The sequence below is a fragment of the Periplaneta americana genome, chromosome 12 (assembly GCF_040183065.1).
Source record: "Periplaneta americana isolate PAMFEO1 chromosome 12, P.americana_PAMFEO1_priV1, whole genome shotgun sequence".
Lineage (NCBI taxonomy): Eukaryota > Metazoa > Arthropoda > Insecta > Blattodea > Blattidae > Periplaneta > Periplaneta americana.
The window spans coordinates 152,116,463-152,404,820 of record NC_091128.1 but is presented as its reverse complement, the minus strand read 5'-3'; the positions used below and the strand labels follow the sequence as shown (position 1 = coordinate 152,404,820).

Here is a 288,358-nt window from a genome sequence, read left to right as displayed (position 1 = left end):
CCTCTTAGCCCCAAATATTTTCCTAAGCACCTTATTCTCAAATACCCTTAACCTATGTTCCTCTCTCAAAGTGAAAGTCCAAGTTTTACAACCATAAAGAACAACCGGTAATATAACTGTTTTATAAATTCTAACTTTCAGATTTTTTGACAGCAGACTGGATGATAAAAGCTTCTCAACCGAATAATAACAGGGATTTCTCATATTTATTCTGTGTTTAACTTCCTCCCGAGTATCATTTATATTTGTTACTGTTGCTCCAAGATATTTGAACTTCTCCACCTCTTCAAAAGATAAATTTCCAGTTTTTATATTTCCATTTCGTACAATATTCTCGTCACGAGACATAATCATATACTTTGCTTTTCGGGATTTACTTCCAAGCCTATCTCTTTACTTGCTTCCAGTAAAATTCCCGTGTTTTCCCTAATTTTTTATTGAGTTATTTTACGAAGCTGTATCAACATCTAGGTTATTTAGCGTCTGAATGATATGAAGGTGATAATGCCGGTGAAATGAGTCCGGGGTACAGCACCTAAAGTTACCCAGCATTTGCTCGTATTGGGTTGAGGGAAAACCCCGGAAAAACCTCAACCAGGTAACTTGCCCCAACCAGGAATCGAACCCGGGCCACCTGGTTTCGCAGCCAGACGCGCTGACCGTTACTCCACAGGTGTGGACTGTTTTCCCTAATCGTCTGTGGATTTTCTCCTAACATATTCACGTCATCCGCATAGATAAGCAGCTGATGTAACCCGTTCAATTCCAAATCCTCTCTGTTATCCTGGACTTTATTAATGGCATACTCTAGAGCAAAGTTAAAAAGTAAAGGTGATATTGAATCTCCTTGCTTTAGCCCACATTGAATTGGAAACGCATCTGACAGAAACTGATCTATACGAACTCTGCTGTACGTTTCACTGAGACACATTTTAATTAATCGAACTAGTCTTTTGGGAATATCAAATTCAGTAAGAATATCATATAAAACTGTAAAAAGGTAGCCTATGAACTTAAAATAAATGAATAGGAGTCTCGTTCAGGAATTTTCTTGCTTATCCGACTTCTTAAACATCCTGTGTCCCAGTCGACGTCGGAACCAGCAGCGGCTCGGTAGTTGCAGCTCAGACTGTACTACATTATACGGTGTCAAGCCAAGTATAACTTCAATTCAACTATGATAACTGATAACGGAGCCATCCCACCCCCACCGGAACACTAACCCCCCTTCCTGTGCAGCCTTGTGTTCTAATATGTCGCACTGCGGTGTTCGGAGCTCCCTCGGTCCTGAGCCCACTTCCCTGTTCCAAGAATAACCAATTGTCATTAATGACGGTTCGTCTCGAATGTTATGTTCCAAATAAATGAGGTGTTTAACATTATCTGAACTGCTAATAAGGAAATCGTCGCTTTCATGTCTCGGCGGCCGTGATCACGACTGCCAGTGGCATGCCTTCTCGAACACCAACAAGTTACGGTCAATCGGCGCACATGTGACCACACAATGGATGACTACGTCTGTGGCTCAAGGCTAGCGCGCTGGACTGCAATCCAAGTGACCCGGGTTTGATCAACGGCTAGGTAGTGACAGAAATTATGGTGGACAAGGCTGATGTTGCAGAGGTTATTACTAGGGACCGGATTTTTATGTAATTACTAGGCTTCGAGACTTCGGACCCGATCACAGTATAAAGAAGATACAGTAAGGTCAACTAGCCCATTTCGTGGGAACAAATTCTGAGTGCGCATGTCACGAAATCGGGTGTATTGTCTGGAACCTCCACCAGATGGTTCTCCATCTACGATAGGCTGGCATAATTTAATATTAACTGAAAACATTCATTACTCATCTTTTAACAATATGAAAGACATGAGGCAAAGGAATGGCAACATACGAGGCCTGTAATCATAATAATAATAATAATTACTTCCGTATGTGAACATCATGAAAATATTCACTAATTGACGCTAATTTTGAAGTCACTGGTAGATGCTTATGTTGGTAACGTAATATTGAATCATTAGCTACATAGATCATGACATTCGTTTCGATGAAGTTACGTCAACAATGGATATAATAAAATTTTGTTGACTAGCTAATAACATTATATGGAAAGAAATGCAATGGATATGAAGAAACAGAATAAAACGGTAAGCACTTCCCTAATAGTAAGTTTTTCTTCAATCATAAACACTGCAATTTTATATGTATTTTGAAAATAAAAAGTTAATTTTCATTAGACCTACATAATAAGACACAAATATCACTACAGTACAAAGGAATAATTGAGGACCGTTTTTGCAGAACTTGCTAACTGAAAAAAAAAAAACTAAATTTTACAGGAGACAAAAAAAAACTGAATGGAGACAAGTAGGTTATAGCTGCAACCATCACATTTTGGCACACTACAATGAAGAAAAATAATTCAATTTTACTAAGATAACTTTAACATCGTGTAGAAGCCTGCATTATGTTAACAAATCCACGAAAGTCTCAATTTTGCAAATTTTGCTGTTAGCAAGTTTTGCAAAAACGGTCCTCAATTACAACGCTTAATACAAAGTTTCATCTGAAAGCTTAGCACGTCTGAACAGCTGATCACTAAAATCAGCTGTTAGCGCTGCCGATACTAGCGACATGGTTGGATTCATTGAGAACTAGACCTCCCTAAGCTTGATTTTAGTATCAACAACATCAAAGGTGCCGACAAGAGTTGTCTCTACTGTATCTTCTTTATACTGTGACCCGATAGAGCAGTTCAGTGGGAAATCCGCATAATGGCGTACTGAGTATCGTGACAAAGCGTACAGTGGATGGGGGTACTGTAGAATGAATGACAACAAATACGCAAAGGAAAACGCTCTGGATTTGATGGTTCTGATGAATAATTTGGTTTTCATACAAGCCTATTTTCAAACTGTGTCTGAAACTATTACACGGTTAGAAAAGTCAGAGCAAGAGATGCCGGAAGCCCTCAAATTAATAGAGGAAATGACACAGAGAATTAATGAGACACCAAGTACACCGGTTACTGAACGTGTAAAATCAATTTTATGTAAAAATAACGGATATGGAGCATTGTGTAATATAAACAGCAAATTAGTGGACATAGTCACCCGAGAATGAAGGACAGTCTCTTAGAGACTGCAATGATGTTAGGTTTTTTCGTTTTGCTCCTATAAAGTCATGCGACGTAGAGCGCATCTTTTCACAGTACAAATTGTGTTTGGTAGATAACTGAAAAAGATTTACGTTTGAGACACTGAAAATGTATCTTGTAGTACATTGCAATTCGGTACTGTAACTGCACTTCCTAAAGACGACCAATAGGAAAAATGAATAAATTAAAATTTCTAAATGTTTATTTCCACCATTAACACTGTGTATAATTATTAAACACAAATGCTTATAAAAGACAGGAGAATAAATGCTTTTCACATTCTTGTGACATTGTCACTGTGTATCGTATATTTACTTTCAGAATGTCGATATGTGTGCGTTTCCCCATACTACCGTACTCTATTCTAAATAGCAACGTTGTTACCTCAACACATCTCTACCTTCTACTACCTGCAGCGAGTCAACAACCTATAGTACAAGCACAGTAAACTTATTGTATCGGGTCCAAAGTCTCGAAGCTGGTAATTACATGTTATATTCCTTTCAACCTAACCGTATATAAAAACAAATCTTTGCGAATCCTGTAATTACCATTAATATATTAAAATTTAATACTACATATTTTTACATATTTACTCCACATTACATATTATGGCTTGGTATTACATAAATCTACATATTTAGGGGGTTTACTCATTTTTACTTCTCTAAAAGAAAAAAAAACATCTGCTGGGGAAGTTTACAATTTTAAATACACAGATTTAAAAGACCTTTTTGTGCGAGATCGTGCGTATTTGCTTGGTTTCCGCACAAAACCAATCCGCGAAAAGTCTAAAATTCCACATTCAGTATTCCCAACCTAACACACATAGCAATTTTCCCTCTTCTTACCGCTTAAGTGACATATTGATTTTACTGCTTTAGGCTTTTAACATATTATTTTTAGAGACGTTAAATATAGTAATAATTATAAATTGGAAACTTACCACTGCAATTTCACCTAAATTGCACTGTTAATTATTGTTTTTAAATATTTGCAAAAATTAAGTAAACACTACAACTCCACTAAAGTTACTGCATTCGTGATGCAAGTAACATTAAGGAAGCCGTGAAAAAATCAACAAGATTCCAGACATCATAGACTTGGGAAAAAAAGACAGACGTATATCACGGCCTGCTGGAGTATAGTAAACACAGAAAACATTTTAAAGCAACAATGTTGAAGATAGATATTTTTGTTTTGCAAATTTGCCGTCTTTGAACAGAAACCAAGATGGAAATTTCATTGCAACTAATTAGAAATTCCTCTTTCAGGTATGTAATAAACGATCTTCGCACAAAATAATGTACGATACACTACGTTTCGCTTTTCCAAACTTTTCCTCGAACATGAAAACTTCAACATACCGCTCTTGTAACGAATATTACTATTACCTACCCAAGAAAAGATGTAAGTTATTTCGGGACGAAACATAACGCCTTTAGTTCCAGGAAGTAATAGAGGCACTCACCCCATACTGCCCACTGTAAATATGAGTGAACAAAAGGCAACCTTTCTCATACAACTACCTTGTATTGTAAAAATCACTCAGAAAGTAGCGTTGCCTTCATACGGTGGAGTGGGACGAGGATGACATGATTTATCTCGAACTATAATTGTTCTGCACACGTCTTAACAAGCCGTTCCCATGCAATTTGCAACCTTACTCACCCTCTTCCTAATCCTTCCATGGAAAACCCGTGTCAAGTCTGACATGAGCCCAATAAAACTTTTGAAAACTTTTGAAAACTAGCTGGAGTAAAGGAACAAACTGGAAATATGTTGAAAGATTAAAATAAATAATCCAATAAAGCGAAACAGTGCTTGCAGTACTATTGTGTCATTCATTTCACTCAGTTATCTAGTTTTAATACTTACAGTATAAAGTGCAAGTGAGTTTATCTACTGCTTTTAACTAACTAAAATGGCCCCTGCATCTTCAACCCTAACGACAAAAATAAAATCATGGATTGCGATGGATGAAGCTTTCACTACAGATGGAAAAATATTAATGTGTCAAGTGTGCGGTAAAAATGTTAGATGCTCTATGAAATCACAAGTGGAGAGTCTTACCTATCCTATACCTGCCAGATATTGATATTAAATATGTTCATTATTTTACATATTTTGGTACATATTCAGCTTATTTTCCTTACATACATATGTACGTATTTCACACCTTGATATTACATAAAAATCCGGTCCCTAGTTATTACAGAGATGACAACACTAATGAGAATTAGTTCATGGCTGATACCCAAGAGAGAGTCGAAAGAAAACCCAATTTTCTTCTGCTTTCACTTTAAAGTGCTTTCCATTAAACATTGAAGAGATTCACTACTGAAACAGAAAACTCAGTAAATAGAGTTAGAAGTAGTTTGTAGAGATTTCTTTGAGGACGAAGGGTTACGAACGATACAAAATATATGGCAAAACATTCAGTAACACTTTTTACAATATCTACCACAAGATTTATGTTAGTCGTGCTCAAATTTTACAACTGAATCTTTAAAGAACTCTGAATCAGAATCAAGCCCTGCAAGAAATAGTCCACTGTGTTCATTTTATAAAGAGAACCGAATAGCTCTCCACAAAGAAATGAAGAAGAAATTTATGTCTGTAAGTCTATAGACAAAGTCCATGTCGACCACTACTTCTACCACAGTACTGGATAAATCTCGGCTAAACATACAATCACTTCTACTTCAGTACTAGATACATCTCGAACTTTAAATTCCTGCTAAATACACAATCGTTTCTACTACTAGATAACTCACGAAACTTTAAATTCCTGCTAATGTTTCAATCACTTCTACCTTATTACTAGATAGATCTCGAATTATAAATTTCTGCTAAATATACAATCATTTCTGCCTTAGTACTAGATAAATCTCGAACTTTAAATTTCTCCTAAATATACAATCATTTCTGCCTTAGTAAAGGGTGCGGCAAAACATCCTCCCTAATTTAAAGTTTAAATAAAAAGCAGATGGATCAAAATAAGGAAACTTTATTAATATGAATGGTATCTTAACAGTGGAAATTTTTCATTTTTTGAGTAACGTCTCTCTCAAGTGGTGTCCTTCACTACCAATGTATTGTTTAATGCGACTTCGGAAATTCTGCATCACTCTAACTAGCATTTCTTGAGGAATAAGACCAATTTCTTTCTGTATTGCATGTCTTAGGTCTGGCAAAGTCCTCGTCCGATGTTTGAACACTTCAGCCTTAAGATGTCCCCATAGTAAAAAATCGCAGGGTGCAGAGTCTGGTGATCGTGCTGGCCAGGGGACGCCACCACGTGAAGGAATTAAGCGTCCGTGAAAATGTGTAATGCAGATGCTGAAGATGTGCTTCTTTTTAGTGACGAAGCACATTTTCACTTAGCGGGATGCGTGAATTATAAAAATTTCCGATATTGGAGTGGACAGAACCTTCGTGAACTTCATGAAAAACCTCTACATAACGACCGTGTTACTTTATGGTGCGCGGTTGCAAAAGTCGGGATACTTGGTCCTTACTTTTTTTGAAGAGGATGGTGATACTGTGATAGTAAACTCTCAGCGGTACACTTTTATGAGCAACAATTTTTTGGCACCAAGACTCAATGCGTTGCAGATTGACCAGGTATGGTTTCAGTAGGACAGAGCCACCTCTCACACAATTCAGATTTCTCTCCAAGTCCTGAGATAGGTGTTTCCCGGACGTTTAATTTCTTCACGTAGCGACGTCCCCTGGCCAGCATGATCACCAGACCTTGCACCCGGCGATTTTTTCTATGGGGACATCTTAAGGCTGACGTATTCAAACATCAGCCTAGGACTTTCCCAGACCTAAGACATGCAATACAGAAAGAAATTGATCTTATTCCTCAAGAAATGCTAGTCAGAGTGATGCAGAATTTCCGAAGTCGCATTAAACAATGCATTGGTAGTGAAGGACACCGCTTGAGAGACACGTTATTCAAAAAATGAAAAAATCCCACTGTTACGATACCATTCATATTAATAAAGTTTCCTTATATTGATCCATCTGTTTTTTATTTAAACTTTAAATTAGGGAGGATGTTTTGCCGCACCATTTACTAGTTAAATCTCGAAATTTAAATTTCTCCTAAATATACAATCACTTCTACCTTAGTACTAGATAAACCTCGAACTCTAAATTTCTGCTAAATATACAGTCACTTCTACCTTAGTACTAGATAAAGCTCGAACTTTAAACTTCGACTAAATATACAATCCCTTCTACCTTAGTACTAGATAAATCTCGAACTTTACATTTCTGCTAAATATACAATCACTTCTACACCAGTATACTAGATAAATGTCGAAACTTTAAATTTCTGCTAAATATACAATCACTTCTACCTTAGTACTAGATAAATCTCGAACTTTACATTTCTGCTAAATATACAGTTACTTCTACCTTAGTACTAGATAAAGCTCGAACTTTACATTTCTGCTAAATATACAATCACTTCTACCTTAGTACTAGATAAATCTCGAACTTTACATTTCTGCTAAATATACAGTTACTTCTACCTTAGTACTAGATAAAGCTCGAACTTTACATTTCTGCTAAATATACAATCACTTCTACCTTAGTACTAGATAAAGCTCGAACTTTACATTTCTGCTAAATATACAATCACTTCTACCTTAGTACTAGATAAATCTCGAACTTTACATTTCTGCTAAATATACAGTTACTTCTACCTTAGTACTAGATAAAGCTCGAACTTTACATTTCTGCTAAATATACAATCACTTCTACCTTAGTACTAGATAAAGCTCGAACTTTACATTTCTGCTAAATATACAATCACTTCTACCTTAGTACTAGATAAATCTCGAACTTTACATTTCTGCTAAATATACAATCACTTCTACCTTAGTACTAGATAAATCTCGAACTTTACATTTCTGCTAAATATACAATCACTTCTACCTTAGTACTAGATAAACCTCGAACTTTACATTTCTGCTAAATATACAGTTACTTCTACCTTAGTACTAGATAAAGCTCGAACTTTACATTTCTGCTAAATATACAATCACTTCTACCTTAGTACTAGATAAAGCTCGAACTTTACATTTCTGCTAAATATACAAGCACTTCTACCTTAGTACTAGATAAAGCTCGAACTTTACATTTCTGCTAAATATACAGTTACTTCTACCTTAGTACTAGATAAAGCTCGAACTTTACATTTCTGCTAAATATACAATCACTTCTGCTTTAGTACTAGATAAATCTCGAACTTTACATTTCTGCTAAATATACAGTTACTTCTACCTTAGTACTAGATAAAGCTCGAACTTTACATTTCTGCTAAATATACAATCACTTCTACCTTAGTACTAGATAAAGCTCGAACTTTACATTTCTGCTAAATATACAATCACTTCTACCTTAGTACTAGATAAAGCTCGAACTTTACATTTCTGCTAAATATACAGTTACTTCTACCTTAGTACTAGATAAAGCTCGAACTTTACATTTCTGCTAAATATACAATCACTTCTACCTTAGTACTAGATAAATCTCGAACTTTACACTTCTGCTAAATATACAGTTACTTCTACCTTAGTACTAGATAAAGCTCGAACTTTACATTTCTGCTAAATATACAATCACTTCTACCTTAGTACTAGATAAAGCTCGAACTTTACATTTCTGCTAAATATACAATCACTTCTACCTTAGTACTAGATAAATCTCGAACTTTACATTTCTGCTAAATATACAATCACTTCTACCTTAGTACTAGATAAATCTCGAACTTTACATTTCTGCTAAATATACAATCACTTCTACCTTAGTACTAGATAAAGCTCGAACTTTACATTTCTGCTAAATATACAATCACTTCTAGCTTAGTACTAGATAAAGCTCGAACTTTACATTTCTGCTAAATATACAATCACTTCTACACCAGTATACTAGATAAATGTCGAAACTTTAAATTTCTGCTAAATATACAATCACTTCTACCTTAGTGCTAGATCAATTTCGAACTTTAAATTTTTGCTAAATATACAATCGCTTCTACCTTAGTACTAGATAAATCTCGAACTTTACATTTATAGCCTACTAAATATAGGCCTACAATCACTTCTTCCTTAGTACTAGATAAATCACGAACTTTACATTTCTGCTAAATATATAATCACTTCTACACCAATGTACTAGATAAATGTCGAAACTTTAAATTCCTGCTAATTTTTCAATCACTTCTACTTTAGTACTAGATAGATCTCTAACTATAAATTTCTGCTAAATATACAATCACTTCTACACCAGTATACTAGATAAATCTCGAGCTTTAAATTCTTGCTACATATATAATCTGTAATCTCTATGAGTTTTGTATCTCCTCAGAACCTTCGGCATATTCTTCATGTAATTTGAACACCATAGTGATATCCATACCGTCCCATCAGTCCCCAAGGCGCTATCACACGCCATGCAAGCGAGTCAAGAAAAAGGAAAAACACGAGAGCATGAGAGTTACGGGGGGGTTAGGGGGTTGTGATGAATGGCCGACGTTGCCCGGAGCGCCGTCCGTCAACCTGCTCAACGGACCAGAAAGAAACTAGCCGACCGAAGAGCAACCACATAACAGCGACTCTCCATATGCGGGTTGGACATAGTATAAAGAATAGGACGTTAAGGTTTTCAAGAACGGAAACGAGGAGGTCCTCCATGTAATATACAACAGAAAAGATGTAATTTCTACTCTAGGGGAAAAAGTATAGCCTTTTACCATCTCGCCAGAAACTTACTTCCACCGATACACAAGGCGTGATGTATGGTCACGGTACTGAAGGAAAAGCGGGAAGGCTGTTTCCTAAAATGGAAGTAGCGTGTTACCTTTCCTTCAGGAGAGCAGGGGCGGACTGTTGTCGTGGGAAAATTAATACAGAACATAAGGTACACTGTAGCGTCAGATGGCACGAAGAAGGAAAGTTCTTTCCAGTTCAGAAGTTCGAGTTCAAACCGTATTTTACAATCGTATTCTACTTACGAGTAAGTAATCGTTCATATCCTTATTCGAGAGCTAGCTAGCAGCAGTTGTATCTAATAACCACAACTCCAATAGCAACCACGTTGTTTCGAAAGAATCATTATTCCTCAACGTTTCTAACTCAACATTTTTCCACTATACAGAATTAAATTGAAAACAACAAGCAGAAATAGAGGAGACAATGAAAATACGAGAAGGAAATGCAAAATGAAAAGAAAAGAGGACATTATATGTACAGGGTGTATCAAAAGGTCAAGTCAGTTCTTAAGGAGTTGATTCAGGACCTTATTTGCAGCAAAATATCCTAATACACTTTTCAATATTCATCTCTGTTTCCGAGTTACACGAATATCATGTACCGTATCTATCCCCATTTTATTCCACACCTAATGGACCTGTCTGCTTGAGAGAAGGTAGGCTAATTGGATACTTTAAAGTAGAAAGGTGCAAAGTTCCAAAATCATAGAAAACGAAATTTTTACGCAGAAAAGTGCATTGTGCCTAGGAGAATGATGTATGAAAGAGGCTACATCCACTTGTGTTTCATAAGCGAGATATTTAAATGTTACGTTGCCAGCACCATGCAGTTTCAGATGGTAAGCGCCCTCTTGAGCTGCATCATAGAAAGGCAGAGTGTGCACAAAATATTATGAAGACTGACACCAGTCTTTCACAGTTGCCTGATAGTAATGCTTGTTCCCTTGCAATGGATCTTCAACAGGTCATGTTTGTACCCACCCTTACACACAGCGAAATGTTTTACAGATGTCAGCTTTCGCGTTATAGCTTTGGAGTTTGGTGAATGTGATACAATGGAGGCTTACGTATGTATGTGGGATGAAAGCATTGCGAGTAGAGGTGCCAATGAGATTGCCTCGTGTCTACTAAAACTGATCAATATGGACATAACAAACAAGAAGAATCTGATAACCTGGAGCGATAACTGTGCAGGTCAAAACAAAAACCGTGTAATGGTTTTCTTGTGTCTCTTTTTAGTTGCCATTGGTTTATTTGAGCACATAGAACAACGTTTCCTTCTCAGCGGCCACAGTTTCTTGCAATGCGATTCTGATTTCGGTTTGATTGAAAAACCAGAGAAAGTGACAAAAGCCTTCATTCCTAGTGACCTGCTTAAAATCCTACAAGACTCTAAAGTTGTAAAACCATTTCATTCAGTTCCAATGCTAGAGTCAGATTTCCTTAATACCCAAGATGTTGCTGATCAACTAATTTCCATCAAGAACTTGAATATTTCTAAGGCATGTCACATTCAGTGTGTTAGTAAAGCAGGTAGTGTTTCTGTGAAACAGTCCCATGATAATGAAGCAGTGCATACCATTAAAGTGCTTAAAAAGGAAAAAAAAATGAAAGATGTGCAGTCAGCATTGTTTCAAGTCGAAGTACAAAATAGAGAAATTACTGAAGAAAAGAAGGGGGATCTACTAGAAATGACTCCCTATCTTCCAAATGAGGAGCATAGGCAGTTCTACAGGCAGATCTGTGAGTAAAAATTGCTCCAGAACAAAAAAAATATGTATTGGACTTTGCACCATTCTACTGCAACTATACCCATTACTTAACCCTTTTCACAATTATTTGTGTTATGTAATTAAATATGGAGAAATAATGTCTTTACATACCTCTATTTTTAGTGAGTAATCACTGTACTATTGCTGTTTTCTATCAATAAAAAAACATGACACAAATATGTGTAGAATTATTTTTATAGCTACATCTTATCTTATCTCCAATGTTTCATTTTGGCACTTTGCACCCTTCTACTTTAAAGTATCCAATTATTGTCAGTTGTCTAGAGTAGATGCTCAAAATGTCCCCCTCTTGCACGAACACACGCTTCCACACGCCGTCTGACCTCTCGCTGCACATTATCCAATCCGTTCTGGTGTATCTACATTGCAGCCGTGTTAATCTCTGCAACGAGTTCTTCCCTGCTTGCTATCTCCTTTTGGTACACTTTCTCCTTCATGCAGCCCCAGAGAAAGAAGTCCTGCAAATAAGGTCCTGAATCACCTCCTTAAGGATTGACCTGAACTTTCGATACACGCTGTATATAATTAAAATGAAAGAAAAACTAAAGAAGTGAACCAACAAAAATTACAGATCATAAACTTCAATGAAATCTCATGCCCCAACATGAAGTAAAAAATTTCATTGAATTCTCACGGAGGTTATTCTTGAAATAACTATTATGAATTTCACAAATTGAACTAGCAATTCACAATTACATATCTACAGATATTTTGAATTGAAGAGAGTTGGCATTGTGTTTCGAATGTTAAATGAAGAGTTTGAACCCAAAACGCGATGTCTGTTTTTATGAAAGGACTGGGCTAGTTTTTTTATCCAGCGGTCTACGGACTGAGCGAGTTTTCAACCGATATGCACAATAACACAAACTTTTAAACACAGACTGACGTTGTTTCGGAATAAAAGACGCTTAAAATATGACAGAGGTCTCAAACATAATCTTAAATGAATGTACAAATCATAAAAAAAATAAAAACGAATTTTGGAGTCACACTCTTTAATTGAGGAGTCGAAGTCAGGGAAAGAATTTAAGTCACCTATACAAGACAGTAACAAGGTATATAATTTAAATCAAAGTTCAAGTTGAAACCCAGACAAGTCAAAATATATAACTGCAAATCAACAACAAAAGTGGAAATAATGAGACTTAGAAATAATCAGACCAGACAAGTTAATACACAAAATAATACCCCGTAAAGCTCTACTCCAGAAGATTTCGATTACAGAAGAACAGAAATCGAAGTGCCATGATATATATGATGGCGATACTTATGTAGCCTTGAGAGAGGGTAAAGTCCTTTAAAGGGGTCACACTTCGACTTTCCCTTTTCGTTCTAAAAAGGAATTTTAAGGCTCGGATCAAATGTCTACGCATTTGAAGGACAAAACTAAAATTCTTTCAATCATTTATTATCATAAAACACTGTTCTCTTAAATTAGCTTATCATATTGGTAATTCAATCAATGGCTTTCCCAAAATATGCTATGAAATGTTTTATACAATACAATGTTTATCTCTAAAAGGAATCAAAAACGGACAGAACAGCATGCAGCTTTTTTGTTTGAAATATCTCAAAGAATAATACTTACGGTTCACTTTATATAATTATGAAGGCACCCCTCTTACTAATACACTATGAAATTATCGTCCAACTGGGGCATGTATTAAAATATGATATATGCTGTTTTCTATATTACAAGTGCACTCGCAATTAATGTATTTTATAATTCAATCAGAATAACGATTTTGGAAACCTCTGAAAGACAAATGTGGAGCGTTCCGACTTAAAAAATTGTTTGTCATAGACGTCTATAAGAACAGAAGAAGAAAAAAATAAATGTGACAAAACGAAGGAGACGTCCAAATACAAAAAAACTACTATAAGCCGCTAAAAAAAATTGTGAAGAGCTAATGACATAGTTGTCAAGTGGTCGGTCGGTAGTGACAAACGATCAACCAATCTAATATTCCCTATGTTTTAGAAAACTTGTCAATACTGTAACAGAAGTAATGTCAAAGGTGAAGAATATGTAGCACTGCAGACTACAGCAAATACAACTTCACACTCTTCTTGGCTGTTCCAACGTTTGTAACTACTAATAATAATAATAATAATAATAATAATAATAATAATAATAATAATAATAATAATAATAATATTTAACTGCCCCCCATTGAGGGTAGCCCTTACGGACTCAGTATATCCTCAAAAAATTAATATACATATGTAAACATAGATATTAAATTTTAAAGAAGGGAAACAAAGAAAAGGGCGTGAAAAATTACAATTGCTATTAATCTGGCACCATGTGATTAATTAGGATTTGGCAGGATTTTTTAACACAATTATCACAATGTCATCCCTCAGAGATGTTGGCAGAACAAACTGCCGTCGAAATTCTTCGAAAAAAGCTGGTATAGTCCCTCGAGCACCTATGAGCAAGCAGAATACCTCAACGTGAATTAAGGCATATTTCAGCTGAAATAGTTGACTGTAGGCTCATAGATCGACTTCTCAAGGTGGACCTCGGCTGGCTGATAACATCCTACTTCAAAATGTATCGTGGGGTCCATAATGATGCCCTGTTTAGTGTCAGCATTGTACGCTAAAATGTCTACTCGTCTCGTTGACCCATTTTCAGCTAGACAGGAGATTTCTTCTTCTACTATCCAGCCCTTATTTCTTAATGCGGCAGCAATTTTGGATCTTATAAGATGATGTCTAGAGTTCCTCAAGAGCAATCCCTGTTCACTAAATCCCAAGACGTGTGCTAAAGTTTCAATCTCCGGGCAGCCATGTCTGTACCGGGTACCGTCGAGAGAGCTGCCGGGAACGGAACGAACAGCTGCTAAATTTGTTGTCATTTTCAGGCTAGATATCCATTCACTAGTCGAAAGTCCTTTCTTGTTTGCAATCCAACTGTTAGCTGCTGTTACTTCGCTATACATCTCAACACCTTTTCCCCGTCCTGAAAGAGTCTTCCATGATTCATATTCACGACCTCGCAATTCTTCTCGAAAATTTCGAATTGTAGCTTTAGTAAAGTCTTCGGGAAAAGAAAGGCAGAGAGAATCACACGACGATTTGAGTTTATTAAAAGTATGCTGTCAACATTTAACACAATTGCAAGAAATTAAGAAATTATCAATGACGATATTTCAAAAGTGAATTTAGAAGTGAATAACAATGTAACGAGTTCAGGACTATCACCTATGATACATTCTATGATAGAAGAACGGTTGGAATAAGAGCAGTTTGACTTCAGGAAGGGAAAAGGTATGAGAGATGCAAATGGACTGCTACGAACAATCGGCGAAAGATACCTAAAGGAGAATACAGAAGTGTATATAGTATTTGTGTACTTAGAAAAGGCGTTTGACAGAGTGGATTGGAATAAACTGATGGGAATCCTAAATAAAATAGGTGTGAACTGGAAAGAGAGGAGGTTGTTCAATGATCTTTATATGTAACAACGAGTCAAAGTCAGGATAGGAGAAGAAATGTCAGAAGGAAGTGAAACAGGGAAAGGACTACTTCAAGGGCGCCCTTATCAACTACCCTGTTCAACATCTACTTGAAGGATTTAGTGAAGAACTGTTTTCAGAACATGGGAGACGTGATATTATAAGAAAGAAGAATAAAGTGCGTAAGATTTGCTGGTGATATGACGTTATTAGCAGAAGAAAGCTGATACTAAGGAAAATGCTACTGGAGCTAAATAACAGCTGTGAGCGGTATGGAATGAAGATAAATACAAATAGACGAAGACCATGGTCGTAGGAACAAAAGTAAAGAATGTGAAATTGCGAATTGTAAATGAGGAAGTAGAGCAAATGGACAGCTTCAGATACTTGGAGTGTACTACAGGGACATCACTTTATTTTTACCAACATTTTTAACATTAACCTGGCTATACTCGGAAACACTGTTGCCCCCTTCCATTACAGGAGTTTGATGTTGCTAGTGCAATATGTAAACAAATCATTTTACTAGGTATAGGAGGAGAGAAAAGTAGTGTATCCATTTATGTTGTAGGGAAATACGATATTACGATTTTCAGTTTGATCATCACTTTTACGGAATTTATCAAAATACAGTAGAGTAGTAACATTTTTTTTTCAAAAACTCAACTTTTCAGGCGGCTATGTTCGTTATGTAATGTCTACTTTATTTAGCATATTAATTATTGATGTTATCATAAAATATGGAGAGTGCATTTAAATTGAGGGGGTCATAAGTAAAGGGCTGTAAATGCACTTGAGAAAATGGGGTTTAAATATTTAAGCTTTCGTATAATCGGTGAATTTTTTTATTTAAATTTTAATGTGTGATGCGATTAAAATATCCCTTTGCCACTAAAATTTTAGATACTTTTGCTTACACTGGATGCACTTAACTCATGTTATTACAAATGTCACTAGCATTTCTTTGCTTCTAGCCACCTCAATTCAAAATAAGCTAATCTGAATGTTTAAACAAGTTGCTGAAAATGGTTGCCGTTCATTACAATGCAGGCTTCAATTCAGTACGCACATTATTAAAAACATTTTGAAACATATTCTCTGAAATTGAATTTATCGTTTCTTGAATATAATTTTTTAGTACGATATTATTAATATAGGTTCTTTCTTCTATAGAAAACGTAATCATATTTATGAAACACACTATACACTGCAGTGTTTACTTCACTGCTTGAAGACTTCGAATGCAACAGCGGCCGTAAGTTTGTGTGTCTGACGGGAGCAAGGACATTAGTGAAGGGGTGAGAGTGAAGTACATTCAGAAATGCAGGTACAATAAAAATGTAAGTAAAAATAAAATGATGTCCCTGTATAAGTAGTAACATGAGATGCTGCTAGGAAGTAAAAAGTAGGATAATAATGACAAAGGAAATTACTAGTGAAGTGCTTTGTGTGGAGTGTACAATTGTATGAAGCAGAAATATGGACATTACGACGAAGTGAAGACAAGCGATTAGAAGTACTTTAAATGTGGATATGGAGAACAATGGAGCGTATGAAATGGACAGACAGTATAAGAAACGAAGCTGTGTCGGAAAGAGTGGGTGAAGAAAGAATGATACTGAAATTAACCAGAGACAAAAGGAATTGGCTGGGTCACTGCCTGAGAAGAAACTACCTACTGATGGATGCAATGGAAGGAATGGCGAACGGGAGAAGATTTCTGGGCAGGAGAAGATATCAGATGATGGACTACATTGAGATACATGGATCATATGCGGAGACTAAGAAGAAAGCAGAAAATAGAAAAGACTGGAGAATGCTAGGATTGCAGTGAAAGACCTGCCCTTGTGCAGAACACTATGAATAAAGGAATAATTATTTTGGCTCGCTGATTCTCTGCTGTTGCCAGAGTTCGAGTAGCAGAAAGTAACTACAAGGAAAGCGTGTCTCACTCGTAATGGAACGCCTGAAGAGTGACTGTTTAGGCTACACACAAAACGCGAATGACAGAGAAGTTGCCGCTATAGTCAGAAAATAAGATTTCGATCCCTTTCAACATGTCCATTGAAAACAAGCCGTAAAATAACAACCTGTTTTATGCAATACATAGGCCTAACGAGAGCTATATTTTGTGTACGTAATTATAGTTTAATAATAATTGTTCTTCTGTTTCCACTTCTCTCTGAAAACGATTATTTTGCCCACCAAAATGGGAAGTTTAAGGTTTCACTTTTCTATAGGCTACTCTACATACTCTAAACCGTAAGCAATAAAATATTCACAGATATCCAGACTCTCGAAATTTACATAATTATGCTAATATAAAATAAACACCAGTAAATCTGTTTCGCACTGATCTACAGTAACAATAAAACTTTTGTCCCACGTATTTAGGGATCGAATCATATTATTGTCCCTATACAAGCACAGGGGAACAACTATCTAAAAATTATCTACGAAACAAAAGTTGAATATGATTTTATTTTGTTCGTATGGTAGCTTCACTAGGCCTGCAGCATCGTATCGTAAACATTCCTGCTCACAAATTAAGATGAAATTTTGAACACTTGGATCGTAAATAAATAATATTCTTAAATTACTATTCAAATTATCTATATATATATATAATTTGAACTGGTAATGGAAATTACGGGAAAATTACTCGACGGATTTTAATAAATGACCCTTCATTTTCAAGACTGAAACCCAAAGTTTTTCAGGAGCATAGTAGTTTTCAGTGAAATGTCAATTTTCCTACATAATTTTCCTATTTTCCAAAATCCATCTTTCGTCAGTTTTGAGAACTAATTGCATTTCGAAATAAAACAAAACACACACTACAATAAACAATAGGCTATTACACGAAGGCCATGGCCTGATAGATTGCTGGCATAGTCAGAGTTCAGATGGCTCAGATTCTTTCACATCATAATGCCAATATGTCTATCTTCATTTGTGTAATTTTTTTATAACATATAAAAAATAATTTACAGGTCTGATTCTCTGGTCTGTAGTTTTCCGAATACAGCTGTGTATTGGATATTAAGAACTACAAGCCACTAGTATGGTATATAATTTAATACGCAATCATGTAAGATAAAGTTAATTTTTTTCTGGTTTCTACATGAAAGTCATTCTTTACTCCATTTATGCACTGAGCGGTTCCCACAGATATACGTAATTAAGTTACCACAAATTGTAAGTGAAGCATTTCTACTTCGACTCGAGATTTCATCCTACACATGTCTCAACAGAAGCATCATATCCACTGTTCAAAACAGACTATTATACGTAACAAGCTCTCTGATTTTCAACGTGAAGTTCAATTCCTCACTAATACTCTCATAGCCAACGGATTTTCCAAGAAATGTATTGACATTGTTATCAGTAAAGCACCAATTACGGAGACCTTTACATGTCAACGTAATCCTCAATGTTAAGGAAACTTCAAGAAAATAAGAAAAACATACAACTCTTTCAAACTCAGACACTAGGTATACTTCATCACAATCTCTCTTACACTGTACCAGAACAGACATTGTATTTACTCGTTTCTACGGAAATCTCTGGACATTATTTTTGTTGTGCCTCTATACTTCATATTCAGATCCCGCATAAGAAAGTAAAAATTCGTAAATGGATCAAGTCCCAATGAATGTTTGTCATCATTTCCAAAGCTATCTCACGTCTCACTCTATTTATACGCTTTTTCCATACATTTGAAGTGTCAAATTGTTCCTTTGGTTTCATCTCTGTATTCGTATTAATTTTAAGTTATTTTAAAATAACCATATTTCTTTTTTAATTGGCAATTTATAACGTGCGCTTTAACACATAAATCTAATTTCGCTGGCCGTTATACTCCTTTCATGTTACTTTCTGATGATCCAGGGGTCGCTACCATGCATCAGAGTTCTTTCGGTCAATACAACGTTTACTTTTGATCTTTTAGATCTCTGTAATAATTTCAATTTCACTGTAACACGTGTGACTTTCCTATTAAATTTTTTACACGTTAATATGAAATATGGTACATTAAAAAAATCCCAGTTACAGAATCGTTTCATCTACAGGTAACGATTTTTAAATGTTTCATGCCACACTATCTTGAGCTTATATTCATTATTAACTCGTAAAAGTTCATTATATGCAAAATTAATAAAGTATATATCAGTGTATTTATGGAAATGTTTCTTTTCTTTGAAATTCCTCTGCAATTGCGCGAATCAAAGTTCAACAATAGTATTACTCCCGGACGAGTATAATTCCATTTCCTCTTCAGATTGCTATAATTTCAAATGTATTTGAAATGAAATGTACTGTAACTCTTGCAGCTGTTGGAATCAATAAAGTTATAACAGATTTAATCTTTTTTAAACATAGAATTTAAATTCCAAGTAAATCTTCCATTTTCCTCCTATAACAAGGACAGTCAATTCATAATAAACATTATTCTATTTACAGGTAAACGTGTGGTATTAGAGCTATTTTGTGTTTCATTTATTTCTGGGTAAGTGTTTAATTATTTAGATACCTTAAGGGGCTAGGTACAGGTTGCAGCAGTAAAATTTTGAAAATACTCAACATTTTTTTCCTCCATTACTGTATTCTGTACAATAATGAAAATTAGTATGCGTAAAACACTGTCCTTCTGCTATACAAAAAAAAATATTTTTACGATTTAAAAAAATTATTTACATTTTTTTTTTTTCAAAATTAGTTCACTGTGCATTGATAAAGCGTTTCCCCACATAACTCAAAACTATCCAACATTCTGTGACGAAATTTCTTGTGTGTATTAATCCATGTCATATCTATCAACAATATGATGCAAGATTACTTCTCTATCTTTGATAGATTGTCTGATAAAAAATAAATTCATTTTACAAAATGGTCAAATATCAGTATTTTCTTCTAACACAAAATAAAAAAGTGTTATTTATTAAGGAATGTAGTTGAAAGAGCATGATATTGTAAACTTAAGTTTCAGCAATAAAATAAAAGAGTGATAACAAGAAAAAGTTAACAAGTTTATGAGTTATGAGGGAAACGCTTCATCACTGCACAGTGAACTGCACATTTTGAATTTTGAAAAAAAATGTATATAAATAAATTTTTTAAATCGTAAAAATATTTTTTCATATAGCAGAAGGACAGTGTTTTATACATACCAATTTTCATTATTGTACAAGATATAAAAAAAAAAGAAATAAAGATTTAAATGAAGATATCAGCCCTAATTTTGACTTACAATTAATTGTAAAAAATACTTAAGAAATTCAGAAAAAATAATGAATTTTAAAACTGTACATTCAGTGCATCTCATATGCTTTACATATTTTTTTGTAGTGAATTTTACCCCAGCGGTCAAATTTACCCCAGTTTACAGTAATGAAATTTCGTAACAAGTGTCATGGTTTCTTGCACTGGTCTATGTCATTATTCCTCAATAATCATTTTCAATAAAATGCATTTAGACGACGAGAAAATTATAAAATCTGAAAATGCACGTGCAAAATGTCCTTGATTCCAATAAAGCAGTACATTTAGACAAACAAGTTTAGACAATGTAATAATTCGATGAAAGAGTAATGGAACGGAGAAAAATTCTCTCCGGCGCCGGAATTTGAACCCGGGTTTTCAGCTCTACGTGCTGATGCTTTATCCACTAAGCCACACCGGATACCCACCCCGGCGTCGGACAGAATCGTCTCAGATTAAGTTCCAACTCTTGGGTTCCCTCTAGTGGCCGCCCTCTGCACTACGTCATAGATGTCTATGAACGTAGGACTGAAGTCCACACATGTGCTGAGGTGCATCAGCACGTAGAGCTGAAAACCCAGGTTCAAATCCTGGCGCCGGAGAGAATTTTTCTCCGTTCCATTACTCTTTCATCGTATGATGACGCAGAATATCTGTAAGGAAATACCATATGTACTTCGGTACATTAAAATAATATATATGATATGCGTAAATCACTTCGTGATTTAAGACGGCGCTTATTCCGTCGGCTCCCGGCCAACTAGTCACTCATAACGAGTGCACCTCAGCACATGTGTGGACTTCAGTCCTACGTTCATAGACATCTATGACGTAGTGCAGAGGGCGGCCACTAGAGGGAACCCAAGAGTTGGAACTTAATCTGAGACGATTCTGTCCGACACCGGGATGGGTATCCGGTGTGGCTTAATGGATAAAGCATCAGCACGTAGAGCTGAAAACCCGGGTTCAAATCCCGGCGCCAGAGAGAATTTTTCTCCGTTCCATTACACTTTCATCGTATGATGACGCAGAATATCTGCATGGAAATACCATATGTACTTCGGTACATTAAAATAATATAAATGTAATAATTTTCAATCTGTGACGGAATATTATTCCTATGAGTGAGATTGTGAATAATCTTAATACTTTCAACTTTGTAACGATGAAGTATAACTAAGGAAATGTATTTAATTTTAAAACGTAGTCTTCATTTTAAATTGGATTGATCTACATACTTGCAAGATTCTTTTGTGTTTCTGTAGTCCACATTTCTTTCCAGGTTCTCTCTTGTTTCTGTTTCTACAAATCCCCATACAGACACAAGACATACAATACAAGGCTCACGAAGCTTTAAACAGCTACATTACAACATGGCGTCTCATTAGGCGATTCTTTCTTTCAGCGTTGAGAGTTTTCTTTTCTTGTTTTTTATTCCTTAGTCTCTTGAGCGCTGCTTGTTTATGTGCATTATGGGCACACCCACGCCTCAGACGGAACTCAACTTGGCTACAATAACAGAAGCTCAAACTGATGCGCTACGTCCATCTTTTAAATAAAGTCTAAAACATGACGATACTTCCTCATTATTAGTTTGCTATCCCCTATTACACTAACAAGATAATGTCTTCCTGTCCGTGGAATTTTAACGGACATTGTGTGGTAAATAGTCCATGTTCCTAACAATGATTCTGAATTAAAAAGTCCTAATTGTAGTACTAATAGTAGGTTTATTTTGCCTGGCAGAGTTAAGGCCATGAGGCCTTCTCTTCCACTCAACCAGCTTTCAATAATATACACTTACTTACTTACAAATGGCTTTTAAGGAACCCGAAGGTTCATTGCCGCCCTCACATAAGCCCGCCAGCGGTCCCTATTCTGTGCAAGATTAATCCAGTCTCTATCATCATACCCCACCTCCCTCAAATCCATTTTAATATTATCCTCCCATCTACGTCTCGGCCTCCCTAAAGGTCTTTTTCCCTCCGGTCTCCCAACTAACACTCTATATGCATTTCTGGATTCGCCCATACGTGCTACATGCCCTGCCCATCTCAAACGTCTGGATTTAATGTTCCTAATTATGTCAGGTGAAGAATACAATGCGTGCAGTTCTGTGTTGTGTAACTTTCTCCATTCTCCTGTAACTTCATCCCGCTTAGCCCCAAATATTTTCCTTAGCACCTTATTCTCAAACACCCTGAACCTATGTTCCTCTCTCAGAGTGAGAGTCCAAGTTTCACAACCATACAGAACAACCGGTAATATAACTGTTTTATAAATTCTCACTTTCAAATTTTTGGACAGCAGACTGGATGATAAGAGCTTCTCAACCGAACAATAACACGCATTTCCCATATTTATTCTGCGTTTAATTTCCTCCCGAGTGTCATTTATATTTGTTACTGTTGCTCCAAGATATTTGAATTTTTCCACCTCTTCGAAGGATAAATCTCCAATTTTTATATTTCCATTTCGTACAATATTCTGGTCACGAGACATAATCATATACTTTGTCTTTTCGGGATTTACTTCCAAACCGATCGCTCTACTTGCTTCAAGTAAAATTTCCGTGTTTTCCCTAATCGTTTGTGTATTTTCTCCTAACATATTCACGTCATCCGCATAGACAAGAAGCTGATGTAACCCGTTCAATTCCAAACCCTGCCTGTTATCCTGAACTTTCCTAATGGCATATTCTAGAGCGAAGTTAAAAAGTAAAGGTGATAGTGCATCTCCCTGCTTTAGCCCACAGTGAATTGGAAAAGCATCAGATAGAAACTGACCTATACGGACTCTGCTGTATGTTTCACTGAGACACATTTTAATTAATCGAACTAGTTTCTTGGGAATACCAAATTCAATAAGAATATCATATAATACTTCCCTCTTAACCGAGTCATAAGCCTTTTTGAAATCTATGAACGAAATACAAAATTTGATTACAAAACAACACAAAAGAAAATACCTTAGAAATTACATAAAATATAGTAGAAAATTACAAGTCAAGATCAGTTACATAATATAAAATTACAAATAGTCAAGATCGGTTATGTAATATATATAAAATAAAGTATAAAATTACACGTAATCAAACTCAGTTACATAACATAAGGGGATTATACACACTCACACACACAAACAAACAAACAAACACACAATTTATAAGACTAAAATGCCCGAGATAAGTACGACGATTAATTCACTTGAGATATATTATACAGTTAATATACTAATAGGAGAATACATGTGGGTTACAAGACATAAAATGTTGATTAGCAAAGTCGTACTAAATGACATACAAACACAAATGATTAAGAAATATATCAAGATAATAAAAAAAGAAGAAGAGAGAGGAGAAAAAAATAACAACTTGGTCATTTAAGCCTATTTAGAAACTTCCGCAAGAGTCTAGTTCTGTTCATTAAAAACATTTCCAAGTAGTGTGTACTTAAAAGATTTTAGACTCCGACTGCTACTGATTTCCTGTGACAAGGAATTCCAGGAACGAGCTGTGTGTATTGTGAAGGAAGCAGAGTAGAGAGATGTTTGATGGAATGGAATTGATAGAACATGGTTATGCTGTGAACGTGTATCACGGTTGTGGTGGGATGCTAAAAGTGTGAAGCGAGGAACTAGGTAAATAGGTGTGGAATTATTTAAAATCTGATACAGCAAACAGAGTGAATGAATTGAACGTCTCTCCCGTAAACGAAGCCAAGATAATTGATAGAAATACTCGGAGACATGATCATAGCGACGGCTGTTAAAAATGAAACGAACACAAGCATTATGAACACGCTGAAGCTTCAATGACAATTCAACACTAAGATCACTATACAAAACGTCGCAATAGTCAAAGTAAGGCATCACCAGGGTCTGTATCAAGATCTGTTTCAGTTTAGAAGGAAAGAAATTTTTCAGTCTTTTCAGTGAATGCAAGATTGGGAAAGTTTTGTTACAGACATATTTTACCTGTGCATTCCAGCTGAGATTCGAGTCGAAATGGAAACCTAAGTTTTTAACCGCAGTACTGAATGGTATTATAGTATTATTTAAAGTCACGTTTATGTACATATTTCTACGCCAATTTTCTTAGGCCCTTTACTCACTTATGATGAAGTTCCTATTTAGCCAGAAAACTCACTGAATTTAAATCTAATTACAATGTTATCAGATACCTTACTATAATAATACCGGACAACTGTATACTAGTAGCATTGGCGTGAGTGCGAAATATCGCGGACCTGACATCTAGCGGAGGGGAATGGAATTACGTCCACATATACAAATATTAACATAGCGAGATTCGGACTATTGTTTAAAACGTGAGTTACTAATGTGGAATTATATATGAAACACTTAAGAAATGTTGAATAGTATTTAATGTAAAATTATTACCTTATATCAGAGCTGCGTATTATGAGAATATTGCATACTTCATATTACTTTCTGTAATTATTAATTATTGTTACATATTTTTTCTTTGCTTTACTGAGACAAAATCAGTTCTGACATTAGGAATGAATTTACAATAATGCTTTATGTACCCATTGCTGACAACTAAAAAATAAAAATGGTAGTATTCTGATGCTTGTAATAATTATTAGTAAAGGCATGTAGACAACAATAAAAATTAATTTGCTTAAACCTTAAAATTTCCAATATATTTTAACTTCTATTCATTTATTAGACCTAAATAAAAAAGCTATTTTATTGTTTTATCAACACAGAGACAAAGGCATTAGGCCTAATAACGAATGTTGTTGACTCACGTTTTATGAACTATCGGAAATCGAAAGTACGATTTGGAGCAATTTGTAATGCTGCAATTGTCACAATTATAAACAGCACACATACACTCTGACATTTTAACACAGCACTAATTAATAAAACTATTAACTAGCCAAGCAGCAATATACATTGCAGTTGATTGCAGCTTGTTTCGCGAGTATCTCCACACCGGCAGGTAGGTAGCAGCACCAGCGTCGTTCGCACGCAAAATTGCTAGCTGTCCTGTATTATTATAGTAAGGTATTTGATGTTATGGGATTTCAGTGTGAAGCAAGTAGCCAATAAAAAACAGAATCTATTTAATTCGACTATTTCGTTAAATGACGTCAATCCATTTTCGACCAATGAAGTGTAATAAAATTTTGAATTCCAACCAATCACAGTCACACTTTGCGATAAGTTTTGCAGCTAGATTTATTGCTATCAATTTATCGCATAGTCGTTCTTTTGTTTAGTCGTTGTCGCCAACTGTTTCCCCGTAAATTGATGATCATGAATACATTAAGATGCAACTACACGGTTAAACTTTTCTTTCAACTTTAAAGCAATTAATGCAAGATTGATATTTAATATTAGATAATATATTTACGCAATGAAGACGACGTTCAAAACGGCGCACCATGTAGACACAAAATCTTCATGCAACTTAATTGAACGTACCTTTTAAACTTGATTCTTTCAATATTCTTCCCAGATTGCACGCATACGCGATTGGAATACTGAACTGTATAGATGCAGCTTTAGTTCCGTTACACACTACAGCGAGAATGCGTTTGTCGAGCTATAAAAAATGCTTTCATGTAGCTCTGATTGTAACGGTCGAAATAAGGTACAGCTGACATTGGTCCTGCTCCCATAGGTAACTTAACCTATAATTGCAGCCTATAAAAGTTGTATTTTGTGAATGAAATGAAACAATTAATAGAAAGTCAGATATTCAAATTTATGTAACATCATCGCATATCAAACTCAAAGACCTTGCATAGTAATAATGTCTTTCATCAAACTGCCTTCCGTATGGCGTAATGAAATTCGTGTTTTAATTAGGCCTATCTATACAGAGATGGCTTCACTGTGTAGCAAAATCTCTCGCTGTGAATACATAAGCATTGGTATATAGCTGTCCCCACTGTTACTGTTAAATTAAATTATGATTTCAGCAGATATATTTATGTTATAATAATAAGAGAAAAGTGCAGTACATGTAATTAACATTGTTAAACCTGTATTTCGCTTTCCGCAATTGGCATTACTGAATAATAACATCGAATTTCTTTATTACAGCAATCGATATTCATTCTACGAGTATTTCAACTTTACAATGTCTGAATAGGTTAAGTATTCGTTAATATATAATTATTAACATTTTGTGATCGAATTTTAGGGATATATTATTTATATTTTTATTTTATTCACGAAATAGTCCTAATAAATGTGACTCGAGGTCTGAGATTTCCCAGATGAATTCACGAGCTTAGCTCGTGGATTTATCGGCAAATCTCAGACCTCTCGTGACATTACTACAGATAAAATATTATCACTTACAAAATAAACAAAAAATCTTATAAAAACAAGAACTCCATGGGGCAGTAATGTGCAGCTCAATATTGTTCAGTTTTATTCCATGGTAATCCTCTTTCTGGGACCAAATATTTTTATGTAACAAATCAATAATTTTGGAAGTAAATTAATACCGTTTAATAATAGAAAGCCGACGTCATAGCACAGGCGGTAGAGCGTTTCCCTGCTAATTCACAATTATTCAAACACAATAATTTCATTTCATTATTTAGTGCCACGAGTCTGACAGAATTAATTTTTATCTTCTGATTTCAATGTCGGGCAGTTGAGCCCACTATTCCGATTCATGCGACTACTGCATCTATTTTCTTGAAACACTACATGCTCCAATTCACGTCGAAAGCACTAAATCCACCTGAAGGCTTGTAGTTTTACGATGGAGCAGATGGAAATCCTCTCTGAGAAGTAATCCTTGAGTGCTCTTGTTCCACTAGTAAGCCAATTTCATGCCCAATCCGCCCCTGTTATCTTATGAGAAACCCGCTGCTGTATTTGATGCCGGGAAACCCTTTTATTTTACACACAAAGAGTTATGGTCTCGTATACACTGCGAAATAATCTCGCTTAAAAGAATGGAGGCTGCAGTTCTCAAGTACATTTCAAAAACCATTCGCCTTAGTTCTAAAATACGTTCTCAGAACGCAATATCCTACAGTAACAGTAATATACTCTATACAGTTACATCTAACTCTCCCTCGTAAATTTTTAATACTGCCAGACTAAAATAAATCCGTCGTCCATTAACTCGTCCAATGCTACAATGCAATATTCTATAATTATATATAATTATAATTACATATCTATATATATAATTTGAAATCGTAATGGAAATTACGGGGGACAACGGCTGAACGGATTTTAATAAATGACCCATCATTTTAAAGCTTGGAACCCAAAGTTTTTCAGAAAAATAGTAATTTTCAGTGAAATGTCAGTTTTCCTATATAATTTTCCTATTTTCCAAAATCCATCTTTCGTCACTTTTGAGAACTAATTTATTGTATTTCAAAATAAAACAAAACACACACTACAATAAACAATAGCTTATTACACGAAGGCCATGGCCTGCAGGATTGCTGACATATTTAGAGTTCAAATTCAATTGGTCATTAAAAACTTCAAGACTTACTAAATAATTCATAGGTCTGAATCTGCGGTGTGTAATTTTCTGAGTACAGCTGTGTATTGGATATTAAAAACTACAGAACTTGAGGTGATTTGATGACATTACTACCATTAGAAATTAATTGTTATTGTTATAGTTAATGCCGTGATGTCAATAGCCTATATGAACTACAAAACTTGTGTAACATAATAATGTTATTATTAAAATCAAATATTTTATAGTTATTAATCAAATGCGTTGGGTTTTTTTCATATTGTGACAGAGCTGGGATACGATCTCACGACCGGCAGAAGGAGAGCAAGGTCGGCCGTGGTTCGGCACGGCAAATGAAGTGCGCGCATCTGCTTCCTGGGGTATGTGCTGTGGCGTAGAGAGGAGGGGAAGTAAGCAGCTGGTGACTGAGGGGAGAAATCCAGAGAAGTCTGGATAGGCGTCATCCTCTCGGTATCTGAAGATTGTTCGCGAAATCGTAGTCTCTCGAAGCTATGGTTTGGTTATAAAATACGAAACGCGAGTGAACTTAGTCAGTTGTTGTTGTAATCGGTGGACAGCAAGCCAGCCAGTCTTGTGTAGCAGTCAAGCCAGCTTCGGGACCTGAGTTCGACTCGAGTGTGTCCGCAGCTGTGTGAGCATCCGAAGCCCTGAGTTCGAGTGCAGTGGACCGCAGTTGGGGGACCTGAGTTCGAAGTTCAGTGTACTGTCTCTGAAGGTCTGGGGTTCGAGATACTGTGAACTCGAGTGACTGAGCTAGAAGAATTAGCCAAGGCAAACGAACTGTGAACTGAGAACTGACAGTTCTGATTTGTAAATAATGCTCTGTGAACATTAGTTAAGATTAACAGTTCATTGTTGTTCTCAATAACCCAGGTAAATTGTCATTGTAGTCTGTGGAGTGCAACGAATACTGTGTTACTGTGTGGAGTGCAAATCCCATTGTTGACGGGAGTAGAATTAAATTGTAGAAAATGATTATTATTGGTGTGAGAATAAAATTACATTATTGTTTTGTAATAAAAGTTACAATATATTTAATGGTGGTGTGATGTAGATTCAGTATTGTCTCGAGAGAGCGCAAAAATTACAGTTCCTAAGGAAAGACGGTATTACGTACTGATAAAGTAAGAGGCCTAGAAAATTTTGTAGTATCCCGATCATTTCAGCAAGATCTCTTAGAAGGATAAAATGATTTTACCCTCTACATTTTAAGCTTTACGTGCAGCAGCTACACCAAGATAGTACGTCTATTGTTCCAAAGCATAGTAAACCTGATTTTCTTTAACTTTCACCTACAACCCACAATGACCTGAAATAGCTATTGTTTTACTCCCACGTGAAAAACCCACTGATCGTCCTGACATATTTACTTGCGTTTTCGCGTTGAAACTGAAAAACTGAAAGTGGATAGATTCAAGAAAAAGTATTTGGCATAAAAATAACATTGAAAGGTAGTATGTTTCATTATTATGGGAGCAAATAACTTTCAAAATATCTAGTATTTTTCATTGAAAATAAATCTGAAAAATTTTAATTTGAACGTCTAACGAACTTGGTTTGCAGCATTTGCTGCACAAGCCACTAGTTATTAATTATATTTTTATCGTGTTATTTCATATTCATCGTTAACATTACACTATGTAACAAATTTTAACGTTTTGTTTGTTTCTGGGTTTTAAGTATTATTTTCTAATAGATTGTGTCTGAAAAGTAAAGACAATGTTAATTATTTCCCACAAACTTTGGTTTTATGATCGAGACATTGACTTTTAGATTTTTATTTTTTACATGTCCTGTTTTTATTACTTTACAGGTAGATCCTGTGCTGAGTATATTAGAAAGTACAGGCTTGTTCATTAATATAAACTACCCAGATTATATATTTATTTATATTTAAAAGATGGTGTCTAAAGGTATAAGCATCCGGCAGATCCATTTTTCTATAATAATGTCAAGTGGAAACCACTGGTGGACCCCTAGGAGGTGCTAATTCCACCATTACATATCAAATGGGACTTATAAAACAATTCGTTAAAGCTTTTAATAAGGAATCGGCAGCTTTCAAGTATCGTGCCAGTTTGTTTCTCCAGCAAAAATCAGAGCCGGTATCTTCGTCGGACCACAAAACATGCTCCCAAGGAAGGAGAAAAGAGCTTAGAAGTTTTGTTGCAGTGGTTCGGGGTTTCCTGGGCAACATAAGGACGAAAACTATGTGCAATTGGTCGAGACTATGGTAAAGAAGTACTGCAAAATGGGCTGCAATGTGTCCCTCAAAGTCCATATCCTAGATGCTCACCTTGGTCAATTCAAGGAGAATAAGGGAGCATATTCGGAGGAACAAAGTGAGTGGTTCCACCAGGATATAATGGACTTTGGCATCGGGACTCGAACCCGGGTCTCCTGCATAAACCAGCTCTCGGCTCTCTCTCCCTTCCTGGAAAAAAACGTTTCGTCTGCACAGTGTATTCATATGACAAGCTTTAACCTGCTTATCAAAGTCTAGTTGGTTATATAAAGAATATAAATGATCTGTTAGGTTAGGAGCTCTATTCGCCTTTTAAGGGCAGAGAATGGTATTTTTTGGTATAAAATGAGTAAATTTTCAAAAACAAATTCTTTAAAACACTATGTGATATGTGTGGAATGCATATCATAATATTTTGGGAGTATTTCTGCCCTTATCGGATGTTGAGTCGCCATTTTTAAACTTCCTGCGTTATGGATTTTTAATTACTCGCCCACTTTTATTGTTGTTTCTAGTAAATTAAGTTTTCAAAAAACAATATTTTTTCTTTAAAATACTCTTTGATATGTGTGAAATGCATTGCATAACATTTTGTGAGTATTTGTGCCCTTATCGCATGTTGAGAAGTCATTTTTAAACTTCCTGCGCTATGGATTTTTAAATCACACGCCCTCTTTTATCGGTTTCCAGTAACTTCATTTTTTTGCTACATTGCCAGACAAAAATGGATATAATTTCTGAACTACTCAAGATACATGCATGAAATTTAGAACACACATTCTTTAGACAATTAGGAATCTTTTCTCTGTAACAGAATTTTGTTAATTGGTTTCATTTTAAAAATACGTCCGTTTGTTTCCAAGAAAGGAAACCAGAAAAATGTTATTAAATTTTAATTATTTATTTTACAAACGTAGGGACTAATATCAAAATTCTGTTATAGACAGTTTGTAGAATATGCTTTTGTAAATACATTGCAAAAAAACTGTTTGAATCTATCTTTAAAGACGGTTTAGGTATATCAGTTTTACTACAATTCTGCGTTGAATAATTTTTTTTCAAATTTGGGCCTCCAAATAATTTCTTTTTTCCAAAATATTTATATTTGGTTGAATTGCTACAGCTATGAGCTCTCTACATACAAAAAAATAATATTTTACACCAAATAGGAAAAAAGTTTTAAAAAATACCATCCCCTCCCCTTAACAACAGAAAAGAACCAGAATTTTGTTTTGCATGAAAACTAGTGAAATCAGGAGGCATACGAAAAATTAAGACGAGATGAAAAATTCAGCCTTCACCTGATTTTGAACCCAGGGTTTTGAGTCAGTAGTCCGCCTCTTTACTGACATAGCCAACAGTGAACAGACTGAAAATGAACAGATCGAGTCAATACTGCCAAAGAGAGAAACAAAAGAATCGCCTCTTCGGAAGACCACAGTGTACTTACAAACGATATTTTACCACGAAGTAGCAGCGGAGGCACTGAATGTTTTGCAATTGTCGTAAAAGGTTAGTCGGGCTTTGTGCGACATCTCAAGCAGCTCCTAGTGAAAGCCTAAGTAAGTGTCGGGAAATAACACACATTTTAATGTTATGGCTCAGTCTTGTGGGCTTCAAGTTTATGTCTTTCAAAGAAGCTTACAAGAAAGATGTACACATCCTTCTCGAATTGTAATGCCTCAATTATGCAAATATTATTTATTCAGACACAAGAAGAAAGGGCGACAGATGAACTTAAATGTTAAAATATTATATCATCTACGTAAATACAGAATGATTCATTATTACGTGTAAGTAATTTGTGCGTGTATTGTAGATGTGAAACTAAGACTAAAACATTCTATACAACTTTTTCTCAAAACCTTTAATTCCAGAGTTCCAGTAGATGGCACCTACGTCGTAGTAACTGCATAGGCATTACTGTTCTCCCACAAATTTGGTGTGGTATTGTGGGGAATCAGTTACTCGGACCTCGAGTTCACCTCTGCGGTTGACTGAGGAAATCTACCGCTCATTCTTGGAGTGCGAATTGCATGGTCTGCTACATGATATCCCTTTTCCAATGCGAGTGAACTTATGGTTTATGCACAATGATGCTCCTGCGCATTACTGCCGCAACGTAAGGGCGTATCTCAATGCTGCGTATCCAGGTCAATGGATAGGTCGCGCAGGGCCAACTCCTTGGCCAGCCAGACCACCGAACATGAACCCTCTGGACTTCAAGTTGAGGGACAGCACTTTGAACATGCATTACACTAAGAATTGTGCAAATGTGTAAAGTCTAGAAGAAATTGCTTTTAGTTCACAAAACGTGCATAAGTGGACTGCCGAGGTTATGGGTTTAGTGACTTTGATTATTTTTGTATTGAAGTCCAAATGCACTGTACGAAAGTGATAATTAGTTTACATTTGGTGTGTTATCCTTTCTTTGTTTAGGAGCGCAAGTTCCACGAAAAATGGTGTTAATTCTGGAATTAAAGGTTTTAAGAAAAAGTTGTATAGAATGTTTTAGTCTTAGTTTCACGTCTACATTACACACACACACACACACACACAAAGTATTTACACGTAATAATGAATCACTCTGTATATATATTATTTATGCATTATACTAATGTAACTGGTTGGTATAAGGCGTCATATCTTGGAACACAAATACAGAATGAGCGCTGGTTCGAATTCTCACGGCGAAAAAACTTTCCATGAAATCTCGGCCAATGTGCGGAACCGGTGCCCACGCAGCACCATGGTAAATTTGGAGAGTTACAACGCGTAGCCAAATCCGGTTTCGTATCAGCTAAGGGAATGATCATGCTGGTCACACATTATCCCCGTATTGGTTGGATGACCGTTCACCTTTGCTAAGGCATGTGGACATGGGGTTAACAGCCAGTTGGTAAGTTTTGACCATTATTGTATTTCTGTATCACAATAAAATGTTCCCTCAGCACTACAGAAATATTTCTTACTATATTCGGTATACAGTATATTAAAAGTATTTATGCTCGACCATGCCGAAATGTAGTAATTATACACCTGGTAGCAGCCCTTTATTGGACCTCATTAAAGTACACCTATTCATTAAAGTTCAGGTGTTCCACCAATCAGAAAATACTACCATTGTAGCAATATGAAAGTGCAAGTATCGATTATTCTCGGATATGCAATCGAAAGACAACTAGTTCTGTTACTATAATAATTAGCGTTAATTGTAAACAATATTCAAATAAATCTAATTTGCCATCTCGTTTTTCAATGTCTAATTCAATTTCAAGGTTATATCAAGATTAATGTTTATTTTACTCTCTAGATTATATCAAGGTCAATGTCGACATTTGTTTCTCGGAAAAAATCAATACTTTCACGTCTGCGCACATCTCACAATTTACGAGTTCCGCTCCTCAGTTAGATAAGAATAACATGAATACTTATAAATAATTTCAAGTTAGAAATATGGTCGAGCATATAAAGTCGTATGAAACTTGACTATAATGGTAATTAAGACGCTCGTATGAAAATTATGAAACTCGCTTGCGCTCATTTCATAAACATACTCGCTTCTTAATTACTACCATTATAGGCTCATGGCATAATGTAGGCCTACTATTAGTAGTAGTAGTAGTAGTAGTAGTAGTAGTAGTAGTAGTAGTAGTAGTAGTAGTAGTAGTAGTAGTAGGGTTTAAAAAGGGCGCATTAGCTACTATGGCTATTTGCGCCCTTATGTACTATTATTATTGCTATTTTCATACATTTTATGACAGTGTTAGGGGACACTGCAACATGATTGAATAAGTTTCATATCTCTATGATTATTCTAAATGTATGAAAAAACATTATTTTTTATGTTTTGTGTGACGGTTATGACAGTAACAACTATTAACTTTGCTAAAGCAAATGTGAATAATATATTTACCCTTAAAACTGAAAAACCTACGAAGAACATGTAATTCTCTTCTATTAAATAAGAAGCAAAACAAATTAATGACGAGTTGTACAACACACTTCAGCTAACCACAGACATTATAAATTTAATAAAATTAATTTTGTCCATTTTTGTTGTTGTTTAGTCAACTGTCCGACGATAGGTCTGAACGTCACAAGTGATACCAACAAGGCATCACTCATGAGGCAACTAAGCCAGGAGATAATGGGGTAGGATGGCCAATTTCTTTCCCTCTCAACTGTATACACCGCCGACTAGTAACATATTATATAATCAGACTTCAGATGTATACAAAAAATTGTTCTTCCTCTGACACATATCAGCCAGAACTTCAACCAGAGGTATGTCCATTATTTAAAATTAAACATCTAGAATATTACAAGACACCTAAGGTCAGTAATTGGTTGTCATAGGCCAATAACCATATAATAAATTTGCATGTCAAAATCCACAAAAAAAAAATTAACTTTAAAATTTTAGTGATGATGTCGAAATTTATATGGAATGATCCCAATACAATAAAGCAGTACCTTCAGTGTCGATAGTGCCGTTGTTTGTACTTACTTACTTACTTACTTACTGGCTTTTAAGGAACCCGGAGATTCATTGCCGCCCTCACATAAGCCCGCCATTGGTCCCTATCCTGAGCAAGATTAATCCAGTCTCTATCATCATATCCCACCTCCCTCAAATCTATTTTAATATTATCTTCCCATCTACGTCTCGGCCTCTCCAAAGGTCTTTTCCCCTCTGGCCTCCCAACTAACACTCTATATGCATTTCTGAATTCGCCCATATGTGCTACATGCCCTGCCCATCTCAAACGTCTGGATTTAATGTGTATTATTATACTCCATGTTTTAATGTCTATTTCTATTGCACTTTATTTTAAAAATACTTGAATTATTACTTGCATACATATGTCTTAATATCTTGTGTCTCACTGTACCCACTACTCCCCTATCTTCAGTGTCGATAGTGCCGTTGTTTGTATTTATAATAATTTAATTCACATTTAATTGAAAAATAATTCAAATATCTTATATAATTGGAACGAACCAGAACGGACCATAGCCATTTCTACGAGATGGAACAGTAAGGTTCCTGCAATTCACGAACAGGGACGCCTCTTGATCTATTTCTGGCCCTGATTACAAGCTAAATAAAATAATTTCACATGTTGCTCTATCTGTGTAGCTACAATCGCTTTGCCGATTTCAGAGTGTCTCTTGAGGGGGTTCGAACTACTCCCCGTTTGTATCCGATAGTCAGTAATGGTAAGCGATGATTCGAAATTGTTGAACGTCTCAGCAGTATCTCCCGACACCTAAATCCAGAACTAAATCCACTTGCTGTGTAAGGTTAGCGATCCCCGGCGCCGGCAGTGGAAGCAAAAGAGAGATCAGGCACTTGGGATTTTCGAATGTTACATCTCAGACGCATGGCTCTGCTGGGGAAAATAGACTTCCTTTAGGAACAACAGGCTGAGAGAGCAGGACAGACAAAAAAAAAAAAGAGAAAATGTGCAAGAGATAGAAATAGAGGCTCCGCAGAATGGACTGTAGCCACTGAAGTTGAAGTTTTTGGCAAAGTGTATGTTCGGAGGTGAAGTAAAGATTGTGGGGTTACAGTTCACATTCCATAAATGATTTTCTTAGTGCTTTCTGATTTACTATGGCCATTTGTCATCCCTTCTGGTACATTGCCGAAGTGTAACTATTTTCAAGAAGCCAACTGATTTATTTTATGTGGAATGTGGAATCTTGTTCCTATAAAAATAAAATGTGTTTACTTCTCTCTATGACAATATTATTATTACAGGATAATTCAGTCAATCCTTTTTCAATATCTCAAAAAAGTTACTTTCCAGCGTCTATATTAATTTTTTACAAGTTTGAATATAATATCCACCTCACCCTATTATCTCTCTATTATCGATTCAATAGAAAAGGCCCAACGCAAGGCAGCAAAATATGTCAAAATGGGGAAGGGACATGGTGAGGAGATAGTAGAAGACTTAGGGTGGGAACTTCTCAAATCAAGGCGACGAAAAACCTGACTCACCGCATTGTTCAAGGCACAAATGGGACACAAAGCATGGACCGATATCAATGCTAGATTGGCAACACCTTCATACTTAGGCAGGGCTGATCATATTAGGAAGTTTAAATGTAGAAAACGAAGAACGGACGTGGCAAAATTTTCCTTTGTTAACCGCACAATAGTAGACTGGAACAGCTTACCTGCGGCAATCTTTCAAGGCGGTCCTCTTAAAATCAATACATTTAAGGAAAGTTTGAAAAGATCAGACTGACAATGTAATTTGTGCGTGCAGTGTAATTAACTAAGTTGTGTCACGTAATTAATTAAGTTGATATGTAATTAATTAAGATGATATGAAATTAAGTTGATATGGAAATAAATTAAGGTTATATGTAATTAATTAAAGTGATATGTAATTACTTAAATTGGTAATAGTTGGGTGAAATAGGTTAGGTTTACTTTTGCTTACTGTAGGCGTTATTATAGCATAGTTTTTATTTATAGTCCTAGGTTTATTGCATCTATTTATTTGTAGTTAGAAGTAAATTTACGTTTATTTTATTTTCTTATTGCTGTAATTATTGTATTATTGTAATGCTTTTATTGTATATTACATACCACTGCCATCGGGTGTATATCCAATTGAAGTGTTTTTAGTAGGTTATTTTACGACGCTTTATCAACATCTTAGGTTATTTAGCGTCTGAATGAGATGAAGGTGATAATGCCGGTGAAATGAGTCCGGGGTCCAACACCAACATTTGCTCATATTGAGTTGAGGGAAAACCCCGGAAAAACCTCAACCGGATATCTTGCCCCGACCGGGAATCGAACCCGGGCCACCTGGTTTCGCGGCCAGACGCGTGGACATTGAAGTGTTAATAAATACATACATACATACTCCGATGTTTCCCTACAGATGCTGTCAGTAAGTACATCGACTTACTCATCAATCTGTCGCTTTCGATATCACTGTAATCAATGTCTGCTTTAATGACAAGACCTGAAATACAGTCTTTATTTTTAACCAATGGAAATGGTGTGGCGTGGAAACAAATCGTGAGAAAATAAAACTAAGATCTACAATAAAGTAGCAATGTGAAATAGTTAGCAGTGAAAAGTGCAAATAGTTAGAGATGTGAAGTGAGGGGAAATGTACCATACAGGAGGGGGAGTCAAGAATTAGAAGTATAATATTTTTAATCTAATAATGGGTGAGGAGTAAGGTTAGTGGAAGAATTGATGACGGACAAGAAAAGACTAGTGGAAGAATTGCAATAATAAATTAAAAATAAATAACAACCTAAATGACTTTTAAGACAGGCGTTGTAGAACGGTGACACGGCACTGTATACTAATAATGTGAAGTGTCACCTCACCATAAGGTATGTTGCTTAAAGACAAATATTCATTCATTCATTCATTCATGCATTTCAATCATTTTTAACCAACGTTAAATTTGAAGAATGCTAGGTTTGCAGTGAAAAACCTGTCCCTGGGCACAAAATTATTGTATTGTATTGTACTGTACTGTATTATATTGTATTTTATTGTCTTGTATTTATTTACATTCCAGGGTATTCTTGCATCGCTTCACAACCAGAACATGGAACATGATAAAAAAAACTCTTAACAGTACTACACAGTCTATTTGAAATATATACAAAAGAATTATACAATATATTCTACTAGTACAACACAAGGGATTAGTATCAATACTTAATACAAGAAGAAATATTCACGCAGCGTTGTTAAATGTCATAAATTCACCTACAGAATAGAAGCCGTGAAAGATTAGGCACTTCTTTAATCTTATGTTTTGAATTTGATTTCTTGCATCCATAAGGAGGCTATTAAAAATGTTTATTGCCATATAACGCACTCCTTTTGACAGCATTATAGACTTGCCGATGGAGTATGAAAGTCATTTCTTGTCCAGTGTTTATGCTATGAACTGTTGAATTAGTTACAAAGTTTTCACGATTACATACGAGGAAGTTTATTTATTTAAAAAAATCTACTAACGAGCCATGGGCAGTATTTGTAGTTTTTTTTTAAATGGGCCTATACGATTCCCTAGATTTGGCACCTACTATTGTTCTAATTATTCTATTTTGTAGTAGAACATACTGTTAATATCTGTAGAATTTCCCCAGAATATTATTCCAAAACTCATTACCGAGTGGTAGTATGCAAAGTATATTGTTTTCAACGTATTTGTATTTACTACCTCTTGCATAGATGTAAAAGCAAAATCTATACTAATAATAAATCTGTAGCCGAAATTTTTCTGGCAATTTTCGATTTTCCAAAAATAATTGGTCCTAACATATATAATTAACCACCCTGAAACCGAAAATCGCTTTTTTGAAATTTTTGTTTGTATGTCTGTCTGTCTGTCTGTATGTCTGTCTGTATGTTTGTTACCTTTTCACGCGATAATGGCTGAACGGATTTCGATCAAAATTGGAATATAAATTAAGTTCGTTGTAACTTAGATTTTAGGCTATATGGCATTCAAAATACATTATTTAAAAGGGGGGTTATAAGGGGGCCTGAATTAAATAAATCGAAATATCTCGCTTATTATTGATTTTTGTGAAAAATGTTACATAACAAAAGTTTCTTTAAAAAATAATTTGCGATAAGTTTTATTCCTTGAAAATTTTTGATAGGACTGATATTTAATGAGAAAAATGAGTTTTAAAATTAAAATAACTGCCATCTAAGGCAGTGTAATGAATTAAAAAACAAATGACTTCGTCTATAAGGGGCCTTGGACAGCAACAATCGAAAGCTATGAAAGATAGCCTACAGAGAATGTTTCTGTGTTTGTATGAAGTAATATCGAAGGCTAAATTAACCGATTTGTATAATTAATTATTATTTCACCATTGGAAAGTGTAGTTTCTCTAGATGGACATAATGCTATAATATTATTACAGTAACTTCTGATATAATATAATATAATATAATATAATATAATATAATATAATATGTAATATTATGTAATATAATTTAAGTTATTTGAAGGGTTCAGAACCATAGTTGGCCAAGCGCCATTTACTGAATTCGTAGAAAACAAGGGTTAAAATTAAGTTATTACCATAATTCAAAGGAAACCTATAACAAGTAAAATAAAATATACACATTAAATTTAAATTATGTCAATCTTCATTAAACTATGGTTGCATGTAATAAAAATTAAGAAACATGTTAAAGCAATTGTCATTGCACCAAATGAGTGTCTCTGGACCAACATGATCGCATTTTAATTATTTGGATGCAATTTAAATTAAGTAACATATTAAACGATTTATCCTTCTATCAAACACGAATGTTCCCTGGATCAAATGTCCTATTTTAATTATGTAATTACTTTATATTTATTTCTAACGGGTGCAGCGGAGCGCAAGGGTACGGCTAGCATGCTGAATATAGTTGAGGGTAATTTCTTTAACATGATTTTTCCATGATGAATGAATCAGTGGATATGTGAATGGATGAATAATATAACTAGCAAGAACCCTAGTCATGTGTCCACATTGTATTCATTCACAGTTTTCTGTCCAAGTGCAGGTCTATCAATGCAAATCCAGCCTCAACTCTTTCCTATTTTCCGCCTTCCTCTTAGTTTCCGCATATGATCATGTATCTTAAAGTGGTTTGTCATCTAATATCTTCTTCTGCTCCGAACTTGTCTCCCGTTCACCATTCCTTCCATTGCATCTTTCAGTAGGAAATTTCTTCTCAGCCAGTGACCCAGCCAATTCCTTTTCTCTTCCTGATCAGTTTCAGCATTATCTTTCTTCACCCACTCTTTCTAGCACACTTCATTTCTTATTCTGCCTGTTCACCCACGTGGTATAAGGTCGCGGATTAAGAAAATACAGAAAAAAATAATCAAGAACGACACATTCGGTCCCTATGAAAGAGAAATAAATCTGAAATTGACTGCCAGGAAATAAACTCAAATCCGTTTTAACATGAAACACTATAATTATAGCTAGTAATTTTCCTAACAGATACCAATAAATTTTACAGTAATAAATATTCACACAAGTTATCCTCTTTTTTTTTTTTTCGTTGTTGGTAACTCTACAGCATCTATTAGATGCTTTATGGTTGTGCTAACAGCGTATAGGTAATTAAGTATGGACACTTCGCGTCGGTACCTTTGATGTAGCCGGACTGATTTCAATGACCTTCAAGCCAGCTAGAGCGTGAGATTGTGCTTTCTCCCTAGAGTTGGCGCTGACATCACACCAGCTAGCAGTCGACACAGCGGAAATATAACACATATAATTAATACATCTAAGTACATTATATACTCAAATAAAATAAATTGGACCGATGAAATAATAAATCCGTCATTAACTGTAATGTGTAGACTCTAGAGTTCCTTTATAATGAGAGTTGAGACGTTGACCCCAAAAACAATTAAAATACTATGTAATGATTTGATAGCGCTAAAAATGGAAAAACAAAACTCCTATGAGAAGTAAAACCATATACCTATATTATATTATATACAAATATTAAACGAATTTGATACTTAATTTTATAATGTATTATATTATTTTATGCTCGACCATGCCGAAATGTAGTAATTATACACCTGGCAGCAGCCCTTTAATGGACCTCATTAAAGTACACTTATTCATTAAAGTTCAGATGTTCCACCAATCAGAAAATACCATTGTAGCAATATGAAAGCGCAAGTATCGATTATTCTCTGATATGCAATCGAAAGACAACCAGCGCGAGATTAGACAGTATTAAACTCAGTCGAAAAAACAACACACAAATTAACATCAATTCACCGTCATCTTCCAGCCTTTCACAAAGCACATTCCCGCAAATTCATTTCACCAATTGCCGGAAAAAATCAATATGGTCGTATGAAAATTATGAAACTCGCTTGCGCTCGTTTCACAAACATGCTCGCGTCTTAATTACTACCATTATAGGCTCGTTGCATAATCTACTATTATAATATAATTTATTATATCTGAAATATATATAAAAATATTATTACAACTAGTTCGTCACTGAGAAATAAGGAAAAGCTGTTAACTTGAATTTATTTGAAGCAAAGCGTTACTGCATTATGCAATAAGGGAGGCGATGTTTGGATCCAGTGTCTCAACTCTATACTCAATTATTATCTTAGCGTATGCTCGATTACACTAACCTCTAGCGCGTGAAAGTGGAACTCAACGCCGACGCACAGATAAGCAAAACACAGGAAAATTCGCTCAGTGTCCATTCTTTATAATCCCTATTCGTTGGTGCTAACAGATGGAATTACTTGTCAACAATGTTACGCTGAAACGTGTGTTCAGGTTACTGCCCAGCGACAGTCCTGATGTATGTTTATATTTGTGATGATTGGTTAATTGATAACTTATTAACCCGGCACACTCACAATCACATTCACATTCATACAAATTTCCAGACTCTTGACACCCAGGGAATTTCTCAAGTTATCCTCTGTAATTATTTTAGGGATTATGCCTTAAAAGAGGGACCGGAAGTAATTTATTACAACATAAAAATTGATTACCCCTTTCTTCATTCACACATTCATTTAGGCCTATGTAGTTTGTAATTCATATATCCATACCAATACCTTTATTTATTTTGTCGTAGTGTCCATGCAGAAAAAAAATGTGAAGCTTTAACGTTGCGTAGGAGTACGGTCGAGGGTTAAAATCCGGTCTAGGACATGAATATTTATCCTGTCTATTGCTGACAATTATTACCTGCTTCCATATTGAACTGAGGTATCGATGTTTCGTCATGTAGTCCACCATTGTAGCTCGTCCCAAACAAATTCCTTCCAAAGATCCTAGCAAATACCTTACTATAATAATACCGGACAGCTGTATACTAGCAGCCTTGGCGTGAGTGCGAAAAATCGCGGACCTGACATCTAGCGCAGAGGGATGGAATTACGTCCACATATACAAATATCAACAAGATAGACGACTTGTATAACATAGCGAGATTCGGACTACTGTTTAAAACGTTGGAATTATATATGAAACACTTAAGAAATGTTGAATAATATTTAATGTAAAATTAGTATCTTATATCAAATCTGCATATTATGAGAAATATTGCATACTTCATATTACTTTCCGTAATTAATTGTTACATATTTTTTCTTTCGTTTACCGAGACAAAATGAATCTGATATTAGGAATGAATTTATAGTAATGTTTTATATACGCATTGCTGACAACTGCAAAGATAAAATTGATAGTAATCTGATGCTTGTAATAATTAGTAAAGGCATGTGAACAACAATAAAACTTAATTGATAAAACCTTAAAATCCAATACATTTTAAGTTCTATTTATTTATTAGGTCTAAATAAAAGAAACTAATTTGTATTTTTCTATCAACACAAAGACGAAGGAATTAGGCCTACTAAAAAATGTTGTTGACTTACGTGTTATGAACTGTCGGAAATCGAAAGTACGAATTGGAGCAATTTGTAATGCTGCAATTGTCACAATTATAAACAGCACATATACACCCTGACATTTAAACACTAGTACTAATTCATAAAACTACTAACAAATTAATTAGCCCAGCAACAATATACATTGCAGTTGATTACAGCTTGTTTCGAGAGTATCTTCTTCCCGGCAGGTAGGTAGCAGCACTATCGTCGTTCACACGTAAAACTGCTAGCTGTCCGGTATTATTATAGTAAGGTATTTGATCCTAGTGCCATGAAAAACAAAAACTCTACAAATTTTTCATAAATCTGTTACAGATTCCTAGACATTCTACCTGTACTATGAATACAATGCCAGTTTTGATATGTTGCCGGTAACATACACAACACTCGTCTGTCTTCTTGTTGTTTACAAACTAATTTAGGAATCCAGTGAACATTACCATTCTTCCTTCAATTGTTGTTAAATACTCTTGAGAAAGGGATACGTGAAACAGATTGTCAAACACATTGAGCAAGAAAAATTACATGGAAGATGATGATGGATATGACAGTCTTTGGTGCTTCTTTCTCAATCTATTTTCAACCCTTCAATTTTCTAAGCATTATATAAAGCATGGTCTCGGTCTTCGAAAGAGAATAGAAACACTTTAAAAAGAAGAAAAGACGGAAGGAAGGGGGAATGAGATCCCTAAGGAGATCAGAGATCAGAGTAGGTTGAATGGCAATAGCATCTTTTAGATCATGGAAAGAAAGCCAATTGTGGATCGTACCCTCCCCTTTCTTCCATCATCGCCTCTCTCCTTGCAATGGAAGCCAGAGAAAAAAAGAGGAGAGGAAAATACGTTGAAATGACACAGACACCAATGAAGCTAAAATACAGGGGACATAAGAGGATATAAAAACAGTAAAAAAAATTCTGGAGCAAGATATCTCTCTAGCCCACAGTAACAGTGCTTATATTTTTGTGACGTACATATGTGTGTGCTTTTACAGATATTATGGCAAAGACATTACAATATGTAACGATTGAAATGGAGTGTAGTCGAAAAGTCGACGAAATGTATGACAATTTTTTTACGTGTTCAGTGACTCATAATCAATGTACAGAGCCTATAATATAAACAAAACATTATTGTTCGAGACACAATAAGCTCGCCTACTTTTCTCATAAGAGGAGCTCGCTAATGAGGAACGTGATACCTTAACGTAGCCCACTCAAGTTAATACAGAGTTTTCGCACCCTGTTGGTCCCCAAACCGGTCAACACTATGTTGACGTCATTGACGAAAGAGTCAATCAGAGCCATTCACCTCACGTAGTTTCAATAGCCGCTATTTCAAGACGGATGACGTGGACGTGAACGAAGTTCACTATAGGCCTAACTCGGTTTTAAAATTAATTAATTTGAATTAATTAATTTATTAATTTATTTGAATTAATTAATTTATTAATTAATTTGAATTAATTAATTTATTAATTAATTTGAATTAATTAATTTGTTAATTTATTTGAATTAATTAATTTATTAGAATTAATTAAATTATTAGAATTAATTTGAATTTATTCATTCACTCACTCATTTAATTTATTTACTCACTCACTCAATTATTTATTTACTCACTCACTCACTCAATTATTTATTTACTCACTCACTCACTCATTTATTTATTTACTCACTCACTCACTCATTTATTTATTTACTCACTCACTCACTCATTTATTTATTTACTCACTCACTCACTCATTTATTTATTTACTCACTCACTCACTCATTTATTTATTTACTCACTCACTCACTCATTTATTTATTTACTCACTCACTCACTCACTCATTTATTTATTTACTCACTCACTCACTCATTTATTTATTTACTCACTCACTCACTCACTCATTTATTTATTTACTCACTCACTCACTCACTCATTTATTTATTTACTCACTCACTCACTCACTCATTTATTTATTTACTCACTCACTCACTCACTCATTTATTTATTTACTCACTCACTCACTCACTCATTTATTTATTTACTCACTCACTCACTCACTCATTTATTTATTTACTCACTCACTCACTCACTCATTTATTTATTTACTCACTCACTCACTCACTCATTTATTTATTTACTCACTCACTCACTCACTCATTTATTTATTTACTCACTCACTCACTCATTTATTTATTTACTCACTCACTCACTCATTTATTTATTTACTCACTCACTCACTCATTTATTTATTTACTCACTCACTCACTCATTTATTTATTTACTCACTCACTCACTCATTTATTTATTTATTTATTTACTCACTCACTCACTCATTTATTTATTTATTTATTTACTCACTCACTCACTTATTTATTTATTTACTCACTCACTCACTCACTCACTTATTTATTTATTTACTCACTCACTCACTCACTCACTCACTCACTCACTCACTCACTCACTCACTCACTCACTCACTCACTCACTCACTCACTCACTCACTCACTCACTCACTCACTCACTCACTCACTCACTCACTCACTCACTCACTCACTCACTCACTCACTCACTCACTCACTCACTCACTCACTCACTCACTCACTCACTCACTCACTTATTTATTTATTTATTTATTTATTTATTTATTTATTTATTTATTCAGATTCCAATAGACAAAAAGTTGAGTCGTGAGTCCTTCGTCAAGCGAAAACTCTCCTTTGTTTAGCTCGTCGTAACTCGGAAACTAGTAAAGATTCTGAGTATCCAACCAGTTATAAAAGTAATTTTCATTCCTTCTCAACATTTCCTTCGCTTTGAACCCCATCTAACGTGAAAAATAAATTAGTTTTTCGCTTATCATCTATTGAAAGTGTAAATGTCTATTCTGAGCACATCACATCGAAATTAGTACCTATTTTTCTCACTAAAAAAAAAGATTTTTCATTTCTAATTTTTTTCTATGCCTTCCTTAGACATTGAAGTATCAATTTAAAAACTTACAGCGAAATTGATCGACTATCAAAGGAGCTACGACATGATAAACGTTTAACGGAGCTGGAAATGTGTAATAGAGAGTTACTAATACTTTCCACTCCCTCCTCTTTTCATCTATCATCAGTAATAGTAAAAATAGCCTGAGATGTGTAAGGGGGCTAATACGGTTTTCCGATGCTGATCTTGCTTCTAAGGGCTTCGGATAATGAGATGGTATTTGCCTGATTCGATAAACTTCATAGATAACACCTATATACATATACTGTTTTTAGTTAAGTATTATTTTCTAGTTTGTGCCTAGAGCCACTGATATATTCCTTCATATTCTTACAGATCCTCTTTAGAGAGTCCAGTGTGTACAACAGTTTTGATCGTATTTTAATTGCTTTATTTTACGACGCTTTATCAAATGCTATGGTTATCTAGCGTCTGAGTGATATGAAGGTGATATTTTTTTTTATTCTAGTAGGTTATTTTATGACGCTTTATCAACATCTTACGTTATTTAGCGTCTGAATAAGATGAAGATGATAATGCCGGTGAAATTAGTACGGGGTCCAGCACCGAAAGTTACCCAGCATTTGCTCATACTGGGTTGAGGGAAAATCCCGGAAAAAACCTCGACCGGGAATCGAACCCGGGCCACATGGTTTCGCGGCCAGACGCTCAAACCGTTACTCCACAGGTGTGGACTGAAGGTGATTATTTGTTCTCTCGTTTTCATACTCTCTCTCGCTATCATAATATTAATACTCGAGCACAACGCGATAACACGCTAGAAATTCCACTTCACACATCATCTCTGTATTCCTCATCTTTCACTGTTGCTATCTCTTGTCACTGGAACTCTCTGCCCCCTGATGTCAAGGGCTGCAGAACATTCAAATCTTTCAAATCCAAGTTAGAAAATTATCTTATGACGATTGCCAAACTAACTTACTATTATGACAAGTGTTGTATTGCATGTTTCCACGTATTCACATTTTTTTATGTTCTAGTGATATTTAACTTATTTTATGTTTTTGTTTTCATATTTTCCGATAATGGTATATCTATAATGTGATAAGTTGAGCTATATATATTCATAATTTTCCTTACTGTGTGTACTTAAAAATATTGTATTCATTCTACTACTACTACTGCTGCTGCTGCTGCTACTGCTACTACTACTACTACTACTACTACTACTACTACTACTACTACTACTACTTAGACTACTACTACTTAGACTACTACTACTACTTAGACTACTACTACTACTTAGACTACTACTACTACTTAGACTACTACTACTACTTAGACTACTACTACTACTACTACTACTACTACTACTACTACTACTACTACTACTACTACTACTACTATCATTATTATTATTATTACTATTTTTATTTTTATTATTATTATCATCAATAATTGTCTTATTTTTTATACTTTGTCTCTTTTATTTTGACCTGCTGTTCACATTTTATTATGCGTTTTTCTTTCTTTCTGTATGTTATATATTATGTCTGATTTCTATTTACCTGTTGTTTACATTTTATTATTATTATCTTGTTCAGTTTTCTGTGTAAAATTGTAGTGTACTTTGTAAATTTGTAGTGTTTTTTAACGCAGTTTTACTCATGGTTGAGTGTTGGAGAAGGCCGTATGGACTTAACTCTGCCGGGTTAAATAAATTATTATTATTATTATTATTATTATTATTATTATTATTATTATTATCATTATGCCAGCGAGATGAGTCTAGGGTCGAATGCCGAAAGTTACTCAGCATTTGCTCTTAATGGGTAACTTGTCCTAATCAGGATTTGAACCCAGGCCCGCTCTTTTCACGACCAGACATACTAACGATTACTCCACAGAGACTGACTGTTTGGTCATATCATTATCATCAATATTATCATTATTATTAATTATTTAAGTCATTTGCTATCACGAACTTATGTAGAAGTAAAGCAATACACCTAAAGTCAATTTATAAACACATGGGTAACTTCACCTTTGAGGCCTTTATTTTCTTCACTCGTGGTGCGTCCACGGGCAGAATATGAGCTATTTCATCTCAAATCGACCGAAATATAGAGAAAATTGACCTTACAATTTCTAAATACAATGAAATTTTTTTTGTACGTAGAGAACTGTGATACAATTCTTTGTGCAAAGTTTGAGGCATCAAAACTTCATAGTGTTTAAATTAAAAATATTAAAATTATCGTATTTTCATAAAATTAGCAACTTTAAACTGTTGTAGCTCCGAAACCCTTTCACCCAATGATCAAAATCATGGTTTATTTTGATGCTGAGAAATTAAAGTTTATATTGACATATAAACAGATTTTCTTACTTTTTATGGAAATGGAGAAATTTAGATTTTTCCTCATTAAGACGCCTTTGGCCACAAAAAAATATTTTAAAAATATATAGTTAGATTCAGCATTGAAAGTACAAATAAACAAATATTTTTTACTGATGGTATGTTCGTAAGAAAGTATTGAAAATATCAAATAAAGAAAATAAATGACTGTGAGACGGGAGCTAGCCGAGATAAGCAAGGCCAGGAGACAAACACATGATGTTTCGTCTAGTAGCGCATAGCTGGGCTAGCTTTATCACAAGGTTTCATAAACACAGGAGTAAAACTACGCCCAACGCTTGCTTATCTTCAGCTCTCGGCCAGTGCGTGAGGTACTGCGCCGTTGAAGTCCAGGCGTGTGAAAATAATCTATTTAATACCCTCGAAACTTATTGTCATACCACTAAGCAAACAATGCCGAATCCCTCTTAATAATGAAAGGTTTTTTCTCAATATATTTTTACATTTTTACAAATTGAGAAAAAGCCTAAAAGTAAGTAATATCAGATTATCTGTCTTTCTGTGTACAATAAAAATAAGGATTACTTCTTATCATAGCCTATCAAATGTCAGCTTCAAAATGAGCGCCCGTTCAATGTTCTGCAGTAAATGGTTCCAGAGTTATGAGCGCTGAAAAAGGCTTGTTTTTATAAAATACGCTAAATTTGTCGCTCAGGAATACGAAAACCGTTTGACTTTCGATAGTATATTTTTGAAAATGCACTCTCCTCAGCACCTTGTATAAATAGGGGAAAAATTAGAGTATTAAAAAAATGCGAGGTTTTTTACTGATCGATTTCATATGGAATAGCCCATATACAGAAAGAATGACGGATATAATTACATTATATTTAATTTTTCCTTATTCAAACAGAACAATTCATGATAGTAAATGAATTACCGTTATATAACATCCAAGAATTAGGAGGAACCTCACACTGGGTCTTCTTGCTGGAATTCTGAGACATTTCTCCTTCATTGCGCTCCGCGGAAGGTGATTGCCAGGCTCCATTGCTTTAGGAATCTCGCTGCACGGCATTTTGTTCTTACGGTTATGTGGGCAGATAGCCGCATCTCGTCTTATTTGTTCCTTTACTAAGAGTTCCGCAGGACTGAGGTGGAAATACGATACCAGAACAATCTTGTCGAGAATATGATCCTCCACACAATGGGGAGTTTAATTGCTTGTGGAGAAACAAGCTTCTGAAAATTGTCAGCACACGTTGCATCAGTAGTATGACCGCCTTGACTAAGGCCCGCGCCCATTTAAGTACTCCCGCTGTTTGACGCTGAAGCGGAAGTACAAAGAGCAAAATGAAATTAATTTTCATTCGATAAATTTTATTAGGTTCAGTAATTATAAATGGTAACATATCCTATTACAAACATAACGGATCCGGGTTCGACTCCTGGCAGAGAGCTGGAGATTTTATTTCCTTTTCACAGTTATGGTATTCGTTTCCATTGTCTTTTCTCCTCGCATTGCGTTCAGCGGCGTGAATATGTTAGAAGAAAATCCATAAACGATTAAGGAAAACACGGGAATTTTACTTGAAGCGGGTAAAGAAATAGATTTAGAAATAAACAGCGAAAAACAAAGTACACGATTATGTCTCGTGACCAGAACATAGTACGAAATGGAAATATAAACATTGGAAATTTATTTTTGAAAAGGTGGAAATATTCAAGTACCTTGGAGTAACAGTAACAAATATAAATGACAGTCAGAGAAAAATTAAACGCAGAATAAAAAATGGGAAATGCCTGTTTTTATTCGGTTGAAGTGCTTTCATCATCCAGTCTGCACTCGAAGAAACTGAAAGTTAGGATTTATAAAACAGTTATACTACCGGTTGTTCTGTATGGTTGTGAAACTTGAAGTCTCACTTTGAGAGAGGAACAGAGGTTAAGGATGTTTGAGAATAAGTTGCTTAGGAAAATATTTGGGGCTAAGAGGGTTGAAGTTAAGGGAATTGGAGAAAGTTACACAACGCAGAACTGCACGCATAATATTCTTCACTTAACAAAATTAGGAACATTAAATCCAGACGTTTGAGATAGGCAGGGTATATAGCACGTATGGTTGGATATAGAAATGCATACAGAATGTTAGTTGGATCTAGAGTATGCCATTAGGAAAGTCCAGGATAACAGAGAGGGTTTGGAATTGAACGGGTTACGTCAGCTGCCTGTCTATGCGGATGACGTGAATATGTTAGGAGAAAATCCACAAACGATTAGGGAAAACACCGGAATTTTACTGGAAGCAAGTAAAGAGATAGATTTGGAAGTCAATCCAGAAAAGACTATGTATGTATGTATGTATGTATGTATTAACACTATAATTGGGTATACACCCAGTGGCAGTGATATATAATATACAATAATTACAATTACAGAAATAAAATAAAATAAACGTAAATGAAATAAAATAAAACAAACGTAAATCTATAAATAGTAGATGCAATAAACCTAGGACTATAAATAAGAACTATTCTATAATAACGCCTACGATAAGCAAAAGTAAATCTAACTTATAAGTACTTCTATTTCACCCAACTATTACCAATTTAAATAATTACATATCACCTTAATTAATTACATACCAACTTAATTATATATCATCTTAATTAATTACATACCTACTTAATTACATATCATCTTAATTAATTACATATCACCTTAATTTATTTACACATCAACTAAATTATATATCTTAATTAACTACTACATCTTAATTAACTTAAGTATATGATTATGTCTCGTGAAGGGGATATTGTACGAAATGGAAATATAAAAATTGGAAATTTATCTTTTGAGGAGATGGAGAAGTTCATATATCTTGGAGCAACAGTAACAAATATAAATGATACTCGGGAGGAAATAAACCACAGAATAAATATGGGAAATGCGTGTTATTATTCGGTTGAGAAGCTTTTATCATCCAGTCTGTTGTCAAAAATCTGAAAATTAGAATTTATAAAACAGTTATATTACCGGTTGTTCTTTATGGTTGTGAAACTTGGACTCTCACTTTGAGAGAGGAACATAGTTTAAGGGTGTTTGAGAATAAGGTGCTTAGGAAAATATTTGGGGCTAAGAGGGATGAAGTTACAAGAGAATGGAGAAAGTTACACAACACAGAACTGCACGCATTGTATTCTTCACCTGACATAATTAGGAACATTAAACACAGACGTTTGAGATGGGCTGGGCATATAGCACGTATGGGCGAATCCAGAAATGCATATAGAGTGTTAGTTGGGAGGCCGGAGGGAAAAAGACCTTCAGGGAGGCCGAGACGTAGATGGGAAGATAATATTAAAATGGATTTGAGGGAGGTGGGATATGATGATAGAGAATGGATTAATCTTGCTCAGGATAGGGACCAATGGCGGGCTTATGTGAGGGCGGCAATGAACCTCCGGGTTCCTTAGAAGCCAGTAAGTAAGTAATTAAGTAAGTTAGTTGGATCTGAGGAGAAAAGACTTTTGTGAAGGCCAAGACGTAGATGGGAGGATAATATTAAAATGGATTTGAGGGAGGTGGGATATGATGGTAAGGACTGGATTAATTTTGCTCAGGATAGGGACGAATGGCGGGCTTACGTGAGGGCGGCAGTGAACCTCCGGGTTCCTTAAAAGCCATTTACAAGTAAGTAAGATTTCTGTAAAAGCATCCTTTCTAAAAAAATAAAACCGATCCTGCTTACTATTGTCAAGCACTGTAACATAAATTTATTTAGTCTGCTCAGATCGCAGCAGGAAACGAATACACTTGAAACCCACATTAGTCCTATCGTTGTTAATAATAAGACCCACTTCAAGCCATGAAAGCCAAGAAAAGTTTCTAAATTTTAACTATATGCCTTCCATATCCATTTCCTCGTGAAGTCTCCTCGTTCCCACCCCACACTCAATTGCAATCCGTAATGAGGAGAGAGCTGCGTATAAGATACAAGAAGAGAGTTAATGACCATATTGAATTTCTGTTCCCATTAAGGATTCCCTCCGTCGAATAAAGAAAACTTCAGAACGTTTATTCGTTCTCATCTAATTCTTATCCTAATGTCTCTTTTTCAGTACGTTTTGAGAACAGCTACGACTCGTCCTTACCCCATTAGATACGCTTTAAAAATATACTGCAATCTTCTTTGAAAAGATCACTCAAATGAAAACTTACATGAATATTAGACAGAGTTCGTATCAAGGAAATGTATTGGCCTAGTACAAGCCCTACTACGTATCATTTCACTTGGAAGTGATTGTCATTCGCTTCATGCCATGAAGTGATAGCATAAGCATGAAGAGATGGAGGGCTGTCGAGTGAACCTAGAATTATTGTGTAAAAGATAAAAAATACAATATTTCAGAAAGATAAACTCGTATTTAATTTTTGAAGTAGTTTCTGAAACTCCACAGAAGTGTTGATATTTCTGAAAAACTGCTTGCTATTTATGATCGCTTACTTTTCTATTAGCGAAAAGTTGTTTAAAAATAAATATCAGTTGGGACACATGAACACTACTGGGTGTTCAGTTCAAAATGTGTCATGGCTTGCTGTATGTCGTCATGTGGCTAGCCGATGAGCCTAGAGAATTCAATCTTCCTACACTTCCGCAGAGGCGTATTACCTAAATGCGAGAGAAGTTGCCTAGCAAGTACGGCGTTCATTCTATAGAGTACACTACTTATCGATACGTACGGTAACGTCAGTAGTGGCAAGAATGTGAACTGTTTGGAAACACGTACTGAAGTGAGTTTTTTTTCTTACTGTCGGGATATGGGGAGAGGGTTAAGACGATTACTTACGTATTTGTTGACATTAACTTGGACGGTCAACATGGACACGAAGCATTTGATTTGTGTTGTGGAATGTTGCCGTATGCAATCGATGATAACAAATACCCTGCGTACGACTTGCCCGTGCAAGACACAGTTCGAAAGAGGTTATGGTAGCACACAGACTTTACAGACCGCCATCTGTTGCTACAACATTCAAGTTACACCGTACACGTTCTCAAGTTCAGATTGAACGCCTTGAATAATAGGCAACTTCTCTGACATAAAAGCTGAAACTCGCTTCAAATCGCTGACTCACAACAATGACGTCATGACACACTTTGAAATGAACACCCAGTATTCCCTTACTTAATAATTAATTTACTTACTTACTTACTCACTTACTGGCTTTTAAGGAATCCGGAGGTTCATTGCCGCCCTCACATAAGCCCGCCATTGGTCCCTATCCTGAGCAAGATTATTCCATTATCTATCATCATATCCCACCTCCCTCAAATCCATTTTAATATTATCTTCCCATCTACGTATCGGCCTCCCTAAAGGTCTTTTTCCCTCCGGCCTCCCAACTAACACTCTATATGCATTTCTGGATTCGCCCGTACGTGTTACATGCCCAGCCCACCTCAAACGTCTGGATTTAAAGTTCCTAATTATGTCAGGTGAAGAATACAATGCGTGCAGTTCTGTATTGTGTAACTTTATCCATTCTCCTGTAACTTCATCCCTCTTAGCCCCAAATATTTTCCTAAACACCTTATTCTCAAACACCCTTAACCTATGTTCCTCTCTCAAAGTGAGAGTCCAAGTTTCACAACCTTAAAGAACAACCGGTAATATAACTGTTTTATAAATTCTAACTTTCAGATTTTTTGACAGCAGACTGGATGATAAAAGCTTCTCAACCGAATAATAACAGGCATTTCCCATATTTCTTCTGTGTTTAATTTCCTCCCGAGTATCATTGATATTTGTTACTGTTGCTCCAAGATATTTGAACTTCTCCACCTCTTCAAAAGATAAATTTCCAATATTTACATTTCCATTTCGTACAATATTCTCGTCATGAGACATAATCATATACTTTGTCTTTTCGGGATTTACTTCCCAACCTGTCTCTTTACTTGCTTCCAGTAAAATTCCCGTGTTTTCCCTAATCGCTTGTGGATTTTCTCCTAACATATTCACGTGAATGCCATTTCCTTCTAGACCTAATTTAATGAGGAAAGTTATTATAAATGCAAGTGTTTCCGTACGAGACGATTATTTTGCTGGGCCAAAAATATAGTACAAGGAATGGAAATATTATGTCATTTAATTCCTTTATTTTAGTGTTATTTACAGAATCGATTACAGTTTATCGAATATCAATTACTAAACGCGCTAATCAACCGTTACTTCAGCTGACTTCTCTTTTTTTTATTTTGCAATAGTACAGTGGTGACAAAAAAACCGGACCGACCTTGCAGCTGATCTCAGAGCCTTGTTCACTCCAGAGCACGATAGACTGGTAACTAAGACTTTCGCGGTTCCAATCCTGCCTGGAAAGGAATCTTTGTTTGTTCCTTATTCAAATTTATTCCCAATATTTTTCAATTGCAGAGATATTTTACTGCTTAATTAACTTATTCCCAGAATATGAATTTTACCAGCAATTTAGTATTATTATTATTATTATTATTATTATTATTATTATTATTATTATTATTATTATTATTTTTATTATCATCATCATCATCATCATCCCTGATTCGGTCAAATTGGTAAATATTCAAAGAAAATTTATAACCTTAAGTGCATACAGATTTCTACCCCTATCTCCGGGTATATATGTGAGCTAAAAGTAAATATTTTAAATGTCAAAACTTATATGCTAGACTACATGAACTGGATTACCTATTCTTTTGTAAGGTCATCAAATGGACACTATCTGTGAATATTTCATAAGTAATGTCAGCTTTCGCATTCCTACGAAAGAACTGAGAGTTCGCAAACTTTTCTATACTATAAATTCCAAATCTCTTTCTCCAGCCTTCAGATGCATACAAAATGTTATGCAGGGATGAAATTTCGATCCATTTAATGCATAGTAGTGGATATTGATGAGCAACAGTAACAAATGTAAATAATACTCGGGAGAAAATTAAACTCAGAATAAGTATGGAAAACGCCTGTTATTAGTCGGTTGAGAAGCTTTTGTCATCCAATCTGTTGTCAAAAAATCTTAAAGTTAGAATTTATAACACAGTTGTTGTTCTGTATGGATGTGGAACATTAACTCGTACTTTGAGAGCGGAACAGAGATTAATTGTGTTTGAGAATAAGTTTAATTTATTAATATTTTGTGTAATAGCCGTCTACATGCTAATCATGTACAATATATTAGGGGCTGCCAGACAATAACCACTTTCAAGAAAAGGCTAAACGATTTCTTACGGGCGCAGTCAAATTGAAGTTATAATTGTGATCGAGTTTAATAATTTAATTTAATTTAGGTATGACTATCATTACTATTACTATTATATTATTATTATTATTATTATTATTATTATTATTATTATTATTATTATTATTATTATTATTATTACATAATTATTTTATTGGTGTTGTGAAGATGAAAACAATTGTCAGTGTATTATATTAATTATGTACCGGTATTATATTGTATTGCTTTGAATTGTATTGTATTGTATTGTATTAATTATGTTATATTCATAGCAGTGTAGTAATTTTCTATCATACTGGTTGAGTGGAAGAGAAGGCCGAATGGCCTTAACTCTGCCAGTTAAAATAAACCATTATTATTATTATTATTATTATTATTATTATTATTATTATTATTATTATATAATTATTTTATTGGTTGTGAAGATGAAAAGAATTGTCATTGTATTATATTAATTATGTACCGGTATTATATTGTATTGCTTTGAATTGTATTGTATTGTATTAATTATGTTATATTCATAGCAGTGTAGTAATTTTCTATCATACTGGTTGGAGTGGAAGAGAAGGCCGAATGGCCTTAACTCTGCCAGTTAAAATAAACCATTATTATTATTATTATTATTATTATTATTATTATTATTATTATTATTATTGTTATTAAATACTATAGTAGCCTTCATTTAAAATATTAACGTTTTCGGAAATATTTGCCATCTTCAGATCTATAACACTAGTACAAAATGTGAAAAACGTAATTTAATAGTTTATTAGGAATCAATAAACAATATATAAATTATACAAGAATAAAATATAGTTCAAATTTAAATGTTCATTAGATTAAAATTTATTGACATACGACGTGACTATCAGCTTGAAAACATGGTGAAAGTAGTTGTACAATTTTCTTCCTGTGGAAGATTTTTTTGTTAGTTGCGGGAGTCAGCTGTGACCTAATGTAACTGTAAGATGAGTTAAGTATTGTGAGAAGCTGCATTTTTTGTAATTTTTAATCTAGCTACACGTATTTATATTACAATTTCTATCATCACGTTTATTAAAGAAGTCAATGTAATAAAGAAAAGTACGTAACGATACAACAATTGAAGGTATTCTTAACAATGTTTCCTAGCAACACATACATTTGTGATTCTTTGTGTCTGTTGACAAAAATGGTGTTTTATTTCAGTAAGAAAAGAATTATTCATAATGAAGCATCTCTTTTTAACCAACGTGTACATTTTTGAAGCAGTAACACTGAGCGTGGTAGGTGTTATTACCGAGGATGCTGGACGGACTAGCAATGTAATTCACGGCAGATATACAAGGAATATTGAGGATTACGAATTGGTAATTCCCATTAAAGAAGACCATGAAGGCGCATTTGTCTCGCACAAACTACCTCATTTCTATGAACGAGATAAAACTAGACGCAAGAAAAGAATGTCTCCAGACGACAAAGACAAAGTTCATATCGGTCTCTCTTTCAACGGAAAGCACCACCATATGGAAATGTGGCCAAATCACGACTTCTTGTCTCCAGGAGCGATGGTAGAAGAGAGAGATTCAGGGTCTGCCAAAGACGTCAAGAAAATAAAGATTCGCCCTGTGAAGGACACCCAGTGCCACTACACAGGCCGCGTTCAGGACCACGATAACTCTCGCCTTGCTATCTCCGTTTGCGATGGTTTGGCCGGGTACATCAAGACAGACGACGGGCATTACTTCATCGAGCCGGTGGAGGACCAGCAGCCAGAAACAAACGGCAAGCATTTACACGTGGTTTACAAGCGGTCTGCCGTCATGCGAGGAGAGCGGAACTGTGCCAGTCAGAGCTGGAAGGACGGATGGAGGGACCGCTTAGAAATGGAGTATCGCCGACGAAGAGTTGCAGAAATATACGCGAAAGAGAACGGACTAGCAGAACAAGATATCCGAAGAACATTCAGCAAGCACCGCTATCAGGAAATACTGGTTGTAGCCGACAAGCGGTTCCTTCAGTTTCACAACAACACAGATTACGAAATGTACATACTGACAATAATGAACATGGCGTCAGATTACTACCACGACGCCAGTGCTGGGAATCTGATCGATTTTGTTGTGGTCAGAATCATGTACCTGCACAAGGAAGAGGAGGAAGTCGATCTGATCATCAGTCAAGACGCCGAGCCCACGCTGAGCAGTTTCTGTAAATGGCAGACAACAATAAACCCTCCGGACTTATCGCACCCGAACCACCACGATATCGCCGTGCTGCTGACGAGGTACGACATCTGCATCGACAACATGACGGAGTGCGGCCTCCTCGGCCTGGCCTACGTGGCACAGGCGTGCAACCCCAACAAGACGTGCGCCATCTGCGAAGACACGGGCCTGCTGCTGGGCGTGACGGTGACGCACGAGGTAGGTCACGTGATGGGGTGCGGGCACGACGACGAGGTCGACTCGGACTGCAAGCCCTTCGCGGACGACGTCAACGCTCACGTCATGTCGCCGTACGTGCAAATGGCGACAGCAAACTGGTCTATCTGCAGCAAGAGATTCATGCAAGAATTTCTGGACAACGACTTGGGAGACTGTCTTCTGGACGAGCCGCAAGACCACAACTTTAACATACCGGAAATGCCTCCCGGAGCCATGTACGACGCCAACTTCCAGTGCGCGCAGGAGTTCAGGAATCCTGAAGCGAAGTATTGTGACATGGGTCCAGAGACTAATTGTAAATTTTTGAACTGCGAGTTCAAGCCGAACACTTGCGGCACCTACAACCAGCCGCCAGCTGACGGCACCAAGTGCGGCACCAACATGTGGTGCTACGACAGGAAGTGCGTTCCCATGGGACAGAGACCGGAAGCCGTGAATGGTGGCTGGAGCGCGTGGTCAAAGTGGTCGGATTGTTCTCGAACTTGTGGGGGAGGTATCAAGTTCATGGACCGCGACTGTACAGCGCCAACACCTCAGAACCACGGCAGGTACTGTCTGGGGGAGCGCAGAGAGTATCGCGTTTGCAACACGAGGCCCTGCGACCCAGAATCGCCTACCTTCAGGGAGCAGCAGTGCGCGGAGTACAACACCAAGCCTCGCGAAGGTGCGCTGCATAAGTGGTCGTCGTACGTCATCTCCAACCCTGCCAAATCCTGCACTCTAATCTGCGTTAACGAGGAGAACGCTGTCGCCACGCTGGCCCAGCGGGCGAAAGACGGAACGCGGTGCAAACCGGGAACCAAAGACATGTGTGTGGCTGGGCTGTGTCGGCACGTGGGTTGCGACTGGAAGCTGGGCTCTGATGCCGTGGAGGATCGATGCGGGATCTGTCGAGGTGATGGAACTCAATGCACAGCTATAGAGAAAGTGTTCAAAGGCAAGGGCAAGGGCTATGTTAAAATCCACACATTTCCTAAGGGAAGCAGAAGGATTACAGTAAAAGAGCTGAGGCCTACATCCAACACGTTAGCCTTAGGTCCAGAGAAGAAAAAAGTGTATTACCTCAACGGGGATTACACCGAGGAAAACGATCGAGAGCTGCACATAGTTGGAACAATCGGGTACTACTACCATCCAGAGGACGAGCGAGAAGAAATTGTCATTGCGGGTCCCACTAAAGACAATTTGGTGTTGTATGCTTGTTTCTATGGCGACCGCAATCCAGGGATCGAGTATAAATATTCATTACGTCTTGGAAACGAGAGTGAGGCCTATCAACCTTCGTACCACTGGGAATTCGTCGATTGGGGAGAATGCAGCAAGCGATGCGGAGGAGGAGTGCAGCAATCTGAACCGAAGTGTCTGGAAGCCAGGGACGGCACTGTGAGCAACTCCTTCTGCTCTTCGTCCGACAAACCGACACCGAAGAGTCGACCTTGCAACGAGAATCCTTGCCACGCGAGATGGAGAGTGGGCGAGTGGAGCGAATGCAACGGCTGCTTGTTCAGATCGGGATACAGGAGTCGCACAATCGACTGCATCATGGAGTCCCCTACTGAAGACCAAGAGATCATAACGGAAGATTCAGACTGCAAAGAAACTAAGCCGAATCGTAGAGAACTGTGTACTTCAACACAACCGTGCAAACCTGAGGAAAAAACTGACAATAAGCAAAGCAATGAGATTAGGCGACGAATTATAGATGCGAATGGTTCCCCACCTCATAACAAGCAAAAGAATGCGATACTCCACGAGAATAATAACTTACATAAAGACGACGAATGTGATACTGATACCACTGAGAAGGGAGTAGAAGTTGGTTCAGTTGTCAAGGATGTGGTCCCCCCTTATATGTTCCACTTGGTGGAAATTCCCATGCAAGAAACAAAAACTGAAATTCCCATGTCGGACGAAGCAATTGAAGCTCTGGGAGATGTAATACCGAAATCAATCAACGTAAAAAAAGCTAAAGTGTATTTTGGAGACGCAGCTCAGAGAGAAAAGGAAGAGGGGAAGAAGCAGTTACAAAAAAAGAAAGACAAAGACGTTGAAAATTAATGTACGACATTTTATACACGAGTTAAATATTTTCATTATTATTTAATAAAAATTGGAGAAAACAACGAAAAAATTCTTCAGTGTACTATCTACTTTGTTACAAATAAACATATTTGTATTTAATCTATTTTTGTTTCCTTAATGTATATGAAGTTGTTACTATTATTATATATATTATTTATATATTATATATATATTATTTTAATGTGCCGAAGTACATATGATATTTCCATGCAGATATTCATTTGTATGAAGCTTTTTTTGTTTGAAATATCTCAAAGAATAACCACCTCAAATTAACGACATTACTTACGGTTTACCCTGTATATCTCAATCAACATCGGTCCAGCTTCTAATTCTTCGATTCATTCATTACTTTATTCGTTTATTTACTTCTGCGTCAGAATTTTATTTCAGTACATCAATCCTTTCCCGTAATGCTTACACGGTTTTCTTGCCTTCACTCCTTGCGAACATTTCAGATAGTCTATTCAATGCAGTGCGTCAATAAGAGCACAAGAGCACGTGAACACCTTGTTTCCATTAATGCACGACTAGTTTTATTATTTAATACCGTATTGGCGTAGTGAGGATGTATAATATCAGGATCGAGTATTTTAAACTTCCCGCATCTTGCATAAACTTCTTATGTAAACTTGGCAACATCCGTTCACATATAAGCCGTGCTCTTTTCAAGAAGGTTACAGAAATTTCACGCATGCGCGGGAAAAAATTGTCTTTCGCTTGCCGCTTATGACTTGTCAAGAGTACAAAGCATTAAGTGAACAGTGAATCTATCCTACAGATGTCAGGTGCATCGATTCTTATAGTTTACGTACTATATCTCGAGGAGAAAATTTAATTAGTCTGTATTTTAGCCTGCAGGTGTCAGCATCTCACTGTCGGAACGTTTACTTTATGTGGATGTGTGTACAGTGCTGCTACGAGAGTGTAGTTTGTGAATGACTATACTTCAGTGTCGGCATATAACATAGTTTGGCTTTCAAAGACGTGCTGGCTGAATGTGATGGTGGTATGAATTTAAATATGAAGAGTTCGATGGAAAAATTATGAATGTCACATGTCTGTTAAGGATTAGATAATGATCTAATTGAGTCTATAACTGCAAGATGTAGTGCTGTTTCTATAGAAAATAAAGTAAAGGATTACTGTATTCGTGGTGATAATTCTCCTTTTTACCATTTTTCATAAGAACAACTTTAAATTTCGTAGTGATCCATTGAATTAGATAATGACATCAACCTTAACAAAACTATGACATTCATCGTTTTTCCCGCGAACTCTTCATATCTGTATGGTGGTGTATAATATTTAAGAATAATATTTATTGGCATGTACTTATAGTAATCAATCTATGCGAATGGTATTACAGTGGGCTACTGGTATAGGCTATAGTGCATCAGTGTGTTATGAATCAAAATACAGTATATTACTGAACACAAGCTTTTGTAAATTGTTTTATGTATTAATTTTTAACAAACGTAAACAATGAACTCTGTTCAAGTAATTTTGAAAAGTAAAGAACTGGGTAAACTGGCTTTCCAGGAAAAATTGGAAATAGAAAGACTAGGTTTCATTATTATTATTATTATTATTATTATTATTATTATTATTATTATTATATGTTGTTTTGAATTTATATATGGTTTTTTCGACAGTGAAACATTGGAATCATGACATTTCATATTAGGCTAAAAACGTACGATTTCAAATTCTCTTCGATTTTAGAACACAAAATTGTGAACACATAATATTTTATCAAGAGCCGCCACTGATTCAATGCGACATATTTCGCACGCTGAGTTACGTCTGACTAATCTCGAGAAACGTCAAATACTCGTAAGATTAAAGTTCAATTTAGGGGTAACGCCATATTTCTACGTAAGTGCGTATTTGTCGACGGAGCGAGCGAATATTCGCACAACTATGTACTAAGAGGAAGCAAGTCTAGCGAAGAAACTGTGGCGCGCCCTTCTACACACAGGCTAAGATATGTGAAACGAACCGTGAAGCAGCGTCCCACAGCTCTAATGAGTCTTAGTTAAGATCCCTCACCCACCCTCTTATTAATTATCAACTAGAGTGTTTGGGTGCTCCCCCGAGAGCGCCGCACAGTCCACCGTGCTTACCCGGACTTACACAGCAATTCCTATTCCACTTATTATATCACAACGCTTTTAGTAAATGAATAGGGGTACGCTATCCTTTCTTAGAAGTAATGAACCGATGTTCAACCCACTTTGAAATCTAATAAACCGTGGGATAACATCTTGTTACTTGCACCATAATTTGAGTGGATCGTGGGGTAAGTAGACAATGCGTTGCCTTCAACACTGCACCCTGACAATGGAGTCTCTTGCGCCGTGCATAACGTGGTGAAGACTGAAGTTCAGGCATGACAGTGGCTTTACAACAACTTCTCTTCATTCGGAACAGCGTATTGGACTGACAAGCAAACATTCTGGTGGGAGCAGAAAAAAAGTTAATTTTTATTTCTTTCACCATGTTAATAATGTCAAAATAAGTGCTTATCAGCGTATTCCGAATCTCACCGGACCGGTGGACACAACAATGACGTCACGCAGGAACAAAACTGCTGAAAGGATTGATGGCTGTCATGGCGACTGTATAAGTTGTTCTCTGTGCTACGCTAGCAAAATTTCGCGAAATTTCCGTACTGCCATCTCGTTCAAAGAAAAGATAGCATAAACAATTTATTTCTTGAACCGGTAGTAATAACTGGTCCGTTGACATGTTCGCTCATAAGCCATTAACATATTGTTTTTACGTTGTGCTCATTACAAACAATACAGCAGAACACACCGCCATGACACAACAGTGCACGATGTCATTCGTCTGCTAATTCCCGCCCTATACAAGAACCAATCAGATTCACTGATGGCGGCTGATGGAGACTGTCACCACCTCTGCAAGCTGATGGCACCGGTGCGACACCGGTGGAGCATCGTGAAGCCATAGATGAAATTCGGAACACCGTGATGCCATCAGATTGCTCAGCGCTGAGATTCGGAATACGCTCAACAAATTTTGGCCACTCGACCGCAATTACGAGGCCGACCGGAAAGTGATTTTGCCTGGAGCCGTTTACAGAAAAAAACACAATTGCACGGAAAGATTTAAACCGTTCAGAGCAGAAGTGGTGTAAGTCAAAAATAGGTAATGAGGGTTAAAGTAAACATTCCGTAAAATACAACGCAAAGTATCAATTAACATTTAATTTTTTTAAACTATTAGTAGTCGGTGGATAACACGAAGGACATATTAATTGCTACTTTGCGCTGTGTTTTACAGAATTTTTACTTTAAACCTCATTACCCAATTTTGACTTACGCCACTTCTGCTCTGAACGGCTCATTTATTGAAATATATACAGCAATTGTTGCGCTATTTGTCAACATACCTCCCACTGTAATTGAGTCATTTGTCATACAATTGGATCAATTTTTGTGTCCTTGTGTCGCAGAAGTCAGCCGCCTGGGATCGGAACCAGTGTTTGACAGCACACTCTATTGATCCCATGATATGACAAATGTTTCAATGCCAGTGAGGAATATGTTGAAAAATAACTCAACAATTGCTGTATCTGTTCCAATAAATTTTTCCAATGAAGTTGTGTTTTCTTTCTGTTAACGGTCCCAGGCGAACTTATTTTTACGGCCCTCGTAATTGCGGTAGAGAGGCCAAAATTCGTATAAGAAAAAAATAACTTTTTTTATCTGTCACCATCAGAATGTTTGCTTGTGAGTCATTTCTATTGATCTCAACTACATTCAAAATCGTGCCATGAGAACTAGTATTATCTTCCTGTTGTTTAGTCAATCGTCCGAAGATAGATTTGAACCTCGTGACACCATCATCCGATTCGAGACACAACAGCCCATGAAGGACCATGACCGATCAGCCGGTTGCTGGCCTCACGTTCACATGCCAAAGCAGAGGTGGACGATCATCCAACCAGAACGGAGGTATCGTGTGGTTAGCATGATGATCCCCCCAGCCGTTATAGCTGGCTTTTGAAACCGGATTTCGCTACCTATCGTAGCTCCCCAAGTGCATCATGATGCTGGGTGGGCACCGGTCCCATACAGTGGCAGAAATTTCATGAGAAAAATTTTTCCCCATGAGGACTAGAACCAGCGCTCATTCCGGTAACGCGAGTCCTAAGCAGGACGCCTTAGACCACGACGCCACGTCAGTCTGTATACCAGCTCATATTCAGAATCTAGTGCTTCTAACCTAAATGTATCTTCGAAAAGCTTCTAATAGTAGCCTACTGTGCGCTTTCTTAATTGACGCCTGAATGTCTGCACCGACACTAGAGACCTCTACTGTCTACGAAACTGCTACACAGTCGTATTATAGGCTGTGCATAAACAGTAAGACAATTTCATCCTCGCCATCTATGTCATGTAATAGCGAGGTACAGCTCGACCAAGTTAAGTCTACGAGCCGAGAGGGGAAGTTGGAGGCAGTTCTGTAGTGAAAAGAGGTGGTAGCGAGAGGAGACCAGTACAGTCTCAAATGACAGCAAAGTTTTCCTACTGCGCTTCAGTTCATAGAGCGGTAACAATTTAAGACGCTTTGAAATAGACTGTACTTCTACTTCTGCTTGACAGTGAGGTTTGGCGTTCTGATTGGCAAGCGTCGAGAAAGTTGCATGAGGGGGGGGAGGCTGGGAGACAGCGTAACTGTTGCCATTACCTGAAGACAAGGACAAAAAATGCGTGCGCTCCGTAGTGTATTTTAAACGATGTGCACACGTTGAAATCTGAGCGTCAAGTGACCTATGTGGCAACTGTGTTTTGCCTCTACATTTCTCTACATTCCATCCTGTCATCCCCACTCGCAGACTTGACTTAGTCGAGCTGTAAGTGCATTTGCTATGTATTTCTAATGGTGGCGACTGTACCGAGGTATGTGTATAGGCTAAATACCTTCTTATTGCAGAGCGCCCCTCAATTTTCTCGTATTTATGTAATCTATTTTAGACACGCAGTCTTTCAAAAGACAATCATTACACTTATTCAACTGACATGTTGCGGATCCCTACGTTGTGTAGCCACCGGCGTAGATCAGTCGGCTGAGACGCTTGCCTGCCGTGCCAGAGTTGCGCTCGGGTGTGGGTTCGATTCCCGCTTGGACTGATTACCTGACTAGGTTTTTTCAGAGGTTTCTCGCAATCGTAAGGCGAATGCCAGGTAATCTATGACGAAACCTCGGCCTCATCTTGCATAATATGAGTACCATCACCAATCCCATACACGCTAAATAACCTCGTAGTTCATACAGCATCGTTAAATAACCAACCATCTTCGAAGCAGACTAGAGTTAAAAGCAGAAGAGAGAGTCTTCAAAATAGAGAGATCTTTCTCGTGCGCTTCTCTGCGCTCATATCCCCATCATTTTCATCGTGTCGGCTCTGCAATGGAAAATTAAGCCCGGATTATATGGAAGACTACTTGCTACGTCGTCAGCACGTGGATCATAGCCGCTTTGCAAGGTTCGCCTCTTGTGTTTGGAGCTTTTACTCAAGGTAACGAAATCAAGAAATCTTTATTCCTATGAAGCTAAATTTACCAACTAATTGTTGATAGAGATTAAAATCAAAGTAAGACAATTTTGTCTCCTCGTCGCGATGTCCCGCCAAATATCTGTAATTGCGTTAACTTTCGTTTCATATAATTTTCACTTCACTTCACTTCGGGGTTACTTTATGACGCTGCTGCCAACCTTTGCGGTTATGCTCCTGCGTCCAGTGGTGTTGGTACTAACTGTTAATTTTCTCTAGCCGTTGTTGACATGGTGTGATTTTGTTATATCTTCATCTTTGTTTTCGTGGTAAATTTGAATAGAGTCCGACATATGTAAGGAGAGAAACATGGTAGGATATTATCTATATGGAGTGGTCCAGGAGATATGTGTTTGTATATGAGGTCGATAAGTTTATCTGATTCGTTTTTTGTAAGTGAACATCCAAACAAACAATGATTCAATGTTCCTATCTAACTCGTTGGTTCCTGCTATAATTTTGCGGTATCGTTCGCTACCCAGCAGTCTATTGCTTATTGTGCGCAGTGTTGCCAATTTAGCGATTTTGTAGCTAAATCTGGCGACTTTTAGCAGTTTTTCGGCTACAATTTCTTTTAACTTTTCTATCGCTCAAATATCATGACCTTAAAGAAAATATTCAATATTAAAGAAATAAACCAATGCTTTAAAAACTCTTAAAACCATATAAACAATTTCTTACACATAAATATTTTAAAATTTCATTCGAAATTCTTAAAATTGGGTATTTTTTAATTGTAGTGGAAAGCTTATAACTGATGGAACATATAGACCAGGGGTACTCACGGGAGCGGATCAAATTTCTGCATATTTAAAGGACAAAACTAAATTATTTCAATAATTTAATATTATAATACACTTACTTACTTACTGGCTTTTAAGGAACCCGGAGGTTCATTGCCGCCCTCACATAAGCCCGCCATTCTCTATTATCATATCCCACCTCCCTCAAATCCATTTTAATATTATCTTCCCATCTACGTCTCGGCCTCCCTAAAGGTCTTTTTCCCTCCGGCCTCCCAACTAACACTCTATATGCATTTCTGGATTCGCCCATACGTGCTATATGCCCTGCCCAACTCAAACGTCTGGATTTAATGTTCCTAATTATGTCAGGTGAAGAATACAATGCGTGCAGTTCTGTGTTGTGTAACTTTCTCCATTGTCCTGTAACTTCATCCCTCTTAGCCCCATTTCTTAAGCACCTTATTCTCAAACACCCTTAACCTATGTTCCTCTCTCAAAGTAAGAGTCCAAGTTTCACAACCATAAAGAACAACCGGTAATATAACTGTTTTATAAATTCTAACTTCCAGATTTTTGACAGCAGACTAGATGATAAAAGATTATAATACACTGCCCTCTTAAATTAACTGAGCATATTGGGAATTAAATCAATGGCTTTCTCAAAACACGCAATGAAATGTTTCGTAAAAAACAATTTTTATCTCGAAAAGGAAGCAAAAACGAGCAAATATTTATTAAGCTTTCTTGTTTGGAATATCTAAAAGAAACCCCCCTGAAATTAATTATATTACTCACGATTCACTCTGTATAAAGTAGGCTAGTTTATTGCATGACGTTAAAAAAATGTTATGTTTTATTTAACGACGCTCGCAACTGCCGAAGTTATATCATCGTCGCCGATGTGCCGGAATTTTGTTCCGTAGGAGTTCTTTTACATGCCAGTAAATCTACTGACGTAAGCCTGTCGCATTTAAGCACATTTAAATGCCATCGACCTGGCCCGGGTGATCGAACCCGCAACCTCAGGCATAGAAGGTCAGGGCTATACCAACTCCGCCAACTAGGCCGACGTTTATTGCTAGAAACTTTGCCTATTAAAGAGTTGCCGCAAGGACAAAGTGTTACAAACAATTAAATTTTTAGTGAATGTAAAATTTTTGTTTACGAACTAAAATATGTGGTTAACAATTTTTTAATTATACATATCACAATCTTCAATGAATTCTTAAATTTAAAAGACATTAATTAATTGAGCTAGTGTAATGAGAGTGGAATGCTACACACGCTGAAAATCCTGGATCAAGTTCTTTCCACGGAAGGAATTTTGTGGTGGGCAATCACAGTATCACTGGAGTTTTTAACAAAATGTAACGTAATTCACTTTTATAAGTATCTTGAAATACGAACATAGAGTTTCTTACTAATGCACGTACGCAGAGATCCGCAATTCCAAGTCTCTGCTACGTTGCAGCACCTCCCCTCGCCCCTTCTTCCTCAGTCTCATCTTCATCATCGCCAACAGTGTTTCCAAGAATTGCACCGTTGGGTGTTTTCCATCCTCAGTATTATGAAGATTATATTATGATTATTACCTTCCTTATTACCAAACCTCCCAAATTTACATTAATTTCGACACTATACTTTAGACGAAATTATTAATTCAAGTGTAAATATGAATATGTGAATAATAATATTAATAATAATAATAATAATAATAATAATAATATTAATAATAATAATAATAATAATAATAATAATAATAATTTGATTTATTCTTATTTACCCTTATTAGACTGAACTTTCACTTCTGTTCAGTCGAACTTAAGGGAGTCCACTGTATTTATAGTTAGAATTAAATTTACATTTTATTTTTTATTGCTGTAATTATTGTAATATTATTGTATATTATATATCACTGCCACCGGATATATACTCAATTGTAGTGTTAATAAATACATACATTATCATTATCATCATTATCAAGCTATTATTATTATTATTATTATTATTATTATTACTATTATGCTTGGTCTAATTAGATCTATAACTTGTTCCTTTTCTACTCCGATGTGTCTATTAATTTTATACTATACATTGGTTAGATCCAAGCTTGAATATGCATCTGTTGTATGGAACTCCATTACTTCCACTGACTCGGCTAAATTGGAGAATATTCAAAGAAAATTTATTTCCTTGTGTTCTTATAGATTTTTACCAAATTCCGATAATTATAAATATGAGATTAACTGTAAATATTTTAACTGCTGCAGTTTATTTGCCAGACGTCAAGATCTTGATTATTTATTTTTTTGTAAAGTCATTAAGGGTGATATTGATTGTGAATCATTCATAAGCAATATCAGTCTTCGTATTCCTGCTAAGGGTTTAAGATTTCATAACATTTTTATAATAGAAATTCAAAATCTCTCTCTCCGGTCTGCATATGTATAAAATATGCTAATTTGCATGGATTGAACTTGGATTCATTTAATGTGTACTATATAATTTTTGAGTTTTATCATGATATATCCTTACTTATTATTTGTCAGATATTACTATTTATTTTGTTGCATTTCGTCAATGATTAATGTTGACTATTATATTGATTGTATTCCATCTCACTGCCATTTTCTATCAATCATTCTCATCATCATTTGTTCTGTTTTTTTTTTTTTTTTTTTGTATCTTCTGCTAAACTGTAATCAGCCTTGTGCTGTTGTTTTGCACGTTAATATTCTAAATAAATTAATTAAATAAATAAATTATTATTTCTATCATTAACATTGTATGAAAATCACGGTCATGGATACCTAACTCGGTCAGGGTATGGAGTTTTACCCGTTGCCAATCTGATAGAGAAACAATCGTAATCGATCTATATCTTGGTACTTGTGTAAATTTGGCAACTTTAATCCTTTCGCTTTCTTGGTAACGTTAGCACATCGATAGCATGAAAATATTTCACTGAATTAGAGATGGGGACGATATACCGGTTTTTACGAAATACCGATATTTTCGTTTCGGTACAGCGATATATCGATATCGAAATTTTGATTCAATATATCGTATAATATATCGGTTTTCTCATAACTTTATCGATTTTTTTTTGGGGAGAATTATTATCATTATCAACAACAACAACAAAATCCACACTAGACAACTCCGATAATTCCGAGAGATGGCGCTACTAAAGATGGACAGTTACATAATATGTGCAACCTCACTCAAGACCATGTTCTAATTGGCTGGATTGGAATTCGAATTCAAATTTAAACAGTTTGCAGCACCAAATTCAAAATGCACTGTGTGCGAACGTAAGACAGACGGGAGGTTTATCTACTACTGTTTTAATATTGTTATTAATGTTCTCCAAGGTAGGAGCAACTCCCACCCTGAAAGGAAACCGTCTGCCCTCAAAACGGGTATGAAACTTTTATTTTATACATTCTGAAATGGAAAGAGAAACAAGGATTTAATACCGATGTGACATTTGTTTACGTCTATAACTTCTATGCACAACCTAGTGCTGACATTGTTTTATTATTATACCTTTTAGTGCATAAAAATTCTATCTCTATAATCATCACCATTGTTGGTTGGAAAGTTGGAGTGTAACAATAACTTACAATGGTAACTTACTATAGAAGGATTGTATCAAATCAACTGTGAAATTTGTTAAAACTTGTAACATTCTAAGTACGGTTTACTTACATTTAAAAATAATTACGTTCTTAGGTAGAAAAAAAGCATTATATCTGTGTCCTGGATTGAATCCTATATAACATTAGAGTAATTGAATCGTGTTCGAATATCAAATACTCAACCATGTAGAGTTCACTTAACTCTTTCCCACTACATCATTTAAGCTCCCTTGCCTCCACCATAATTTATATTTAGGTTAGTACCTACATCATATGGCATTGAAAATATATTGCTTATTGTTACAATTTTACTTTTATGCTTTTGACTGTTATGATGTTAATTTCAGTGGTAAAAAGGAATATTAAAATTTAAATAACTTTATTGTACGAGTAATACAGTAAATATACGCCTAAAAATGTAATTTGCTTACGGAATAGCGATATATCGATAATCGTTCGATACATCGATATATTTTCTGCGATATATATCGTTTATTAAAATTAGGTTTGCAATATATTGCAATATCAATATATCGGTATTTAATTTATTTCCTCCATCAGTACACTGAATGAAACATGATAGCTACAACGGATAAATTTTATGTAGGAAAACTACATATTGACCTTTATGCTCGACCATGCCGAAATGTAGTAATTATACACCTGGTAGCAGACCTTTAATGCATGTCATTAAAGTACACCTACTCATTAAAGGTCAGGTCTTTCAGCCAATGACGACTCAGGTTACAACTGTTCAGCCAATGACAGCTAAGCTTTCTACCGTTATAAAACCGCAAGTATCGATTATTCTCGGATATGCAATCGAAAGAGAATTAGCGAAAAGTCACGGAGGCTGGAAATCCAATACTGTCGCAGAAGGTTATGTTCTGTTACTATAATAATTAACGTTAATTGTAAATAATATTCAAATAAATTCAATTTGTCATCCCGTTTTTCAATGTCCAATATAATTTCAATGTTATCTCTGTAGGTTCTTATGGCTTAGCAAGGTCAATGTGGACATCTGTTCCTCGGAAAAAATCAATACTTTCGCGTCTGCACACATCTCACAACATACGGGACATTGCTCAAAAATTAATAATATCAAGTTAGAAATATGGTCGAGCATAAAAAGTCGATGAAACTCGCCTATAATGGTAATTAAGAAGCTCGTTTCATAAATATCCATACTCGCTTCTTAATTACCTTCATTATAGGCTCGTTGCATAATGTACTATTACTGCATATCGCAACAATAGAAATTGATGTAAATTCATTTTCATGATGTCTATCCCATTGTAGGCCTAATTATATTACTCATGAGTAGATATATACAGTACACGTTGTAATCCATTCATAAAAGATGTATCTTCCGAAGGGTTACCGTTTTATCTTCGAAGACATTGGTTAAATATGGGCAAAACGTGATTCGTGATTGTATAATCACAGACTCAAATAACCCTAAATGAAATCAAGCCCTCTTTCCCTCCCCTCAGCCTAGTGACAAAGCTAAGTTCGTTACCCGCACCTTCGGTTGATGTGCGGAATGTCTAATTACATTAAACTGGCGCAGCTCACTGTTTTTGTCCGCACTGCTTACAAAATCCGGCTTTCGCTGAATAAGGACATTGCTGTCCACATTCTGAGGACATTGTTTGAACCAACTTACTACCACACAGCAGAATTTTCTTACTTTGTGGTTGTAATAGGATTGCCAATTTTTCAAAATAAAAAGGAAGACATTTTTATTGCCTCATGCTTCCTTAATTTCTATTTTAAAAATTGCATATTAAAGGATTACAAATACAACCATTGTATACACACTAGAGTCGTGCACAACCCATTACGAAAAATAGAAAAAAAAAAAAAAAAGTCGCGACGCTGTTATTACCGGCGTGACTCCTCCTCTTTGCTTACGTCTTAGGAAGTGAAGGCTATACAGAGTGTTTCAAAAATACGGGGCATAATTTCAGGTATGTATTTCCCACATGTACACAATCAAAATAGTTCATTACAACATGTGTCCGGAAATACTTCATTTCCGAATTATGGCCTTCACAACATTGAAATTCACCGGAACGCTTTTCTTTCCGCAGGTCGTTGTCATTACAGAAGATGTTCAAAATGTCCACCTCCTGCTTGAATACAGACCTCACATCGATGTCTCATTGACCTGCGAACACGATCCCAAACTCCAGGAGTATTGCGTATGTCCTCAGAACATGCCACAATTCGATTCCGAAGGGATTCCAAATCAGGCACCGGAGACGAATAACCCAATGATTTTAAATGGCCCCACAAGTAGAAATCGAGAGGGTTCAGATCAGGTGAGCGTGCAGGCCAAGCAATTGGGCCACCTCTACCTATCCATCGATCAGGAAACCTTCGATCCAAGTACCGGCTAGCCGTAAGACTGAAGTGTGCAGGAGTGCCATCATGCAAGAAGTGAATGTGTTGACGATTGATCAGTGGAGTGTCTTCTAAAACATGAGGTATGGTGTTTTCCAGGAAGTTTGTTGTGAAGGCCATAACTCGGAAATGAAGCATTTCCGGACACATGTTGTAATGAACTATTTTGATTGTCTACATGTGGGAAATACATACGTGAAATTATGCCCCGTATTTTTGAAACACCCTGTATAAAGTCAAGGTAGGTAGTATCGTTCGCCATTTTTGTTCTTTCGTTGCCGAGCTATGATAATAAATCAAACGCACTGGAATTCAGCAAAAAGTTGAGCGACAAATAACGTGTTCGTATGCTTTCTGCGAACGCCAACGAAAGAGCCAAAATGGCGGGTGATTATATTAAGTATTTATCGAGCCTTAAGAAATGACGTCTTCATCAGCGAATCACAAGACGCACACGTTTAAATGTAGCCGACCTGCAACGCGATTGGCTGCCGGAAATTAGAGCAATGGGACTATATTGCTATTTAACGCCTGGCGCTATAGTCAATATTAATAGCTCTCCCACCTCGTGGAGTGTCTCAGGGTCGGTTTATCGAATACTCGAGTTGTTTCTCATTCTTTCTTGGTGGACGGCAAAGGAAGGCCTCATTGAGTCATACAGGAGTTATAAGAGCCCTTGCAAGAACGCGTTTGTCGTTGTGTAGGCCTACCATTTAATTGATAATTCTTCCTTTCTCAGTACATCAATCATCCATCGGTTCATCCATCATCCATTCATCCATCTATTCACCGACTCATTGATTCATTCATGCATCTATTCATTGATTCATTCATGTATGGATTGATTCATTCACTGATTTACTAACTGATTAATTCATTGATTCATTAGTTGATTCATTCATAGATCCATTGATTGATTCATTCATCCAGTCTGGGTATTACAGTTGAGTACATTCAAGGGCAACAACATGCTTCGTGAAAGTACAAGCATTTGCGCTTCAGAGGACTTTTCTTTTTGTTAATAATACTATATCTTCTTAAAAAATTAATTATTAATGAAATAATATTTCAACTCTTTAGAGTAATTAAAAGGCATTATATATTAACAACTACTGTTTTAGAAGTATGCATTTTGAGTTTAAAATATAAGTATTACACTAGAATGTGGGCCTATGTACTTATTTCCTCTTCTCTTTAGCAAATAATTGTAATTTATTTTATTCTTGCATTTCTTTACACACCAGATTTCATATTCTGCATTACACTTATTTCCTTTGTTGTTACCGGTGTCTATTTGTTCATTTATGTATTAGTTATGAAGATAAGTGTATTAAAGTGCCAATCATTAATTGTAAACCTATATCAAGTAAACACATTTTTTAATAAAACAAAGTAAATTTCCTTCAATTGTTACTCCGTCTGTGTACTCAGAAAATGTCGGTTTCATGTACGATGAAGTGCGCCTGGTGTTCTGTCTACCTGCAAAATGTAAGGAGTGACCGGTTGAAAATCGAATATTCGTTCGGTTGCCGACCTTAAGTGTGCTTAAATGCGACAGTGCTCATGTCACTAGATTTACTGGCATGTAAAATAACTCTTGTGGGACAAAATTCTGGCACACCGGCGACGCTGATATAACCTCTGCAGTTGCGAGCGTCGTTAAATCATAATTTAGAATTTTTAGATGTGGCTTCAAGAAGACTCATACATATTACGATGAAAGAGTAGTGGAACGAAAAAAAATTCTCTCCGGCGCCGGGATTTGAACCCGGGTTTTCAGCTCTACGTGCTGATGCTTTATCCACTAAGCCACACCGGATACAACTCCGACGCCGGTTAGAATCGTCTCAGATTAAGCTCCAACTCTTGGGTTCCTTCTAGTGGCCGCCCTCTGCACTACGTCATAGATGTCTATGAACGCAGGACCGAAGTCCACACATGTGCTGAGGTGCACTCGGTATGAGTGACTAGTTGGCCGGGATCCGACGGAATAAGCGCCGTCCACTAAGCATAGTGGATAAAGCATCAGCACGTAGAGCTGAAAACCCGGGTTCAAATCCCGGCGCCGGAGAGAATTTTTCTCCGTTCCATTACTCTTTCATCGTATGATGACGCAGAATATCTGCATGGAAATATCATATGTACTTCGGTACATTAAAATAAAATAATATATATCATACATATTATGTAAAAAAACGCATTGAAGCCCACTGTTCTTGCTTGCCTGACGAAGAAAAGAGAACTGTGAGACACTGTAGATCACCACCAGAGACATAGCATACGAATATGAAGAATGTTATGCATGGCTTAGTCAGGCAGCACAGTCCATTCATTCCATCAAGATTGCACAAAAATCCTATTTGTACTGTAGTGCATAGGAATTGTCCATGTTCCTTCCAACAAACAGGTAAACCGATGGATTAAAAAAAACCTCTGTGTCAGAAATTGTGAAAGTATAGGCTACATTTCCGTGAAACAAGCAAGATAAATTTCTTACAGCATCTACAATTAATTCAAAAAGGAAGTAAGAACTCCTGACAGACATCCAGATTTCATTGCTGTTCAGAATGTGTACTTAATATACAGTAAAATAAGAATGAAATAAAACAAATCATTCCCTGAATGTGATTTCTATCTTCGCTCCACATAAAACAACTTGACATGGCTCCTTCGCAATCGATTCCATTAAGAGACGTGAAAGTATTACAAGTTTTCAGAGAATCGTCCAATTTCAGAGCATAAGTTTCATTTAGAGGAAAACGGCTATTGCAATGCCACTATGTTCCTACCAGACTGAAAATCGGTGATTCAGATCTTATCTGTTCCAAGGGACACGTCATTTAGTCCATTATATTGAACGCAATAGAGAGAAATGAGCCCTTTAAAGTCGAGACTTTTATATTTATATGCTTCTAATGTCCTGTAGAAGCATTTTGTGTAATAGAACAACAGTTTCCAACGTCCAATGCGAGATTCCCAAAATAATTCTTCGTGTATCAATAAAAAAGAAACATGTTTTAAGAGACTGCAACAAGTAAATGCTACATTTCACTTCTACGAAATGGACCGAAATGAATTCACGATGAATATGATGACGACGATGATTCTCACTATCATCATCATCATCATCATCATCATCATCATCATCATCATCATCATCATCATCACTATTATTAGGGACCGTATTCTAACCAAAGTCCTACGGCTATAAAGTTAGTTGTTCATAGACTATATTGTCGTGACTATCGAGATACACTTGTATCTTGTTTGAGTTGCAGTTGACGTTCTATTCATGACTCAAAACAAGACCTCGAAAACTGTTTAAAATACATTCTAGTGACAAAGATTGATACTACAGTGACCTTTCCTACAATTTAAATTATTTGTTTCATTATTTCATCTTAGTAAGGTATAGGCCTATGCATATAGCAAGCTATTCTTAGTTGGCCTGTCCATAAATTTTGTACTACGTAGCTTGGTTGCATTTACAACTTACTTACTTACAAATGGCTTTTAAGGAACCCGAAGGTTCATTGCCGCCCTCACATAAGCCCGCCAGCGGTCCCTATCCTGTGCAAGATTAATCCAGTCTCTATCATCATACCCCACCTCCCTCAAATCCATTTTAATATTATCCTCCCATCTACGTCTCGGCCTCCCTAAAGGTCTTTTTCCCTCCGGTCTCCCAACTAACACTCTATATGCATTTCTGGATTCGCCCATACGTGCTACATGCCCTGCCCATCTCAAACGTCTGGATTTAATGTTCTAATTATATCAGGTGAAGAATACAATGCGTGCAGTTCTGTGTTGTGTAACTTTCTCCATTCTCCTGTAACTTCATCCCGCTTAGCCCCAAATATTTTCCTAAGCACCTTATTCTCAAACACCCTTAACCTATGTTCCTCTCTCAGAGTGAGAGTCCAAGTTTCACAACCATACAGAACAACCGGTAATATAACTGTTTTATAAATTCTAACTTTCAGATTTTTGGACAGCAGACTGGATGATAAGAGCTTCTCAACCGAATAATAACACGCATTTCCCATATTTATTCTGCGTTTAATTTCCTCCCGAGTGTCATTTATATTTGTTACTGTTGTTCCAAGATATTTGAATTTTTCCACCTCTTCGAAGGATAAATCTCCAATTTTTATATTTCCATTTCGTACAATATTCTGGTCACGAGACATAATCATATACTTTGTCTTTTCGGGATTTACTTCCAAACCGATCGCTCTACTTGCTTCAAGTAAAATTTCCGTGTTTTCCCTAATCTTTTGTGTATTTTCTCCTAACATATTCACGTCATCCGCATAGACAAGAAGCTGATATAACTCGTTCAATTCCAAACCCTGCCTGTTATCCTGAACTTTCCTAATGGCATATTCAAGCGCGAAGTTAAAAAGTAAAGGTGATAGTGCATCTCCCTGCTTAAGCCCGCAGTGAATTGGAAAAGCATCAGATAGAAACTGACCTATACGGACTCTGCGCTTGGTTGCATTACCAATTCAAATTACAATAGGTTCATCTCTGCGCTTCGTTGCAAGCGAAATAGAGTTTTAATTATACGACGAGATTTGATACGCATTTTACTTTCATAGTGACGGGATTTGTGTCTCTTGTGCTCTCTCAAGCGGCGGTATTTAATGCATATCGATGGCTGAGTGGTGATACCAGCGTGTAGATAATTATACAGTATGGACACTTCGTGTCGGTACCTTTGATGTAGCAGGACTGATTTCAATGACCTTCAAACCAGTTTGAGCGTGAGATTCTGCTTTCTCCCAGGAGTTGGCACTGATATCACACTAGCTAGCATTCGACACAGCGGAAATATAACACATACAATTCATACATCTAGGTACATTATGTACTCAAATAAAATAAATTGGATCGATGAAATAATAAATCCGTCATTAACTGTAATGTGTAGACTATAGAGTTCCTTTATAATGAGAGTTGAGACGTTGACCCCAACAACAATTAAAATATGTAATGATTTGATAGAGCTGAAAATGGAAAAACAAAACTCCTATGAGTAGTAAAACCATATACCTATATTATATTGTATACAAATATTAAACGAATTTGATACATAATTTTATAATGCATTACATTATTTTATAATATAATTTATTATATATAAAATATAAAAAAAATATTATTACAACTAGTTTGTCGCCAAAAAATAAGGAAAAGCTGTTAACTTGAATTTATTTGAAGCAAGCGTTACTGGATTATGCAATAAGGTAGGCGATGTTTGGATCCTGTGTCTCAACTCTATACTCAATTATTATCTTAGCGTATGCTCGATTACACTAACCTCTAGCGCTTGAAAGTGGAACTAAACGCCGGCGCACAAAGAAACAAAACACAGAAAAATTCGCTCAGTGTCCATTCTTTATAATCCCTATTCGCTGGTGATACCTCGCATCTGTAAATTAGCAGGTGAACAAGAAAATGATTTAAAAATTAATTTCTCTCAAAATAGACAAATTTCTTATGAATGTTTCTGTTTCGCAGTGTCTTCTACTCCAGGACAAAATACACTCAGGGACAAAAAAACCGGACACTTTAATATTTGCTGGTATTTTGCAAAACATTATCTTCTCATACAATATTATGGTAGCCATCTGTTGTTATGGAGACGTGTATACATTGTTGATTGTTTTTTGTTTTATAAACAAGCCATTACAACCAAATATTACAATTTTGCTTTCGGACTCTCAGCTATAACAATTTTGTCTCAACCATTTTGTGCTTCATTATCGTTATCATTCGTTATTTCTTTAGTTTTACATTTTCTGAGTTTAAGTGGGGTTGTAACATTTGTCTTAAAACAAGATGCGACCTGAAGATGTGGCTCGAGCTGTAGCCCTTTACGATGATGGACGCAGTGTACGTTACATTGCAAATGTTATGAATATGTCTAGAAGCACAACCCATGATGCCATAAAACGGTATAGAGAGACCCTAGAATATACCAGAAGACCAGGTTCGGGTCGTCCAAGAGCTACAAATCCAAATGAAGACAGCTATATGGTGTTGAGAGTTCTTAGGGAGCGCAACCTGCCAGCTACTAGTGTAGCCCAGCAATTTGTTAACATGCATGGACGCCCAATTTCGGCCAAAACAGTTAGAAGGAGGTTGAAAGCAAGTGGACTGATATCAAGTAGACCTGCAACTGGTCCCAGACTTCTCAGGATGCATCGAGTTGAATGACTGAGTTTTGCAAATGATTACAGGGATTGGAGAAATGGACAGTGGAGCTGTGTTCTGTTCACCGATGAGTCCCGTTTCAATCTGTGCTCACCTGATGAACGTGAAAGAGTTTGGAGAAGGAGGAGAGAACGATTTTCACAGTGTTGCATTTCCGAAAATGTGCCGTATGGAGGTGGTGGAGTGATGGTTTGGGCAGGATTGTGTACGGATGCTCGTACAGAGTTGGTTTTTGTTGAAAATGGAAGACTAACAGCTGATAGGTATATAAATGAATGTTTGGCTGATCATGTTGTGCCATTTGGACAATTTGTAGGCGATAATTTTGTTTTAATGCATGATAACTCACGGCCGCATATTGCCCATGCGGTCGGAGATTATCTCCAAGAAGTGGGAATCCATGTTCTTCCATGGCCAGCAAGGAGTCCAGACATGAACCCAATTGAACACGTGTGGGTCATGCTGGGACGGCGTGTTAAGAATAGACGACCGAGACTAGAATCGTTACAAGAGTTGAGGCGAACACTTGGCGAAGAATGGGAACTTATTCCTCAAGAAGACATTGCTAACCAAATTGAGAGCATGCCAAGACGTATGGATGCAGTTATTCAAGCCAGAGGGGGTAATACCCGTTACTAAAAAGAGTTTTTAATGTTTAAGGCACCATAAAATGAAAAAAACAGTTAGACCAAATGATACCATAGTTATACGCCCTTTGTAATTTTTTTTAATTCTCTCATCAGAGATTTTTTTTCAAATGTTGTCGTATAAGGTGCTAAATGAAACATTATTTTGTTTAAATGGGTTTTGTTTCATTTTGAAATAACTGGCAACAAAATAAAAGCAAATATAGAAGTGTCCGTTTTTTTTTGTCCCTGAGTGTATTAGTTAATTGTCTAGTTTTGTGAACATAATAATAATAATTTCTGTGGTTTATTGTTTTATTTTATTTATATAGCTTCTTCACAGTGCTATAATAATGTATACTCTCATTATTTCCCACTAAAGCTATGAACCAATGTAAACAAAATAGGATAAGCACATATATAATTCAAGGGCGTAAGTAACACCTATATGCCGCATACTTTCATTGTATTTTGTTCAAAATATGCCTACAAGGATTATTATTAGTTTTCTTAAGACGACTTTAGTTTTCATGCAACTCCCAAATCGCAACGAGTACTCATTATAATCTGGCAACCCTGATTTGAATCCTGGTCCTCCATGATAGTACCACACTCTAGTAAATACAGTCACGAAGCTTGAGTTGTGAGGGTGCTAGGAACAATAGACTGTGCCGGTATAGTTGCCTCGTTTAATTATTAGGCAGCGGCATTCCTTTTAAGATTTGTAGGTCTTTATTGCATGCACCGATAATAAAATGAAAATGCGACGTTGTCACGTCTTGTTTATTGCTGCTATATATTATTGTAACATGGATATGGGCTAGGCTTAATTGCTCAAAGCATGAGTTAATTTGAAGATTATTTAGATTATTTAGCTTATTTATTTTAAATTAATTATTTAAAGAACTGTAATATAATTAATTTTCACTGTGAACAAGAACAAGACACACTGCTAAAATTTGCAACTCTGGTTTGTACACTCTGCGTGAAGTTTTGGAGCGGCCTTCAAAAGACTTGACGACGACAATGGACAGCGACATAATTAAAATTATTGAAACTACAAAGCTTCCGTCCTCTTTGACACCGCTAGCCTACTAATTGAACGTGGCTACTTTACTATTTCGCATTGTCTGTAATGAGGCGATATTAGCGATTCTAGTGGTTAGCAGCTACTGTATCTATGGATGCATATTTACTATGTATTGAGCTTCGTGACTGTATATACTAGACTGCGGTAGTACAGCTAAAGACGAACTGGTATTTCAAAAACATATTTATATTGCACTCTAGTTCCAATCACTCATTTCTCCCACTTCTACACATTCTCTGTATTTTCTTCATGTTCGCTGGTTCTGGCAGTTAAGTGTTGATCTCTCATAACAGTTTCCAAATCTCGAGTCCATCTGGCCAACTTAAGTCTAACGTATTACCATTGAAGTCTAATTTTGGTCAATCATGCCAATGCAATCGATACGAACACGTAATCAATTGTGCTAATGTGTTAGAACATCCGAAAACTGTTTTAGAAGGCTTCTGCGCATGCAATCATGTGTTATCTATGTCAATACGTTTCAGTTAGGGCTGGGGACGGAGCGGTTGAACCGAGTTCAGTACCAAGTACAAATTTGTGGCGGCAGATTTAAAATTTAGATAGATTGAGTCGATTTTAGAACGTAGTTTGAAAGCGAAACCAAGCGTGTTTTAAAAGCGTTGTAGTAAAGCGCTTTCGCTTTGCTAATTGACGAGAAAAAATTGCTTCTCTTCATTGCAAAATGGCGGTTGCAAATTTCATTTGCGTGATTACAACTATTTGCGGAGTTATTTTGTATGAAAGGCCTATTTAACTTTCAGTGTTGTTATATATCACAGACGAAATAAAATTTATAAAATAATTTGTAATACTAACAGCTAATAAATTAACATGTGAGGTAAACGTTAAACGCTGCAGCTAATTAAAAAATAAGATAGAAAGAAACGTGCTCCATGAAGCGCTGCCTAAAACACTTAAAAATAACACACACAGTTATTTACTATTACGGAAAGTGGATAAAATAATCAATAAAACGTGAAATCTTAAACTGAAGAACATAATGTTAATTTATTTTATAACATTACTAGCCTTCAATACAACCATGTTCTCTTTGGTGAAGAGTAATATTATTGATAAATTAAAGTAATTATGTAACATAATTCGTAGAAATAAACAGAAATAAAATTACGACTGATGAGGTAATACAAATCCAATAAACACAATAGAAGAAAAATATAATGCACTTCTTTTTTAACATATTTTAAAATTTATCAAACACTCTAATATAATGATGATGATGATGATGATGATGATGATGATAATAATAATAATAATAATAATAATAATAATAATAATAATAATAATAATAATACTTACTTACAAATGGCTTTTAAGGAACCCGAAGGTTCATTTCCGCCCTCACATAAGCCCGCCAGCGGTCCCTATCCTGTGCAAGATTAATCCAGTCTCTATCATCATATCCCACCTCCCTCAAATCCATTTTAATATTATCCTCCCATCTACGTCTCGGCCTCCCTAAAGGTCTTTTCCCCTCCGGTCTCCCAACTAACACTCTATATGCATTTCTGGATTCGCCCATACGTGCTACATGCCCTGCCCATCTCAAACGTCTGGATTTAATGTTCCTAATTATGTCAGGTGAAGAATACAATGCGTGCAGTTCTGTGTTGTGTAACTTTGTCCATTCTCCTGTAACTTCATCCCGCTTAGCCCCAAATATTTTCCTAAGAACCTTATTCTCAAACACCCTTAACCTATGTTCCTCTCTTAGAGTGAGAGTCCAAGTTTCACAACCATACAGAAGAACCGGTAATATAACTGTTTTATAAATTCTAACTTTCAGATTTTTTGACAGCAGACTGGATGATAACAGCTTCTCAACCGAATAATAACAAGCATTTCCCATATTTATTCTGCGTTTAATTTCCTCCCGAGCGTCATTTATATTTGTTACTGTTGCTCCAAGATATTTGAATTTTTCCACCTCTTCGAAGGATAAATCTCCAATTTTTATATTTCCATTTCGTACAATATTCTGGTCACGAGACATAATCATATACTTTGTCTTTTCGGGATTTACTTCCAAACCGATCGCTTTACTTGCTTCAAGTAAGATTTCCGTGTTTTCCCTAATCGTTTGTGTATTTTCTCCTAACATATTCACGTCATTCGCATAGACAAGAAGCTGATGTAATCCGTTCAATTCCATAATAATAATAATAATAATAATAATAATAATAATAATAATAATAATAATAATAATAATAATATTGTTCTATTATTATTATTATGTCTAGTAATATGTTCAGACTGTCAATGTTCATTAGGTCCACTTGACTGGTCATATAATAGGATGAAATCCTCTTCAATACTAGAGGCCTTTCAGCCCGCCTTAGGGATAAGGAAATAATTTGTGCTCCAGCAGAAAATATTTAAATACTACAGTACCTACGTTGTTGTCTGCTAGAATTAAGTAAAACACGCGAACCCTGTTTGAATGTTTGAACTGACTGGTAACGGCTACGGTTAACCGAGTAACTTCGGTGCTCCGCTGCCAAGCACATAAACCGATAGAACCGAGTAACTGAACAGTTCTACTCGCTCCGTCCCCAGCTCTAGTTTCAGTCTCTTCCTATAACTAATATATTTTATGTCTCACCGGCGAAAGAGTAATTATTATTATTTTGTTGTAAATGTTGCCTAGTGACTATTTTTTTATCTTAACACTATTCCTACCCTATAGATAATCATTAATTGCAATGGTAAGCGAATGAAACAGGAGTCAAGTTCTACTAAGACTGGTCAGAGTATTTTTCTGTTTATAACATTTTTATGCACACGATGGGCCTACCATACTCGACGTTATCAGAAAACAGTAACGTACTGGTGAAATGTGTATAGTAGCATGAATGTTAACCAATATTACTCCTGTCTATCGAAAAATGCATATTCAGAATCCCATAGATCCGTTTTCGATAACCGCAACAATTTTCCGTTGCAGAGTTTCATTATTTTTATGTTTAATAATATAGAGTGAATTACTAGTTCCAAATGTATCGACCTGTTTTTTAAGCTTGTCTGTACCCTTTATTATTGCATTAACAAGAATATAAAAACGTCCTAGAAAATTCACAAAGAATAATATATATATTTTATAAAATAATGAATCGCTCTTTATTCTTTAAGCAAGATACTTACGAAGTTTAAAATTTCGAAACTTCGAAACAAAATTACAATATTCATATATTCTTATCTCTGATCGAGGTTCTGGCTGGTAGGTAAGCCTACATCTATTATCAGGCAGTACATCTCACTTGATATGTCTCAGAAGAAGAACAATTATTTTTAATTGGTTATTTAACGACGCTGTATCAACTACTAAGTTATTTAACGTCGATGGTTTTGGTGATAGCGAGATGATATCTTGGGAGATGAGGCAGAGGATTCGCCATAGATTACCTGATATTCGCCTTGTGGTTGGAAGAAAAAGAACAATTATTGTTTGTATACATCTGAAGTCTGATTAGTGTAATACGTTACTACTCAGCGATATATGCAATGGAGAGGGAAAGGAACTGGCCACCCTACCCGATTATCTCCCGGCTTAGCTGCCTCATGAATGATGCTTTATTGGTGTGGCTTTTGAGGTTCAAATGACTAAACAACAACATTTATATTCTATCTGCAGGAGCAAGTATTTATGGAGACTAATTTTATCATTTGTGTTTTTAAATAATGGTGTCGGCGGAGATTGATTTGTATTCTTGGAGGAGATTAAAGGAAATTTTGGAAAATATAATTATTTTGGAATTGGAATATTAACTCAGTATGAATATACTTTCCAAATAATAAACATTAAACGTTCGTTGGGTTCTGGTAAAGGTGCGGTATGGCCAATAGACAATATTTCTTGGATTGAGACTGTATTTAACATAAAAAAAAAACTTGCAGCCCTCAAATTAACACTTTCAAATTATTAGTGAAAAGTTGAATTCTCCGTCTTTTGAGTTCACTAATGTAATCAGAACACCTGGAATACCATGTAATGTAGTCTACTTGGATATATAACAAATTCAAGTGAAAAAAAAAATCCGAAAAAACTCAGAATATGAAATTCTCTATAAAACGACGCAATACTAATAATTCGCGAATGTGTTCATATTTCGCTATTATAACTCTATTTCGCGATTTGTCGCGATTGTTTTATCCGCATATTATTAATCAGAATCACTTAATTCGTAAAGATTAGTAAAAATCTATTTTACCGTATATCTATTATGTCGTGATTTTCGCGATCTTCATAAATACCCATCCCTGTCTATCTGTAATAAGTTGATTTAAGTGCATTTCATCACTACCTGCAATGAAGATTTCATTTAAACGCATATATTGTATTAGCCTTTTCTCTTATTATTGCTATAGGTCTATGTTTCAAGGGAGAGATAATATCTTAAATGTTAATTTCGTACATCTCAACATAACGATGCGTAACTATCAATTTAAACGTTTAGTATTGTACTCAAATACATGAATAAGGACACTAGGTCACAAAGCTTCAGCAGTAGTAAGAGACGACTGATGTAACGACACTTAGCTGCAGAGATTCTTACACATCTACCAACTATAAAATAAATAGCACAGTTCCACAATAGAACTTTTACGTGTATAGTCTAATAAACTTTGTTTTGTGGCCGATGCCAATAAACATTGCACTGTATATGTTATAAACCCATCGATTTCTCTAGCGCAGCCGTGGCGAAAATGTGACTCGCAATGATAGATATGCATTTCTCTTGCTTCCTACCTCCTCCAATCCCCACCCTCTCACTCACTGGAGTCAAACTCCATTCCATTTATATTTGTCTCAGACCTGCGAGTGCCGTATCGTCTCTCTCGAAACCATGTACCTCTACAAAAACGAAAGTTTCAAGTATGATGGGAGGACCATTTTTTTGCTGCCAATATGATGAGAATATTAAATGTATGGTTTGTTCACAATTATTACGAGGAAAACGGTTGCATAACATAAAACGACATACTACATGTTACTCATGAAACATTAAAAGGTTAAGTGTTGTTATTATTATTATCATCATCATCATCATCATCATCATCATCATCATCATCATCATCTCTGTATGTCGATCCTTATTCAGCAGATGTACGAATAATGCGGTTAGATCTTCAATTTAAACTCGCAGATTTACAATGTGATGTTAAATGAAAGCTAGATGTAAGGACTTGACAAATGTTGAACGTTTCAAATCTTTGCCAAAAATAAATATCCGAAGCTTCGTTCTTTCGCTTGCTCTGTTGAACCCATGTTCGCTACAACTTACGTTTGCGAAAATTTATTTTCAACAATGAAAACAGTAAAAACCAAATTTAGATCACGACTGGCAGACAAATACCTTCGTGATCAACTACGACTGGCAGTAAGTGACATAATTCCTGATTTTGAAACTCTGTCGCAGAGACATTCTGGAGACAGTTAATTTTAGGCTGTGATAATGTGTCCTAAGTTTTCTTATTAATTTCTTCGTTACACGCACTAAACATTAGTTTGTAACCTTATACTGTATAAAACTATATTTGAGTGCTTGACGTAAGAAAAATGAAAATCCGTTAATAAGTCACACAATTGCTTCACTTCCCCTTCGGGTATACGCCTCCCTCCATAGATGCTATGCACGTTGCAGGTTCCACAGTGGCTCGGCGCACAATCTCATTTTCGCCACGGCTGCTCTAGCGTAATTTAATTTCATAAGTTGGCACCGCGTTAACATTCCATGGCATTTTTCAGCCGTAAAAAATGACGTATTTGCATTCCGTAAGGAACGTAACATTGTATTGTAAAAAATAAACAGGTGAGCGGTATGTGAGGCGGATTTGAGAGGGCATAGTCATATACAAGGATATGAATCTATTACTTACCGTATTTACTCAAATCTAATGTGCACCTCAATTTTTAAAAGCTTGAAATAAAAAAAAAATGTTAACTAATGGATGTAATGCGCAGCTGCCAAGCAGCTGCGAAATTTAATTTTATTCTACCTATCTACACTTGCCCTTAATATATCACGGGCTGTAGCCACCTCATTAGCTTTACCGTAACTTCTAATTGTATCACTATTCACAAGGAGCACATTTTTCTTCTTTCCTGTGTGAATTTCTAAACCTTTTCCCCTATCTCAGGAAGTCTTCCTTTTCGTGGGCATGTGAACTTCCTCGTCGCTTTAGAAGCAGATATCGCCATTCTGTGTTGACTCCATAAGCGAATGTTGCTCTGTACTAAACCGAATTCTCTTGCAGCCTGTCTGTTTCTGTAGTTTACACAGGCGTGGCGAAAATGTCATCGTGCGCCGAGCCACTGTGTAACCTGCAACATGCATAGTACCTATGGAGGGAGGGGGAAATCCGAAGGGGAAGTGAAACAACTGTCTGACTTATTAACGGATTTTCATTTTCCTTACTTCAAGCACTTAAATACAATTTTATACAGTACAAGTCTACAAACTAATGTTTGGTACGTGTAACGAAGAAAGAAATGAACAATGAAACATAGGACACATTATCACAACCTAAAATTAACTGTCTTCAGAATGTCTCTGCGACAAAGTTTCAAAATCAGGAATTATGTCACTTACTGCCAGTCGTAGTTGATCATGAAGGTATATGTCTGTCAGTCGTGATCTAAATTTGGTTTTTACTATTTTCGTTGTTGAAAATAATTTTTCACAATCGTAAGTTGTAGCGAACATGGCTTCAAAAGAGAAAGCGAAAGAACGAAGCTTTGGATATTTATTTTTTGGCAAAGATTTGAAAAGTTAAACATTTGTCAAGTCCTTACATCTAGCTTTCATTTAACATCACATTGTAAATCTGTGAGTTTAAATTGAAGCTCTAACCGCATTATTCGTACATCTGCTGAAAAAGGATTGACTTACAGAGATAATAATAATAATAATAATAATAATAATAATAATAATAATAATAATAACACTTAACGTTTTAATGTTTCATCAGTAACATGTAGTATAATGCTGTTTTATGTTATACAACCGTTTTCTTCGTAATACTTGTGAACAAATCATACATTTAATATTCTCATCATATTGGCAGCAAAAAAATGCGTCCTCCCATCCTACTTGATACTTTCGTTTTTGTAGAGGTACTGTACATGTATTCGAGAGAGACATTGCGATGATACGCCATTCGCAGTTCAGAGACAAATACAAATGGAACGGAGTTTGACTCCAGTGAGTGAGAGGGTGGGGGTTGAGGGAGGTAGAAAGCAAGAGAACCATTGCGAGCCACAATGTGCTCGTGAGTCAGATATTCGCCACGGCTGGTTTACAGCCTAAAGCAAAGCCTTCTTCAGTTACAAGCCGGAGCATGGGTAGGTTTGGCAACGCTGAGTGGAGGCGGGCGGAAGCGAAATAAAGGCATGACGTTTGACGTTTTAGTGCTTTGATTTCGTTGTCACATATACATTTTCGACATTAATTGATACAAAACTAAGTGCATATGATCAAGATTCAGTGTATTGATGTACGTAATTTATTACGGAATCCGAAATGGTATTTTATTTGAGTTTCAGAATAACGCGTAAGTACTTACATACAGCCACTTATAACTTTAAAAAAAATTAAAAACATAACTGTTTTTTATTGATGGTACAAGGCAAAATAAATACTTAAAGAAATGTTACTTGTACCAAAAATAAATAGAATAACGGTGTACTTTCGCAATACCCTATTCCAATCAATTAACCGTTATGTGGCTAGTAAACTGACAATGTTTTGCCGCTTTATGTTGTTTTACCTCTGACGTGAAAGGTCTAGGATATCATATACATTTTAATTTCATGTGATTACTGTCGTGCTTTTCTATATATATTTCAGATGCCCAGGAAGCCAGTTTTAGCTTGAACCTGGCCACTCAACGTAACAATACTGTTATCCTAAATTATTTCTTATAAACTTTTTAAGATACGGTATAATTTTAAATAAATATAACTACAGAAAACAAGCTAAGAGTGTAAATTATGTAAATAATATAAAAATGTAAACAGAGGAAACTATTGACATGTTACAATAAAGTATGAGGATGTAAATACAGTTAGGCCAAGTATAAAGATCTATGAAAAAATGAAGAAACATATCTTCAACATAATACGTAACAAAACACATCATTATCTATTAAGTATGTTTCAATTAGTGTACACTCAATGAACTTTAAATCGTGTAAATACGAAGTGAAAAGAAACATATTTATAACTAATTCATTGCAAAAGAAATAATATTAATAAACAAACCTTGAAAACCAACAAATTGAGTGTATGCACCTACAAATTATAAATAGTTCTGACGTATAGCAGGCATTCCGAATCTTCAAAAAAACTAACATTTATGGAATCACAAAACAGCTGTTTACGATGAACTTGAAAATGAACGGCGTAACTTTATTGATATAGCAGACGAGACCCAACAATTTAGCCAGAATTCTGATCCAACACAAACCACAAGTAAGACTATAAAAATGTGGTTTATACAATATTCAATATTTAGAAGAATTGTCAATCACTTTGTCATTAATAATAACCGTAAAAATTGCTAACGACTGCAGCCATATTTTCATGTATTGTCTTGTTTTCATTGCCAACACGCAGTAGTATATAATACATCAACAATTAAAGTTTGGTACGACCGCGAAAATAATTCCCTCGATACACACTTATATTGTAACATTAATTTACATTGAAAATCGGCATTAGGACTAGAGTTGAGCTTAAACGATATTTTCAAGTATCTGTAACAACTGTGACTGTGACAATTAAATATCTGTGACTTTTATCGGTGATTTTGTCACACCGATATTTTATATCGATAAGTAAGCACAATATGCATGAATTACACCGTTATTTTGTCACACCGATAAAAATTAACAGGAAATATTGAAGAGCAGTGCAATGTGAATGCGATTTCTCTATACACGTCACACATCAGTGGTTTATATGGGAAAATCCAACAAATAAATTATGAACATGTATCATTAACAAATAAAAATTAATCTAACTCAACAGTAACATGTAAAAAGTTAACCTCATATACCAAGATAGTTGATTGTAGATATGGAATCAGTTTATAATTTCTTAATGTAGTTGGGTATGGAGAAATTGAGGTTATGTGATTATCCTAATCGTTTTAAAAATTGATCCTTTTTATTATGTATAATATAATGGATAAATTATTTTAAGTTGTGCATTAACATTATAATACTGAGTCAGAATAAAAATTAACGAAACATAAGTATTCGGAAAAACAATGGAAAATAATTACAAACCAAAACAGTTGTTCAGACAGGATTTTACACAAGATAAAGTATTGGTAACCAATGGTATTATTATTTAAATCGTGTAATCATTATATCATTTATAATAAGATGGCTAAACTAGCGCTGAAGTAGTTTCGGCGATTTCGGACGTGAAAATCGTTGCATTTATAACGATTTTTTTTTTTGTGGAGAGACAGTTGCTCGGGTTAAACTAGCGCTGAGGTAGTTTCGGTAATTTCGGAAGTGAAAATCGTTGAATTTGATTTTTTGTGGAGATGCAGTTGATCGAATATCCAATGCATAACAATGCCTAAACTAACCAAACCTAACCTGTCACAGATTCGTATATGCAAGGTGTATATGCAGAGTACGAAGGGAACTACCTCAACGCTAGTTTAGTCGTTGATCGTACGTCTAGGCATAATAAAAGCTTAAACCAACCAAACCTGACCTGTCGCAGATTCATATATGCAAGGTGTACAAGGGGAATACGAAGGGAACTACCTCAAGGTTAGTTTAGCCAAATAAGTTGCCCATCATATTAGTCAGTTTTGTCTCGTTCGGTTTTAATTGAGTGGAAGATACTTATACATTAATATAAATTCACAGTAATATGAAAATGTGAAGATCTCGGAGGAATACATAAAATATTTATAAAACATATATACAGACTAAAATTTGAAAACAAAATGTCAGATTCATGATTATATTAGGTATTATATCATAATGCCGCTTTGCAACACAGCATCACTTTGAATAAAATAATATTGAACAAAATATCATGAAAAAATAATGAAATACCACCGCCCGATTGCTGTTATTGTATCATGCGCATGCGCAAACCAACGACGTAGAGGAGGAAATATCAGTCACAGACGTTGCAACGGTGACAGAGTACTGAATACGGAGCAGATTTCGATAGCGATATTTTGTCACAGATATTTCGTTTCATCAGTCACAGGTTTATCTGTGACAAAAAAATACCTGTGACAAAATATCGGTTTGTGAAATATCGGCCATCTCTAATTAGGACCAACACGTGTTCTGGATAGTAGGCCACCGGGTAACAGTTAATTACAGTGTTGCCGACGTATGGCTGCGGCTTGTAACTGAAGAAGGCTGCGGCATGAAGTATCTTCCGTTTGAATCTTACTTCATACGATACACTTCACTCTTTGTCTTCCATCTCCTGATCAAGAACAATTCACTTCGAAGTTTCTTTTATAAGTATTAACAACATTGCCTACAAAAATACGGAAGGGCGCGAAGTGAGGAACGAAGAGCGACGAGGTAACGCGAACAGAGACGAAGCACAATAAGAACCTAAGCAGAATTTTCTAGTTTACATACGAATGTAGTGCGCCATCGATTCTAATGTGCACCCCGAATTTGGAAAAAGTGCTCATTGTATTCGAGTAAATACGGTATATTTATTTATTTATTTTAGTAGGTTATTTTACGCTTTATCAACAGCTTAGGTTATTTAGCGTCTGAATGAGATGAAGGTGATAATGCCGGTGAAATGAGTCCGGGGTCCAACACCGTAAGTTACCCAGCATTTTGCTCATATTGGGTTGAGGGAAAACCCCGGAAAAAAACTCAACCAGGTAACTTGCTCCGACCGGGAATCGAACCCGGGCCACCTGGTTTCGAGGCTAGACGTGCTAACCGTTACTCCACAGGTGAAATACGGTATATTATACGTTACGGATTACATACTTCTATCCTTCCGATTTTTTCTGCCATGGCGAAATGACAAATCTCCAGGTCGCCCGCAAACTTCTAATGCTGTTGTTGAATAAGTCAGGGAGAGCTTTACCCGTAGCCCCAGAAAATCAACGAGACATGCTTCTTGTGAGGTTAGTATACCACACGTGACGGTTTGGCGGGTACTACGAAAACTTAGTAATAAATAGACCGTGGAATTGCCACGAGTATCGCAAGGTTTACTACGCATGCAGTATAGACTGTATGAGAAGGGGACGTGCAACGGAGGAAGTATGCCTCTGATATAAACACTGATCAGTATACTGCGGTTACAATAAAACCTGTATCCTGCATTCAAGAAATATAATAATGAATGATCATTGAAGTAGGAAATGTCTAAACATGTAAATACACAATAATTTTGTAGTGAGATATATTAACTCTTATAATTTAATGTAATATACTCACATCATCCTTGAATATGTGAATTGCAGTGAAGAGTTACGTAAATTTTGAGCGATTGCAAAGTGAACCTCCTCCGATGGTCACTCAAACAGTTTTTATATTGGCAAAATGTACGTTCAACATCACACGATGTAATAGGTGCATATTTGAAGAACGGAAAGTCACTACTTTTTTGTACACAAACTTCAGACGTCTTGCCGTGACCTGATAATACATCATTTATAATACGAAGTTGTGAATAGGCAGAATTTTCAGCAATAATGTTTCTCAACTTACATATCACTTTTTCTGAAATTAGTGAATTGTTATTTTGGATAACGGTTTGTGATACTTTATACACTATATTAAGGGGTTCTGAGAGTTGTACTGGCTGCGGGGATAAGGGTATTCCAGGGGCAATTGTTTGGAACAGCAACACTCTCATTGTAGTATGTTTGATTGAATTCTTGTCTGCGTCTGCACTGAATAAATGTTAAGCTTTGACTATTCCAACCACAATAATGCAAATACAAGTGCTTACATAGGTATACATTAGCTGTAGCTGCTCTATCTATTTGGACCGGTCACAACTCTTAACATGAACTGCTTATACTACGAGACCGGGCGGTCGCTCACCTCCTCTATACTACCGTACATCGGCAACCTGATTGCATGCTGCGTGTGGCAATTCAACGAAGTCTAGTAATAAATGATAGAGGTGTATCAAAACATGCTCGAAATGTTCCTCATTCCGCAGATTGACGAAGATGATCAAGATGGGCGCATTCACTTCCAGCAAGATGAAGTACCACCTCACTACCACCAAGAGGTTCATGGGCAACTTGATCGCTGTTTCCCAGGTCGTTGGGTTGCGTATTCAGTGCCAACTGCATGGCCACCTCCCTCACCAGATCTGATCTCTTCCATTTTTTCTTTTAGGGGTTAGTCAAAGATCTTGTGCATGTTCTTTCTTTACCTGCCGATCTTGCTGAGAACTGGAATTAATGCCGCAGTTGCAGAAGTGACTCCTGATCTGCTGGCTCGTGTGTGGCAAGAAATTGACTTTAGTTTGGATGTCTGCCTTATCACTAATGGTAGTCACTTACTTACAAATGGCTTTTAAGGAATCCAGAGGTTCATTTCCGTCCCCACATAAGCCCGCCATCGGTCCCTATTCTGTGCAAGATTAATCCAGTCTGTCACCATATCCCACCTCCCTCAAATCCATTTTAATATTATCCTCCCATCTACGTCTCGGCCTCTCCTAAGGTCTTTTTTCCCCTCCGTCCTCCCAACTAACACTCTATATGCATTTCGGGATTCGCCTATACGTTCTACATGCCCTGCCCATCTCAAACGTATAATTAATATTCGTAATTACTTCAGGTGAAGAATACAATGCGTGCAGTTCTGTGTTGTGTAACTTTCTCCATTCTCCTGTAACTTCATCTCTCTTAGCCCCACATATTTTCCTAAGAACCTTATTCTCAAACACCCTTAATCTCTGTTCCTCTCTCTCAAAGTAAGAGTTCAAGTTTCACAAGTAAACAGAACAACCGGTAATATAACTGTTTTATGAATCCTAACTTTAAGATTTTTTGACAGCAGACTAGATGATAAAAGCTTCTCAACCGAATAATAATAATAATAATAATAATAATAATAATAATAATAATAATAATAATAATAATAATAATAATAATAATAATAGGCATTTCCCATATTTCTTCTGAGTTTAATTTTCTCCATAGTGTCATTTATATTTGTTACTGTTGCTCCAAGATATTTGAATTTTTCCACCTCTTCGAAGGATAAATCTCCAATTTTTAAATTTCCATTTCATACAATATTCTGGTCACGAGACATAATCATATACTTTTTCTTTCCGCGATTTACTTCTAAATCTATCTCTTTACTTGCTTCAAGTAAAATTTCCGTGTTTTCCTTAATCGTTTGTGGATTTTCTCCTGACATAGTCACCTTATCCGCATAGACAAGAAGCTGATGGAACCCGTTCAATTCCAAACCCTCTCTGTTATCCTGGAGTTTCCTAATGGCATATTCTAGAGCGAAATTATAAAGTAAAGGTGATAGTGCATCTCCTTGCTTTAGCCCATAGTGAATTGGAAAAACATCAGACAGAAGCTGGCCTACACGGACTTCGCTGTAAGTTTCACTGAGATACATTTTAATATCGGACCAAAATAACTGCTTGGTAGAAACTTGGTATGTTTTGCTTTAAAACGACACCTTAACCTTTTCTGTAAGATATGTGGATAAATGTCTATAAGCTTATAAAGACGTAAAGTCCTTTTTGATACACGGTGTATAATGTCTGTGCGGCAGTAAAGGCGTGACGCTGTTTAGAATAATATGCTAGTCGGAGCGAATTCAGAAAAGTGAACAACATTCATTAATTAGACTCGTGTAGTGTAACAGTTGTCTCTCGTTATCGTCCATATAAATAATACCAACACAAATCACTACCAATACCATTATTCTCCGGATACGAATGTGAAAATCAATACTGAAAAATACATACAAACACGTACAAAAACATAATATGCACCGTAATTAGAATGAAATCACAAGGCCTTCAACTCTCTCAAATGCTATTTAAAATTCATTAAAACAGTAATTGAAAAATGGAAGAATGAACACTAAAAAATTTAAAATTTCTCTGAAATGAAAGGTTTCAACTAGAGTCGTGCACAACCGGTTACGAAAAATAGAAATTATATACTGCTATTGAACGCCTGGAGCTATAGTCAGTATGCAAAGCTCTCCTATTTCGCGGAGTGTCTCAGGTTCGGTTTATCAAATATTCGAGTTGTTTCTCATTCTTTGTGGGTGGACGACAAAGGCAGACCACACTGAATCATGCAGGAGTTACAAGAGCCCTTGCAAGGACGCGATTATCATCGTGTAGGCCTACTATTTAATTGATAATTCTTTCTCTCTCAGTACATTCAATCAATAATCCATCGATTCATCCATCATGCATTCACCCATCTATCCGTCGACTCACTGATTCATTCATATATCGATTCATTGATTCATTCATGTATGGATTGATCGATTCATTCATTGATGCACTTATTTTGATTGATTGATTCATTGATTCATTCATTCATCCACTCCAGGTACAGACATACCGGTACAAAACACATGCTCTGTTTCAATGCAGGGGTGGACCAGGCCAACTGTTGTTTACATAAAACGCGCAGCAAATACAAACTTTCAATATCATTAATAGAACATTGTATTAAATTTACATTTTATTTAACATATTGCTCCATTTTTTATTGTACGTATAAAAAATAAACAATAGTGGTTTACTACAAGAAATCGCACGAATTTTTTTCTAATGCAAAATTTTAATCTCTCCTGCTTCCGTAAAGCAGTATCATTTTTTAAGAAATTTCTCGTTGTGTGATTTTCGAAACGGGGTAAGAGATCCAAGTTTCTAATAATCGTTAAACTGCAACAAAAGTTCGCCGATTAGGTAACTTTCTTTACGGAAAACGTTGGCGGTACATCCTTCGCTTGTACTTGAAAAAAGTGATTTCTGAAGGATTCACTGGAAGAAATGGTGAACGGGAGAAGAGGTCGGGGCAGAAGAAGATATCAGATGATAGACGACATTAATATATATGGGGCATATGAAGAGACAAAGAGGAAGGCAGAAAATAGTAAAGACTGGAGAATGCTGGGTTTGCAGTGAAAGACCTGCCCTTTAGTAGAAAACTATAATGAATGAATGGTTGTATTATTATTATTATTATTATTATTATTATTATTATTATTATTATTATTTGTAACAAGGCAGATATATATTATTACGTATTTTGATTGTTATTCTTACATGTATGGGTAAATTATTTTATATTGAGAATTACGTATAATATAATTGCCAATTATTGTTTTTTACACAACGTTAATAATTGTTCATTTTCTTTTTTTATTCTAAGGCCATGGATCATTGGCACAAAGGTAAGTTTTTGTTACCACCTGACTGTACATGTTTGTTTTACTGATTTGTTGATGTTGAGAGCTGCGTCATTACAGTTCATTCGGTAAATATTTAGTCCAAGTTCACATAACTTAACAGTTTTGATACGAATTTCTTACCTGTGTTAATAATTTACAATTTCCTGATTTATTTATAGTGGTTTGTTTCGTTTGTTATGATATTCTAAGTACATATGTTATTTTCCAGCCAAATAGCCCAAAAAGCATTCAGGCCGTGTCTCAAAGCTCAAGTCCATACTACACACTAATGACTAGCAACTAGGTGACTTGTAAACTACACACTAGGGAGCTTTGGAAATGCATGCTTGAAACATGGCCTTCTTCATAGACTATTTCTCTAAAAGCCATGACATCACGGTGCAGCACTGAATTAAGAAGGCAGTGTCCTAATGCAGTTTCATTACGAATTATGTGGAAAAGATGAGGGTTTAATATATTACAATAATGTTTAAAACATTGTACAGAAGGTACTAACAATGTCAGTGTTCAAAATTAACGTGTTATTATACATTATATTTACATTATTTCACTTCGAAAGCATTTTCAGATTTCATAACCCCAATTGCTGATCAGGTATCCATGTCTGTTTAGTGAACAAGTCAACAATCGAGCAAGCATTTTCGTTTACTAGCTACTACGGACTTGATTGCTATGCACTATGTAGCTTTGGATCATAACTTCTGACGTCACGTCCGGCTATTTAGTCAACAATCTAGTTCACTTCAGCTGAAATTGTAGCTTTGAGACACGGCCTCAGCTTCAACTACCTAAAATTGGAACAGTATCAATGCTTATGTCTGTTTCAGAAACTCCTAATCCTACTTTAAATAACATTTATGAGAAAATACTAGGGGCTGAACAAACGAGATTAATGTGACCATTAATTGGAATCGAGTAAGGAGACCATACTTCAAAACTGAAGGATGCGACAAGAAATGCGAATTATTAACGTTTGTGATAAAGTAAAGTAACATTGGTTAAAATGTTAAAAAAAAACATAGATATAATGCATAATACATTTTCAAAAATGACATTTAACCATGCATATAGAGACTGGAGGAATGTTAGAATAAATTCGCCTTGCTTCCATCTTCGTCTGTTTAGGGTGCTATGCATAGACATTTCGCTAGCCCGCGCTACGAGCGTGCTACACTAGCCCCGGCTATTGAGTGATTACTTGTACAGGATTCATATCATATCATATCATATCATATGGCTAACACTGGTTTATGAATACGAAAAACGTTAGTTCGCTGATCATCCACCGGAAGCCCGCGCTAAGAATGTCTATGAATATGGCCCTAGGAGTCTAAGCATGGTTAACTGGAAGAAGAAGAAGAAAATATAATTTTCAATTAGGTATAATAAGTATATTACACTAAGATTTATGCCTAAATCATGATAAAATTAACTACGGACTCTGCTATTGCATATTACAATATGAAATGGAAGTAATTCTGGAAATGTTCTATATTAAATTCAGTATTATTTTAAATGCAAAGAATTAGTTTTTAGGTATAATTTTTATTTTTTATTATTATTATTATTATTATTATTATTATTATTATTATTATTATTATTATTATTATTTTATACAAGTCATTACTTTATTTTTTCATTAACACTTATATCTAGGTAATTGTCATTGTCTCAATGTAACACGTGCTGTGAGTCGACTTGGTTGGCAAGTTGGTATAGCGCTGGCCTTCTATGCCCAAGGTTGCGGGTTCGATCCCGGGCCAGGTCGATGGCATTTAAGTGTGCTTAAATGTGACAGGCTCATGTCAGTAGATTTACTGGCATGTAAAAGAACTCCTGCGGGACAAAATTCCGGCACATCCGGCGACGCTGATATAACCTCTGCAGTTGCGAGCGTCGTTAAATAAACCATAACATTTAACATTTAACACGTGCTGTGCTGACCATACTAATTCTACTATTCCTTTAGTTGTGAGATTATTCTTATGTGTTAATTCTTTTTTTTTTTTTTTTTTTTAGGTAATACTGTATACTAGAATGTATTTTCCTGTTTCTGATTATGTATTCAGCCTCTGTCTTTATTATATATTTTTTATTATTGTTATTTTAAAGTTAATACTGATTGTGTATATGTATTCAATCTTTCTTTTTTACTTAATTATGTTTATTATTATTTTTAAGTTAATATTTGTATACCGGTACGTATTTTTCTGTATGTGATTTGATCCTGGTTGAGTGGAAAAGAAGGCCTGATGGCCTTAACTCTGCCAGGGAAAATAAAATTATTATTATTATTATTATTATTATTATTATTATTATTATTATTATTATTATTATTATTAACTGTAGTTGAATATTTCACTTGTGTAAACACATATAGCCAGAACGTAAAATTTAAAAACGAAGCCTTACTTTTTGGGAGTTGTAAGAAAACAAAGATAAAATTGTCCTATCTATGTCAAAGAAGCGATTGAAGGGGCTACATCATACAAACGACTAGTCTGTACAACTTTATGAGAAGGTGAAAGCTTAATGCGCTTCTAAATTACATAGATCATTATTAAAGAAATTTTAATAATGGTAGTAGGAAGCAAAATAAATATATAAAGTAAGCATATACACATTGTCAAGTGACGCTCAAATTCACAACCTAGTTGTAATAAGGACTTGTATCTAGATGAAATAGAAGATTAGAAAAGGTTTGTTTTGCGTGAAAGATTAAACTTAAGAAAAATGTGTTTCAAGATGAAACTTCTACATATACTGCGTCCCCTCCTCTGAAAAACGAAAAATTAACATGGATATAGTCCACCGCTGTGGAGTAACGGTTAGCCCCCTAACCATGAAACGAGCGGGTCTGGGTTCAAATCCTGGTTGGCACAAGTTACCAGGTTGAGGTTTCTTGCGGGGTTTTCTCTTAACCCATTAAGAGCAAATGGGTAACTTTCAGCATTGAACCCCGGACTCATTTCGCTGGCATTAACACAGTCATATCAATTCAGACGCTAGATAATCACAACAGTTGATAAAGAATCGTAAAATAACCAATTAAAAACATGGACATAATTTTAGTATAATCATGTGTGATAGGTAAAGGCTACCAGTTTAAGAAGAAAAAATAAAATGGAGAAATAACGAAATACATAATTTTCCGCCCAAAATATGTCAATTTAAACAAATGACTGTTCAAAACTTATGTATCTGTGAGGAACAGCAAACTGTGGATCACCTTCTGTTTCATTGTCCAGTGTTCGAAAACAAAAGATTTATTTTGGTCGGACATTTACATTTTTGTAATGTAATATATGACAAACCACTATTCAATGTGTTCACAAAAACGTGCTGTTATAAAGAGTTTTGTAATTTTATATGTAATATATTTAAGAACCTGTAAATAATTCAAATTATTGTAGTAGATATAAGTGTTAATTTTAAGTAGCAAGACTGGGTTACCCACGTCAATGTAATTTTATATATAATATATTTAAGAACCTGTAAATAATTCAAATTATTGTAGTAGATATAAGTGTTAATTTTAAGTAGCAAGACTGGGTTACCCACGTCAATGTAATTTTATATATAATATATTTAAGAACTTGTAAATAATTCAAATTATTGTAGTAGATATAAGTGTTAATTTTAAGTAGCAAGACTGGGTTACCCACGTCAATGTAATTTTATATATAATATATTTAAGAACTTATAAATAATTCAAATTATTGTAGTAGATATAAGTGTTAATTTTAAGTAGCAAGACTGGGTTACCCACGTCAATGTAATTTTATATATAATATATTTAAGAACTTGTAAATAATTCAAATTATTGTAGTAGATATAAGTGTTAATTTTAAGTAGCAAGACTGGGTTACCCACGTCAATGTAATTTTATATATAATATATTTAAGAACTTGTAAATAATTCAAATTATTGTAGTAGATATAAGTGTTAATTTTAAGTAGCAAGACTGGGTTACCCACGTCAATGTAATTTTATATTTAATATATTTAAGAACTTGTAAATAATTCAAATTATTGTAGTAGATATAAGTGTTAATTTTAAGTACCAAGACTGGGTTACCCACGTCAATGTAATTTTATATGTAATATATTTAACAACTTGTAAATAATTCAAATTATTATAGTAGATATAAGAGTTAATTTTAAGTACCAAGACTGGGTTACCCACGTCAAATGAATTCTCGTTATAATAATATAAACTCAGGCTATAACTATAACCCTAATGTACTTTCGGATAAAATAGGATTCAATAAATTGTATATTCAGATAAATAAATAAATAAATAAATTAGAACTTCTAAATTCTTTCTCAGAAAATCAAACAATTAAAATGGATACGATTTTAGTATAAGCATAGCTGACTTACCATTTTAAAGAGGTAGCCTAAAACCAAATAATAAATTGTAAAAGTAAATAATTTTCAATGAAAATGTAATTCCATTCCCTCTTCAGTTTATTTTAAACCATTCTAGAAGCATCTAAAGGTACGTCTACAGCATTGATGTTCTTTATTCTCAAAATTACATCATGTGTTGTCGTATTGGCAGAATCAACTGGGCTGGCTGCATGTCACTGTAGTTTCATTTTGAGTCCGTTAGTGTTATATAATAAAACAAGATATGACGTTCGAATAATTAATTCCCGCAAGGAATTTGATAACCCACGTAGAAAAATTCAGCATAAAATGGTTCAATTTGGTTTCGGCATGATGAAAATTACCCCACTAATTTTTCATCATGTTGTCAATCATTTTTGTTCTGAAGTTGTTATATCAAAAACATTTCAACTAATTACCTAATAAGCTTGCCATTGTACTAGTACACAGTCGTTGGTCATGTCAATACAGTTGCCACACGCACAGCTCGCTGGGTTCATTTCGATATGTGTACATTCGAGTCTCTGTGGCCTCAAAGGAATTTTTCCTATTTGTTTTCCGACCAGACTTCTATATTTTTCCCCAAGCATCAACAGACTAATACTAGCACATATCACATTTGCTCTAATCCCACGAAATACACGGTACTGTAGTTAGTGAACATAAAAATGTGAACCGATGTACCTAAGCCATGTATTATATAATGCGAAAGAAGTGTTATATTTTTAATTTATATTATTTACTTACCTAGCGTACATTTTTAAACGTAATACTGATAGCAAAACGAACACTCCAAAAGAAAATTATAACATAAAATGTTTCATTTAATTAATTTAATTTAAACAAATTTCCCCTAAAATAGGGATTGCCCTGTAAAACAAAGTATACCAAATATATAAGTATTAGTAAATGTGTACCATTTTCGTGAGAAATGTAATTTATTATCATTATTGTGCTATTAAATTACTTTATATACCTGATTTCTTAGGAGATATATTTAATATTTTAGAGCTGTCAAAGAAACAGTCTTGGCCAAAGAATATTCAAGATTGAATATTTTCAGAAATTAATCATTTTTTTTGTAATCGTGCCTCTAGCACCCACTAATAATCCAATAATTTCACTAGATTGTAACTTATACGTATTTAAATAATAAGGAACAGTTGGACAATAAATTTGATTCTTCTCATTGTTGACATTTTTCGGTTGAGAGTAACAAATATAAATTATACTCGGGAGGAAATTAAACGCAGAATAAATATGGGAAATGCCTCTTATTATTCGGTTGAGACGCTTTTGTCATCTAGTCTTCTGTCAAAAAATCTGAAAGTTAGAATTTATAAAACAGTTATATTATCGGTTGTTCTGTATGGTTGTGAAACTTGGACTCTCACTTTGAGAGAGGAACAGAGATTAAGGGTGTTTGAGAATAAGGTTCTTAGGAAAATATTTGGGGCTAAGAGGGATGAAGTTACAGGAGAACGGAGAAAGTTACACAACGCAGAGCTGCACGCATTGTATACTTCACCTGACATAATTAGGAACATAAAATCCAGACGTTTGAGATGGGCAGGATATGTAGCACGTATGGGCGAATCCAGAAATGCATATAGAGTGTTAGTTGGGAGGCCGGAGGGAAAGAGACCTTTGGGGAGGCCGAGATGTTGATGGGAAGATAATATTAAAATGGATTTGAGGGAGGTGGGATATGATGGTAGACACTGGATTAATCTTGCTCAGGATAGGGACCAATGGCGGGCTTATGTGAGGGCGGTAAGGAACCTCCGAGTTCCTTAAAAGCCAGTAAGTAAGTATAATTTTGTATGACTCCGCTGATGAATTGTTCAGACTTGTAAATTGAATTAATCTGCTGTATACTGTGTTTTGATATATTTCCACTACTTGCTATGTTGTATATTCTTTTTTATAGTTCAACTACTTGTTATGTATTGTATATTCTTGTAGAGCCATCACCGTAGCTCAGTCGGCACACTCGTTTGCATGTTGATCTGGAGCTGCGCTCGGGCTTGAGTTACATCCCGCTTCTTTGATTACATTGCTGTGTTTTACCGAGGTTTTCCCCAACTGTAAGGCGAATGCCAGGTAATCTAAAGCGAATTCTCGTCCTCACCTCTACTCGCCAAGTAACTGTATAAATCTCGATTTTTTTCCACATCTTAAGGCTTAAATGCTGGTGTAAGATCTATGGAATACAATAAATGAAATGAAAAGAACAGACTATTGTGTTTAACTGGTTCGCAAACTATGATGCAAACTTACTATTGACTGAGGAAGAATCCGGACTTTTCCCTGAGAATCTTTACGAAAAGCGAGACAGAATTAAAACGTTTATCCTGAGAGTACGAAAACAATGGAATAAACTCAAATGTGTTTCATTTATGTGATAATGAAAGTGGAATGAATTCTGAGGAATTAACGAAAATTGTTGCATTATCATATAAATGTTATTGCGTATCGCATTAAGGTTGAAAATATCGCATGGTTGGCAACGCTGCGTTAAACCTAAGCCGATTGATTACTGCAGGTACATAAAAACTACTGTAGGTTTATGTGTGTCTAACTGCCACGAGTGTTTCTGGTTGGTGCTCTATTCTTAGCCTTGTATCCAAGCGGACTACTGTTGGTGTGTAGGCCAATCCTGGACGCTTATCGACTTATGCGTGAGAAATAACCAACAAGTCAAATAAAGTGAGGGTAGATGTGCGTTTAACTCTTCCCACTTTCCTAAATAACTGCAAAAACCTGAAGAAAATCTTGAGATCGAATCTTTTGGACCAATGGCAAAAAAAGTCAAGATGGCAGTGTTTCAAGACGAAGATAAAACTATACACGTAAGGTTTGTAAAATATTGTTTATGTGCACATAATATGTTTGTATTAAAATACCGAAACCTTTAGAATGTATATATGTTACTCATCAGAATTGCTACGTAATAGTACATTATGCAACGAACCTATAATGACAGTAATTAACACACAAGTATGTTTGTTTATGAGACGAGCGCAAGCGAGTTTCATAAGTTTCATACGAGCGTCTTAATTACCATTATAGGCAAGTTTCATACGACTTTTTATGCTCGACCATATTTCTAACTTGAAATTATTAAGAAGTATTCACTTTATTTTTATCTGACAGAAGATCGGAAGTGACCTTGTTCATACCTCGTGAATTGTGAGATGTGCGCAGACGCAAAAGTATTGATTTTTTCCGAGGAACAATAATGTCATTGACCTTGATGTAATGCAGAGAATGTATAACCTGGAAATTGATTTAGAATTGAAAAACGAGATGACAAATTGAATTTATTTGAATATTATTTACAATTAACGCTAATTATTATAGTAACAGAACATAACCTTCTGCGACAGTATTGGATTTCCAGCCTCCGTGACGTTTCCCTCGTCTTTCGATTGCATATCCGAGAATAATCGAAAACCTGAACTTTAATGAATAGGTGTACTTTAATGACATGCATTAAAGGACTGCTACCAGGTGTATAATTACTACATTTCGGCATGGTCGAGCATAAAGTATAATAATAATAATAATAATAATAATAATAATAATAATAATAATGATCCGTGACGCTACAGTCCTTTAAGAGCCCATACCGACCAGCCGGCTGCTGGCCTCACGGCCACGTGCCGAAGAAGAGGTGGACGATCATCCAAACAGAATGGAGGTATCTAATGGTTTGCACGATGATGCCCCCGCCGTTATAGTTGGCTTTCGTAACCGGATTTCGTTACCTATCGTAGCTCCCCAAGTGCATCACGATGTTGGGTAGACACCGGTCCCATACACTGGCCGAAATTTCACGAGAAAATTTTCACCCCATGAAGACTCGAACAGTGAGCATTCCGTAATGCGAGTCGTAGACAAGATGTCTTAGACCCCGACTATATGGCGCGGGACTATGTACAGTATAGTCACATGGAAATATGATTCAAATTGTACTTCTAACTTCGGTATGAGTTAATTTTTTTTAATTATGTTTTATTTAACGACGCTCGCAACTGCCGAGGTTACATCAGTGTCGCCGGTGTGCAGGAATTTTGTCCCGCAGGAGTTCTTTTACATGCCAATAAATCTACTGACTTGAGCATGTCACATTTAAGCACACTTAAATGCCATCGACCTGATCCAGGATCGAACCCGCAACCTCGAGCACAGAAGGCCAGAGTTATACCGACTGCGCCCCTCAGGACTAAGAGCTAAATATTAACATTCTATGTAACACTGTGAAGGAAAGCTTCTTCACTTCAGTTACTAGATTCTTTAAAGACAATGTTTGTCAATAGTAATGTCAGTTTAACGGAATTTTGTTATAACGAACTAATTTTGAGTGTCTCTTCAAATTCGTTATAACGATATTCTATTGTAGGCTACTTGGTTTCTGTACAACGTGATTCTCCTAGAGATTATCTGACGTAACAGTAAAAACTACCTTTACTATGTTGTGGAGTGATCTGCAACATTAAAAAAAAATTACTTTATGTGAATGTATACTATTTATATTTGCTGTGTTGTGGAGGGATTCGATTTTTTGTATTCGACAGATATTGGAGAAAAAATGGGAGTATAAAGGTACAGTACATCAGTTATTCATAGATTTCAAAAAGGCATAAGACTCGATTAAGAGAGACGTTTTGTATAATATTCTTATTGAATTTGGTATTCCCAAGAAACTAGTTCGATTAATTAAAATGTGTCTCAATGAAACTTACAGCAGAGTCCGTATAGGCCAGTTTCTATCTGATGCTTTTCCAATTCACTGCGGGCTAAAGCAAGGAGATGCACTATCACCTTTACTTTTTAACTTTACTCTAAAATATGTCATTAGGAAAGTTCAGGATAAAAGACAGGGTTTGGAATTGAACGGGTTACATCAGCTTCTTGTCTATGAGGATGATGTGAATATGTTAGGAGAAAATCCACAAACGATTAGGGAAAACACGGAAATTTTACTTGAAGCAAGTAAAGTGTTAGGTTTGGAAGTAAATCCCGAAAAGACAAAGTAAATGATTGTCTCGTAACAGAATATTGTACGAAATGGAAACATAAAAATTGGAGATTCATCCTTCGAAGGGGTGGAAAAATTCAAATATCTTGGAGCAACAGTAACAAATATAAATGACGCTCGTGAGGAAATTAAGTGCAGAATAAATATGGGATATGCGTGTTATTATTCGGTTGAGAAGCTTTTGTCATCTAGTCTGTCAGAAAATCTGAAAGTTAGAATTTATAAAATAGTTATATTACCGGTTGTTCTGTATGGTTGTGAAACTTGGACTCTCACTTTGAGAGCGGAACAGAGATTAAGGATGTTTGCGAATAAGGTTCTTGGAAAAATATTTGGGGCTAAGAGGGATGAAGTTACAGGAGAATGGAGAAAGTTACACAACGCAGAATTACACGCATTGTATTCTTCTCCTGACATGATTAGAAACATTAAATCCAGACGTTTGAGATGGGCAGGGCATGTAGCACGTATGAACGAATCCAGAAATGCACATAGAGTGTTAGTTGGGGGACCGGAGGGAAAAAGACCTTTGGGGAGGCCGAGACGTAGATGGGAGGATAATATTAAAATGGATTTGAGGGAGTTTGAATATGATGATAGAGACTAGATTAATCTTGCAGGGATAGGGACCGATGGCGGGCTTATGTGAGGGCGGCAATAAACCTGCGGGTTCCTTAAAATCCATTTTTAAGTAAGTGAAGGGATTTGTCACACTGTAAAAATGTTTACTTCTTCTTATGAAGGTATATGTAGCTATATTTACTATTTTGTGTAGGGATCAGTAACAGTATAAAAAAATCACTTCTTGTGAAAGTAATCTATATAATATTTAATGTGTTTTTGAAAAAATCCAACCAGGTAATCAGCTCAAGCGGGAAACGAACCCACGCCCGAGCGCAATTCCAGATCAGCAGGCAAACGCGCTACTGTCTGAGTTACGCCGGTGGCTCACTAATTAATAATACATTATGACTTTATAGAAAATATTTTTTCAGGAGGAAGAAAAAATTAATTAAAAATCAATAGGCCTACCCTGATGCTCGATGATGTCAATATTTGATGTTCATCACATTCACCGACATTTTCTACCGAATTACTTCATATTCTTATGTAGGCCCATTGACTTTTAATTAATTTTTTCTTCCTCCTGAAAAATTATTTTCTGTAAAGTCACATAGGAAGTTTCATAAAATCAACGACGATATATTGTATAAGGCGAGTAAAAAGTATACAACACTGACTGTAGCTTTTGTATTTTTAATTTTACGAAGAGAATCGTAAATTTATCACCCGAATCGTAGTACTGCTTATTATTACTTTTTAACTTAATATATTATTTCCTTGAATATCCCTCGAGTACGACATGTACTTTAATTTAATTAACAGTAATCTTACTAGAGGTTTTGATTTATCTAGAGAAAATCAAAACTCGAGTGGGATTTAATTGACTATTACACGATTAGAAGAAAGTATATAAAGATTAGAAGAAATAAAGTACTCTAATACAATAATACATTGACCTACTGACATTCTATTTCACAAATGTTAGCTTCACCAAAACGTTTGAACGGAGCCGCCATTTTCATTTGACTGTCTATGCTGTAAACAAATAATTATCGAAAAGTATGTTTTATAGTACTATAAAGAATTTGCAGTTTGAAATGTTGGCAAACAAACAAATGGTGCGGAGGTGATAAAAACAGAAGAGAGTATATAAAGATGAGAAGAAATAAAGTATACTCTAATACAAAAAAATGGATATTAATTGACTTATTAAAATTTTATTTTAGTAATGTTACCTTCACCAAAATGTTTGAACGGAGCCGCCATTTTCAGTCTATGCAGGAAATAAATTACGATCGCAAAGCATGTTTTATAGTACCGTAAAGAATTTGCAATTTGAAATGTTGGCAAACAAAGAAACAAATGCTAGGTAAGCGATAAAATTGTGCGATAAGCAACCACGATTGGTTGAAAGACGTCCATTCGTACCGTTTTATTTGTCAAAAGTAGTATGACGTAGTAAAAGTGTAATAATCACAGTAAATCATGTTTTAACACGTGCGCTTCTTTACGCCAATGACTTAGCCGACTAAGGAAATATTACACGTATGGCATATTTTACATTAATTGTAGTTCTCCGTCGTCATAGAACATGTAAAAATAATCCTGAAAATGTAGCTCAATATTCCGTCTACATTATTCATAACATATTAAAAACTTCGTTAATAATTCTTTAATAAATTTTATGCTCGACCATGCCGAAATGTAGTAATTATACACCTGGTAACAGCCCTTTAATGGACCTCATTAAAGTACACCTGTTCATTAAAGTTCAGGTGTTCCACCAATCAGAAAATACCATTGTAGCAATATGAAAGCGCAAGTACCGATTATTCTCGGATATGCAATCGAAAGACTAGACTCTCTAGATTATATCAAGGACATTTGTTTCTCGGAAAAAAAATCAATACTTTCGCATCTGCGCACATCTCACAATTTACGAGGTATTGCACAAGGTCAGTTCCGCTCCTCAATCAGATAAGAATAACATGAATACTTATGAATAATTTCAAGTTAGAAATATGGTCGAGCATAAAAAGTCGTATGAAACTTGACTATAATGGTAATTAAGACGCTCGTATGAAAATTACGAAACTCGCTTGAGCTCGTTTCATAAACATACTCGCGTCTTAATTACTACCATTATAGGCTCGTTGCGTAATGTACTATTACATTTTGTTTTAGAAAGAAGAAAACACGGATGGGATGAAGGGTCTTTGAATCGTAATTTAGTTGACATAGTTATCATAAGTTTATTTGTATACTTTTTACACAGGCTAATAGAAACTTTCATGAAATTTGAATGCAACGATATGAAATAAAACGTCTCCAAATTATTATGCGACTTAGGCTTAAAATGATATTTGACTTATTTGGCTGATGATGCACCCCCAGAGAGTTGAGTAGTGTCAGCAGCTTTACGAGCACGAAGTGTACGTAAATAAGTCTACTCTGTTATTATATTGGCTGTTAGGTCGCTTTGTAGTCAAACTAGATTTTTTAGTAGGTTATTTTACAACGCTTTATCAACAGCTTAGTTTATTTAGCGTCTGAATGACATGAAGGTGATAATGCCGGTGAAATGAGTCCGGGGTCCAGCACCGAAAGTTACCCAGCATTTGCTCATCTTGGGTTGAGGGAAAACCCCGGAAAAAACCTCAACCAGGTAACTTGCCCCGACCGGGAATCGAACCCGGGCCACCTAGTTTCGCGGCCAGACGCGCTGACCGTTACTCCACAGGTAAACTAGATTTTATACAAATTTTAGAATTGTGATGACGAAACAGCTCATAACATTACTTTTCTCTTCCCCTCTTTGCTTTTTATTATTTTCATCTTATCGGAAGCGGAGCACGTATTTCTACTTCTTCACTCAGTGTTTATTGTTTCTGTCACTGAGAAAATCTAGAGTGGTGATTTGTGCTTACTTGAGAAATACTGTATCTGTAACTGGAATTTGTTGCAGAATTAAAGATAATTATTATCATTGCTATACACAACTCTTAACAAATAACAACAACAAAATTAATGAACAAAATCTATCACGTTTCACGCTCTCTGGTACTAGTTACATTTAGGCCCGATTGTATAAACCATTTAAATTTAGATCAGAGGTTAAATTGATCCTTGTTTCAGCTGAACTTGGAATTTTGTGTTGTATAAAGTCTAATCTGAGATTAATTTGTCTCAAACCAAAGTCAACTTTGACTGAAGAAATTTCTCCGATTAAGTTAGATGATCCAAGCTGAGTTATTTCTTTTCTGTTTGAAATATACGAGTGACAGATTGTGCAAATAAAATATCCATTATTATTAATATCAATAGATATGATATTTCTTTCAATTTCTTGCCTTAATAGACAAACAATCTTATATTTTATAAGGCTCTATCGTGTTCAGCAGTATCAAATAACATAACCTATAATTATATTATGTTTATAACAACCATTAATTATTAATGGATATGATAGGTACATTCATAAATTTTAAATTTACTGCATTACTAAACGAAAATTGTCGTATTATAAAGCTTTATTATGTTTAGCAGTATCAAACACCATAACATGTTAACAACTCGGAGAACAGTCAACCTTCTTCTTATTGTCCGCCATTATTTACATTGCACAAAAAAACCAGTGTCTCCAGCAGAGTATACGGAAAGTCGCCAAAAAGTAGTTGCAAAGTCGCTAGATTTCTTATTATCAACAAAGAAAGATTAAATTTTGTCACAATTGGGGTGCTAAAAAGATCACTAAATCCCTATTTAAGCAATATAAAAGTTAAAAGAAATTGTTGTTGAAAAAGAGTTAATGTCGCTAGATTGGCAACACTAAACAAACCTGTATAACATGGTCCGCGCATCACCTATTTCACCTGTTTATGCGATGTTGCCAGATCCTTTTCACGTGAACTTAGATTGCATTTGAACCAAGGTAATTTGATCGCAGAAAAGTTTTATGCAATAGAAGAAGTGTCTGAACTCGGTTCACTTTTCGATCTTCGATCAAAGTTGATCTTTAGTCAGGGAGTTTTATACACTTGGGCCTTAAAGTAATTTAATTCTCAATCTTTTAACCCTTAAGCTGACGAAGTATCTTATAAAATTCTTATTTACACAGTAATAATAATTAAATAACGGAAAATAAATTGGTAAGAAAATATAAATTTAAGCAAGAGGGAACTATTAGCAAACAATAACAGACCCGCTTCGTGAGGAATAACATTACCCATTGCCTTAGAAAATATTTACATCTATGAAAAAATGCTGTGTATCTCAGCAGAAGAGTCCAACAAACGCTATTGACATCATTTAAATCGACAAGAATAAGAATATTTGCTTTGTTATTGACTCAGGAGCAGCCCACGTTTTGAAAAAAAAAAAAAAAAAAATGTGATGCGCAGAGCAGAGAAGTATCATGGAAAAAGAAGCATTTAGAACCTTGCTTCAAATACCTGGAAGAAAAATAGGCCTACAATATACTTATGACATCGGCGGAAGGTGCTTGGATTGTTCTTCAGAGCTCATGGAACTATTTCAAAATTTTGTGTAATTTTTTCCCATACATTTCATGTTAATACAGTACATCAAATCTGCAGGAAATATCTAAACAGATTTCAAATTGCTCCTTGTTAGTTTTAAATCATCGCTTATACAGTTTTATAAATGTAGAAGTAAATTATTCAGTTTTAGAGATAGCTACAAAAAATTTTAATTTATATTATTCTTCTTCTAAGAGGAATAGTAATATGTGTTACAAGAGCGGTATGTTGAAGTTTTCATGTTCGAGGAAAAGTTTGAAAAAGCGAAACGTAGTTGAGCTTTTTTAATTTCCGAGAATTGAAAGAAAACATACCACTCGTGTATTGTACATTATTTTGTGCGAAGATCGTTTATTACATACCTGAAAGAGGAATTTCTAATTAGTTGCAATGAAATCTCCATCTTGGTTTCTGTTCAATGACGGCAACTTTGGAAAACAAATATATCTATCTTCAACATTGTTCGTATAAAATGTTTTCTGTGTTTACTATACTCCAGCAGGCCGATATATACGTCTGTCTTTTTTTTTCCCCCAATCTATGTTGAATCTGGAATCTTGTTGATTTTTTCACGGCTTCCTTAATGTTACTTGCATTACAAGTGCAGTAACATTTGTGGTGTTGTAGAGTTTACTTAATTTTTGAAAATACACTCAGGGACAAAAAAAACCGGACACTTTAATATTTGCTGGTATTTTGCAAAATATTATCTTCTCATACAATATTATGGTAGCCATCTGTTGTTATGGAGACGTGTATACATTGTTGATTGTTTTTTGTCTTATAAACAAACCAAATATTCCAATTTTGCTTTCGTAGTCTCAGCTATAACAATTTTGTCTTAACCATTTTGTGCTTCATTATCGTTATCATTCGTTATTTCTTTATTTTTACATTTTGTGAGTTTAAGTGGGGTTGTAACATTTGTCTTAAAACAAGATGCGACCTGAAGATGTGACTCGAGCTGTAGTCCTTTACGATAACGGACGCAGTGTACGTTACATTGCAAATGTTATGAATACGGCTAGAAGCACAACCCATGATAACCCATGATGCCATAAAACGGTATAGAGAGACCCTATAATATCCCAGAAGACCAGGTTCGGGTCGTCCAAGAGCTACAAATCCAAATGAAAACAGGTATATGGTGTTGAGAGTTCTTAGGGAGCGCAACCTGCCAGCTACTAGTGTAGCCCAGCAATTTGTTAACATGCATGGACGCCCAATTTCGGCCAAAACAGTTAGAAGGATTTTGAAAGAAAGTGGACTGATATCAAGCAGACCTGCAACTGGTCCCAGATTTCTCAGGATGCATCGAGTTGAATGACTGCGTTTTGCAATGATCACAGGGATTGGAGAAATGGACAGTGGAGCTGTGTTCTGTTCACCGATGAGTCCCGTTTCAATCTGTGCTCACCTGATGGACGTGAAAGAGTTTGGAGAAGGAGGGGAGAACAATTTTCACAGTGTTGCATTTCCGAAAATGTGCCGTATGGAGGTGGTGGAGTGATGGTTTGGGCAGGAGTGTGTACGGATGCTCGTACAGAGTTGGTTTTTGTTGAAAATGGAAGACTAACAGCTGATAGGTATATAAATGAATGGTTGGCTGATCATGTTGTGCCATTTGGCCAATTTGTAGGCGATAATTTTGTTTTAATGCATGATAATGCACGGCCGCATATTGTCCATGCGGTCGGAGATTATCTCCAAGAAGTGGGAATCCATGTTCCTCCATGGCCAGCAAGGAGTCCAGACATGAACCCAATTGAACACGTGTGGGACATGCTGGGACGGCGTGTTAAGAATAGACACAGAGACCAGAATCGTTACAAGAGTTGAGGCGAGCACTTGGCGAAGAATGGGAACTTATTCCTCAAGAAGACATTGCTAACCAAATTGAGAGCATGCCAAGACATATGGATGCAGTTATTCAAGCCAGAGAGGGTAATACCCGTTACTAAAAAGAGTTTTTAATGTTTAAGGCACCATAAAATGAAAAAAACAGTTAGACCAAACGATGCCATAGTTATACGCCCTTTGCAATTTTTTGTAAATTTTCTCATCAGAGATTTTTATTTTTTTCAAATGTTGTCGTATAAGGTGCTAAATGGAACATTATTTTGTTTAAATGGGTTTTGTTTCATTTTGAAATAATTGGCAACAAAATACAAGCAAATATAGAAGTGTCCGGTTTTTTTTGTCCCTGAGTGTATTTAAAAATAATAATTAACAGTGCATTTTGGTGAAATTGCAGTGGTAAGTTTCCAATTTATAATTATTGCTATATTGAACGTATTTAAAAATAACATGTTAAAAGCCTAAAGCAGTAAAATGAATGTCGCGCTTAATTGGTAAGAAGAGGGAAATTGTTATGTGTTTTACGTTGGGAATACTCAATGTGGTATTTCACACTTACCGCGTATTGGTTGTGTGCGGAAAGCAAGCAAATACGCACGATCTCGCACAATAGTAATATACGTTACAAGAGCGGTATGTTGACGTTTTCATGGTCGAGGAAAAGATTGAAAAAGCGAAACGTAGTTGAGCTTTTTTAATTTCCGAGAACATGAAAACAAACATACCGGTCGTGTATCGTACATTATTTTGTGCGAAGATCGTTTATTACATACCTGAAAGACGAATTTCTAATTAGTTGCAATGAAATCTCCATGTTGGTTTCTATTTAATGACGGCAACTTCGAAAAACCAAAATATCTTTCTTCAACATTGTTGCTATAAAATGTTTTCTGTGTTTACTATACTGCAGCAGGCCGTGATATACGTCTGTCTTTTTTTCCCCCCAGTCTATAAATGGGAACTTAAAACAAACGGTAAGGTTATGTAATGATTTATTTTTTATTTTAATATTTCAACAATATTATTTATATAACATATTGCAGTAATAACATCGGCATCTGGAATCTTGTTTATTTTTTCACGGCTTCCTTAATGTTACTTGTATCAGGAATGCAATAAGTTTCGTGGAGTAGTAGATTTTACTTAATTTTTGCAAATATTTAAAAACAATAATTAACGTTGCAATTTAGGTGAAATTCAGTGGTAAGTTTCCCATTTATAATTATTACTATGTTAAACGTCTCTAAAAAAATATGTTAAAAGCCTAAAGCAGTAAAATGAATGTTGCGCTTAAGCGGTAAGAAGAGGGAAATTGTTATGTGTGTTACGTTGGGAATACTGAATGTGGTATTTCACACTTACCGCGTATTGGTTCTGTGCGGAAAACAAGCAAATACGCACGATCTCGCACAAAAGTTGTTTTTGTGTACACACACAAAGAAACTGACCAAACGGTATTCCCTGTTATAAGGCAGATTTCCCTTCCGGATTCTCTCTCTCTATAACGTTTAGTTAGTCGTTTTCTTTACAGTCCGTCCCGCTTTAAGAAATACTAGTGTGAGAAACAGAGTTCTCCCAATTTAGGAGTTGAAATTTAAAAAAAAGTATATAAGGCCGGAAAACTCGGTTAATTTCGTGACATAGCTAATTTCATGATATTTCTTTTTAAATGTACCACGAAATTATACCAGTGACAAACGTAACTTTGATGGTATAGCCACAGTCTAGACCTAGACTCTAGTATATACAGTCACGAAGCTTGAATTGTTGAGGGTGCTAGGAACAATAGACTGCGCCGGTACTATTTCGCATTGTCTGTGATAGTAGCGATCCTAGTGGTTAGCAACTATCTATAGATGCATATTCCCTACGTATTGAGCTTCGTGACTGTATATACTAGACTGTGGTGGAACTGACGATATTTTAGGAACTATAGAACTGAAAATACCCGAATCAGAAGATGACGGAAATACTCAAAGTACTCAACTTCCTAGTACGAGTGACATTACCGAGAAATTCAGACTCCTAATACTGACAAAGCGATGACTTTCGATCGTGTTCGGTAATTATCTGAATTGAATCGACCACGGAGGAAGCTATTGCTTACATGGAAACATTGACTGAATCCGACCTTCAACATGTCGAGGTTCGACCATGCAGTGTGTCTGAGGGTCAGCTTACAAGCTAGAACGACTGTAAATTTATGAGATGCGTATAAAACTAAATATATCGCTACTATTCACAATGAAAAAAAGTTTAACCGAACTCCATTAATACCAGGTCTCTACGCTTCAAAATTCTTCTTCATGGAGTATCCGCCATATTAAATTTAACTACGAAGATTCCTTCTGTAGAAAGTACGATGTCTCAGACAAGCTAACACGTTGTTCAGTATCAGTAAACAGGATTGAGTTGTGCAAATATTTATACAGCGTTTGTAAATTTATATCAATGTAATATAATGTAATAAAATATTTAAGTTATTTGGGTGATGGGGAGAATTAATTATTCATGCACTGAAAGGAATGGTGAACGAGAGAAGAGTACGGGGCAGAAGAAGATATCAAATGAGAGACGAATGAAGTTATGTGGACCATATGCGAGAACTAAGAGGAAGGCAGAAAATAAGAAAGATTGGAGAATGCTGGGTTTGCAGTGAAAGACCTGCCCTTGGGCAGAACACGTTTGTATGTGTGTATGTATGTACTGAGATGTTATTTTGATCCATTTTTGTTGATTGTAATACTAAATTGTCTGAGTTATGTCACGAGAGATCTAAGATTTATCTGGGAAATCTCAGCCCTCGAGTGACATTTATTAGGACTATTTCGTGAATAAAATAAAAATGTAAATAATATATCCCTAAAATTCGATTACAAAATGTTAATGATTGTATATTTACGAATACTTAACCTATTCAGACATTGTGAAGTTGAAATAGATGAATATCGATTACTGCAATAAAGAAATTCGATGTTGTTATTCAGTAATGCCAATTTCGAAAAGCGAAATTCGGGTTTAACAATGTTAATTACATGTACTGCACTTTTCTCTTATTATTATAACATATAAATACATTTTCATTATCTGCTGAAATCATAATTTAATTTAAAATTTTATAATATAATTACAGTAATCTTATTAATACATTAACTAAATGAAGAACTGTTGAAAACGCAGTTATCAAATCTGAATGGAGTGTAATTTTCTTCAGATAGCCTACAATGGGCATGGAATTAGAACATGAAGATGTAGATGTGGAAGTAGAATTTCATACTTTATCTAGTACTTCACCATTACATTGCACACTACACCGAGAACTAAGAACTATGTAATATGTGTGGAGACAGCTATATCTCACTGTAGTGTGTAACAGGACTAAAGCTGCATCTACACAGTTCAATTTTCCATGCGCGTATACATGCAATCTGGGAAGAATATTGAAATGATCAAGTTTAAAAGGTACGTTCAATCCTAGGTCATATTTACATATATGACCATGCGATAAATTGATAGCGATAAATCTAGCTGCAGAAATTTTCGCGATATTTGACTGTGATTGGTTGGAATTCAGAATTTCATTACACTTCATTGGTCGAAAATGGAATGACGTCATATAAACGAAATAGTCAACGTGAAAATATTTCACAGCACTTATGTAATTCAGGGTTTGGATTTAAAGATAGCAACAACACGCAGTAATTTTTTTTCGCTAAACTTGGAGTATTAGGTACAGCAGCTTTGGATCGTGCCGTTATGTTGAGAGCCAATTGGAACTAAGTACATGATGTCGCCAACATGTGGGCATGACGTTTACTTGTGGTGTCGTTGCAAGGAGAAATTTTTTTCTTCTCTCTCCTTCCGTCGTTCTTAACATTACTGAGAAGTACCATCACTGTTTGCGACAAGGTTGGATATGGTTTGATGAGAAGATACTCGTACTTATATTAGTGTCAATTTAGACGCACTTTTAATGATAAGGTTAGGTAGGGTTTGATGAAGAGATAGGATTAGTGATAAGCAGGCTTCGAGACTTCGTACCCAATAGAGCAGTTCAGTGGGAAATCCGCATAACGGCGTACTGAGTATAGTGGTAAAGCGTACAGTGGGTGGGGGTACTGTAGAATTAATGCCAACAAATACGCAAAGGAAAACGCTCTGGATTTGAAGATTCTGACGAATAATTTGGTTTTCATACAAACTGTGTCTGAAACTATTACACGGTTAGAAAAGTCAGAGCAAGAGATGCCGGAAGCCCTCAAATTAATTTAGAAAATGATGCAGAGAATTAATCAGACATCAAGTACACCGGTTACTGAACGTGTAAAACAGAAGTAGAAATCAATTTTATGTAAAAATAACGGATATGGAACATTGTGTAACATAAACAGCAAATTAGTGGACATAGAGTCACCCAAGAATAAAGGACTGTCTCTTAGAGACTGCAATGATGTTAGGTTTTTTCGTTTTGCTCCTATCACATCATGCGACGTAGAGCGCAGCTTTCTACAGTACAAACTTTGGCAGATAACCGAAAAAGATTTACGTTTGAGACACTGAGAATGTATCTTGTAGTAGGTACATTGCAATTCGGTACAGTAACTGCACTTCCTAAAGACGACCAATAGGATAAATGAAAAAATTAAAATTGCTACATGCTTATTTCCACCATTAACACTGTGTATAATTAAACACAAATGCTTATAGAAGACATGAGAATAAATGCTTTTTACATTCTTTTGACATTATCATTGTGTAATGTACATTTACTTTCAGAATGTACATGTGTGTTTCCCCATACTACCGTACTCTAAATAGCAACGTTATTACCTCAACACATCTCTATCTACCTGCAGCGAGTCAACAACCTATAGTGCATGCACAGTAAACTTATAGTATCGGATCCAAAGTCTCGAAGCCTGGTGATAAGTAGGCCCACTGTCGGTGACAAGGTTAGGTAGAGTTTGGTGAGAGGATGTATTAGTGACAAATACTTTTCGCAAAAATGGCACAAGTGAATGTTACGTGTCCACTGTTCCTCTGATATAATGTTTTCTTTTCTAAAATTATTTGATTACAAAGATATTCCCTGCACTGCATCATATTTCTCCTTCATTTCGCTGTGATAACGTGTTATGATATCTTCGAAAACGTGCACTTTGTTTTAGTGCATTAAAAATCACCCGTTATACTCCATAAATCGTGCACATGACTAGTGTATAGTGAATTCTTAAAGAATGTAGGTAGTCATGCATTTTACTAGTAACATTTTGATTCTCTTTTGTTTGACATGGCTGGGTACGGCTTGAATACTCTATACAGCGATGTCAAAAGCAAGTGCATTTTATGACCTTGAAATCACTCGCGGACGTCAGGCGCTAGGACACGACCAGGAGTTCGACACGGTGAATCGTGTAGAAACCTACTGATTACAGAGGGAAATCAGTGGTGTACAAACAATAGGCGAGCGTCATGCGTGTAGACGAAATGTGATATGAGCAACAGCATTTCTAAATACGTAGATAGATATTCATGGTTCTTTTCTACATTGCTTTTGTGAAACTACAGGGACATCATTTTCTTTTTACTAACATTTTTAATATTAACCTGGCTATAGCCTACCTTTGGAATAAAGATTCGGAACCGTAAACACAGTTTGCTACTCCCTTCCACGATTGAGGTTCGATGATGCTGGCGTAAAATACAAACAAATCACTTTACTAGGTATAGGAGGGAAGAAAAGTAGTTCATCCATTACGTAAACTATAAAATATCGCGATTTTGAGTTTGATCATTCTCATTAGGTTTTTTAATCAAAATACAGTACAGTATTAACAATGAGTGTTTTTATTCACGAATTGAGCTATACATTCAACTTATTCATTATGCAGTGTATATTATACTGTCTACAGCACATTAGCGTACAATATAGAAAATGAAGTTAAATTGAAAAATAATCATAATATGAATATTTAAACACATTTTTCAAAATGGTGGCCGTTCACTTCGATACAGGCTTCAGTTCTTTTGTACATATTATCTCACTATAGCCTAATGTACCTAATTCCAATTACCAGTTTCGGCCTTCGTACTAGTAACTCATGTTGAAATAATTCTTTACCTACTCTATAAAGGAGTACCTTACGTACTGTAAACTCAATCTTCACTTCTGCCCGATCCGAAAAGATACTGTCGTCCAAGTGGTTATATAGCAGGGTCGTAGAAAGGGGGGAAATCACGTGTCAGTTAATTACTTAACGAGGCCCTTTTATTTAAGTTATTTTAAACAGTTGTATAATATTATGTAAACGTGCAATTCCTAATAGAAATTAATGTTTTCAGAAGAGAGCTAAGACAGCCCAGCTTTTACAGAGGGGCCAACAGAAGCAGGTGGGGGAAATCTGGATGCGACGTAGGCAAACGGACGACAGTACCTATGTGAAAATATGATTCAATATTGAAAGCTCTTTCGTCACTGCAAAACACGAACATATTTCTGGAACGTACTATACTCACTCAGTACTGTTTACTATATGCGGCCTTGATTCTGTGTGGAGGACAGAAGGGGTGGGAGTGAAGTACATTCAAAAACTCAGGTACAATAAAACTTGAAATAAAAATAAAATGATGTCCCTGTATAAGTAATAGTTGAATATGACACGGTTGCAATTAGTAACCTAAAGAACTTTCTCTCAAAAAGTATAATGCCACATTATAACATAACATACACTTTAAAGTAGCATTGTGTCCAACATTCAGTTATATATTTATACTACCTAAAATCTGAAGAAAATTATGTTTTCTCACAGATTTCGAAATACAGTAATACTTCTTCCGTAAGCATGAGGTTTTAATTTATACCACGAACAAACGCTACGAGGTGTCAGACACGTTCGTGCGTTTTTCATTAAGAAATAATGAAAAACAAAATAATGGATTCTTTATAATAAGTATTTACTTTTTTTCTTCATTATCCCCTGACAATTCTTGTATCCTCTTGGCTATAATGTTTCTGGATAAAAAATATATTTCTTCGTGCTTTCTTATATCAATGGGAGATATTTTACCTACAACGTCTAGAATACAACTCTTAATAAAAGGTCCATCAGAGAAAGAATGACACGTCTTTACAATTTTGAGGGACATACCATAGCTAACTGATAATGCCATACAGATTTCATCAGATATTGCAGTCTGCAAAATAAGGAAAGTGCATAATAAACTGTTATGAGGCGATTGATATTTAAAAATCACAAATTAAAATATAATTCTAATTATAATTGCATATTATACTTACATCAGAAGAAAATTCTTTGTTAAGTTACAGTTTGTGCTCACCTTCAACATTTTTATAATTTTCTTCGTTATATTTCTCGCAATGTCTTTCCACGTTACATATTTTGGTGATGATTTTTTTTTTTTTTTTGCATATTATGCACCGTGTGTCATCACTTTTTTTACTCAAAATAATTCTTCATTTTAGGTTAGATTTACTTATATTCTCTTGCATACAACCTACGTACGCGTTACACACCCCTGGCCTACGGCTATTAGTAGTTCGTTCGTTTAGTACAGCCGTGGCGAGAACGTGACTCGCGAGACATTGTGGCTCGCAGTGATAGCTGTGCTTGCTTCTAACCTCCGCCAAACCCCACCCTCTCACTCACTGGAGTCAAACTCCGTTCCATTTGTATTTGTCTCTGACCTGCGAGTGGCATATGTCTCTCTCGAAACCATGTACAAAAGTTCCAAGTAGAATGGGAGGACGCATTTTTTTGCTGTCAATATGATGAGAATATTAAATGTATGATTTGTTCACAAGTATTACGAGGAAAACGGTTGTATAACATAAAACGGCATTATACTATATGTTACTGATGAAACATTAAAAGGTTAAGTGTTATTGTTGTTGTTGTCATAATAATAATAATAATAATAATAATATCTATTTATTTATTCTGGTGAAGTTTAGGCCATCAGGCCTTCTCTTCCACTTAGCCAGAAACAAGAGAAGCTGATACAATTTTAAGACTTTGTACGTCGACCTTTTTCAGCAGATATACGAACAATGCGGTTAGCTCTTCAATTTGAACTCACTGATTTACTATGTGATGTCAAATGAAAGCTAGATGTAAGGACTTGAGTGTACCTCGTTTTACCGTGACAACGCTTTTTAGTTTCTTTAGCACTCTGATTGTTACATTATTTATGTCTTTGTTTTATGAAGAATTTTAGATAAGGGCGCAAATAGCCATAGTAGCTGACGCGCCCTTTTTAAACCCTACTACTACTACTGTAAGGACTTGACAAATGTAGAACTTTCAAATCTTTGCCAAAAAATAAATATCCGAAGCTTCGTTCTTTCGCTTGCTCTGTTGAAGCCATGTTCGCTACAACTTACGTTTGTGAAAAATTATTTTCAACAATTAAAATAATAAAAACCAAATTTAGATCACGACTGACAGACATATACCTTCGTGATCAACTACGACTGGCAGTAAGTGACATAATTCCTGATTTTGAAACTTTGTCGCAGAGACATTCTGAAGACAGTTAATCTTAGTTTGTGATATTGTTCATTTATTGTTCATTTCTTTCTTCGTTACACGTACTAAACATAGTTTGTAGCCTTGTACTGTATAAATTTATATTTAAGTGCTTGACGTAAGGAAAATGAAAACCCGTTAATAAGTCAGACAGTTGCTTCACTTCCCCTTCGGGTGTCCGCCTCCCTCCATAGGTGCTATGCACGTTGCAGGTTACACAGTGGCTCGGCGCACGATTACATTTTCGCCACGGCTGGTAGTATGTTCTTGTCTAATCTCCCGAAGAGAGCTGCTGGCATAATGCGCTCTAAAGTGCGCGCTTGCGCCTATGGACATCAATTTGACATGGCTGCTCTATAGTATTTGCTACTATATCTATTTGCCGCATTTTTTGCCTTATTACCATAATAATTTATATTCGACATTCAAAATAACTTTCTTATGAAATCATTCATACCTATTTTTAAAAAAATATACTTTTTTTATATTTCAGCGCACTCAATAATCATGCAGTTTCATTTGTATGAGATGCATGTTCATAATACCGTAAGCCAGAGCTCAATATGCAAAAGGAAATCAAAACATGATCATGAGTTTATTAATCGTTAAAGCATCAGAGAATCATACTGTGGGATATGTATATTTCATTTTTTCAGTATCATGCAAGCGATATTACTTTCTCGTTATAAGTTTTATCACTGCTAAAATAACATCCGACTTATAAATTATGCAGACATGTCAATGAAAAATCGTCGCTCATAAATATTAAATTTATTACGGGTCTTTCATGTTCAAAATAACACTTCACCTAAACTAGATAGGCTAACAACAAGTGGCCTGTTGTTTAATCTGCGCGTTCGATTTACTAATATGTTTGCAATATAATATCAATATATCGTCCACACCTGTGGAGTAACGGTTAGCGAGTCTGGCCGTGAAACCAGGTGGCCCGGATTCGATTCCCGGTCGGGGCAAGTTACCTGGTTGAGGTTTTTTCCGGGGTTTTCCCTCAACCGTATACGAGCAACTTTCGGTGCTGGACCCCGGACTCATTTCACCGGCATTATCACCTTCATCTCATTCAGACGCTAAATAACCTAGATGTTGATAAAGCGTCGTAAAATAACCTACTAAAAAAATATCAATATATCAACAATAATTGATGGCACACAACTCAAAAAGTGACAAATGGCGCTTCACTGAAAAGGAATATTGATAGAAAACTTTAAGGCAAATATAGGCCTTCAACGTCAAATTAACGTAAGGTTAAGTGCTGCTATCCAAAATAGCTGAAATGACATTCATACGACCCATTGCTATATCTTGTAATTTAATAATTTCAGATTAATTTTGAAAATAATGAAGGCTATTTTTAAACTTCAGTTCAGAGTTTAAAACGTTGTTAAATGAAGCAAGAAGGAGATTCTTAGGCCCACATGTTTATTAATATTCATTTCATAATGGAGAAATGTGGTAAAATTTAAAATTACCGCAGGACAACATCAATATGTATGAATAATTGCCAAAAATTTGACTTGTGGCGATCTAAAAAAAAAAGCTAACACAAGTTTTAAATTTTTCAAAGCCAAATTTTTCCTACAACTGATAAGACGATAGCAGAAACATGAAACGTCTGATGTTTATACAAGTAATAATTATTGGTAAATTCTCTGCTAGCCTAACCAATGTTATTCAATGTCATCTAGCCGCACATAATCGAAACAGTCTGAACTAAGATAAATATGAATTGGAATGCAATTTTCGGAGGAGGAACTATGACCCAGTACTGCGACCTTTTAAAATCTATTGGTTTTTTCTATAGCACTCGACACTGAAACTTCCAACTAGCGTTTTTCTGAGTTCCACGATGCGGGAATCTGTGACAGATTAGGTTAGTTTAAGCTATCTGTATGACTTGTATATATGAATGTGTGATAGGTTAGGTTAGGTTAGTTTAGGCTCTTGGTATTCCTTCCATATACAAATATGTGACAGATTAGTTTAAGTTAGTTCAGGCTTTTGGTATGCCTTGCACGTATTAAGTGCACTTCGCGTTCATTTTGAAGTGTTCTACGTCTCTATTTCGCGTCTTAAATAATCACTTTTGGGTTAATTACACAGATGTTTTTTTTTTTCAATTCTACCTATTTTCTCATACGTTTTCCAGTCAACTGACGTCCTACATGTATTTTTTACATTCCAAACTACCTTCCCTCTTAAAATTACACCATTTCCCATTAACATATAAAATAATGTAACTAACCGGTAATTAGTAAGGGACTGCCGGTGTTTTATAAGATATATGACAAGGTTAGTTAGTGGTTTAGTTGAGGTGATACTTAAGTGACGTGAGGCCGAGGAATATGTGAAAAGGTTTCAATGATTTAAGATCCTAGGTCTCACGTCACTTAGATAGCCCCTCAACTAACCCACCAAACTTGTTACATACCTTGCAAAAAATCGGAGGTCCCTTGCTAATTACCGACTAACCTAAACAAACCCAATCTAACCTAACGCAACTCAACCTAACCTCACTTAACCCAACCTAACCTAACCTAACCTTACCCAACGTAATCTAACTTCCGGAGAGTAAATAGTAGTCTAAAGCATAGCTGGATGGAAGTCACACGGGAAGAAGTAGAGAAATAGTGGATATGAACAGTAGCGTTAAAGTAAATAATTAGGAAAATTAACAATGTATCTTGCCTATAGTTATTGAATGGCTCAAGTATAGCAGTCGTCTGTAATTTTCTTTCGTTTCCCTTTGGACTCGTGCATATAACGTTATTATTGCTTTAATAATATTATTTTTTTTTTAGATTAGCTTAGATTATGTTATAGCTATTTAGTAATCAGCGATCTTTTCATTGTATACTTATTATGCATGTACGTGAATCTTCTCATGCGTTGACATTAGTGTCCATGTTACTTATTCGGAGCATCGTAAGGTACTCATCGATGGTTTTATGAAAGAATCGCAGCAGGATGAACTGCATAATAGATGGAAAAAAAAAAAGGCAATTTCCCAGAATGTGTCGCTGCACATAGACCAGTTTTACACTAAACCTAGATGAGAGTGTAGGCAAGACTAAAATCCTAAACTAACTTAATTTAACCTGTCACAGATTCAGGAAAGTTTAGGTTAGGTTAGGTTAGGTTTTTAATATACATTCATTTAAGTTTTGGTGTAAGACTGGTCTATGTATAGCGACACATTTTGGATAACTGACAAAAATTTATAACGCTAAACTGGAGAATTTGCTACGGTAGCTTTGAACCGTGCCGTTACAGTTACGACCAAATTTAAGTAAATACACAATGTCGCCAACATAAGAACATGACGTTGGTCTGTGGCGTTGTTAGAAGCAGAAATTTATTTTTATTTCTCTCCCTACCTCCTTCGTTCTGAAATTACTGAGAGATAGCACCACTGTTAGCGACAAGATGTATTTACGTAAATATTGCGAGTAGATTACGTGGCTTAGATGAGAGGCTTGGAACAAGAATAGTTTTGCTTTGGTGCATGCGCAGACCTCTCATGCAGTAGCAGCGTGATCCTTACTTGAATTTATTTTCCTGTGTACATTCCAGATCAAATGAAGATGATCCCTTCTTGCTCCGATTACACATCTTGCATATACGAAGGTTAGGTTTAGTTAGTTTAGGTTCTTATTTATCAAGTCCGCGCATACACAGACAGTCAAGATGATCCTATCGGTCATGACCCTTATGATAGTTTTTGAGGTTTATATGACTGTAGGATATCGGTAGTGTGTTTATGAGAATATATGTTGGCTAGATTGGAGAATGGGGTGATGTCATGTGGTCGACATATGTGAGAAGGTTAGTGGGTTAGTTGAGGTGATATCTCAGTGACATGAGGTCGACGTATGTGAGAAGGTTAGTGGATTAGTTGGGGTGATATCTCAGTGACATGAGGTCAACGTATGTGAGAAGGTTAGTGGGTTAGTTGAGGTGATATCTCAATGACATGAGGTCAACGTATGTGAGAAGGTTAGTGGGTTAGTTGAGGTGATATCTCAGTGACATGAGGTCAACGTATGTGAGAAGGTTAGTGGATTAGTTGGGGTGATATCTCAGTGACATGAGATCAACGTATGTGAGAAGGTTAGTGGGTTAGTTGAGGTGATATCTCAGTGACATGAGGTCAACGTATGTGAGAAGGTTAGTGGGTTAGTTGAGGTGATATCTCAGTGACATGAGGTCAACGTATGTGAGAAGGTTAGTGGGTTAGTTGAGGTGATATCTCAGCGAGTTTTATTTACTCGTCGTGTTGGTTTACGTCGGCAATGTTGTGACGTCAGTTCGTTTGTCAAACTTGACGAAAATTAAGCGATATCCTATAATAAAAGAATCCCAGTTTTTGTTTCGCAATATTCATAAACAATAATACGATGAAAGCGGTGAATAATTTCATGGCCGCTAAAAGTTTTCTTCGAAAAAAGAGGAGGTACTTTCTCTAGACCACAAATAAAACGGCAACGCGGTCATTATTACCTACTTAACGCTTTGGCGAACATTAACGGGAAATTTACTTTCCTTCATTTTAATGAATACCCTAAAACAACCTTTTTCCCCCCCTTTATCTCGGTGTGGTAACCTATTTCAAGATGTTACTGCATCTGCATTTTCTTTTGGTGCATTCAAAATACCGCCGTTGTACTGCATAAACCTTGTACTTGACTAACGGAGTGAATTATTTAAGAATATAGTCGCGAATTTTACTACCACCATTTCGATTGTCTTCTGGGTAATTTCCTAATACCCGGTACTCATTACATAGGTCGTTTTTGTGTTTACACAGTGGTTTCTTTCTGAAAAGAAAAACGATGAAAATATTTTTTTTTTTGTCGGAAATGAACTACAACCTAAACGAACCTAACCTAAGAACACATTATTATAGATGACGATAAAAATATTTTCTTTTGTCGGAAATGAACTACAACCTAACCTAAACTAAACTAAACTAACCTAACCTAACCTAACCTAAGAACACATTCAAAACTGACTAGAATCACATCTACTAACAAACTATTAAAATTCTTTTCAGAAAGGAACCACTGTGTAAACATAAAAACGATCCTACGTAAAGAGTACCGGGTACTAGGAAACTACCGTCTTTTGTTTGACACGGCTCGGTACGGCCTGGTAACTAGTGACGTTGGTGTACCGTGCGTATTATCCAGTTGTTCCAAATATAAAAATGAATTTGGTGAACGACTGTAGTCACTGGTTAAATCACAAACCTGATACCCTTCTTCACTAAACTGGCCAGCATATAAAATTAGGATAATCAAGAGTCAGGGAACTCACGTGTGCAGATGCCCTCCGAATTGGCCGCCAGCACAGGCTTGCCCGTGGCGTGAGCAGCCACCACGCACTCCAGACCCTCGGCACAAGAACCATAGAAACCATAAGGTCCACCACAAGGCTCATTCTCCACCCGAGCACAGACCCTGCAGCATCCGCATGGGTCCCAGACGGTGCCCCCTCCGGGGCAGTCGCTCTCGCTGAGCTCCTCACACTCCGTAGGACTGCAGACACAACTGAACCCATACACTGCACGCACAGACACCTGCAGTAGCAGCAACACGCACAACACTTCTGTCATGGCCTTCACTGGTACAGCGAGTCGCATTGCTCGAGTAGTTCTGTACGGTCTCTCTGCGTCAATATCTATAGCCCTGCATTCTTTGCAATCTTTCCCGAAATAACGAGCACATCACGCCTACATCATAGTCTAGTAACTACGATAAGATCGTTATAACTCACTCGCCTAACTGAATATTAGCTCTGTTTTACAGTCACTGTGCAGGAATGCTGAACTCTTACACAATTCCCAGAGATGATGAGTAATTATGTTTTCACATATCTATATAAAAGCATAAAAATATTATTTCTTCAGGTTCAAGAAATACACACGCACATGAATTCACTTTTAGGTTAAGTCCGAAAACGAAGACACTTATTCTCTGATAAGCGTATAGGCTTTTTCTACGGAAACTTTTGAAGGACAATAACCTAAATGCAATCTTGTCTTTTTTCCTGTTATTGCAGTAATGTATTTTGAGGTTAACTAACTACAATTTACAAGTACACTTGATGTAAATAGTGACTTGTTATTTCTGCTTATTCGCATGTAAGGCATGTTATTACCAACCTCGTCCCGTTGCACAAAGTCGTAGACATTTATTTTTTATGTACCGTGATCAAATATATATAACAAGTGTAGTTTATAACACCATACTGAACAAGATGCGTAAACATTGTATTTATTTTAACAACACTTAAGTATACTTCGTCACTTAGCCTACTTTATTCCTAATCAAATACTATTTTTTTTTCTTTTTATAATGTTACGATTCTATGTTATACAGCATTACGCAATCGCAATCATCGACCATCGCCCGTTTAATGTCATATTAAAAAATCACACTCAAATATAATCGAACTTTGACACAAAATCGACACGTATATGTGTTTTACAATACTGCATATTATACATTCAACACAAGATATAATATATATACATAAACTGTTTAGGAAACTTCACCAGTTCTTTTGAACTTAATTTTTATCTCTGGAAGATATGTTGTCATATCACGTTTTCACCCCGCGAATGAGACGGGCGCCACAAACTTGATCGCGTTAAGAAACGGGTATAATAGGAGCCGTTAAGTGTTTGACCGAACACGTGAATGCCGCAATGGATGTACTGCTACAAACGCAACACCAACCCTCCAGCCACAAGCGCTACTGGCAACGAGCCGACTGCCAGAGCTACCCCAGCGTCCTCACTACATCTACGTCGTCACATGGCTCAGCATCGCAGTGCTACCAACTGTGCCCTTATAATATAGCCAATATTCAAGCTAATCTAAATATACTGTTACAAAGTCAATAATAATAATAATAATAATAATAATAATAATGATTCATTTAACCTGGCAGAGTTAAGGCCATACGGCCTTCTCTGACACTCAACCAGGAGTAAAACTGCTTTACAAAAAACACTACAAATTTACAAAGTACACTAGAATTTTACACACAAAACTGAATAAGATAATAATAATAAAATGTAAACAACAAGTAAGTAGAAATCAGACATAATATATACAGTAACATACAGAAAGAAAAAAAAAGCATAATAAAATGTGAACAGCAGGTCAAAATAAATGAGACATACAAAGTATAAAAAAATAAGACAATTATTGATAGTGATAATAATAATAATCATAATCATAATGATAATAATACTAATGATAAAAAATAATAATAGTAATAATAATAATGATAATAATAATACTTACTTACAATGGCTTTTAAGGAACCCAAAGGTTCATTGCCGCCCTCACATAAGCCCGCCATCGGTCCCTATCCTGTGCAAGATTAATCCAGTCTCTATCATCATATCCCACCTCCCTCAAATCTATTTTAATATTATCCTCCCATCTACGTCTCGGCCTCCCCAAAGGTCTTTTTCCCTCCGGTCTCCCAACTAACACTTTATATGCATTTCTGGATTCGCCCATACGTGCTACATGCCCTGCCCATCTCAAACGACTGGATTTAATGCTCCTAATTATGTCAGGTGAAGAATACAATGCGTGCGAATAATAATAATAATAATAATAATAATAATAATAATAATAATAATAATAATAGTAATAAAATAGTGCAGTACAAAACGTACAATGAATGCAATATTTTTAAGTACAGACAATAAGAATATTATGATTATACATAGCTAAACTTATCACATTATAGATATACCATTATCGGAAAATATGAAAACAAAAATATAAAATAAGTTAAATATCACTAGAACATAAAAAAAATGTGAATACGTGGAAACATGCAATACAACACTTGTCATAATAGTAAGTTAGTTTGGCAACTCGTCATAAGATAATTTTCTAACTTGGATTTGAAAGATTTCAATGTTCGGCAGCCCTTGACTTCAGGCGGCAGAGAGTTCCAGTGACGAAGGTAGCAACAGTGAAAGATGAGGAATACAGAGATGATGTGTGAAGTGGAATTTCTAGCGTGTTATCGCGTTGTGATCGAGTATTAATATTATGATAGCGAGAGAGAGTATGAAAACGAGCGAATAAATAATAGGGGGATGAAGTGTTCATAATTCGATATAAGAGAGAAAATGAGTGCAGATTTTTCCGCTCATGTAACCTAAGCCATGATAACTTCTCGAAAGGTGAGATATGATCATAGTATCGAACATTACAAATGAAGCGGACGCACGCGTTATGAACACGCTGTAGTTTCTGAAAACTCGCCACAATAATGATAGTAATAACTAATAGCAATTATATTCATTCATTCATTCATTTATGGTGGTCTGCCCAAGGGCAGGTCTTTCACTACAAATCCAGCATTCTACAATCTTTCCTGTTTTCTGTCTTCCTCTTTGTCTCCTCATATAATCCATAATATACCTTAATGTCGTCTATCATCTGATATCTTCTTCTGCCCCGAACTCTTCTCCCGTTCACCATTCCTTCCAGTGCAGCCTTCAGAAGGCAGTTTCTTCTCAACAAGTGAACCAGCCAATTCCTTTTCCTCTTTCTGACCAGTTTCAGCATCATTCTTTCTTCACCCACTCTTTCCAACAAAGCTTCGTTTCTTATTCTGTCTGTCCATTTCATACGCTCCATTCTTCTCCATATCCACATTTCAAATGCTTCTAGTCGTTTCTCTTCATTTCATCGTAAAGTCCATGTAACAATTATATGGCCGGGAGGGAAAAAGGTCTTAACTAAAAATTTTTTACTATTCAGGAGAGCAGTAGAAGATTGAAATTGGTGTTAATTATAGTTTTTTTTAATAATAGGTTTTTCCTGGATATTATTTGTTTATATTTCTTCTAAAATAGGTAATGTTGCTCTTTTAACAATTTTCTCGATTATTTCTAAAAATAGCCGCACTTAAGCCCTTTTAAGACTAGAATACAAACTGAGTAGAAGGGACTATTTAAACGTAAGACCTTTTTCATGTCAAAATAAATGAGAAATGTTAATTATTAGGAATGCAAGATGGGTCTTAAACAATTATAGGACTGTTTACCCCGGTGCTTAAAGTTTTAAAAGGAAAGGGCATCAGTATGTGATAAAATGGCTAAAATACAATTTAGACCTTTTTAATAGGGATGCATGGAAAGTAAACATGTGATGGTTTGTAAGGAATAAAGTATTAAATATTCTTAAGTCCTTTATTCTGTGTGTGCTCGATTCAAAAAGTATTTAGGACATTTGATAACGCTCTATAAATTCAGTCAGGAATCTTATTTGGCCTTTAACCGTTTTACCAGATTGTAGACAATTGTTTCCGCTTTCAGAATATATAAAAATCTCATTTTCACAAAAAATTGGCTTAAGACCTTTTTCCTCCCGGCCACAGATTTAAATATAGAAATATAAATAATAACACGGTAGGTCTACGTAGCAATACAATAGATTTCTGCACAATCGTGTTTTTGTTGTATTTACAGCTATTGTTGCTAGAACTTGAAAATTAGAATTTCCACACAGAAACTCGTTGCTAGGGAAACCATTCTTCATAACATAAAACTGTACTGAAATAGACTCATTACAGTGCACTTATTGTTACTTAGTTACCATTACAGTATAGTTTTGCGAAGGCTTTGGAATAATATTGCTCTAAATTTTTAATTCAGAATGTATTGTATTTGCAATATTAAAAATATGATCGTGCAAAAAATGTTGTAGAATACACGTTTGTGAACTGGATTACAAAATCTCTGAAATTGAAAAACTCGTTCTGCTCGTTTTTCAAACTTTTGTTCGGTTTTGTAAAAAGCACTTCCCAACCTTGTATCGTAATATACTATTACAAAATGGGTATCGTGACGTTCCATATTAAAATACGTGTTTGATAAATAGTTGAGTATTGGAATATGAAGTTACAATAAGTATATCGTAAACGTTTTATCTACTTTCATAAAAAAATAATTTTTAATAAAAGTGATTGTATTATTTTTATTAGTTTTGCACATGTCTTTTGTGGAGAGGTGACTGTTTTATTATCAGTTTCTTCCTGCGAGAGACGATTCGTTTATGTTTGTTTTATTAGTTTTGGACACGATAGGTTTTGTTTATAATAAAAGAACAGCACTACTAGGAACAATAAACAAACATTGTTAAAATGAGTTCAAACGAGGATTCCGACATAGAAAATTCTGTAAATTCTGCAATTCAATGTTTAGTACCACGAAATCCAGCTTAACATACGAAGGGGAATATAACTGCAGGAATTAATATAAAATATTGTTGTTAATGTTTATAATGAATAAAATCAATCCATTTTATTTCATTTTATGTGTGGGTCACATTACGGAACCAGTTAGATAATAGCAATACCATTACCTAAATCGTTGCGTAATAGTAGTATTATTATCTAAATAGTTGCGTAATGAATGTTTACATCATTTTTATTAGTGCTGTAAAGTTCACATTACATAATCAAAGTGGAATTAACAAGAAGGTACCGTATATAGTAATACGAACAATGTTACACAATTTGAAATTCATCGAAGTATTGATTTTAGTATGCCTATAAGTACTTAGAGTCCCGCGCCGTGGCGTCGCGGTCTAAGGCATCCTGCCTAGGTCTCGCGTTACGGAATGCGCGCTAGTTCGAATCCTCATGAAATTTCGGCCAGTGTATGGGACCGGTGCCCACCCAGCGTCGTGATGCACTTGGGTAGCTACGATAGGTAGCGAAAATCCGGTTCAGCAAACCAGCTATAACGGCTGGGGGGATCATCGTGCTAACCACACGATACCTCCATTCTGGTTGGATGATCGTCTACCTCTGCTTCGGCATGTGAACGTGAGGCCAGCAGCCGGCTGGTCGAACTTGGCCCTTCAGGGCTGTAGCGCCATGGATTTACTTTTTTTTTACTATAAATACTTAGAAGAATGCGACGTAGCGTCGTGGCCTAAGGCATCATGCTTAGGACTCGCGTTATAAATTGAGTGGTGGTTCGAGTCCTCATAGGAAACCGCAGTGACGGATCCAGAATTTCCTAAAGAAGGGAGCTATTTTTTTTTCCTATTGTCGCTATTTGCCAGCCTTCATCACTCCTAGGACGAACTCAACAGTTAGTATTCAAGAAGACAGTAACAGGCCTAGTACGTATCTGTGAATCATGATGATGATGATGATGATAGTATATTTCAATCTACAAGTATGTGTATAGTAAACGATTTTGCTACTACTAGTCATTTTTAATTTTCCATGTACTCATTCATTTATTTATTTATCTATTTTGGTATTTATTTATGGATTTACTTGTTTTCTTTATTTATTTTTAAATTATTTCTTTCTTTATTTATTTACTTACCCATTTTTATTTATCTAATTGTTTATATATGTATGTACTTATTTATTTATTTGCTCATTTATTTATTTCCTTATTTATTTATTTTCTTGTTTATTTTATTTATTTAACTATTTTTATATTTATGTATTCACTTGTTTTATTTATTTGTTTGTTTATTTATTTATTTATTTATTCATTCAGGTTAATGAGGGAGATAATAATCAGAATCTTATGTTATTTACTCGTGGAAAGGCTATATCTGGAGCTCCTAATATTAGTGGTACTAATCAATTACCATTTATCTATCTATCTATCTATCTATCTATCTATCTATCTATCTATCTATCTATCTATCTATCTATCTATCTATCTATCTATCCATCTATCCATCTATCCATCTATCTATCTATCTATCTATCTATCTATCTATCTATCTATCTATCTATCTATCTATCTATCTATCTATCTATCTATCTATCTATCTATCTATCTATCTATATATCTATCTATCTATTTATTTATTTATTCATTCATTCATTTTCTTCCTTTTAAAACATATATAATATATTTCTGCTGGCATCAACTGACACCAATTTTGAAAAAATGTAAGATATCTTGTCTTCATGTAGCCCATGATCTAGATTTATGTGTCGCTTTTCTGAATTCTATATTTTCCTACACACTTCAATTTCAGGATAAATACAGACGCAGCTATTCCTTGTTTGTTAAGTAATCCCCATGATCGTTACTGTCCAAATAGCTCCAGTCACACTTGGCATTTGCATCCACAGTGGCTGGCTTACATCGTCAAAATGCTTGTTCAAGCAATGCGTGTGTCACGCCTAATGCATGAAACCAGCGCGCTAATCCACATGACCGCCCGTCATAAACGCGATTGCGTAACACCAATTACACAGTAACAAGGTTCCTATGCGTCGCCGTGCTGTAGATAACGTTTCAGAGAATTAAATCCGCACCGTTTGAAACTCCATAAGATTTCATTATTTCTTAATTTAACCTCGCAGCTTTATGCTGGTGGTGTCAAAAATATTACATCCTTCGTGTTAAGTAATGCATGGAAGTAACAATCTTACTTGCCCGGCTTTGAATCACGACGATCACTAGAGCAACAACGGAAGGGGGGAAAGGTGAGGGAGTGGGATTTACTCCGAGTTCTGGTAGAAATTCCACGAATCTGCTTAGAAATCCACCTCTACTCAACATCGGACTTCAGTGTGCAACAGTAGCTCCCCATATTGCTTATTCAAGTCTTCTACTAATAACACTATGAATTTCCTTTTTTGCAGTGATCTGGAGAGAATTGAATTCACAATTTTAATGACAAAACTCATAACCAAAGCTCGGAAGTTGGGGACTTGTGTCTTTGAACGTGGCTAAGCGACCGGACTTCAATGTCAACAAACTCCCGCTTCCAGCACGGAGGTACTGTCAGGTCTGCTATAAAAGTGGTTCCTGGCTGGAACAACATAATGATAATATTATGATAGGTTGAAACATCTAATTTTATAGCATATATATAAATAAGCATGCAAAATACATCAAATTTACAGATCTGCTCTGTACATTTCATTACAGTGTATGACTACATGGATTCGAAGATTTTCGAACCCATAAATTCTTCGTCTGTTAGTTAAACATGATTTGAAACGAAGGAAACTTATTTCCACGTCATATGAAGTGACGGGAGCAAACTTTAATTTTTTTATTTTATTTATTTTAACTAGCTACCTAGTGAGTACAAATTGCATTTTTAAAATAAAAATGTTTCTAGCCACTACCGTAAGAGTCAGGCTCGTGTACGGTGTGGTCTTAGTGAATAATATAACATAAAATTTACAAGGACAGTTTACTAAATACAGTAATTAACTTAATTCAAACCAATAAGTACAACACAAGAGCAAGAATAAAGAAGAAAGGGAAAACGAGAGAAAAATACACATTTAATATAAATTGACAATCCGACAGAAGCCAGTGATATTCAATAAAAACATGAATATAGTCGATAGAAATAAAAGGTAAAAAAAGTACATTTGTTACTATTATATATCATGGATAATTTTACAAAATTCTTTTTTAAAAGTTTCAATTTTAAAAAATTTCAAATTTGGAAAATGGTTTGAAATTTTATTATAAATTCTTGGGCCTAAATAAAATACTGAATATTTCACTGTCACTGTTTCCTGTTCGATTTTTAGCAGATCTCGTATCTGAGAAATATAAGTATATCCTAAATTTTTCTCGCAAATAGTTTTCAATTAGTGTATCACTACTAGGGAAGGTCCCTCTACGACTTGATCCATGGTTATGGACAAATTCTCCATCAATTTAAAGGACTGCAATGTCTTTCAATGAATGCCCGTTTCCAGCTCTAGTTTATGTGTGGTACAACTTACAAGATATAAACTCTGCATTAGAAGAAAATAATGTATCTCCTCAGAATTCCTCCACGAAATTCTGTACCTAAAATTTAAGAAATGCATTTTCAAACTTCCATAACACCCATTCGAATAATACGTATTTTCTAATTCCTCAAACAGACCGTTTACCTGTAATTCTCTTAATGTCATTGGCTTCGACGTGACACAGTTTATTCGTTCGTCTTCTTGCCATTCGATGTGACCACTTTCTTAGTACAAACGACTGTCCCTGAGCACTTGCAGCGTGAGCTTTGTGTACGTTATGCCTGTAACCTTACTCAAGCACACGACACACAAGTCCCCAAGATCCGAGCTTTGCTCATAACAAGTGTAATTTTCATAATATGTTCACAAAGAACTTGCTGCTGTATAATAAAGTTAAGGACGGTTGAGTACTTCTACAAGTGAAGATCGACTTGAGAAGTTGCGATCGACAGTTGATTGAGATCGATAGGTTGAGTACTCCTTTTTTTATGTTTAATATTGGTCGACCAGCAAACTTGCTATACAGACCACTGTTAAATTATGGAAATCACATGCAGAATATCATGCTGAGGTTGGCTCTAAAGGCTCCTCTAATTAATTTAAATTAATTCATTAAACATTTTTGTGAATTATGTGAATAAAAATATGATGAGTTTCTGTGTTAAATTTATGAAGAGTCGTCAGTATCACTAAGAAGGATGTCTTGAGGGAGTTTCCTTTTAAGTCGAGATGGCTGACAAGATCTTGCTCCAATGTTATATGTCACAGCTCCAGGAACGTCAGGAAGTTTGTTGAAGAAAGATTTTGACATTGAATGGATGTACTGTTCTAGTGGAAGAATTCCCAATTCTTGATGCAGTTGTTGATTTCTTACAAACCGGGGGCATTTGTTGCTGTTCGCAGGAACTTGTTCTGGAGAACTTGTAGGCGATGCATGTGTGTCTTATTTGCAGTCCCCCCACACTGGCGCTGCATAAGTTAAAAGAGGTCGTACAAGCGAGGTGTAGAGTAGTATTGAACAGTCCAATCCAATTTGTGAACGTCTATTAACCAAAGGGTATAATTTTCGAATTCTAGAAGAGGTTCGTTGAGTACTCCTGCGACTATAGTCCGGGTCAGCTTACTTCATATCCTAAGGGTGAAACCTAACCATTTTTCCCCCATTACTACATAAGCTAGTGGATTGTGGTGATTTTTCTAGTTTGCAGGTTGAATTTTCTTTTGCAAACTTTGTTTCGAATTTCGGTACTGAGAAATACTACAACTGGTAGAGATTTTGGAACTGTTATGTTGGTAGCAGTGACACAAGTTGTCAGTAGTTTAAATTCTGAAAATTCAAATTGTTCTAGATTCCTGGCCCATTACTGGAAGCTAGTGAAATTTGAACATACTAATAATTAATTAATTAATAGCAGTAGGGTATTAATATTAATACCTAGTAGTTATTGTATGTGTTTCTTTGTGTTGTGGTTACAATTTCAAGATTAGAGTCAGGTAGGCTGTGTAAATAAATATAACATATTTCGTGTGATACATGCCCTTGGATAATCGATAGAAATACCATTTCATATTTTAATTATTTTTTTCCTTGTTTAGACTTTTATTACAATAATGGAGTAAATATTCTAAAGCATACATTTCAAAGTGGCATTCGTTTTCGGAATTCATACTAATCATTTCACGTGATCAAATAAAATACATTTTTAGGTTAGGTCTCGTGATTCGTAAACTGTTTAATCAAAGCAATGAATTTCATGTTGTCAGACAAAATACATTTTAATATTAGATCATACACTAATCTACTAACTACTAACATAATGTGCGAGATGTGCAGAAGAAAAGTTTATTCTTCGCAAATTTTTTAACCTTTAGAAAACACTTCCCAAACATAAAGATGAGATGTGGTAAATAAGCAAGACATCGTTATTGTTAATACTATTATTATTATTATTATTATTATTATTATTATTATTATTATTATTATTATTAACTCCATATGTAGATGAAATTATTGGGGATCATCAATGTGGTTTTAGGCGTAATAAATCAACTATTGGCCAGATATTTTGTATTCTACAGATAATGGAGAAAAATGGGAGTATAAGGGTACATTGCATCAGTTATTCATAGATTTCAAAAAGGCATATGACTCGGTTAAGAGAGAAGTTTTATATGATATTCTTATTGAATTTGGTATTCTCAAGAAACTAGTTCGATTAATTAAAATGTGTCTCAGTGAAACGTACAGCAGAGTTCGTATAGGTCAGTTTCTGTCAGATGCGTTTCCAATTCACTGTGGGCTAAAGCAAGGAGATGCACTATCACCTTTACTTTTTAACTTTGCTCTAGAGTATGCCATTAGGAAAGTTCAGGATAACAGAGAGGGTTTGGAATTGAACGGGTTACATCAGCTGCTTGTCTATGCGGATGACGTGAATATGTTAGGAGAAAATACACAAACGATTAGGGAAAACACGGGAATTTTACTGGAAGTAAGTGAAGAGATAGGTTTGGAAGTAAATCCCGAAAAGACAAAGTATATGATTATGTCTCGTGACCAGAATATTGTACGAAATGGAAATATAAAAATTGGAAATTTATCTTTTGAAGAGGTGGAGAAGTTCAAATATCTGGGAGCAACAGTAACAAATATAAATGATACTCGGGAGGAAATTAAACACAGAATAAATAAGAGAAATGCCTGTTATTATTCGGTTGAGAAACTTTCATCATCCAGTCTGCTGTCGAAAAATCTGAAAGTTAGAATTTATAAAAGTTATAATACCGGTTATTCTGTATGGTTGTGAAACTTGGACTCTCATTTTGAGAGAGGAACAGAGACTACGGGTGTTTGAGAATAAGGTTCTTAGGAAAATATTTGGGGCTAAGCGGGATGAAGTTACAGGAGAATGGAGAAAGTTACACAACACTGAACTGCACGCATTGTATTCTTCACCTGACATAATTAGGAACATTCAATCCAGACGTTTGAGATGGGCAGGGCATGTAGCACGTATGGGCGAATCCAGAAATGCATATAGAGTGTTAGTTGGGAGGCCGGAGGGAAAAAGACCTTTAGGGAGGCCGAGACGTAGATGGGAAGATAATATTAAAATGGATTTGAGGGAGGTGGGATATGATGATAGAGAATGGATTAATCTTGCTCAGGATAGGGACAAATGGCGGGCTTATGTGAGGGCGGCAATGAACCTCCGGGTTCCTTAAAAGCCAGTAAGTAAGTTATTATTATTATTATTATTATTATTATTATTATTATTATTATTATTATTATTATTGTACATGGCATTGCGTGATTTTATCCTCTTTTGGTGATATCTAGTATTAGTTGGCCACACTGAAGAGACGGCCAAATTAGTCTTTTAGGAAATACTCTTACGTGATCCTCACTATAGACAGACCACTGAGGACTACACAGTATTAAATACATCTATTTCAAGAATTTTTAGGACGTCTGTGACTATCGTTCATTTCAAATAATAGGCTTGAGCATGTGTTAAGTATGGAAAGTAACTTCCAAAACACAGCTCAATGAGGAGAAAGCACTATTGCATATTGCAGCCGTTTCATTCTATATACTTCATGGAACAGTGCCAATCAGCTAACGAAACAATATCAAGTTTTTAATTTAATTAAAGCTGCGCTTCACATCAAAGGTGATGTTGAAGAGGACAAGTCTCTTGGGCTCCACTTTCTGACCCCACAATATTGCTGCCCTATAGTCTACATGTAACATAAGTGGAAATAACTCGTTTGGAATATTGATTCCATAGCACTCGGTGACAATAATACAGTAGAACACGTCTACGACGGAACATGATGGTTAAGTAGAAAATTTTCCATCTTGACAGTTTTCCTTCTTATAAAGCAGCGGTGACCAAAACTCGAACTGCAGTGATTACATGCGACAGACAGCCTATGAAGTAAGAAGATGAAGGAAAGGTACTTGGCATGAAAACTACAACTAGTGGTGGTTTCTGTACTAACTTACTTACTTACTTACTTACAAATGGCTTTTAAGGAACCCGAAGGTTCATTGCCGCCCTCACATAAGCCCGCCAGCGGTCCCTATCCTGAGCAAGATTAATCCAGTCTCTATCATCATACCCCACCTCCCTCAAATCCATTTTAATATTATCCTCCCATCTACGTCTCGGCCTCCCTAAAGGTCTTTTTCCCTCCGGTCTCCCAACTAACACTCTATATGCATTTCTGGATTCGCCCATACGTGCTACATGCCCTGCCCATCTCAAACGTCTGGATTTAATGTTCCTAATTATGTCAGGTGAAGAATACAATGTGTGCAGTTCTGTGTTGTGTAACTTTCTCCATTCTCCTGTAACTTCATCCCGCTTAGCCCCAAATATTTTCCTAAGCACCTTATTCTCAAACACCCTGAACCTATGTTCCTCTCTCAGAGTGAGAGTCCAAGTTTCACAACCATACAGAACAACCGGTAATATAACTGTTTTATAAATTCTAACTTTCAGATTTTTGGACAGCAGACTGGATGATAAGAGCTTCTCAACCGAATAATAACACGCATTTCCCATATTTATTCTGCGTTTAATTTCCTCCCGAGTGTCATTTATATTTGTTACTGTTGCTCCAAGATATTTGAATTTTTCCACCTCTTCGAAGGATAAATCTCCAATTTTTATATTTCCATTTCGTACAATATTCTGGTCACGAGACATAATCATATACTTTGTCTTTTCGGGATTTACTTCCAAACCGATCGCTCTACTTACTTCAAATAAAATTTCCGTGTTTTCCCTAATCGTTTGTGTATTTTCTCCTAATATATTCACGTCATCCGCATAGACAAGAAGCTGATGTAACCCATTCAATTCCAAACCCTGCCTGTTATCCTGAACTTTCCTAATGGCATATTCTAGCGCGAAGTTAAAAAGTAAAGGTGATAGTGCATCTCCCTGCTTTAGCCCGCAGTGAATTGGAAAAGCATCAGATAGAAACTGACCTATACGGACTCTGCTGTATGTTTCACTGAGACACATTTTAATTAATCGAACTAGTTTCTTGGGAATACCAAATTCAATAAGAATATCATATAATACTTCCCTCTTAACCGAGTCATATGCCTTTTTGAAATCTATGAATAACTGATGTACTGTACCCTTATACTCCCATTTTTTCTCCATTATCTGTCGAATACAAAAAATCTGATCAATAGTCGATCTATTACGCCGAAAACCGCACTGATGATCCCCAATAATTTCATCTACGTACGGAGTTAATCTTCTCAAAAGAATATTGGACAAAATTTTGTACGACGTCAACAAAAGTGATATTCCTCGAAAGTTACCACAGTTGGTTTTGTCCCCCTTTTTAAAAATAGGTACAATTATGGACTCCTTCCATTGTTCTGGTACAATTTCCTTTTCCCAAATAGCAAGTACAAGTTTATAAATTTCGCTATATAATGCGCTTCCGCCCTCTTGTATTAATTCTGCTGGAATTTGATCGATACCTGGAGACTTGTACTTTTTCAGATTTTCTATCGCAATTTCGACTTCTGAAAGCGTGGGTTCGGGTATAAATGGCTCAGCAGTTTGTATTTCAATTTCGTCCCGATCATTTCTATTTGGCCTATGTACATTTAGTAGTTGCGCAAAATAGTTTTTCCATCTGTTTAGGATTGATGGAGAGTCTGCAAGCAAGTCACCATTCTCATCCTTGATCACGTTTACCCTTGGCTGATATCCGTTCTTAAATTCCTTTATACCCTTATATAAATCTCGAATGTTTTTGTTCTTACTATTTGTTTCTACCTCATTCAGTTTTTCCTTCAAGTAACCTCTCTTTTTATTCCTAAGTGTACGACTTGCTTCCCGTCTTTCATTGAAATAATTATCTCTCTTCTCCTCGACTGGATCCTGTAAGAATTTCAATTTTGCCTGTTTCCTTCTTTCTACTACCATGCAACAATCTTCATCAAACCACGGTTTCTTTTTCTTAGTTTCATAATAACCTATGCTCTGCTCAGCTGCAATTTTGATATTATCTCTGATATTTTCCCACACGCTATTAACATCTAATTCTTTCTCAACTTCGTCGGAACTTTCTAAAGTGGCAAACCTATTCGAAATTTCGACCTGATAATTTTGCTTAGCTTCCTCGTCCTTTAATTTCAAAATATTGAATTTAGTAATATTAACTTGTTGCTCTACTCGATTGGCTACTGATAATCTTTCTCTTAATTCTCCAATCACCAAATAATGGTCAGAATTACAGTCTGCACCCCTGAAAGTTCGAATATCTACTATACTAGTATGTCTCCGTTTATCTATCAAGATGTGATCTATTTGGTTGTGTGTCAATCCATCTGGAGAAGTCCAAGTATATTTATGTATATCCTTATGGGGGAATGTTGTACTTTTGACAATTAAATTTTTCCATGTAGCAAAGTTGACTAATCTAACTCCATTGTCACTACTAATTGCGTGTAGGCTCTCTTTTCCAATAGTTGGTCTAAAAATATCCTCCCGTCCTACTTTAGCATTGAAATCCCCCAATAAAATTTTCATGTGATATCTAGGGAACTGATCAAAAGTATGTTCCAATTCCTCATAGAAGCTATTCTTTATATGGTCGTCTTTCTCTTCTGTAGGGGCGTGAGCATTTATAACTATGATGTCGCACCATCTACCCTTAAGTACTAAATATGATAACCTGTCACTGATAAATTCGACCTTTTTTACTGCTGATTTTATTCTTTTATGAACAAAGAATCCTGTTCCTAATTGGTGATTATTGTTTCCTTCCCCATAATACAACAAGTAATCTCCTATTTGTGATATGCCATTCCCATCTAACCTAACCTCTTGTACTCCCACGAAGTCTATTCTATATCTAGCTAGTTCTTTAGCTACTAATGTTACCCCTCCTGTTCTATAAAGACTAGTTACGTTCCAAGTGCCAAATCTCAAAACCTTATTCCTTTGCTGTGGTCGTGCCAGAGAATCAGTCCTATTCCGAGGCTTATTATAGGGATACGTAACAAGCTGTTTTTTACGGTGATGGGTTGTTAGCCCTTCGCCCAACCCCCAAGCTGGAGGACCACCCCTTATCGGCTGTCCACGACTGCTTATTCAATATATTCGCAGCTACCCTCCATATCTGGAGGCCGTCTCCTCTATCCGCAACCTGAGGACGCGCCATGCCGTGGTGATAGGGACCCACAATACATGGGTTTCTGTACTAACATCTTGATCAATCCTGCGGATAAAAATCTCAAGCTTTGCTGTATCAGTAATGTCACTGCTGTCATCAAGAGCCAATGAATAACATAAGATTTTTCTTTCAGTCTTTTTTTAAAATTCCTCTTGAATATAATCAGGAATTTTCTAAATTCTTCTCTCGATATTTTGTCGAGAAATTCGTAGTTTTTCAAAATTAAAAACTTCTTATGGACAAGTTATTTAAGCTATTTTAATCATTACTCTCTTGAGAAATTCTGTTCTATTAAAAGGCTTTAGAGCACGAGATATTTCAAACTCCATTAGGTAGCTGACTTCCTTACATTTATTTATCTCATCTTTCTCTTCCTAGCTATGATTTAAGACATGTCAATTCCTGGCATTTAACAGTTCGTTGGTACATAATATTGAATCAATTTTTTTACAATATTATTATTAAGTGAATAACTAATAAATAGTTACCCTCATCTAAAGATTAAGAAGATTAAAATTCAGATAAAACCTAATAATTTTATCCTTCTAGGGAGAAGATCTAAAAAATATCAATATTCATGCACGTACAGAAGAATTATAGAAACACATACTTAGTGGTCAGTAATAATAACAATAATAATAATAATAATAATAATAATAATAATAATAATAATAATAATAACAATAATAATACATTATTCAGCGTGGCAATTTTTTCTATATGCTCCTAATTGAACCGCTGAGCAAAGTATTACATTTTGTCCAACAGAACAACAAAGAAGTTCTCCTTCTCATTCTTTAAAAAACCACCTCTTAGGCCCGTAACACACTTGCAGAGTTTTCGCCAGCGAGAAATGTTTTGCGAGAAAATTAAAAAATTGATAACATGGATTCAAATGGACGTCCACACACTGGAAGAGATTCTCGCACGAGGCAAAAACCTCGCGCGAGTTTCTCGCTGGAATCGGTAGCTCGGCGAATTTTCTTGACACATTTTTCAAAGATGTTTGACATTTATACTCTTTATGATGATTGAATGTAGAAAAAGATATCACAGGTGGCGATAAATTGTATTGTTTTTATTTGAAAATGAGAAAAGATGGCTGATAATTGCAGTCAGAAACTTATCGAACTTGTACGATGTCATCTGTAGGCTTATTTATAAGATACAGGGATGAAAACTATAAAAACACGAAACTTAAAGAAGAAATCTGGAGACAAATATCAGATTATCTGAAAATAAATAGGGCTATATTTTATTTTTATGAGATTTAATAGTATTAATTAAACATTTGAAATAATGTATCTATATGTCTTAACAGTTTACATAATTTTAATCAGAACATAGCAAAGAATCCTCTATCATATCATGAATGACAAAAAACTGAGGTCCATTCAACCTGAAATAACGCCTAAACGTATTTATAATATCATTCAAATCGAAATCAGTGTCCAGAACTCGTCCTTATTTTCGTAAGATACAATGTGATTTTCAGATATTTCTGGCTTTAATTTTAGGCCTACTTTTTCTTTTCATTAACAAAATATGTTCATGTAACTCCATTTCCTCATCATTTGAATACTCAGATTCAACATAGCGTCCGTACGTAATTTGTAAAGTTCGACAATATATTTACAGGTTATATATTTAAGTACGGTACGACAATATACGTAAATATATAACCTATAATATTTCCCCCAACGAGTGATTACTATAATCAGAAAAATGCTTTCTGCATGAAGGCAGTGCATAGATGATCATAGCGAGGTGTGGTCTGTGATAACGAGAACTCGCCAAGTGTGTGGAGGAAGGCTCTTCGCCTCTTTCTCGCAACACATTTCTCGCTAGCGAAAACTCTTCAAGTGTGTTACGGGCCTTACTGCTTGTAGAGTCAGAGTTTGTAGAGGGACATGATACCACCACTTTCAGTACGTGAATGAAACACACAGCAATGTACAGGAAACTCCTCGTTTCTACCCGTTTGAATGTCTGTGATTATACGATGTAATCACGACACCCGCTTTGGTCACCGCTGTTATAAAGGGTTTTTTTAATTTTCTTCTAACTTAAGGAACATGCAAAGACAACTTAAGCCACACATAAATATTAATGTTTACGGTTAATATCCATTCAGAGGACGTAACAGAACTCATCTCATCCTAAAAATTAGACGTCTTGGAGGAGGATTCGGCCAATTTTTCCGCATATATGCTTCTTTACTTGTGCCCACGTAACTCAGTTGGAAGAACGTCGGAATATAGATCAAAGGACTATGTATCTTTTTACTGTTTAATATTTTTTTTTTATATTTGATTTTTGGTTATTATGGGTCATAACTGAGGAACATCGTTTCAGAATGTGTTTTTTCCCTAAAGTGAAAAAATCCAGTCTCCTCCTACCAACACTTCCTTTTCAAATAATTATTAAGATGAGAGAAAACTCGTTTTGTTTCGTTATCGTTGCAGATTTGAATTCTGCGTTTATAGAAGTTCATAGAATGTAGAAAGAAAAATCACGCTTTGAAACGATGCTACTCAACTGAACATGATGCTCATCGCTTAATCAGTTGCAAATAGATTACACAACTCCTGACAGATGGCAGCATGTGTAGCTTTGACATGTGCAGCATCTAGCGGAGATTTCGTGATACACCAAAGATGTTAGTTTTTTTTTTTTTTTTTTCGTACATGTATATCTAACAGACTTGTTCACGTCAATATAATATGGGTCTATGTTAGCTCCACTTTGATCTAATTAACGCCATTTTAATAATCGGTCACTTCTGGTGGGTGATGTTTTAATATTGGTACACCTGCTCACTAGAGGCAAGATTCAGGATGATTGACGGTCACTTGATTCAATCGTACACTTGTTAGATAAAAGTCCATACAAAGGGGCATTCTTAACAAAAATATAGAATTGTTAAATTAAACTAAATCGTCGTATGAGATATAAGACGATGTGCAAGAGAAGACAAAATCGAATCTATGTGTCAAAAAGGGCTCAAAAATAAGTGCACCAGAATTTGTAGTCCAACTTTTAGAATTTAGACGAATGCGGAAAGAAAAGTGAACCGATGGGCTGTCAGATATAAAGGGAAAATATCTAAAAGTAAAATCCCTCACATTATTGAATTAGACAGAAAGGAGATTTAAGGTAGGCGCCCACTTATTGGAATTGATCTGTACGCCGCGTTCGGATTTTTATTCTTTGCATTATTTTAAATGGAGCATCGCTCGCTTGGCCGTATCGCTTGTGTCCGCATGACTGGATTCCGATCAGAATTCTTGCCAGAGAATTCTAAACGGATTTCCGTATCGTCCAAGATCGAAATATAGAATATCATGGCAAATTAAATCGATTGCAAGGCCTTCAATCGCGGTAATATTGAAGGTATAGGTTATTATATTAAGTTCAACAGTATGAAGAGCTTCATGAAATCAGAATTAAAGCAATGTAATAGGGAGAAAGAACGTATGAGATGAGATTGGGAAAATACTAAATTAACCAGGTGACTTGAGTACCGATTGTAATTGTTGAATCTGGGCCTCAGTGATTACACGATTTATTACTAATCGACAAATTGTAACGAGTGCAAATCATTGCGGCGAGAGAAATAGTAATGTTTAAAAACAAACTTACGTCGATCAGCTGACATGAAGCATGGCTCCCAAGCCCGACAAGCAAGCTTACAGTTGCAGGTCAGAAAAAACAACTGAACATTACATCACAACACACTACACACTTTTAAAGAGAGTAAGTTTAATGATAAACAAATGTGTAAGATCGATAGTGAATATGGAACTACATCAGAACAGTTAATACCAATAGAATAAAAATAAAAAATAAAAGTACGCATATGTTATTAAACAAATACATAACGTATTAATATTTAAGAGAATTTAAAAATAGCAGTTAATATGAACAAATATTGTTAGATGACGTAATTTTAAAGAATACATACACAGAAAGATAATTCTGTTCTCATGAAACCGGAACTTCAACCTGAACCTATGAAACAAATCTCAATCGCGAGTAGTAACATACAACAACCGCTAAAGTCAGTTTTGTAATCACAGTTTCCGAATGTAATTAATTTATAATGACATATCAAAATTTTATTTATGATAAATAACAAAAAAGTAAGCAGAGAAAGAAGATAATCCGGGTTTGGACATATCAGATGAGCAAATATTTAAGAATTGGACACATTGAATAAGTGGATATTTCAGATTTGGACACATTGAATAAGTGGATATTTCAGATTTGGACACATTGAATAAGTGGATATTTCAGATTTGGACATATTGAATAAGTGGATATTTCAGATTTGGACACATTGAATAAGTGGATATTTCAGATTTGGACATATTGAATAAGTGGATATTTCAGATTTGGACACATTGAATAAGTGGATATTTCAGATTTGGATACATTGAATAAGTGGATATTTCAGACTTGAACACATTGAATAAATGGATATTTCAGATTTGGACACATTGAATAAGTGGATATTTCAGATTTGGACACATTGAATAAGTGGATATTTCAGATTTGGACATATTGAATAAGTGGATATTTTTGATTTGGACACATTGAATAAGTGGATATTTCAGATTTGGACACATTGAATAAGTGGATATTTCAGATTTGGACACATTGAATAAGTGAATATTCATATTTGGACATATTGGATGAGCGGACATTTTAGATTTGGACATATTGGAATTTGAACATTGGATGAGCGGATATTTCCTGTTCGGACATGTCGGGATGAGCCCTAAAAGAAATGGGCCACGGATCACTTCCCTTCCCCCACTCTTTCTCTTCTACTATCACAAAGAACTTGCTAATTTCTTAGATAACCTGTACTATAATAATTAGGGGAAATAATTATATTGTAAGTTCACAGGGCTAACGGCTGGGTACCTGGTTCTAATGAAGTGCACTGGAAGCAATTTAAAACATGGGGGCATGAGATAGTTACTCTGCCTGCCATTAAAATTCACTTCAATCAAATCCCCAAGGTCGTCGTCTATGGCGTCCAATTTTTCTGCGTCCTTTAGGGCGATAGGTTTCTACGACTCTTGCATGATCTTTTCTGTTGTTTTTTAGTGTCCAATGAGGAACATTGTTACCAGAGTGGCGGTACAGGGGTTCCATCACAAAGTGTGCGGCATAGATAGCTTCCATAAAGTGTCTGAAAAATGCATAAGCAAACTGTGTGGTGAAAAATGTGGCAAATACCACGTTCTGAACTGCAAGAAGAATGCCAAAACAGTGACTGAACTTAGTATAGAAGTCTAACTACTCTGCACACTTGTGCGCATTTCCTATTATTATTATTATTTAGTGTCCAATTCTCGAATCCACATATTAAAAGTAGGATGGCCATTATCTCATAGAATTTTAAAAGTGTATTTCTGTTTCCTTTATTTGATAATGTTCTTTTTATAGTTTCACAAAACTGTCGGAATGGCTTTATTTTGATTTCTACGTCTCTACTTTCTAAATAAGATATATCACAACGTTTATTTATTTGTTTATTAATCCAACCGGGCATTTTCGACAGAACCAAGTATCTGCCAATCTGAAACGTTTGCAACAATTAATATATATATATACTTCGCCGTTTTTGACGTGTTGTAAAGGCGACGTAAGTTCCAATTTCATCTTCAGTAAGTAGGTACAATCACTCAAAAATTGGCAAAATTACCAGAAGTTCTCGAAAATATTTGCGAAGGAACAAAATCCTCACACCACATCTATGATCACAATCCATCATCCTTCACAGTGCCAAACCGTGACCATCGGCCAATCCCGTTCCAACAAAGGACTCCCACAGGTTCGGAGCCTGTAGCCTAATAAGTGTAGAAGGAGGCGGAATGGTTTTTGATTCTCAAAGTGAATAATAGCAAAATCAAGTAGCAAGTGTCACTTGTGAAACGTCAAGGAGAATGGAATGTGGAGTATGTAAATTGAATTTTGTTATTTTTATTAATACAATCCGCATTAATATATAATTTGAACTGGTAATTACGGGAAAACGGCTGAACGGATTTTAATAAATGGCCCCTCATTTTGAAGCTTGGAACCCAAAATTTTTCAGAAAAATAGTAGTTTTCAGTGAAATGTTAATTTTCCTATATCATTTTCCTATTTTCCAAAATCCATCTGTCGTCAGTTTTGAGAATTCAGAATAAAACAAAACACACACTACAATAAACAATATTACACAAAGGCCATGACCGGCAGGATTGCTGACATATTTAGAGCTCAAATTCAAATGGTTATTAAAAACTTAAAGGCTTACTAAAATAATTTACAGGTCTGATTCTGTAGCGTGTAATTTCTGAGTACACTGTGTATTGGATTTTAAAAACTACAAAACTTGAGATGGTTTGATGACATTATTACCATTAGAAACAAAATATTATTATGCCATGATGAGACTATTTTTCATTAATTCTGTAGTGTTTGGTTAAAGGGAGATAGGTCATAAAAATGAGTTCGGAGATAAATGAAAATTGAACTTGGAACCCTTATTACAAATAATTTTCTTCACAAATAAAACATAACAACTGCTAGTATTCTTTGATTTTTGCACACCCACTCGTATAATTTAATTTGTGTGTTCATCTGGGGAACAAAATTCCATCTGGACAAAAAATTACTTATGCCCCTTTATCCGAACACCACAGAATTATATTACATACTATTAATCCTAAATAGATGATATGAAAGTGAAACGTTTTCGGGTTATATAAGTGGATGTAGAGAATATCTTAAGTTAGATCTTCATTTCTATAATTTACTGAGTGGCGGCTATATAGTATACATAGTATATGTTACTGAAAACTACAAAGCTTACGTAAGATAATACTATTATTAAATATAAAATATTTTATAGTTATTAATTAATCAAGTGGGGTTGGGTCTTTTTCATATATTTAATGGTGGCGTGGTGTAGATATTTATATGCGTGATTCTCTTCAGTATTGGCTCGAGAGAGCGCAAAAATAACAGTTCCTAAGGTAAAATAAGAGGCCTACAAAGTATTGTAGTCTCCCGATCATTTCAGCAAGATTTCTTAGCAGGATAAAATGATTTTACTCTCTACATTTCAAAGTAGTTCACGAAACATGCAGCAGCTATACCAAGATGCTATGTCTATTGTTCGAAAGCATGGCAAACCTGACATTTTTTTAACTTTCAACTACAATCCACAATGACCTGAATTAGCTATTGCTTTACTCCCACATGATTAACTCACTGATCGTCCTGACATTGGTACTTGCGTTTTCTCGTTCAAACTCAAGAACTGAACATGTATAGGTTCAAGAAAAATGTATTTGGGATGAAAAACCATTCAGAGGGAGTACGTTTCATTATTATGGAAGCAAATAACTTTCACAACATCTGGTATTTTTCATTGAAAATAAATCTGAAAAATGTTTATTTGAATGTCTAATGAACTTAGTCTGCAGCAGTTGCTGCACAAGCCACTAGTATTATTGTAATCATAATTACATATTGCAGTTTATTATTTTATTATTGTTTGTTCATTTGAATACAAACGACATGTTTTAAAACACAAGAAATTAGCAATTCACCAAATCATTTTATTCAGTAGTCCATAGTGGTCCTCACGTACGAGATCCCGGAAGGCATGCCGACTTTCTCCACGCCTTTAGGAAATAGTTTGGGCAGTTCCTCGTCCTTCACATGGGGCAGGATCATAACCTTCGTGCCGGGCTGCGGACAGAAAACTCTTTAAACACAAATTTTAATTTATTGGTAAGAGGTTCATTAGATTTGTTATTGCCTGTTAATGAAATATTACTTGGAAACATACGTAAGGACTACACGAGATACTCACCGTCCAGTTGGCTGGAGTAGCCACGACCTTCAGCCTGTCCGTGAGCTGCAGAGAGTCGATCACGCGAAGGATCTCACTGTAATTGAAAAATTAATACATTTTTAACATTCCATAATACCGAGTAAGCAATGTTCCCTGTACCACCACGCTGCATCGCATTGCTCCATCCTGAAGGCATTTTATGTCACAATATAGACCATGGCGATAGTGTGTAGAATAACACAGATAGTTGTACAAGTGTCTTGTGTTCATATATTTGTGTTTAATCATAATCCTAAATGATTTATGGAGCTTGGGTAAAATACCGAAAGAATGGAAAGTGTCCAAGATTATAAATATCCATAAGAGGGAGAGAGAAACAAATGCGAGAATAATTTAAATAACTATAGACCTATATCTTTACTTCTAACATTTTCCAAATTGCTTGAAAAATGTTTAAAGAATAGATTAATAAATTATTTAGAAAAACATAAAATCCTCTCTAAAAATCAGTTTGGTTTCCGCAATAATATTTCTACTGATGATGCTCTTATTAATGTTACTGGAAAAATTATCAATGAACTAGATTTCGGAAACAAATGTTTGGGTATTTTCTTGGATCTACGGAAACCTTCATAATTTACTTTTCGACAAACTACATACTATTGGAGTTAGAGGTATAGTTTTAAAATTATACCGATCATATTTTAGTAACAGAAGGCAAATGACCAAAATTGAAGATCAATTTAGTGAATACAAATATAATGATATAGGTGTACCGCAAGGAACAATTTTGGGACCTATTTTATTTCTAATATATGTTAATGATCTGCTAAATATAAATTTAGAAAAATTTAATGGATCTCTATATTCATATGCGAATGATACAGTAGTTATTTTCAGTGGTTTTTCTTGGCAAGAAGCATATAGAAATGCTAATATAGGTGCTAATATTGTTAAAAAATGGCTTAATTCCAACTTCCTTCCTTTAAATATATCTAAATCAACTTTAGTTCCTTTTTCGTTAACAGCTGCCAGTGTTCAAAATTTAAAATTTAGCGATGAATATAGACTAATAATACACAGTGAAAATTGTTTAGATCCCAAAAGTTGTAAATGTCCACCATTGAAAGAAGCCACGTATGTCAAATATCTGGGTATCATTATTGATCAGAATTTAAAATGGCCTCATCACATTACTTATCTTTGTAAGAGGCTTCGTAAAACAATTTATAAATTCGTTAATCTTCTATGCTACTTACCCATTAGAGTTCTACGAAATGTTTATTTGGTCATTATTCAGTCTATCATTCAATACGGTATAATTGTTTGGGGTGGAAGTACAAAAATTAATCTCAGTCCGTTAAATTTACTACAAAAACGAATAATTAAAATTTGTTTGAAGAAACGTTTCGATTATCCAACTAAATTAATTTATTCTGACTTTAATGTATTTAATATTGAACAAATTTATAAGTATACCCTGTTAAAATTTTATCATAAAAATCGTAATAAGTTTGTATTACAGACATATAATTATGACACAAGACGAAATATTAATTCAACATTAGTAGAACCTAAATGTCCCACATCTGCTGGTCTAAAGCATAGCATTAATTTTGGCCCTCTGTTGTACAATGCTTTAACTAAATTACACCCAGAACTTCTAACATGTAACCCACTAACATATAACAAGAAAATTAGAAACGTGTTAATATCTTCAATTTGATTAAATAAATTTATAGCCTATGTGTATGAATTATTTTTTTTATATTATATTTGTATTCTATAATTTTGAAATATATATAGTCCTACTTTTCACGTGCGATATTATTCTTCTCTAGTGTTAATATTATATTGTGGGTCCCTATCACCACGGCATGGCGCGTCCTCAGGTTGCGGATAGAGGAAACGGCCTCCAGATATGGAGGGTAGCTGCGAATATATTGAATAAGCAGTCGTGGACAGCCGATAAGGGGTGGTCCTCCAGTTTGGGGGTTGGGCGAAGGGCTAACAACCCATCACCGTAAAAAACAGCTTGTTACGTATCCCTATAATAAGCCTCGGAATAGGACTGATTCTCTGGCACGACCACAGCAAAGGAATAAGGTTTTGATGATGATAGAGACTGGATTAATCTTGCACAGGATAGGGACCGCTGGCGGGCTTATGTGAGGGCGGCAATGAACCTTCGGGTTCCTTAAAAGCCATTTGTAAGTAAGTAAGTGTTAATATTATATTATATAATTCCATTGCCGCTGTTAATTTAAATTTTAGTTCCTATTTTATTTTACTTATTTATTTTTATTATTATTTTTTTTATTTTCTATATTTCTCTTATTTAATAAATTATTATATAATTTCTGTAACTGTAATTTTAATTCTATTTCCTATTTTATTTTATTTTATATTCTCTTATAGGCCTATTAATATTATATCTGAACTGCGACCGAACACGAGCGCTGCTCATTCGGTCTCAAATTTTGTTAATTTCTACTGTATCTCTTTTTTTTATATTGTTTATATTATTTTATTTCTATTTCTCTTGTTTGTTTGTAATTATATTCTTCTGTATATTTAAATTTAAATAAATAAATAAATAAATAAATAAATAAAAATATGATATGATATAATATATTTCGTACAGCACTTCTTTACATGTAATGGTTTACCTCACATTTCTGTATCCGGTGCCACCATTAACACATACTATTACAATAACACATTATTTGCAGTACACGTCTACACAAATACCCCCAATTACACTATGTACCTTTTTTTGTTACCGGTACTTGGTCAATCTCCCCTTCAGTATTTCTCATACATTTCATTTGCTATTCTCTATTTGTTCATTAATCATAATATATCTAATATCATATACTCCTTTCAAACCCCCTTTTTCCTCTAACTACTATTCACTAAAATCTCAATTTCACTTTTTCTCTATAAATTATCATATTGAATTATTTGTCCTATTTGTTCTTTGACCTTTCTCCTATCTTTCTCTTATATTCATTTACTGTTCCAACGTTCAAATGTTAGTACTAATTTTATGCTGTCACTTGTTCACTTCTCTTAACCCTTTCTCACTATTTTCACTCATTCCTATTTGCGCTCACTTTCACTTTCTCACTATTCTGCTTACACCTAATCTTTTGTCACTATTCTCACTTCCTATAAATACTTATATTTTATTCTACACATCTGCTTATACACTTCCTCTCTCCTCTATACTTCTCGATCTTTTCCAGTTTCACTTTACTTGCACTTTTTGATCACATCCCCACATTTTTTAATCGTTTCTAATACCTCTGCTATATCCTCAGCGGAATTATACGGGAATAACCTTAATGTACCCAGCTTATAAAATTTATGCAACAACAACTAAAAACAAATTACAAACCTTAGCCGAACTAATATTGCAAGAACCCAAATGTAGATTTAGGAAGGGGAGGTCATGCATTGATGTAATCTTTGCTATAAAACAAATAAAAGAGAAAAGAATTTAATTTGCCAACCTTTATCCTATTTCTAAACTATGAGAAAGCGTATGACAAGAGTTCTAAGAACAAAATTATAGAACATCTTATATGAATATAATTTATCTATGAACTTGATAAATGCTTTTAAATCATTATAACCAGGTGGCCCGGATTCGATTCCCGTACGGGACAAGTTACCTGGTTGAGGTTTTTTCCGGGATTTTCCCTCAACCCAATATGAGCAAATGCTGGGTAACTTTCGGTGCTGGATCCCGGACTCATTTCACTAACCTTCATCTCATTCAGACGCTAAATAACCTAAGACGTTGATAAAGCGTCGTATAATAACCTACTAAAATAAATAAATAAATCATTATATGATTTAACAGCTTTAATAATAATCAGTAAAGATAATAAAAATGAGAAACCCTTCATAGTAAATCAGGATTTAAGACAGGGATGTGGCCTATCACCTTTGTTGTTTGAAATTTATATAAATAAGATCCTAGATGAATGGGAAATGGCAAATTCCAAGGGCATATACCTGGGAAATAGATTATAAACACTGCCCTATTTGCAGACGACCAGGTTTGGATATCTAAACCATTACATACCTTAGTTTCGTGCCTTCTGCAAGTCCTCATCACATTGCATATCTTTCGAAAATTTCGCCACAATGAACGCTAGGATCTATCTTATTTCTAATTTTATGATTCCAACTTGAGAGATCACAGAAGCCTCACACGCTCCTCGTAGAACAGAGAATTCGAAAGAGGAAATGGATGTAAGTAACTAGTACTCGAAACCCTCTAAGGGCGAGATTTTGTGGCATGCGTATCTTAAGGGCTTACAATTTTGGCTTTCCTTCCAAATGAAGGCATGCTCAAGAATTTATAATAGGGTCCTTTAAATATCCGTTGAATCGAGCAGAGTTGGAACCTTTGAACCTCAGATTCAATAGTAAATTAAAATACTTCTAGACAAGAGTATGATAGGATATCAGTGTTGGATGTACTCACTCGACGTTCCTGCCCGTGGAGGCCGGGTACTGCATGGACAGTCTGAGCTTGTGGTCGGGGCTGATGACGTACAGAGCGCGCACCGTCATGGCTTCCTCCTCGTTGTCCTTGTTATCCTCGTCAATCATGTCCAGCCTCACTGCCAGCTCCCGGGTCTCGTCCGCGATGATGGGGTAAGGAAAATCCCCTTTGATGTCCAGGCAGTACGACTTGATGTCCTGAAACCATTTCAGTATTTTGCTCTCATTATTCTTGAATGTTAGATACAGCTGGAACGGAAACACAGCTGCGCAATCAGTGCATGATTTGGCCCTATAGTATTAGGCCTGCCGCATCCCTGGCACGCTAGTCTTCCATCCAGGCCGTTGTAGAGAGTTTTCACAGGATTTCCGTTTCATTCCACAAACGCTGCAAGTCATTTCATTTCTCTGATTAACAAGGGGCTAGGGTGTGGTCTTAAGGCTGGTCTACAATAAACCGGAAACGCGAACCAGAACGAGAACGGGAATCGAATAACGTGAACGTGAAGATTTTTAATTTACAATAAACCGAGAACGGAAACAGCTATACATATCGATATATGTCAACGATATATGAAGTCGATATTACGCACTCTGATATTTGTGTATAGTGAGGGTCACATAAGAACAGTTCCTAAACAGTAAATATTGCTGTCTTGTCAGTGTTGCCAACTGTTACCAGATATCACACGATCCTACATACTGAATGACTTATTTACTTACCGTACTTTATTTTTATGTTGGAAGGTTATTCTAAATAATTCAATAATTTGTAACATATTATCGTAGGCAAACTATACGAGAAAGGGATCAACATGTCAAGTATTTTGTCTATCAATACGAAATTCATTGGTTTGACTAAACAATTAACTCACGAGACCTAACCTAAAAACGTATTCTGTTTGACCACATGAAATTATTAGTACTAACACCGTAAACTTACCTGATTATAGTCTTGAATAAAATTATAACCACAACGCAACATAAAATAACTATTATGCATTAATATTAATACTGATATTAATTAATTATTAGTATGTTCAAATTTCACTAGCTTCCAGTAACCGGCTCAGAAGTCTAGTACAATTTTAATTTCATGGAACTCCAGTACCGAAAAATATTGTCGATATTTGTCTCAGCTGCCAACATACCAGTTAAAAAATCACTACTATTTGTAGTATTTGTTAGTATCGAAATTCGAAACGAAGTTGGCAAAAGAAAATTCAACCTGCAAACTAGAAAATCACCATAATTCACTAGCATATGTAGTAATGGGGGAAATTTATTAGGTTTCACTCTTAGGGTATGAAGTAAGCTGACCCGGACTATATACTTGACCAATGACATTCTCTCAATGAGTACAAGCCAGCCAACATAAACACAGGTTAACCAACTTAAGACACGGAATATTTAATAATTCAATTCACGTTGTATTCTGGTCACATATACACGTAGCATACAAGGAAAGAGATTCTACTGAATTTCTGCGTTAGTTACAAGCAATGAATGGACAAGAAATTATGTCACGGCCTCCTTGATAAAAAATACACGACGACCAAATAGCTTTTTGATGACAACAGAATTAATCTAGTAGGCTGTGTTAGGAAACGAGAACGGCAAAGGCCAACTCTCACGATCCCGTTCCCGGGCCCGGCACCAAAAATAGTCTAGTTGCTTTCATTCCAATGCTCTGGCATTTAGACATACTTTTTCTCAAAGATTAGTATAACCTCTTGCTATCTCTCTGTCCCCTCAAGTTGAACTGTGACACGACACAGATATAATACGAAATCTGTATTAGACCTATACTGGTAAATGTACAGGGACATCATTTTATTTTTACTTCAATTTTTATTGTACCTGAGTTTTTTAATGTACTTCACTCCTACCCCGTCTACTAATGCAGTTCAACCGTCTTCAACACAGATCCAAGACCGCATATACAGTCATAGTAGCCTTACGGTCATAGTTCGCATTTTCCAGTGACGAAAGAGCTTTCAATATTGCATCATTTTCCATTTGCTTACGTCGCATCCCGGTTTCCCCCACCTGCTTCAATTCGCCTCTCTGTAAATGCTAGTGGCTGGGCTGTCTTAGCTCTTTTCTGAGAACATTAATTTCTGTTGGACGTCTACGTAATATTATACCCACACAATTGTTTAAAAACTTAAATAAAAGGGCCTAGTTAAGTAATTAACTGTCACATGATTTCCTCCCTTTCTACAACGCTGCGACGTAACCAATTGGACGGACAGTAGATGACATGTCTGAGTAATTTTATCTTTTCGGATCGGGCAGAAGTGAAGGTTGAATTTACAGTACGTAAGGTCTCTTTTATAGCGTAGGTACAGAATTATTTCACATGAGTTACTGATACGAAGTACGAACCTGATAATTGGAATTACGTACAGTAGTCTATAGTGCGATAATATGCACATTAGAACTGAAGCCTGTATCGAAATGAACGGCCACCATTTTCAAAAATGTGTTTAAATATCCATATTATGATTATTTTTCAATTTAACTTCATTCTCTATAGTGTACGTTAATGTGCTGTAGACAGTATAATATACACTGCATAATGAATACGTCCGCGTGAAAAGCTCAGTTCATGAGTAAAAACACTCATTGTTAATACTGTACTGTATTTTGATTAAAGAAAAACCTAATGAAAATCATCAAACTCAAAATCGTGATATTTCCTAGTTTACGTAAATGGATGAACAACTTTTCTTCCCTCCTATACCTAGTAAAGTGATTTGTTTGTATATTACGCCAGTATCATCGAACTCCAGTTGTGGAAGGAGTTAGCAAACGGTGTTTCCGGTTCACAACCTTTAAGCCAAAGGTATAGGCAGGTTAATATTAGAAATGTTAGTAAAAATAAAATGATGTCCCTGTATAAGATTGTGTTTGAAACTGCGTGGGCGAACTCACATGTGTTGAGGCTGGGCGTTTGTCTTGCCCAATAACATTTTCATGAACCCCTTACGTCATCACGGGTCATGAATTGTTATTGGGCAAGATAACGCCGAGCCCCCACTCATGTGAGTTAGCCCACGCAGTGTCAATCACAACCTCGTACATTTCCCAGCATAGCTACACTTGTGACTCACTGTTGGTGGCTAGACTTTGTATACATGTGTGGTTATGTAACAACGCACTCACCGCGACCCAGTCGCTGTGAGACTTCAGCTTGTCGCAGGAATGTGCCAAGACCTTGACTCCTCGCTTCTTGAATTCATGGTCGTGCACGGCGATGCGGCCCAGCTCCGTGGTACACACGGGAGTGAAGTCTGCGGGGTGCGAGAATATCACGCACCATCTGGAGAAGAAAAGTAACAAAACTATTAATGTAATTCATATTTAATCATGGAAAAAAGGTACGCCATTGCATCAATTTTACGCATCACTCTTCCCCAAAAATATTCTTCAAAATTTAAAGTACTTTATTATTATTTGCTTTTTATGCTACACAAGACAATTCAGGAACGATATGTAGGCCTATATTCAGTCTTTCGCAATATCTATAGAGTAAAGAACTTTAAGACCGGGGTTAAAGTAGTATTAATTATTGAGGATGGCATTTTTCATTGTTATTAATTGGCATTACATATCGCTGTAACAGGATTCAGGATTGAGAAAAAGCCCCATTGTGACATCCGCCACAAGTGCCACTATGGATTTTTTAATGAAATGTGATGAAAATATTAATGGAAAGAAGATCGGAAGGTATGATGTGGGTGCCTAACATAGGGAAAGGGGAAAACCCTGAGAAAAAGCCCAACTGTGACTTATCCGCCACAAGTGCCACTATGGATTTTTGAATGAAATGTTATGAAAATATTAATGGAAAGAAGATCGGACGGTATGATGTGGGTGCCTAACATAGGGCAAGGGGAAAACCCTGAGAAAAAGCCCAACTGTGACTTATCCTCCACAAGTGCCACTATGGATTTTTGAATGAAATGTTATGAAAATATTAATGGAAAGAAGATCGGACGGTATGATGTGGGTACCTAACATGGGGAAAGGTGAAAACCCTGAGAAAAAGCCCAACTGTGACTTATCCGCCACAAGTGCCACTATGGATTTTTGAATGAAATGTTATGAAAATATTAATGGAAAGAAGATCGGACGGTATGATGTGGGTACCTAACATGGGGAAAGGTGAAAACCCTGAGAAAAAGCCCAACTGTGACTTATCCGCCACAAGTGCCACGATGTATTTTTGAACGAAATGTTATGAAAATATTAATGGAAAGAAGATCGGACGGTATGATGTGGGTACCTAACATAGGGAAAGGGGAAAACCCTGAGAAAAAGCCGAACTGTGACTTATCCTCCACAAGTGCCACTATGGATTTTTGAATGAAATGTTATGAAAATATTAATGGAAAGAAGATCGGACGGTATGATGTGGGTACCTAACATGGGGAAAGGGGAAAACTCTGAGAAAAAAGCCGAACTGTGACTTATCCGCCACAAGTGCCACTATGGATTTTTGAATGAAATGTTATGAAAATATTAATGGAAAGAAGATCGGACGGTATGATGTGGGTACCTAACATGGGGAAAGGGGAAAACCCTTAGAAAAAGCCCAACTGTGACTTATCCGCCACAAGTGCCACTATGGATTTTTGAATGAAATGTTATGAAAATATTAATGGAAAGAAGATCGGACGGTATGATGTGGGTACCTAACATGGGGAAAAGGGAAAACCCTGAGAAAAAGCCCAACTGTGACTTATCCGCCGCAAGTGACACTATGGATTTTTGAATGAAATGTTATGAAAATTTTAATGGAAAGAAGATCGGACGGTATGATGTGCGTACCTAACATGGGGAAAGGTGAAAACCCTGAGAAAAAGCCCAACTGTGCCTTATCCGCCACAAGTGCATGATAGACTGATAGTCCAACCTGGTATTTGATTAAATGTATTCAATTAACCGGTAATATTCACAAAATTTATAGCAAAGAACAACTCCACATAAATGATTATGTAATTGTAAACACAATACTCACGAGTCTCCCTGCCACTCGTAGAACTTGATGGGTCCCTTGGTGGTGTTGGCCGAGAAGTTGGGAATGGTAGCGCCGAGCCTCATCTTGCTGTTCCAGAGATTGCCTGAACTTGACTGATGCAGAATCACGGCCTCGCTTGCTTTTATAGCAAGTGCTAGTCATGCGAGTCATGCTGGAGAGTTGATCCTTGCGCGCGCGGAGACTGTCGAGTGGCGTCATCCACGTGCTACGCTGCGTATTCACATGAATCGCCGAGATGTAAACACTGAGACGCCTCTCAATGACAACTGCAGCTTTTATCATTGCATGACAGACAGCTTTATTGCCGCCGCTAATACAGTATTACAACTACTACAGTGCTTACTCACTAGTAATGGAATTAGTATTAGTAGTATTATAGTAATCCATAGCAGCCTATTTGTAACAATGAAAACGGTAATTTGTAGTTTACTATTACTAGCCTTCGGATGTTTAGGCACTAAAACTGTGTATTTTAGTCGCCAAAAATTCACTTATGCTAACAAAATAGGCACTTCTGGTATAAAATAAATAACGCGACATTTATTTTAATGCAAATAATTGTTTAAAATAATTAATAAAAGCAGGATTATATTCGAATATTCTTAAGGGGAAAGGTACAGCTTATAGCAGTATTTTTTTGGGAAATGTTCAACATTTTTTTTACACGTAAAGCTAGTCGAGCGGAATTGATCGCCATAGCGGTACCATAGCTTTGAATCACTGAACTTCAAATATTAACACGACAATGAGATAATGAACATCTCTTTTTGGCTTTCATTCCTATTCGTCCTGTCTGCTATAATTCGCATGGCATTGAATTACAAGAATCATTTTTAAATGAGTGGGATCTAAGCCTCTTGTTAATTAAAACCATTTTAAGGAACGTTCCACATCCACTGATACCACAGGAACTTATTTTCTATTATCGTCATCATCATCATCATCATCATCATCCTTCACGAATTAGGCCTCTGTAGACTTGTTTCGGCCCCATCTAGCAGTCTTCTAAAAGGTCTTCCTGGTCGACGATGTCCTCTAGGTTTATACTGCATCATAATTTTTGGGATTCTTGAATTTTTCATTCTTCTTACATGATCTAGCCAATTGAATTTGTATCTGCTGATTCTTTCTTCTACTGACTCTACTTCTAATTGTTCCAAAATTTCTTCATTCCTTTTTCGGTATAAAAGAGTATATCCTGATGTCCTCCCGAAAAATTTCATTTCCGTTGCTTTGATTCTGTTCATGTCTTTTTTCTTTAATGTCCAAATCTCGCTTCCGTATAAAAGGGAGGGTAATGCTAGTGTATTATATATTTTTATTCTTGTAGATTTTTGTACTAATTTAGCTTTTAATGTATTGTTTATTATTCCTAGAATTTGTGTAAATTTGGTAATTTTCTTGTTCACATCTTTTTCATTTTGATAAGATATTTAATAACCCAGATAATTGAAATTTTGTACTTGTTCGAGGCATTGGTTATTGTGTATTATCTTACTTCTGACTGGGTCTTGTCCTAAAAATGCCATTACTTTTGATTTTTGTGCTGAAATTTCCATCCCAAAATCTTTTAATATTTTATTTAATGTATATAATCCTCTTTGTAAATTATCCTCTGAATTGGAAATTATGACCTGATCATCGGCATAGTGTAAGGTATTTAATGTTAGAGCACTGGTTATTTTGATTCCTGATGTGTAGATTTGGTTCCATTTTAAAATAATTTCATTTATATAAATATTAAATAAAGTTGGTGATAGTGGACAACCTTGTCGAACTCCATTATTAACTAATTTTCTTTCGGATATACAGTTATTTATTTTTACACTTATTTTGCTGTCTGTGTAGATTTCTATTATATTTTGTAATAGCAAATTTGGAATATTTTTATCTTGTAATATGTCGAATAAAAGGTCTGTTCGGACTTTATCAAAAGCTTTCACAAAATCAATAAAAGCTATATGGGTTTCTAAATTAAATTCTCTATTTTCTATTGTGAATAATGAAATTTCAATCCTTTCAATAACTTGTCATATTATTCACTTCCAAACCCATTTTCACTTTGATAAAATAAATTTATTTAAAAAATTGCAATTTAAATATTCAAAAATATGGAAGTAGGCGAAAAATAATGAGCGCATTGGTTTTTACTTTTTGGATGAAAGATATATGTGAGGCAGAAAGCGAACAGAGACTTCTTGTCAGAAAAATAAACATCTCAATACATTTTTCAGAATTCAATGCTGAATTTCGACAAGAGATTCCTTTTCGCTTTCCGCCTCACATATTATGAAAAAGAAAGTAATCTAAAATCGAGAGGCGTTTCATTTTTTGTGAGAATAATATTCTGTTACCCATAATGTGATTTCAAATAAATACTGAGCTTGTAATTAAATCTACGTGACAGCATATTTTGTACCTGAGTACTATTCTTAGAGACACACGAATAAACAGATGTAAACACACGAAACGGACCGGGGAGAGAGACTCACTACAGCCTGATTTGCCCACTGGGTCGTTTAGACCCAACATACTTCTAAGTGTTCATGCATTGAAGATCTCTAAAACAGCATTTGCCATTAATTTTGGTATAAGAGCATATACATATTCAGCTTTCGTCAAATTTTTACCAAAGAAAATAGTTATGAACATAAATGGGTAGTAAGTTACATTGTTTTAATTATTATTCATAGCTTATTTCATTCCGTTGTTTGACACACTTCCAACCGGCATTAATATGGAATTCGAATTTCCGAAATGCATATTTCAAATGGATGTACAGTGGAACTCCACAAATAGGCACAGCAATGGTCCGTGTGCGAGACGAGGTACGAAATCTGTCTTTCTACGGAGTACTGCGGACATTGGTAAACATAAGGGCTGTACAATGTTTTTTTTATATCATGCGTACCGAAACATAAACAATTAACGTACATAATTTTAAATAATATATTGTAGTATATGCAAAATATATAACAAAACAACTTCGTGATTAAGTACAATATACGTGATACATCTGAAACATAAAACAAACTTCTGGAGGAAAAACTCTCTAAATGTACCTACATACAGGGCTTTATTTCAAAACATCCCACTCTAAATAACTAGTTATTTAAATTGAATTCAATTTAAACAACAAAAAAAACGCGTAAATTTAGATATTGAGGGGAAGTCTTAAACCAGGCTTAATTTATTTTAGATTTCACCTCCCACCCCCACTTTGAAATTTCAAATGGCACGCCTATATTTTTATACAGTACTTAAATATGAAAGAGCATTTAATTGTTCATACACCTCATTCATATTTTGTTTTCGCATCTTTTCTATCGTCGCCTGGCAACCTGGATTATTGTTATTATTGGTTAGAGCTGAAGAAAATAAAGCTAAAAAAACTTACTGAGCATTTCATGTGATAATTGTGTTTGTGTATTAAGTTATTTTAAAATAGTGTATACCTTTCAAGAGAGAACATAAATCATCCCCATTGATTAAATTTAGGAAATTACACAAAATAAGCTGTGTTTTCATCCTAAAATCAACTGATAATAACAACGCTTCTTATAATCACTACAGAATGCCTCGTATTTAGATGTATTTTGTTTTATGCCATGCACTGTTCTGATCGAAATGTCAAATTTTTTAGCGATGGCTCTGATTGATTCACCTTTTTTAAACCGTTCCAGTATTTGTAACTTCTGCTTCAACATAAGTACACATTTTCTGTTCCCTGCCTTGCCGCCAACGCGTACGAGTATCTGCACACTACTGCACTGGTTCAACTGGTCAGCCCTGTGCAGCGCGGGACAGGATGCGTTGACTTACCTTGTATCGTGAAGACGATAATGAGCGTCTATTTGTGGAGTTGCACTGTAATTCTGAAAGCCAAATTTCGGAAAGGAACGTTTCCTGAATGCTAGTTTATACGAATACAGTATTTTCCGAATTCCGAGCCGTAGTACTTGGCTTTCATTTGACCTTGTATTGCAAATCTTTTTATAATATTTGCATTGTACCTTTTACTGGAATTTTGGGAATCTGTTCACAGTATTTACATTTGATCGTTTACTGGAATTTTTCAAATCTCCATACATTATACACATTAGAAGTTGCGTTCGGGCGTGGGTTCGAAACTTGCTTGCGATGGTTCCCTGTTGGGATTTTTTCCGAGTTTTTCAAACAAATATAAGACAAAGATCAAGTAAACCTGTGTAATTCTCGGGCTATTCCGAAATATTATTTTCCTGTCATCAATTACATAAAGGTACACAGCTGCACAGTTGAAACAACCATGTTAAATAACAGATTAAAAAGGAAACATTAAAATTATATGGTAGGTGCGTAAATAAACATGTGTCCTAATGTTCCGTGCTTCACAAAGAGAATTGTCCTCTCGACAAGAACATTTCAATTTATCAGTACATTTTCAGCGTTATCACAAAATAATATAATCATTGTCCGGTTCTGAAAACAGCACAGCCATAATCTTCACTGCGATAAACAAGTTGTGACAGACGGACAGTAGATTAAAGTGAGTCAAATGTTATCTGAATTGGCAAATTCAAGGAGAAAACAAGCTTGACATATATTGCTCTTCTATTCATTAATTTGAAATATATGACATTCAAATATAAAATAATAAAAAAATTAAATTCTGGAGGAGTAATAACAGAATCACTTAAAACTCAATTCCGAAATTACACACCGTGTCAATTTATGAGTTAAGATTATCAGTTGCGGCTAATGGCTTCGCATAGGAATTCGCAAAATAAATAAAAAATATTGAGAAAATAAACTGTAATAATACAACACTAATAGTAGTATATCGAAATGATAGCCGTCCAAATCTTGGATTTAAAATATCGGCATCCTAATCAATTCAAATGAACAAAAAAGAAAATGTAAATTAATGTTAAAAAAAATATATAATGCAATTTAAAAAAATAATAATATTCTGCGACAAGATGTGGTAGCTATCAAAACGATAAAAATTTATTGAAAATAAATAATACACATTGAATAAATATGTACACAGATGGTGATTGATTATGTTCAATGAAGATGTTAAAATGGTTGATGCAACTGTCTGAAGAGTCTTATCAGGAACCTTTAATTTTCTGAGGATCTCCAATGTAAATTTGGGAATTTTTCCTCGCGCACCAAACATAAGTCCAATTACATTCCAATCTTGAATATTATATTTATGACTGAGATCATCACAGCATGCAAGGTAAATAGCGCGTTTCTCTTCATGTACCTGCTTTGGTTGATCTTCATTAATTTCGAACCTTACAGTTGGGTCAAGAATGAGACCAGTTTTTTTTTTATCTCGGTCAATTATTATGATGTCAGAACGCCGTGTAGATTAGATTGGTGCATAAGTTCATAGTGTTTTTCTAGCGTTGCTATATTATTAACATATCGTCGTTGTTTCTGCAATAACTCCTGTGTGACATATTTATCGATTTTAAGATCTTTGCTCTATTAAATAACTTAAATAGTGGTATAGCAAATAATAAAATCTCCTATATGTAATTATATTTCTTCGTTTCGAAAATGTAGGAATTCACAGTCTCCTATGTACTGCTGCCATAGGATGAATAAATGTGTTTTTTCCTCCTACTGAAAAATTGTATATTTTGCACACAGAAGTTACTGCAGGAACAACGACGATATACACGGTGAATCGTAAGTAATATAATTAATTTCAGGGAGTTATCCTTTCGAGATAAAAATTGTTTTATAATGAAACGTTTTATAACGTGTTTTGGGAAAGTCATTGATTTAATTTCCAATATATGTTCATTGTTTTATGATAATGAATGACTGAAAAAATTTTAGTTTTGTTCTTTAAATGTGCAGAAATTTGTTACGAAGAAATGTAACATTGTAAAATTCCTTTGCAGATCGAAAAGTTACTGTTACTTCGATCAAATTTCTGCTCACTTAAAAGAACAAAACTAAAATTCTTTCAATCATTTATTATCATAATACACTGCTCTCTTACATTGACTGAGCATATTGGGAATTAAATCAATGGCTTTCCCAAAACCAGAACTGGCCAACACGCATCTCAATCTTATCCCATCAAACACCTGTATGAATGAATGAATGTTAGCCATTATGTCCCATGTTGGGCACAGGCCTCCTGTGATGGGGTTAGAACCCCCTCGACAGGGATCGCTCAAGTATACTCGCTTGGTAGCCAATCCAGGCGAGCTTGTCGTGTATACTACTTTTGTGACATGGTTAATAACCCTGTTCAACTTTAACTAGTCTCAGCACTCTGTTCTTTGTTCATTTTTTTTTGCACTCTCCATATAATACTAACGCTAGCGCTTTGACAAACATTGATTGCTATTTACACTATTTACCTGACACTTTCTCAACACTGACTTTACTATTTACAAAACTTATCTTACACTTTCAGTAATAATGACTTTACTATTTACAATATCTTAACACTGATTACGTTATCTATTTACAATGACCTTCCCTAGTTCTTTCCACAAAACTCTGTTCTTTGCTGTCCTCGACCACTGTTTCCCCGCCTCTTTGGTAAACATGTCAGACCATCTGAGCCGTGGTCTTCCCTGTCCTCTCTTTCCGACGTAGGGGTCCCACATCTTGTCTGATGTGGTCTCGCCACATGTCCCCCCCAGGTCCACTTCGTTGCCGTGGCTCGTTCTGCTGCGTCAGTAGTGTTCGTCAGTCTTTGTAGTGTTTCGTTCGTCATTCTGTCTCGTAGCGTGGTGCCCAGTATTTTTCTTTGCATCTTCCTCTGGCATGTTTGTATACTTGAGCGTTGTCTCTCCGTCAATGTCCAAGTTTGGCAGCCGTATAGCAAAACTGGGATTATACATGTCTCTAGTGCCTCGAACTTGAGATTGCGGTTGGTTGTCTTGTCCGTCCATATGAACTTCAGGCTCCAGAACGCCTTCCATGCCGATGAAATTCTTCTACTGTATTGATCTCTTTGTGGTTTCTTTGTAAGAAGGTAATTATTTGACCCAAATACACATATTCAGAGACATACTGCAATTCTGTGTCGCTTACTCCGATTGGGATCTCCTGTGCGTTTCATTACAAATAACCTGTATATTCGACCAAAATATTCGGCGCTGCAACTTGAAGAGAGTGGAAGGGCATTACACATGAGACGATCCATGACCTTAGCTTGGCGTGGCTCTTCCCAGGGCTGGCCCTGGAACGGGTCCTTACACATGCTTGTGCTACCTATATATGCGATGACTGTCCAAGTCCTGGGTGAACCTGATGTTGAAAAGTGGATCATCCTACTTCAGCCCCTGATGTAGCCAGATCCCATCCCCAAACTAGCAGTCCAGTAAGTCCCAGGAGCCGGAGCCCCAAGTCCTTTTTGTATCATCCCAAACCCGTAGGCTAAAGACTTCACCCCAGCCTATTTTTATTATTGCAGATGATAGATGGAATTAGAGGAAAGACGAGTGTGTTGGTGGAATGATAGAGGAGAAACGGGAGTATCCTAAGAAAACCCCTTTGCAATGTCTGCTTCTCCACTACAAATTTCACCACGACCGCTAGTGCTGAGCCACAGACGCAGAGATCCACGATCTCGGGGCCAGCATGTCGAAGCGCATAGATATGGTCGTCAGGAGTAGTTGTTTTAATTTAGTCAACTGTCCGAAGCCCAGTTTGAACCTCATGACACCAATAAGGCATCATTCATGAGGCAACTAAGCCAGGAGATAATGAAGGCCAATTCCTCTCCTCCTCCATTTCATACATCGCTGACTAGTAACATATGACACTAATCATACTTCAGAAGTATACAAACAATTGTTCTTCCTATAACACTATCGTCAAGTCAAATGTACCGCATGATAATAGATATAATACATATCAGCCAGAACCTCAATCAGATGTTATCAGGAGTGTTAACGCCCATTATTAATGTGTGATTAAGTACCCGCTGACAGGATAAAACTTTCAGCGGCATAATCATGTGATAAGTGCTCTTAATGCATGCATTGAAATTTGAAAAATTATATAAATGATTTTATGACATTCTAGCATTATAAATAGGCTGTTACTACATCGAATGTCGTTCATAATCGCCTTATTATGGCAGGCGTGTCTATAAAAACAATGACGTATTCGCTATATGACGTAATACCGTAAAGCTTGGATCGCGATGCATGCAACTCGTCTGAATATCTTGTACGCGCCGTGTAACAAGAAATGAAATGCAGGACAGAAGGTAACATATCATTTATTTCCAATCTTTAACAATTTTGTATCACTTTTGTAATATCACATAAAACAGTTGTGTAGTTCAGAGAAACTATATTAACAAAATGAAGGAACATTTGTGACATAACCTGCAAGGTCATCCATTACTCTTTTCTCAATGCCAAGGTCAGGCGCAACTAATCGATACGATGAACACAATTGTCAGCCATGGGATCCCGAATTGAATTTCTTTCATAAATTCTTTCCTACAACTTATAATGCTAAGATGCCATAAAGTGTTGTATCCAACTCATGGATATTCTTATTATGACACTCGTGAAAATTCACTCATGCCACAATCATCAAGATTAGGCCTATATACTTGTTGCATAAATAAATATTAAAATAATCAAGAAAACTGAAACAAATAAGAATTTTTATTGCGAATATAGCACAAACAGCACACGTTAACTTTGTTTCATAGTAAGGTAATGCATTTAGAAAAAATAATTTTAAGGTAGGCCTACGTACAGACCGATTATAGAGTCCTGACAGCTCAGCGATGCGAGAGGAAGTAATTGGAGTAGTGGGGAGAGCTCCGGAGTAGAGATAAGGGCGAGCGGTCGGTAAAGGAATGCAGTACAGCTTAATTGTACTAGAAACATACTGCTCTACCGCACGCATGACATCCGATCACTCCGAAGACAAACGAGTGACTAACCCAAACACCCCTCGGCGTAACTAAATGGACTCGCCTGACCCAGGCGCACATTTCCGGTGACTGTCAGGGCTAAATAATCGTACTGTACAATAAATTAGTGATCTGCTTTTCCTGCTGGCCAGTGTATGTAGTCAGAAGTATGTGTTATATTCGTAATCTTCTTATCAATTTCTTTCCCTTTTCTGAAAATTATTTAGTAAAATGTTGTATGTAACTCATGAACGGTTTCGTATACAGAGTGCAAGTGTAAATAACCCTGCAGATTTTCAGAGCGAATAGCTCACGTTGTACGTGACAAAGAAGTGTAATACCATATTGTCTGTCAGATGCATTTCCAATTCACTGTGGGCTAAAGCAAGGAGATGCACTATCACCTTTACTTTTTAACTTTGCTCTAGAGTATGCCATTAAGAAAGTCCAGGATAACAGAGAGGGTTTGGAATTGAACGGGTTACATCAGCTGCTTGTCTATGCGGATGACTTGAATATGTTAGGAGAAAATCCACAAACGATTAGGGAAAACATGGAAATTTTACTAGAAGCAAGTAAAGAGATAGGTTTGGAAGTGAATCCCGAAAAGACAAAGTATATGATTATGTCTCGTGACGAGAATATTGTACGAAATGAAAATATAAAAATTGGAAATTTATCTTTTGAAGAGGTGGAGAAGTTCAAATATCTTGGAGCAACAGTAACAAATATAAATGATACTCGGGAGGAAATTAAACACAGAATAAATATTGGAAATGCCTGTTATTATACGGTTGAGAAGCTTTTATCATCCAGTCTGCTGTCAAAAAATCTGAAAGTTAGAATTTATAAAACAGTTATATTACCAGTTGTTCTGTATGGTTGTGAAACTTGGACTCTCACTTTGAGAGAGGAACATGGTTAAGGGAGTTTGAGAAAAAGATGCTTAGGAAAATATTTGGGGCTACAGGAGAATGAAGAAAGTTACACAACACAGAACTGCACGCATTGTATTCTTCACCTGACATAATTACGAACATTAAATCCAGACGTTTGAGATGGGCAGGGCATGTAGCACGTATGGGCGAATCCACAAATGCATATAGAGTTTTAGTTGGGAGGCCGGAGGGAAAAAGACCTTTAGGGAGGCCTAGACGTAGATGGGAAGATACTATTAAAATAGATTTTTAGGGAGGTGAGATATGATGATAGAGAATGGATTAATCTTGCTCGGGATAGGGACCAATGGCGGGCTTATGTGAGGACGGCAATGAACCTCCGGGTTCCTTAAAAGCCAGTAAGTTAGGTGTATTTCAATGGCGTGGACTGTTTTCGTGTAAATTTCATTTAAAAACCACTATTTTCAAGCCACTGAACATGCAACCAGACTGCAACGGAGACGGATCTGAGTTCGTTAACCTCTTACATCTGTATTAAGATAAGAGAGAGGAGTTGTTAGCGACGATGTTGCCAGACTGCTGAAACTTCTAACTTAATTTTCTAATTAACCGTGCATTTAATCACAATTTAATACAGGTCTTCTATTAATTTAAGTGAACCGTATCGTTCCTTTCAATTTTCAGGATTATTTCACTTCCACCCTGTATACTAATTACAACCACGTCTTAAAAATTTGCAATTACAACTACAGTAACAGGTTTCTACAATCATTTGCGTCAAGCATAAAATGTTTCTATGGTTTATGTTATTTATGATTATTAATTGATAATTTGAAGAAAGAATAATGCTGAAACTGATCAGGAAGGGAAAAAGGAATTGGCTGGATCACTGGTTGAGAAGAAACTGTCTGATGAAGGATGCACTGGAATAAATAGTGAACGGGAGAAAAGTCCGGGGAGATGAAGATATGAGATGATAGACGACATTAAGATACTCGTATATGGAACATTTATGTGGAGATTAAGAGAAAGGCAGAAAAGAGAAATGACTGGAAAATGCTGTGTTTGCAATGAAAGACCTGCCCTCGGGCAGAACACTATGTATGAATGAATTAATTAATTGTAAATTACGCGTGGATAGCCATTAGCTAAGTCAGGATTAATATTAAATTCAAGATATAATAATTGTACCATAATTCCATTTTATATTCTTAGCATTATTCAAAGTTTTATTTAACACAATGTATATTAAAACATATAAAGAAGCAAAAGGTGTAAACAATCAATAATCCGTCGTGGTCCTCACGTACGACATCCCGGAAGGCATGCCGACTTTCTCCACGCCCTTGGGGAACAGTTTGGGCAGTTCCTCGTCCTTCACATAAGGCAGGATCATCACCTTCGTGCCGGGCTGCGGACAGAAAGCTCATTAAGACACAAGTTCAACTCATGAATATTATTCGGAATACATAGCAAAGGTTAAAGATACTCACTGTCCAGTTGGCTGGAGTAGCCACAACCTTCAGCCTGTCTGTGAGCTGCAGGGAGTCGATCACGCGAAGAATTTCACTGTAATGGGATAAATAACACATTTTTTAAATTCCATACTATCTGGTGAGCAACATTTCGCTGTACCACCACGCTGCATCGCTGCTACCTTCGTGAAGACATTTTTCATGTTAGAACAAAACTGACGGCAATAATTAGCAGCGAGTCAACAACCTATAGTACATGCACAGTAAACTTATAAGTCTCGAAGCTTATCACTTAAGCATAAATCAAAGAGAGTTTTGCACTATGTTACTTTCTCAGGAAATCTTCACATTCAAAGCCCTACAACGAATTTCCAACGGAGTAACTAACCTCCAGGCTGCGATGACGCTCAAGTCGAATTCAAGTTAGAGCAATGACGGTGAAATGTTTAATTTGAAATACATATGTATGAGCAGTGCCCAAATAAACAAGTTCGCTTAGTGTTGTACCGCTCTGGATATCTACGCAACTATCTGCAAGCTCTCAACGCATGTATTTCGAATCTTTCGAAATCCTCGCCACAATGAATGGTACGATGTATCTTACTTCTAATTTTCTGATTCGAACATGAGAGATCACTAAACCTTCACACGCTCTCCGTAGAACAGGGAATTTGAACGAGGAATTAATCGACAGTAAAGGCCCATTCACAATGAAAGTTAAACATAATGTAAGCGTTAACTTAAGAATGTAAACGTTACGGTAAAATCACATCATTTATGATGGGGACATAAACATAACCGCAAAGATACTTTGTAACCATGGAAACATAACAACGACGCTTTTTCTCCATATTCTGTCGTATACTTCAGCGCTCCACGATTTTGTACTGTTTGCAAATCACGTAAACATAAGCATTGAAAGTTTGGTGTTCGCTCATTCACAATGAAAATTAAACATAACGTAAGCGTTAACTTAAGAATGTAAACGTTACGGTAAAATCACATCATTCATGATGGGAACATAAACATAACCGCAAAGATACTTGGGAACCATGGAAACATAACAACGACGCCATTTCCTCATATTCTGTCGTATAGTTCAGCGCTCCACGATTTTGTACTGTTTGAAAATCACGTAAGCATAAGCACGAAAGTTTGGAGTTCGCCCATTCACAATGAAAATTAAACATAACGTAAGCGTTAACTTAAGAATGTAAACGTTACGATAAAATCACATCATTCATGATGGGACATAAACATAACCGCAAAGATACTTGGCAACCATGGAAACATAACAACGACGCCATTTCCTCATATTCTGTCGTATACTTCAGCGCTCCACGATTTTGTACTGTTTGAAAATCACGTAAGCACAAGCACGAAAGTTTGGAGTTCGCCCATTCACAATGAAAATTAAACATAACCGTAACATAAACACAGAAGTTTGCGACCAGGTTATCAAATGGATCATTCACAATGATTCACATAAACACTGACATTAATATTGCCGTTAGACGTTAACATGAAAGTTTGCGAACTCCAAACTTTCGTGCTTATGCTTATGTGATTTGCAAACAGTACACAATTGTGGAGCGCTGAAGTATACGACAGAATATGAGGAAATGGCGTCGTTGTTATGTTTCCATGGTTACCAAGTATCTTTGCTGTTATGTTTATGTCCCCATCATGAATGATGTGATTTTACCGTAACGTTTACGTTATGTTTAATTTTCATTGTTAATGGGCCTTAACTACTTGGAACCCTCCAAATTAGGAAGAGATTGTGCGATATCCTGCGAATCTACAATATGGGCTTCCAACTTTGGCTTTTTTTCAAATGAAGACATGCTAAAGGATTTATAATAATGCCCCTTAAATACACGTTGAAATGTCAGGTTGGATATACTCACTCGACGTTCCTGCCCGTGGAGGCCGGGTACAGCATGGACAGTCTGAGCTTGTGGTCGGGGCTGATGACGTACAGGGCGCGCACCGTCATGGCTTCCTCCTCGTTGTCCTTGTTATCCTCGTCAATCATGTCCAGCCTCACTGCCAGCTCCCGGGTCTCGTCCGCGATGATGGGGTAAGGAAAATCCCCTTTGATGTCCAGGCAGTACGACTTGATGTCCTGGAACCATTTACTCTCATTATTGAAAAACAATTTGGTCTTATTCCACTCATACTTCAAACATATTTCGTGTCTTTTCCGAGATCAATTGTCAAATTATCCTTCTCTTCATACTATTTCAGACCGAAGTTCCCCTCTACTTCATAAATATAGAGTTGCCGGTTACAATCTTAATTGGTTGCCTGTATTGCGTTAGTAAGACTACTCTATTCTTAACCTCTTAACCTGGTATCAATAATGATTTGTTTAATTGCTTTCGGCTATTTATAATTGTAGGTCTATTATTTTTTCTTTCACCATTGTTTTATCTTTTCCATTATATTTTTTTACCTTTCTTTTTTTAAATAATTTTACCCTAAGCTTTGTCTTTTATGCAGCCTCCACTTGGAGAAACCTGAACAAATAAAGTTTATTAAAATAATAATAAATTGTGATTTATTATTCAAACACAGGAGTAAGAATCCGAAAATTATTGATTTTTAAATGATCGAGAAATAATTGCTCATTTTCCCGTTCTTTCAACGAAACTGAGGAACTCAAACATAATTGAAATGATGCAGTGTTATATTCCACAACCACAATGTTCTGTTAATAATGTATTAGTAATAAAATTGTCAAAGAAGAAGGGGAGCGTCTTTGTCCACTTTGCAAAGAAAAAGACTCCTATAAGCATATTTTATTACAGTGTGTCGAATTGGAACATGTACGGAGAAAATATCTACCACCCTCGATGCTAAGTCACAATAGGAGTTCGCTTGCATTTCTTGACTTCATGGGGAATAGAGAACGGGAACAAAAGACTGGATTGTTCCTCTTGAAGGCGAGAAAGATTAGAACTTCAGCTGTTAAGTTTGTGACGCGAACTGAGGAAGGGATAATAGTATCTACCCAACTGTATACTTTTAGGTTAGGATATATTATATAATGTGTTTTATTGTGCCATTTCCATATTAATATGTGCGTTCTTCTAGAGAGTAGTTGGATATAATCATAGGTGGGGAGGGGGGGACCTACAAAGGAGGACTTGTTTCGGGTACAAAGCACGTACGGTCAGAAGACCCATGCATTGGATTTTAGAGAAAATTATGATAATATAAAATCTGTATGTATAATATTACTCAATAAATCAAACTATATACAATATCTCACAAATGTAAACCAAACCTGAGACATTTGATACATAATTAATTTGTTTTCGCTGTTTTACTTGCTTGCGTTACTTCTGACACACTCACTTGTGGTGGCTTAGACTTTGTTTACATGTGTGGTTATGTAACAACGCACTCACCGCGACCCAGTCGCTGTGGGACTTCAGCTTGTCGCAGGAATGTGCCAGGACCTTGACTCCTCGCTTCTTGAATTCATGGTCGTGCACGGCGATGCGGCCCAGCTCCGTGGTACACACAGGAGTGAAGTCTGCTGGGTGCGAAAATATCACGCACCACCTGGATAGAAAGTATCATATAATTAGACATTTCTGCCCGAATATAAAACAGAAATACAATAATGCATCAACTTTGTTTTTTGATAATTTTCTTGACGAAGTAATACTCCGTCATTTTTTAAACCATAAGAAGCTGTTCAAAATTCACAACACGTTAAGTCCTTTTTTTATGAAAGAACTGGGCTGTTTTTTTATCCATTGATCCACGGACTAAGCGAGCTTTCAAGTGACGTGCACAATAACACAAACTTTTAGACAAGGATTGGCGTTATTCTGAAGAAAAAAAAAAACAAGCTTAAACATAATCACATTGTATAAATCATAAAAATGGCCAAATGGACTGACAAGCAAATGTTCTGATGGGGGCAGATAAAAAGTTAAATTTTTTTCTTCCACCATGTTAATAATGTCAAAAGAAGTGATTATACAAATTTTGGCCACTCGACCGCAATTACGAGGGCCGTAAAAAAATAAGTTCGCCAGGGGCCGTTAACTGGAAAAAAAACGCAATTTCATTGGACAAATTTATTGAAACAGACACAACAATTGTTCAGCTATTTTTCAACATATTTTCCATCGGAATTGAGACATTTCTCATATCATGGGATCGACAGAGAGAGGTGCAGACGCAGTCAAACACTGGTTCCTATCTGAGGCGGCTGACTTCTACGACACAAAAATTGATCCTATGGTATGACAAATGGCTCAATTCCAGTGGGGGATATGTTGAGATATAGCGCAACAATTGCTGTATCTGTTTCAATAAATATTTCCATGCAATTGTGTTTTTTTTTCTATAAACGGCTCCAGAGAAAATCACTTTCTAGACGGCCTCGTAATTGCGGTCGAATGGCCAAAATTTGTATAAGCACTTCTTTTGACATTATTAACATGGTGGAAGAAAAAAATTTAACTTTTTTTATCTGCCCCCATCAGAACGTTTGCTTGTGAGCAAGTTTTGGAATCATACTTTTCAATTGGTGACTATAATGTAACTGTGTGAAAAAAAATATATCAAGGAAAATAAAAAAAATATTGAAAGAATTCTTGTCTTGTAGTAGTTCACAATAGCTAATCTCATCACAATGCAACAATATTTCTTGAGAAATTACTTCGTTCAGAATTTATTCGAATACGGTGTTTAGATTTTCGTGTCACTGCAGTAAGGTAGGCCTATTATGATTAAGGATAGATTGGAACCCTATCGGTTTTGCGGATGGCATTCTTGGTTGTTAAAATATGTTACAGTTCCAAGTGGCATGAACTCTTGTGGTAGCTGAGTGGTCAGACCGTCCTGTCACGCAGGTAGCAGTTCAAGTCTTGGTCGGGTCTGGGATTTTTCATTGAAAAATTCACAGTGACATTTATGGCGGACAAGGTCACAGTTGGGGTTTTTCTCGGGATTCTCTCGTTTCCCCATATACATTTACATAATTCCGACAACATTTCGTCATTTCATAGCATTTCCCGAACGCCGGCTGGAGACGCAAGGATGGGGTTGACCTAGGGACGAGTAGGGTTGCTTGGATACGTAGCGAATATTTGTGTAGTCAGACGTGTGAGTTTGGGAATGTCTAACTTGAGGGTTGGTGCAATGGATCTTGGAAGGTTGTAGTGCTTGGTCGTATTGCCCCCCTCCCGAAATTCCATTCCATGTGATATGGGTTAGAGTATAGGCTACAGAGAACCCAGGCAGTAAAAATATTGTGACTTGCAGATGACGGATGTTTGTAAGAAATTCACTGTGAAGAATAATCTGATAAGTAGGGAGCGTATTTTTATGTGCTAAAAAATTTAAATATATTTATTTTTTATGTGCTAAAAAGTACGAAAATATTTGCTAAAAATAAAAAAATATTTTTTAATATGACAAAAATACCTTACTTAGCTTGGAAAAAAAAGTTACTAGGTACTCACCAACCACACTTGAGTGCTAGTAGTTGGCGAGAATTGCAGTGAACAACAATCTCCATCACAAATGCATGCCGATTATCTCTGAACAACAACTTATACTGTGAAAACGATCTTTCCATATCACAGGACGTCAGACGTGCATATTTAAAGAGAGGAATGTCACAAACACAAACACCGTCAATTTCACCTACAGGCACACCCTCCAATACTTGAGCAACTTTACACATTTTTTTATATCCACTGTTTTTCCCAAACACATTCTGGAATTTGTCCCTTAGTATTTGTACTTCTGAACCTGGTAGCGAGTCTAGTTTAATTTTCACGGCACGCACCTCTCTGCTTCAGACAACAGGTTTTTGGATGTTTCGAGTTTTTTTATGGTGTCACACAAAAAGCTTAGATTTGCTAATAGGAAAGCCAAATCGTTTTTTAAACAACCATCTTTCAGTATTTGAAGGATATCGATTGACGAAGCCGATAACAGGGAATCACAACAAGACGTATTGTCTTACTTGATGGACATGAGCGAGAGGCGAGAGAATTGTTTAAATTAAATAATGTTCATACCCGAGTTCTTACCTGTTGTGTTTCACAAACAAAGCGATGAATGAAATCATCTTCAGCAACAATAAACATTCCTAATTATGTGTTGCAAGATCTCTCCTCCTTGTCCATGTTAATTTATTCTCTAATAATAACACTGATATGCTGCCTAGCAGTTCTCAGAACTTGAGGCGATACTATTACAAATATGGATCACGGATACACCACACAGCGCTTAGAAACACGAAGCAACCAAGAATTCTTAAAAAGATAACGTACTTCTGAGTTGCATAATTGATCTAGTTTTAAAATGTTTAAAAGTTCTTGTAAAAATTATTGAAGTAAAAAAACTCCAAGATTTATGTGTTTATAATAGATTTCCTGAAAATATGCATTTACATTATTTTTTTGTGAAAATATGTTTTTTTATGTGAAATAAAATTCGGGTTTTAAACTTGAAACTTCATGTTCAGAATTGTTAACTTTGTTAATTGTGTTTTATCACACGCAAAAGTAATATTTAATAACATAGGAATCCGCTCCTTACTGATAAGTTATTATTTTCAATGTGTTGCATTATATAGATCCACACACATATAGACCTATGCACTAAAGGTCTGCACGGGCCGAAATTCTTGGGTCCGGCACGGTCCGACCCCCGATCTGAACCAGACCCGAAACCTGGTACTAGCTTATAATTATCACCACAGCCCGACCCGAAACCCAAGATTAGCTTAGAAACATACAGAGAAATACATAATCAAAAAAGTGGGCGTTGAAACAAAATGACCTACTTAAACTTATTTATTTTGCTACTGTCAGTAGACTAGCAGATAAAGCAGAGGCCAAGGAACAGTGATTATCACTCCAATGCAATCGGAGCATGAAAAATAATATCATCTCAGTCTCCAAGGTAAAACAAATAATCAGTGCTCTGTGTCTATGACAGAGTAGAGACGACAAAAATGCCGTTACGAATACAAAGTCGAAGTAAACAATAACTTACGACGATACCGGTAGTCTACTGTTCTGGATGGGTGCCGGACGGGCATCTAATCGTGCATTCATCAGAATCTTTGTATAATTTTTTAATCAGTATATAGTTGGAGGGAAAAAAATGATTCGCGTTTCTTTAGGCCGAAGCCCGATCCGAACCCAAAAAGCATACGTGAATCTGAACCCGAGCCCGACCCACGGGGTTGACCCGCGCCCGTGCAGAGCTCTACTACACACTCCATAACACAAATCTTATGTTAAACTCTTATGAACTTATAATAACAAAGAAGATTAGGCCTAATAATTTTAAATAACTTCTACATGGAAACGATACGATAAAAGAACTTAAATGGGAAACTTTGGAAAACAGACGTAGGAAAACTAGAATAACATCATTGTATAGAGCACATATAGGTCAGATAGCATGGGTAGACATAACGGCTCGGTTAGAAAAGCCAACGTACTATGGTAGGAACGATCATGATTTTAAAATCAAATGTAGGAAACAGAAAACGGATGTAGGTAAATTCTCATTTTAAATAGAACTATAAATGATTGGAATGACCTACCTGCAGCGGTCTTTGAGGGCTGTCCTTCCTTAAGGAGATTCAAGAATAACTTAAAAAATTGTGTATAAAGTGCAAATTAAAATTAAGGTGACATTTAACATTCAATTTTTTAAGGTGACATGTATTTATTTATCCTGACGAGTTACTTCCTTGGTTTGAATTGTAAATTACTTAAAAATAGCGTGTAAGAGGGTCTTAGACTAGAAATGTTTAGCTTAAATGTAGTTCTGTTTATAAATATGCATAAGGGTGTAATTATCTGACTTATTTGAACTGTTGTATCAGTGAAGCGAGGTGAGTCAGTGAAGTTATGGTTTTACAGTGCAGTGAATAGTTCCGATCAGTGATAATTTATAGCGTCAATGAAATGTGTTCTATAGTGTCAGTGAAATGTGTTATAAAGTGTCAGTGAAATGTGTCCTAATGTGTCAGTGAAATGCGTTATAGAGCCACTACAGTGAGTGAGATGAGAGTAAAGTGAAAGACTATTGAAACTTATGTAGGGCCTATACATATGTAGATTGTATTAAAAAAATTAGGTATTTTATGTTTTATTATTAATTGTAATTATTGTGTTAAATTGTATTGTGTATTCTTATTGTATTGTGTATATAATTTGTATTGTGTAATGTACAGGGACATCATTTTATTTTTACTTCAATTTTTATTGTACCTGAGTTTTTGAATGTACTTCACTCCCACCCCTTCTACTAATGAAGTTTCAACTGTTTTCCAGACAGAATCAAGGCCGCTTATAGTAAACAGCACTGAGTTACTGAGTATAGTACGTTCCAGAAATATGTTCGCGTTTTCCAGTGACGAAAGAACTTTTAATATTGAATCATATTTTCGCACAGGTACTGTCCGTTTGCCTACGTCACATCCCGATTTCCCCCACCTGCTTCTGCACGGCCCTCTGTAAAAGCAGGGCTGTCTTAGCTCTTTTCTGAAAACATTAATTTCTGTTAGGAATTGGACGTTTACGTAATATTATACAACTGTTTAAAATAACTTAAATAAAAGGGCCTCGTTAAGTAATTAACTGTCACGTGATTTCCCTCCTTTCTACGATCCTGCGGCATAACCACTTGGACGGAGAGTAGATAGCATGTCCGAGTAATTTTATCTATGCGGGTCGGGCAGAAGTGAAGATTGAATTTACATTACATAAGGTACTCTTTTATAAAGTAGGTACAGAATTATTTCAACATGAGTTACTAGTACGAAGGACGAAACTGGTAATTGGAATTAGATGCAATAGTCTATAGTGCGATAATATGCACAAAAGAACTGAAGCCTGTAGGCTATCGAAATGAATGGCTACCATCTTAAAAAATGTGTTTAAATATCCATTTTATGATTATTTTTCAATTGAAGTTCAATATTCTCTATTTTGTACGCTAATGTGCTGTAGACAGTATAATGAACACGTTCGCATGGATAGCTCAGTTCGTGAGTAAAAACACTCATTCTTAATACAGTACTGCATTTTGATTAAATAAAAATCCTAATGAAAATTATCGAACTCAAAATCGCGATATTTCCTAGTTTACGTAAATGGATGAAGTACTTTTCTTCCCTTCTATACCTAGTAAAGTGATGTGTTTGTGTTTTACGCCAGTATCATCGAACTCCAGTTGTGGAAGGGGGTAGCGAACGGGTTTTCCGGTTCTCTAAAGGTATAGCCAGGTTAATATTAAAAATGTTAGTAAAAATAAAATGATGTCCCTGTATAATTGTATTGTGTATTGTTTATATTGTGTATACCACTGCCATCGGGTGCTTGCCCACTTGCAGTGTACATACATATACATACATAAATGAGAAAATTGATTTTCATGTTTTCTTTACTAAATGTATTTACATGAAACCATAGATTATGTAAACACAATACTCACGAGTCGCCCTGCCACTCGTAGAACTTGATGGGCCCCTTGGTGGTGTTGGCCGAGAAGTTGGGAATGGTAGCGCCGAGCCTCATCTTGCTGTTCGAGAGATTGCCTGAGCTTGACTGATGCAGAATCACGGCCTCGCTTGCTTTTATAGCAAGTGCTAGTCATGCGAGTCATGCTGGAGCACAAACTGTCAAGTGGCGTCATCCACGTGCTGCGCCGCATAATCACACGAATCGCTTAGATATAAACACCGAGACGCACCTCAATGACAACTGCAGCTTTTATCAAATTGATTACACGACAAACAGCTCTTTTACTATGGCTGCAATACTATAACGACTACTACTGTCCAGTGTTCGAGGCCGGGGAATTCGCCCCCTCCTCCGTTTCTGATTTTTTGTCTTCCAACTTCTGCATTCCTGTGTTCTTTCCCAACCAGGGAAAGAAAATTCTCCTCTCTGAATTGTTTTAATATTATTAGTACAGTATCAGAATAAAAATTGCGATATTTTTCCTGAAATTGCATTTCTTAAAATATAGTACAATGCAGGGTTCAAGCCACAGTCGCATTTGTCGCATTTTGCTACTAGACTTCTGAAAATGTAACAAACTTTCAATGTATATGTGCAAAAATATGACAATTTGTATGAATGAACTATTATTCTGGAGGATCTGAATCTAAATTAAATGAAATGCCAATGACATGTCTCAGTGAAGCGTACAGCAGAGTTCGTATAGGTCAGTTTCTGTCAGATGCGTTTCCAATTCACTGTGAGCTAATGCAAGGAGATGCACTATCACCTTTACTTTTTAACTCAGCGGCGGCGAAAATGCGACTCACGAGCACATTGTGGCTCGCAGTGCTTTTCTCTCGCTTCCTACCTACAACCCCCACCCTCTTACTCACTGGAGTCAAACTCCGTTCTATTTGTATTTGTCTCGGACTTGCGAATGGCGTATCGTCGCAAGATCTCTCTCGAAACCATGTACCTCTATAAAAAACGAAAGTTTCAAGTAGGATGGGAGGATGCATTCTTTTGCTTACAATATGATGAAAATATTAAATGTATGATTTGTTCACAAATATTACTAGGAAAACGGTTGTATAACATAAAACGGCATTATAAGTTACTACATGTTACTGATGAACAGGGAAAGGATTTATATGTAAATACATATTTACTTATAAAGCTAATATAATTTATATTTTGCATTATCTTTATGTTTCACAATGTGTAGGGTTGAAAAATCCTACTTTTATTTTCCATATTTTTCCATATTTTAGAGTTTAGTACATATTTTCGTTAATTTCCATATATTTTCCATATTTCATATAAAACAGTCCATATTATATTAGGTTTAACAATAAAACAAAACAAAATTCCATTAACTTTTAAAAATACATTTCAACAATAGAGATTTAAACACATGTTCAGTAATCCCTTTAACATCAGAGTTATTTGAAAATTAGCAGTCCTATCAACAATGGGAAAGTAAGTTACAAAACTGTATTAATTTAATTTAAAATTTTTAACAGACTTCAGTTGTGCAGCTCAACAGTTAAATGCCAGTCAGAGTACACATAGGTTCAGTTTTGTAAATCATACTATAAAGACGGTAAATATGCCAAAAGTACGTCATTCAGTCAATTTAAAATCAAAACTAACAAGTTACATTTCAGAATTTAAAGAAGATGGTTTATCAACTGACAATAAAATATTATTTTGTAATTTGTGTCAGTGTGCAGTATCATCTACACAAAAGTTCCTGGTGCAACAACACATTACAACTAGTAAACATCAGGCCAACAAACAACTAAATTCCAAGCAGAGACAATTGTTTTTAACACAACCAACAACATCGAATGTAAGATCTGAGTTTAACATCGACCTGTGCCGTTCTCTCATCTCTGCTGATATTCCTCTCTACAAACTAAAGAATAAGGTCTTCAGGGAATTCCTTGAAAAATATACTCAACATACAATCCCGGATGAGTCAACACTTAGGAAGACGTATGCTCCATCCATCTACGATGAGACAATACAGAAGATAAGAGATGAAATTAAAGATAGTTCAATTTGGGTTTCCATTGATGAGACTCCCGACAAAGAAGGTAGACTTGTTGGTAATGTAGTTATCGGTTTGTTAAGTGAACAATATTCTGAACGAATTCTTTTACATTGTGATGATCTAGAAAAGTGCAATAACAAAACTATAGTTAAACTGTTCAACGAAGCTATGGGTATCCTGTGGCCAAAGGGTATTATGTACGATAATGTGTTATTCTTTATTAGCGATGCTGCCCCTTATATGGTCAAAGCTGGACAAGCATTATCTGTTGTATATCCTAAATTGACTCATTTTACTTGTGTGGCGCATGCATTTCATCGTGTGGCAGAAGTGGTCAGAGACAATTTCCCTAAAGTAGATTTGTTGATTTCATCAGTGAAAAAAGTATTTCTCAAAGCTCCCAGTAGAGTTAACGTGTTGAAAGAAATGTACCCTGAAATTCCATTGCCACCAAAGCCAATTTTAACTAGATGGGGTACATGGCTAGAAGCAGTTGAATATTATGCCGAACATATAGACTCTATTAACAATGTTCTCCTTGCATTGGACTCTGAAGATGCAGTCTCAATTGATACTGCGAAAACAGTTACCTGTGACATAAGTGTGAAGAATGACTTAGCTCACATTCAGCATACATTTTCATGCATCATAAAAACGCTCAAAAGTCTCCAAAATAGGCACCTTTCACTATCTGAAAGTTTTGAAATTATAAATAGTACTGTGGAACAACTGAATCGTGGTAGAGGTAAAGTTGCAGATGCAGTAAGAGCTAAGGTGGACACTGTACTTTCAAAAAACCCTGGATATGAAGAACTACAAAAGGTTGTTGCTGTGATGAGTGGTGAATCAACAGTGAAGATTAACTTGGACTTATCCCAAGCAGACATTGTGAAATTGAATTATGTACCAGTTACTTCTTGTGACGTCGAACGCTCTTTTAGTCAGTATAAATCTATCCTCAGAGACAATAGAAGAAGATTCACTTTTCAGCACTTGAAAGAAATGTTTGTAACCTATTGTTATGGTAACAGACAATAAAAATTGTGTTTTGTTGAAACTACATTGGAAGATAAGGTACGTCCATTATATTTTTTGTTTAGTTTGATTAAAATGTACCAATATTTAACGTACATAGTCATTTTTTTATAATTTTAAGTCCATATTTAATTCCATATTTTGGTAAAAATCCATATTTAATTCCATATTTTGGTAAAAATAACTACATATATATTTACATATTTCATATATGTTTAGTCCATATAAATCCGTTCCCTGCTGATGAAACATTAAAAGGTTAAGTGTTATTATTATTATTATTATTATTATTATTATTATTATTATTATTATCTCTGTACGTCGATTCTTTTACAACAGATGTACGAATAATGCGGTTAGATTTTCAATTTAAACTCACAGATTTACAATGTGACGTTAAATGAAAGCTAGATGTAAGGACTTGACAGATATTGAACTTTTCAAATCTTTGGAAAAAAATAAATATTTGAAGCTTCGTTCTTTCGCTTGCTCTGTTGAAGCCATGTTCACTGTAACTTACGTTTGTGAAAAATTATTTTCAACAATGAAAATAGTAAAAATCAAATTTAGATCACGACTGACAGACAAATACCTTCGTGATCAACTACGATTGGCAGTAAGTGACATAATTCCTGATTTTGAAACTCTGTCGCAGAGACATTCTGAAGACAGTTAATTTTAGGTTGTGATAATGTGTCCTATGTTTTTTTGTTCATTTCTTTCTTCGTTACACGTCCTAAACATTAACTTCCTCTTCGGTTGTCCGCCTCCCTCCATAGGTGCTATGCACGTTGCAGCTTACACAGTGGCTCGGCGCACCATGGCCTTTTCGCCACGGCTGCGCTAGAGTATGCCATTAGGAAAGTCCAGGATAACAGAGAGGGTTTGCAATTAAACGGGTTACATCAGCTGCTTGTCTATGCGGATGACGTGAATGTGTTAGGAGGAAATCCACAAACGATTAGGGAAAACACGGGAATTTTACTGGAAGCTAGTGAAGAGATAGGTTTGGAAGTAAATCCAGAAAAGACAAAGTATATGATTATGTCTCGTGACGGGAATATTGTACGAAATGGAAATATAAAAACTGGAAATTTATCTTTTGAAGAGGTGGAGAAGTTCAAATATCTTGGAGCAACAGTAACAAATATAAATGACACTCGGGAGGAAATTAAACACAGAATAAATATGGGAAATGCCTGTTATTATTCGGTTGAGAAGCTTTCATCATCCAGTCTGCTGTCAAAAAATCTGAAAGTTAGAATTTATAAAACAGTTATGTTACCGGTTGTTCTGTATGACAATGTTGGGAATTACTAGATCAATGACGGGAAGATTCCTGCACTGTGTGCAAGCAGTGTGCAACGCTGAAACGGTGTGCGTATTTCATGCACGAAGAACCGGTTCTCTGTAGAAGTGATACGTGAGGATAGGTTAAGGATTGGCGAGTTACTTCGATGGTGCAAATAAAGTGATGTAAATCACGTAGCTTATTTAGATTGTAGGCATGTATTTTTAATTTCAAATATCTCAAGTGGACAATGGAATACGTCTAAATGGCGCTCTGCTGGAATTGAGGAAGAGTCTGTGATTTCTGGCGACCGTTAGGGATACACTAAATTATAACAGCGGTATCCACGGAATTAAAAACATACACTATAATTTCCCTCTCATTTTATCCCTACCTTTGGGAACCTACATAAATTATCTATTTATGCAGAAGAAATTTTGTCTGCCCTCTTCGTACAAACACACGCATACATACATACATACATACATACATACATACATACATACATACATACATACATACATACGGGCCATTCCATATGAAATCGATCAGTAAAAAACTTCTGATTTTTCCCCTATTTATACAAGATGCTGAGGAGAGTGCATTTTCAAAAATATACTATCGAAAGTCAAACGGTTTTCGTATTATTGAGCGACAAATTTAGCGTATTTTATAAAAACAAGCCTCTTTCAGCGCTCAGAACTCTGGAACCATTTACTGCAGAACATTGAACGAGAGCTTATTTTGAAGCTGGCATTTGGTAGGTTATGTTAAGAAGTAATCCTTATTTTTATTGTACACAGAGAGACAGATAATCTGATTTTACTTGCTTTTAGGCTTTTTGCTAATTTGTAAAAATGTAAAAAAAAAAAATATATATTGAGAAAAAACCTTGCATTATTAAGAGGGATTCGGCATTGTTTGCTTAGTGGTACGGCAATAAGTTTCGAGGGTATTAAATAAATTATTTTCACACGCCTAGACTTGAACGGCGCAGTACCGCACGCACTGGCCGAGAGCTGAAGATAAGCGAGCGTTGGGAGTCATTGTACTCCTGTGTTTATGAAAACCTGTGATAAAGCTAGCACAGTCATGACTGCTAGACGACACATCACGTGTTTATGTCTCCTGGCCTTGCTTACCTCGGCTAGCTCCCGCCTCACAGTCAGCTGGTTAGTTCAAGAGCGTACTATTTATTTTCTTTATTTAATATTTTCAATACTTTCTTATCAACGTGCCATCAGTAAAAAATATATGTTTATTTGTACTTTCAATGTGGAATATAACTATATATTTTTAAAATATGTTTTTCCTTGGCAAAGAAATCTTAATGAGGAAAAATCTAAATTTCTCCATTTCCATAGAAAGTAAGAAAATCTGCTTATATGTCAATATAAACTTTAATTTCTCAGCATCAAAATAAACCATGATTTTGATCATTGGGTGAAAGGGTTTCGGAGCTACAAGAGTTTAAAGTTGCAAATTTTATAAAAATACGATAAATTAAAATATTTTTAATTTAAACACTATGACGTTCTGATGCCTCAAACTTTGCACAAAATATTGTATCACAGTTCTCTACATACAAAAAAGTTTTATTGTATTTAGAAATTGTAAGGTCAATTTTCTCTATATTTCGGTCGATTTGAGATGGAATAGCTCATACATACATAGGCTGTAAGGACAAGGAACAAACATCTGCACTAAATAATAAGCAGATTCTAACTTAGGAACTGTAATTTCCACACAGCGTTTAAAGAGGCCAGCATGACGTGTAAGTTAGCATGAGATTGTATGTGAATTATTAAACTCAAGACACTGGCTGCCTAGTGAAAGAACGTCATACTAAGTTAGTGAAGTCATCGTCTATTGATTTTCTGTTAACGTTTCACAAAAATACGCATTAAGAATGTAATGCTCTGTTCGATTGCTGCTTCGAATGTCTGTCTGCCTCAGACCTTCACATCAAGGTCGCCACCATGTATTCAAAGCCATAGAAGAGGCATAGACGTTCTGTTTACGTTGGTACGGCTCCTGTCCTTGACTCCCTCTCGATAGCAGGAAATGTACGACTCATATTATGACTACGTCTGTACGAGCTGAGAATAAATGGGAGTACTAGTGCAATGCATACTCATCCTGTCAAAGCGTTGAGGGCGGGATGCGATGTGGTCGGTAGTCAGTTTATTTTTTGTAGTTTATTTTATTGGGTTATTTTACGACGCTGTATCAACATATCAGGTTATTTAGCGTCTGAATGATATGAAGATGATAATGCTGGTGAAATGAGTCCGGGGTCCAGCACCGATAGTTACCCAGCATTTGCTCATATTGGGTTGAGGGCAAACCCCGGAAAAAACCTCAACCAGGTAACTTGCCCCGACCGGGATTCGAACCCGGGCCACCTGGTTTCGCGGCCAGACGCGATGACCGTTACTCCACAGGTGTGGACAACGTCTCTTACTGAAGAATATTTCGTTATAATGAATATGTTTTTTTCCTAAGCGTTATGGCGTCAACGGTATAGAAACGGAGAGCAGTAGAATTTTCGAATAATTAAATTAATGCAATTTTTCGTTCATAATAATTACCATAATAAGAATGTCACTTGTGAATTTTTTTTATTAGGTTATTTTACGACGCTTTATCAACATCTTAGGTTATTTAACGTCTGAATGAGATGAAGGTGATAATGCAGGAGTCCAGGATCCAGCACCGATAGTTACCCAGCATTTGCTCATATTGGGTTGAGGGAAAACCCCGGAAAAAAACCTCAACCAGGTAACTTACCCCGACCGGGAAACTTGTGAAGTTCACACCTGTTTCGGACAGTTGATTAAACAACAACAATTACAGTAAACAAAATATTTTCATAACTTTTGCTTTAAAAATCACTTTTAGCGCAAATAAAAAAATGCATAAAACTAATTTTTTTATGGAAATGTGCATAAATAATATACGACACTATTTATCGTAGAGCAAACTGTAATAAAATTGTCAAAGAATAATTTCTTGAAGAGTTTTTATGCTCCTGTCGCAGTTAATTCGAAGTCCAAATTAAAATACAGGGACATCATTTTATTTTTACTTCAATTTTTATTGTACCTGAGTTTTTGAATGTACTTCACTCCCACCCCTTCTACTAATGAAGTTCAACCGTCGACTGCATATACACTCATAGTAGCCTTACGGTCATAGTAAACAGTACGTTCCAGAAATATGTTCGCGTTTTCCAGTGACGAAGGAGCTTTCAATATTGCATCATTTTCGCACAGGTACTGTCGTCCATTTGCCTACGTCGCATCCCGGTTTCCCCCACCAGCTTCTATTCACCCCTCTGTAAAGCCTAATGGCTGGGCTGTCTTAGCTCTTTTTTGAGAACATTAATTTATGTTAGGAATTGGAAGTCTACGTAATATTATGCAACTGTTTAAATTAACTTAATAAAAGGACCTCGTTAAGTAATTAACTGTCATGTGATTTCCCCCCTTTTTACAACCCTGCGACATAATGACTTGGACGGACAGTAGATAGTATGTCTGAGTAATTTTCTCTCTTCGGATCGGGCAGAAGTGAAGATTGATTTTACAGTACGTAAGGTACTCTTTTGTAGAGTAGGTACATAATTATTTCAACATAAGTTACGAGTACGAAGGACGAAACTGGTAAAATAGTCTATAGTGCGATAATATGCACAAAAGAACTGAAGCCTGTATCGAAATTAACGGCCATCATTTTAAAAAATGTGTTTAAATATTCATATTATGATTATTTTTCAATTTAACTTCATTCTCTATAGCTAACGTGTTGCAGACAGTATAATATATACTGCATAATGAATAACCTATGTCCGCATGGACAGCTTAGTTCGTGAGTAAAAACACTTATTGTTAATACTGTACTGTATCTTGCTTAAACAAAAACCTAAGGAAAATTATTAAACTCAAAAGCGTGATATTTTCTAGTTTACGTAAATGAATTAACTACTTTTCTTCCCTCCTATACCTAGTAAAGTGATTTGTTTGTATATTACGCCAGTATCATCGAACTCCAGTCGTGGAAGGGAGTAGCGAACTGTGTTTTCGTTTCTCAACCTTTGATTCAAAGGTACAGGCAGGTTAATATTAGAAATGTTAATAAAAATAAAATGATGTCCCTGTATTTCCTAACCTGACATTAAATGGACACATGGTGGAACTCAATGTGGGGTCAGCACAAGCATGACTCTAGCTACCGTTGTGGCTCAGTCGGCTGAGGCGATTCTACCGATCCGGAGTTACGTTCGGGCGTGAGTTCGAATCCCACTTGGGCTGATTACCTGGTTGGATTTTTTCCGAGGTTTTCCCAACTGTAAGGCGTATGTCAGGTAATCTATGGCGAATTATCGGCCTCATCTCGCCAAATACCATCTCGCTATCGCTAGGGTTACCATGAGAAGAAATTCTATAGGAGGACATGGAATCTAAAATAAGAGGACATTGCTGAAAAAGGAGGACTTTTTAAAAATTGGTATTAGCAAAATTAAAGATAAAAACAATGGCTCATCTTAATTTTCTCACTAGTTGCTGGATCAGTATTACATCTGTACCCTACTTATCGGTGGAGTCCACTTTGTACACAAGAGCCTGAAGGGACCAACTTATATCTTGTAATAAATAACTATGGAACTGTTCACAGGACATATCCTTGAAATTATATTTCACCATGATGATACCTCTGACTGTCTCGTTAGCATGCGATTTCGTTCTTTTGTCCATTGAGCAGATATTAGGGAAAATATTCTCTCAACACTTCCATTGTAACTTGGGATAAATAAATAGAATTGACAATACATATTTTTAAGAGTTCTGAGAAAGTTTCAGTGCTCGCAGAACTATTGGAATTGAAGAATTTGCACCATTGTTTATCTAAACTTAAATCTTTGTCCAAATTAACTTGATTGGCATATCTTTGTACATTACAGAATAAAATTGATAAAACAGCTTAGAATCATGAATAGTGACATTTTTAGAGCGTAACAATTCAATGCATGTCAATAGGTCATCATATTTTATATTTTTTATGTGCTCCAGCTTCAACCATTGAAAGCAGTTAAATTCTTTCATAGGTTTTCACCATTTGATTAGATATTCTATGCATAATATCGCACATTATTCAATATTCATATTAATTCTAGTTGAAATGCGAAATGCCGGACTTTCCAATTTTTTTTTAATGTCTGCCGGACAGGATAAAATTATTAAAAAAGGGGATATGTCCTCCTTTTGCCGGACGAATGGTAACCCTAGCTATCATCTACCCCATCGACGCTAAATAACCGCACAGTTGATGCAGCGTCGTTAAATAACCAACTAAAGAGCATGATTCTGCAGCTAACACAATACAGGGCATATCGCATTAACCAGGAACAAAAATGTCTTGAGCGGGATTCGAAAGAAACATCTACTTGTTAAAAAGATGCACTGTATCATCGTCTGTTGATAACACCGTGCGGTATTTCATCAACGTGTTACAAAATAGCCAACGTAATCTCCTGGAACTGGACTAGTCTGAGGTACAGTGATAAACATGACTAGCAAGAGTTAGCGGTTGCTATATAAAGCGAGCGCCGCGCAGATACGGGCATCAGTGATCTCAGCGAACACGGAGAAACAGCAAGATGAGGCTCGGCGCTACCATTCCCAACTTCTCGGCCAACACCACCAAGGGACCCATCAAGTTCTACGAGTGGCAGGGAGACTCGTGAGTATAAAAGCCAGTCTTAACGCTCGTTATTAAAACACAAACCACTATTTTTTTTTAATAAAAGCTGTAATTAATCATCGTGTCTGTTTAGCTCAGTTGACTAACGCGTGTTGTTTTGAAATTTTGAAATCCTATAAACCCAACTTCGCAGGTTCAAGTCTCCTCACCTCCCAAAAGGTAAATTATTACAAATTAAAAAAAAAACATATTAGATATGGATGCAATGCACAAATTACGACGTAGCAGATAGAGAAAAGAGAAGGAGATTGAGTAGGTGTATATTTAAGAAATGTAATAAAGAAGTAGAGGTAGTGACATCTAGTAACTAATATATTAACTTCTTGAGTAATAGTTCAATGGAAAAGTATACGTGTATGCCCGGGTACTAGGAAAATACTAATGAACTGTGAGATAAAGTTCAAACTGTGAGGTAGTCTTTATCTCACTAGTGGAATAAAGTAATGTTGAATAAAAGTCTACTTTACAAACGCAAAAGTATTTAGTAAAGGCATGTTTTTCGTTGTGGTCATGGATAAAGACTGTTTTTACTTCTGATGTACAAAAAAATACTTTATTATTTTTCCAGTGTAAGTCTAATTATAAATTCAGCTGAATGGGTTCGATTCTCTGCAGGGAAATTTAAGCACATATTTTCCTCTAACAGTGATCTCTTATCTTGTGTTTCTTCCATATCGCCTTAGCGGTGGTCTTGGTCATTTACTTATGAATGTCTAATGTGGTTCATAATTCTCACACGAGGACGGATGGAGAGGGCTATGAGGCAGTTTATCACTTTAAATTCTTAATTTTACACTGATTATTTCAACTAACGTTGCAGTTGGTGCGTGATATTCTCGCACCCCGCGGACTTCACCCCCGTGTGCACCACGGAGCTGGGCCGCATCGCCGTGCACGACCATGAATTCAAGAAGCGAGGAGTCAAGGTCCTGGCACATTCCTGCGACAAGCTGAAGTCCCACAGCGACTGGGTCGCGGTGAGTCATTGCAATGCCATACACGAGTTCAGGTGCTTCTAGCTGGGTAATTAAATCAACAGGCATGAATGAAAGAGAGAAATTTTCTGCATGTGAGAAATATTTTGATTGTACATTCAGGCTCGGACGTAGAGACCCGGGGCTCCTAGACAGTTAATAGAGTAGGACCTCCTTTTTGCCAATTTACAAAAAACAAATTTTACTTTTTATTTTTTATTTATTTAACATACTTCTATTTTAGAAAATAGAATGGCAAACTTGTCGAATTCATAGTCGTCACTTATAAAATGAGGAAACACTTAAGTAATGAGCGTTTCCTTAGCACTTATTTCAGATCGTATTGCAGAGACGCTACTCATTCATATGCCCTGAGCATTCCCTTGACATCGAAAGAAATATGGCAACATGGCTAGACGTGAGCGCTTTCCTACATTCAATTGTTTTCCAGGGCCTTCAAATTGTTAAATCGGCATTATTGTCATACACAAATACAGAAGTAAATATTATAGAGCTACAAATTATACAAGATGACCAGAAAGCATTTTACAGAAAAGAAAGAAGTGAGCTAAGATAACTAGTTATGAAATATGGAGATATCGTCGAAAGTAAAAAAAAAAAAATTGATAACTGTTCTCTCCAAAAGAAGAAATTGACATGGAATAAAATTGCAGTTGAGTTTAATGCAAACTCCGAAAATATTCCTGTAAGTAAATAATTTTAATTTATTTTTCAGTTATTTTTATGCTAAACAAAGTGGAAGTGATATAATTACGCAAATTTTAACAGCTTATTCCTTGGGTAGAATACAAACAAAATGCAAATGACACTTTGTTGGGACGTGAATACTTTTCGAAAAAAAAATGCCGCTTAAATCTACCTGAAATGCTGCTGTATCATAAAATCTCAAAGCAACCAGTACTTTCAGCAGTGGCGAAATCGGTAAGCCTCATGGTTGTATTGTGAATTGAAATGAGAGACACCAGAATATTCACAACGGTGTTATTGTCGAAACGGTATCTCCTTTTAAATTGTTGATCATTATACATCTCTAAAGGGTTTTCCATATCTCTGATATATATTTTGCTTGCCGAAACTCATTTTCATTTTAATTACAGAACTCAATAAATTAAATTAAATCATAATCATCATCTATTGTATACCGAATCAGCTGATTACAATGCATATGAGGAAACACTTGAGTAAGCTGACAAGCTATCTTATTTGAATAAGTGTTCACTTCAGTGGGATTTATGAATTGGAAATTAATATAAACAACTGCTTAAGTGTTTCCTTACGATAAGTGTTGACCATGAATTCGGCCCTTAGAAATTAAATAGCTCGACGTCCATGGCATTAATTAAATATAATATAAACTTAAAAATACCGAAATATTGGTATTAACATTTTTACTAATATTTCGAGCTCTATTCAACAAACACTACGCTTTCACTTGTTGTAATACAGTCTAAGTTGGCCTCTCGTATTCAAGTAACGCATATGACTCCACAAACCGTAAAGGCTGGTTCACAATAAACCGGGAACGAGAAACAGAATGAAAACGAGAAGCAGAGGACGTGAATATGAAAATTTTTGATTCACAATAAACCGAGAACGTAGACGACTATGCATATCGATATGCATGTCAACAACGATATGTAAAGTCTATATTACGCATTCTGATGTTATTTGTGTATAATTGACCAATGGCGTTCTATCATGAGTACAAGGCAGCCATCATAAACACAGGTTAACCAACTTCGAAATTTCAACTGAAACATTTCATTAGGTACGGTACTATAAATATGCCCATGCATCTTTATTATCACAACCTATTTTAAGTCTACCATAACGTAAAATAATTAGAGAAGAAACATTTGTAATAGAACAAAAATGAACACAACAGTAGTTATTGAATTGAAGCATGAATATGCAGTGTGTCATACAACCAATACAGTAATAAAATATGATTCACTTATGATCGGTGTTCCAAGATGCAGCTATTGAAAGCCACGTATTCTCCTTCATTTTCTCATCTTTATACGAGGCGCGCCGCTTATCATAAACGTGAGGATTTTCCTCAACACTCAATATTAGAATCTCATCAAATAAAACTTGCTCCATGATGCACAGCACAGAACAAAATAATGCATAGGTTATGTCACGGTCTTCTTGCTATTAAATATACGACGACAAAATAGCTTTTAGATGGCAATAGAATGAATCTAGTGGGCTGTGATCGGAAGCGTGAACGCCAAAGTTGAAACTTCGCCAACTCTCCGTTCCCGATCCCCGGCTCCGGCAAGCTTTTCGTTAATTGTGAATGCTTACATTTAAATGTACACATTTTAACAATTTTACCGTTTTCGTTTCCGTTCCGATTCTAGTTTCCGGTTTATTGTGAACCAGCCTTACCTAAAGTAGATGAATAAGCACTGAAGACAAATCACTGTTAACTCCATAGGCCTATATTTGAAATAATAATTTTATTTTCGATATCTCCAGGACATCAAGTCGTACTGCCTGGACATCAAAGGGGATTTTCCTTACCCCATCATCGCGGACGAGACCCGGGAGCTGGCAGTGAGGCTGGACATGATTGACGAGGACAACAAGGACAACGAGGAGGAAGCCATGACGGTGCGCGCCCTGTACGTCATCAGCCCCGACCACAAGCTCAGACTGTCCATGCAGTACCCGGCCTCCACGGGCAGGAACGTCGAGTGAGTATATCCAACACTGACATCCTACCATACTGTTGTCTACAAGTGTTATAATTTACTATTGAAACTCAGGTTCATAGGCTCCAACCCTACCTAATTTAGCGTTAGTTAGGAGGCCGGAGGGAGAAAAGACCTTTGGGGAGGCCGAGACGTAAATGGGAAGATAATATTAAAATGGATTTGAGGGAGATGGGATATGATGATAGAGACTGGATTAATCTTGCTCAGGATAGGGACCAATGGCGGGCTTATGTGAGGGCGGCAATGAACCCCGCGTTCCTTGAAAGCAAGTAAGTAAGTAGTAAGTAAATAATTATAATACTCGGAATAATAATAATAATAATAATAATAATAATAATAATAATAATAATAATAATAATAATAATAGTCTAATAATGAAAAACTTTTCGAAAATTCACAGTGAGCACTGCTTTACACTACCGCCACACAAACAATTTTGCGCCTTACGATTAAACGCGGATACAATACACTTAGAATGAAAATTTTTGGATATACGACTATAAACTGGCAATTTCCTTCAGATAAGTTCGATTTATTATTTAACACAATTTACAATCCCCTACAAAAAATATATATAATAATAACTGGACGGAGTTACGCAATAAGAGCCCAAGCGCCAAAAACCTGTTTCGAGATATTGGCCATTGAAATAAATGTTTTTTTTTTATATATATAAAACATTTTATGCAAGAAGTATTATAACATTCATATTATTACAAAAAAAAAAAAACAGAAATAATACCAAAAAAGGCTAACCGATTTTTAGTAAGAGACTAGCAGTTAAATTAATATTTCAAAGAAAATAAATAAATGAATTTTATGCAATAAACGAATTTTTGCTTATAAATAGCAGCAAAATTCAGATATCGCATTCTTGATGTTTTCCGAGTTAAATTAGCCTGCCATAAACAGATTTGTGCAAATATCTCTTTTTTTTTTTTTTCAAATTGTCGGTTGGTCTATTATTGTGTAACTCCGTCCAATTATAATACTGTATACTTGATTATAATAAAATTATAATAATTAGGTTCAGACACGTAGCGTTTCAGACAAAACATTATTTTCAAGGATGTCGGACGGGAGGTGTCGCACACGTTACGTGCCTGAAGCGGCCCGGCCTATTGGATATAAACGCTTGTATAGCAAATGTGTATAATAATGTTTGTCGTGTTGGAACGATACGTGTCTGCACGGATAATATAAATTGCACTTTATTCTGCACACTATTGCTGTGGTCTATAACAGTGATGTCAAAGCAAGCGCATTTTTCTGACCTTGACGTCGTGCGCGGGCATTAAGCGCTAGATATGCTAGAAGGAATAAGCAGCCTGTTGGATTAAGAAAACAGTGGTGCACAAACTTCAAACGGAACGTGAAATTTTATGTCGTTATTTTTATATGGCTTCTTTCTGTTTGTTATTTTCTATGTTGTCTGTAAAATAAAAGTACTGACACACCTGCGGTTGTGTTTTAAACGTTAATAACATAATAAAGAACAAATAAGGAATATTCACACAAAGTCCATAATAACTACAACTATACTGTACTAAGTGAATTAAACACATCATTCATAAAGAAAGTGTTATCCCAAAGAAAGACATTGAATATGACATGATAATTTGAAATTGATATTGATGGTATTTTTAGCCTTATAAAAGTAATCAAAACAATATTATAGTACAAAGCAAAGTTGCCTAGGTATATGTTTTAACTGTAACTAATATTACATAATAAAACTCTTATCGCATTATGCTTTTAGGTGATATTGATGCGCAACTTTCTGTTATCAGAATATTAAATTTTCTCGAAATCTGCTGAAGCTATAGACACATATCTTTTGTTTGTGATGTAACAGTATTTGCTTTGTTAATTCATTTCCTTACACACATTTTCCATGCGAATATTTTCAAACATTTTAATACACCATCTTCAGTAATACGTATTTACGATATATTAGATTTACGAAAACATTGTTTTAGTACCTTTAAGGCTACTAAATAAACATATCTGAAAAATTCACTTTTCTGTAAAAAAAAAAAGTTGAGAAAATATTCCTTTTGAATAAAAAAGCAAATTTGTGAAAAATGAGCATTAAAATTAAAACTTACATTCTTATAATGCACTTATACTTCTCGGACAAATCTAAAAATTAACACGCATACAGTTTTAATAAGTTCTCTTCCCTTTATCCATTGAATCAGTGCTGGCCATCCCTGTATATAGCTCGACCAAGCGGCATATACTACCTCTCTCGTCTGTCTCTTTCCTTTCCGCTGCAAAGCGCTCAGGCTCTCCTGGGCTCTAAAGCGCGCGCTTGCTCTTATGGGCATCAGTTGACATCACTGGTCTATAATGTAACATCAAATTCCTTCACGAAGTAGCAAGCTGAATGCAGCGATGCAGCGTGGTGGTACAGCGAAATGTTGCTCACCAGGTAGTATGAAATTTTAAAAATGTGTTGTTTATCCAATTACAGTGAGATTCTTCGCGTGATCGACTCCCTGCAGCTCACAGACAGGCTGAAGGTCGTGGCTACTCCAGCCAACTGGACAGTGAGTATCTCTTATGTTTCCGAATAAGTCACGAACATAGGCCTAGATTAAAAATCAAATTAACGTCTTATCTGTACAGTAAAATCTACATTTCACAAGTTTTGATGGAGAAATCGTTGCAATAAGTGAAAGTCTCAGGAATCTTCTATGCCACCTCAATAAATTTAAGAATGCCCTTATATTGACAGACTCCAAAGCAGCTATTCTATCAATAGTCTCTAAACACACACCTTCATCTCAAACAGCAGAAATAATTAAAATGCTCTCTCAATTAATATCACTCAATAAAAGAATTGTATTCCAATGGACACCATCCCATTGTGGAATCCTGGGAAACGAGAATGTGGATGCTTTAGCAAAGAAGGGCAGCACTGCTACTTAGAGACCTGTTTCTAAATCTACATATTACTTTGTGAAAAGATTTATTAAATCTACATACCTACTTAGACTTCAACAGACAAAATTTGATAACACAATCACAAGGGAAAAAGTGGAAATCTCTGCATCATAATCCACAGTTAATTCCCAATTTACCACGAAAATCGTCTGTAGCTGCATTTAGATTGGCAACAGGCCATGATTGTTTGGCCAAACACCTGCATAGAATTGGAATATATCAGTCCCATAACTGCCTATTGTGCAACTCAAACCAAGAAATGGATTCGGAACACCTCAAAATCTGTGCTTCAGTGGCTGACCATGATAATATCTTTGAAAAATATTGGAGTGCAAGAGGTCAAATGTCTTTATTGTCAAACGCCTGGCATTAGAAAACAACAAAAACAACGTATTGAGTTGTGTCGACCTGGTTGGCGAGTTGGTATAGCGCTGGCCTTCTATGCCCAAGGTTGCGGGTTCGATCCCGGGCCAGGTCGATGGCATTTAAGTGTGCTTAAATGCGACAGGCTAATTAATGTCAGTAGATTTACTGGCATGTAAAAGAACTCCTACGGGACAAAATTCCGGCACATCCGGCGACGCTGATATAACCACTGCAGTTGCGAGCGTCGTTAAATAAAACATAACTTTAACTTTACTGAGTTGTACTTGTGTCTAATGAGTCCTCTGTCCGCAGCCTGGTACGAAGGTGATGGTCGTCCCTCATGTGAAGGACGAGGAACTGCCCAAACTGTTTCCCAATGGCGTGGAGAAAGTGAAGATGCCTTCAGGGATCTCGTACGTGAGGACCACAACAGACTATTAACGACATGACTGAGTTAAATATTTATATTCTGTTACTCAATTTAAGTGCATAGCCCAAATAATATGCACATCAGAATCAGTTTCATTATTCATCAGTTTACCATTTATATGACATAACTTGTATTAATAAATGTACTCTAATAAAATTTCTTAACAAACTTAGATTTTTTGTATGAGATTTTAAATCCCAACTAAACGATCTTTCCTCATCATTGTTTTATTGTAAATCGCATTTATTCACCTTTCTACACTACCATCACTATTTTGCGTACAGTACCCCCAGGGAGGGAATGATGAGATGAGACGAAGTGACGTAAAGTGAAATGAAATAGAGGTAATTGCAGGTAGATTTCTTCTTCTTCGGCCTCTCGACCTGTTACGGTCTCTCGCTAGCGTGTAAGTACCTTACCAGTGATAGGAAAGAATAAAGACGGGATCTGGTACAAATAAATGGGTAAGATAGAAGATCGGTTAATGTTCATCATGCTAACCAGTACAATTGGTGATTAGCCCATTTCATTAGTTCATCACACGTTACTCTATGACTACTAACAGCTGCATCACATGAAGATTGGTACTGGACGTTAAGCCCACATTTAGTTTGGTCCTTTAAGCCTTTAATATATAAGAAATTAAAGGGTCTCCTACCAGTTAATACGAGAGTAATTTTGTAGGTTTTCAGTCTCAAAAGATAGTCACATCAAGACTTTAGACAAAGAATTCACAACGTTTGAAACTACACATAAGAAAATATCAAAACGAATTCAATGCTGGATAAAAATCAGATGTCAGCTAATCACCAATCTGATACACAATAGATTTATTAAACGAGTCATATAGTCCACGCATATTTTCATAATAATTATAACACTGAAAAACAATGCTTTGAGCACGGACAATCTGCTACAACCACAAATAAAAATCATTCTGAGCGTGAAGGGATATTGTGAGTACATTGGAACAACGAGGACCTAATAAGCTAATTTCAAAAGAGAGCCTGTTTATGCTCAGCTTTATTACGAGGAACTCGAACGAGTTTAAGTTATAATGGTTATTAAAGGAGAAAAATTCGCTCCGGCGCCGGGTATCGAACCCGGGTTCTTGGTTCTACGTACCAAGTGCTCTAACCACTGAGCTACGCCGAAGTTCATTCCACAACACAGATTCGAATCCCTCTGCTCTAGTGTTTTTCCCTTTGTGGCCTGACTCCAAGTTCGACATAAATGTTGACTAAGTCAACTGCCATTATACTTACAAGAAGCCACTCAAACTCAACTGAGTGATTTGGTGGCCGGATTCTACACTATTATGCACTGTTTGACGAAAAATTTACGTAAAGATTAATTTTTTGGTACTACAGAATGTATCTGTTATGATAACAATGGTTATTAAGGGAGAAAAATTCGCTCCGGCGCCGGGAATCAAACCCGGGTCCTTGGTTCTGTGTACCAAGTGCTCTAACCACTAAGCTACGCCGAAGTTCAATCCACAGCACCGGATCGAATCCCTCTCCTCAATGTTTTTCCCTTTGTGGCCTGACTCCAGTGCTGTGGACTGAACTTCGGCCTCGTCTCGCCAAATACCATCTCGCTATCACAAATTCTATCGACGTTAAATAGTCTAGTAGTTTATATGTACATTAATTCATTCGTAGTGTTCTGCAGGTATTTCACTGTAAACCAGCAATCTACAATCTTTCATATTTTCCGCCTTCCCCTTAGTCTCTGCGTGCAATCCATGTATCTTAATGTAATCTATCATCTGATATCTTCTTCTGCCCCGAACTTTCCTCCCATTCACCATTCCTTCCAGTGCATCCTTCAGTAGACAGCTTCTTCTTAGCCAGTGACCAAAGTCGTTAAAATAGCCAACTATAAGTAGGCCTATATATATATATATATATATATATATATATATATATATATATATATCATCATCATCATCCTTCACGAATTAGGCCTCTGTAGACCTGTTTCGGCCCCATCTAGCAGTCTTCTTAAAGGTCTTCCTGGTCGACGATGTCCTCTAGGTTTATATTGCATCATAATTTTTGGGATTCTTGAATTTTCCATTCTTCTTACATGATCTAGCCAATTGAATTTGTATCTGCTGATTTTTTCTTCTACTGCCTCTACTTCTAATTGTTCTAAAATTTCTTCATTCCTTTTTCGGTCTAAAAGAGTATATCCTGCTGTCCTCCTCAAAAATTTCATTTCCGTTGCTTTGATTCTGTTCGTGTCTTTTTTCTTTAATGACCAAATCTCGCTTCCGTATAAAAGGGTGGGTAATGCTAATGTATTATATATTTTTATTCTTGTAGATTTTTGTACTAATTTAGCTTTTAATGCATTGTTTATTATTCCTAGAATTTGTGTAAATTTGGTAATTTTCTTGTTCACATCTTTTTCATTTTGATAAGATATTTCACAACCCAGATAATTGAAATTTTGCACTTGTTCGAGGCATTGGTTATTGTGTATTATCTTACTTCTGACTGGGTCTTGTCCTAAAAATGCCATTACTTTTGATTTTTGTGCTGAAATTTCCATCCCAAAATCTTTTAATATTTTATTTAATGTATACAATCCTCTTTGTAAATTATCCTCTGAATTGGAAATTATGACTTGATCATCGGCATAGAGTAAGGTATTTAATGTTAGAGCACTGGTTATTTTGATTCCTGATGTGTAGATTTGGTTCCATTTTAAAATAATTTCGTTTATATAAATATTAAATAAAGTTGGTGATAGTGGACAACCTTGTCGAACTCCATTATTAACTAATTTTCTTTCGGATATACAGTTATTTATTTTGACACTTATTTTGCTGTCTGTGTAGATTTCTATTATATTTTGCAATAGCAAATTTGGAATATTTTTTTCTTGTAATATGTCGAATAAAAGGCCACTTCGGACTTTATCAAAAGCCTTCACAAAATCAATAAAAGCCATATGGGTTTCTAAATTAAATTCTCTTCTTTTTTCTAACAATAGTTTCATACTAAATAATGGATCTACACATGATCTTCCTTTTCTAAAGCCATTTTGACACTCCAGAAGGAAAGTTTCAGCATGTTTTTTTTTTAATTTTTCATTTAAAATCCTACTAAATATCTTATAACATGTGTTGAGGATACTAATCCCTCTATAGTTTTCAACATTCTGTTTATCTCCTGTTTTATATATGGGAATAATTACACTATTATAAACATAAAAGGGCGATAGCTAACAGACAAATTAGAAAACGACACAGGCAATCATGGAAAGAGTTTATATCTTTTTTAGAAACTGACATTTATAAAATGAAACCCAATATATATATATATATATATATATATATATATATATTGTATTCCAATGGATACCATCCCATTGTGGAATCCTGGGAAACGAGAATGCGGATGCTTTAGCAAAGAAGGGCAGCACTGCTACTTACAGACCTGTTACTAAATCTACGTATTACTCTGTGAAGAGATTTATTAAATCTACATACTTAGACTTCAACAAACAAAATTTGATAACACAATCCCAAGGGAAAAAATGGAACTCCCTGCATCAAAATCCACAGTTAATTCCCGATTTACCACGAAAATCGTCTGTAGCTGCATTTAGATTGGCAACAGGCCATGATTGTTTGGCCAAACACCTGCACAGAATTGGAATATATCAGTCTCCTAACTGCCCATTGTGCAACTCAAACCAAGAAATGGATTCGGTACACCTCAAAATCTGTGCTTCAGTGGCTGGTCATGATAATATCTTTGAAAAATATTGCAGTGCAAAAGGTCAAATGACTTTATTGTCAAACGCCTGGCATTAGAAAACAACAACAACATATATATATATATATATATATATATATATATATATATATTAGTAGTATTTATTTATTTAACCTGGTAGAGATAAGGCCGTCAAGCCTTCTCTGCCCCTCTACCAGGAGATTCCAACTATAATATGAATAATAAAATTACAATCAGTATTAAATGTATAATTATAATTACAAATAAAATTACAATTAGTATTAAATTTACAATTACAATTACAATAAAAATCAAAGTACGAAAAGAGTACCTGACTACTGAAAGCTAGATAATTTATCATAGAAAAACAAAGAATATTTTATATTTACTGAACTACAAATTAAACATAGAATAACAAAATTGTATTGTGATGAAATTACTGGATATTGAATTATTTTGTGATAGATTAAGGAAACTACAAGAAATCAATTACTGACCAAGTGCCTAGTAAGTCTACATTTGAATTCAATTTTATTTCGACAGTTCCTGTTGCTAACAGGTAGCGAATTCCTGAGTGAGGGCTATTGTGAAAGAGGATGAGTATGAGGAGGTGCGATGGGATGTTATTGTTAATGTTGTTTCATGACGAGAGCGTGTGTTCAGATTATGGTGGGAAGAAAGGTAAGTGAAGCGAGACGACAGGTACGAAGGAATAGAAGAGTTCAAGATTTCGAAGAGAAAGAGAAGTGAATGTAAATTTCTTTTCTTATCTAGTTTAAGCCAACCTATTGCTTCCAGGGATGGGGTAATATGATCATATTTACGAACATTGCTTACAAAACGTACACACAAATTATATCTAGTTACCGCTAAAGAAAATTACCTCGGAACCATCCCTCGTGCATTTCCGAGATTAAAAATACATCCGCATGGACTCCATTCTTGTCACCATTTCCCCCTGACTGTAAAAAATTATGGTTTATTTAACGACGTTCGCAACTGTCGAGGTTATATCAGTATCGCCGGTGTGCTGGAATTTTGTCCCGCAGGAGTTCTTTTACATGCCAGTAAATCTACTGACATGAGCCTGTAGCATTTAAACACACTTAAATGCCATCCACCTGGGCCGAGATCGAACCCGCAACCTCGAGCACAGAAGGTCAGCGCTATACCGACTACGGTACCCAGGCCAACCCCCGACTGTATGCTTAATGGATTAATTATTAATGGTTCTAAATGCAAGAGTTCCTCCTCTTCTTCCCCCGTATGTAGGCCTACAGATACTGAAATAAAATGTGGAGTTCCTTATTGTACAGGGACATCATTTTATTTTTACTTCAATTTTTATTGTACTTGAGTTTTTTAATGTACTTCACTTCACTCTCTCTACTAGTAAACTTCCAATCTTCCTCCACACAGAACCAAGGCCGTGTATGCAGTCAAAGTAAACAATGCTGAGTTAGTGAGTATAGTACGTTTCAGAAATACGTTCGCGTTTTCCAGTGACGAAAGAGCTTTCAATATTGAATCATATTTTTGCACAGGTACTGTCGTCCGTTTGCCTAAGTCGCATCCCGGTTTCCCCCACCTCCTTCTGTTCGCCCCTCTGTAAAAGCTAGTGGCTCTTTTCTGAAAACATGAATTTCTGTTAGGAATTGGACGTCTACGTAATATTATACAACTGTTTAAAATAACTTAAATGAAAGGACCTCATTAAGTAATTAACTGTCATGTGATTTCCCCCCTTTCTACGACCCTGTGACAAAACCACTTGGACGGACAGTAGATAGCATCTCTGAGTAATTTTATCTTTTCGGATCGGGCAGAAGTGAAGATTGAATTTACAGTACGTAAGGTACTCTTTCATAGAATAGTTACAGAATTATTTCAACATGAGTTACTAGTACGAAGGACGTAACTGGTAATTGGAATTAGGTACAATAGTCTATAGCAGCGGTCATCAGCTCAGAGCACTCTGGGGCTAGCGTCTCTTACCCGCGGAGAACACACTACACTATGGTGCAATCGTAGCTGCTAGCGGGTATGCTCTCTACCTCTTCCTGCTGCACGACGGGGCACACGAGACGGCTCCACTTACCCTTTACCCATTTCAGCGAGTGCTGACACCACTAGTCTATAGTGTGATAATATGCACAAAAGAACTGAAGCTTGTATCGAAATGAGCGGCCACCATTTTCAAAAATGTGTTTAAATATCCATATTATGATTACTTTTCAATTTAACTTCGTTCTCTATATTGTACGCTAATGTACTGCAGACAGTATGATATACACTGCATAATGAATATGTCCGAATGGATAGCTCAATTCGTGAGAAAAAAACACTTATTGTTAATACTGTACTGTAATTTGATTAAACAAAAACCTAATGAAAATTATCAAACTCAAAATCGCGATATTTCCTAGTTTACGTAAATGGATGAACTACTTTCCTTCCCTCCTATACCTAGTAAAGTGATTTGTTTGTATACGCCAGTATCATCGAACTCCACTCGTGGAAGGGAGTAGCAAACGATGTTTCCGGTTCTCAACCGTTAATCCAAAAGTATAGCCAGGTTAATATTAGAAATGTTAGTAAAAATAAAATGATGTCCCTGTATAAGTTCCGCTTACAACACATTGTGCATGTGCAGTAAACAAGAGATATTTTATATATGCTATTTGTGGACAGTCTTGCGAAATTGTTGCCTATATACAGGTGAACTCCCATCAAAACTCGCTCCAAATTTTCATTCCGCATCTGTACATAGGCATTACAAGAGATTTTTCTCTGATGAAACTCGTAAAAAAAACATTCTAAATACCCAGCACAAGGAATCGGATTCCAAACCTCCTAATACGAAGTCAATACATCACACTACTCTTTTTGTCAATTTGTTTGAAGGACTGGTTGTTTCCTTCAGTAAATACCAACCTATGTTAAACGTTGCAAATTGGCTGTGTATATTTAAGCAACGATTATCGTTCAGAAACAAACACGGCTACGACTGAAAGCAAACACAACAGTGTCTCACTAGTATTTCACTCACATGTCAAAATTATTGCATCTTTCTTTTAACATGAAATATGACATCATTGAGTTCACATCAAATGCAATCGTCGACCTGGGTAGAGCAGTTGGTATAGCGCTGGGCTTCTGTGCTCGAGATTGCGTGTTCGATCCCGGCTCAGGTGGATGGCACTTAATTGTGCTTAAATGCGACAGGCTTATGTCAGTAAATTTACTGGCATGTAAAAGAACTCCTGCCGGACAAAATTCCGGCACACCGGCGACGCTGATATAACCTCGGCAGTTGCGAGCGTCGTTAAGCAAAACCATAATTTAAATTCTCAAATGCAATCATTGTTCTACACAGTTTTTGGTTGTATTCCATGTAAATAAATTAATTATTTAGTAGAAATATAGTTTAAAAGAAAAGCGAGTAAAAGTGTCCAACTTCTTCTGAAATTTAGCAACATAAAGTGAGGCATTTTTCTTTACTTATTATCTCCATTTTGATTTGTTGTCCTTACTTTTATCGAATTTATTTAGAGATTAGAGACAACTACTTTTTCTTTCAACCATATTTACCCCTCTATCCGATATTCAAAAGTCCCGGCTATGAGTGATGAAGTCCATATCTGTGGAGTAACGGTTAACGCATCTAGCCGCGAAACCAGGTGGTCCGGGTTAGATTCCCGGTAGGGGCAAGTTACCTGGTTAAGGTTTTTTCCGGGGTTTTTCCCTCAACCCAATATGAGCAAATGTTGAGTAACTTTCGGTGTTGGACCCCGGACTCATTTCACCGGCATTATCACCTTCATCTCATTCAGACGCTAAATAACCCAAGATGTTAATAAAGCGTCGTAAAAATAACCTACTAAAATAAAAAATAAAAATGAGTGATGAAGAGGCATTTAAATGTCATAGCAGAATAAAATATTACATGTCACTTATTTTTTCAAAATGTTAAACATAATATAACCACTGATGGCAGTAAAATACAGACTCTCTGCAATACACTCGAAAAAGCAGCATAATAAAAAATCTCTAATAAATGGCAAACGTTGGCCGGTTTTGTTCAGTCGTGCATGATGCGTACACGTGTACGCAAAACCGTTACAGAACTAACCTACAGAACTGCGTACACGCGTATGGCAAACCGACCTGAGGGATTTACTATGAATGTGATCCACCTGCTATTGCCTGAATAACCACATCTGGAAAACATTAATCCCTAGTCTACTTAACAAACAAGTTCACTTTCATATTACGTTAGCTGTTCTTAATTGATCACCACATTCGCCTGTGGATTACAAGTTCGTCAGGTTTAAAACTAACTGAATTTTTTATTTTAGGAGAAAAATTCGCTCCGGTGCCGGGGATCGAACCCGGGTCCTTGGTTCTACGTACCAAACGCTCTGACCACTGAGCTACGCCGAATTCAATCCACAGCACCGGATCGAATTCTCCTCCTTCGATGTTTCCACGTGGATTGAATTCGGCGTATCTCAGTGGTCAGAGCGCTTAGTACGTAGAACCAAGGACCTGGGTTCGATCCCCGGCGCCGGAGCGAATTTTTCTCCTAAAATATTAAGTGTCAATATTAGAGATAAATTCTGTAGGACAAATTAATACATCTATAATATGAATTTTTAAAGACCGATAAAAATCCTCAGAGAAATTCCTTCGGAAAGGAAGTAAGACCAGAGAGCTCAAGTCATAGATTTGCGACACATAAAAAAACTCTGACGTAAGCATAATTATCGGTTAGGTGTTTATCAACCCACTATGGGTAGCCTAATTCCCTATTGTGAAAACACATCTCTGTGGACCAACATCTCTTTTGAGGCTGAAGATTCTACACAAGACAGTGAAAGGCAATAGACGACACTCTATTTTCGGAATGCACCTGTTCGAAAACATGCTAGGAATATAGGAGATTGACTTAATCGGGAACCGAATCCCTAACTAGGGCCTATATAAAATTCTTACATTTGCTGTTTTGTCAATATTTCAGTTGTAACAACTTAGTAAAACGATGTTGTATTATATCTATTTACATTCCAAAGTATTCCTACATGGCTTCACAGCTAGAATATGGATCACGTCAAAAAATCTTAATAGTACTACAAAGTCTTAATTCATAGTCACAGTCTAGTTAAAATATATACAAAAGAGTTTTACAATATAGGCTGTTTTGTGCGAGATCGTGCGTATTTAGTTGGTTTCCGCACAAAACCAACCCGCGGAAAGTCTAAAATTCCACATTCAGTATTCCCAACCGAACTCACATAACAATTTCCCTCTTCTTACCGCTTAAGTGACATATTCATTTTACTGCTTTAGGCTTTTAACATATTATTTTTAGAGACGTTCAATATAGTAATAATTATAAATTGAAAACTTACCACTGCAATTTCACCTAAATTGCACTGTTAATTATTGTTTTTAAATATTTGCAAAAATTAAGTAAACTCTACAACTCCACTAAAGTTACTGCATTTCGTGATGCATGTAACATTAAGGAAGCCGTTTGTCTTAAGTTCGCATTTATAGACTGGGGGGGAAAAAAGACAGACGTATAACACGGCCTGCTGGATATAGTAAACACAGAAAACATTTTAAAGCAACAATGTTGAAGATAGATATTTTTGTTTCCCAAAATTGCCGTCATTGAACAGAAACCAAGATGGAGATTTCATTGCAACTAATTAGAAATTCCTCTTTCAGGTATGTAATAAACGATCTTCGCACAAAATAATGTACGATACACGAGCGGTATGTTTTCTTTCAATTCTCGGAAATTAAAAAAGCTCAACTACGTTTCGCTTTTTCAAACTTTTCCTCGAACATGAAAACTTCAACATACCGCTCTTGTAACGTATATTACTATTACAATATAGGCTACTAGTACAACACAAGAGGTTAGTACCGGTATCAATACTTAATACGAGACAGAAATATTTATGCAGCATTGTTGAATGTCATAAATTCACCTACCTACAGAATAGAAGGCGTGAGAAATTAGGTACTTCTTTAATTTGGTCCTAAATAATCTTATATTTTGGGTTTGATTTTTTTTATATCCAAAGGGAGACTTCAAAAAACTGTACTGCCATATAACTCACTTCTTTTGACGATAGACTTGCCGATGGAGTATGAAAGTCGTTTTTTGACGTGTACTTATGCTATGAACTATTGCATGAGTCACAAAGTTTTCACGATTACATAAGAAGAAGTTTATTGACGAAAAAATATACTGACAAGCAATGGGCATAATTTGCAGTTTTTTTTAAACGGTTCTACACGATTCCCTAGATTTTAAACGTACTATTACTTTATTTTTGTAGTAGAAATAGGCCCTATACTGTTACTATCTGTAGAATTTCCCCAGAATATTATTCCAAAACTCATTATCGAGTGAAAGTATGCAAAGTATATTGTTTTTAGGGTAGTGATATTTACTATCTCTTGCATAGATTTAATAGTAAAACATACTGAATTTAGTTTGAGGGTAATTTCGTTAATATGATTTTTCCAATTTAATATATTATCAATTTGTAGTCTTCTTTTAGTTCTCAGCCACTGCAACAAGCATTGTTGTTGTTTACTCAACTGTCCGAAGATAGGTTTGAACCTCATAAGTGACACCAATACGGCATCACTCATGAGGCAACTAAGCCAGTTGATAATGAGGTAGGGTGGCCAGTTTCTTTCCCTCTCCATTTCATACATCGCTGACTAGTAACATATTACACTAATCAGAGTTAAAATGCATACAAACGTAATTATTAGGTTTAATGTAATAACAACAAATAAAAATTATTATTATTATTATTATTATTATTATTATTATTATTATTATTATTATTATTATTATTATTATTATTATTATTATAGCAAAAAATAGTTTCTCTTGCTAATACCATTAGTACTCGAATTCATAATCTTCATATAGGCCTAATTAAACCAAAAGAAATTATATTACAACCAAATAAAATAACTTAAGTTGTAAGTGGTCGCATTTTGCGCTAAAGAGAGGCAAGTTCCTAACTTCTTGCCTTGAACAGTAGTGCTGTACTTGCTTTCAGTTTCAAAACAAGGCCTAAACAACGTGTTGTCGCCGCCAGTCGAGGTTCTCTTGCTGCTTTCGATGTTGTCACCAGTATATTTGAAGTACGACGTAGGTAATAATTCATCGGTAATTGTGGTAATAATTTAACACGACACATCGCTGATGCTGACACAAAAAACGACTTAGTTATAACTCGCTTAGCCTGGAAAGGTAAATTTTGCTACACTGTCTCCGAGGTCATACTGATCATCTCATCGGTCTCGGTGAATTATTGTTCCGTTTCCTGTATTTTTCAATGCTGTATACTCTACTCCTCTGTCCCACACTCTCTTCTAGCCGATGAAATTATTTTCTGTTTTGTCCATTCAAAAACCGAAAAACCAATAAAGATTAAGCTTATTTTTAACTTTTGTTCAATAAAATCCTCTATAACCGACAGCTATTACCTTCATTAGAATGACCATAGACTATTAATAATTGTCCATGGTCCTTAGGAATCTCAATTTGCACCGTTATACACAAATAAATTGCTATACTAACGATCTGACACCTCTTATTCTCTACAAAATACTGTAATAGTTATTTACGATATGAATATCATAACGTTTCATATTACAATACGAGATAGAAAGGAGACCGCGAGAGACGATTCGTTAATATCAGTTTTTCTGCGACCATACTGAAATGAAGTTATTACGCAATGATATCTGCATCCAAATGACATTCATTGCGATACAGGTTATAATTTCTACATAGAACTTCCATATTGTCAATATAAAGAAGTATCTAAACATTACTTTTAATTTTTAATTAATTAATTCACTTTTGTCTAACCTTACTACTGGTCGTAGAAAAACAGTTATATGTAACTCTCAAATAATGACTATTTAGAGATTTAGACACTCGTGTCTCAATGGCTATCATTATATGATTGTTGCATAAATAACTATTTGAATACGATAGGTTTTTGTTTATAACAGAAGATCAGTAATACTGGGAGAAATAAACAAACATTGTTAAAATGAGTTCAAACGAGGATTCAGATACTGAAAATGATTCAATTAAATGTTTAGTACCGTCGAAATTCCGCGTAAAATATGAAGTGGAATATAAAAAAAATTGAAGATAATAGCAAGTCGTACACTTAGGAATAAAAAGAGAGGTTACTTGAAGGAAAAACTGAATGAGGTAGAAACAAATAGTACGAATAAAAACATTCGAGATTTATATAAGGGTATAAAGGAATTTAAGAACGGATATCAGCCAAGGATAAACGTGATCAAGAATGAGAATGGTGACTTGCTTGCAGACTCTCCATCAATCCTAAACAGATGGAAAAACTATTTTGCGCAACTACTAAATGTACATAGGCCAAATAGAAATGATCGGGACGAAATTGAAATACAAACTGCTGAGCCATTTATACCCGAACCCACGATTTCAGAAGTCGAAATTGCGATACAAAATCTGAAAAAGTACAAGTCTCCAGATATCGTTCAAATTCCAGCAGAATTAATACAAGAGGGTGGAATTGCATTATATAGCGAAATTTATAAACTTGTACTTGCTATTTGGGAAAAGGAAATTGTACCAGAACAATTGAAGGAGTCCATAATTGTACCTATTTTTAAAAAGGGGGACAAAACCAACTGTAGTAACTTTCGAGGAATATCACTTTTGTTGACGTCGTACAAAATTTTGTCCAATATTCTTTTGAGAAGATTAACTCCGTACGTAGATGAAATTATTGGAGATCATCAGTGCGGTTTTCGGCGTAATAGATCGACTATTGATCAGATTTTTTGTATTCGACAGATATCGGAGAAAAAATGGGAGTATAAGGGTACAGGACATCAGTTATTCATAGATTTCAAAAAGGCATATGACTCGGTTAAGAGGGAAGTATTATATGATATTCTTATTGAATTTGGTATTCCCAAGAAACTAATTCGATTAATTAAAATGTGTCTCAGTGAAACATACAGCAGAGTCCGTATAGGTCAGTTTCTATCTGATCCTTTTCCAATTCACTGCGGGCTAAAGCAGGGAGATGCACTATCACCTTTACTTTTTAACTTTCTAGAATATGCCATTAGGAAAGTTCAGGATAACAGACAGGGTTTGGAACTGAACGGGTTACATCAGCTTCTTGTCTATGCAGATGACGTGAATATGTTAGGAGAAAGTACACAAACGGTTAGGGAAAACACGGAAATTTTACTTGAAGCAAGTAAAGCGATCGGTTTGGAAGTAAATCCCGAAAAGACTAAGTATATGATTATGTCTCGTGACCAGAATATTGTACGAAATGGAAATATAAAAATTGGAGATTTATCCTTCGAAGAGGTGGAAAAATACAAATATCTTGGAGCAATAGTAACAAATATAAATTACACTCGGGAGGAAATTAAACGCAGAATAAATATGGGAAATGCGTGTTATTATTCGGTTGAGAAGCTCTTATCATCCAGTCTGCTGTCCAAAAATCTTAAAGTTACAATTTATAAAACAGTTATATTAGCGGTTCTTCTGTATGGTTGTGAAACTTGGACTCTCACTCTGAGAGAGGAACATAGGTTAAGGGTGTTTGAGAATAAGGTGCTTAGGAAAATATTTGGGGCTAAGTGGGATGAAGTTACAGGAGAATGGAGAAAGTTACACAACACAGAACTGCACGCATTGTATTCTTCACCTGACATAATTAGGAACATTAAATCCAGACGTTTGAGATGGGCAGGGCATGTAGCACGTATGGGCGAATCCAGAAATGCATATAGAGTGTTAGTTGGGAGACCGGAGGGAAAAAGACCTTTAGGGAGGCCGAGACGTAGATGGGAGGATAACATTAAAATGGATCTGAGGGAGGTGGTGTATGATGATAGAGACTGGATTAATCTTGCACAGGATAGGGACCGATGGCGGGCTTATGTGAGGGCGGCAATGAACCTTCGGGTTCCTTAAAAGCCATTTGTAAGTAAGTAATGGGGAAAGTACCAGTTCTGTACAGATGATAATATTGTAGGCATGTTTATGTAGTTTAAAATTAATACATTTTTTATGAAACTCCTATATAAGTCTTAAAAATCACGTGTCCCCTTAAGCTATACTCGGTATCGATACTGAATTTCATATTGGTACCGCTAAAGTTCATTAAAGAGTATTGTTTTTTTTTTACTTGGTTACTTAAAGACGCTGTATCAACTACGAGGTTATTTAGCGTCGACGGGATTGGTGATAGCGAGATGGTATTTGGCGAGATGAGGCCGAGTATTCGCCATAGAATACCTGACATTTGACAGTTGGGGAAAACCTCGGAAAAACCCAACCAGGTAATCAGCCCAAGCGGGAATCGAACCCGCGCCCGAACGCAACTCTGGATCGGCAGGCAAGCACCTTAAGAGTATTGTTACTTTTACTGAATAAAAAAAATAATATTCAATGACACAGTTGGCAAATAAACCTTTACTGTAATATTACAACGAAATATTGAAATACAAACTTTCCAATAAAAGATGCTTTTATAAAATCTTTGAAAACGAATGACATCTCAATGTTTCAACAGAATTTACATTCGTGATACAGTAGAATTCCTCGTATCCGACAACTGTGGGACAAAGCCAGTGCCGGATAACTGATTTTGCCGGATAATTGGAAAATACGTTTATAGGTTATGTAACGACACAGGAAATTTAGTAATTTTCATATAGATATTTAAAAATAAAGTTTTGAAATATGTACAATGTTTATTTTTAGTACTGAATACGGTACATTAATCAGTTCATAATTATTGTAATACAGTAATACATGATAGAGTAAAAAATACTAAAAGTTTTCGTAACCTTATGACAATTTTAAATGGCGGTCATGTGAGTCATGTGACGTGAAGAGGAGTGTAGCCAACGTCGAAACTATGAAGACGAAGTAGAGCTCCACGATTTGAGCGTAAGAACATTACGCTTGCGTTTCGCGGAATCCATTGTGCAACAGCAGCGCTTAGCGATAATAGCCATGATACTATCACTCGAATTAAATTTTTGCGCACTGTAGGAACAAGGAATTTCGCACTTTTCTATTTAGACTCATCCAACACCCCTTCGAAACGGGTGAGTTCAAGTATTAAATTTAAAGATACCGTCTCTGCGCATTGTTTGCAAGGTCCAATGAAGTGACAACTTAACGATGCTACCCGATATACTCCAGGGACATAAACGGGTTTTTTGTCTATTTTTTCACGCGTGAACAATGTAAAGACTAAACACAACATGCGGACATGTGCGATCCATGAAAACCACTCACATCTTCGTTCGGCTCTTTCCTTTCGCGTGAATGACTATTTTTTTGGCCTAGCCAAAAGTGCCGTTGTTTTGATATTGCCGATTATTTGGGTGCCGGATACGAGGGATTTTACTGCATACTTATTCCCCATTGAATTTGTTTTATTTGAACCATTCTTCTTACTTCCTAATAACCTAACTATGGTTAACCAAAAATCCGATTCGTTCTGCCGCTTTCAATACTGTACTTTTGTTTCGAAACTGCTACGAGGGGGATCCAGGAAATAACGACCGTTTTGTTGTAATAATTAAAAATATATATATTTATTTGAAAAAACAAATTCTGTTACATAACTGAAGCTTCCTTTATTTCTCTACATAATCACCACCTACATTTAAACATTTGTCGTATCTGTTCACTAGCTTTAGAATTCCCGTGTTATACTCCTCTGCCGCCAGTTCATTAAGCCAGGTGTTCACTGTCTTCTTCAACTCTTCATCACTTCCAAAACGCGTACCACCCAGAAAGTGTTTCAGCTTAGTGAAAAGGTGAAAATCGCTAGGAGCAAGGTCTGGACTATAGGGCGGATGATCAAAAATTTCTCGACCGAATTGATCCAGTAATTCTCGAGTTGAAGCAGCAGTGTGCGGGCGGGCGTTGTCGTGAAGAAGCACAACTCCTCTCGAAAGCATTCCTCGCACAATTTCACCAAGCAAAGAACGAGAAATGTCAGGAAAGGCAATATGCAATTCGTCGAGTGATGTGCGCCTGTCTTGCAAGATTCTGTCGTTCACTTTAGTCTTCAGGTCTTCTGTGATGAGTGATGGGCGTCCGGGTCGAGTTTCATCGTGGACATTTGTTCGCCCATTGTTGAACATTTCGCACCATTTTCTCACATTTCTTTCATTCATTACAGTATCGCCATACACTTCCTTCAATTGCCGGTAAATTTCTGCAGGTTTCAAATGTCGGGAATTCAAAAATCGAATCACACTCCTCACCTCACAGTCGGCGGGATTATCAATCACGTCGTTCATTTTAAAGTAACACAAAATGCACAATGGCGACTTGTTGCAACCAGTACTCACAACATTACGAGAACATATATTAAGGAAGCCAGTTGACCTTCAAACAAGGAAGGGGAGTCAGCTGCGCGGAGGGTATGCGCGAACGGTCGTTATTTCCTGGATCCCCCTCGTACTTAAACCCTTAGATGTCGGTGTTCCTCACAGAAGTCGCAGACTGGAAGTTATAGTACACGAACATACTCGTACAATGAAGTTGCACGCGCTCCGAAAAACTGTAGCAAGCAATTTCTTGCAGTAAGCGCTTTGACGCAACCATAAGCAATAGTAAATAAATCACGCTGATATCGTAGGTTCTCACAAAACCATAACTAAAATTATTTTCCATCACGTATGCCAATATAAAGATAAAATTCATTTTAGTAAAAATGTACAACCTTCTTAACGGTGATTGCATGGTTTGCCAACACTTTCCAGCGAACGTGTGAAAAAGAAAGTATAAATTATTCGTCCTCCAAAACTTTCAGCCAGGACCTAAGTAAAGGAATGAAGATAAACATACCGGTATTGAATTGAAGAAGTTTATTTTCCATTGCTATTTCTATCACTAATCTGTTATGCAATATTAAGTGATACGCACGCTATCCTTTGCCATCGTATTCCCGATGCCCCTCACGACTGCCTGTGGGAAATGACGTCAGACAACAGCTGATGCATTCGTAATACCGGTATCGGAGCACATCTACGCTACTGGTTCAGAAAGGTTCACAACATTGAGCTGACTACAGTGTAGCAAGGAGTGCAAGATGAGGCTCGGCGCTACCATCCCCAACTTCGACGCCAACACCACCAAGGGGCCCATCAATTTCTATGAATGGCAGGGAGACTCGTGAGTTGTAGCTGTTCACATCTTCCTGAAAGCAATCTAAAATTGCATCTACATGGTTCAACTTTCTGCATTCAAGCAATGCGTGCAAGATTGATATTTAATATTAATTAATATACATAGTGAAGATGACGTTCAAAACGGTGCACCATATAGACACAAATTCTTCATGCATCTTAATTGAACGTGCGTTTTAAACGTGATTCTTCCAATATTCGTACCAGATTTCATGCGTACGAGCATGGAAAATTGAATCATGTAGATGTAGCTTTAGATTTCTGAGAATTTAAATATTTTCATTTGTTGGAAATCAACTTTAACCTAACCTAACGATTCTATTACTTAGGTTGTGATGTATCTGGTCGTCAGAATTTTGCAGGCTGTAAAAATACGTCGAAAATGTAAGTTTGAAAGAAAAAAAGCTGTTGTAAATGTTAGGTTAAGTTAGGTTACGTTATTATAGGTGATTTCCAACAATTGAAAGTACAGTATGTCTTTGTTTTTTACGGCGGTAAAATACGGCGAAAATGAAAGTTCGAAAAAATAGACTAAAATCGATAATTACCGGGTAATATAATAAGCTCTACAACTTACCAATTAGACGTGAAGTGGTAAATATAGGGTCTCCCATCCTGCTTTCAAAATATCCCCACAATTGCCACACGCACACAACTCTTCTTCCCTCAGTCTAATAAATTCTACCTCACTCGTTCTACATCCCGAGCACAACACATCATCCACCCACTTATATCGAAATCATGACAAAAGACAGATCTTCGAATACTGCAATCGATCAATCGAACTCCCCCACCCAGCAATCAATTACAACAACCCCAATTGAAACCTAGCCACCAATCGCAGCAACGCCCAGCAAATTCAACCGTATAAATCGTAATAAATTATTAATAAAAAACATATTCTCGTCATTTCCGAAAAATAAAAACCAAAACACTATTTTCACCTTATAAAAGTACCCTATAATCAAGAGCCGTTGTCTAAAAAACCGCGCACTAGTCAAACTCCATAATGACCCAAATTATTATTATTGTTACTATTATTACTATTTTATTAATTTTTTATTCTTCTTTTATTTTTTGCGCAAATGTTAAATAGTTTAAATATGACCAGGTTAGATTGCACGCAATTAGCCTATAATGCCCTGTATGCAGTGTTCGACAAAAATACCTTCAGAAGTTTCGGGGTGTATTACTGTTCACAGACCTCAGGAAAGAGCGGAGTAGAGAAAGGGTGTGGTAGGGTAAAATACCAGTCAGTTCGGGTGCCATAAAAGCAGAAGATAACTCTGCATGTATACCGCTGTGACGCATAGTTTTCTATCAGCTTGAGCATTTATTTTTATGGTTATTCCGATAATAATATTTTTTTCAGCACAATAGAGAATGGACATAGTTTATCCACCATTCACAGACGAGAGTACAGTACCTTTCACAATTTAGCTTTCAGTGTAGCATGATTTCGTGATACGATGAAGTGCTCATGTTTCGTTCAGATCAGTAAAAAGATAAAGTTGTATTTTATTATTTTATTTAATGTGAAAACGGGTGGCTGTAACGAGGTGTGTCTGTGTGACATTGCAAAACTTAAATGAAAATCTTTCCGACATATGAGCTTTGAAGAAAAGCAAATTTTAGCCTAGGGTAACCGTTAATGATATTCTCCACATCAACTGCTGTTTTCTTTTGCTTCTTTCTGGAGACCCGCCAGCATCTAAGCGTAACATTTGCCTGTTTACCTCGGCTACCTTATCCTATAATTTTTCCAGAAACTCATTGAAAGATGGGTGGGCCTTTCTCAGGATGAAGTTGTGTCATCCTTCACCTGGATTCGTCCTTACAAAAACCTGCTACAATTCTTTCATGACTGGTGACTTTTACGCCACTTTGTGTGTAAGCCTATATTTATTTCTCATAAATTTTGTCTGGACTTGGCGGATTTGATATGTGTAAGCCTATTTATAGATGTAAATATTTTCTTGAAATGAGGAAATGAAAACGGAATTAAAATTTTAATTCTGACATCACACTGATGATGATATGACGATATTCATATTCTCTTTGTTACAGAGTAATTATTTGAAGGTACTATACTGTTTTAACTTTTAACTTGGCCTTTCCAAAATATTTTTCTTAGAACAGCTACTGCCTACACATTTTTCGAATAGCTTACATTTTAGTTTAAATCTAAATTTAACAGAAGAAATACTGAAATCAGAAGTAAACATTGAAATAATGAAACAATTGTCTTTAGAGACAATTAATATTAGGTACTCTCCACAAAACTGGCTTCATTTATACACCGACGGATCCTTGATCTCCAGAGAACAAGGTGCCGGTGCAAGTGTTACGTGCTGTCTCTTCTCACTTTGTAGATCTCTTAGATATAGAACAACAAGTTTTGATGGAGAAATCGTTGCAATAAGTAAAAGTCTCAGGAATCTTCTATGCCACATCAATAAATTTAAGAATGCAGTTATATTCTCAGACTCCAAAGCAGCTATTCTATCAATAGTATCTAAACACACACCTTCATCTCAAACAGCAGAAATAACTAAAATGCTCTCTCAATTAATATCACTCAATAAAAGAATTGTATTCCAATGGATACCATCCCACTGTGGAATCCTGGGAAACGAGAATGTGGATGCTTTAGCAAAGAAGGGCAGCACTGCTACTTACAGACCTGTTACTAAATCTATGTATTACTCTGTGAAAAGATTTATTAAATCTACATACTTAGACTTCAACAAACAAAATTTGACAACACAATCTCAAGGGAAAAAATGGAACTCTCTGCATCATAATCCACAGTTAATTCCCGATTTGCCACGAAAATCGTCTGTACCTGCATTTAGATTGGCAACAGGCCATGATTGTTTGACCAAACACCTGCATAGAATTGGAATATATCAGTCCCTTAACTGCCCATTGTGCAACTCAAACCAAGAAATGGATTCGGAACACCTCAAAATCTGTGCTTCAGTGGCTGGCCATGATAATATCTTTTAAAAATATTGGAGTGCAAGGAGTCAAATGACTTTACTGTCAAACGCCAGGCATTAGAAAACAACAACAACACATTTTAGTTTATGTGTTATTCCACATACTTATGTGAATATTCTATTTGAAATAATAATATTATACTATTTACGAACAAATCAAATATCTATACCATTTTGTGAAAAATGACACATAATATGTATCATGCTGAATATTCGTGCCTCTATGACCATAAATAAAATATTTCAATAAATTTCTTATAGAGTCAAAATCACAGAGGTAAACGATGAATATGATATTTAATTTCCACGGATATTTCACATACAATGTAATAAAATTAAAAGAATGAAATTATGTGCTACCATATGGCAAGATTGTGATATATTTTAAAGTGGTATATGCACTATTAAATCATGTTCATAAACGCAATTCTCCATTGCAGATGGTGTGTTATGTTCTCACATCCTTCAGTTTTCACTCCTGTGTGCACCACAGAGATCGGTGCCATTGCTTCCTATAGCAATGAGTTTAAGAAAAGAGGTGTCAAAGTTATAACACTCTCTTGTGAAAAACTCGACTCACACCTAGATTGGAATGCAGTAAGTACTACAATAACTCAAAAATACATACATAAACTGTGGAAGGACAAAGAACTTGACACTATGCATGTAATGCTGTTCATAATTTATTGAGTCGTCTTGTTTTTATCACTCTCAGAAAATTTCGACTATACAGTATATTCGCAGTCAACTGTGAGCAACAATATTTTGAACTTTCTTTTCCTTATATTATGAGGTTCGTTTCTATATCAACAGTCTCCTCTTCCCGTGATCAGTGTATGACTTCATCTTCATTCAGAACAATGTCGGCCAAATGTCTTATTTCTTTATTAAAGAAGTTTAATGGTAGAAACTTAGGAAACGAATATCAGTAAACATGAAGTCACCTTCACCATACCACAAATTATTTCAGCCAGGTCGGGATGAGTCCGCTAAAGGTTTTGCGTACATGGTGCATACAATAGTTCTTAGTAAAAGCTCTCTAAATTATAAATACAATAAAGTAAATATAAATATAAATATAAAAAGCATAGCTAGACAATCATATTCTCACCGCTGTTTGATAAGTGTTGCTATGACGACTTTAGCAATCTAGACTGCTAATTAGTAATATGCGTTACAAGAGCGGTATGTTGAAGTTTTCATGTTCGAGGAAAAGTTTGAAAAAGCGAAACGTAGTTGAGCTTTTTTAATTTCCGAGAATTGAAAGAAAACATACCGCTCTTGTATCGTACATTATTTTGTGCGAAGATCGTTTATTACATACCTGAAAGAGGAATTTCTAATTAGTTGCAATGAAATCTCCATCTTGGTTTCTGTTCAATGACGGCAAATTTGCAAAACAAAAATATCTATCTTCAACATTGTTGCTTTAAAATGTTTTCTGTGTTTACTACACTCCAGCAGGCCGTGATATACGTTTGTCTTTTTAATGTTACTTGCATCACGAATGCAGTAACTTTAGTGGAGTTGTAGAGTTTACTTAATTTTTGCAAATATTTGAAAACAATAATTAACAGTGCAATTTTGGTGAAATTGCAGTGGTAAGTTTCCAATTTATAATTATTACTATATTGAATGTCTCTAAAAATAATATGTTAAGAGCCTAAAGCAGTAAAATCAATATGTCACTTAAGCGGTAAGAAGAGGGAAATTGTTATGTGTGTTAGGTTGGGAATACTGAATGTGGAATTTTAGACTTTCCGTGGATTGGTTTTGTGTGGAAACCAAGCAAATACGCATGATCTCGCACAAAATATTTTCCCTCATAAAAAACTGCTTAATAAAACAAATTTTAAAAAATAATACTTACACCATTTAATTCATCCAACATGTCTGTTTAAAGTGGTTTTTTTTTTTTCCTCTGTACATAGGACATAAATTCTTACTGTAACATTCCTGAGGACTTCCCATATCCCATGGTTGCAGATGAGACTCGAGAACTGGCAATAAAATTGGATTTGATTGATGAGAATAGTAAGGACAACCCCAAGGAAGCCAAGATGGTGCGTGCAGTCTACATTATTGCTCCTGACCACACAGTGAAGATGTTAATGATGTACCCAGGCCTTGCTGGCAGGAATGTCGAGTGAGTGCAGCTATCTCTTTAATTATTGCCAGTTATAGGGAGTTATGGAGGGGACAAGGGAAATACTGATCACCCACGGTAATTCTCCATATTTAATTTATTGTAAGAAGTATTCCTAACGTTGTATCAGTAGCTTCATCACTGCTTACAAAGAAATGAAGTACAGTGTCATGCAGTATAGATTTTGTTGTGTTTAAACCTAATTGAATCGTAATGAACAAAAAATAAATAAATAAACCGAGAACCCCAATGACAGCCAAATAAGACTTTTCCATGACCCCTCATAGATACTGTTCTGTCTTCGTTTGTGTGTTTAGTTGTGAGTCTGTTCACCAACTATGAAATGTTCTGCATTGGTTATACAGTGAAACCTGTTCAAATCGGAACCTGAATAATCCGGAATCCTATTTCGGAACAATTTATTGGTCCTGACGAAATTTATATGTATTATGTATAATTTTTCCCGAATAAAACGGAAACTGTCCAATGCGGAAACAAACTATCTGATACTGTTCAAAACGGAAATAATATTTTGGATACACTATTATAATGTAAACTATATTTTGAAGCAGTGTGTAATTTCAAGAAATGTACGAAATATGTAGGTCACTAAGATAAAAATTGCAAAATTGAGAGAGTGTGAGGGTAGAATTTCAGTTGTGGAAAACTCAGGAGTAACCCTTTGAAAAATAGACCATCTCATGAGTGAGTGAAAAATAAAGACCGTCTCATGAGTGAATGAAAAATAAAGACCGTCTCATGAGTGAGTGGCTTGCGGACATTAATGGTGCCATAAAAAGAAAACAGAAAAACCACTGGTTATGTGGAAATAAATGAACTATTCTGAGAGTGAGTTTTTCATGCCTTTTCAAAGACCGCGCCAATTTCTGGACCTAATCTGCAAAACAAACCCTTGAACTGCCAATAAAAAAAAAAAGTCAGAATTCAAGGCTTCTAATGGATGGCTTCTAGACCAATAAATTATATAATGTGCAGTGATATACAGTACACTATTACAGTATAGCGTTAGGTATTAAATTTAGTATGATTTAATAGTGTTTAATGAGTGAGTTACGATAACATTAAACAGAAAATAAGAGTTTTCTTCAATATGATTCAGTTATACAGATGATAAAATATTGCATTTTAACTTCACACCTGAATAATACGGAAACCTGTCCATAACGGAAAAAAAATCGGGACCATGTCACTTCCGTCTTGAACAGGTTTTACTGTAGTATGGATTGTTATTTAAGAGCTTTATGGTATACAGTAAAACCTCATTAACATGCTCCCGCTTATAACAACTATCCTGTTCATTACGCTCTTTTAATACGGATATACTTCATATATAATCCTGCATAATTTTACCTTCTTGTAATGCTTTCAAATCCCATTTGTAGCACTTAAGTTTTGACCTTCTCAACTATTTTCACCATTCATTTCGGTCTTGGATGAGTCTTGGCCAATTCCTTAATTCCAGCTTTCTTATATCCTCTATTATATCATCTTTCCATCTGTTCTTGGGTCTTCCTCTACTCCTTGTATTCATAGGTTTCCAATTATAAATTTTCTTAACTATTCTATCTTCATCCATGTGGTTTATATGCCCAAACCAAGCTAGTCCCTGTGCCTTTATATGATTAATTATGTTATGGTTTTTTATTGATTTGAGTTCCATGTTATTTCGAATTCGCCAGCTGCCATCTCTTTCTTTAATTGGACCAAAAATCCTTCTCAACACCTTTCTTTCGAAAATTATAAGTTTTTGAATAGCTTCTTCTTTAAGAACCCAGGTTTCGCTAAAGTTGCAACTGACGTAACTGTTGTGTAATATAATCTTAGTTTTGATGCAAGTTTACTTTTAAATGGCCTTATATTTGCAAAGTATACTACTTACAGACCTGTTACTAAATCTACGTATTACTCTGTGAAAAGATTTATTAAATCTACATACTTAGACTACAACAAACAAAATTTGATAACACAATCCCAAGGGAAAAAATGGAACTCTCTGCATCAAAATCCACAGTTAATTCCCGATTTACCACGAAAATCGTCTGTAGCTGCATTTAGATTGGCAACAGGCCATGATTGTTTGGCCAAACACCTGCATAGAATTGGAATATATCAGTCCCTTAACTGCCCCATTGTGCAACTCAAACCAAGAAATGGATTCGGAACACCTCAAAATCTGTGCTTCAGATGATAATATCTTTGAAAAATATTGGAGTGCAAGAGGTCAAATGACTTTATTGTCAAACACCTGGCATTAGAAAACAATAACAACATATTCGCAAAGTAAGCTTTGTTACCTAAATTAATTCTCTTTAATCTCTTCGATGGTGTTGTATTGTATTGTATTGTATTGTATTGTATTTATTAACATTCCATCGTATTCATATATGCTTACAGCTAGAATATGGAACAAGTCAAAAAACTTAATACTATTGTAAAGTCTTAATTTATAGTCACAGTCTAGTTGAAATATATACAGACGAGATTTACAATATAGTCTACTAGTACAACACAAAGTTTTAGTATCCATTTCATGAAGTGTTATTGAATGTCATGAATTCACCTACAGAATAGAAGGCGTGAGAAATTAGGTACTTCTTTACTTTGGCCCTAAATAATTTTATGTTTTGAGTTTCATTTTTTATATCAATAGGGAGGTTATTAAAATTTTTACTGCCATATAACGCACTCCCTTTTGATAGCATGATAGACTTGCCGATGGAGTATGAAAGTCATTTTTTTACGTGTATTTATGCTATGAACTGTTGAATTAGTTACAAAGTTTTCACGATTACATACGAGGAAGATTATTAATGAAAAGAGATACTGACAAGCCATGGGCATTATTTGTAGTTTTTTTAAAATAGTCCTACACGATTCCCTAGATTTGGCACCTACTATTATTCTAATTACTCTTTTTTGTAATAGAAATATATTGTTACTATCTGTGGAATTTCCCCAGAATATTATTCCAAAACTCATTACCGAGTGGAAGTATGCAAAGTATATTGTTTTTAAGGTATTGATATTTACTATCTCTTGCATAGATCTAATAGCAAAACAAGCTGAATTTAGTTTGGGGGTAATTTCTTTAATATGATTTTTCCAATTTAACACATTATCGATTTTTAAGCCAAGAAATTTGGTTGTTGTTGTTTCTAATAGGGATCTATTATTAATTATTGCGCTAGAAATTTGCGACGTTGAATTTGGACAGGATTTAAATTGAATTATGTTAGTTTTGTTACAATTTAATACTAATTTATTGACTAAGACCCAGTCACATATTTTGAAGAGAATTTCCTCTGTTGAAGATTGGAATGTGTTGGAGTTATTGGCTGTAATTACTATACTGGGTGTTCATTTCAAAGTGTGTCATGACGTCACTGTTGTTGGGTCACCGATTTGAAGCGAGTTTCAGCTTACGTATATGTTAGAGAAGTTGCCTATTATTTAAGGCGTTCTAATCTGAACTTGAGAACGTGTACGGTATAACTTGAACGTCGTAGCAACAGATGGCGGTCTGTACGGTCTGTGTGCTACCATAACCTCTTTCGAACTGCGTTTTGCGCCGGCAAGTTGTACACAGGGTATTTGTTATCATGAGTTTCGTACGGTAACATTCCACAACACAAATCAAATGCTCCGTGTCCATGTTGATCGTCGAAGTTAATGTCAACAAATACGTAAGTAATCGTCTTAACCCTCTCCCCATATCCCGACAGTACGTATTTCCAAACAGTTCACATTCCTGCCACTACAGGCGTTACCTACGTATCGGTACGTACTCTTCAGAATGAACGTCGTACTTCTACCTCATAGGTTATACACCTCTGTGGAAGTGTAGGAAGATTGAATTCTCTAGGCTCATCGGCTAGCCACATGACGGCATACAGCGAGCCATGACACACTTTGAACTGAACACCCAGTACTTGTGTCATCTGCAAATAATATGGGATGACCTACATCTTTTATTAGGGGGGCAAGATCATTTATAAACACTAGAAAAAGTAGAGGACCTAATAGTGATCCTTGAGGAATTGCATTATTAATAGTTCTAATAATATTAGACTTCACTTTGGATCCAAGATATTTGTAGGATTTCACTCCTTCTAGTGTGACATTATCTAGGTTCAAATTACTTATATCTTTCTGCACGGTAGAGCATTTTAGATATTTTGTTTTCTCGTTGTTTATTATTAACCCATATTGCATTGATTGCGCTTTAAGATCCAGCATGGTTTCAACTAATACTTGTTTTGTCTTTGCTGTTATCAATATGTCGTCTGCATAGACTATGCATTGCTTCAATCTTGTGCTTATGCTCTTAAATTTAGCTGCTTTATTATTACATCTATTCTTAAACTGAATAATGTTGCTGATATAGGATCCCTTTGTTTCACTCCAGAGTTTACTTGGAAATTTTCACCGAGTTTATTATTTATTTTAACTTTAGCTGTTATATTCTGTAAAGTCATGCTTATTAATTTTACAAATTTCTTTGCTATGTTATAGTATTGAAGACCTTGTATAATTTTGTTTCTATTGACTGAATCAAAAGCCTTTGTGTAATCAATGAACATGTTATGTAGATCTATTTTATATTCATGGCATTTGCTAAAGGTATTCACTCTTTTATAGGCCTATATAGTTTAGATTGTTATTAGTTTAATTCTGTAATTTTAAGTTAAATCTAAATCTCGAATTTCATTTAACTGTTTTGTCATTCGACTCCATTGAGAGCTAATGTAAGTTGATCCCTTATTCTTTTACAATTCTTTACAGAATAATATTACGTATTGATAATAGTTTTCTCTCATTGTTTGAGAACTTGTTTCTGATCAAATTCTTCACATAAAAGTAAGAAATCTCGTTCGAGAACTTGTTTCTGATCAAACTCTTCACATAAAAGTAAGAAATCTCATTCGAGAACTTTTTTCTGATCAAACTCTTCACATAAAAGTTATGTGAAAATAAAAGCAAGAAATCTGATATTACATTTTTTACATTTACAGTGAGATCCTCCGTGTGATCGATTCCCTGCAGCTTACAAGCAGACTGAAGATAGTGGCTACTCCTGCCAATTGGACGGTGAGTGTATGCTAATATGTTTCATTTCACTTAGTGTAGACTGTTCGGCTGTTCTTGTGAATTCATGTCTGATCATTTACTTTGTTTACAGCCTGGTACGAAAGTGCTGATTCTGCCAAGAGTGAAGGATGAAGAATTGCCCGAGCTGTTCCCTAAAGGAGTAGAAAAAGTCAATTTGCCTTCAGGTCGTTCATATGTGAGGACGACAACAGATTATTAAAATAAAGAATTGTGTACATTTTTATTCTGCGTCTTACATGGAGTGTGTATAAAAATCCAAGTGATTTTCAACTCATTGTAGCACAAAACTGCAGAAACCACTCACCTCTCTATTCAATTCATATTATGTGATATCACAGATCAATAATTTAATTAGTAACAGTATTAAAAATCATTTGAATGTTATGGTATATTAAGTGATGAATTAAAGAAAATGCAACCACAAATATCAGTGCTGAATTATTCTCACATAGAGCAAAAAACAGTGGCGAGGCAGTTTGAAGTTTTGGACGATTGGGCATCTTTAAAACAACGATGAGGTTAAGTGGTGTGGTCTGCAACTCGATGCTCCATGGATTCAACAGTAAGTTGTCGAGATTATAATTTGTAACGTAATGTTTGCGTCTCAGATAATCTAGGATCCACAATAACTAAAACTGCACTTACTACATTTCTTATTCTGTCCGTCCATTTCACACACTCCATTCGTCTCCATATTTACATTTCAAATGCTTCTATTTGCTTCTCTTTTCACTTCGTCGTAATGTCCGTGTTTCTGCCCCATACAATGCCACACAAAGCACTTCGTTTCTTATGGTTATGCTCCTAAATACAATATTAATGTACAGACGTTCAAAGATATATGACCCTACTAATGAATAGTGATCCATAATTTGTTGATGTAAGTGTGCATTCTTTAGTTATTAATAACTAAAATGCTCTCTCAATTAATAACACTCAATAAAAGAATTGTATTCCGATGGATACCATCCCATTGTGGAATCCTGGGAAACGAGAATGCGGATGCTTTAGCAAAGAAGGGCAGCACTGCTACTTACAGACCTGTTACTAAATCTACGTATTACTCTGTGAAAAGATTTATTAAATCTACATACTTAGACTTCAACAAACAAAATTTGATAACACAATCTCAAGGGAAAAAATGGAACTCTCTGCATCATAATCCACAGTTAATTCAAGACTTACCACGCAAATCGTCTGTAGCTGCGTTTAGATTGGTAAAAGCCCATGACTGTTTGGCCAATCACCTGCATAGAATTGGAATATAACAGTCCCCTAACTGCCCATTGTGCAATTCAAATCAAGAAATGGATTCGGAACACCTCAAAATCTGTGCTTCAGTGGCTAACCATGACAATATCTCTGAAAAATATTGGAGTGCAAGAGGTCAAATGACTTCATTGTCAAACACCTGGCATTAGAAAACAACAACATATGTAAATGTGGTGTTGATCTCCTTGCTGAGAATTCCTTTCATATCAGTATGTTAGTATTTCTTTATATAAAAACTTTAATAACATACAACTCACATGAAATAATGAATTCTGATTTACAAACACTGAATAACTAAATTTCCTTACATTCCAGCTAATTATTTTGTTGAAAAGCTGTATAACCAATGAATAATAACTTAATTCAGAAGCATTTATTTAAATCAGAACCCAAAGAACATTATAGGCTCCCAGGCAAAGCAGTGCACTGTACCCTGCTTACACAACCACTGACAGGAGTAAAAATGTAAATTACGGTATCTATAAAATTAAATGGTATCTCCAACAAAATCAGTGTTTTGAAATTAAAAATAAACATGATGCACAGCAAAATTTAGTCAATACAAATATATGAACAATATAACAAGAGTCTTGAACTTGAAAAACAAAAATTTCGACATAAAAATGGTATCTGGTAAAACATACTGACGTAGACAACACAGGTGCACATTATGAACTTGCCATGAATTATTTATTACTGATCAAGTGTTAAACAAAATCTCTTTGCAGAGAAATCCTTCTGATCAGTCATATCTAGTAAGACTACGCTTCCTTTTCGTTCCCGTTTTTTCACATCTCTGTGATCTGAATCTGGACACCTACTTCTGACTTTCAATTCGTATTCACTAAATTTATCTCTAATTTCCTGAAGATGGGCTTTTAGAGACTCAGGAAAATTCAGGGCGACAAGTATGTTCGCATCCTCCAACTGCAAAATGTTACTTGTTTTGTTCACTCTTTCAAGAATGTAATTTCAAAGAATTGTGAGGAAGATCGTTTCCAGGTTCTCCATTTTCTCGCTCAATCCTTCTGCATCTTGTCTTGTGTTCACTTCTGCACTTCACTCAAAACATTCAGCGTATTTCGAATCTCAGCGCTGAGCAATCTGATGGCATCACGGTGTTGCGAATTTCACCGATGCGATGGAGTCACTGACGCTCCACCGGTGTCGCACCGGTGCCATCAGCTTACAGAGTTGGTGGCAGTCGCCATCAGTGAATCTGATTGGTTCTTGTATAGGGCGGGAATTAGCAAACGAATGACATCGTGCACTGTTGTGTCATGGCGGTGTGTTCTGCTTTGGTTCTACTGTATTGTTTGTATTGAGCACAACGTAAAAACAATATGTTAATGCGATGAAAGAGTAATGGAACGGAGGAAAATTCTCTCCGTTCCATTACTCTTTCATTGTATGATGACGTAGAATATCTGCATGGAAATATCATATGTACTTCGGTACATTAAAATAATATATATAATATGTTAATGGCTTATGAGTGAACATGTCAACAGACCAGTTATTACTACCGGTTCAAGAAATAAATTGTTTATCCTCTCTTTTCTTTGAACGTGATGGCAGTACGGAAATTTCGCAAAATTCTGCTAGCGTAGCACAGACAACAACTTATACAGTCGCCATGACAGCCATCGATCCTTCCAGCAGTTTTGTTCCTATTTCACTGCAACGTGACGTCATTTTTGTCCACCGGTCCGGTGAGATTCGGAATACGCTGTTTACGTCTCATTTCTGCTCAAAGGATTATTTACGAATTTCACTAACACGTAATAAGTCAACAGTTTCTTTTCCTCACTTCACTTTCTTACACTTTCTCTAACCCTTCACCATACAAATGAATTCTTGGAACACAAATAGTGGAAGCTCTACTTTCGATAATGCAGATGTACACTGCCAGCAATTATTCTTGCACCCAGGCGTTAATTGCCTCTCATGAATCTGTTATAATATTCTGCTTCCATAACATTGCAAACAATAAAAACAGCAACATTTCTCTCGTGAATGCAGACATGCCAATTCTCCATTACGAGTCGTAATTTTTCTCCTTCTAGCGAGTTAGAGCGAGATTTTAATGTTTAAGTGAATTATAGGAAAATCAGTATTAAATTATGGTCTGTGCACAGATTTTCATGGGGTCCCTATGCTCGTGGGGCACCCCAGGCAACTGCCAAAAAGATTCGGTGAATTGCTTATAGATGAATGTAGGAAAGAAGGTAAGCTTGTGTGTGAACACGCATTTCCAACCAAATGACAATTGCAATATTTATTTCACTTTGGTATTTTTATTTTAATATATAATTTAGAGTTGAAACATGATTAAAGAGGCTGACTGAGAATGATAAAAAACTCCAGTGCTATTCCGGCTGACCCGTTTCAAGTACAATTCATATACAGGGTTCAAAGAATCGTAAAAACATATTCATTTTCTAAATTATTATTTGTCATAAAGTCCATATGGAATCTGATTTCCAGTGAGAGTATATATATTTTACTTTTTTCTTTTATTGTTAACTATAACTATGAAACTTATATTTTCCGACACTCAACAGGATGAGAACTGGCTACACCTTTAAAAGCTACATCTTGAGTTTACAATGGAGTAAAAAAGAACTTCCTAGCAATTCTAAAGTTGGAAGATGTTGTACATTAGTCCATCAACAAACATGTCATATGTACACTTTGTAACGACTTATTGAATTATCATTTCAATATTTTTAACATAATTACAACTCCTGCATCTACTCCTTGTCAAAAATAGTACACTAAACATTTCTCTGAACTCTCACTAGCTTTATGTTCCAAATGGACAGGAATAATATGCTTATAAAAATGCATAATACACATGCAAAATTTTATATCAGACACACTATAACGTAGTTCTATATCCCATTCATTACAAAACCTGATACAAGTATCAGTTTAAGAAAATTAACATCTTCAAGTTCTATGTATCAACTCAACAGTCATTCTTTAAATAAAAAAAAAATTATATTAATTTTAACAATAATATTTTCCTGTACAAATATATTATTTCTTATAATTCTTTTACCCATGACGATGCATATATGAGTGTTTATAAAGCTACAATGCTAAAGGAGAAACTACGTAATGCGTAAACTTATTGTAGGAAGAGTGCAATAAAAATAGTACTAGGTTTGACCAAACCGTAAATGTTTACATGCAGGAACATGAAGTACACAAAAAATATACTGTACCCCTTCAGTGCAACTGAAGCCATCGAGGTATGAACTCTGGTGCAGCAAACTTCTGCACTCTCAAAGAATACAACAAAACAATGCCTCAGTTATTGCAGATATTACAGTCATGGAGAAACTATATAATAACACACACAGTAATGTTTATCGGTAACAAAACACACAATGACTTCACCTGCTGGTCAACATTACATGTGAGGTGCCTTTAAAGATTACGTATGTAATTGCACAAAGACTTAATGTGAACTTTTTTTTAGATTTATTACCTATTTCTTCAATTGTACATAATTATATGATTCAGCCATCACTTTAGAAGTGATCATGTGGTAGGCCATTCCACATCCACAAAGCGCTGCATGGTAGTAAATGGGCTGGAATACAAAGAACGAGAAATCTCTTCATTTCAGTTGGTACCATTAGAGACTGAAGATATTCTGGTGTTCTTAAAAAAAAGTCCTTAAATGATACTTTACGCTTTCAGAGCACAAGAATATTTGAAGAGGAACATACATATACAAAAACTCCATGGGTTTTATTACATAACACAGCAACTTCCTTCAAATGAGTGGATGTGACTGTACTGGCTAGTGTACTCAAGAGAGTGTGCTTATTCTGCCAGTTCAAACACCAACAAGAAACTACATCCACCAAACCCTGATACATTAATTTTCTGTACGAAATATGGGAACAGAGAAAACACAACATTACCCATTGCTTTTAAGTATTTGTGTATATTTTTCAAGCATTATATTCCTCCATTTAATGAAGAGGATGCTTGGAACACGGTTCTTAACCCTTTTACTGCCATGTTTCACAATATACACATCCTCAAAATGCAGACAACATCCAGCATACAGTGAAAAGATTAACAAGAAATAATGGTCTCCTCACATGATTCCTCCTAAGATGAAACAAATGGCTAAATGCTTTCAATTACAAGAAATAACTGATAAATTCTCAAGATATTAATAACTTCTGATACTTGAAAACAAAACTATTTTAAGGTTACCAATCCAGGCATTCTCTTCATTCATTTTTCCCTTATTCCTGCAGCTTCCAACCTGCCACCATAAATGTCCCATCACAAAGTTGCACCAGCAGACAGCTACTGGACAAAGGAAGAGATGTCAGCTGGTGGAATGGAGGACAAACCTATCCTCCGTCACTCTTCCTTCAGAGCTGCCAAACAGTTCTTGAACAGCTGCACTTGTGCCTGCAACGTTCAGAAATAACATTTTCATCTCAAATGAGTAAGTTAAGGAGCTGAATAGTTCATGAATATGGAACAAACACTATATTAATATCCTTATGTACGTGGTACAGTCATTAAGTTCTAAGACTTGACGCCTGGAGGGTAGGCTCCACAAGAATCTGGATGTATCACAAGATGCCGCATAACACGGCATACATTTAAACAGAACCACATCCTCCCTCAAAATAGTCTCCGTTGGCCATTATGCACGTTTGCCAACGTTGGTATAGCTGCTGGAAGCACCGTCGAAAGATGTTGGCAGGAAGGACAGGATTCGTGGCACACTGTGCTGGGTAACACGAGACATGTTCAGGTCATCAGACAGAATTTTGTAGCAAGTACCATGGCTGACCTCTACTGTTGCTGCGATATCGTCTACCGATTGGGAGTAGTTAGCACGCACCAATGTTGCAACTTCTTGGATCTTGCGTTCAGTTCGAATTGTTTGCGGCCGACCAGTACGCACATCATCTTCCAAACTGTCTCTTCCTTGCAAAAAACGTCGGTGCCACCTAAACACAACACTGCGACTCACTGTGTCCTCACCGTAAACTTGCTGCATCATTTGTAACGTTTCGGCAGCAGTTTTGCCTAATTTCTGGCAGAACTTGATGTTTGCCCATTGCTCAAACTGTGACATCTCGGGTTCCGACGTGCGCATTCAAATCACTGTCACAACAAAGACCGTAGTTCTGCTTACAGTGCATGCACTCAACTGTCTCTTGTTGGGTCGAGAGACTAACTGACAAGGTATCATACCATGGCGCTACCTATGCACATAGTGCACCACAACGCCACTATGCGCTCAGTATTAGAACTTAATGACTGTACCACGTATAAGTCTTCTACAGTATTACAATTCAAATAACATGTACAATAACTGTAAATTGTCACAAAAGTCTAAAATTAACTTTTATGGATTACATACAGTACATATGGGCTATTCCATCTCAAATCGACCGAAATATAGAGAAAATTGACCTTACAATTTCTAAATACAATGAAACTTTTTTTGTACGTAGAGAACTGTGATACAATGCTTTGTGCAAAGTTTGAGGCATCAGAACTTCATAGTGTTTAAATTAATAATATTTAAATTTATCGTATTTTCATAAAATTAGCAACTTTAAACTGTTGTGGCTCCGAAACCCTTTCACCCAATGATCAAAATCATGGTTTATTTTGATGCTGAGAAATTAAAGTTTATATTGACATATAAACAGATTTTCTTACTTTTTATGGAAATGGAGAAATTTAGATTTTTCCTCATTAAGACGCCTTTGGCAACGAAAAAATATTTTAAAAATATATAGTTAGATTCCACATTGAAAGTACAAATAAACACATATTTTTTACTGATGGTATGTTGATAAGAAAGTATTGAAAATATCAAATAAAGAAAATAAATAGTACTGGCGTAAACTAACCAGCTGACTGTGAGACGGGAGCTAGCCGAGACAAGCAAGGCCAGGAGACAAACACGTGACGTGTCATCTAGCAGTCATGGCTGTGCTAGCTTTATCACAGGTTTTCATAAACACAGAAGTAAAATGACGCCCAACGCTTGGTTATCTTCAGCTCTCGGCCAGTGCGTGCGGTACTGTGCCGTTCAAGTCTAGGCGTGTGAAAATAATCTATATAAAGGATTACTTCTTAACATAACCTACCAAATGTCAGCTTCAAAATAAGTTCTCGTTCAATGTTTTGCAGTAAATGGTTCCAGAGTTCTGAGCGCTGAAAGAGGCTTGTTTTTATAAAATATGCTAAATTTGTCGCTCAATAATACGAAAGCCGTTTGATTTTCGATAGTATATTTTTGAAAATGTACTCCCCTCAGCACCTTGTATAAGTAGGGAAAAAATTAGAGTACAAAAAAAATGCGAGGTTTTTTACTGTAGCCCATATGTACTCTCTTACCGCTCAATCTGAGAATTAATGTCAGTCACCGAGTCACTTTCTTGATGAGGAGCTTAATAGAACACAAAAACAAATAAGATATAATACCTACATCCCTATTGTATTAAGAGAAGAGCAGGTAGAGAAATTTTGTCAATGAAATTACTTTCAATTATACGCTGGTCATAACTCTAATGGGTTTTCTCAGAAAATCGTAAAAGAGGATTAGGAAATTGGAGGGAAACCACAAATTACTGTTTTACAATGCATAACTGTTTTAATACAATTTCTTGAGACTCACAGAATTTTGTATAATATGGAAACTTGTCCAAATTTGGAAAATGAATCATTCAAAGCACAATCGTAAGGAACTAAGTTTTATTGTATATAACACAATAAGAAATTGAAGAAAAAATACTTTTGGATATGATTTACTCAATTTTTTATGCAAACAATTAATATATCAAAAATTAAAAAGGATTTGATAAAGTTCAAGGCTTTGTCTCAAACTATCGTCAAAAAATTAAATATACTTTCAAAATCATATTTTAAAACCATTATCTTCCTAATTTGGAAGAAATATCTTTATCACTGACCTTGGCATGTTTCAATTCCAATTCAGCAAGATCAACTAAATTCTTTCGGAATGCCCCCACTCTTCTTGTCTTGAAATCCATCAACTCTGAAAGAAACATCCGAACTGTCAATCTTCAACTAATTCAAAAGTAATTCCTTTCAAACGTATAGAAATTAACATCAAAGTAACACAAAAGTGCAACTCTCCAATATTGTTTCTAATAGCATACTTATTGCCAATGAAATAAATGGACTGATGCTAAATAACCTAGTAGTTGACAGATCATTGTTACATAACCAACTAAAAAAAAAAACAACAAATGGTAAGTCTCTTAAGAAAGAGTGAGTATTTCTTAACATATTGTATTGTATTAACATTCCATTGTATTCATACATGCTTACAGCTAGAATATGGAACAAGTCAAAAAACTTAATACTATTATAAAATCTTAATTTACAGTCACAGTCTAGATGAAATATATACAAACGAGATTTACAATATAGTCTACTAGTACAACACAAAGTTTTAGTATCAATTTCATGAAGTGTTATTGAATGTCATGAATTCACCTACAGAATAGAAGCGTGAGAAATTAGGTACTTCTTTAATTTGGTCCTAAATAATTTTATGTTTTGAGTTTCATTTTTTATATCAATAGGGAGGCTATTGGCGGCCTGGTAGCTCAGTTGGTAGAGCAGCTGGCTACGGACTGGAAGGTCCGGGGTTCGATCCCAGGTGGTGACAGGATTTTTTCTCATTGCCAAACTTTCAGAATGGCCCCGAGGTTCACTCAGCCTCCTATAAAATTGAGTACCGGGTCTTTCCCGGGGGTAAAAGGCAGAGCGTGGTGCCGACCACACCACCTCATTCTAGTGCCGAGGTCATGGAAAGCATGGGGCTCTACCTCCATGCCCCCCAAGTGCCTTCATGGCATGTTACGGGGATACCTTTACCTTTTTTTAGGGAGGCTATTAAAAATTTTTACTGCCATATAACGCACTCCTTTTTGATAGCACGATAGACTTTCCGGTGGAGTATGAAAGTAATTTTTTTGACGTGTATTTATGCTATGAACTATTGAATTAGTTACAAAGTTTTCACGATTACATACGAGGAAGATTATTAATGAAAAGATATACTGACAAGCCATGGGCATTATTTGTAGTTTTTTTTAAATAGTCCTACACGATTCCCTAGATTTGGCACCTACTACTATTGTTCTAATTACTCTTTTTTGTAATAGAAATATATTGTTACTATCTGTGGAATTTCCCCAGAATATTATTCCAAAACTCATTACCGAGTGGAAGTATGCAAAGTATATTGTTTTTAAGGTATTGATATTTACTATCTTTTGTATAGATCTAATAGCAAAACAAGCTGAATTTAGTTTGGGGGTAATTTCTTTAATATGATTTTTCCAATTTAACACATTATCGATTTTTAAGCCAAGAAATTTGGTTGTTGTTTCTAATAAGGATCTATTATTAATTATTGTGCTAGAAATTTACGACGTTTAATTTCGATAGGATTTAAATTGAATTATGTTAGTTTTGTTACAATTTAATACTAATTTATTGACTGAGAACCAGTTGCATATTTTGAAGAGAATTTCCTCTGTTGAAGATTGGAATGTGTTGGAGTTATTGACTATAATTACTAAACTTGTGTCATCTGCAAATAATATGGGATGACCTACATCATTTATAAACACTAGAAAAAGTAGGGAACCTAATATTGATCCTTGAGGAAATCCATTATTAATAGTTCCCCATGTCGATGCAGATTTCGTAGTTGTATTGATTTCAACTTTCTGTTTCCTATCTATGAGATATGAGTGAAACCACTGGTGTGCAACACCTTTAATTCCATAATAATCTAATTTATCTAGCAGCATTTTTATCCTTATTAATTCCCCACAGAATATAGTACAATTGCCCCGACTCCGTGAATGTAAATTATACATGCCACATTAACAGCAAATAGTCTTAAAAATCATTCAACATGATTCAATACTAGTTATTTTAAGAGAAAATACCATTATGGACGTACACTGTTTCTTTTTATATGCAGTGCAACACTTTCATGAGACATGCATTTAAGGTATTGGATCAGTGAAAATAGTGAAAAATCGTCAATTTTTCCACAAAATAGTTTAATGATTCACCTTTCCTAATCTTTAGTTTGTTCACTCCTATGTCACTTAAGCCCCAACATATGGAGCTGGCCAGTTTTAAGATGAATACATAATATTATGTGCCTGTTTTTATTTATCAAGTCGTTTTCTCAACTTTTTTATTTTCGGCGCATTTTAAACTCCAATATTATATAATCCATGGAGCTACAGTCCACAAAGGGCCAAGACCGACCAGCTAGCTGCTGGCCTCACGCCCACTTGCTGAAGGAGAGGTGGACGATCATCCAACCAGAATGGAGGTATCGTGTGGTTAGCACAATGAGGCACCAGCCGTTTTAGCTGGTTTGCGTAACCAGATTTCGCTACCTATCGTAGCTTCTCAAGTGCATCACGATGCTGGGTGGGCACCAGTCCCATACACTGGCCGAAATTTCATGAGAAAATTTCTTCCCCCATGAGGACTCGAACCAGCGCGCATTCCGTAACGCGAGTCCTAGGCAGGATGCCTTAGACCACGGCACGGGAGACTCCAATATACTCTACTGAATAAAGTTTTACTTTAAATGGCCTGAAATTTTGCACGGGTCACAAATACGTTATAAATAAGCTGATGTATCCTTTTTATTGTACTAATTAAAATGGTGTGACCATCAATTATTGTTGAAAAAACTTGTGTTCGCAGCTATGGTTACATCCGAATTTTGATGCTATCTTTCGGATTTTCCACGAATTTCGGCATCCACTAGCACAGTTAGAAACACTGAAGCTACAATTTTTATGGTTTATTTAACGACACTCTCAACTTCTGAGGTTATATCAGTGTTGCCAGTGTGTCGGAATTTTATTACGCAGGATTTCTTTTACATGCCAATAAATCTACTGACATGAGCCTGTCGCATTTAACAAACTTAAATGCCATCGACCTGGGCCAGGATAGAACCTGCAACCTCAAGCACAGAAGACCAGCACTATACCGACTGTTCTACCCAGACCAACTTGAAGCTACAATATTACAATTTTAATGAGATAATGAAATGGTATGACATTTCGTGCATCACTATGTATAACATAGAAGTTCATATGAAGCAGCATTAGATACATTTTAAACTAACTGAATATCTACGGGCCAGTTCAAAAGGGAAATAACTCAAAATTTAAAGTTTTGCTAAACCTACATTTTAAAACTTCACATTGCTGTGAAAAATCCATGGATCACTGAAATTACTCCAAATTCTGTTAATGATGTTCTATACATACTATAAGTTTCAAATTAGAGTGTGTTAATTGATTTTTTTACAGCAATATGGAGCTTTAAAATGCAGTTTCTCAAAACTTTAAATTTTGACTTGTTTGTCTTTTGAACTGGCCCACCAATATGTCTTGAACTTACCCTCTTTGCCTTTGTCCGACATTTGTTCAAACTTTTCACATGCTTGTTGTTGTGCAAGTTCAGCCTGTAAAAAATAAGATTCCATAGTACAATTTAAAAGTAGTACAAATACTTTAAATATGTTCTCCATTTTCTTTCTGGGAATATGATTTTGCCTCTTCTGTGCTAATCCATGTGCTGAGATTACATGTACACTTCTGATATACTATTTAGCAGTGATAACTGCTGCAAGGACAAGATAATTCATACGAGAGATATCTAGAAACCGTTGTCATACATTTTCATATACATTCTCTTTAACAGCATTGTGTGACTACACTTTTTGTACATCTCTTGTAAGTTAATATGATCATTATGCTATATATAATATATTGTAAATAATTATTTATTTTATGTGAGCTGACAACGAAATAGTATCAATTTTGACATAAGAAAGAAAATCTTGGCCAACACCAGATTATGTTCTGTATTATTTTCTTTTTTATTTCAAAGCCCCATAAAACAAGTTCTCCTAAAATAAGACTTCAAAGAACTTATTATTAGATTCCAGACCATCATTCTTCACAATTTCCTCTCCAATAAATTCAAATGTATGAAAATTCATTACAGCAACTTCTATCACTCTCAACAGTTCATCTGCCATCTTGAATTATAGTCGCGACGCTGTTATTCCTGGCGTGACTCCTCCTCTTTGCTTATGTCTTAGGAAGTGAAGGCTCTATAAAGTCTAGGTAGGTAGTATCGTTCGCCATTTTTGTTCTTTCGTTGCCGAGCTACCATACGAGGAATCTATTTTCCACACTGTTAAACATTATCACGTCGTAGCTCCTGTGATAATAAATCAAACTCACTGTAATTCAGCAAATAATTGAGTGGCAAATAACGTCTTCGTGTGTTTTCTGTGAACGCCAACGAAAGAGCCAAAATGGCGGACGATTATATTAAGTATTTATAGAGCCTTAAGAATTGAATAACGTCTTCCTCAGCAAATCACAAGACGCACACGTTTAAATGTAGCCGATCTGCAATGCGATTGGCTGCCAGAAATTAGAGCAACGGGACTATAAGTTGGTCATTGCAAACTTACTAGTTGAAAACTGTCACAGAACATTTAAATGCATCTTATATATTTTTTAAATTACCTAAATTCAACTTTAATTATATTTCTCGGGATTTAAAATGAACATATGTGATAATTATTTTCCACAGAAAATTAAATGTTCATGCTATCCAAAATGTGTAAGAAAATTTGTACTTAAAACTACATACATTTTCTTCTTTCTTTCTCTCTATTTTATTTTATTTTATCAAATCACAGCAACACAATGATAAATAAGCAATGTTGCAATTGCATGAAAATAATTTGAAAGTATTTTTAAATTTTGAAAAGGACAAATAATTTATTATAGCACTGCCAAATTATGCATGCACAACATACAAAGAAGTAAAGAAATGTGCACCAATAGCAACACAACTAAATTGCTAACTGTAGAGTAGCTGAAATATACTTAAAAAAACAAAAGTTCATAAACTGGGTACACTTTTGTAAACAATGACATTAATAACTATAAACTAAAATATAAAACTGAGATCTTTAGAAATTCTTTCGTAGAAATTAATAGATATTTCAAACAACTTTTATAACTTCTCCGAGAAAAAATGTTATACTTTCGCATTTCAACCTTTCACCAGCCAGAAGTGAAATAATATTTTAGGTACCTAAACTTAAATAGAGAATCCACAAAATTGACTGTTCATTTACTTCAAAATCAATTTTCTATCAGATATATTCCTAATTCTACAAAATTCATACACTCCAAAAATACTAATTTTAAGACATTTTTTCCCCTATGGTATTCCAAATAAAATTTTATGGAGATACAAACGTGCATGTTCTACGTAAATCCCTTAGTATACATTTCTGTTTCAATTATTTTATTCTAAAGACTTTTTTTTACTATTATATGGCACACATTTTTAGAAAGTACAAGAGTTCAGCCAAAACTCTTCCAGCACTGCTAGCAGGAGAGAGAGAGAGAGAGAGAGAGAGAGAAAATACAAAGATAATTCACTGATGTGCCTTCTAAAAGTGTATGAACTATAATTTTACTAACAAGCAGTATAGCATATCAAGAAAGACAAAATACAGTGTGTCATTAATTTAGGGGTTATTCTTTGAGATATTTCAAACAAAAACGTTTAATACAATTTTGCTTGTTTTTGCTTCCCTTTCTAGGCAAGAATTGTTTTATTTGAAACATTCATAGCGTGTTTTGGAAAAGCCATTGACTGAATTCCTAATATGTTCAGTCAATTTAAGAAAGCAGTGTATAATAAATGATTGAAAGAATTTTAGTTTTGTTGTTTATATGTGTAAAAATTTGATTTGAACAAATGTAACTTTTCGTTCTGAAAAGGAATTTTAAAATACCGGTATTACATTTGTTCAGATCAAATTTCTGCACATTTGAAGGACAAAACTAAAATTCTTTCAACCATATTACCATAATACACTGCTCTCTTAAATTGACTGAGCATATTGGAAATTTGGCTTTCCCAAAACGAACTATGAAATGTTTCATACAAAACACTTTTTATCTCGATTTTTTTTTATTTTATTGGGTTATTTTACGACGCTTTATCAACACTCAGGTTATTTAGCGTCTGAATGAAATGAAGGTGATAATGCCGGTGAAATGAGTCGGGGTCCAGCACCGAAAGTTACCCAGCATTTGCTCGTATTGGGTTGAGGGAAAACCCCGGAAAAAACCTCAACCAAGTAACTTGCCCCGACAGGGATTCGAACCCGGGCCACCTGGTTTCGCGGCCAGACACGCTGACCATTACTCCACAGGTGTGGACTTTTATCTCGAAAAGAAGCAAAAACAAGCGAAATTGTATTGCATTCTTTTCTTTGAAATATCTCAAAGAATAACCCCTGAAATTAATGACATTACTTACTGTTCACTCTGTACATTAAATAATACAATTTCAGAATTATGATATGAAATCTGTTTTAATGCTTCCATGTATTCTTCTTACACATTAAATCATTTTTATGCAGAGTTGTTTCAAGTAAGTACTCTTATTTGCATATTATGGATTTATTAATTTGTCCTACAGAATAATCTCTGTAATGTTGACAACTAATATTTGAGGAGAAAAATTTTTCGCTCCAGCGCCGGGGATCGAACCTGGGTCCTTCGTTCTATGTACCAAGCGCTCTGACCACTGAGCTACGCCGAAAATTTTTCTCCTCAAATATTAATTGTCAACATTACAGAGATTATTATGTAGGACAAATTAATAAATCCATAATATTCTCATAGCTAGCACTGCATCATAACTGTGGAATCCCGGCCAATTAAGTCACTCAACTGAGTGCGCTCCTAGTATAATGGCAATTGACACTACTGAGTGTTCATTTCAAAGTGTGTCATGACGTCACTGTTGATGAGTCAGCGATTTGAAGCGAGTTTCAGCTTTTGTGTCAGAGAAGTTGCCTATTAATCAAGGTGTTCAATCTGAACTTAAGAACGTGTACGATATAACTTGAACGTTGTAGCAACAGATGACGGTCTGTATGGTCTGTGTGCTACCATAATCTCTTTCTAACTGTTTTGCGCGGCCAAGTCGTACGCAGGGTATTTGTTATCATCGGTTGCGTACAGCAACATTCCATAACACAAATCAAATGCTCCATGTCCATGTTGACCGTCGAAATTATTGTCAACAAATACGTAAGTAATCGTCTCCCCATATCCCGACAGTAAGAAAAAAAAACTCACCTCAGTACATGTTTCGAAACAGTTCACATTCTTGTCACTACCGGCGTTACCATACGTATCGGTAAGTACTCTTTTGAATGAACGCCATACTTGCTAGGCAAATTCTCTGGCATATAAGTAATACACTTCTGCGGAAGTGTAGGAAGACTGAATTCTCTAGGCTCATCGACTAGCCACATGACGGCATACAGCGAGCCATGACACACTTTGAACTGAACACGCAGTAGACATATACGTCAACATATATGCCTAACTTGGAGTCAGGCCACAAAGGGAAACACTGAAGGAGGAAGGTTCGATCCGGTGCTGTGGATTGAATTCGGCATAGCTCAGTGGGCAGAGTGCTTGGTATGTAGAACCAAGGATCCGGGTTTGATCCCCGGTGCCTGAGCGAAATTTTTCTCCTCAAATATTAACTCTTATTTGCGATTTGAGACTTCCACAGTGATCAACATGGTACTATCTTTTTTTGGATTATTTGCATCATCTCACAGATGTAGAGATATCCAACACCCGAAGTTTACATATCAACCCCTTCATCAGGGAAAACTGAGAAAGGGGAATCTATTTGCCACCAAGAGCTATTCTCTAGGAGTAGATAGCAACTGTAATGAGGGATGAACATATGCAGGTGATAAGGAAGGGACAGAACTATTAGGACAGAAGTCACCATCTGGAGAGTTTACTGGGGTTTTCAAGGCAGTCCAACTTGAAGAAAGTGTATTAGAATAGTGTGTGGTCAAGGCTTGGGTAGGTAGCCGCAGATGAGTGCAGAAACGTTCTATGGTCAGGACCTGGATGACAGCAGAATGGAGCAGCAACACAGTGTGTGGTCAAGACTTGGATGGGTGGCAGCAATTTAATTAACTGCTTTAATACACAGAGAATTTTATGGAGTGAGAGAGAGAAAAACTATATAAGAAAATAGAAGTGAAGTTAAGGTCTAAAAACTGTTTTTACATTTCCACGTTTCTTGTCTTTGTTATTGTAGAGTAAAGGTTTCCATGACTTGCTTAATTCGAAACCATTCTCCCTGTTCATAACTATAGAGTGCAATTTACTCTCACAAGGAGAGGACATGCTCTGTATATCACCGAATGGAATAAGATTGTGTGAGATGAAAGTACAAGACGTACTGTTTAAAGTCATACCTGATATGGATGGCCAATGACCCCTCGTTTTGAAAATATTGGCTATTGTTTGTGACATACTTCCGTTAGGTGCTCAATAGGGAAGCATTAGACTGTGTAACAGCGTAGCCCAGATGGTTGGATGCTGAGTTGTTATCCAGGCAACCTGAGTTCGAATCTTAACTGGTTCTATATTATTTTCTTTTAATAATGATTAATATTGTGATCACAGTTATCTATTTACATACCTGTATCATATTTCTCAATGTATTGAATGCTTCATCATGTTTTAAACAAATTATTAATTAACTAACATTGTATTGTAAAGGATAAACAAGGAAATACTGCTCACGTAGGAAGGTAAGATGTGTCACTGGTGTCTATTCTATTTCTGTAGCAGCTATTCCATTTCATTTTGTACCCGATTCATTATGATGTCATAAAAACACACAAAACATACATATTTCCTGCACCATGCACAGCAAATGAAAGAAGGTTGTCCACAGTCACACACATTTTTTCGCACTTCTGCTGCGAAACAGATATCCTTCACATTCACAAACACTTCTCGTTCGTTTATCAATTTTGATGCATACCACGCATATTTCAACATGGCTTTGAATATAGGAACTGACAACTGAAAGTGAATTAAAATAATAATAATAATAATAATAATAATAATAATAATAATAATAATAATAGTAATAATAATAATAGTAATAATAATAATAGTAATAATATCAAGCTTTAAAAAATTAGAAGGCATTAGGATTCGAGCTGGCCTTCTATGCCCAAGGTTGCGGGTTCGATCCCGGGCCAGGTCGATGGCATTTAAGTGTGCTTAAATGCGACAGGCTCATGTCAGTAGATTTACTGGCATGTAAAAGAACTCCTGGGGGACAAAATTCCGGCACATCCGGCGACGCTGATATAACCTCTGCAGTTGCGAGCGTCGTTAAATAAAATATAACATTAGGATTCGAACTCGGGTTGCCTAGATGACATCTCAGCATCCAACCACATGAGCTACGCTGTCACACAGTCTAATGCTTCCCTATTAGGCACCTAACGGAAGTATGTCACAAACAATAGCCAATATTTCCAAAACGAGGGGTCATTGGCCACCCATACCAGGTATGACTTTAAACAGTGTGTCTTGTACTTTCATGTCACAAAATCTGATTTAATTCGGTGATATACAGAGCGTGCCCTCTCCTTGTCAGTACCTTCTCTGATAATTTGTTCCCTATAACCAAATTTCTTTGCCAAGATAGTAACCTTAAGTTGATGGGGCGGCCAAAGAAAAACATATGAATTTTTTTTTCATAAAAGTTCTCTAATTCTGTGTGTCCTGCTTTCATGATTCAGGAAATTTATAACATTTCTTTCGAGTGCAGAAATGTGCATATTGGTCAAATCTTTTTTTAAGCAGGTTATTTTACGATGCTTTATCAACAGCTTAGGTTATTTAGCATCTGAATGAGATGAAGGTGATAATGCCGGTGAAATGAGTCCGGGGTCCAGCACCGAAAGTTATTCAGCATTTGCTCATATTGGGTTGAGGGAAAACCTCAACCAGGTAACTTGCCCCAACCGGGAATTGAACCCGGCCACCTGGTTTTGCAGATAGACACGCTAGCCGTTACTTCACAGGTGTGGACTTGGTCAAATCAGGCATACCATTGAGCACCTATCAAGAAACACTAAAGACACATTTGTCTATAACAGCCCAAAAGCTGAGCTATGGCTGAGCATAACATTACATTGATCACTACATCAACTTTGACGAGGTTACCATCTTGGCCAAGAAATCTATTTATTTATTTCATTTATTTATTTATTTATTTAACCTGGTAGAGATAAGGCCATCAGGTCTTCTCTTCCCCTCTACCAGGGGATTACAACTATAATATTAAGAATACAATTACAATTATAATTACAATTAATATTAAATTTACAAATACAATAAAAATCAAAGTACTAAAAGATTAACTAATTAATAAAAGCTAGACAGTTTATTGTAAAAGTTACGAAGAGAGAAACATTTTTTTTTTTATTAATTAAGTAAAACTTATACCTACTCTACGCAGTAAGAAAATGCTTAATAAGCTTGCTTTTGAACGCTACTAAATTCCGACAGTCTCTGATGTCACTGGGTAGGGTATTCCACAAGCGCAAGAGCGAGATTGTGTATGATGATGAATATGATGTCTTATGGAATGAATAATCAGAGAAGATAGTGAGACTGAAGTACATTTTACAATTATGCACAAGGAGATTGGTTTTGTGTTAAGCAAGTCATGGAAACTTTCATTCCACTCTATCAAAGATATGTACATGAAGGCAAAGATAATATTTTCCAATAGTGCTTTCACTATACACCCATCGTGGATTATAAACTTCGATATTTGACTTGTTTTCTTTTTTTAACATTTACTTTTTACTTTCTCCTGTTCCATATAACTCCCTGACCATTAAAAGGGTAGGTTGATAGCCACACAACAAAGTCTTGACCACACACAGTGATGTTGCACTGTTCTGCTACCACCTATCCAGGTCTTGACTACACATTGCAAACTGTATCATCTCTGTAATTTTTTAGATAAACTTAAATATCTTCTAGTCATACCTATTAATGTTTAGTTTTTTTTTATAAGTGAATAATATGCTTATTATTGAGAAAGTCAAACTATATGACTTGCAAATACCTACTTATAATGAGCTGTCATTGCTTAGAGGTAAGTTTTAACAAACTATACATACCGTCAAAACAAATCATGCAATAACCGTATTCAGTTGTCTATTACAACCTCTATAATACAGATATCACAATATGCATTTCTTCTTCTAATACACTAAGACATCACAGAGTAACATTACACTACAAAATACATGCTATCATTATAGCTTTGTATAAGAAAGTAACGACATAGTATTTATTTTATTATACTTGAATTCAAAGGTATTTGAAATCTATTAAAATGATGCGACTCACTTATTCAGAGTGAGTGAGAAATGTTTCTTTACGAATATACAAAATATTTTCTACGAAAATTGTACAACCTCATTTTAATGTTCCCCTTTTTAAGGAACGGTTTCAAAAGTCCTGGCAGAACTACCATAAGAAGAATGTAATAATTGATTCCTATAAAAAATTACTGAAAAACCAGTTCATCTATTATTTAGGATGCTTACTATTCTATGAAAATGAAAAAAAGATATACCTACATAACAAAATTTCAATATTTTTAAGAGCAACAGGAATTATCAATAATATATTTAAACCCATAAAATCTTCAAAGAGTACTCTAAATACAAACTGTATTATTTTCTCAGTGTTTGTATTTGTGTGCGTTATCTGGTATAATGGAAGAGAAGGCCTTATGGCCTTAATCCTGTTAGATTAAGTAAATACAAATTTGTAACACTTTCACATTTCCAATATTAATATATGGCAGCAAAATCTCGACACTATAAGCCAAGAATAGGTAAAAAAAATTAGAGCATCTGAAATGAAATTTATAGAAGAGATGCACAATATAGTTCGTCCGATTATAAGACAAATGAAGATACTAAATGAATTAAACACCACTCCAGTTTTAGATGAAAATCAGTAATAAAAAATAATAAAATTGATTTATGTCCAACAGATGTCACATACTTCACACTTAATTACTTGCAACTTCTTGTCATTTTTCTTCTTATCTGAATTCTATTGTTATCATATTAATTATTATCCATGATATTTTATGTATTATTATTATTATTATTATTACAGTAAAACCCCGATAAGACGCTGTTCAAAGAATCGGGTGTAAAACGCGTATTAACGGGGACTGCGTATTAGGCGGATATACTAATTTTCACTTACATACAATATCTATTAGCATTTTTCTTTATTGAAATACATGATTCATGAAAGGTAATACAGTATTACTCCATTATGTAATTACTGTACTGTACGTCAAAGACATTTACAATATGTACTGTACTTAATTCTTTCGGAAAAAAAAAAGCCATTTATAGTTGTTTGCCGTGTGCATGTTCTCGAAGTCCTCATGTTTACCACACTTCAGTTTCTGCGATTACATCCTCCCGATGTCGCAGCTGTAGTGATTGAGTCCCGATTTTTTATTATCGTTTTTAATACCGAAGATGGGATTCCCAATGAATCAGAGAGTTGTTTCTGTCCTCCATTCATCCAAAAATGTGCCTCGTTAAAGATAATTTTTCAGCTAAAAGCAGGGTCAACTTCCAATTGATCCATAGCCCAGTCAGAGAATACACAGTGCAATCTCTGGTCATTTGGCTTCAGTTCTTAAGTTAAAACAATTTTGTAAGAGTGTAACTTCAAGTCCAGATTAAAAATCTGCCAAGTTGTTGTCGAAGAAAGATCCAATTCATGTGCTTGCTGAAAAATTGATTTCAGTGGATTCTTGTGTACTCTCTCACGAATGGCGACTATGTTTTCATTGGAGCTTTTGCGTTGTTCACATACAGGGTTGCATGATTTGCGACAAAACCAGTTGTCTCAAATTTTTTGATCAAACGTCAAATTGTTGTTCTCTCGCAGAGATGATTTACACACACCATACACTTCACATAATTCATGGAATGCTTGGCGAACAGATGACTCATTTTGATAATAAATTTTAACGATTTCTATGCATTGTGGAATGGTGTTACGTTCCACGATTATTGTCAACAATAACTATAACCATGGAAAAAATATGACTGCTATAGCTTCATAAATACAGCAGCTGTTATATGTTAAAAGTAGGACACTCTTACCGGCAGACCCTGTATAATGAATTAAATTAAATTTTAGAGACAGTTTTATCCAGAAAATAGTTAAATTATTTCGTGGGATTATAATTAACATTAAACAAATAAGTAAAAAGTTCATTACTTTCCAATCGTAAATTAAAAAAAGTAGACTTGTATACTCTTCATGGAAAGAAAATGACCAATGCAATAAAATTACAGATACAAAAGAAAAAGAATGCTTTTCCTAAATTAAAAACAGCCTAAAATAAACACAGCAGTCATTATTCCACAAATCCAAACAGTCACTAGTTACTTTATCTTCCAAGTTTTCTTTAAAATCTACAGAACTAGTGAAATGCAGTTACAGGTATAAAGTCTAATACCTAACAGAAGAACCAATATAAAACAAAACACTAACACTACATTTAATTTACAGTACTCACTGCAACCGAAGCAAATATAAAAATAAGTTATCTCTCACTTGAAACAACAAACATGAAACCATCGTCAAGAGTTCAACAGCATGCAAATGCACCTACTCAACGCAAAATAACGTGTTTATGTTGAGAATAAATTATTCATTGTTCAATACACTCTTTTAACATTTAGAATAATTTTATGACATCTTTACTGTGTCAACTTTTGCAATTTACTTGCCTGACTAGTTTCAAAGTAGTATCCTCCATTGTCCGAAGATCCCGTACTATCTTCTGGTTTCCTGTTGTGGTGAGGTGTGTTCATGACTGTGTCGAAAAAGATGTGTGTTTTGAAATTCAGTTGAGTGTTCTGGATGTGATGTGGGTGTGCTTTTGTATGTTTATAAATTTCATACTGTTCTAGGGTGTTAAGTTTCATTAATTGATTAACTAGTGGACTTACTAGTGTTAATTATGTAAGATTTGTCCGGCTTACAGCTGTTTCAGTGCTTCACGCACCATCCTCAGAGCCTACTAGATCACAGCATCATCTCGAACTTCTCTGCCTGTTATGTGGGTGTGCTTGATTGTTGAAAGGTGTTGAAGAGTGGAGTCAAATAGTGTGTGTGTACTGAAATTTATCTGTGTGTTGAGGATTTATCAGTGTGTGTTTTAGTGTGTTTGTATATTTCGTATTGTTCTAGTGTGTTGAGTTTTTGGTTCTTGGGTTGTATGTGTAGGATTTCCATGTCCGTATTTATGTTATTGTATGTGTGGTTAGCATTGGTTATATGATCGGCATATGTAGATGTATTATGTCCTCTGGTTATTGCTTTAATGTGTTCTTTGTAGAGTGTTTGGAATGATCTGCCTGTCTGTCCTATGTAGAACTGATCGCAACTATTACATGTGAGTTTGTATACATCTGTGTGGTCGTATTTATTTTGTGTTTTTTTGTGTCTAGAGATGTCTTTGTAGTGTGTTTTCTGTTCTGTATGTTATGTTGCATTTCTGCTTTCTGAATGAAGATGCGATCTTGTGTGTGTTTTTGTTTTCATATGTTAGTGTGATGCATTTCTTGTGTCCTTGTGTTTGTGTTGTGTTTTGCGTGTTTTTGTGTTTGTTAAGTTTTTGTTTTGTCTTTCTTATGATGTTGTCTATTATGTTTGGATTGCATCCGTTTTCTTGTGCTATGTATTTGATTGTGTTCACTTCTTCATTGTAGTGTTGTTGGCTCATGGGTATGTTGAGTAATCTGTGTACCATTGTCCTGAATGCAGCATGTTTGTGTTGTATGGGGTGGTTAGATGTGTTGTGTATGTGTGTGGTGGTGGTGGTGGTTGGTTTTCTGTATATTTTGTAGGTGTGTTTGTTGTCGATTTTTGTTATGGTGATGTCTAGGAAATTTATGGAGTTGTTGTTTTCAAGTTCTAGTGTGTATTGAAGTTTTGGGTGTAATTTGTTTATGTAGTGGTGTAGTTTGTGTATTTGTCTTTTGTTTCCTTTGTATAGTATGAGTATGTCGTGATCTAGTAGGCTCTGAGGATGGTGCGTGAAGCACTGAAACAGCTGTAAGCCGGACAAATCTTACATAATTAACACTAGTAAGTCGACTAGTTAATCAATTAATTATATTCGAGTGTTAAAAGTAGTGTACGCAAGATTCAAAATGGGTTAAGTTTCAGGTTTTTTTGTTGGATATATAGTATTTTCATGTCAGTGTCTATGTTGCTGTAGTTGTAATTTGAGTCTGTGATGTGTTCTAGACCAATATGAAATTAGAAACATACAAAAACACACCCATATCATATCCTGAACACTCAACTGAAAACACACAACCTTTTCGGCACAATCATGAACACACCTCACCACAACAGGAAACCAGAAGACTAGGGTTCAGACAATGAAGGATACCACTTCGAAACTAGTCAGCCAGGTAAATTGCAAAAGTTAATGCAGTAAAGATATCATAAAGTGATTTAGTGAGAATAAATGTTTATTATTTGTAACTGTTATGTATTCTCCAAATTAGAGTTGATATAGCAAAAAAATCACGAAAAGTATTAAAGATAATATACTTTCAAGCACATAAACAAATGCTTGGAAAGAAGCGAAGACCTTTGGTCAACCCAACAAAGAGCACAAGTACTTTAAAAATTACTGTAATAGTGTCAAATACAGTTCTTTCATTATGATAAAAGAATTGTTAAATCTATTTTGCAACTCATTTTTATAACTGACAGAATTAAATCGCGAAGTGTGAATGGAAAATTGTACAGCAAGAGAAAAGATAAAGAGATATATTTATGTGAAAATCATTGTGCATTCAAGCAGGTCAAGGCAAAAAGCAAGCAGCAAGCAAAGTAATTCACAGCACTTCAGTAAATTATTAGCATCTACAACTGGTCATTACCATTGTACTGTCTAGTCTAAAACATCCAAAATTATTAGATGCCAGCAGTTTTCTACTTACATCAGCCACTTCCAGGGCCTTAGGAAGCAAAAATAGCAACCACCGGAAAATTAAAAAGTATCATTATGTTTCCCACATAATAAATTATAAAAATTAAACACTGATATAATATAATACGAAGCCTTTGCATGCATACAGTACTGCACGAAGAAAAATGTACAATACAAAGTTTACTCCTTTAGGAAAAAGAACAGATAGTATTACAGTGTAACCTCTAATCTCATTTATCATCAAGTGTTCGACATAACACATTACTACAATAGCCATAAATATGAAGTAATATTAGGGAAATTAAATTGTGCAAGCATTAACCCCGACTATTTCTCACAATGCATGTGTTGATGAAAGACTGCTCTCTGAAAATGAGAAGTAATTAAGTGGTCACTGGTGTAATATGTGGGCTTAGTGGAAAAAGTTGGTAACTACAGCTCGATTCAGCGTTAATGGCCCCTGTCCTTGGTTGTTTGGCTAGTGAGCGAGCTGTGTTGCGTCATAAGAAAGAAATTTAATCACAAATGTGTATAGGAGGGGAAGAGGAAAGAGGAAGAATTTAATTTAATTTAGTGGGTTATTTAACGACGCTGTATCAACTACTAGGTTATTTAGCGTCGATGAGATTGGTGATAGCGAGATGATATTTGGCGAGATGAGACCCGAGGATTCGCCATAGATTACCTTGCATTCACATTACAGTTGGGGAAAACCTCGGAAAAAACCCAACCAGGTAATCAGCCCAAGCGGGGATCGAACCCGCGCCCGAACGCAACTTCAGACTGGCAGGCAAGCGCCTTAACCGACTGAGCAACGCCGGTGGCCAAGAGGAAGAATAAAAATAATATCTATGCTCGTAGCTGAGGAACATTCATGTCAAGAAAATATAAGTCATCATGACATTGTTTAATCAGCAGATGTAGTGGTATAACAACAGGACGTGTGGAAGAATACTGTGTTTTAAGATGGAGTGTACCGTGACAATAAAGTCAATACTTTATTAGAAGTAATGAAAGGGGCTCATATGAAAATAAATGTAAAGAAAACTAAAGAAATGAGATTAAATAGTAAAAAGAGAGATAAAGTTATAATAAATAATAATACCATTGATACTGTTCAAGAATTTAAATATTTGGGTAGTATAATTGACAAGGATGGTGGAGCCTTTGAGGATGTAAAAAACCGAATAAAAAATGCAAATAGTGCATTTGTCCAGTTGTACCCAATATGGAAATCTTATATTATATCTACATCTACAAAAATTAAAATCTTTAACAGTAACTTGAAATCAGTCTTATTATATGGCTGTGAGACATGGAAAACAAGTAAAATTATACAAAATAAACTGCAAACATTTCGACCCTCACAAGTATTAACATTGTAACTCACTTTCTTCCATTTTTCAGGAGAAGCAAATAAAGTTTTAAAATGATCGTGTAAATCAGTGTATGCAGATAGTAACAATAAGATTTTACATACGAGTGGGAAGGTACTGGAAGAAAAAGAAACAATTTAAGACCATATTAACTAGCATAACTCAAACCATAAAAAATTGAGTTACAATGTTAGTATTTGGGAGGGTCGATTTGTTAATAGATATTAACGAAGAATTTTAAAAATTAGATGGCCAGATATAATCACAAACTCAGAACTATGGAAGATAACAAATCAGAAAGAAATCACAATAGAAATCAAAAGACGAAAGTGGAATTGGATAGGGCACACAATCAGGAATGAAGATGGAGCAGTAGAAAGAATGGCATTGGATTGGAACCCCCTGGGTAGTAGAACAAGAGGAAGGCCAAAAAATACATGGAAGAGAACAGTTTTGGAGGAAATTGCTAGGGAGGGGAAAACATGGAGCGAAGTGAAGAAGTTGGCTACAAATAGGGTCCGATGGAGGCACTTTGTGAATGCCCTATGCTCCTCATGAGGAGATACAGGAGTTTGATTGATTGATTGATTGATTGATTGTACCGCGACATGATAAGAAGGAAGTGTTAGGCATTATGACTGAGCCGCCTGACCTGTGTGACCCAGCCCGCCAGTAGTGATGAGTAACTCACTCTTAGTATATCTACTTACTTTTTGCAGGGGCCAAAATCCCTGAATCAAGCTGTACATAAGAAAGCAATGAGACTTGCCAACTTTTCCCTTTAAGCCCACGATATACAAAAAGCTTTAAATTATTCTCACATGATGTTCCTTGTTACATAAAACCATGCACAACAGTTTTCACGCCATACCTGAATTAACAACTTCTTCATGAAAGATAATATCGTACCATTCGATATTAAATAATTAATATACCAGATGATGATTATAGAAACTAATGAATATGTCCTGTAACATACTTCAACTACCCATCAGTCCTATTCAATCCTACCATTTCAATACAGCAAAATACTGAACAATCTCATTGTATTACTATATATTCCTACCTTTTTTAACTGTCATTACATTAAACGGGAATATTAATAAATTATCCATAATAACTCCTACTTCCTAAACAAGGAAAACATTATATTAAAATAATCACTATTTAATTCAATTTTTCTAGTTGCCAACCTCAGCATGAATGATTAACATAATCAGAAATTATGACAGCTAGGAAATTAAAATGAAAACTGCAATCTTTGCAAAAAAAAATCTATCTTTGTATTTTCTAATTATCATTCTAATACTGTTATGAACCCTTATTTATTGTTCTTAGTCTTTGTCCACAGTACATAGCAATTGATAAACATGTACTTGATATTAACTTGATCTTAAATGCTTCAGTGTACCATTAAGGTAAGCGTTCACTACATCGTATCGCACTCATCGGACGAATCGCACAGATCGGAAAAAGACTATCTTTGCTGTAATTGTTATGTAACTGCGTTCACTACATCATATCGCACATATCGCCTCTCGGCAAATCCGTCCACATTTCTTGGATGAGCAACTTTTCCGATGCGTGCAATTATGGCCTTCTTTAATAAATCAATTTTAATTGGTCAACTGTTACTATTATGTTGTGCCATGTTCAGTGTCGCGCCAAAATGGCAGACGGAAAACTTATTTCGCTTGTAGAAAATTGCGAAGAATTATATAATTTGAGGCGTTCCCATTACAGTAATCAACTCATTTCTTACATATATATTATGTAACCAATATTTCTTTCGCAAATCTAGTCTTTCAGGTAAAGCTCCCTGTAAGCAGATTTGAATAATTTCAAGGGAAAAATTATTCAATATTTCTTTCGTTTCGTCCTCTTCAATTAAGACGCATGAAGCAATTACAAATTCTTATTCGCTAACCATCATAATTAATAGACCTAACCTCAACTTCTCTGTTTTCAGCAATGTCAATATCGTACAACGTCATGTTTTAAACAGCTGATAGGGGAATCCGATTAGGCGATGAGGTGGAGCCGTTACAGTAAAAGCACTGCACTTAAAATATCCGTAGTGTGCGATTCGTACGAGGAGTGAACGCTTACCTTTACTGAAACTAATATGTTCACACACAGGAATTTCAGCAATTTATTCTTCAGACTTAACCTATGTTATAGCCCTTTTCATGTGACTTAGTTCATGGATGTCGCGACTTTTCAGCTGCTTAGAACAACGTGATCCATTCGTGCTTTAAGCAACAATGCCTAGTTATAATATTAAGAGTCAGTCACTATTAGTTATGGCAAGTTAAACATTACAAGCACCCAGACAAAATATTGTACGAGGAGCATTCCATATTGATTTACACTTTCAAATTTCCCACCATCCATAGTCCACCATTTGCCTTGTAATTACAGTTGCAAACATGTAGTACATTGGTCATTGGTCTGCCCTTAAGTGGCAGAACAATACAGAGGAGTGTAATTCCTGCAAACTACAGCGTATTTCCCCAACTGCTGTCATTACTAGAGATGGGATAAACTGTTCTTTTTAAGAAACAGTTTCGACTGTAACTGTTTCATGAACGAAACTGTTCCAAAATAACAGTTTCATAAGAATATGTTTACAACATCAGTGCCAACTGTTCCAAGTGTTCCAACTGTTTCAACCTCTCATCTGCTTCAGGAACATGTTTCAAAGCACTTGACAACGAAAGATAGTTTTTGTAGGTTACTATTAAGGGTACATTAAATAACTACAATTCAAATTAAATCGATTTTATTAAAAATAACGCATATAACCCTACGAGAGTTTAATAACAATGACATTAGCCGATGATATTTTTCGCGGTATATTAATAATTAACATTATGTTAGGGCACCATGAACATATTCTCCATCAAGGGACAACTAATAATTAGGAGATATATTAGGGAATTTGATTCGTACAATTAAATTGCGCGATCCTACATAGACTACTGTTGCACGAAGGCCGTGTGGAACATGGATAATATATCTACTTTCGATTGGAGGTCAATGATAGCGCTACACATGGCCTTTGCAGACAACAAAGAAGAGGAAAACTGTTTAGAAACTGAACTGTTTATCTGTTGGAACCATGTGGGACGTTGAAATTATCACTGGAGCAGTGTAACACTGTTTGGAACAGTTGAAAGAGTTTCAATTGTGAAACAGTTTCAAATAAACTGTTCCAGCTTTTTTTACCCATCTCTAGTCATTACGTAAGTGGACAGCATAGAGAGTGATCATCAAGGACAGTGCTGGACGACGTGGTTTCTGTGAAAAGAGGGTGTAAACACTGCAGATATTCACAGGTGATGGTGGCAGTGAGAGAGATCACTGCTCACGTTCTTGAGCTGTTGTCTGTGTGCTGCAGTCAGGGACTTGTGGGCCCACCTGGCAGACACCTTCCTCATCTTAAGGTGTTCATGTATTATGCGGTGCAGAACGATTCTGACAAGTCCTGTGGCTGCCTCCGGTTCCAAGAATGTGATGCAACTGTTCTCCAGAATATGCCACTCCACTCTGGCATTGTCATGGTCACTTTCCTTCCAGAACTGGTTCTCTTCTCAGTTGACGTGCGGTCACGTTTCCAGCCATCCACCCAGTTGTACACGGTTTTTCGTGATGGTGCATGCTCACCACACACTGCCACCAATCGGCTGTGAATATCTGCAGTGCTGACATCCTCTTTCCACAGAAACCACGTCATCCAGCATTGTTCTTGATGATCACACTCCATGCCGTCCACTCACGTAATGACAGCAATTGGGGAAATGCACTCTTCTGTATCGTGCTGCCACCTGCGGGCAGGCCAAAGTATTCATGCTTGCAACTGTAATGACAAGCCAAATGGCAGACCATGGATGGTGGGAAATTTGAAAGTGTAAATCAATATAGAACAACCCTTTTACATAATCACAAACAAGATGAGATGTATGAATTAAGTCGCGTGAAAATAATAATAATAATAATAATAATAATAATAATAATAATAATAATAACAATAGTAGAAGTAATAATAATCTATACTAATAATAAATCTGTAGCCGAAATTTTTCTGGTACCGGTAATTTTCGATTTTCCAAAAATAATTGGTCCTAAAATATATAATTAACCACCCTGAAACCGAAAATCGCTTTTTTGAAATTTTTGTTTGTATTTCTGTCTGTCTGGATGTTTGTTGCCTTTTCACGCAATAATGGCTGAACTGATTTATATGAAAATTGGAATATAAACTAAGTTCGTTGTAACTTAGATTTTAGGCTATATGGCATTCAAAATACTTTATTTTAAAGGGGGGTTATAAGGGGGCCTGAATTAAACAAATCGAAATATCTCGCTTATTATTGATTTTTGTAAAAACTGTTACATAACAAAAGTTTCTTTAAACATGATTTCCGATAAGTTTTATTCTCTGCAAAATTTTGATAGGACTGATATGTAATGAGATAAATGAGTTTTCAAATTAAAATAACGTCATCTAAGGCGGTGCAATGAAATAAAAACAAATGACTTCCTCTATAAGGAGCCTTGGACAACAACAATCGAAAGATATTAAACATAGCCTACAGAGAATGTTTCTGTGTTTGTATGAAGTAATATCGGATGCTAAATTAACCGATTTGTATAATTAATTGTTATTTCACCATTGGAAAGTGTAGTTTCTCTAGATGAACATAATGCTATAATGTTATTACAGTAACTTCTGAGTGAACTGAGGACAGGTAAGATTAAAATAGCTTCTTATGCACAGAAAACTTAATAGGCCATTTTGTACATTCATTAAACTGTGGTTGCATGTAATAACAAATAAGAAACATGTTAAAGGAATTGTCATTGCACCAAGTGAGTGCTCTCTGGACCAAAATGATCGCATTTTAATTATTTAAATACAATTTAAATTAAGTAACATATTAAACGATTTATCCTTCTATCAAACAAGAATGTTCCTGGATCAAACGTCCTATTTTAATTATGTAATTACTTTATATTTATTTCTAACGGGTGCAGCGGAGCACACAGGTACGGCTAGTAATAATAATAATAATAATAATAATAATAATAATAATAATAATAATAATAATAATAATAAATTAGCAGCAGCATTAATAATAATATCAATAATATGAGTATAAGTATGTGTAATATTAATTAATCAAATATCAGTACTGAATTTAGGGTATTTTGTTACAATGTCACTGTAATATCAGCGCAAATACCACACATTTATCAAGAAAACTGAAATTCATAACATGAAAACTCCTAGACATTGCAATACAGGTTTATCAAACTTAATCCAAGAGTAATGAGACTGAAGGAAACGTAATGTCATTGTGAACCAGTTGCCAGTTACTATGATCATTAAGGAATCCTAACATCTTTTATTAGGATTATAACAACATTAGAAAAGCATATCATCTTTCATGGCAAAAACTTAAATTTACTTAAGCGCAGATGTCTTAAACTTAACTAATGTTAAATTTTATTACACAATTAAATATACCACTTCAATTCCATTTCGAAGTGAAACAGTTACAAGGTATAGTTAGAAATCAAACCATATCAAAAACTGAAATCTAATGGATAACTTTTACTATACAATTTGAGATCTACACATAAATACTGACTGAAAACTGCTGAAACTCTCCCAGAGGGAAAAATCATGTTCACTAATATTGTTATTTCTTATTTACATCTCATTTGCTAACATTTATGAACCATTTCAGTTTCTTAAATGTTTACTCGAAAAATACTATCCATCTCAAAATTCAGATAATAAATTCTGAAATGCAATTGTGATTTCTGTATACAGAATAAACAATACCGTTAAATCAATAGCAATCAAAAGTAAAATATTATTTTGCATACTATTCATTTAATATTGACGTGTGTGGCTATATATAGAAAATAATTTACACAAAAAGAAAGTACCAAAAATTATTAACATCATGTTTAAATTATAGCACTAATTTATTAATAACACCTCTACAGAAATATGATAAATGATCCTACAAACTGATAGCTATAATAAATTTGTCTTCCTAACATTGTTGACTACAGGTCCACATAAATCTTTGCATTGTTCATTGATATGTACCTAATGTAACTTCTATGATAATTAAAATATTACTAAGTAATGTAGTTACACAAAGGAAGAAAATAATAGTGAACTGTTTGACGATTTGAAATATGCCGGTCAAAAAAAAATGTTGCATATTAGAATATTTAGTATTTCAGGATCAAACCTACCATAAAGCTCTTTATTCTATAATACAGGGACATCATTTTATTTTTACTCCAATTTTTATTGTACCTGAGTTTTTGAATGTACTTTACTTCCACCCCTTCTACTAATTAAGTTGAACCGTCCTCCACACAGATCCAAGACCGCATATACAGTCATAGTAGCCTTACGGTCATAGTAAACAGTACGTTCCAAAAATATGTTAGCGTTTTCCAGTGACGAAAGAGCTTTCAATATTGCATCATTTTCGCACAGGTACTGTCGTCCATTTGCCTACATCGTATCCCGGCTTCCCCCACCAGCTTTTATTCGCCAGCTAGTGGCTGAGCTGTCTTAGCTCTTTTCTGAGAACATTAATTTCTGTTAGGAATTGGACGTCTACGTAATATTATACAACTGTTTAAAATAACTTAAATAAAAGGGCCTTGTTAAGTAATTAACTGTCACGTGATTTCCTCCCTTTCTACGACCCTACGACATAACCACTTGGTCGGACAGTAGATGGTATGTCTGAGTAATTTTATATTTTCGGATCTGGCAGAAGTGAAGATTGAATTTACAGTATGTAAGGTACTCTTTTATAGACTAGGTACAGAATTATTTCAACATGAGTTACTAGTACGAAGAACGAAACTGGTAATTAGGATTAGGTACAATAGTCTATAGTGTGATAATATGTACATTAGAACTGAAGCCTGTATCGAAATGAACGGCCACCATTTTCAAAAATGTGTTTAAATATCCACATTATGATTATTTTTCAATTTAACTTCATTCTCTATATTGTACGCTAATGTGCTGTAGACATTATAATATACACTGCATAATTAATACATCCACATGGACAGCTCAGTTCGTGAGTAAAAACACTTATTGTTAATACTTTACTGTATTCTGATTAAACAAAAACCTAATGAAAATGATCAAACTCAAAATCGCGATATTTCCTAGTTTACGTAAATGGATGAACTACTTTTCTTCCCTCCTATACCTAGTAAATAGATTTGTTTGTATATTACGTCAGTATCATCGAACTCCAGTCGTGGAAGGGGGTAGCAAACGGCGCTGATCCAGAGGTATAGGCAAGTTAATATTAAAAATGTTAGTAAAAATAAAATGATGTCCCTGTAGTTTAAAGCACAAGCAAACACTGATACATCTTGGAGATAACACAGGATTCAACGGAGGGAGAACAAAAACAAAAACTCACGTATTCCTTAAACCTAAATAAAATTTTCAGTGCATTTGGTAATGTGTGTGGCCTCCACGAACTCTGAGACATGTTTGGAGGTGGTGGGACATGCTTAACACCAGGTTATCCAGTACATCTTGCAGAAGGTTGTCCCACTTCTGTATGGCAGTGGGTATGAGATCCTGTAGGGTTTGTGGTGGTTGGGAATGGTTAGCAATTGAGAAGCATTTTTTCAAAACTCTCTAAATGCTAAAATTTTTAAAATTGAATTTTTGGTGGTTGTTGTTTTCTAATGCCAGGCGTTTGACAATAAAGTCATTTGACCTCTTGCACTCCAATATTTTTCAAAGATATTATCATGGTTAGCCACTGAAGCACAGATTTTGAGGTGTTCCGAATCAATTTCTTGGTTTGAGTTGCACAATGGGCAGTGAGGGGACTGATATATTCCAATATGCACGTAGTTTTTGGTGGTTACATATCAGTATTCATGTTACACATATCCCTGTGGAATCAGTTTTGGCAACAGTTGATTATTGCCGCAGTTATAAGGCAATGAAAATTGTGATCTTTTGCGAAACTCTATATTCACTCTAGATCATTTAATGCAAAAGTCCATAAATGCCAACTACATATAGTCATAATATAGTTGGAATCTCCTGGTAGAGTGGCAGAGAAGGCCTGACTGCCTTATCTCTACCAGGTTAAATAAATACTAAATATTAAATACATTATAAGCAGAATAGAATATTCAATATATAACGACTAGACAGTAGTTTATATTTAGATCAACAACGTAAAACATATATTAGAAGAAGAATAAGTTACTAGCTACTTATAGTACAGCAAGCTGGTAAAGATCCTCGTGGCCGGAGACTACAATGGAACATAAATGGCACGAATTGTACTACGAGAATTAAACAGAGTTTTAAATTGTAATAATGAAACTAATTCTAATACGAAAATACTAAATTGTTAAAAGAAATGTGTAGTAATGAAAATAGTACTAATATTTTAAGGTTAAATTGATTTCTATTATTACTTTTCATGCCCTCTAAATTTACAATCAAACGAGTGATGACTTAAAGAAACTCAAACAACAAAGTAAGCCTATTGTTGTCAGTGGCGACTCCTATACTGGAGATCACATTGAAGGTGAGATACTAAAATCAGACCTGTACCCAGGAAATAAAGATTATGGTCAGTAAGAAGAAGAAGGACATCTTGAACCTCATGAAGTACTTTGAAATGCCAACACTAGCTAAAGAATTTTACAGACATTACTGGAGATTCATATTAAATTGAAAGTCTGATTGGAAAAAACGGAACTTCAGGCACCTATGTTTCGAGAAAATCTATAACAATTTTCTTTATTTTATACTATGAATGTTTTGATTGGTTCCCACTGTTACTTGGAGACTTAATATTTTATGCACAAATTTACATGTCGGTACTTCAGGAAAGAAATAATATAATCAGGTTATTAACATAGACTTCATTCCTTTTTTACGTAAGTGATTCAATTATCATTGTTATGAATAAGGAGCGGATTCTTATGTAATTAAATATTCTTTTTGCATGTGATAAAACACAATTAACAAAGTTAAAATTTCCGAACATGAAGTTTCAAGTTTAAAACCCGAATTTTATTTCACATAAAAACACATATTTTCACAAAAAAAATTATGTAAATAGATATTTTCAGAAAATGTATTATAAATATATAAATCTTGGAGATTTTTTACTTAAATAATTTTTTTTACAAGAACTTTTAAATATTTTAAAACTAAATCAATTGTATCATTCAGAAGTACGTTATCTTTTTTAAGAATTCTTGGTTGCTTCGTGTTTCTAAGCGCTGTGTGGTGTATCCATTTTCGTAATAGTATCGCCTCAAGCTCTGAGAACTGCTAGGCAGCATATCAGTGTTATTGGTAGAGAATAAATTAACATGGGCAAGGAGGAGAGATCTTGCAACACACAATTAGGAATGTTTATTGTTGCTGAAGAGGATTTCATTCCACGCTTTGTTTGTGAAACACAACAGATAAGAGCTCAGGTATAAAACAATATTTAATTTAAACAAATCTCTCGCCTCTCGCTCATGCCCATCAAGTAAGGCAATAGTACATCTTGTTGTGATTCCCTGTTATCGGGCTTCGTCAATCAATATCCTTCAAGATATACTGAGAGATGGTTGTTTTAAAAAACGATTTGGCTTTCCTATTAGCAAATCTAAGCTTTTTGTGTGACACCATAAAAAAACTCCGAAACATCCAAAAACCTGTTGTCTGAAACAGGGAGGTGCGTGCCGTGGAAATTAAACTAGACTCGCTACCAGGTTCAGAAGCACAAGTAATAAGGGACAAATTCCAGAAAGTGTTTGGGAAAAACAGTGGACATAAAAAAAATATGTAAATTTGTTCAAGTATTGGAGGTTGTGCCTGTAGGTGAAATTGACGGTGTAGGTGTTGACATTCCTCTCTTTAAATATGCACATCTGACGTCCTGTGATGTGGAAAGATCGTTTTCACAGTATAAGTCGTTGTTCAGAGATAATCGGCATGCATTTGTGAGAATTTGGAGATGACCTTTGTTGTTTACTGCAATTCTCGGCCAACTACTAACACTCAAGTGTGGTTGGTGAGTACCTAGTAACATTTTTTTTTTCAAGCTAAGTAAGGTATTTTTGTCATATTTAAAACAAAATATTTTTTTAATTTTTAGCAAATATTTTCGTACTTTTTAGGACATAAAAAATAAATATATTTAATTTTTTTAGCACATAAAAATCCGCTCCCTAGTTATGAATAGAGTTTGTGTTTCCAAAAAATTGTAATATTATTGTATTTATACTTTGTAGATAATTTGTTCGTGCAGGTTATGTGGGCAGTAGTATGTGGAAGTCTAACGAAGTAGACACATTTTCGTCCACAGCACATCCAAGGTCATGCTTCAACCATCGTGGAATGGCTTCTAGCAAAGTTCAGGCACGTCTTAGTTGATGCAAGTGGTTAGCAAATGACAAAGAAGCTACCCTAGAATTGTGTCATTGTGGTAGTAATAATACGATAATAATAACTAGAACTAAAAAAAATGCTACACGCACACATGCATGCATGACTGTTTTCGACACTGAGCAGAGTGTAAACCTAAGACAACTCGATATGAACCAAACAGCAACATACAAAACAATAATAGAATTAATGGGCTTAAGAAAATTGTGTATTCTTGTTCTTTGTTCTTACTTTCCTGAGACATTTAACTAGAAAAAATTACGAAAGTTTTGTTTGAGGAATAACATAATGAATTTCTTAACTTCAACAATAACCTTACACAATTTTATTATACACTGTGTCTAGCAATAATATTTAGTCTTCCTGTCTCAAATTGATGAAATAAGAATTAGTCTGTGCCATCTCTAGTTATCTGAGAATCCAAACAATTCAGTGATTTCTAATTCACAAGTGAAAAGAAATACTCACCGCATGCACATCTTTGTTCTTCGTTCTTGCTTTTTCAAGATTTCTATTGGCATTTTCATAATTTGCCAGGCAGCGCAATCTTCGATACAGCAATCTTTTGGCAGCAAATGAATCTCTCATGTAATACCTGAGTGTATCAGAGAGTTTCAAATCCTCGTCAGATGCTACTCGCCCTTCTATCTTCTGAAATTTTAAAGGTAATATGCTTATTTCATACTATAAAAAAAAACCACACACACACACAATGAATAGTTCAACATAGCTATTTGAACATATTTATTGCAATAATTGTCACAGATATCAAGACTCATACTTAAGGTATATGTACACCTTTGCTCTGTAAAATTTTTATACAATTGAGAATGGTACCAGAAAGAGAATGAAGTGAACAGATCCCTTGAAATTATGTCTAAATTGTTTTTAAAAATTATTTTGTTTATAATTTTGACATGCAACTTGAAACATGATAGCTCATGCAGTTTTTAAGATAGAGCCACAGTTTTTTCACTGTTTTATAGCTAAAACTATTCTTTAGTGCCTGACATTGAGCTATTTTTTATTTTTATTTACATTAATTAAATATTAGCATATATGCAACTCACAATAATATTTTATGCTGCCTAAATCATGTAAAATAGCCATAGAAAATTATTAATTATATTAATGTTATTTTACTCATTGTCAGGCACTGGGGGACATTTCAAGCTTCGAAATGATGCCAATATCTTCTTGGTATCACCATATTTGACTGAGATATCATACTTACTTACTTACAAATGGCTTTTAAGGAACCCGAAGGTTCATTGCCACCCTCACATAAACCCGCCAGCAGTCCCTATCCTGTGCAAGATTAATCCAGTCTCTACACTCATATCCCACCTCCCTCAAATCCATTTTAATATTATCCTCCCTCTACGTCTCGGCCTCCCTAAAGGTCTTTTTCCCTCCGGTCTCCCAACTAACACTCTACGCATTTCTGGATTCGCCCATACATGCTACATGCCCTGCCCATCTTAAACGTCTGGATTTAATGTTCCTAATTATGTCAGGTGAAGAATACAATGCATGTAGTTCTGTGTTGTGTAACTTTCTCCATTCTCCTGTAACTTCATCCCGCTTAGCCCCAAATATTTTCCTAAGCACCTTATTCTCAAACACCCTTAACCTATGTTCCTCTCTCAGAGTGAGAGTCCAAGTTTCACAACCATACAGAAGAACCAGTAATATAACTGTTTTATAAATTTTAACTTTCAGATTTTTGGACAGCAGACTGGATGATAAGAGCTTCTCAACCGAATAATAACACGCATTTCCCATATTTATTCTGCGTTTAATTTCCTCCCGAGTGTCATTTGACTAAGATATCATGTTTGAAAAAATTAAATATTCTAAAATTACTATTTATAGGAAATGAGCCACAAACTTTCAGAGCTTAGAAGACTCCATCATCATATGTCACCCCTTAAGCAGCTTCATGTCGGTCCAGTTTCAGCTTCTTTCTGCCTTTCAAATACCTCCGCCTTGTTTTAACTTCAGGTGTTGAATGTTTTTATTTTGGCATTTTTGTCCCTATTTCCATTGATGCAACAAATCCTGCAATGGTGTTTGTCCCAGGGTTTATGCCCATCCTCCTCAGAATTGTAATTTCTACTTTTGGACTCTTATTAAAATGACGTACAACATCATTGACACACAAATTTACAGTTTTATAACTAACAGTAAAAGATTATAAATTACTTCATTATGTAAAAAAGTTTTTTTCAATCTAATGATCATGCCCAGATATCCATGCATCTATTTCGGGACTAGAAAGAAGTTTATTTTACCAGCAATGCTGGACGAGGGGATTGACTGCTATGAAGATCACTCCAAAAGTAAGTGACCGTGGCTGATGATGCAGCATTTTGTAAAAAATGGGACTTATCTGAAAAACCATAAGGCATAAATCGAAAATCCTTATATCAAATTGAAGAGGAGAAAATTCTCTATTAAAATAGTTATATTTTGAAAATTCTAATTTTTCATCATTTTTTGCGTTTTGTGGGTATACATATACCTCAAGTGTTTATTAATTACATTTTCCAATAATAGACATGCATTGTGTATACATATGTGCAACAATGCATCACTTGTTGAATTGTCTTTTGATGTTTTTCCTATTTGTTGAAGGTCTGCAGACATCATATCTGAACCTCTGTTCCCTTACAGTAGCACATACAGAGGTCATAGAAAGTGTTGAAATTCATTTTGAGTTGGACTTTACAGGAAATATTTTTGCATTAATTTTTTAATTTCAAACTTCCCTGTGGCAATAGTTAAGATCCACCTAAGAAAATGTTAATGAATCAATTACAAATTTCTATACGAAGATAACTTTATGTCCAGTTTAAAATAACAAGACACTATCACAATAAATAGCACTAACACAGCCAATAGTCAACTGCAACCCTCAAGTCACAATCCACAATAACAAATCATAAAAAAGTTTCCATGGCAATGCATGGACACTAGAACGTACCTACCAGAGACAGGCAAAATGTCTATCAGGCTTGCCCATGACTGTTTACGCCCGTGAGCGGGCTTACGCTTCGTATCGTTCGCCTGCCTGCAACCTTCCCTCACAAGCAGGCAGGCAGTGTGGTTGCACATGACTCCCAAACAGTCCTAAGAGTGACCCGAAAGGACTGTTGGGTTCCGCTGACCTGCGCCAGACTGTGCTGCTTTCAGATGCATGATAAATATCAACCAAGTCATTCAAACCTGACAAGAAGCCTACAGATATAGAAAAACTACTGAAAACTTAATTTGTTGTCTTCTGAAACGTACCGTTAATAAAGACAAAGAAAACTATTTCTCGTCAACATAATATCCATTAAATGCCAACAGTTATTATAAATTACTTGCACTTTCCTTTTCATCGTAGTAATAATTTTAATGCAAACCATTCAAACTTTCAGGTTCATAAATAAAAAGAAATCTGTCCCTCAGAAGTTCTGAAGAACGAAAAACTTTTATACATTTTACAGGTATTCATGAGGCTTTTAATTGTTGATAAGGGAAAAGTTAAAATGAAATATTTTTCTATAATCTCTTCTCTTCTATACTAAATAGCCAACGAACTTAGATTTCAAACTAGTGCTGTTTCATCTTAACCAGCGCAGACTGGCTTCCGTGAATGCAAGTCACTCTACCTTATAATACGAGCAAACAGGCAGGCTTTCTTGGGTCCCACCTGGACTGAACCTATAAAACCCGGTTCAGTCTTAGAAGTTAACTTGCTTTGTAGCATCACCTGAACCCAAGCCTGACAGCAAGCAGGTACGGGCATGAGTTTTGTCTGATTTGCCGGTCTCTAGTACCTTCATTGGTAGTACTAAATTCAAGACACTGTACACTGTAAAGATTAAGTTTTACATTCCAACACTTCTATCACGACAACCATTTCACATAGACCACATATTCATATGGAATTTTTTGTTCAAAATGACTGTGCTATGGTCACCCACAATACTGACCTTTCCTCCTAGGATTATGTCAATAATGTGAAAAAACTAAAAACCGAAGCACTTCAGAAATATACATTTCGAATTAAAGCTAATTGACTTTAAGGGGGAAAGCAAACTGCATTACTGTCCGAATGAGTGGTTATGTTGCAGGGTCGGCAAAACGGGGGAAGTCACATGACAGTTATTTACTTCACAGGACCCTTTCCTTTAAATTATTTTAAATAGTTGTATAATAATATGTAGACTTCCAATTCCGAACAGCAAATAATTTCAGGAAAGAGCCTAATACCCCAGTCACTAGCCTTTACATAGACGACAGCAGAAACAGGTGGAGGAAATCGAGATGCAACATTACCACTTGGTCAGACAGTACGTATGTTTTATTTGAAGGACATTTTCAAGGTCTGGACCTGAATGCGCCTGACAGTCTGGACTAGAAACTAGCAGCGAGAAGTCCTACTATCGTATATATACCGGCTAGACATGGTCCCACATCACTTCATTCCCTGAAGAAGATGGCAGAGCTAGCCATTGAAAGCTTGGAAGCAAATCTCCAACACATCTGGCTGAGAACACGAGAAGAGTTATTCTAAATAATTTCTGGTTTTTTCACGCTCCATATCCTAAAGTGGAAAAAAAAAAAACTGTAAAAAATGCCAAAACATTAAAATATATATATATATTGTGACAGCCGGGAAACGATCTCACGACTGACAGAAGGAGGGCAAAGTCGGCCATGGTTTGGCGCGGAAGTTGCGCGCGCATCTGCTTCCTGGGGCATGTGCTGTGGCGTAGAGAGGAGAGGAGAGGAGAGTTGGCGACCGCGGCAGTGAGGGGAGAAATCCAGAGAATTCGAGAGGCCATCTTCTGGACATCCATAGAAATTTCCAGTATCGTACTCTCTGGAAACTATGGTTTAGTTATAAAAGGAGAGAGAGGCAAGTGAGCGAGCAGCAGTTGTTATAGTCGGTGGACAGCAAGCCAGCCAGTCTTGTGTAGCAGTGAAGCCAGCTTCGAGATCGGAATTCGACTTGAGTGTGTCCGCAGCTGTGTGAGCGTCCGAAGTCCTGAGTTTGAGTGCAGTGGACCGCAGTTTGGGGGAACTGAGTTCGAAGTTCAGAGGACTGTCTCTGAAGGTCTGGGGTTCGAGATACTGTGAACTCGAGTGACTGAGCTATAAGAACTAGCCAAGGCAAACGAACAGTGAACTGAGAACTGACAGTTCTGTTTTGTAAATAGTGCTTTGTGAACATTAGTTAAGATTAACAGTTCATTGTTGTTCTCAATAATGCAAGCAAATTGTCATTGTCGTCGGTGGAGTGCAATAACGAATACTGTATTACTGTGCAGAGTGGAAATCCCATTGTTGACGGGAGTATTTAAACTAAATTATAAAGTGACTATTGTTGAAACAATAAAATTACATTAGTTTTGTAATAAAGCTACAAAGTTTTTTTTAAGATTATCAGCCTGCAAAAACCAATAATAAAAAAGATCAGCTGTATCAAGTTGTGTGCAAAGTTGTATCCTTCTAGCTCAAGTAGTTCCTGTGGAAAAGGTGAATGTAACATGGCAGACATAGTATATCTGTACTTAACAGTAGTTACTCTATTACGCAGTTCTTTGATATCTTGTAAACTGTAAATTCCCTTATTTGTTAAATTTCCAGCAGAAGCATTTTATGCAGTTTTTGCAAAAAAAAAAAAAACAACCAGAGAGGTCAAATGATCCTTGTTCGCCTTTTGCAGGCATCTATGCTGTTCAACTGTACCACTAAAATTCTCCAGAATCGTATTTCTTTCAAATTTATTTATCTTCTTTCAATCATTTGTTACATGGTATAGGATTATTATAACAGAAGCTCTTTATCCATTTTAACTTACATTCAATAGAGTTATAAAACATTCAGAAGCTTTCAGAACAATATACCACAATCTAAATGTCATATCTATGTACGTATTTTAATACTTACACGGGCTTTTTCGAATGTTTCTGCTACTTTTGTCAGGAATTTCTCAAGGTCACTATTGTCTATTGTTGAAAGTTGAACAAGACCAGTTGAAATTTTAATATATGAATCTGCAACATCTGAAAACGAATTATTTAAGGATACATCATTGTAATTTCAGAAGACAATATAACAAGTTAAGAAGGAAATGCAACATAAATCTATTAAGTAACATATTTAAGACCAACATTTTTATGAGGTAAGTAAGTAAAAATATTACTATTATGTACTGAGTACCATAAGTAAAACTAGATATACCACTGACTAGAAATCAGATCACACAAAAGATTTCAAAACTGTTAAAACATTTAATTTTCATTATTGCCAAATTCCTTCTCCACTCCTCAATGCAACCAGGTTGTTTTCCAACATTTCTGGTCTTCCCTCCTGGCAGTAGCTTAGATGTAATCCACTTCCAAGGTTTGAGTGTCTGGAAGGTGGAATTACAATGTCCCGATCATATGATAGAATGATCATGATTATGTGGCACCAGGAAAGGTCTTGAATATAAACGTAATCTAAATTCCAGACCATGGATGAACACAGGAATAATTCCCTTTAAGGAAAAATCCCTGTACTCTAACTGGGAATCGAACCCAGGACATCATGAACTGTAGCCAGAAACTCTAACAACTAGACTACTAAGCTGGTCGTTATTGTATTTTAGTATTTAGTATTTATTTATTTATTTATTTAACCTGGTAGAGATAAGGCCATCAGGCCTTCTCTGCCCCTCTACCAGGGGATTACAACTATAATATGAACAATAAAATTACAATTAATATTAAATTTACAATTACAATTACAATAAAAATTAAAATACGACAAGATTACCTGATTAATGAAAGCTAGACATTTTATCATAGAAGTTAAGAACAAAGAATATTTTTGTATTTACTGAATTACAAATTAAACCTAGAATAACAAAATTCTATAGTGATGAAATTACCGGATATTGAAATATATTGTGATAGATTAAGAGAACTATTTACAAGAAACCATGTCTGAACGAGACTCAATTACTGACCAAGTGCCTATAGTCCCATCGCTCTAATTTCCAGCAGCCAATCGCGTTGAGGTTGGCTACATTTAAACGTGTGCATATTGTGATTCGCTGATTCATTTCTTAAGGCTCGATAAATACTTAATATAATCGCCCGCCACTTTAGCTCTTTAGTTGGCGTTCGCAGAAAGCACACGAAGACGCTATTTGCCACTCAATTATTTGCTGAATTACATTGCATTTGATTTATTATCATAGGAGTTACGACATGATAATGTTTAATGGTGTTGCAAATAGATTCCTCGTATGGTAGCTCGGCAACGTAAGAACAAAAATGGCGAATGATACTACCTACCTAGACTTTATAGAGCCTTCACTTTCTAAGACGTAAGCAAAGAGGCGGAGTCACGCCGGAAATAACAGCGTTGGGACTATAGTAAGTTTGCGTTTGCATTCAATTTTATTTCGACAGTCCCTGATGCTAGCAGGTAACGAATTCCAGAGTCTTGGCAGGGCTATTGTGAAAGAGGATGAGTATGAGGAGGTGCGATGGGATGGTAATGTTAGTATTGTTTCATGGCGAAAGCATGTGTTCAGATTGTGGTGGGAAGAAAGGTAAGTGAAGCGAGACGACAGGTACGAAGGAATAGAAGAGTTCAAGATTTCGAAGAGAAGGAGAAGTGAATGTAAATTTCTTTTCTTATCTAGTTCAAGCCAACCTATTGTTTCCAGAGATGGAGTAATATGATCATATTTACGAACATTGCTTACAAAATGTACGCACAAATTATGAGCACGTTGAAGTTGTCAATATGGGTAGCTACAAAAAATTAAGTTCCTGTAATAAAAAATAAATACCTTTATGACGTTTAGTCATTCTATCTGCTTTGGCTGTTGCGTCTTTGAGATGAGTGTGATAATCAATGAGAAAATTCTTTTCCTGTTCAAAAAAGTCATTTACATCCTTGACTGTGGCTGAAAGCAAGAATTCATCTGTTGTTTTCGTAAAAGATTTCATAAATCCTCCCAGAACTTCCATCTTGTTTTTTCCTCTCACACACAAGTCCTGATCATATTCCAAGAATACTCTGAAATTATGATCATTGCGGAACACAGGATGGTTTGCCAATCGGCAGAGGAACACTTCATGCATAGCAACAGTCTTCTTGAATGTTGCTAAGTACTCTCTGAAAATAAACAAGAATAAAACAATGTTTCACTTTATGCATAGGCCACATGATATTCCTTTTCTAACTATAATGCTATCTGACGTATGAATTCATTTAATTCTCACTCTTTTCAGCTAAACCATACATGGGCATCATGCCTCACTTGAGAATTAGTGCCTCACTGACCTTCTCAGAGCTTATCGCTCTGAGTGACATCATCTTCACAGTCCCCGTTCCTCCCTCACGTAGCTCCTATGCGTGGGCAGGTTCTATATCAGTTTCATAAGCAATATCAGTGGTGGCATAATGGTATTATCAAAGAAGTGTGTATGCATTAGAAAACGATTATTTCATGAGAAATGGGAGGAAGAGTTTTTTTATGTTTAGAAGGGGATAACACACGATGTATGTTATGCTCGAAAATCCTATTAGGCATTAATAAACTTAATATACAACGACATTACTTCTCATGTCATAAAGAACATGCTGAATTAGAAGGTAAGACAAATTAAATGTTATTTTTTCGTACTATTCCGAAGAAAATTTACGATCTTAACATTTGCATAGTATACTAAATACGAGATTATACCTTAAACACGCTGCATTAAAAGGTACGAGGAATTAAATGTTGTTTGTACATATTATTTCCAAAAGAAATTTATAAAAAAAATATCAAATGTGCGTAGAAAACGAAATATGATTTTCTGAAATTATTTTAGGTCGAGAACGTGTAAATCTATTAAGTAATCTTGATAAATGCCAGAATATTCAAGAAAATAAACGTAGACAACGTGATGGAATATTATTGGCTAGTTACGCAATTTCTCACTGTGATTTAAATCAATTCAGTGATGGAGAAACAGTAAAGAGGTTTATGATTAAAGCGGCAGATCTAATTTGCCAAATTGAATAAAAGTTTTCGAGAGTCTCACGTTAACCTAGCGCTTTCCTAATAATTCGCCACTGACCGCCTTAGCGATTACGATAAGGTGACGCAGGTCACAGCACTTTATATTTCCCATCCCACTCTGCAGTCTCCTCTCCTAGTAAACAATTCAAATCGAGTGCCTCACGTAACCGAAAATTGTGCCCATGTATGAGCTAAACAATGACTGGAATTCATGATGTCACTCAGAAGAGGAAGGAGTCTGCTCCCTTCCCATTATTTTCTTTCTCCAGGCCAGTTGTGTTCCATTTTCCACGCAATTCCTTTCATGCCCTGACTACTTACTCTATGATGCTACATGCACAGATGATTTGATTTTTCAGTGTCACTTCACAGAATCAACAGATGGTGTTTATGTCAAGTGCCTGCATAATGTGATCCAGGCATTGAAACTCTTATTCTAAACTTGCATTATTTTGTGATTTTTTCGATTCTTGCTTTCCACTATCAAGCACATTGTAATTAAGCCATTCACTTTCCTTTACTGGTCATGTCTGATAGTCATTTCCAGTCTATGTACCTTATACTGCGTGTTCAGTTCAAAGTGTCATCGCTCGCTGTATGCCGTCATGTGGCTAGCCAATGAGCCTAGAGAATTCAATCTTCCTACACTTCCGCAAAGGTGTATTAACCTATGTGCCAGAGAAGTTGCCTACCAATTACGGCATTCATTCTAAAGAGCACGTACCGATACGTACGAAAACGTCGGTAGTGGCAGGAATGTGAAGTGTTTGGAAACATGTACTGAGGTGAGTTTTTTTCTTACTGTCGGCATATGGGGAGAGGGTTAAGACAATTTCTTACGTATTTGTTGACATTAACTTCGACGGTCAACATGGACATGGAGCATTTGATTTGTGTTGTGGAATATTGCCGTACGCAACCGATGATAACAAATACCCTGCGTACGACTTGCAAAACACAGTTAGAAAGAGGTTATGGTAGCACACAGATCGTACAGGCCGCCATCTGTTGCTACGACGTTCAAGTTATACCGTGCACGTTTTCAAGTTCAGATTTAACGCCTTGAATAATACGCAACTTCTCTGACATAAAAGCTGAAACTCGCTTCAAATCGCTGACTCACAACAATGACGTCATGACACACTTTTAAATGAACACCCAGTATATGAAGACGTTATTTTAATAACGGTAAACCTCAATTTACATTGATTTTGAGATAGAGAGTTTTAAAGTTAAATGTGTGCATGCCTTCCTGTCAGAAATTAAGCTGTCTTTCTACTCTTGGGATTTATGAATATCGTGTGGGACACGTCTAATAGGAGGGGGGGGGGGCAATGGAGGTATATCACTATTCAGATAAAAAAAATTGCAATGTACGATTGATAAATCCAAGACAATTCTTTGGAGGTGTACCATAAAAATGGTTTTATGGCATGCCATTTATACACTTCAAATATTTTTGATAATTTGAATTAAAATGTTGATAATCAATATCGTCACTCAAAATCTCTTTAGAATCACTTATTTTGGCTTAGCACGAAACACAGTTGAGTTATACCACTATTAAAATAATTTTCTTGTAGGATTATCTAAGATGCCTGCATTAAGATGCACTCTGTGCAATAGTTATAACCATGAATTCGTAACTTCAGTGAGAAACAATAATAATAATTATTATTATTAATATACTCACGCTTCTAACTCCTGCTTCATTTTATTGAACTCTTCTTTTGTCATTGTTCCCTCTCCTTCCCCTAATTTCTGCAACTTTTCACGAGATGCATCGAAATCTGGGCGTGGAGGAGCTGGTGGAATCTAAAAAATAAATACAGAAGACTGAATAATAATGACAATCTCGATAATTATTCAAAAAACCCTTCTTTCTATGTGACCCACTTGTCAAAAGATGGCCATTAAGTCAAATTCTGAACTGTGTTAAGTATAATTTAATTACACAGGTAATCACAATTCCCTTGTTCCAGATCCTGCACATAATATCAGCTCAGAAAAAAACCTGAAATTAATCATGTATCAATAAACTCTTCACTTGGAAAGAGAGATGCTGTTCTGTAACCTATATATGAAATGAGTCAAAGTCAGAATAGAAGAAGAATGTCAGAACAAGTGAAATAGGGGGAAGAGTACGTTAAGGATGCTCTTTATCACTTACCCTTTCAACATATACTTGGAGGATTTAAAAGAACTGTTTTCAGAACATGGGAGGGGTGACAGTAGGAGGAAGAACAAAATGCATAAGATTTGCTGATGATTTTTTTATTAGGTTATTTTACGACGCTTTATCAACAGCTTAGGTTATTTAGCGTCTGAATGACAAGAAGGTGATAATGCCAGTGAAATGAGTCCGGGGTCCAACACCGATAGTTACCCAGCATCTGCTCATATTGGGTTGAGGGAAAACCCCAGAAAAAACTTCAACCAGGTAACTTGCCCCGACCGGGAATCGAACCCGGGCCACCTGGTTTCGTGGCTAGATTTGCCAACCGTTACTCCACAGGTGTGGACTTTGCTGATGATATGGCATTGTTAGCAGAAGAGATGATACTAAGGGATATGCTACTGGAGCTAAAGTACAGCTGTGAGCAGTATGGGATGAAGATAAATGCAAACAAGATGAAGACCATGGTTATAGGAAGAAAAATAAAGAAGATAAACGTGCGAATACTGAATGAGGCAGTAGAGCAAGTGGATAGCTTCAATACTTGGGGTGTACTATAAGCAGTAACATGAGCTGCTGCCAGGAAGTCAAAAGAAGAACAGCTATGGCAAAGGAAGCTTTTAATAGAAAACTGAGCATCTTCAGTGGATCTCTAGAAAAAGAACTAAGGAAGAGACTAGTGAAGTACTTTGTGTAGAGTGCTGCATTGTATGGGGCAGAAACATGGACAATAAAACGAAGTGAACAGAAACGACTAGAAGCATTTGAAATGTGGATATGGAAGAGAATGGAACATGTCAAGTGGACAGAGTACGAAATGAAGCTGTGTTGGAAAGAGTGTATGCAGAAAGAATGATGCTGAAACTGTTCAGGAAGAGGAAAAGGAATTGGTTGGGCCACTGGTAGAGAAGGAACTGTCTGCTGAAAAATACATTGGAAGGAATGGTGAATGGAAGAAGTCTGAGGCAGAAGAAGATATCAGATGACAGACAGCATTAAGATGGATCATATTCGGAGAGTAAAAGAAGGACAAAAAATAGAAAAGACTGGAGAATGCTGGGTTTGCAGTGAAAGATGTCCTTTGGCAGAAAAGTATGAATGAAATGAAGGGAAAAAAAAGCGCGCACAATGGCCTATCGCTTATTACCAAGAAAAGAAGTAACTGCAAAATTTTAACTACCTTCAGGACATTTTGTCTTGCACATCATCTGTCACATCAATATAATAAATTCCTGCAACTGTGCTATATGTAAAGAGCACACCTCCAAAATGAATACAAACTATCTCTTTAACATGTACAGGACTAAACAGAGAAAAACAAACATCAAGAGATAAAATAAGCCTACAATGGGAAGCACGAAGGAAATTATGTTAAATCAAGATGCAGCCATTGGAAATTAAACTAAACTATAGGCCTACACCCAACAAAAATTAATAATTCTGCGTATAATTAATTTCTCTCAAACACAGCAGTCCGGGGACACATTAGGCTGCTCTTTTCACTTATTTCTTCATTTTATGGAAGAAATTAAATTTAAAAAACAAATGGCAGATGGCTTCAATGCTAAACATCTGAGCACTAAATGGTAATCAATCAATAATAATAATAAAAATAATAATAACAATAACAACAAATATAAAGGCAAGGGATCTTTCTCGAAATAGACAATAACTATATAGCATATATTTTAAGCAACAATAAAATTAAAATTGCATTACACAAATCTATACTTACAATATATCCAGCATATTCTTCGATTTCTTCAAATCTGTCATGAAGCCATACAAATTCTTCATGCTGACGAACTACAAGGAACTCTGGTTTGTGAAATTCTGGTAGAGTTGTCTGAGGGGAAAAAAATTTTATCATGTTTTCATGTTTTACCAAACAAAGACATTGGCAATGCCAACATGGTAAGACTTTACAAAATCGAACTGATTAGATTTATAGAACCATGTGGACTACTACTGTGTGTGTGTGCGTGTGTGTGCGTGCACGTTAGATGTGTCGTGCTCCTGTTTCAAACATCCATCCAATTGTTCATGAGGTGAAACACCTCTTCGTATGAACATTATTACTTCGTATTTTTAGAACAAAACTAGCCAGTTTTTCAAAATTTATAACATTAACATGGTTTGATTTTAAACTGCAAGCATTACTTTCTATAAAGACTGCATATTTCAATGCATCTCTTGAACAACAAAACTATCATATAAACAACATCATTCACGGCAAAATTAAATGTTTAGAATAATTATTTTTATATTACACAAAAATAAGGGAGAAAAATGCTTGAAGAAAAGGAAAATACGGAAGTCGGGAGACTGTTGAAAATTAGGGACAAATACAGGAGATCCCAGGAAATATGGGAGGGTTGGCAACCCTATTTCTGAAGTATATATTACATATGCCTACTGAAGAATGTACTGGAAGGAGTGGTGAACAGGAAAAACGTTCAGGGCAGAAGAAGATATCAGATGATAGACAACTTTAAGATATATGGATCATATGCGGAGACTAAGAAGAAGGCAGAAAATAGGAAAGATTGGAATATGCTGAGTTTGCAGTGAAAGACCTGCTCTTGGGCAGAAAACTAGAATGAATGAATGATATTACATATATTACCTTAGTATGGACTGTAAACTTGACTTTGTCCTTTTCACTAAGTGCATCTGATATGTCAACCATTAACGAATTATCAGTCAAATCCACCGTCTCTGACCGCCCAGGCTAAAAGATAAGAAAAAACAATTAGGATACAGCAAAGAAACACAAAATGCTCATGTGACCGCATGTAAACGAATATAATTTCTTCACCTTCTTTTATTATAAACACAAAATAAAGCTGCATTCCGAACAATGGTACACAGACTACTCAACATACCAATGAACCAACAGGATTACAACGAAGAACTAAACACAATCAAATACATAGCACAAGAAAACGGATACAACCCTAACATAATAGACAACATAATACGTAAGACAAAACAAAACCACAAAAAACAGAAGAATACAACACAAACACAAGAACACAAAAAATACATCACACTAACATATGAAAACAAAAACACACATAAAATTGCAACCTCATTCAAGAAATTAAACTACAACATCGCATACAGAACAAATAACATTCTACAAAAACATCTCAACACACAAACAACACAAAAAAACAAATACAACCACACAGGCGTATACAAACTCAAATGTAACACCTGCAACAACTTCTACATAGGACAGACAGGCAGATCATTTCAAACACGTTACAAAGAACACATCACAGCCATAACAAAATTACAAAACACCTCCACATATGCAGAACACATCACAAATGCCAACCACACCTACAGAGACATCAACACAGACATGGAAATACTACACATCCAACCAAAAAGCCAGAAACTCAACACACTAGAACAATATGAAATATAGACACACGAAAACACACCCCAACGATATTCTCAACACACAACTCAACTTCAAAACACATACACTCTTTGACTCTACACTACGAACGCACCCACACAGGAAACAAGAGGCGCCAAGACCAACAACGACCAGTTCCGAAGATGACGAAAATAGGTCGAAACATGTTAACAAGGTACGTTAAAATTTAACACAAGAAAGTTCTTAACATACATATTCCGAAGACAAAATAAAGGCTGGTTTTCTTTAGAAAAACCATTTAATACAAAGGAATAACAACACGTGTTCTCCATATTCAATTTCTCAAACAAACTGTCATTGCATGGACAGAATAACCCACCATTCTGAAAAGAATATTTTAAGTTTCAGTTTCAACATGCCAAGTTCAACTGCTGAGTGCCACACGTAATTACGTACGTGAATTTGGCTCTGATTGTCCTCTCTTGATGGTGCAGTTCTTTTATGTACGGTGCATGAAAAAAGTAGACTACTTTATTTCGCAGCATCTGTGTAAGTCCACATTTGTCATAGTCTCCAGACAAAAGAAGAAAGAGTTCATTTCTATAGCTATTGGAACGTGAATTCGCCAATCACAATTTTCTCTCGACTTGTGTTAAATATTTATGCATGCTGAAATTTCATTGTGGAAATTGCAAAACAAAATTGTATTAAAATTCCTTCAAAAATATACTGATGGAAGCATAGCTGGTGAATATACTTCGTGGAAAAACTAAGTGCGTGTGTAATAATAAGTTATTCACAAGATTCGTTGTGAAAATAACAACAATGCCAATTCGGAATTGCGCTCGGGTGCAGGTTCGATCCCCATTTGGGATGATTATCTGGTTGGATTTTTCCCGAGGTTTTCTCCAACAGTAAGGCGAACTTCAGGTAATCTATGGCGAATCCTCTGCCTCATCTCGCCAAATACCATCTTGCTCTCACCAATCCAATCGACGCTAAATAATCTAGTAGTTGATACAGCGTCGTTAAATAATCAAGTAATAATAATAATAATAATAATAATAATAATAATAATAATAATAATAAATTAGACTTCAGACTTTTATGCACAAAATATATTTAAAATGCGCATGCAAATATGCAGTTAGAATCAAAGAAATATGCACTTAAATATGCCACTAAAGACAAATAGATATGCTTATGTATTTATATATGGCATTAAAACTAATAAGTAGGCCTCGGTAGCGTACTTGGCACAGCTATGCTCGAGGTTGCGGGTTTGATCCCAGCCCAGTTCGATGGCATTGAAGTGTGTTTAAATGAGACAGGCTCATGTCAGTAGATTTACTGGCATGTAAAAGAACTCCTGTGGGACAAAATTCCAGCACACCGGCGACACTGATATAACCTCTACAGTTGCGTCATTAAACAAACCATAATTTAAAATTTATATATATATATATATTTTTTTTTTTTGACTAATAAAAGATATTGCTTAATATAGGCATTATTTCACAAGCCAACTGGAATTAGTGATCTCCCTTCACGCTTACACTCATGCTGATAGCTCGCGTTTAAAATGATCCAAACAATACATAGCAGAATGATAATGCGATATCCATCCCATGTTTTTTATGGTGCCTCAAACTGGATGTTACCGAAAGACAATGTGTTAAAATATGTATAATGAGTTCATATTTTTCTTAAAAATACACATTTATGTCTATATTCCTGTACTACTGTAAACGTATTTCGGTCAAACTTTGCATATCATATGTGAGATCAAACAACACATGCATTTGCATATAAATCCGATATAATAATAATAATAATAATAATAATAATAATAATAATAATAATAATAGTAATAATAATAATAAAAGTGATAATAATAATAACAATAATAATAATAACACTAACAATAACAATAATAATAATAATAATAATAATAATAATAATAATAATAACAATGACAATAATAACAGTAACAACAACAATAATAATAATAACAATAACAATAATGACAATAACAATAATAATAACAATAATAATAATAATAATAATAATAATAATAATGTAATGATTATCTACACGTCAAATTACAAAAATGGAGATATTAGAAGACACTTTGGCAGACAGATGACAGTGGGTAAAACGTTAATACTACACAATATATGTCTAAAAGCAGCACTCAATTATGAAAGCGAAATTTGGATATTAAATAAACGAAATTCACAGAAACTTGAAGTAGCTCAGATGCGTTTTGTAAGATCGTTATTATGTATAACGAGGTTGGACTATAAAAGAAACACAGATATCCGAAAACATTAGATGTTCCTTGTATAACCGAAAACATTCAACAATATCAGCAACAGTGGAAGAACCATGTACAAAGAATAGCCTCATCATATAGACCAAGAGGACACAGAGATCAAGACCAAGACATTGATGGAGGGATCAAGGCCATCTTTCCTAGATTATCGTTACAGATCACATGGTCTAAAACAAGAAGTTCATCATGATGACGATGATACTGTAGTAATAATAATAATAATAATAATAATCATCATCATCATCATCAGCAGCAGCAGTTCAGCAATCAAAACAAGTACTTAGTCCTCACTGATCCATTAGTCTCACACCATTAATATAACAAATACTATCTTCTGTCACATTTTTCAATTTTAAGTGCCTATTTCAAGAAAATTAAATGCCCTATTCGACACAATATTAAATATCACAAACACACTCTCACTGCTACACATACATCCCTCTCCCACTACGACATCAAGTAACAAAATGCCAAGAGAACAATGGACATCATACCGAAACTAGTAGCAAAGGTACAATACCTTTTTAAATTTTAAATATTTAACAAAGTGCATAACTAGAAATTGTTAGTTCATTTTAACAAGTGTTAACATTTTATTAAATATGATATTATATAACTGTTAAAAGTGTTGTGAATCAAAAATGAAAAAAGAAAAAAAAAGTTTGCATTAGCAAGAGATATTACCAGCCAAGTAAATTAATTCGAAGAATTCAAAACCAATATAGTTTATAACATTTATTGCCTATAAATTTCGTTCATAGTTAAAGCTTAAAATTGTAAGACGTCGTGTATATTGTGACAGCCACCTCGAGACTCGAACACGCGTCCCGCAAGAGAGCAAGTCGCGCGTGAGTCGACACGGGCTCCACGGAGCACTGGGGGACGGCGCGTGGCGTGGAGAGGAGAGGGGAGGGAGCGACCGTGGCAGAGAGGAGAGAAATCCAGATTATTCGAGAATGCTATCTCTGGACACTCGTGGAAATTTCTGGCATTGTAGTTAGGTTATAAATTACGACACGCGAGTGAACTTGAGCAGTTTTAGCAGTTTAGCAGTTAGCAGTTTTGTTATAGTCGGTGAACAGCAAGCCAGCCAGTCTTGTGTAGCAGTGAAGCCAGCTTGGAGACCAAAGTTCGACTTGAGTTGTGTCCGTAACTGTGGAGCCGGAAGTCCTGAGTTTGAGTGCAGTGGACCGCAGTTGGGGGACCTGAGTTCGAAGTTCAGCGGATTGTCTCTGAAGGTCTGTGGTTCGAGATACTGTGAACTTGAGTGACTGAGCTAGAAGAACTAGCCAAGGCAAACGAACTGTGAACTGAGAACTGACAGTTCTGATTTGTAAATAGTGCTTTGTGAACATTAGTTAAAATTAACAGTTCATTGTCGTTCTCAATAATCCAAGTAAATTGTCATTGTCGTCTGTGGAGTGCAATAACGAATACTGTGTTACTGTGTGGAGTGGAAATCCCATTGTTGATGGGAGTAGAATTAAATTGTAGAAAGTGATTATTATTGTTGCTTTGAATAAAAGTTACATTGTTGAGTTGGAATAAATTTACAATATCTTATAACAGGACCAGGTGTACAGAGAAGAGGATGGTATCTTAGTGGCATACAGATGCAGTAAGCAAGAGAGGAGAGGAATTTGAAAAAGAAGTAAAAAATTAACAGTAGTGGGTAGCTGAGGTGGGTGAAAGTAAAAGATGAACAATTGCTTTTCCATCAAAGAAGAAAAAAAAAAGGATCATTCATAAAATAAGCACAAACGGACACACCTACAGAAAAATGGACAAAGAAAGAAATAAGAGAGGAAAGGCAGGCAAGCACACTGAACATCATTCTTTTTGTGAGTGTGTACATGAGTGCGCATGCCTATGTATAACTGCTCCAACACATCTGATGGCTGCTTACACTGCCTTCTTATACGACCATTCCAACAATGCTTTCACTGAAATAGCATATTTCCAAATTCCAAAGCTATGTGGCAGCACTAAATAGGCCTATATCTTGCCCATCTGTATATCTGCTGCAAATTAAGAAAAAAAAAACCTTGTTCTACCTATTATGTGCCAGTGTGACGTAATGAAGTGTGTTACGAATAATAATCATCAGAAATTCTTGTTGATAAATTCGTGAAACCTCTACTTAGAAGTTCCACACAGAAAAAGTTTTCCAGTTTTCTTTTCAGAGAAACCTTTTTCCTGGAAAGCACTGAAGCTGTAAGTTCCTGAGACACTAGTTCACTGGACGACAGGTGAGACTATTTCCTAACTTCAAAAGTCCCTATCTGAAAAGTTCATATATTTTTTTAAATTGCAAAAAAAAAAAAATGCAAACAGATCACAGTCTCCTGCATGTTTTTAAGAACAAAAATAATTAATTAACCTTACAAGTTACATAAAATGTCCTACTAGTAATTTAGTTAATTTGCAATTTTATTGGAAACGGTTTTTAATTCCGTCACAGCCTACTGTAACTGAGCAACTCATTGGCTTTCATATTGCAAATTCTGCTTATGCATGTCTAATTATATATTTCCCCTTGTTTCAAGAGTAAAGAATATAATGAATTAAGGAAGCTATTAATAATAATAATAATCATCCGTGGCACGACAGCCTATGAAGGGTCATGACCGACCAGCCTGCTGCTGGCCTCATGGCCACATGCCGAAGCAGAGGTGGACGATCATCCAACCAGAATGGAGGTATCATGTGGTTAGCACGATGATCCCCCCCAGCCGTTATAGCTGGCTTTCTTAACCGGATTTCACGATGCTGAGTGGACACTGGTCCCATACACTGGCCGAAATTTCATGAAAAAAATTTCTTCCCCCATGAGGACTCGAACCAGTGCGCATTCCATAACGCGAGTTCTAGGCAGGATGCCTTAGACCACGACACTATGGCACGGGACAATAAGCTATTAGAATCTCAAAACAAAGTAATATTTTAATCACATTATAAAAACAAAGTATAGGGACCTATAATCACAAGTGACTTCAAGCCCCACTAGGAGTTGCCATCTAGCGGGAATTTTTTTCTTTTCATCTTATATGTTTCACCCTCAGATGCATTCGAGAAGGCGGTGGTATGTATGTATGACTAAGAAATGTACTGCCATAAGAAATGTTTAACTTGCACGCAAGTAGCTATACACACAAATATATCCTCCGAAATATTTCAATAAATTTCCTGCAGCACAGCAAAGATCGCGCACATATACGCCATTGATCAATTAAAATAATTATTAGCTACAGAACAATTCACGGACATTATAACAATATATTACACAATCATATCAAATATTTTAAATGCTTCTTAATTATGAAATACGCCTATGATAAAACATGATAGGCCTATTACCAATGAAGACTTCAAAAGCTGTCAGTGGTAGGTGAACAAACACACAGAGGAACAATAATAAGTTACAAGAATGCTTGTTCTCATCCACCACTACCTTCATGTATCCTAATTACATTATTTCTATTATATCAACTTACTTACATAGCCCATATCGTCCAAAATAACTTCATCTCATATTTATCTAAAAATCTCTATCTGGATAATCCAACAAAAAAGGAATTTGAAATGGGATTATTTTGTTGCGTTAAAATTCAAGTTTACTTGTCTTGTTTAAGAAGACTACATCCGGACTTCAATTTTGGGTTTGACAGTAAAATGATAAATTTATGACATTCAATACTAGAAATGTTCAAATTTACGGTTTTGGGCAATAACAAACAGCATGTCTCGTATAATGAAATAATCTTTATAGATATGTCTAAGGATTTTGGGTAGCCAATGCAAAATAAGGCACATTCTAACCTTTCTTCCCCTTTATTCTTAGCATTTATTTAAAAATATAGGCCTAGCATGAGATTAAAATGTGTTCTACAAAATTGAGTGCTATGAACCATACGTACTTCGCTCTTTATAATTTGCTACTAAAGTGTAGACAATTTAGTTGCATATATTGGTGTAAAAGTCAAGTAATGTCGTTAAACATTTCTTTCTATGCTGGTAAATTTCCTAATTCTATGAACATTAAAAATACGCTAGTATGATAAAAAATATGATTGGTACAATAGCACCTTTTCTTCAAAAGGAAACGTGTGAAATACACCACTGCTGACAATACACATCAAACGAAAATACAGTTCTTTGAATTATCAAATTGTTGCTGTCACATGACTGCATCAACGCCGCCTTCCCAAAGAAGGCTCGGAATTTTTCCATTTCAAAAAGCTTGAACGAAGTATACAGAAATACTGTATTGCTGTCAGTAATACAATGAGTTTCACACAAGTTATTTGCACACAAAGTACTTACACTATAAAATCGAAAATTAGAACTAAAAATCGTTTTGAAATTATTGAAACCTCCTCACCTTTCTATTCTCATCGTTGAGAATTACGGTGCTATCATCTAAGCCATCCTGTAAAAAGTGAAACACAAGATATTAAAACAAGGCACAGAGCCTTCGCTACATCAAAGATTCCCGGTTACGAACTCACTTTCACTTACCATCATGTCTGCTGATTTTGATTACCACAACAAATATTACAAACAACTGAACTCTATTTACAAGCATGCAAAAGAGGTCATTTGTAACGGCCTTCCTCCACCAACTGCTTATCAAAACACAATTATTTTTCCTATAACAACACTGACAGCGTATTAGTCATGACAGACCGCCCCTTGCTTACACTCTTCCACCTCAGAAGCAAATAAATGAATAACGCAAACCGTAATGATCAATACCAACTTACAACATTTCTAACTATAGCGTTGCAGTAAGAACCAATTCAACCTACGATGCGAGTGCGACGTTCGAAAAATAATTTTGTTGTATGTAATCCCTGATTACATTACACATAATCATGTACTACAGATTATGTTACATTATTCAACATAAGGTTACTTATTTACTTACATTCAAGTCTTACATGAACATGAACTTCACCTTGAAAAATCATTTTGAAACGTAGGCTATTTTATTTTTTACCATAGAATGTAATATAGTTATATATTTATTTTTCTTTTTATGACAGAAAACTACAGAATCTTGACTTTCTTAAGACCAGTTTCTTTTCTAGGGAAATCAGAATTCATATAGTTCTCGAAATGAATTTGAACGCCCCTTAATCGACAGAACTGTAATACGCCAACATTATGAAGTGAAATCGAAAAATATTAATTAATTTAACAAGTAAATTCGTAACGAATTATATTTAAATGCACATTAACGAGCTATAAAGTAAAAATGTTAAAGACCAAAAGTAAATTATAAGGCATTAGCATTCAATACTGATCAATTTTACATCAACCATTTAAAAACGACATTGGTACTGGTACTTCAAACCGCGGCTACATGACAACAAATTCCCCTACATTATCTATAGATGCGCCCATAAAACGTCCAGACGATCAAGGTTTAACATACAAAGAGTCTGTCTCGGCTTGGGTTCGATTCCAGGCGGAGTCAGAAATTTTCGTGACTAAGAGAGGTGGCGGTGCACAACTTTTAATCACTAGACTGTGCACCAATATTCCTGGTTAACCCAAATCTCTCCTCAGTGCATAGGTCACTGTTGATTGTAATTCTTATGCATAGTATGGCCCACAGAAGTGGTGTGCAACTAGAAAATGGGCCAATCCTGTCATCTGCAATATGAGGAACCCGAAAAAAACCACTAACAAGGATGACCAGGTTTTATAAATAAGAACTGGGAAATTATGCTATTCTGTAGTCACTGAAACTTTATTAGTTTTCTTCTAATTCTTTATTCATTGAAGCAGGGCCGGCAGCCCAAGGAAATTACAAAAGAAAAAGTTTATAATATAACATAATGTAATAATTTTGTATTATTAGTTTTACCATAGTAATTAAAATTAAAGTAATTGTTAGATATATTTTGTGTAATAATAGGGTCAGCGGTAGCCCAAACCCTTTAACCAGTATACGCCACTGCATTGAAGCTTTATTCTAATGTATTTTTTCATTATAATTTTCACACAAAAAGTGAAGATACTATTCCAGCATAATACTTTTCGAAAGAGACAACTTCTGCCAGAAGAATAAATTTCACCAGTGCTACTTTTCGAGAATGAACCTTTCCTATTACATTTTTCTTTTGCCCATTTGCTATTTATCTATTAAGTTCGACATATCCACATCTCTGCTAACAAAAACACTGTGAACGTATCAAAGGGTCAATCAGGTTCTGCATTGAAATTTTAAGCATAAAAAAAATACATCAAATTTTCTTAAATCACTAGATTATCGAAATTAAATAATGACCCAGCAAAGTTCTTCTTACAATAGTTTCGAGACCGACCATAACATTACAGAATGCTGTTTGTGCTCAAACATTTCAGAGGCAAAGCTTCGGTTCATTGTGATGCGTTTCAGCTTAGAAATAAAACTGCTTTTAAAATATTTATAAAACTACAGATATCATGTTATAGTAATTGTAATGTCAATATTTCTCTGATGTAAATTAAGAAATATCGTACACATACCCAGATATTCTGTTTTAGAGGAGACCTAATAACTGACAAATTTTCGTCCCAATTTATTTCGGGACACCAGGATTAGCGCCTAACCAGGCTAATCTCGAAGAACACAGATGTCTCATTAGCTTAACCATAATTAATTTGAGACTTACCTGTATCAGGGGCATTCCACAGAAAGGTCAACCAAGACAATTTTGGGGAAGTTAATGAAGTTGTTGAAAAAAAGGTACATACCGGCACATTAAGCATATCTGTCTGAAAATGGTTAATTTCATGTCATGTGCTTGGTATTTCTGTTTAAAGATGAAGACTTTGCAACAGTTGTGAAAGCAAACATAAGTTTGGGATTGGCTAGCAGCATTCTTAAAAGATAATAAAAGGTTTTTTAGTACTGGCTTAAAGGTAAATCTATCTACAGATCTCGTATTACATCTGTGCCTCTGTGCAATGTCACAGTTTGCAGTGAGAGGGAAGAGAGATAGCAAAAGGTTGTACTAATGTGACAAAAAGTATGTCTAAACTCTCACCTTACACCAAGCAAGTAGTGACTAGAGCATTGGAATGAAGGCAATCAGATATCTGGAACAAAATGTCACAAGGAAGGTCACCTATGATCTGAACTACTGCTACTGCTACTGTTACTGCTATTACTACTCCTGCTCCTGCTGTCACTGCAAATGCTTCTTGTTGTGCAGTAGTTCAATGGAACAAAAGCAGGGAGTGGATGTTTTGGTTTTTCCACAGCTACCCTTCTTATATAAGGAATTTTCAGCAATACTGGGTGTTCAGTTCAAAGTGTGTCATGGCTCGCTGTATGCCGTCATGTGGCTAGTCGATGAGCCTAGAGAATTCAATCTTCCTACACCTCCGCAGATGTGTATTACTTATGTCTCAGAGAAGTTGCCTAGCAAGTACGGCGTTCATTCAGAAGAGTACTTACCGATACGTACGGTAACGCCGGTAGTGGCAGGAATGTGAACTGTTTCGAAACATGTTCTGAGGTGAGTTTTTTTCTTACTGTCGGGATATGGGGAGAGGATTAAGACGAATACTTACGTATTTGTTGACATTAATTTCGACGGTCAACATGGACACGGAGCATTTGATTTGTGTTGTGGAATGTTGCCGTACGCAACCGATGATAACAAATACCCTGCGTACGAAAGAGGTTATGGTAGCACACAGACCGTACAGACCGCCATCTGTTGCTACGATGTTCAAGTTATACCATACACGTTCTCAAGTTCAGATTGAACGCCTTGATTAATAGGCAATTTCTCTGACACAAAAGCTGAAACTCGCTTCAAATCGCTGACTCATCAACAGTGACATCATGACACACTTTGAAATGAACAACCAGTAGAAGACAGTCAACCAAAAAAATAGTGTGTGCTGATAACCAAACAATTCAGAATCCTATTTTTTTTTTATAAAATATGCAAATTTGGGGGTTTATGCAAAAAAATCCTGAAATATACTACAATATTTGCACAGTAGTGTACTATATGCAAGAATACCTGAAATATGCAAAAATATGCAGGATTAATTTTACATATTCATCAGCATAGACGTTCAAAATATGTATAAATTGTTTTTGCATGACATTCAACTGGCCAGTAAAAATATACATACTAATAAGTTATTTTTCAAAAGATATTTTCTTAAAAAATGGTAACTTGCTCGTTCCATACACCAATGGAGAACTACTACCAGATGTGAATCAGTAAAATGTTAATCACTAATGTAATTTCTGGTGTTTTATGAATTCCTAAAGTGTCGTAAATTAGCATGTCTGACCAAGAAGCTAGCGAATCCAGTTCAAATCCTGGTTGGGACAAGTTCCCTGGTTCAGGTTTTTCCAGAGTTTTCCCTCAACCCATTAAGAGCAAATGCTGGGTAACTTCAGTGTTCGACCCTGAACTCATCTCACTGGCATTATCACCTTCATCTCATTCAGATGCTAGATAGCCACAACAGTTGATAAAGCATCGTAAAATAACCAACTTAAGGGGAGAGGATGGCATTTTTGGTGAAAAATTAGTAAATTTTCAAAAAAAAAAAAATTCTTTAAAATACTCTGTGGTATGTGTGGAATGCATAGCATAATATTTTGTGGGTATTTGTGCCCTTATCAGATGTTGAGACGACATTGTCAAACTTCCTGCATTATGGATTTTTAAATTACTTGCTCCCTTTTATTGTTGTTTCCGGTAAATCGAATTAAAAAAAAAACTTCTTTTAATACTATTTGATATGTGTGGAATGCATTGCATAACATTTCGTGGGTATTTGTGCCCTTATCGGATGTTGAGACGTTATTTTTAAACTTCCTGCGCTATGGATTTTTAAATCGCCCCTTTTATCGATTTATGGTAACTTCATTTTTTTGCTACATTGCCAGACAAAAATGGATATAACTTCTGAACTATTAAAGATACATGCATGAAATTTAGAACACACATTCTTTAGGCTATTAGGAAACTTTTCTCTGTAACAGAATTTTGTTAATTGATCTCATTTTAAAACTACGTCCGTTTGTTTGCAAGAAAGGAATTCAGAAAAGTGTTATTAAATTTTAATTGTTAATTTTACAAACCCAGGGACTAATATCAAAATTCTGTTGCAGACAGTTTGTAGAGCATACTTTTGCAAGTACATTGCAAAAAACTGGATGAATCTACCTTTAAAAATGGTTTAGATATATCGGTTTTAGTAAAATCCTGCATTGGGTATATTTTTTTCAAATCTGGGCCCCCAAATAATTTTTTTTTTCAAAATATTTATTTTTGGTTGAGTTGCTACAGCTATGAGCTCTCTACATACAAAAAGTTAATATTTTACACCAAATAGGAAAAAAAAAAAAAAAAATACCATCCTCTCCCCTTAAAAAATAGTGTCATAAAACTTGGTGCAAAGAGTGAACTGGTGAAAAAGAGTTCTTTCCTAGAGGGAAAAAAAGGCACTCTCTTATATACAATTTTTAAGTAATACACAAAAATCAAACCAAAATAAATAATACTACAACCAAATTAATGTCTTAAAATTCCTTTACAAGTAAGGTTTATATTATTTGGTTAATTAATAATACTCAACGCCTATTTGCCCACTATGTACCTCAAGGTACATCATTAGTTTTAATGCTATTTGTGGCATGCAAAGGAAAAACAATCACAAATTATAATTTGACCTGAAAAGTGCACTATGAAAATTTCTTTATTAATACACAATAATCAAAATCAATATTCTTAATGTATCCAGCTGTTTGCTGACAACATAAAGTCCACTGTAGTCTATTCAGTTGTTGTTCTTCACGAGAAATGAGGGGTATTTTGATCGATGTTCATTATAGATGCCTGTTGCTAGTAGCCAGAGGTGGGGTGTAGTCAATATATACTGCAGGGCTCTGTCTTCTGCAACTGGTACTGATGATTTTAATTTACTTCTTTTGTGGTTTATGGATGGACAGTATAGAAGAATGTGTTCCAGATCTTCATCATGATTATTACACCACAGACAAGTAGGATTATCAGAAATGTGAAATTGGTGTAGGTACAATTGAGTGACAATGTGACCTGTTCTGGCTCTTGTTAAAAATGTTTGAACATGTCTTGGCAAGTTTTTGTACATTTCCAGGTCATTTGGTTTCTTTTGTACAGACTGTAAAATTTTTCCTTTGTCAGAAGAGAGCCAATCGTTGATCCATAGGTTTGTAAAATGAGACTTTACTGAAGCAAAAGCATTGGATAGAGATATCACTTGACGAGGTCTTGGTTGCAAATATATTGCCTGTTTTGCAATATTATCGACTTTCTCGTTTCCAGGTATACCACAATGACTAGGTATCCATTGAAATGTTATTTCCTTTTGGAGTTCTTTTAATTTACTTAGTTGTTTCTGAATTGGAATAATTCTATGTGTATATACGTTTGGTACATATTTAATTATTTAATATAGTCCCCTTGGAGTCGGTAAGTATGCAAATAGATTTTTCAGAAATTTGAGTAACACACTGAAGAGCAGCATCAATAGCTAGCAATTCAGTGTCAAGACTGGAGGAGGATGAACATGGTATGAAGTAACTTTCTTGATA

At 35.6% G+C, this 288,358-nt stretch overlaps 7 protein-coding genes and 1 non-coding gene across 10 annotated transcripts; 3 read left to right on the top strand and 5 right to left on the bottom strand.

Moving 5' to 3' along the window:
* The first annotated feature begins 56,462 nt into the window (after window positions 1–56,462).
* Window positions 56,463–59,811, top strand: LOC138711277 (A disintegrin and metalloproteinase with thrombospondin motifs 12-like). The gene has a single exon (XM_069842707.1). The coding sequence runs from the start codon at window positions 56,463–56,465 to the stop codon at window positions 59,736–59,738; it is 3,276 nt and encodes a 1,091-aa protein (XP_069698808.1). The 3' UTR covers window positions 59,739–59,811.
* Window positions 59,812–125,796: 65,985 nt separating this feature from the next.
* Window positions 125,797–127,250, bottom strand: cmpy (crimpy). Its single transcript, XM_069840667.1, has one exon. It carries the CDS (start codon window positions 126,139–126,141, stop codon window positions 125,797–125,799), a length of 345 nt encoding a protein of 114 aa, XP_069696768.1. The 5' UTR covers window positions 126,142–127,250.
* A 21,672-nt stretch (window positions 127,251–148,922) lies between these two features.
* Window positions 148,923–159,059, bottom strand: LOC138711027 (peroxiredoxin-6-like). 2 transcript variants are annotated; one of them, XM_069842316.1, is made up of 5 exons: window positions 158,903–159,059; window positions 157,045–157,201; window positions 153,857–154,074; window positions 149,377–149,452; window positions 148,923–149,268 (listed from the first exon to the last, which is right to left on the bottom strand). In XM_069842316.1, the coding sequence occupies exons 1-5, from the start codon at window positions 158,983–158,985 to the stop codon at window positions 149,188–149,190; spliced, it is 615 nt and encodes a 204-aa protein (XP_069698417.1). In that variant the 5' UTR covers window positions 158,986–159,059; the 3' UTR covers window positions 148,923–149,187. The 2 variants fall into 2 exon arrangements, with proteins under 2 accessions (XP_069698417.1, XP_069698416.1); XM_069842315.1 differs by having other exon boundaries at window positions 148,923–149,252.
* Window positions 159,060–169,900: 10,841 nt separating this feature from the next.
* LOC138711026 (peroxiredoxin-6-like) lies at window positions 169,901–179,843 on the bottom strand. The gene is made up of 5 exons (XM_069842314.1): window positions 179,689–179,843; window positions 173,613–173,769; window positions 172,107–172,324; window positions 170,215–170,290; window positions 169,901–170,132 (listed from the first exon to the last, which is right to left on the bottom strand). Exons 1-5 carry the CDS (start codon window positions 179,769–179,771, stop codon window positions 170,004–170,006), a joined length of 663 nt encoding a protein of 220 aa, XP_069698415.1. The 5' UTR covers window positions 179,772–179,843; the 3' UTR covers window positions 169,901–170,003.
* A 9,820-nt stretch (window positions 179,844–189,663) lies between these two features.
* Window positions 189,664–197,479, top strand: LOC138711025 (peroxiredoxin-6-like). The gene is made up of 5 exons (XM_069842313.1): window positions 189,664–189,823; window positions 190,665–190,821; window positions 193,324–193,541; window positions 196,039–196,114; window positions 197,190–197,479. The coding sequence occupies exons 1-5, from the start codon at window positions 189,741–189,743 to the stop codon at window positions 197,316–197,318; spliced, it is 663 nt and encodes a 220-aa protein (XP_069698414.1). The 5' UTR covers window positions 189,664–189,740; the 3' UTR covers window positions 197,319–197,479.
* Window positions 197,480–198,389: 910 nt separating this feature from the next.
* Window positions 198,390–198,462, bottom strand: TRNAT-CGU (transfer RNA threonine (anticodon CGU)). The gene has a single exon. It is a non-coding gene; the product is annotated as a tRNA-Thr (tRNA).
* Window positions 198,463–214,164: 15,702 nt separating this feature from the next.
* On the top strand, window positions 214,165–225,043 carry LOC138711029 (peroxiredoxin-6-like). The gene is made up of 5 exons (XM_069842317.1): window positions 214,165–214,326; window positions 217,783–217,939; window positions 219,274–219,488; window positions 224,522–224,597; window positions 224,689–225,043. The coding sequence occupies exons 1-5, from the start codon at window positions 214,244–214,246 to the stop codon at window positions 224,815–224,817; spliced, it is 660 nt and encodes a 219-aa protein (XP_069698418.1). The 5' UTR covers window positions 214,165–214,243; the 3' UTR covers window positions 224,818–225,043.
* Window positions 225,044–228,167: 3,124 nt separating this feature from the next.
* On the bottom strand, window positions 228,168–282,484 carry Snx6 (sorting nexin 6). Of its 2 annotated transcripts, XM_069842311.1 has the most exons (12): window positions 282,277–282,484; window positions 282,140–282,187; window positions 274,659–274,763; window positions 273,768–273,878; window positions 271,550–271,671; window positions 268,636–268,964; window positions 266,739–266,854; window positions 261,261–261,443; window positions 248,947–248,964; window positions 236,373–236,436; window positions 232,865–232,950; window positions 228,168–230,333 (listed from the first exon to the last, which is right to left on the bottom strand). In XM_069842311.1, the coding sequence occupies exons 1-12, from the start codon at window positions 282,280–282,282 to the stop codon at window positions 230,283–230,285; spliced, it is 1,239 nt and encodes a 412-aa protein (XP_069698412.1). In that variant the 5' UTR covers window positions 282,283–282,484; the 3' UTR covers window positions 228,168–230,282. The 2 variants fall into 2 exon arrangements, with proteins under 2 accessions (XP_069698412.1, XP_069698413.1); XM_069842312.1 differs by lacking the exon at window positions 248,947–248,964 and having other exon boundaries at window positions 282,277–282,483.
* Window positions 282,485–288,358: the final 5,874 nt, after the last annotated feature.

What these genes read in the sequence shown, in the direction of transcription:
- LOC138711277 (XM_069842707.1), top strand. Translation starts at nt 56,463, where the DNA reads ATGAAGCATCTCTTTTTAACCAACGTGTACATTTTTGAAGCAGTAACA.
- cmpy (XM_069840667.1), bottom strand. Translation starts at nt 126,141, where the DNA reads ATGCGACTCGCTGTACCAGTGAAGGCCATGACAGAAGTGTTGTGCGTG.
- LOC138711027 (XM_069842315.1), bottom strand. Translation starts at nt 158,985, where the DNA reads ATGAGGCTCGGCGCTACCATTCCCAACTTCTCGGCCAACACCACCAAG. An exon ending in TACGAGTGGCAGGGAGACTC is followed by an intron (nt 157,202 to 158,902) that starts GTGAGTATTGTG and finishes TTTCTTCTCCAG; the next exon opens with ATGGTGCGTGATATTCTCGC. An exon ending in TCCACGGGCAGGAACGTCGA is followed by an intron (nt 149,453 to 153,856) that starts GTGAGTACATCC and finishes TTTCAATTACAG; the next exon opens with TGAGATCCTTCGCGTGATCG.
- LOC138711026 (XM_069842314.1), bottom strand. Translation starts at nt 179,771, where the DNA reads ATGAGGCTCGGCGCTACCATTCCCAACTTCTCGGCCAACACCACCAAG. An exon ending in TACGAGTGGCAGGGCGACTC is followed by an intron (nt 173,770 to 179,688) that starts GTGAGTATTGTG and finishes CTTTCTATCCAG; the next exon opens with GTGGTGCGTGATATTTTCGC. An exon ending in CTACTCCAGCCAACTGGACA is followed by an intron (nt 170,133 to 170,214) that starts GTGAGTATCTTT and finishes TTCTGTCCGCAG; the next exon opens with CCCGGCACGAAGGTGATGAT.
- LOC138711025 (XM_069842313.1), top strand. Translation starts at nt 189,741, where the DNA reads ATGAGGCTCGGCGCTACCATTCCCAACTTCTCGGCCAACACCACCAAG. An exon ending in TACGAGTGGCAGGGAGACTC is followed by an intron (nt 189,824 to 190,664) that starts GTGAGTATAAAA and finishes CTAACGTTGCAG; the next exon opens with TTGGTGCGTGATATTCTCGC. An exon ending in CCCACAGCGACTGGGTCGCG is followed by an intron (nt 190,822 to 193,323) that starts GTGAGTCATTGC and finishes CGATATCTCCAG; the next exon opens with GACATCAAGTCGTACTGCCT.
- LOC138711029 (XM_069842317.1), top strand. Translation starts at nt 214,244, where the DNA reads ATGAGGCTCGGCGCTACCATCCCCAACTTCGACGCCAACACCACCAAG. An exon ending in CACACCTAGATTGGAATGCA is followed by an intron (nt 217,940 to 219,273) that starts GTAAGTACTACA and finishes CTCTGTACATAG; the next exon opens with GACATAAATTCTTACTGTAA. An exon ending in CTTGCTGGCAGGAATGTCGA is followed by an intron (nt 219,489 to 224,521) that starts GTGAGTGCAGCT and finishes TTACATTTACAG; the next exon opens with TGAGATCCTCCGTGTGATCG.
- Snx6 (XM_069842311.1), bottom strand. An exon ending in ATGAAGCAGGAGTTAGAAGC is followed by an intron (nt 268,965 to 271,549) that starts GTGAGTATATTA and finishes GTTTATTTTCAG; the next exon opens with AGAGTACTTAGCAACATTCA. An exon ending in AAACATTCGAAAAAGCCCGT is followed by an intron (nt 261,444 to 266,738) that starts GTAAGTATTAAA and finishes TTAAAATTTCAG; the next exon opens with AAGATAGAAGGGCGAGTAGC.